At 42.3% G+C, this 280893-nt stretch overlaps 27 protein-coding genes across 29 annotated transcripts; 12 read left to right on the top strand and 15 right to left on the bottom strand.

The window, feature by feature from the left end:
• The first annotated feature begins 719 nt into the window (after nucleotides 1-719).
• Nucleotides 720-19003, top strand: ttc3 (tetratricopeptide repeat domain 3). Its single transcript, XM_083909974.1, has 46 exons — nucleotides 720-784; nucleotides 3119-3198; nucleotides 3297-3330; nucleotides 3435-3594; nucleotides 3705-3786; nucleotides 3893-3946; nucleotides 4075-4207; nucleotides 4423-4508; nucleotides 4585-4679; nucleotides 4808-4870; nucleotides 5041-5095; nucleotides 6471-6633; nucleotides 6725-6752; nucleotides 6852-6936; nucleotides 7083-7113; nucleotides 7582-7642; nucleotides 7813-7903; nucleotides 8010-8162; nucleotides 9678-9758; nucleotides 9871-9980; nucleotides 10070-10196; nucleotides 10317-10439; nucleotides 10530-10631; nucleotides 10714-10806; nucleotides 10897-10961; nucleotides 11139-11278; nucleotides 11373-11702; nucleotides 11785-12060; nucleotides 12144-12187; nucleotides 13722-13778; nucleotides 13869-13951; nucleotides 14032-14187; nucleotides 14337-14907; nucleotides 14996-15064; nucleotides 15371-15520; nucleotides 15612-15751; nucleotides 16024-16092; nucleotides 16172-16268; nucleotides 16373-16476; nucleotides 16580-16664; nucleotides 16753-16854; nucleotides 16942-17150; nucleotides 17256-17370; nucleotides 17463-17573; nucleotides 18493-18585; nucleotides 18702-19003. The coding sequence occupies exons 2-46, from the start codon at nucleotides 3130-3132 to the stop codon at nucleotides 18810-18812; spliced, it is 5256 nt and encodes a 1751-aa protein (XP_083766100.1). The 5' UTR covers nucleotides 720-784; nucleotides 3119-3129; the 3' UTR covers nucleotides 18813-19003.
• A 135-nt stretch (nucleotides 19004-19138) lies between these two features.
• On the bottom strand, nucleotides 19139-21801 carry vps26c (VPS26 endosomal protein sorting factor C). The gene is made up of 8 exons (XM_083909979.1): nucleotides 21633-21801; nucleotides 20603-20746; nucleotides 20344-20493; nucleotides 20175-20255; nucleotides 19943-20017; nucleotides 19715-19865; nucleotides 19474-19626; nucleotides 19139-19347 (listed from the first exon to the last, which is right to left on the bottom strand). The coding sequence occupies exons 1-8, from the start codon at nucleotides 21687-21689 to the stop codon at nucleotides 19265-19267; spliced, it is 894 nt and encodes a 297-aa protein (XP_083766105.1). The 5' UTR covers nucleotides 21690-21801; the 3' UTR covers nucleotides 19139-19264.
• Nucleotides 21802-33624: 11823 nt separating this feature from the next.
• Nucleotides 33625-34638, bottom strand: kcnj15 (potassium inwardly rectifying channel subfamily J member 15; the record flags this gene model as incomplete). Its single annotated transcript, XM_083910459.1, has 1 exon — nucleotides 33625-34638. One exon carries the CDS (start codon nucleotides 34636-34638, stop codon nucleotides 33625-33627), a length of 1014 nt encoding a protein of 337 aa, XP_083766585.1.
• Nucleotides 34639-36980: 2342 nt separating this feature from the next.
• On the bottom strand, nucleotides 36981-41571 carry smg8 (SMG8 nonsense mediated mRNA decay factor; the record flags this gene model as incomplete). Its single annotated transcript, XM_083910458.1, has 6 exons — nucleotides 36981-37481; nucleotides 37581-38462; nucleotides 38847-38992; nucleotides 39316-40219; nucleotides 40839-41452; nucleotides 41559-41571. The coding sequence occupies 6 exons, from the start codon at nucleotides 41569-41571 to the stop codon at nucleotides 37269-37271; spliced, it is 2772 nt and encodes a 923-aa protein (XP_083766584.1). The 3' UTR covers nucleotides 36981-37268.
• Nucleotides 41572-42471: 900 nt separating this feature from the next.
• ppm1e (protein phosphatase, Mg2+/Mn2+ dependent, 1E) lies at nucleotides 42472-81465 on the top strand. Its single transcript, XM_083909975.1, has 8 exons — nucleotides 42472-42555; nucleotides 42649-42842; nucleotides 73198-73322; nucleotides 77332-77531; nucleotides 77606-77794; nucleotides 79245-79388; nucleotides 79488-79581; nucleotides 80192-81465. Exons 2-8 carry the CDS (start codon nucleotides 42658-42660, stop codon nucleotides 81124-81126), a joined length of 1872 nt encoding a protein of 623 aa, XP_083766101.1. The 5' UTR covers nucleotides 42472-42555; nucleotides 42649-42657; the 3' UTR covers nucleotides 81127-81465.
• A 5586-nt stretch (nucleotides 81466-87051) lies between these two features.
• trim37 (tripartite motif containing 37) lies at nucleotides 87052-101240 on the bottom strand. Its single transcript, XM_083910685.1, has 25 exons — nucleotides 101102-101240; nucleotides 100221-100300; nucleotides 100038-100139; nucleotides 99788-99828; nucleotides 99522-99638; nucleotides 97560-97647; nucleotides 97343-97465; nucleotides 97040-97163; nucleotides 96228-96295; nucleotides 95994-96118; nucleotides 95858-95908; nucleotides 95700-95781; nucleotides 94654-94730; nucleotides 93359-93538; nucleotides 93153-93267; nucleotides 92893-93084; nucleotides 92672-92805; nucleotides 92495-92577; nucleotides 90890-91120; nucleotides 90417-90731; nucleotides 90181-90330; nucleotides 89835-89976; nucleotides 89648-89739; nucleotides 88887-88997; nucleotides 87052-87652 (listed from the first exon to the last, which is right to left on the bottom strand). Exons 2-25 carry the CDS (start codon nucleotides 100239-100241, stop codon nucleotides 87606-87608), a joined length of 2811 nt encoding a protein of 936 aa, XP_083766811.1. The 5' UTR covers nucleotides 100242-100300; nucleotides 101102-101240; the 3' UTR covers nucleotides 87052-87605.
• A 1873-nt stretch (nucleotides 101241-103113) lies between these two features.
• pou2f3 (POU class 2 homeobox 3) lies at nucleotides 103114-119208 on the top strand (the record flags this gene model as incomplete). The annotated part of the gene is made up of 12 exons (XM_083910455.1): nucleotides 103114-103162; nucleotides 108053-108081; nucleotides 110080-110181; nucleotides 112107-112209; nucleotides 113048-113136; nucleotides 113288-113464; nucleotides 113572-113713; nucleotides 113806-113939; nucleotides 114819-114983; nucleotides 117051-117090; nucleotides 117177-117291; nucleotides 119166-119208. The coding sequence occupies 12 exons, from the start codon at nucleotides 103114-103116 to the stop codon at nucleotides 119206-119208; spliced, it is 1188 nt and encodes a 395-aa protein (XP_083766581.1).
• Nucleotides 119209-120902: 1694 nt separating this feature from the next.
• On the bottom strand, nucleotides 120903-129634 carry slc37a2 (solute carrier family 37 member 2). 2 transcript variants are annotated; one of them, XM_083909899.1, is made up of 18 exons: nucleotides 129181-129634; nucleotides 128011-128092; nucleotides 127804-127894; nucleotides 127230-127308; nucleotides 127002-127137; nucleotides 126128-126204; nucleotides 124266-124432; nucleotides 124087-124124; nucleotides 123848-123994; nucleotides 123412-123502; nucleotides 123233-123295; nucleotides 123031-123116; nucleotides 122628-122676; nucleotides 121834-121907; nucleotides 121664-121742; nucleotides 121331-121428; nucleotides 121181-121245; nucleotides 120903-121091 (listed from the first exon to the last, which is right to left on the bottom strand). In XM_083909899.1, the coding sequence occupies exons 1-18, from the start codon at nucleotides 129237-129239 to the stop codon at nucleotides 121076-121078; spliced, it is 1497 nt and encodes a 498-aa protein (XP_083766025.1). In that variant the 5' UTR covers nucleotides 129240-129634; the 3' UTR covers nucleotides 120903-121075. The 2 variants fall into 2 exon arrangements, with proteins under 2 accessions (XP_083766025.1, XP_083766026.1); XM_083909900.1 differs by having other exon boundaries at nucleotides 123848-123955.
• Nucleotides 129635-136080: 6446 nt separating this feature from the next.
• psmg1 (proteasome (prosome, macropain) assembly chaperone 1) lies at nucleotides 136081-143688 on the bottom strand. The gene is made up of 7 exons (XM_083909905.1): nucleotides 143526-143688; nucleotides 142450-142553; nucleotides 141724-141869; nucleotides 140024-140086; nucleotides 138462-138660; nucleotides 136758-136888; nucleotides 136081-136248 (listed from the first exon to the last, which is right to left on the bottom strand). Exons 1-7 carry the CDS (start codon nucleotides 143645-143647, stop codon nucleotides 136168-136170), a joined length of 846 nt encoding a protein of 281 aa, XP_083766031.1. The 5' UTR covers nucleotides 143648-143688; the 3' UTR covers nucleotides 136081-136167.
• A 10383-nt stretch (nucleotides 143689-154071) lies between these two features.
• On the top strand, nucleotides 154072-154473 carry LOC310944646 (uncharacterized protein C11orf87 homolog; the record flags this gene model as incomplete). Its single annotated transcript, XM_083910452.1, has 1 exon — nucleotides 154072-154473. One exon carries the CDS (start codon nucleotides 154072-154074, stop codon nucleotides 154471-154473), a length of 402 nt encoding a protein of 133 aa, XP_083766578.1.
• A 9823-nt stretch (nucleotides 154474-164296) lies between these two features.
• On the bottom strand, nucleotides 164297-180289 carry mybbp1a (MYB binding protein (P160) 1a). Its single transcript, XM_083909888.1, has 27 exons — nucleotides 180085-180289; nucleotides 178437-178532; nucleotides 178276-178359; nucleotides 178111-178185; nucleotides 177916-178023; nucleotides 177111-177301; nucleotides 176844-177011; nucleotides 176640-176757; nucleotides 175220-175509; nucleotides 175036-175143; nucleotides 174823-174948; nucleotides 173566-173772; nucleotides 173370-173478; nucleotides 172800-172893; nucleotides 172540-172700; nucleotides 172263-172394; nucleotides 172007-172165; nucleotides 171666-171839; nucleotides 171429-171586; nucleotides 170458-170592; nucleotides 170209-170290; nucleotides 169381-169512; nucleotides 169226-169294; nucleotides 168992-169105; nucleotides 167435-167536; nucleotides 167205-167329; nucleotides 164297-165076 (listed from the first exon to the last, which is right to left on the bottom strand). Exons 1-27 carry the CDS (start codon nucleotides 180259-180261, stop codon nucleotides 164734-164736), a joined length of 3837 nt encoding a protein of 1278 aa, XP_083766014.1. The 5' UTR covers nucleotides 180262-180289; the 3' UTR covers nucleotides 164297-164733.
• A 597-nt stretch (nucleotides 180290-180886) lies between these two features.
• tbl2 (transducin beta like 2) lies at nucleotides 180887-183845 on the bottom strand. The gene is made up of 7 exons (XM_083909902.1): nucleotides 183680-183845; nucleotides 182931-183052; nucleotides 182355-182539; nucleotides 182080-182231; nucleotides 181817-181943; nucleotides 181550-181702; nucleotides 180887-181460 (listed from the first exon to the last, which is right to left on the bottom strand). The coding sequence occupies exons 1-7, from the start codon at nucleotides 183804-183806 to the stop codon at nucleotides 181001-181003; spliced, it is 1326 nt and encodes a 441-aa protein (XP_083766028.1). The 5' UTR covers nucleotides 183807-183845; the 3' UTR covers nucleotides 180887-181000.
• A 2224-nt stretch (nucleotides 183846-186069) lies between these two features.
• pom121 (POM121 transmembrane nucleoporin) lies at nucleotides 186070-191469 on the bottom strand (the record flags this gene model as incomplete). The annotated part of the gene is made up of 13 exons (XM_083909889.1): nucleotides 186070-186170; nucleotides 186359-186457; nucleotides 186560-188086; nucleotides 188186-188458; nucleotides 188595-188694; nucleotides 188798-188919; nucleotides 189007-189086; nucleotides 189173-189261; nucleotides 189352-189523; nucleotides 189629-189709; nucleotides 189816-189965; nucleotides 190083-190292; nucleotides 190898-191469. 13 exons carry the CDS (start codon nucleotides 191467-191469, stop codon nucleotides 186070-186072), a joined length of 3576 nt encoding a protein of 1191 aa, XP_083766015.1.
• Nucleotides 191470-192142: 673 nt separating this feature from the next.
• On the bottom strand, nucleotides 192143-193897 carry LOC310944645 (G protein-activated inward rectifier potassium channel 3-like; the record flags this gene model as incomplete). Its single annotated transcript, XM_083910451.1, has 3 exons — nucleotides 192143-192345; nucleotides 192417-193617; nucleotides 193709-193897. The coding sequence occupies 3 exons, from the start codon at nucleotides 193895-193897 to the stop codon at nucleotides 192143-192145; spliced, it is 1593 nt and encodes a 530-aa protein (XP_083766577.1).
• Nucleotides 193898-196083: 2186 nt separating this feature from the next.
• zw10 (zw10 kinetochore protein) lies at nucleotides 196084-201685 on the bottom strand. Its single transcript, XM_083909893.1, has 16 exons — nucleotides 201526-201685; nucleotides 200851-200985; nucleotides 200661-200762; nucleotides 200109-200186; nucleotides 199836-199995; nucleotides 199512-199664; nucleotides 199217-199414; nucleotides 198929-199065; nucleotides 198655-198837; nucleotides 198322-198545; nucleotides 198100-198171; nucleotides 197823-197992; nucleotides 197614-197744; nucleotides 196683-196814; nucleotides 196395-196597; nucleotides 196084-196295 (listed from the first exon to the last, which is right to left on the bottom strand). The coding sequence occupies exons 1-16, from the start codon at nucleotides 201628-201630 to the stop codon at nucleotides 196175-196177; spliced, it is 2304 nt and encodes a 767-aa protein (XP_083766019.1). The 5' UTR covers nucleotides 201631-201685; the 3' UTR covers nucleotides 196084-196174.
• Nucleotides 201686-202319: 634 nt separating this feature from the next.
• Nucleotides 202320-206705, top strand: mks1 (MKS transition zone complex subunit 1; the record flags this gene model as incomplete). The annotated part of the gene is made up of 18 exons (XM_083909897.1): nucleotides 202320-202396; nucleotides 202485-202606; nucleotides 202683-202735; nucleotides 202833-203000; nucleotides 203084-203181; nucleotides 203291-203419; nucleotides 204445-204549; nucleotides 204658-204766; nucleotides 204846-204902; nucleotides 205124-205166; nucleotides 205249-205311; nucleotides 205410-205480; nucleotides 205566-205635; nucleotides 205738-205845; nucleotides 205935-206068; nucleotides 206198-206280; nucleotides 206420-206517; nucleotides 206595-206705. 18 exons carry the CDS (start codon nucleotides 202320-202322, stop codon nucleotides 206693-206695), a joined length of 1689 nt encoding a protein of 562 aa, XP_083766023.1. The 3' UTR covers nucleotides 206696-206705.
• Nucleotides 206706-207665: 960 nt separating this feature from the next.
• ap2b1 (adaptor related protein complex 2 subunit beta 1) lies at nucleotides 207666-217869 on the top strand. The gene is made up of 22 exons (XM_083909890.1): nucleotides 207666-207754; nucleotides 209763-209832; nucleotides 209924-210029; nucleotides 210115-210250; nucleotides 210338-210583; nucleotides 210665-210855; nucleotides 210947-211168; nucleotides 211330-211450; nucleotides 211734-211829; nucleotides 211924-212039; nucleotides 212156-212321; nucleotides 212463-212561; nucleotides 213756-214015; nucleotides 214118-214310; nucleotides 214972-215013; nucleotides 215931-216083; nucleotides 216204-216349; nucleotides 216429-216558; nucleotides 216787-216871; nucleotides 216992-217078; nucleotides 217555-217709; nucleotides 217787-217869. Exons 2-22 carry the CDS (start codon nucleotides 209796-209798, stop codon nucleotides 217859-217861), a joined length of 2862 nt encoding a protein of 953 aa, XP_083766016.1. The 5' UTR covers nucleotides 207666-207754; nucleotides 209763-209795; the 3' UTR covers nucleotides 217862-217869.
• Nucleotides 217870-220722: 2853 nt separating this feature from the next.
• Nucleotides 220723-223116, bottom strand: hepacamb (hepatic and glial cell adhesion molecule b; the record flags this gene model as incomplete). The annotated part of the gene is given in 8 exon segments (XM_083910450.1): nucleotides 220723-220848; nucleotides 220974-221047; nucleotides 221146-221219; nucleotides 221294-221387; nucleotides 221468-221749; nucleotides 221817-222158; nucleotides 222991-223089; nucleotides 223092-223116. Coding segments are annotated over 8 exon segments (1116 nt in total).
• A 655-nt stretch (nucleotides 223117-223771) lies between these two features.
• On the top strand, nucleotides 223772-225460 carry timm10b (translocase of inner mitochondrial membrane 10 homolog B (yeast)). Its single transcript, XM_083909906.1, has 3 exons — nucleotides 223772-224004; nucleotides 224116-224211; nucleotides 224521-225460. The coding sequence occupies exons 1-3, from the start codon at nucleotides 223978-223980 to the stop codon at nucleotides 225160-225162; spliced, it is 765 nt and encodes a 254-aa protein (XP_083766032.1). The 5' UTR covers nucleotides 223772-223977; the 3' UTR covers nucleotides 225163-225460.
• Nucleotides 225461-226127: 667 nt separating this feature from the next.
• ilk (integrin-linked kinase) lies at nucleotides 226128-233078 on the top strand. The gene is made up of 13 exons (XM_083909901.1): nucleotides 226128-226198; nucleotides 226958-227086; nucleotides 229265-229430; nucleotides 229510-229605; nucleotides 229688-229784; nucleotides 229878-229961; nucleotides 230038-230123; nucleotides 230207-230316; nucleotides 230876-231003; nucleotides 231088-231209; nucleotides 231300-231399; nucleotides 232479-232609; nucleotides 232685-233078. The coding sequence occupies exons 2-13, from the start codon at nucleotides 226998-227000 to the stop codon at nucleotides 232832-232834; spliced, it is 1359 nt and encodes a 452-aa protein (XP_083766027.1). The 5' UTR covers nucleotides 226128-226198; nucleotides 226958-226997; the 3' UTR covers nucleotides 232835-233078.
• A 792-nt stretch (nucleotides 233079-233870) lies between these two features.
• Nucleotides 233871-239596, top strand: smpd1 (sphingomyelin phosphodiesterase 1). Of its 2 annotated transcripts, none has more exons than XM_083909894.1 (9): nucleotides 233871-233996; nucleotides 234102-234431; nucleotides 235624-235944; nucleotides 236236-236519; nucleotides 236600-236773; nucleotides 237195-237366; nucleotides 237509-237585; nucleotides 237669-237814; nucleotides 238818-239596. In XM_083909894.1, exons 2-9 carry the CDS (start codon nucleotides 234153-234155, stop codon nucleotides 239216-239218), a joined length of 1854 nt encoding a protein of 617 aa, XP_083766020.1. In that variant the 5' UTR covers nucleotides 233871-233996; nucleotides 234102-234152; the 3' UTR covers nucleotides 239219-239596. The 2 variants fall into 2 exon arrangements, with proteins under 2 accessions (XP_083766020.1, XP_083766021.1); XM_083909895.1 differs by having other exon boundaries at nucleotides 233887-234011.
• Nucleotides 239597-239709: 113 nt separating this feature from the next.
• On the bottom strand, nucleotides 239710-247055 carry tpte (transmembrane phosphatase with tensin homology). The gene is made up of 19 exons (XM_083909898.1): nucleotides 246895-247055; nucleotides 246248-246340; nucleotides 246078-246158; nucleotides 245953-246000; nucleotides 245696-245857; nucleotides 245343-245462; nucleotides 244208-244307; nucleotides 244047-244110; nucleotides 243905-243969; nucleotides 242965-243025; nucleotides 242798-242879; nucleotides 242605-242693; nucleotides 241133-241194; nucleotides 240966-241046; nucleotides 240763-240868; nucleotides 240578-240675; nucleotides 240387-240482; nucleotides 240209-240279; nucleotides 239710-239854 (listed from the first exon to the last, which is right to left on the bottom strand). Exons 2-19 carry the CDS (start codon nucleotides 246292-246294, stop codon nucleotides 239752-239754), a joined length of 1536 nt encoding a protein of 511 aa, XP_083766024.1. The 5' UTR covers nucleotides 246295-246340; nucleotides 246895-247055; the 3' UTR covers nucleotides 239710-239751.
• Nucleotides 247056-249104: 2049 nt separating this feature from the next.
• fgl1b (fibrinogen like 1B) lies at nucleotides 249105-251725 on the top strand. The gene is made up of 9 exons (XM_083909904.1): nucleotides 249105-249153; nucleotides 249233-249313; nucleotides 249434-249671; nucleotides 249895-250054; nucleotides 250136-250233; nucleotides 250308-250396; nucleotides 251045-251170; nucleotides 251246-251310; nucleotides 251392-251725. Exons 1-9 carry the CDS (start codon nucleotides 249148-249150, stop codon nucleotides 251570-251572), a joined length of 1044 nt encoding a protein of 347 aa, XP_083766030.1. The 5' UTR covers nucleotides 249105-249147; the 3' UTR covers nucleotides 251573-251725.
• A 320-nt stretch (nucleotides 251726-252045) lies between these two features.
• On the bottom strand, nucleotides 252046-257106 carry thsd1 (thrombospondin, type I, domain containing 1). The gene is given in 7 exon segments (XM_083909891.1): nucleotides 252046-252639; nucleotides 252716-253190; nucleotides 253276-253572; nucleotides 253574-253694; nucleotides 254571-255417; nucleotides 255497-255888; nucleotides 257047-257106. Coding segments are annotated over 7 exon segments (2703 nt in total). The 5' UTR covers nucleotides 257099-257106; the 3' UTR covers nucleotides 252046-252120.
• Nucleotides 257107-259638: 2532 nt separating this feature from the next.
• vps36 (vacuolar protein sorting 36 homolog) lies at nucleotides 259639-264595 on the bottom strand. Its single transcript, XM_083909903.1, has 14 exons — nucleotides 264437-264595; nucleotides 263842-263910; nucleotides 263663-263733; nucleotides 263458-263572; nucleotides 263277-263366; nucleotides 262683-262769; nucleotides 262256-262288; nucleotides 262094-262171; nucleotides 261860-261994; nucleotides 261718-261783; nucleotides 261571-261635; nucleotides 260037-260121; nucleotides 259867-259943; nucleotides 259639-259779 (listed from the first exon to the last, which is right to left on the bottom strand). The coding sequence occupies exons 1-14, from the start codon at nucleotides 264530-264532 to the stop codon at nucleotides 259695-259697; spliced, it is 1152 nt and encodes a 383-aa protein (XP_083766029.1). The 5' UTR covers nucleotides 264533-264595; the 3' UTR covers nucleotides 259639-259694.
• A 260-nt stretch (nucleotides 264596-264855) lies between these two features.
• Nucleotides 264856-273205, top strand: proser1 (proline and serine rich 1). Its single transcript, XM_083909892.1, has 12 exons — nucleotides 264856-265446; nucleotides 265541-265606; nucleotides 266941-267009; nucleotides 267098-267192; nucleotides 267298-267391; nucleotides 267515-267625; nucleotides 267739-267840; nucleotides 268647-268725; nucleotides 269020-269112; nucleotides 269949-271323; nucleotides 272208-272352; nucleotides 272431-273205. The coding sequence occupies exons 1-12, from the start codon at nucleotides 265402-265404 to the stop codon at nucleotides 272554-272556; spliced, it is 2400 nt and encodes a 799-aa protein (XP_083766018.1). The 5' UTR covers nucleotides 264856-265401; the 3' UTR covers nucleotides 272557-273205.
• A 1258-nt stretch (nucleotides 273206-274463) lies between these two features.
• Nucleotides 274464-278632, top strand: stoml3b (stomatin (EPB72)-like 3b; the record flags this gene model as incomplete). Its single annotated transcript, XM_083909907.1, has 7 exons — nucleotides 274464-274521; nucleotides 275695-275798; nucleotides 275878-275950; nucleotides 276048-276130; nucleotides 277117-277320; nucleotides 278047-278181; nucleotides 278267-278632. 7 exons carry the CDS (start codon nucleotides 274464-274466, stop codon nucleotides 278453-278455), a joined length of 846 nt encoding a protein of 281 aa, XP_083766033.1. The 3' UTR covers nucleotides 278456-278632.
• Between the last annotated feature and the right edge of the window lie 2261 nt (nucleotides 278633-280893).

The raw sequence follows: 280893 nt of genomic DNA, 5'->3' as shown, positions 1-280893 counted from the left end.
AACACCGTTACTACACTCAAATTCAAAATACCGAGGACTTTAAGGTTTGGTTTTCTCCGGCGTTGTATCTCAGACGTAAATGGCAAGCCGTGGTTGCTCAGCAGCTGAGACTCTACTGGTTGCAATGATTGGTAGACGGCGGTAGGTGGCGCCACATGCCAAAACATGATTTCAAAAACATGATTTGCTGTCCGCAAAATATTTTTGTTTTAATGCAAATATTTTGGTTGTACTGTTGTTGGTGAGTTCAGTTTGTTATATGAATATTATTCATGAGTCTCTGTCACATATTAGGAGGATTTTATGGCCAGTTGCTTTAGATTTATTACATAATGCATCTTTAACTACACATCTCCTGTAGCATCATTTAATAATAAATATACAAAAGTATAGACTGGCCACCAGTACAGTATGTTCCACTGTATTTCTTTTACCAAAGAGTTATTAATACAAATATAAACCCATAAATTGCATGGATTATAGTTGTGCTTTTTACATCAAACCAGTGTCACTCTTTGTTGTTGTTTTTTAATCTGAGAGGGCAGTAAAATCACTGCAGTTTCCCCGCAGAACTACTACTCCGGTACAGTAGGTGGTGCTGTTTACCTTCAAATGTAAACAACATCAAGAAGACGAAGAAGCCCCGCCCACTCAACGCACGTACGTGACGGCACGCTGCGCCGAGCTCGTGCGTCTCAGTTTTCACTTCCGTACATTACTATGAACAGGACGAGTGACGAGGAGTGATTAACGCTGCCCCGCCGTTCATCTTTGACGACAAAACGTGAGTGTTTTATCACCAGATGTTCGTTAAAATCACATTTTCAGCAGCGCCGCTATCGAGGAGCGGATATTTATTTATTTATTTTAGCGTTCAGTTGTGTAGCGCTAACACAGCGGAATCAAAACAAGTAGCAACGAGGCTAAAAAACGTCGTCACGTTCGTCTAAAATAAATAATATATTAATACATTAAATCACCAGACCTCCAGTTAATACAGTTGTAGTCCTGCGTGTGTTTATCCGAATGTTCGCGATGATGCGAGAATGCTAACGTGCGCGAGCAGGGGCGGGATCATTTCTCAGGGATTTGTGCTTCGTCAAACTTTAAAAAAAGTTTGTTTACGAAAAACACATACAAGTCATTCGCGGTGTTCTTGTTTCATTATTATTATTGTTAAGAGTGTCCCATGGTGTATGTTATTATATGCTGATGTGTTCATCTAGATGAGAATGACTAATGCCTCTGCAATGAAGCTAAATGCGTTTTGGTTTTCGAAAATTACCCAGAAACCCACAGTTACCTTCGTAGCTTTAGGTATTCACACATAGTACAGATTGTTTCGCTGAACTTTCTCTAAGTTACATTATGAATAATGTTCAGGCCTGTTGAATTACCTATCCACTCCTCTAAACTAAACATTTGCCACGAGAGAAAGAACTCGGAGAGCACAAACCCCTACCAAGGCCACTCAGTGTCCCACAGTGTCAATATACTACTCTCTAGTCTTTCAAGATTAACACTTATTATACAACACAACTGATCTGTCAGGATCGTCACCTGCATTTCTTTCTTGTGCCACAACCCACATACCCAATGACACGTAATAAAACTCCACCGTGTACTTTCTGAGTTGTACAGTAGACAAAACAAAACAAAAAAGCATAACCTGCTCTGCAACGATAACCAGATTATTCTTCAATGACGCCATTGTGCCGGCACAGAAGGTAAGCCGTTGAACCCGGCTGATGGGATATCACGCCTTTGTCGCAGGTAAATTGCTTTTCTGCGCACTTGGCACTTTTCCACGACGCGGTTTGAGTCATCGTCGCACGGCTGCATGAAACCGCCGTGACTTGTTTTCAGTGTAACCGAATCATTAGAATCAGTTAAGTAAAAAGTCACACAATTGTTGAGTACTCAACAATTTGGGGTTGTGATTAGCGGTGTAACAGTGCATCGTGCTACGATTTAAAAATCGCTACTAATGCGTGACAATTTTTTTTAGAAATAGTTTACGTTATCTTTTTTTTTTTTAAGTTGCTGGTTGGTGATTTACGTCCCTATGTAGGTACGGCGCACAGAACGAGGTGACGGTAGGCAACAACTTTGAGATAGAGGATGCACCGAGCTGTAAAATCACCTGTGTGTCGGCATTTTGGATTCCCTATATACACAAATGCAACCGGTTAGAAATGGACAAACAAAACCAAAACAGCATGTAAATATTGCAAGAGACTGCTAACATATAGCGGCAACACGCAGCAGCATATTAGCCGCCACCACAGTGAGAAGCAAAGTAACGTTACTCCACCTTGTGAGCTGCCAAACTATAATACGTCATATCTTAGCACACACGCCACATGTTTAGACTCTAAATGGCCGATTTCTTACCTCAAATTATCTTAAAACTGCATTCCGTGACACAGAAAAGTGAGAAACCGCCAAAACAACAACAACAGTCTTTCTCTCTTGGACACCATTGCTCACTGTAGCCAAAAGCACAACAACTTTGCGTAGCGAGCGACAAGAGACCCCTACTGATCGGGCGGGAAATTGCAGTGCGTATCCGTCACCACGGCGGAGAAGTATGAAGACTCGAGGGGTCTCCGTGGTTACGCAGTCGGAGAAGTATAATGTGGCCTTTACTTGTGAGAGTGTTTCTAAAGAAAGTAGATGTTTTTCATGTATTTTGTTGTTTAAGGTGACCATGTAAGTTGCACTTTTTATAAGAGGACACAAACTGTTTTACAGAGTTTCTATAAAGAAAGCACCTCTAAGATTTTTTCCCCTACGAATAAAAGATAATTTTATTTGGTCATAATTTGTCTGTAGCTCTTATGATAAAGAGAAAATCGTATCGTGAACAAAAAACGTGAACCGTATCGAGTCGTGAGTTGAGTGTATCGTTACATCCCTAGTTGTGATGCATCTTACCGCTCACGATCGCCGGCTTTTGGCAGCGATGCCGCTAAATACACCAGAATCCTCTGTTGAATTGGTTACGCAGGCGTCGCATATAAACTTGCATAGATCTTCGAAAGGGTAATTCAAGGGCGATGATGTTTGCGTCCCAAAACAAACCGGTGTAACCTGCTTGCTTGATTTTCGCTTTCAGAGTTTGACAAAATGTCAGATTCAGACTCTGACTCGGACTGTGGTTGTACCTGGTCATCCTTCAGATACCGCAGTAATCTGGTGAGTTGTTAATTCATAATTAAAAATATTCAAGAAAGTGGCATCCTGTTCTGTGTATATCAGACTCTTTTTTTCTCTCTCTCTTTTCGGACATTCAGGGAAATGATACAGTTATTGCCCTCCGTCCATCGGGTAAGGCACATTTATGTCTATTTCTATGTTTATTCCAGATGCATTTAATAGGAACTGCCTGTATGTGAGTCAATTGAAGTGATTTCCTGCATGTATTTTTGTAGAGGACATGTTTGATCGATGGCTCAGCATCCCCGTTGATAAAAAACGAGAAGCTGGACAGCGGATGAAAGTCTGTACCTTCTGGCTTCCCATTCTGCTGCAGCATGAAGAGATCAACCACACTTCACACTGGGCTTTACAAATAGGTCTCATTGATAGTTTGTAAGTATCATTATGACTTCTGATCTGGATGATTTTTATTTCCCCGTTAACAAATTCCACATTGAATGTGTTGATTTTAGACGGTTAAATTGTTTGTGGTTTCATTCCAGGGAAAGTGAAGATCTTAGTTTGAATAACATCCACATGATAGAAATACTAGAAGCAATCCTGCGAGCTCTGGAACGGGGAAGTGTAAGTTGCCCTTGTCGTGGTTTTGTTCCAGGGGTGGGGGAAAAACATTCTGATCATTGTGTAATTCACTTTTGATCGGCACTGAAATGTTAATACTCTCTTTCAGGTGATAAAGGAACACACAAAGCACATTTTCTGGCTAAGCAACATGTTTAACTTGGTAAGTCTGAATCAGTCCAATAATCTCAATCTATAAATATTTTGGTGGCCAAAATTATGAAAATACAGTGTTTTTCATTTTTATTTTATAATTTCTCTTTGACATTGTGTTCTACTTTGAACCACCAGCGCTCCCCTGAAGCGTGGGATGATGTCTTTCGCTGGCTGGAGCGAACAGGAGAGCCTAATGTTTGCCAACGCGTCCTGGAGCTCGGCCACAAACAAGCATGCCTTTCGGCGCTGCACCTCATCTTCACAGAGTGTAAGAAAAAAAAAAAGAAGCTGTGCTTCAGTTCCCATTTGTTTTAGCTGGAAAACCACACATCATCTGACATTTGCATTACTCCGCTTATCGAGTCATGAGACGTTTCTCATCGCTCATCTAAAGGGAAATGCTCGTGCTTGAAGCCTGTAGATGTTGTGGAAGCATGATCTTTAGATCTGATCTCACCATTTTTGTCGTCTACGTTTGCTCAGTTGCTAAATATATTCAGGACATGGGCAGCAACGTGGACAGAACAATGAAGTCACTAATGGCTAAACCACCGCCATATTATGTAGAGGTAAGAGATTACTGGATAAAGGCTGTAGTGTTTATCAAATATGATTATTTATTGATTTGTTCTGTTCCTCAATCAGAAAAGTGACGACATGAAGAAGAAAGGAAACGAGAACTTTCAGAAAAGTCAGTACGAAGATGCTGTGAAGTTTTATTCCAAAGCCCTCAAATATTAGTGAGTATAATTTGTGTTTTACCAGTTTAAGCAACACGTATATTTACCATTCATGGACAGTAATAGCATATTGTGCAGTTTTCTTTAAATCAGAGCTTTAATCTCTCTCTCTCTCTCTCTCTCTCCAGCCCTGATAACCACATGATATATGGAAACAGAGCCCTATGTTATATCCGAAGTAAAAAGTATCTGTAAGTATCTGGAGCCTCTTGTTTATTGGTTTATTCGTCCAGCAACCGACAATTGGAATGCTTTTTGCACAAGTGTGAATATTAGCTTTATGTTAATGTTTTTTTTTATTAACAGTGCAACGCTTGAGAAATGTTTTAACCCAAACGTGACATTTTTTTGTTTTTTACAGAAAGGCAGTTGGTGACGGAAAGCGTGCTATACTGATAAAACCTCTGTGGGCAAAGGTAATCCTCTCTCTTCTGTTATCTCGGCACAGATTGTGGTGTGGTGTGGACATGCAAGTGAGGAGGAGCCAACATTTATTAGGGCCCTATGAAATCCGTTTTATTTTTTTCCAAATTCCGTTTTATTTTTTTCCAAATTCCGTTTTTTCCGTTTTAATTTTTTAGAATTCCATTTTTTCCGCCTAAAATTTTTTTTCTTCTATTTTTTTACCTTTTATACTTACTTTACCACCATAGAATGTGTGCTTTTTGTGTCAGTGAATAAAATGTCCACTGAAATTCTTCTTGAATCCACTAACTTCTCAATTGTTCAATTGTTTTCACTTAAGTTAAATCCTAATTAAGTAAATGCCAGTGAATCTTAAAACAAGCCATGCAATGCTGGTCATATTTAAAAGTAAAATAATTAACATAAATAAAAAAGTGGTAGTGCCCCCTCATCTGGTGCAGACGGATTTCTGCGCACCGCCCCTGTGCTGTACTGTTCTCCCTCTCCTGCGCCGTCCGCTTCTCCGTATCCGTCTGGATCATTTCTCTACACGCAATATTACCCCTACAACTCTGCAATTAAGAGAATAACAGATGCATCAGATGAGCCGATGTCTTTAGTTAACTGTTCAAAGAGAGAGAATGTTCTCTGGTGTGAAGTGAAAGTCGCGGGGAGTTCATGTTTCACTTTCCAGCATTTAATAGGCTATGTTCCACAGTTTACTCGCCGTGGTTCGGCCACCGAATTATTGGTGCATTCCTAAATATAACATCTTTTTTGACAATAAAAATATAACTGTAATAATCGCGTATTTGATGGTGTGACTTGAGTTTCAATTGGCACCTGGACAAGGGGACGCTCGCCGGTTACATGCGGGCGCAGCGCACTTGTTCCGCGGTTTAGAAAAAAAAGTGTATATAAAGTAAATAAACAAGCAACACGCACTGGGGGAGACCCTGGTCGGGTGAGTGTTTGTGAGGAGATGCACGGGTGATGCCACGAATAAATCCCGGAACATTTCTCCAGACAAACGTTCCTTCTCCTCACGATGACAGCATTTCAGTCACATTATGTCAATTTCCGCGATATTCCGCGTTTCACATTAGATTCCGTTTTTATTGGCCAATTCCGCGATTCCGTCCGCGATTCCGTTAACACGGAAATCATAGGGCCCTAATCTATTGATGTTCTGAGTCAGCACTGCCTCTGATCTAGGTTATGTTTCTGTGTAATAGGTGTGGTCTATTTAGGGATCTGTAACACAGTTTATCACTGCTGTAAAATCACGCTTTATTACACGTCTACTTCTTCCCATCACTGAAAAGCAAACATGATCTCTGAGTATGACGTTGATGTGCTGTGGTGTGTCTGTGGGTGTTTTTGCAGGGTCACTACCGCTACTGTGAGGCTTTGTTTTCTTTAGGCGAGACCAGAAAGGCCGTAGAAGCCAACAAGTTAGCCCAGAGTCTATGTGGGCATGACCAGGACGGAGTCAAAGACTTGGAACAGCAACACCAGAAATTCATCACTGAAATGAAAGAACTCAAAGGTAGTTTATTTTCCTCAATTCATGTTTGCTTTTGACAACAAAAAGCCTGTTAAATACATTGAAAATGATGATTTATTTGCTTTGTTTTCAGTTGGAAAATCAAAGAATAAGAATAAGAGGTAAGTGTGGACTTCCTTATACAGTGTGCAAACAATGATGAATGAACTAACTTGTGAGAAGTCTTTATTTTTTATAAATAAACACATTCTCCCTCGCAGACCTGACGGCACACGTCGAGCAGATGCAGCAGAATCACAATCAGCAAAGATGGATATGAAAACCAGCGCAGGTCAACAGAGCAAGGTGAGGAACTTTACTGCTTTCCATTTCAGGATTTTAAAAGGTTCACCTTTCAGGCTGAATGGTTGGTCCAGGACTTTAGACCCACCAGGACCCACTTGCACAGTTAAATAAAGTGTAATGTCAATCTGTAACTTTTGTGTTGTCAGGTCTCTGATGTTAAAAAGGACAAGCAACCAGGTGAGTTCATTTTAACACCTACGGATGCTTTCTGTGTGTTTTGTCTGCACGTCACAGTTACGGCTTTTAAATATACGGTCTGTGAAATTAGCTTCTGAATGGCTCTTCGTTAAGATACGTATCCAGGATCACAGCATTCCACCACAAACAAAGGCCTGGTCGTTGATTAATGGTTGCAGTCGTTGAACCCTCTGAAGACGAAGGAGTGAACAGTTGTCATGCAGATCCCCCTTCGTGGTCACGAGGCACACGTTTCCTTGAGCGTGACAGACAATACAATGCAAATGAAGTGGAACGAGTTGACCTCTTATCGTCCAGTAGCCAAAATAATGTGAACTGTGAGGAGGATGACCTTCACAACCGAGTCGCTATTTCACAGTCTTGACTTGAATTGCTCATCTTTGTTGTCTTTCAATGTCAACTGTTCATTAGATGAGGAAAAAAACACGATTTACTTTGTCTCCCCAGGTAAAAATGACCAGGCTGCACCGATGAAGAGCAGTGTTAAAGAGTCTAAACCCTCAAAAAGGTTAGTTAAAGAAATGTTGTGTGTGTTTTTGATTATTCTGAGACTTATCTGTGAGAAGGTTAGCAGGGGAGTTTCAAACAGTTGGTTTACTTTTGTTGTATCTTAACCTCGTGAATAAAGTACTTTCTCTGTATTGTATTCAAGTTGATTTGAATATTCTCTGCTTCCAGTGAGGTTCAAACGACAAAGAACGTTAAAGTGGAGCCCGGCACCACAGCACAGAAGAAATCAGTGAACAGAAGTGGTCAATCTGGAGAGGAGGTAAGCAAACACAGATATTATTCATTATTGTTGAACACATTATGGCTTTTAAGTTTAAAGTGTGATTGAACGATGGCTGAGCTGCTGTGATGTTTAACCTCCTCAGAACCAGGCGGTGGCTCTTGACTTGGCAGACGTGTGCAAAGAGTTGAGGTCTCTGGTTCAGGATGGTCACACTGCTCTGACCGACCTCCGCAGCCGCAATGCAGAGCAGGCCTTCAGCAAGGCAATGGACATAGTGCTCACCAAAACACTGAAGGTAATCACACCACTGATGCCATTTCATTTCATGCTGCTGCTCCTTTGGAGCCAATATTCCTCGCTTTATTTAACCACTTCTTCCCTGACCCTCTTTTTGGAGTCCCTGCTCGAAAATGACATGCCCAAACTAAATAGAGTAAACCTCTGCAGTTACAATGTGGATTATCTTGGTATCAAACTACAGATAACACTTGTGAGATTCCACCAGAGGTGTAAGTTTCACTGTAGATGCCACTGTGTCACAGTAAATGTACATGGAACACAGCATAACTGAAGGATTTTTTTTCTCTAGCCTAAAATAATATTGCATTTTAAAGCAAATATCACCTTTAAAATATGTAGTAGGAGCTTAAAAACACATGGAGGTCATATAACAACATGTGGACATGAGCTGTGCAAAGTCTGATGCTGCTGAAGTGAAGCCGAGTGAAATTACAGAGGTTTCAGTAAAGAGATGTCTAGGCGTTCTCTCTTTTGGCACAGCTTGGCACCATCTGTGCCATTTGAGATTTCCTAGGTACCAAATTATTAAAACCCCATTTAATTTTATTTATATGTCACTACAGATCTGAAAAGAACTTGTTTTGAAAAAAAAAAGTATGATAACTCGCTGTAAATCGATGCTTCCTGTGCGGTGCGTAATAACTACTCTGTGGCTCTGCAGCGTCTTCAGTTACACAGCGCCATAGCTCTGGCTTACCTTGGTCAATTATGGTGATTGACAGCTCGTTTTAACCTCTAAACCGGTAGAATCAGACCAAATGCGGTCTCCAAATGCATGTGAATCACTTCATTAGCAAGTCAAAAGGACATAAATGCATATGACGCATTTCTGCGGACATTAGCCCTTCTCTAATCACAACGATCTAATGTCGCTCTCTAATGATCAGTCAGACCAGGATTTGTCCCCAAAGCATGCTGGAAAGTGTAGTTCTTCATTAGAAGTGGTTTTGTTCCGGTGGACATAACTTGTTTTGATAAACAGCAAAGGTAAGGCAACATTTCTGCTTGTATTTCTTGAAAGTCAGTTGTTGTTTTGCTCTTATTTTGGGGCTGGATCCATGAATCTTGGTCGTAGAGTGATAAAAATGGTACCGTTGGAATCTTTAGATTCTCCGCTGTCCAGTTGACACATGTTTTTTTTGTTTACATAATCACGCTGACGCTCCGGTGCCGCTTTTCAATGAGTGCGCTGTGATGTTTTTTCCGCTCCTGCTGTTTGATCTATCGGTGTTTTAACTGTGTTTGGTGAACATAAGAATGGAATTATATGTTTCTGACCATTCTGTGGGTATGCAGCATGTCTGTGTTTGTTAAAGTTAGACATGGTTTTATGGCGCTTTTGTCGCTGCGTCTGACGCTGCCCCGATCCCGGGGGCAACCGTGAAGAAGAGGTTAAGAACAAAAATCAAGTAATCGAATGTATAAGTTAAATGAGTTTGCAAATTGTGTTTCTCCATTAATAATACATTACTCGAATGATCATGTCATCATTTTCCTTTTGCTGCCTCAGGTCCTTGGGCTCTCCTTAGTGGACATGCTGTTGCTCCTGTATGGTCAAGCATCTGCTCTTACAGAAATTGGTCAACCCGAGGTAACTCATGGATTAACTTGGTAGAAATATTTCTAAATGATAGTATAGTATAATGATTGAAAGGATATTGTTCGTCTTTAATTCTATGTGTGGTGACTTTGCGAAAACACAGGAACTCGGAGAGGCGAAACAGCTTATAAAGAAGATCAGCTTGTTTGAGGACAGGACGTTTCAGTGTCTGGTTTACTATGCCGTCGGGAGAATATTACTCAAAGAGAACAGGTACAGGAGCCTCCAGTACATCAATGAGTCACACCTTTTTTTTGAGAGATTTACACACGGTCCAACACTTCAACCTTCCCTCTTTTCAGGTTTGCACTTGCTCTGGGGAAGTTTTCAGACTCCTTGCAGATGGTCAAGAATCAAATAACTCCTGGTAAACTCACCTGGCCCTTAACCAAAGAGATTGTCAAAGAAACACAACCTGAATATTTCATGGTGAGTTGTCCGTTCAGTCCCGTCCTCTAATTATTTATATTTGAACTTATGTTATAGTAGAGCTATAAACTGATATCAATCATGTTTTCATGTTTGATTACATGTGATTTCTCTTTTCAGGAAATTCTGGAAAATGCCATAGAGGTGTGCAAATTTCCTCCCGTTCCCGATGCCGTGTGTCGGTTTGAGAAGGGCCACAGCTCGTTGAAAGCTGAAATCTACATGACTGACCCTGATTTTAAGGTAGGAAGCAGTAGAAGGAAAAACAGGGCTGTGTTTTGAGTTTGAAAATGAAAAGCAGATATGATTGAGCTTTCTTTTTTTTTTACACAGGGTTACATTCAAATACGTTGCTGTCAGAATTGTACTGTTGAATACCACATCACCTGTTGGAAGACCCTCAAGACGTCAGACTTCTCTGAAAAGAATGAAAAGGTAAACCCGCCGTATTTCTGTTGGTTATTGTTTATCATTTATAGCTTATGTTTAACCTTAATGTTGCGTTTCTATGCTGCAGGATTTCTTGCACGAAGCATGTTTGACTCCAGACTGCGTCGGCCAGATCTGTAGTATCAAAATTATTGGCTCGACGGGCCTGTTGAAGTGTAAGGTGAGTCGAAAACGAAACCTTTGTGGACTCGCTGTTCCAATGAACAACAACAAGGATGTAGTGCTGACCTGATTGTGTGTCTCTGTTCAGTTTGAAGCTGCCATCCCCAAAGCACAGACGCCACAGAAGCCTAAAATGAATCAGAAATGTACAAGGTGAGGCTGCATTATGTCTACGTATTGCAATAAATCATGTAAAATAAACGAGATATTAAATTGAATTCGCCTTCGATTGTGTTGGTACTCAGTGTTCTATGATTGGATTGCGTGACGTTTGCTGCTGGAGCTGTGTGAGCAGGATAACATACCTTACACCCCCATATTGTTTTCCAGTCTGAAGAAGTTGCAGTCAAAGACGGGCCACAGGCTCAAGAGGAAGCAGAAGACGGTGACATTTGAAGATAATCAGACCATCATAAACGAGGACATCTTGCAGCATGCAGAAGACACAGCAACAAAGAGTCAACAGAAAGGTACCGACCTCTGTCACGAGCATGTGTGGAATAGTTCTGGGCAGGTTGTTTGCATTATTTAACAGCTCACGTACGTTTGCTTGCGTGTGGTCAGCTTGGCTGCTATACAGGGATCGAGTTCTGCTGCAGATCAGCCAGAAGATGGAGCTGCTGATAGAGGAGAACGGCCTCCAGGTCTCCGTACTGGTGAGCAGTCTGAAGCCGTGGCTGGAGCTGGACGTGACGAAGGGGAACGAGCTCGCTGAGAGGATGCTTCACTGGCAGGAGCAGCAGCAGCAGCAGTCACTGGAGACGTTGGGACAGGCCGTTGAGCTCCTACTGGAGAGACAGAATCGCGTCTGGGCTCGTGTTCTCATCCAGCTGCTCAGCACGTTGGATGTGAATCCCAAACTCAACAAGTGGGCGTGTCAGCTCAATGATGCAGGTCAGCGTTTTTCACCGTGTTGTAAATCCAAAACCATAAATGAACTGCGGAGTCTAACTGTATTCTATTCTGCATGCTCTAGGCCTAATTGCTGCCAGTTCCTTCATCGAGCGCTACGCAGGACACTTGGAGCAGCTGGACCTGGGTCTTCTGCTCAGTTTTGGTCCTTTGCAGGACAGGATTTTAATGAAGCTCGGTTCTATGCCGGAAATTTTTTCAAGTAACGGCCTGACTGTGACTGATTATCTAAAACAGGCCGCGCCGCATGACATGAGACTCTTTATCTGGACTCTGGAGGAGCATAGGGACGAATATGTCTCCTGTCACACTATACTGGATGAATATTTTGACATGATGGGTATGTACGTTAAACATGTGCCTATGATCTGCTTGGGATTGCCTGACGTTGTGATTTAATTTCCTGTTTTGTCTTTTTTTCAGATGGCCATTGTTCAGTCTTAAAAAAGTCTGATGAAAATGAAAATGTAAGTCTTTAGTTTGTTTTGTTTTTTTATTGTAGTTTCTGGGTCAACTTTCCTAAGTAAACATAATGGAATGGTTTTAAAGCACTGACTCTGCAGTCGGAGTAGTATGACGAACATAAGTGACCATTTAATTTTTATGCTTTATACGGAAATCATTGTAGAAAGCTTCAAAGTTACTTCAAATCTCATCAGCTATGAATGCATTTAGTGCGAGGATATAACTGAATTAAAGGGCCCATATTGTGCAAAATCAACTTTTTAATAATTTTAGTACTGATATTTGGGACTCAGGGGGCCATACCAGTCCCCAAAATGTGAAAAAACAAGACTCAGTCATGTTTTAGTGGTTCCACTTAGTGCAAGTATAGGCGATAAAACACGCAATGTTTAAACCTCCCTCGGAATGATGACATAGCAAGCATTTCACCGTGAATGTTGGCACCCCGCCAGGCAGAGTACTTCACAGCTCCACCGTAGCTCCTCCTTGTCCCTGTGAAATACGAGAGTGCAGGCGAGGGAGGAAGAGTGGCTGCACAGCGGAGCACAGTGTTTTACACAAACTTCCAGCCTCAGAGGATTTTTGTGTCCAGTGGATATATTTTATTTATGAAAAAAATGTTCACAAGCTTCACAAGCCCTTTGTTATTGATCGTGTGTGCAAATTCCTATGCTAGAAAAACACCTTGAACACACCAGTTACGTGCCTGCAGTTAGCGAGTGACATGTGTGGATCAATAATATGAGGAGCACGTGTTTGAAAGCACTGCAGAAAGATGCAGATGTTGTCCTACATTTCTTCTCAACCAAAGGCTGCCTTTCTGTCATGTTTCCACATTCTCTCCTCATTATTGATCCACACACGTCACTTGCAGCTGCAGTAACACTGGTGCATTCAAGGTGTTTTTCTAGCATAGGAATTTACATACACGCCGCGCGGCGAATTAATCGTTTTTCTTCGATTCTAATGTTTTTATGATCGCGAGAAGCCAAAATCGTGGTCACTCTATGCATTACGGTGAAACGCAGTAACAACGGGTAAACAGACATTACTATGGGGTATATGGAGCGGGGGTTGTGACGACGGTGCATGACAATTGGTGATAAGTGGCGACAGTATGACTGTGGATAGTAAGTTAGATCGACAGACACTCCCCTGGAAGCAGTGGATGTGTGTTTACCTGGGTCTCATTCACATGTAAATGACCAGGCACAAAACCGAGCATTCTGAAAAGGGCTGTTTTGACAGGTTATTGAACTGCTATTGTGCTTCATCCTAATTATATTTTGACTAAAGCATGACACAGACATGTTCATTAGGGCACCAGGAACTAGTTTAACTTAGGGTAATAGGGTATAATATGGGCTCTTTAAGCACTCCACAGCGATCGATGTTTACAAGATTCAAGGGTGCAGGACATAAAGGTGCAGATGTGCAGGGATTTGTATATTTAATGATGTAACAGTGAGTCCAAGGGTTTTCTCTCTGTCCTGTTGGGAAACATTGAGAAGAAATTAATTCTCTCTTTTATTTCAGAATTCTCCTTCGAAGACTAAAAATCGAGGCCGGAAAAGGAAATCGAACCCAACAACGGTCAGTGATTACATCTGTAACTGTTGCTTTAGAGTTGAGTACGAGTGCATGTGTCGTCTCTTATGAAGAGTTTCCTCTTCTCTCCTTCAGGGCTTTTATGGTTTTCCTCAGGCGAGAGACGTAACACCTAGAGACGAGTGGGACCATGACTTGTTTGAAGACGACGACTCTTTGTACGTTTCCTCGCGGATATTGGGACGGGTTCGTTTTTATTCCATTATTGTTGTGGTGACGTTGAGCTTTGTGTCAGCAGATCATTCCTTCACCCCGGTGATCCGTTCAGCGTGCCCAGTCACCTTCGAGAGCAAGTGGCCGATTTTGAGGAGCAGTACAGCGGCACCAGTCCACCGATTTGCTATAAACAGATTTTGGACAACCACCCCGACCCAACAAAAGAGAGTTTGTATGAGTAAGTGCAGCCTGCAGTTTCATGTATAGCATTTTCGATTGACATACTTCAACTGTTCCATTTAGTTTGAGGGAGAAAATATGGCATTTACGAAAGCTTTTGCTCGTGCTGTTCTCTCCTAAATGTGTATTATGTTCCTTTTGCTGCAGCTATTTTGCTCAGATCTTGGAGGAGCATGGTGCCCTGGTGGCTGAAGACCCCCTGCTGGTTGGCGAGCAGGAGTATTTCCCGGCCGAGGCTCAGCAAAAGATCAAGGAATCGGGCGGTTTCGAGTCCTTCCTCCTCGAGTCCCTGCGCTTCATAAAGATTGGCAATTCTGTCGGCCTGGCTAAGCATGCTGTCAGCCTGCAGCAAGCCAAAGAAGCCGGAGCCAGTCTGGATGACCTGGACGTCATTGTGGATCCCGACACACACAGACAAACGCCTGATTTTCACAAACCCGCTTTCACCAACTACTCACAGCCTCCAGTGTTTCCCGTCCTCTCTAATCCTTACGGCTTTCACTCGGCCAGCGAAGTCGCACCCCCTCCTGTCGTTTTCACCCAGTGGAGTAATGGTTACGACTGTCCAAAGCAGATCCCTAACTTGTCATTTACCGATGTTGGCGAGCGTGAGCTTCGCGACTATAAGTCGGACAGGATGTTCGGAGCGGAGTCGCCAGTAGGAGTCGCCTCAGGGACACCTGAGAACGATCTTTCCAGGAAAGACGCAGCCGTGCAGGTAGATGGAATCACTTTCTCAGATTTTTAACTCTAAGAAGTGTGCTGAAGTTTACATGTTTTTCCCTTTTCTTTTTTCGTTTTCTTAGACATTTCCAGAGACGATGAGCAGTGTAGCGGTGAATACAGAGCCTCACGAGCGCTTTGAGAGATACCAGGTGAGTGGAGAAAAGCTGCACCAGGACACTATATTATTATATTATTATATTATCATTGACAAAACTCAATTTTCCTTATATGTTTTTCTTTAAGAAGCTGAAATTTGAACCATTATTAAAAAGAAACACTAAATTAATTTAAAATTCATTTCATTCCTAAATGTTTTGCCTCTTATCAGGGTTCATTATCAAGGTTCAGGTCCTTTTTCATTGATTTTATTTACCAAAAATAGTGAATTTAACAGGTAATAGTTCTGTTGTGCTGTGTCTAAGACGACCTGTGTTTGTCCTCCTGCGTTGGTCCAGGGTGACATGAATAGAAAGGAGAAGGGTAACGTGCGACTGGAGCAGCAGATCAAGGGAATGACCAGCAGCTGTAACAAAGTCGACCAGAAGCACAAAGAAGAAATTGCGTCCGTTGAGCAGGAAATGCGCGACATCGCCAACGCTTCACAAGTAGGTCTCCACGAGCCTAACTTCTTGACTAAACTTGACTAACTTCATAAGTGACGAGTTCAAACTCACGGGCTTCTTTCTCTTTCTCCAGGCGATGAACAGACAGCTGACGCGCACCCAGCACAAACTGGAGGAGGAGGTGAAGAAGGACCAGAAAGAGAAGAAAGCCAACCAGGAAGTGCTCAAGACCATCAAGCAGGAGATCGACGAGCTGGTGGAGGAACAAGGATGGTGAGACTGAAGACGACACAGCAGCTCAAACACTGATTTAATCATCTGTTATGCAATATAAACACTTTAGTGACTAGTCTTAAACCACCCTTTACATTTTTATTTGTTTTTAGTTGTTTATTTTATTTGTTTAGTTTCAAAGAGCTTTTTTCCAAGGTTAAGACTTTGTTTTTGGGTTAGCGTTAACGTTTAAAGGCATTTAGTTGTGATACGATAAGGAGCAAGGGAACGCGTTATGTCCTCACAAATCATTTTGTCTTTTTCATGCCTAGTCTGGCCAGAGACGTCAGAGACAACAAAGCCAACTATGACTCAAAGCTGAGGGACTGTCTGGAGAAAAGGTAAGTGGTGAAAGGTGGGGAACGATGGGAGTAAAAACTCTGATTCTCTGTGTTCACCTCCGTGTTGTCGTCTCTTCAGCAATCAGTCTGCAGCTGAGAAGATGAGTCTGGAAGACGAGATCAGGCGCTGCAAGGACTCCATCGTTTCAGTCACGAAGCGATCTCACGCCGCTCGGGTAAGTCGCACAAAAATTTAATAAAAATGGAGGTTTAGTAGGACTTTGCACTTGTATTTTAATCCTGATCGAATGTGGCTTCTGTGCTTGGTTGTCTTCCCCAGGTGTCGATGGCAGAGAGCATCCGTGAGCAGGCTTTATACGGCCTCTACCGAGAGCTCGCCGAGGCCAAGGCTTTTCTGGCCAAACTGGACGAAGCAGTGCACAGGTACGAGAAGTGAAATCCCAGCTGTCGACGCGGCCCTGCTGCTCACAGGGTGGACTTAAACGTATAAGCAGACAGGTGTGTAATGTCCTTTTTCATGTTCCAGACACCCAGACCCAGCCCTGGACATTTTTAGAGGCTCCTGGAGATCGAAAGTTCAAGAAATTGAAAAGAAAATCTCCACTGCTGAGGTAAATAAAGCTCTTTATTAAAATGCCGTATTCAGGAGGTTTTGTAGTGTGTGTGTTAAAGTTTTGTCCCTGTGCGGTCGGTCTACAGGCGCACTTCCACGAGCAGATCGATCGGGTGAAGAAGGGAGGAAGAGTGGGTGAGATTCACCTCGGTAACTCAAACAGCCACTCTGAAGCTTCAGCACCAACGGTAAGACTCGCCTCGTCGAGCCATATCGCGGTTAAATGAGAGTAAGTGGAACAAAGCATGATTTCCTGTTGTGTGTGAACACCGCAGGTTGCTGGAGCGGTCAAAGACCTCAGTCCTCAGCCTTCAGCGTCCATCGTCCAGCAGACGGCGGCGGCAGCAGCAGCAGCACCTGCTCCGACATCAGCTCCGGCTCGAGCACAACACAAACCTCCTGCCAGGAAACCGGAGCCTCCACACAACACTGTGTACGAGAAAGTCATCGACCGCCTGCTGGTTATTTTCCCAGACTACACAAGGTAACACAGCCCTTTATCGAATACTGAATCAAATATGTCCAGTGTGTTTGTGTAGGAAATTGGCAAGAGCTCCGTTCTGAAGAAATAATCCCCGTCTTTATTCAGGTCGGACATGTTGAAGCGGATCCAGGACCTGCGTTCGTCCGTGGGCGGAAGCTTCAGCAGCATGGATGTGCAGGACGTGGTCGGCGGAGTGACTCAGATGATCCTGGACCATCAGGTCAGTGTGGTCGGGCTCTTTCACGCAAAAAAAAAACCCTCCATAAAACACAGAAACCATGACACTTTTTCCTCTTCTCTTTCCCTTTGAAGGAGAAGCTGAGTTCTGTGAGGTCCAACATTGTGAGACGTGGGAGTGCAGCCGCAACTCCGCCTCCCGTCTGGCAGTCCGTTGAAAACCAGAGATTTTTACACCCCGACGCAGTGAGTACATCAATATTAACACAGAGGAAACTGGCAACAAAACACATCTAATTTTAGCATTTAGCGTGTTCGTACAGCAGCACTTTATTTACAGCAGGGTATCCGCGGAGTCTTAAAAAGTCTTAAAAAGTCTTAAATCCAATAATTTGAATTTAAGGCCTTAAAATGTCTTAAAATCTCATTAAAAGGTCTTAAATACAATTTTGGAAGGTCTTTAAAATCTATTAACGTTACTTTTATTTAAAAACATGCATAAACTTCAGTCTCGCTTTGAAATGTTTCTATTTTTGAAAAAAACGTCATACTATAGTATGTGGTCCAAAATGTGACATTATTTTTGAAAAAAACTTTTTTTGGTCCAAAATTTGACAGAAACGACTATACGATGTCGTCCAAAATTTGACAATTAAAAAAAAAAAAAAGAATAATAATTTTTGGTCCAAAATTTTACAAAAACGTCATACTATACCATGTCGTCCAAAATTTTACAAAAACCTATGTCCTCCAAAATTAGACTTTTTTTCTTTTAAATAGATGTTTGGTCCAAAATTGGACAAAAACGCCATATTATAGTATGTTGTCCAAAATTTGACAATTTTTTAGAAAAAAACTTTTTGGTCAAAATTTTACTAAAATGTCGTCGGCCAAAATTTGAAAAAAAAATTGAAAAAAAAAGTTTTGTTCCAAAATTTGACAAAAACGTCATACTTTACTGTACTATGTTGTCCAAAAGTTGTCTTTTGTACTTTTTTACCAGTATGGATTTGAAATGGGTCTTAAATTGTATTCATTATGGTCTTAAAAATTCTTAAATTTGACTTGCAGAGACCTTGCAGAAACCTGCAGATACCCTGTACAGTTTATTCAGCGCCTTAGTCTGAATGTAACCCTGGTGTTTTAATGTACGTGTGTACTGCAGATCAACTCGGAGGATCCCTGCATCATCTGTCACGAGGACATGAGTCCACAGGACATTTGTGTGCTGGACTGCAGACACAGCTTCCATGAAAATGTGAGCAGGAGATACACTTGAATAACAATGAATAAATGTACAAAAAGCACATGAAATGAGCTGAAACCTCAGTGTAGTTTATATTTAATAACATGTGTTTCTTGTTGTGTGTTCAGTGCATCAGGTCCTGGCTGAAGGAGCAGAGCACCTGTCCCACGTGCAGAGATCACGCCCTGATGCCCGACGATTTCCCCGTGCTGCCCGGCCGCAGACGTCCGGCTCCGTGAGGAGGGCCCCCCGCGTCCCATCAGCCGCGTCCGCCGTGACGTATAAAAACAATCTTGCTTTTCGTGTTCACTGTTTTATTTTAATTCAAATCTTTAAATGATCCGTAACATTTATTTTACTTTGTTTTATACACTCTCTGTCTGTAGAGGGGAACGTGCATGGAAAAGTTATAAACTTTGCAGAAATAAAACCCGTCTCGTGTTTGACTTTGTCCATTTTGTGTGTGTGTAGAAAACGATGAAGATCAATAAATTCTGCTTTGAGGGACAAAACAACATTTCAAATGACCTCAAAGTTCTCATTTAGTAGATGAAGGCGTGTTGATCTCCACTCTCTTTATTTATTAGCCGCTCCAGAGGAGCAGATAACGTCAGATAAGACACGACAACACTGTCCCTCTGCACAGCAGCTGTTTCTGGCGGTTAACAGAGTCCAACGGTGCACTTCGGGTTCAGATTCTGCAGAGCTTCAGGGGGAAGTTCTCTGTGATCAGGTGATCGTCGTGCAGCACGATGACGACGTTCACTTCAAACTCTAAAAAGGACGGAAAACAAACTCTGTTTTTGTAATATTTCTCAAACAATTCCCTAAAAAAATGCAGCAGACGATGGCTTTAAAATGCTCCACAAAAAGTGGAACAAACAGACGAGCTTTACTGACCGACTTTGAAGTTGGTGGTCTCCAGCGTGGGGCAGGTGAAGAGCCTGGGAAACACCATGTAGATGGGGATGGAGAGGCCGTGGCAGACGTCGCCTTCTGCGATCTGGATGTTCTGGATCTCCGTGGCGTCTCGGGCGTAGCCTTCAGCGCAACCTGAACACGACACGCGCGTTTCTTTAAAAGAAAACAAAGCTACAACAGAAGAAAGATTTGTGATGTCGCCGTGGGGGCGTGTCCTCACCACAGGTCTCTACCCGCACGAGCTGCAGCTCGATACTTTTGATGGGAGCGTCCGAGTTCTCCACCAGCACCTCTCCGGTCAGAGGCTGGCTGATCACACAGTTGGTGGCGTCTAAATGTCCTCGGATCAGAAACTTGGGGAGTGAACTCCTCTGAACACAGAAAACAAGGAGGGTCATTGTTTAACTGCAACGATAGAAATCAGGATAAAAAGCAGTAGTCTCCTCACCTCTCTGGTGTTCTCTAAAGTGTCCGGAGTGACGGTGAAGTTGACCGGATTTGGAGCAACTTTAGTTTTCTGCGGCTGAAGATGAAGAGAAACGGATTCCACGCAGTTCAACGTGGCTGTGTTTTAATCTACGATCATTTTAGATTATTCCGAGACGACATAATCTCAGAACTACCATCAGTTTTTAATCTGTCATTTAATTTGACGTGAACACAGTTTCTGCTTCGCTCACCTGACAATGTACGATGAACTCACAGTTCCTGCTCAGGTCTTTGGCCAGCAGGGGGCGCTTCATGTCACAGCGCAGAGTGTACTGACAGGAGGAGACACAAACACAGCTGTTCACACTGTTGAATGATGACATCTAATGTAATCTAATGGAGTCCGAGGCCCTGACTCACCTGAATGTTGACAAAGACGCCGTGGTAGGTTTCGTACAGGACTTTGTTGCCTTTCGTGTGCAGAGGAAACTCAAAGGGAATCTCGGTCTTTCCACCAGGGATCTTTCCTGCTTTGGCCACTTCGATGTTGTTGCTGATCAGCTGGATGGGCTGCACAGGGAGGGAGGTCACGTGAGGGTTAGAAAACTGTAATTCTATTACTTACTTCTTGATCTACGTTTATTTCGTGTGAATTCTCAATTTCCACGCATGGTTTCACCTTGACCGAGTTGTAGAACGCCTCGAAGACGCCGACGCTCTTGGAGCTCAGCTGCAGGTTCACCACTCCCTCCATGCTCAGGGTGATGCCGTGGTGCTGCAACGACTCCTTACACACCAGCACGATGACGCCGGCCACCACCTCCTGCACACACACACACTGTTGACAGCATTCCAATATACCTAGTTTCTCATTAAGTGACATTTCAAGTGTTTATTACGTTTATTCCGAGATACAATGGGGTCAATGTTTAAGTGTGTATATACGTATATATATACGTATATATATATGTATACAGTACAGACCAAAAGTTTGGACACACTTCCTCATTCAAGTAAATGGAAAGGTGTGTCCAAACTTTTGGTCTGTACTGTATATATACGTATATATACGTATATATATACATATATATATACGTGTATATACGAACATACATGCATACGTATATATCAATATGTCGATAGATATGTATGCATGTATGTGTGTATATATATATATATATACGTGTATATATATATCTATACACACATACATGCATACATATATATAGACATATAGATATATATGTATGCATGTATGTGTGTATTTATATATATATACACATATATACACACTTAAACATTGACCCCATTGTATCTCGTAATAAACGTTATAAACACTTGAAATGTCACTTAATGAGAAACTAGGTCGCATTTATTTACATGTACAACTGTTTCCAAGACTATAAACTACAAATATGTGCTCATTTTATTTTATTTTATTAAATTAAACAGTGATATTGTTTTGATAGTTTTGTTTCAGACACTGAAAACACAAACACAGTCACATGACCCTGATCAGCTGTGGATCACGTGCTGAGACAACAACCATTGTCTCCTGGTTGGTTAGTCGCTGGTTATCGAGGACATTTATTTGTTTATTCTAGTGACTCTAAACAATCCTTTAACAGTCAGGTTTACTGTGATGTTCACAGCACAGACGATGCTACAGAAGCGGCTAACGTTAGCCGTCTGTGATGAGACAAACTTACCCCTTCACGATAAACTTTATTCGCTCTTTTCAGTCGTATGTCCAAAGTGACGCTCATGTTTCACAGTTACGCCTCAGACAGACATTTAAAGTGCCGGTTCCGGTTATTTATACGTGAATAATACGCTAAAACTAACAGTTCTTTTTTTACATGGATATCCGGGTTTGTTTTCCTGCCGGAAGCAACATTACCGACGCGTCCGGTTCGAGGACTTCAGAATAAAAGTTGTTGCTGTGTCCCTTGAAAACACTTCCGGCTTGAATAATTCTTCTTCCTCCTTTCAACCGGCACATTGATATCCACTACTATACCGGAAATCTGACATTTTTACTGTATAGTTTTAAAGAAATTTCCAGTTAAAAGTCCCATATTCACAGTTTTTGATTGAAAAATGATCAACTTCGAGATGGAATACAAATCAACAATTATCAAACAATTATCAAAATTGAGCTGTAACAAAAACTACATTTTCCATAAGTTCTGACCAGGTTGTGTTCAGGCCATCTAGAACAGAATAGAATGGAATCTTTATTTGTCATTTGCAACATGTACAACGAAAGTGCAAAAACCAGTCGGTGTGTCATTCATATCCAATAAAACTATAAAGACTATCTAAATAAGATAACTAATAAAACTAATAAAACTTAATCCATTCATAAAACGTTGACATCTGTTGAATTGCAAAATCCCTTAATTGAGCAGCCTGTGTTTACGTGTTTTTTGATTTATTTAATATAGTTATTGCTTTGGGGTAGAAGCTGTCCCTGAATCTGTTAGTTCTTGTCCTGAGTGACCTGTGGCGTCTATGACTGTAAATTAAATAATTTTAATTAGTACTTTGACACTTAGGTCCAGAATTTGAACCAACAACTTTCCAGTGGTGGAACATATATATTCCCATACTGGGAATTGAACCCAGGCCACCTAGATGAAAACCAGGAATCCTAACCACTAGATCATATGGGATGTTACCTAAGTTATTGACCAACAACAGCCCATCAGTCTGTCTGTCTGTCTGGGTCAATAAAACTAAAAACCAACATAACTAAAAAACCTCAAAACCAAACAAAACATTTCCGAAAACTAAACCCTCCGATGCGTGCTTGTGTCCGTTCGTCGCGTTTCAACATTCAACCTGCAAGGACTCTACAGAAAAGGGACACAGAGCCTTGAAAAAGGCTAGCTGAATTCATATAAAAAGTCACAGGTTATAATGTCGTCCAAAATTTGGCCAAAATGTGCCAAAAAAAAGTCGTACTATACTATGTCGTCCAAAATTTGACCTTTTTTAAAAAAAAAAAAAATTTTGGTCCAAAATTTGACAAAAACGTCTTACTCTACTATGTCGTCCAAAATTTGACAATTTTCTTGCAAAAAAATGTTCTGGTCCAAAATTTGACAAAAATGTCATACAATACAATGTCGTCCAAAATGTGACTTTTTTTCACAGATAAGGTTGTGAACTTTTTTTCTGCAGTTCATTTCAAAACATGTTAACTCTTTAAGTAGCGTTTTTTATGGACATATAGTTGATAATAATCGATTCATGGCGGCTGCTCAACTGTTGAAACTGCCCTCCTGTGGACAAACATGATATCACACTTATGGCTGCTCAACTGTTGAAAGTGCCCTCCTGTGGACAAACGTGATATTCCCTCTCTCCCTCCCCTCTCCATAAATGGATTTGGAATCTTCCACTTCCTGTTTGCCATGCGGAGCCAGCAGGAGCAGGAGGAGACACCCGGGAGCAGGACGAGGAGCAGCGGGGACAAACATGTGGTAACTGCTGCTTAAAAATGATCCACACATTTCTTAGATTTTCTGTTGACGCTCTGTTTACAACTGTTGTTAACATCCGACCTGAGTGATCCTGATGTCATGTGAACAGGTGTTCACATGACACCTGCTGCTAATGCTAATGCTAATGCTAACGCTAACGTCACTGCTCCACAGTAAACAAACACCTTTCATTTGTCTTCACATACAAATTATATTGTTTTCTGTTTGTTACAGAAAGACAAAGAATCCAGGAAATGTTCATCTTATTATTTTCTTTGTTTGGTCCAGAAAATATTTGAAAAATTATCTTTTTTTAATCCTCAAGACAAAAATTATTCTGTTTAATATTGCAGTAATCATTGCATTCATACTTGTTTGATATATAATATAAATAATAACATATAGCGAAAGTGAGCACTTGGCACTTTTTTAATACCAATCCCCACATATGTTTGACATTTATTTGAAAAATCAGATAAAAAAAATATATGCTAAAAAAATTAATACTTATTGTCTCTAACCAATAATAATAATAATAATAATAGTAATAATATTTCCACACAAACGGTTGCAATATTTAAAAGAATTAAATCAAGCTTTCTGATTTTACAGCTTCTTCAATGTCAATGTTTTCTGCTATTTTTGCTCCATAAAAACAAAGAAACCATTCAATCATTTTGGTTTGTGGACAAAACAAGACATTTTAGAACATCATCATTTTCCAGGTTTAAATAAACCTGATCAACATTTTCTGAATCCAGACAATAATGCACAGTTTAATCCGTGATGAAAACAATGATTAGTTGCAGCACTAGAACGAAGATAAATAGTGTCCATGTGTATTTGTTTATAGAGCAGTAAAGTAGGATTCACCTGTGATTTCATCACCTCAGACGGACGTTAACAGCACTTGTCAACAGAGCCTCTGTTTAATGTGTCTGCATTGATTTTCATTGTTTACATGTGACTTTAGTGAAAACCACATTCACCTGTTTGCTGCTTTTTCAGGCTGAAGCCAGTCCAAGTCAACTGCAGCTGTTTGGAGTTCTTCAATGTTGGGATGTTCACACACAAACTTTTGATAAACACTCATTTATATCTTTAAACACTTTAGATGATCCATGTTTCGCTCACTGCACCAAATTTGACAAAAACGTCTTACTGTACTATGTCGTCCAAAATTTGGCAATTTTTTGAAGAAAAATATATTTAGTCCAAAATTTGAAAAAATATTCATACTATACTGTCGTCCAAAATTTGACAGTGAAAAAAAAATTGTTGTTTTTTTGGTCCAAAATTTATTTTCCAAAATACTATGTTGTCCAAAAATTGACAAAAATGTCATAATATACTATGTCATCCAAAAATGTAAAAAAAATTTGAAAAAAATATTTTTAGTCCAAAATTAGACAAAACTTCATACTTTACTGTCGTCCAAAATTTCACAATTAAAAAAAAAGAAAAAGCTTTTGGTCCAAAATTGGACAAAAATGTCTAACTAAACATGGATCACCTAAAGTGTTTGAATATAAATGAGTGTTTATTAAAGGTTTGTGTGTGAACATCCCAACACTGAAGAGCTCCAAACAGCTGCAGTTGACTTGGACTGGCTTCAGCCTGAAAAAGCAGCAAACAGGTGAATGTGGTTTAAACTAAAGTCACATGTTAACATGTAAAAAATGATGTGCACACATTAATCACACACAAGTCTAATTAATGTGTGGATGATTTTTAAGCAGCAGTTACTGGACACCTGGACCCCAACTGTCTGGTGGACTTTCCAGGGAGTGAACCCCTGTCATTTTTTTATAGTTTTTTTAATGCATTTTTGGGAAAAAATTTGTGAAATAAAACATCATAACGCCCTCCTCTCATGTCTGTGAATTTCCGGGGGGACACAAGCCCAGCCCCGTTCTCCTACCACCACACTACCACCAGTGAGTAATCTCTTGGGACTGCGAGGTGGAATCGAACCAGCCACCACCTGACTGATACAACCTTACGGTTGTGAACCAAACCACTACGCCACACATCCCTGAGAGATTTGGGAGCTCTTGGTGATTTTCACTGTTCACTTTGGATGTGGAACCTTAAATGTTGGCGTATAAGGGAATTGAACCCAGAATCTCATGATCCTGATGACTGCTCCTTAACCAGTTGAGCTAACTTCATACACTTCTCTTTCATTGTTCGAACTCCTATTTACTGTTTGTGGTTGAATATTGTATTTAAAAATCAGTCAATGCAAGAGTCAACCCCATACTCACAGAAATCAGGGATTTGAACCCACAATCTTAGGACTCTGACTACTGCTCCTTAACCAGTTGAGCTAAGTCCACACTCTTTATGTAATTTTTCGAACTCCTACTTACTCTTTTTGGTTGAATCTTGTATTTAAAAATCAGTCCATGCAAGATTTGAACCCATGCTCACAGGAACCTCAGGAACTTGAGTCATTCTCTTAGTCCCGTGAGCTACTTGTCCTTGAAAGGTTTTTCTTAAAATGTGAAAGTCTTTCGAGAACCCATGACTTCAACGTGTTGAACTATATAATAACGTCCGTCCGGCACAGACAGCCAAACAGTTAGTGTAATGGTTTACACACTTGTCTTTGGAGCAGGAGAGCAGGGTTCAATTCCCACTTGAAACAAGTACCTTTATGCATGGCATTTTTCTCCCTGTGTGACTGGCACACACACACTGAAGTCTGGTTGTATGACCATCAACACTAACTTTGGGGGTGTTGTGGCGAGTGGGTGTGGGGGGTAATACACAAACACATGGAGAACATGCAAAACCACGTGCAGGAAAGCCCATGTTCCAACCGGGATTCGAACCCTGGTCCAAAGACAAGACTGTAACACTCTACACAAGAGTGCTCAACCAGGTGAGCTATTTGTTCTTGTGAGATCAGCATAAAATTTGGAAGCCTTTAAATATCAGAACATGACTTCAACGCGTTGGACTATTTGATGACGTCCGTCCGGCACATGCAGCCAAACAGTTGTGTGGTGGTTTACACACTTGTCTTTGAAGCAGGAGAGCAGGGTTCAATTCCCGCTTAGAACAAGTACCTCCGTGCATGGAGTTTTGCATGTTCATTTGTGTATTACACCCCCCACTCCCCCACAGTCTTCAATGTGTGTGTGTGTCAGTCACACAGGGAGAAAAACTGCATGCTTAAAGGTACTTGTTTCAAGTGGGAATTGAACCCTGCTCTCCTGCTCCAAAGACAAGTGTGTAAACCATTACAGTAACTATTTCGGTGCCTATGATGGACGGACGTTATCAAATAGTTCAACACGTGGAGGCATGTTCTGTTATTTAAAGGCTTACAAATTTTGTGACGATTTCACAAGCACGAATAGCTCACCTGGTTTAGCACTCTTGTGTAAAGTGTTGCAATCTTGTCTTTCAACCAGGGTTCGAATCCCGGTTGGAACATGGGCTTTTGCATGTTCTCCATGTGTTTGTGTATCGCGCACACGCATTGTTCGTGTGTGTGTGTAAGCAAAGTTAGTGTTGATGGTCATACAACCAGACTTCAGTGTGTGTGTGTGTCAGACACACAGGGAGGAAAACATCCAAGTGGGAATTGAACCCAGGTCTCCCGCTCCAAGACAAGTGTGTAAACCATTACACCAACTGTATGGCTGCCTGTACCGGACGGACATTAAGATATAGTTCAACATGTGGAGGCATGTTCTGTTATTTAAAGGCTTCCAAATTTTAAGGAAAAACCCTCAAGGACAAGTAGCTCATGGGACAAAGAGAATGACTCAAGTTCCTGAGGTTCCTGTGAGCATGGGTTCAAATCTTGCATGGACTGATTTTTAAATACAATGTTCAACCAAAAAGAGTAAGTAGGAGTTCGAAAAATGAAACAAAGAGTGTGGACTTAGCTCAACTGGTTAAGGAGCACTAGTCAGAGTCCTAAGACTGTGGGTTCAAATCCCTGATTCTTGTGAGTATGGGTTTGAATCTTGCATGGACTGATTTTTAAATACAATATTCAACCACAAACAGTAAATAGGAGTTCGAACAATGGGAGAAAGAGCATGAAGTTAGCTCAACTGGTTAAGGAGCAGTCATCAGGATCATGAGATTCTGGGTTCAATTCCCTTATACGCCAACATTTAAGGTTCCACATCCAAAGTGAACAGTGAAAATCACCAAGAGCTCCCAAATCTCTCAGGGATGTGTGGCGTGGTGGTTTGGTTCACAACCGTAAGGTTGTGTCAGTCAGGTGGTGGCTGGTTCGATTCTACCTCGCAGTCCCAAGAGATTATTCACTGGTGGTGGTGTGGTGGTAGGAGAACGGGGCTGGGCTTGTGTCCCCCCGGAAATTCACAGACATGAGAGGAGGGGGTTATGATGTTTTATTTCACAAATTTTTTCCCAAAAATGCATAAAAAAAACTATAAAAAAATGACAGGGGTTCACTCCCTGGAAAGTCCACCAGACAGTTGGGGTCCAGGTGTCCAGTAACTGCTGCTTAAAAATCATCCACACATTAATTAGACTTGTGTGTGATTAATGTGTGCACATCATTTTTTACATGTTAACATGTGACTTTAGTGAAAACCACATTCACCTGTTTGCTGCTTTTTCAGGCTGAAGCCAGTCCAAGTCAACTGCAGCTGTTTGGAGCTCTTCAGTGTTGGGATGTTCACACAGGAACTTGATCAACACTCATTTATATTCAAACACTTTAGGTGATCAATGTATAATTAGACATTTTTGTTCAATTTTGGACCAAAAACTTTTTTTCAAAGAAATTGTCAAATTTTGGACAAAATATATTTTTTCAAAGAAATTGTCAAATTTTGGACGACATAGTATAGTATGACATTTTTGTCAAATTTGGTGCAGTGAGCTAAACATGGGTCATCTAAAGTGTTTAAAGATAAAAATGAGTGTTTATTAAAAGTTTGTGTGTGAACATCCCAACACTGAAGAGCTCCAAACAGCTGCAGTTGACTTGGACTGGCTTCAGCCTGAAAAAGCAGCAAACAGGTGAATGTGGTTTTCACTAAAGTCACATGTTAACAATGAAAATCAATGCAGACACATTAAACAGAGGCTCTGTTGACAAGTGCTGTTAACGTCCGTCTAAAGTGATGAAATCACAGGTGAATCCTACTTTACTGCTCCATAAACAAATACACATGGACACTATTTGTTTGTTCTAGTGTGTGGATTGGTATTAAAAAATAACAAAATGAATAGTTCAGTCCACTGGATGGTGCCAAGTGCTCACTTTCACTATAGATATATATATATATATCAAACAAGTAGGGATGCAATGATTACTGCAATATTAAACAGAATAATTTTTGCCTTGTGGATAAAAAAAAAAAAAAGAAGACATTTGAGAATGATCAATTCCAGGTTTGAGAAACATTGATAAACATTTGTCAAACATTTTCTGGACCAAACAAAAAAAATAATAACATGAACATTTCATGGATTCTTTGTCTTTCTGTAACAAACAGAAAACAACATCATTTGTATGTGAAGACAAATGAAATAAAAGGTGTTTGTTTACTGTGGAGCAGTGACGTTAGCATTAGCATTAGCATTAGCAGCAGGTGTCATGTGAACACCTGTGATCAGATCACTCAGGTCGGATGTTAACAACAGTTGTAAACAGAGCGTCAACAGAACATCTAAGAAATGTGTGGATCATTTTTAAGCAGCAGTTACCACATGTTTGTCCCCGCTGCTCCTCGTCCTCCTCCCGGGTGTCTCCTCCTGCTCCTGCTGGCTCCGCATGGCAAACAGGAAGTGGAAGATTCCAAATCCATTTATGGAGAGGGGAGGGAGAGAGGGAATATCACGTTTGTCCACAGGAGGGCACTTTCAACAGTTGAGCAGCCATAAGTGTAATATCATGTTTGTCCACAGGAGGGCAGTTTCAAAAGTTGGGTAGCTCAACGAACGCTACTTAAAGAGTTAACATGTTTTGAAATGAACTGCAGAAAAAAAGGTCACAACCTTATCAGTGAAAAAAAGTCAAATTTTGGACGACATAGTATAGTATGACGTTTTTGTCAAATTTTGGACCCAATTTTTTTTTAAAGGCACATTTGGTGACATAGTATGTCGTTCTTGTGAAATTTTGGACCAAAAATGTTTTTTGCAAGAAAATTGTTACATTTTGGACGACAAAGCATAGTATGACGACGAAAAAATGTTTTTTTAAAAAGGTCAAATTTTGGACTACATAGTATAGTATGACTTTTTTTTGTCACATTTTCGCCAAATTTTGGACGACATTATAACCTGTGACTTTTTATATGAATTCAGCTCTAAACACTATGATGACAATCAAAACAAAGGCACAATAATGCTAATATGATAACATTCGTCAGCAAGACACATGAGCTAGCCTTTTTCAAGGCTAGCTTCCTGTGTCCCTTTTCTGTAGAGTCCTTGCAAGCGTTGATTATGAGATGGAAATCCTCGTTGAAATCGATGTTGAAATGCGACGAACGGACGCAAGCACGCAGTGGAGGGTTTAGTTTCGAGAGGTTTGGTTTGGTTTTGAAGTTTTTTAGTTTTGTTGGTTTTTAGTTTTATTGACCCAGACAGACAGACAGACACACATGTGTAGTTCCTTACCTTCAGTGGGATTCGAACCCACGATGCCTTGCTTTGAGAAGCGACGTCCTTGTCCACGCGGCCATTTTCAGCGCTGGTGAGCGCTCTGACAGAGACGAATGATCAGAGTGAAAGAGGAGGAGAAAATGTCAACAAAGCCCAATTTGATCATTGAACTTATTTAATGTGTTGGACATCACAGTGTCCCCGTCAGGCTCTGCTGTGCCTACAATCAGCTGATGGGCTGTTTTTGACAGAATCAAACGTAAATATGGGATTAAATGGTGCATATGGGGTTGTATTTTATTTCTTATATCTTGCCTGAGGCTGACATCGGCCCAGTTGTTGTTGATCACAGCAACAGCAGTCAATCAGCAACCAACAGCACCAAGGTCAAGGACATAGGTAACATCCCATATGGTCTAGTGGTCAGGATTCCTGGTTTTAATCCAGGTGGACTGGGTTCAATTCCCAGTATGGGAATATATATGTTCCACCACTGGAAAGTTGTTGGTTCAAATCCTGGACCTAAGTGTCAAAGTACTAATTGGGGAGGCAATATCACGTTTGTCCACCTGAGGGCACTTTTAACAGTTGAGCAGCTCTACATGTAATATCACGTTTTTCCACAGGAGAATATACAGAACATAAAATGATATTAAATCGTAGAACATTCCAAATGTATAGACACGGAAGGGAGCGGTGGACTGTACCAAGTCACTGTGCAGGAGCAGCGCCACCTGAAATAATCAACGTTGAAATGCTGCCATCTGCTGGACGATCTGTTCTCCTTCATCTTTTAAAAGCCGCTGAAATTATCCACTTTTAGTTCTTAAAATATTATATATATATATTATATTGATTATATTAACAGTATCAACATAGATCGTTCATTTCATACGTCGTGTGTAAAATGTCACAGTTGTGAGTCTGTTACTGTAGAGAGTGGATCAAAAAAAGGAAATTTTGCTCAACTGCTGAAACTGCCCTCCGGTGGAAAAACGTGGTATTACATGAAGGTGAAATTTTGCTCAACTGTCGAAACTGCTCTCCGGTGGACAAACGTGGAATTACATGAAGGTGAAATTTTGCTCAACTGTCGAAACTGCTCTCCGGTGGACAAACGTGGAATTACATGAAGGTGAAATTTTGCTCAACAGTCGAAACTGCTCTCCGGTGGACAAACGTGGAATTACATGAAGGTGAAATTTTGCTCAACTGTCGAAACTGCTCTCCGGTGGACAAACGTGGAATTACATGAAGGTGAAATTTTGCTCAACTGTCGAAACTGCTCTCCGGTGGACAAACGTGGAATTACATGAAGGTGAAATTTTGCTCAACAGTTGAAACTGCCCTCCGGTGGACAAACGTGGTATTACATGTAGGTGAAATTTTGCTCAACAGTTGAAACTGCCCTCCGGTGGACAAACGTGGTATTACATTTTGAGGAATAATGGCTGCTCAACTGTCGAAACTGCTCTCCGGTGGACAAACATGGAATTACATGAAGGTGAAATTTTGCTCAACAGTCGAAACTGCTCTCCGGTGGACAAACGTGGAATTACATGAAGGTGAAATTTTGCTCAACTGCTGGAACTGCCCTCTGGTGGACAAATGTGGTATTAAATGTAGATGAACTTTTGCTCAAATGTCGAAACTGCCCTCCGGTGGACAAACGTGGTATTACCTGTAAATGAACTTTTGCTTAACTGCTGGAACTGCCCTCCGTTGAACAAACGTGGCATTACATGTAGGAAATTTTGCTCAACAGTTGAAACTGCCCTCCGGTGGGCAAACGTGGTATTACATGTGGGAAATGTTGCTCAACTGTCGAAACTGCCCTCCGGTGGACAAACGTGGTATTACATGTAGATGAACTTTTGCTCAACTGTTGAAACTGCCCTCCGGTGGACAAACGTGGTATTACATGTAGGTGAAATTTTGCTCAACTTCTGGAACTGCTCTGGTGGACAAATGTGGTATTACATGTAGATGATCTTTTGCTCAACTGTCGAAACTGCCCTCCGGTGGACCAACGTGGTGTTACATGTAGGAAATTTTGCTCAACTGCTGGAACTGCCCTCCTGTGGACAAAAGTGGTATTACATGTAGATGAAATTTTGCTCGACAGTTGAAACTGCTCTCCGGTGGACAAACGTGGTATTACATGTAGGACATTTTGCTCAACAGTTGAAACTGCCCTCCGGTGGACAAACGTGGTATTACATGTAGGTGAAATTTTGCTCAACAGTTGAAACTGCCCTCCGGTGGACAAACGTGGTATTACATTTTGAGGAATAATGGCTGCTCAACTGCTGAAACTGCCCTCCGGTGGACAAACATGGTATTACTTACTTATACTCACTATACTATTACTTTTTTGGGTGATTTTGAACAAAAGTTATTTTTTATTTTTTAGTTTTTTTTACATTTAGTCAATATACTATACTAGGACATTTTAACAGTTTATATTTAGTGAGATTTGTGTCCCTTCTCTTTTTTGCACGACACAAAAAAACCCTAACCTTTTTGCCAATGTCAGTGTATTGTGTCGCTGAATGCTTTTGAATAAAGTAGCCTGTGGTACAGAAACGAAAATGTCACCCTCTCTGGTGAATGAAACATTGTTATGACCAGACACAATGGAGCAGCAGTCACATCAGGTGTCACTGTTGCCACAACAGCAGCTCAAAGCTATAGAATAGTTAGTTTGTGAAGCTGCAGGTCGAACGCGTCGTCCTTGAAACCGCTCTGTTCAGTCACCTCATCACCATTTCCACATAAAACAAAGCTCGGTTTGTTGTACGTATTTTTCCAAAATGTGAACAAAATAACAATCCCTCACTTCAGATATTTACTGAATGAGGAAACGTTTATTTACAAAACAAAACCAATCACTTCCATCTAAATGTGTCACCACATCTAAAGCATTATTATGTCATCTTTCTTAGTAACATGTGACCAAACCTACAGTTTCAGTAACAGCAGCTGTAGACGTGGAGTCTTTTTAAAAAAAATAATAAAATCATCTGAAGTTCCTCTAAGTTTGAAAAGATTCATCCTAAGAAAACCACCGTCCAGCAATTTACAATATTGCATTAAATGTTGATCCTGTCATGTTCACTTCATGTTTTTAAAGGAGTCGTCTGCTGCTTTGTGATCAGTGTTTTACCCATAATCCCACATGGTCATTGTGTGTGTGTGTGTGTGTGTGTGTGTGTGTGTGTGTGTGTGTGTGTGTGTCCTGTATACAAAATGGATGTGATTTTCAGGTTTGAAAATTGTCGGGAGAATGAAAGTAGCAGTTAACCACCAGGGGGCGACTTCACTGATTGCAAAAACAACACATTTGAATGGAAGTGTATGGGAGTTCCCACTTGAATTAATAAGTTATTATTATTATTATTAATAATAATAATAATAATAATAATAATAATAATAATAATAATAACTCAAGCACGAGCTTCAGGTCTTCTTCAATAGCACATGGTGTCAATTTTGTAAAAAACAGTGAGTGGACAGTCGTGTGACTGACGTTGTTCCTGAGCAGAGACGGACCACGTTCGCCGATGTTTCTCAAAATCAGGATATTGTAACACATCTATGCTCATCACTCTCTCTTGTAGTCCTCCTCCAGTTTCAGCTTGTCCGCGTTGTTTCTGAGGAAAGCCGCGTCGTTGCTCATCTGCACCTTGTCAAAGAAGTTGAAATCTGCCACGTAGCGGCCGCCCGTGGTGCTGAACAGCACCGGCTTGAACTCGTAGCCCCAGAGGATTTCCTTGGGGACGTAGGAGGTGCGGCTCTGACACGTGGCCGCCGTGGACTCCATGGTGGCGTTGAGGGTGACCAGCAGCTCAAACTCCTGGGTGTGGAGGTTTTCTGAGGTCAGTCCTGACAGAGGACTCTGCTCGTCCAGGATGTGGTAGAAAATGAGCGGCAGGATGAGGAAAGGACACTCTCCACTGGAGTCCATGTGGAAACCAACAGAGGTCTGGTGGACCTGAGTCTTCTCGCCCTCCTGAGTCACATGCGAGTGCAGGAGCTTCCCTGTGAGCTGACACTGGATCAGGAGGCTCTTCCTCATGTTTGCCACCCTCACCATCAGACACAGCTTGCCCTGACGCTGGCAGATCACCGCCAGCTGGCTGAACTTGATGGTCTCCGCTCGCTTCTTGGGCCGGGCCAGTTTGGCGAGAAAGGCCCCGGTGACAAAGATCTCGGCGAGGCCGGTGATGACGAGCTGAGCCACCAGAGTGAAGATGGCCAGCGGGCATTCGTCCGAGATGTAACGGAAACCGTAGCCAATGGTGGTCTGCGACTCCAGGGAGAAGAGGAAGGCTCCGGTCAGCGTCTGCACGTTGACCACGCAGGGCGCGTGCGTGGCGTTCAAGTGCTCCTCAAAGTCTCCGTTGCCCATGCCGATGAAGTAGAAGATGACGCCGAAGATGAACCAGGTCATGACGAACGTGGAGGCGAACAGAGTGAGCTTGTAGCGCCACTTCATGTCGACCACCGTGGTCCAGATGTCGTGCAGGTACAGCTTCACCATGCCCTCCACGTTGTCGATGCGCACGTTGTTGTGTCCGTCCTTGGACACGATTCTGCGCTGTGTCTTTTTGATCATGACGCTCTGGGTCGATGCAGCCGCGTCTTCTGCAGCTTCACTTTTATACTGAACTGACAAAAGACAAGAATTGGTGATTATTGTCATTTATTTGCTAAACTAGGAACTACAGTAACTCCATTGTTTTGATGTTACAAGACCATGGAGACAAACTGAGACACATTTGCACGCCTGTATTTTCACAAATATCACATCAGGGACTGTTTTTGCTATAAACTCTTAAACAAATCTACAGAAGTGAAGCATTATCACTGCCTACAAGCTGTGAAACAATGAAACCTGTCTGTCCAGTAGCAGCAGCAGCGTCACGGTCATTGTGGCTAAAACACAGCGTCCTGTACGACGACAATAAAACAGTCCCACGGGAGATTATTAATGACGTGTTTCTCCTGTTGTAAAGCACCCGACACTCTCTCTGGCAAAGATAAAGTCTTTCTTAAAGGGGGGTTATGAAAGTGTTCCAGTGCTGTGATCACCTCATTTGCATACATCACAGATAGATATCATGTGACCTCGACGTATAAAAATTGTAAAAGAACAACAGTGCAGTTACAAAGGACAGGAACGTCATAAAGTGTGTGCAGGAAACATTTAATGACATAAAAACTGCTTCAGATTAACGTGATTAATGTGTGCAACCAGTAAAGCGTTTTTAAAAGTAGGAAAATATGTCTAATGCAGTTCTAAACAGTTACAGTGGTAATAAGATGACAATATTACTGTATTAATAGTAAGATATGTTGAAATTAATATCCAGGTAATGGCTTGGAAATAAGATTTAGTCTAATAACTTTACATGAATATGTTCCAGATTTGATCGTTTCCACATTTTACCCTCGTTATTACCAAATTATTACTGTAGAAATAAGCTGGTATTACCTTAATTTTACCTCCCTGTTATGACTAAAACTTTAACTTTACTACAGCTTGATGAAAAGAACACTCCGACAAAAAACAACCCTGTGTTCCCTCTGACAAAGTTGAAAGTTAACCTTGTAGTGAGCCATTAGCAGGAGCCCAGGGGGGCCGTAACCTTAAAGAATCCCTTATTACTTCAGTTAAATATGTATATAGTATATTATACTCACATGCTGCTGCTGCTGTTCATCCGTAAGATGAAGCGTCCGGAGAAAATCTAGCTCAGTGTCTTCTTTTGCCCTATTGTCCGTGATTGTGAGCGCTGAACTTTGGCACACAGCGAGCGTTAAGTGCAGAACTGAGGTGAGAGACAAAAGCAGAGCTGTAAACTGTGATCTGACACACAGGAGGCCGGCTTTTTATTCCACCCCCCGCCTCCTCTACCTGACCACTGGAGACAGGTGGGACGAACAAAACCTGGACACTTGCAGTGGGTTCTTGCTCCTTTTATGGTTCCCGTTGTTGTCGTTTGACACAAACGCCCAGATTTACAGCTGCTGTCAGTGCCAACACGTTTTCCACGGGGCGTTTTTTCTCACGTCACTACAAATAAACAGTGCTCTAAGAAAACTGTGTATGTGTATACATAGAGTTTTTTAAAAAGTGTCCTCGGAGAATCAGAGAGAATAGAAGTATGAACATCAGAAGGAAAAGTCAGATTAAAGCATCTTATATGCTCAAAATAGTCATTATTAAGGACAACAAACAACATAATTGGGTCATAAAGGTGAGAAAGATTTACCACTTAAAAAGGGAAAATAATTATTTGATATTTAGCCGTCAATAAAAATTACATTTAAAATGTAGATTTTCAAGGACATGCGAGTTAATGTGTGTGTGTGTGTGGGTTAGGGTTAGACTATCAATTATAATACAATACACATTCAGTGTGTTGACCAGTGTTTGATCAACTTTATGACCTTGAAACACACTCCTCAGCTTCATTATTAACTTAATTTTACCATCAACATTCCTGTGTGTGTGTGCGTGTGACTTACTGTCAATTTCCTTATTGTTTCTTTGAAACTGTGACGGAAAAACACGAATGATATCGAGACAAAAACAGGAAAAAGTAACGACATTCATGTGTCAATAAAATTAAAGTTTGAACTACATGAGATCACATGCTTCATTTTGTTCATTTTTGTGATTAAATGTCTTCTAATAAACTCATTGATAACTTTTCCTGACACAATCGTACGTCTACAAATATCCATTATATGGACTTTTGTGAGTTTCGAACCTCTTAAACCATTTAAAGCCTCAAAAATGATCCGTCCATCTCTTTCTCGGGGAGGAAGAGAAACCTTCACATCACAGATCTCTCATGATACATCTGACATTTATTCTTCTTTTAATTTACAAAAAAAAAACACAAAGAAATCAACACGCTCAACATGAGCCCAGTGTTCAATGATCGACCCCTTCACCTCAGACTCTGCTTCAATGGCTTCTTACTTTGCTGCTGTTGACCTCTCTTAAATCAAACCTCACCCTTTAAAACATAAACATATAAAGAGAAATCCATGATGCAAATTTTGCCAGTACTTCTGCGTAGCTCGTCGTCAAATCTACAGCTTCTTCGACAAGAGATTTGTTTTTCTGACGTCACAAAGTCAGGTCACTGACAAATTAAACAAACGCATCTTCTCAGCTTGAATACGTAGATGACGACGAAAAAGTGAGAGTGGCTACAGGAAAGTGCTTTCAGTTCACTGTGGTGGAGGGTTGGCCGTGGACGCCTTCAGGATGCCTCGCAGCACCTTGTAGTTGTTGAGTGGCTGGTTTTCTTTGGGCGGGTAACAAGGGCCGTGGTCTGTGGCGTAAGAGTACGGGAACCTCAGCACCCAGTAACCGTCGGGCGGCAACACGATGTCCGTCTGCTCCGGGTGGAAAAGTGGACAGGGAGGAGGACCGGGCTGGACCTGAAGAAAACAACAACGGTTAAACTCACAAATCTCACCGCCTACTGGAAGAAAAACAGCTCTGCAGCAGCAACTACCACCAAAACAAACCCTCTTTACCTGTGGGTTGAGCGTCACTTCCAGCGGAGCGTCAGGCACCACGATAAACAGTCGTGTCAGCTGGGCGTAGTGAGGCTTCAGGCTCCGGCCCTGAGAGGGTGAGGGGATGTACAGCGGCATGTCAGAGTTCAGGACCCTGGTGGCGGGATCTTTGGCGCCCCCTGGCCCCAGCACCTTCACGATCTTATCAGGGCCTGAGCTAATGAAGCGTCGCCCCCTGCTGTCCTCGTACTCAAAGCCCACAAAAGCACGAGCCATGTCGTCCCTCCTGCGGCTGCGTCCCAGACCTCCGGTGCTGCCTCGCTTCCCCACCAGGGTTTTGTTGGGAGCGGGCCACGACGAGGCGCCTCCGTCCAGCGACTCCGTCAAACACGTGTCCTCCTCGGAGCGAGAGCGGATCACCAGGTCCCACGGCAGGAGGAAGGAGGAGCCTGGGATGAAGCCTGGCTGTTCCAGACCGGTGTGGCAGTTGTAGGACTTTGCCGGGCCCAGTTTGAGCAGCGACCAGCTGGAGAACTTGGGTAAGAGGCCTTTAGAGCAGCCAGAGTGCATCATACCAGGCAGGTACTCCACAGTAGACGGCTGCCGGTCGACAAGGCTCGGTCTCTTCTGCTGAACTTGGGTCTCGGTTCCCTCTCCGTCACCGTAGGTCCCCAGACTGTCTGTGGACTGACCCAGACTGAGAGCCAGGCTCAGGCTGGTGTCTCCGGGCGTGTGGCTCTGAGCTGTGCTCGGCTCCTTCAGCCTCTCCGTCTCACCAGACGCCTCCGACGGGAGTCTCTGAGTCGGCTGGTTGCAGGCCGGCGCCGGGTCAGGAGTGCTGGGCTGGAAAACTGGAAACTCAATCCTCTCCAACTTCCCACAGCATTTGTCCTCCAGCATCTGTCAAAGAAGATCGGTGCCATTATGGAACAAATGCAACAAACGTGTAGCTTTTCTAGAAGCATTTTCAATGTTAAGTGACAGCACAAAACATTTTCAAACCTATTTCTGAGTAAAAACTCATCCTGAATTCATATCAAAGTGCAGTTGCTCCAACAGATCTTGCCACAACACAAGGGAAATTCAAAACCAACCAAAAGGACGTTTACAAGGATTCATGAATATATTTGTTATCAGTAACTCATCCTTAATGTTTTTAAGGAGGAAAATAAGGCAAGAAAGCAAGAATCAATCAAAATGAATGTGAACAAGGACACAATTAATACATTTATTATCAATGACTATAAGGTGTACAGTGTTTGAGATCAGCCGGTGACCTCTGACCTGGTAGAAGTCGTGATTGGCAGCCTGGACGTCAAAGGGATCCTCTCGGGGAGCCTGCTTCCTGCCACAGTTACAGGAGCTGGTGGAGCGCCCTCTGCTGTTGTGGTTCAGGATGGGTGGGTTGCGGTCCATGTCTGGCTTCTCTCCTGCAGGAAGTAAAGGTTCAGTTTCATGATTCTATTATTGTTTTTGTCATCCTCCTCCTTTGAAATGTATATAAATGGACATAATTAAAAAAATATTGAGCAGATCTATCTACTCCTATATCCCTTATACATTTATACATATACTGAAGGTTCATATATGCATCTGTGTGTTGCACTCTCAGTAGTCTCTCACTAGTAATTAAAGGTCCAGTGTGTAAGAATGTGTGATATCTAAAAGGTTAAACTCTCCCCAGCGCGTCAGGGAATGAATGCTGTTCCTATGCTTGAAAGTGTGAAAGTCAAGCTCTGATAAAAGTGCTGACCTGACTGAGGGAGGAGGTGGAACTTGTGCACACAGTGCTGGTCGGTCAGACTCCGCTCCTCGCACAGCTGGTGGCCGTTGCTCCAGAATTTGTAGCAGTCCTCGTGAAGCTGCAGCGCGTAGCGTTGGAAGGCGACGCCGCGCGCGTGCTGACTGTAGACGCGCAGAGCCTGCGCCAGCTGGTTCTTGTGCACGGTGGTGGTGTAGTTGTGGGGGAGGTTGGACTGATAGGCGCTGTGCGCCAGCGGCAGAGCTTTCTGACACCTGTTCTCAGAAAACTTTGTGTCGGCATCGAGGAAACCCTCCAACACCTTCAGCTGGCTTTGCACCTTTGTGGACAGTTCGGCGACGTCTTCCTCCGTGTTACTAATGAGGACTTGGTGGAGCCGGGAGGCAACCTGGGCCCATTTCGAGTAGGTCGGCAGCTCAAAGTGCGAAGGCTGTGGGTTGCGGCCGACGCTGTCGTCAAAGCCTTTCTTGGTGAGCACCAGCTCTACGTGCTGCCAGAGGAATTCCTTTAAGCTGCAGTCCACCAGCTGACTGCCCAGAGACATGAGGCCCGAGTCTCCGTTGCAGCTGGCCTGTCGAACCGAACGCCTGGCCTGCTGGTAACGCCGCGGCCCCGACACCAGCGTGGCGGTGTCCTGCTCGCACATGATGCAATTGGAGCGCAGCTGACCAAGCAAGGTCCCCACAGGGTCCTCGTCTGCTGTCGGTATCACGTACACAAACGCTTGGTTGGCCGGCACGGTGAACAAGCAGTTGCTGCTCTGGTTGGTCAGGACTCTGCTTTTGCGGAAAATGCGATAAATTTGGTCCTCCAGGGCATGTTGTAGCCTCCTCCTGGGAGAGTGCTTCTTCGGTTTGTCTGGGTTTCCTCCAGACTCTGAGCCATTTGCCGAAACCTTTTGAATAACAAAGAAAAATTCATTAATAACGAGAATATAAAGCATGTTTGCCGTAAGTCTTTAACTTACAAGCAAAGCATGATAATATTCTTTCAACAGCATGTGCCAAATTAAGTGTTTCAGACATTTCATACACAAAAGCACAGACATAATTATTGCATGATTATGTGATTCCAGCTTCTTAAATTCTCCCTTTTTCAGTTATTCTTAATATAGACATTTTCTGATATATTGTGGACAACTAATCAATACATATTTGTTGTTAAGAGTCCCATTTTATAAATTTTATGAATCTAAGGCACACATAAACTGGGAACATGCCATTGTAAAATTCCTCTTGTATGGCTGAAACACTATCTCAATTATGATTAATCAAAAAAGTGTTTTTTAGAAGAATTAAAACAAGTTTTCTGATTTTCAGCTTCTTAAACTTACTTAAACTATTCACTAGTGTCCTGGTTTCTTTGCTCCATATCACAAAGAAATCATTCAAACTGAACAGACATTTGAGAACATCATTATTTTCACGTTTTATGGACCAAACAAGACAATAATAGACAGATTAAACAATTAGTTATAGTCCTAGCTGCTTGTAATAGTTTTAAAATAGACAGACCTTCAGGGCGCCGTTCATCTGAAAGACGAACAGCAGACGCGGAGGACATGGTCGACAGTTCACCTTCCATTCCTTGGACACCGGGCAATCTTTGATGGCAGCTCGGATCAGAGGCAGCACCTTCTGCCGCAGGGCGTCCAGGGCTCTGAAGAGCCGGTCATAGGTCACGTCGAAGGTCTGGTTCGGGTGCACGAGCAGCAGGACGTGGCACACGGAGAACATGTAGAGCAGGTGCAGGCACTGCTGCCTCTCCAGGCCTTCCCAGAAGTCGTGGGAGTCGGAGTGGCCGGTGCCGGCGCTCAGAGCCTGGCAGGCCCGCAGCAGCTGGCGGAAGTCGCACACGGAGGAGAGCAGCAGGTACAGCACCCGGTTCTCCTGGTTGTAGAACGCCTGGATGTGGCTGTCCGCGGTGTCCTCGTCCTCGCGGCCGAACAGCGGGAAGATGTGTTTGTCTGCCAGGGTGTTGACCAGAGACTCCTTCAGCAAAGACGGCGGCGTGTTACTTTTACCGAAGATACCGACGACACAAAGGCCGTCGTCCCGGTACAAAGCGTCCTCGACGAAGTCTGACTGCAGCAGAGCCGCGATACTCACGGGTCCGGCGGCCATGTTTGCTCGTCAGGGGAATAAAAACACTGACGCACCGGTTTCCGCTTCCGTGAAACAAACAGATCCGAGTAGGCGCAGCGTAATTGTACACTCGGTTCCGTCGTTGCCCACAGTGTGTTTCCATCTTTTTATTTTAATTACTGTGGTTTTATATTTATTGAGCATGTTATTAGATTAATTGATTATAATAGAAAAGTAACGATTTTACGATTTTTAAGACAAACTATTACACATCCTAACATAGTAGTAGAAATCAATATGAATGATTATACTTGGGTAATTACAGCTAAATTACTCTTTCAAATGAATCCAAACCGCTCCATCTGATGAAATAATTTTAATTGAGGAATTAAAGGACCACTTCACGCAAAAATATACAGTTTTTTTTAAAACTAATTTCCAGAAATAAATGTGTAATTTCATCGTTATACAGTGGATCTGATAAACATGTCTCATTCTCACAACAGCAGAGGAAGTTGGGATTGAGAAAATACGTCAGTCACTTCCTTCAAAGAAAATAAAAAAAACATACACTGCTCTTTACTGTGTTTGTCAAGTTTTGTGAGTAAAAGACGTTAAAAAATAAAACAAATAAGTAAATCGAGTTAAACAGCAGCCTTATAATTAATTTAAGATTATTCTTCATTTGACCAAGTGGAAAATAAATGGGTGAAACTGACTTTTAACAGTTTTCTCCAGTGTATAATTCTGTGTTTTTATTAAAAACGAATTTAAACACACTCGTGTGTATATTAAACATATATACGCACGGTGTCTATGAATAAAACCGCCTTCAGAAAACGTCTGCGTACGTCGTAACGTGACGACATCGGGGCTGCGTGCGCGCTCCTGAGCTCGGCGTAAGAAAAAAAACAAAAAAACCTGCACGCTCCTCTGACGTCAGCGCCCCGCTCTGATCACACGAAATCCCCCGGTCACGCGGCGCGCGCTCCCGCTCGGCTCTGTCTGAATGGGGACCCGGTCCAGCCCCGTGACAGCAGCAGCAGCTCCCGTGGTGTAGTATCAGCGCAGACGCCGCGGTCCTCGCATCTACTCCAGTCCGCTGCTTCCACACAGCACACCGGTACTCCACGGCGCGACTCGTCCGGTACCGACACACTTTTAACGGTTACCCTTCACTGTCAGCCCCGGTAAGTCACTACAGGGACTCACTGACTCTGTGTCTTCTTTATGTCTCCAGGAATGAGAAATGATGGCCAGCTCTGCAGCAGAGGAGAAAACCTTCCGCCGGTTCCTGGAGCTCTTCCTTCGGGAGATGAGGACGCCGCTGCAGGAGAGCGACCCGGTGCCCACTCGCCCTTTGTCGGACCTGGTGACTGAGGACGAGGTGGAGGGGGAATGTCTCGACCTGTGTCTCCAGCACCTCTACAAATAGTTAAGTGTCCACTTTCCTCTCGTTTGTTGTTGTTATTTGTGTGTATGTTTTTTTTGTGCCGTTATACGCGGGTGTTTCGTGATTGAGCAGCCGGTACAGGTGCGACCCTGGCCGGTCCGCTCTTCGTGTCCTCCGGCTGCTGTGAGGAGGACACCCGCTGCCTGGGTGTGTCCAGAACCAGGTTAAGACAAGTGTCTGAGGAAGTGAAAAGCAGAAGTTATTCACTCTGTTGTCAACTGACATTGACAGGGCTGGAGGTAGTGGGGGGGGGGGCACTCAAATTATAGGTGAACCCCTGCTTTTGCGTAACAGCGTGACGTCACGGTGATGGTGATGGTGTAGGAGGGGGTGGAAGAAGCCGCTGTCGTGCGGGCTAAAAATAACTCTGGGCCGGTTTACGTTCGTTTCGTTCCAGCCTCGATGATAATCCAGAGCTGCGGTTACATTCCAAAAAATCCACGACCTGCTCGTGACATGTTGGAATACGGCTGCTGTTCACTCGCACGCACGCACACACACACGCACACACACACACTGACATGATAAAGGTGCAATCTGTAACATATAGGCTGCAAAAAAATGTCATCTTCTAACCCAGAATTGTGTTTGTATAAATGTAATCATTGCCTTATAATATTTATGCCTTTTATATAATATGGTACATGTCACAGCATAAATGTGGGATTAGATCTGTGTCATTTTTGTAATCTAAACACCACAAATTCAAAATACACAAATTGCAAATGAAATATTCATATTGTAATGATTCAAAAACATTGTATTTTTATTGTTTGAAAATACACATTTTGTTTGCAATGAACAGAATTTCGTTCTTTGTTTGAGATTATGACCGTGGGCGGAGCTTAGGAAGCTGCCTGCTGATTGGCTACTGACATTTTCACATTTAACACGAGTGCTGTGCAATAGGTTAACGCATGACACGTTTCCATGACGACTGACCGAAAAAACGACGCGCATGACGTCATGTTTTACGCGCCGCGACACCGGGGCCCAGGCACCGTTTATCAGTTAGCTCCGTTAGCTGCGTTAGCTCATTTTAGCTCATTTTAGCTCCGTTAGCGTGCCTACAGTGGAACTGGAGCGGACAAATAACGTTAGCATACCTGTGTACTGCGTACGCGTGCCTCTGTTTTTAAAGTTTTGCGCTACTTTAGAGACTCATTTTAACAATCCGACACCGGAGCCCAGGCACCGTTTACCAGTTAGCTCCATTAGCTGTGTTAGCTGTGTTAGCTCCGTTAGCGCGCCTACAGTGGACCTGGAGCGGACAAATAACGTTAGCGTACCTGTGTACTGTGTACGTGTGCCTCTGTTTTTAAAGTTTAACGCTACTTTAGAGACTCATTTTTACAATCCGGAGTCACGCAAACATGACGTCACGCGCGTCTTTTTTTCGGTCAGTCGTCGTGGAAACGCGGCGCGCTTTAGAGTTTGACAGCACTATTTGATACGTTAGAAACATTGCGCTAACGTTAGACACTTACTGTTATTACATTATATACAAACAAAAAAAGTGTGTTTTTGAATGATTAAAGAGAGATTTTATTTGCAATTTGTGTATTTGGAGTTTGTGCTTCAATTCATAAAGTGTTAAATCTCATTCCGTACATAAAACAACGATAAACGATCACATTTTAAAACTTAACATTTGAGGATAACACGTTTATAAATGGCAGATATATGTTTCTACGTGGTTGTAGCTGTAGAACCAGCATCTTCTCTGTTCCCCTTGTTTTCGTCTGCACTCATCACTGAATCCTTAAGGCATCTTAAGTCTTAGAAACGTGGTGAGCGGTGAAGCTGAGATGAGTCTGAAGCTTTTGAGACACAGAGAGAGATAAAGAGTTAGAGCTGCAGAGAGAGAGCTCTGCCCTGAGCTCTGCTGCCTGCCCTGATTTTGAAATCCAAAATAGGTGCAGAAAGTGTGCTGGGAAAGAACGAGGTGGAAGACTCATCTGGGCCACTGAGTGACGAGGGAGCATGCATGTGTGTGTGTGTGTGTGTCTGAAAGTGTGTGTGTGTGTGTGTGTGTGTGTGTGTGTGTGTGTGTGTGTGTGTGTGTGTGTGTGTGTGTGTGTGTGTGTGTGTGTGTGAGGAGGTCAGGATGCACTCCAGCCGTGATGGAGTGGATGGAGAGCATGTGTTTGTGGCAGCAGGATGGATCGTGTAGTGCTGTCTGGTCCTTTAAGTCAAATAGTTTACTTTTTCCATGAGGAAAAAAACGGCTGTGGCTTCGTTTCAAGTGTGTGACATGATTGTTGCTGGTCTGAATATTTAAAAAACTTCTCATCGACTGGGACTTTGGGTTTACAGACGAAAAGAATAGCAAGGCTAAAGGTCAGAGGAGACACTTACAACTGCTCGTTTTAGCCAAGGTTTGCAGCAGAAAACCGTCTCTGTGTGTACTTATCAAACCTTGAAACAGTACAATAACCTGCACAATCAGACAAACAGACAATCAAAACCATGACTTTGTTGATGAAGCTGCGTTGATGGAGCGTCCTGACAACTACTTATCCTGTGATGTCGATGCCGCGCATTTAAGAGCACATTAGAAGAACAGTCCTGATCAGGGATCGCTAAAATCTAATCATCATAAATGGACTCCATCCAGTCTGCACCCAGTATCCATATATATATATATATATATATATATATATATATATATATATATATATATATATATATATATCCAGTATCCCTGTCAGATGTGGGCTTGTGTGGGCCTTTTCCACAGCACCATTTGGAAAGCAATTCATTAAAACATTAAAAATACAATATTACAAATAAAATAATTTACATTTTGTCTGGTTGTAAAGGATAAGAAAGCACGCAAAGTGTATTATGTATGTAGATCATATATGTAAAACTGAAATTACAAAGATCTTTAGGAAAAAAAACATGATTTTCAATGACACTGTAACATGTTTAAACTCGGGCTGGACCATTATGGCAAAAATATTAGTCACAATTATTTTTGACTGATATTGAAATCATGATTAATAGACACGATATTCATTGATTTCAAAACTTGAGTGTTTATTGAACCACCTATTCTAAAGAACAGCCAGAAATTGCTGAGCCCCCGAAGTGACATGAGGGAAATATATATATATATATATGTATATATATACATATATATATATTTTGTTTTGAAATTTCGAATTTCAAAGTGGAGATCTTGAGTTTCCAAAAAAATATGAAATAAATGTATTTGAAAAAAAAAATTGTTTTCAGAAACTCAAGATCTCGACTTTCTAAAAAAATATGAAATTTTTTTTTTTTAAAAATGTAAATTAAAAAAAATCATAATTTTTTGGAAACTCAAGATCTCGACTTTGAAACTTGAGATCTTGACTTTCCCCCCCCAAAAAAGAAAAAAAATTAGATAAAATTTCAGCATTTTTTGGAAACTTGGAAACTTTTTTTCCCACACACGTCACATGCTTGCTGCAGCTGCACGCTCGAAAAACACCTTGAATGCACCCGTGTTGGGTGCATAGGAATTTATACACCCCCCTCAAATTTTGCCTTTGAGGTTTTCAGGCGGTCTCGAGTGTTAATCAGGGGGGGTCTGACCGCCCTGTATTTCGAACAGTGTATATGTCTGAGGAGATGCTTGTATTTATTGTTCCTGAGTGACTCAGTGGTTCTTTTTTAAATTCAGAGGAAGTGTTTTTTGGAGCGTTTTCCTGCCTCATCACCCCCTGACTTTAGCAACTGATCTAAACCTTCGGTGTTCCCTCGCGTGGCACAGAATCAGGTTTCAGCTCTCACTGACAGCTGATACCGTCTGTGACAGTGTATACGTGATGTGATCACCGTCGACGCCGGAACCGTCAGATGACAAGGTCACTTCTGTTTCACTTCGACTCCTTCATACGCTGTATATATACGTGTTGTCACGGCAACAGCCCGGGAGTCCTCGCTCTGAGTGATAATGGTGTTCTGCAGTTTGTCTGCAGCAGCAGAAGCCATGTTTCACTCCTGATATCTGCCATCTTTTTTTTTGTCTTTATTGCACAGGACAGTGAAGCGTGGACGTTTATATCGTCACACTATTTGAGAAATAGGTTTTAAATCTCGCACGTTTTACTGGAGGCTTTGTAGAAGGTCATACTGAGGTCGTGTTTAGCGCTCGTCGAATCGAGGGAAACAATTGTATGACGCGGGGAATGACGTTGATTTCTTTCCCCCGTGGAGCCTCCTGCTGCGAGTTTACCTGAGGCTGAGAGTAAAGACAATAAAACGGTGAGATTAATGAGGCTAAAAGTCTCTGTAGAGATGCAGAGGTCACGGAATCAGCCACAAGGCAACATATCGTTCTTTTAATAGACACAGTGTTCACTTCTTCTTCTTCTTCTTCTTCTTCTTTTGAGTTCCGTCTTTGATCCTGAGGAATATTTAGCTGCTAATGTGACACGCTGTTCCTCGGAGTGTTTCACAGAATGTGTCCGGTGTTTGATAAAGAGCAGCAAACTAACTCTGAGCATCCTGCAGTATTCCGGACGGACGGAATGACGGACGGACTAAAATGAATACCTTCCTTTGCGCGTATGTCCTTCACATTTTGCAGGATTGTTTAGTGGGTGAATATCTCCAGGAATTTTTTTCATTTTGTCCAAAAACCTTTTTTTGAATTCTTCGTGAATTTTTACGCGTTTTTTTTTTGCGGGGGAATGTGAGAAATGTGTAAACAGCACTTTACGATCTTGTCAACACGATAACTTGACAAATATTCGACATATTGATGTCAAACTGGCACTGTCCATGCCTCTTACAAGTATCTTGGACAAGTTCGAAGATGGGTGACCTTGACCTACTTTTCAAAGTCACAGCTGCACTTGTAACTTGTAAAATAGCCAAAACCGGCACTTTACAAGCTTGTCAACACGATAACTTGACAAATATTCGACATATTACTGCCAAACTGGCACTGTGGATGCCTCTTACAAGTATCTTGAACAAGTTCGAAGATCGGTGACCTTTACCTACTTTCCAAGGTCACAGCTGCACTTGAAACTTGAAAAATAGCCAAAAACCGGCACTTTTCAACCATGTCAACGCGATAACTTGACAAATATTTATTGTATTGCTGCCAAACTGGCACTGTGGATGCCTCTTACAAGTATCTTGGACAAGTTCGAAGATGGGTGACCTTGACGTACTTTCCAAGGTCACAGCTGCACACCACATGTCCAAAGTGGCCTTCATTGCCTATGCAAATTTTGCTTTAAAATTGGCATAAAAATGTGGCCGCATGGACTCAGCGTGGAGCATTAGTAGTCGTCGACTATCACCACTCTAGTTTTTCTTGAATGTAAATGTGGTAAACGTCACTGCGTGGGTCTCACTGGGATTATTTTTCATCTCAATAATTCATAATTCAAGGCTGCTGTGACATGAGGTCACATCCCTGTTCTCTGAGCTGAAAGATGCTTTTTTGTTGTAATAATAATAATAATAATAAGCTTTTTATATGTACTTTACAAAGGCGGCCATCTTATAACTTGATATAATTGTTGTATATCTGCTCCTGGTCTCTTTCTTCCTCCCATTTTATCCTTTCACCACAACCTGTCTTGGCAGATGACACCTTTGAGTCTGGTTTTGTCATGGTTTTTTGTCTCTCCATTGTTGCCTCGAGTGTTTGCTCATTGTGTGAATAGTTGGGTTTTCTCAGCTCTCCATGATGTTGTTGTAAAATACAAATTTTATTTTATTTTATAACCTTGAATTTAATTGAATTAAGATAAGATATAGAGTCCTTTATTCGTCCCACAGTGGGGAAATGTACAGCAGCAAGACGGTAAAGTGACGGATAATAAATAATAAGCATGCATTAGCAAGAAAAGTACAATATAAAAAGATATTAACACTGAGACTCTATTTACTAAGTTAAATAGAATAGAATGTATAGTGTACACAATAGACAATTTCCAGAATATATACAGTATGGACTAGAAACATTATAGACAGAGATGGAGCATGGGATATTAATTGTGCACTGCTGTGTTTCTGCAGCAGCTTGAACGGACAAATCAGCCAGTGCATGAGTTTTGTGTTTTGAAGAAGCAGTAGCTTACTATAAACACTATAAAACCTTATAATATAAGGAGTTGTGTATTATTCCCACTGCAGAGCACTAAGGGTTAAGTGTCCTGTGGTCATGTATATTGCGGTTTGGCACTTGACTTTGGCCTCTGTCTCTGTTTAGTGAACACAAAGCAGAGATGTTTGGTTGAATTACAGTCGACGTGTGACACATGAAGGAAGGTGTGCAGCCTGCGGAAGTTGTTGATCGTCAAAGCACGAGTCACACATTTGTTAAATCACACACACACACACACAGGACTGTGAATGTAAACCTCATGAGTGGAGAAGCTAATTAAACCCAGCAGGATTTTCTCTTTTATTTTTTACTACATTATGATTTAACGATCAGAAGAAATGCCTCAGTTTGAAATCAGAGTCTACCTCGGTTTATAACTCCTGTATTTTGTCGTCGTGCAGGACTTGACAGTGAACCCTCTGAGGAGGACACACACACACACACATTAAAGACGTGATTCCCAGCTGCCTGCAGGAACATGGATCACACATCCATGTGTGTGTGTGTGTGTGTGGGTGTCCACACAATCCCAACCCCCCCCCCCCCATCAACACACACACATTCACACACAGAGGGGATCTCTCCTCTCCGCTCAAGTCTATTATTAGCTGTTCAACCCAGAGACAAACTAATGACACGTTGGGATGATTCACCCGCGCTGCTGCTGCTGCTGCTGCTGCTGCTGCTGCTGCTGCTGCTGCCTCCGACTATCATTACACAGCTACAGTAGACAGCCGTGTAGGATGGCTGGCCACCACAAACACACACACGCCACCACAGTCTGCTTCCACACCGGCGACAAATGTCCGTGTCCTTGAGACACTGAACATATGTTCACAGAGGATTTTCCACGCGAGACGTTACTTCAGATTTCCCTTCATCTCAGCGCTCACTGCTCGTCCACGCGTCGTCTTTATGCCGGGGTTTTAAAGCTCACATAGAGTGGTCCTGTTGCACATATATGTTAGTTATGGAGGTCTACTTACATATATTAACTTGTTTTTATGGTCAAAAACCTCCTAGTTGCTGTAAACGAGCCGATAGAAATCCTCTTTTCTGACGCTGTTTCCCAGTCGCGAGATTTGAGACTCAACTCTCTCAACCCGGAAGTGACATATTCAGCACACCCGCTCTCAGAAGCGCAGCGCCCCCCTCTGGAGCGGTGGATGCACTGCTACTCATTATCAAAACATTGTTTTAACAATGTTTAAATATAGCTTCTTCACGACTCCCCGCCGCAGTCCCTTTGACGACCTTTGACCCGGAGTCAGAAGACACTGTCGCTCGTGAAACACCTCCACAGCGGACGTTATTCTTCTTCTGCGGTTCAATGTACGCAACTGGATGTGCCCGGACTAGTGCCCGGACTAGTGCCCGGACTAGTGCCCGGAGCAGGACAATCGGCTGTTCCGGAGAACCGCTGTTTACGTAACTATAACAGGTTTTTTCAGAGATCTCGCTGAGCCCGAGATGACAAAAAAACACAGCGTTCTCAGCAGTGGCTGAACTGTTTGTTTAGAACCTTCAGGGCTTCATAAACAAGGTAATGACGCAGATACACACTAAAAAAACAGCCTTAATTTGAACTTCCGTTCTAGTTCCGCTTTAAATGTCCATTATGTCAGAATGAGTCCGTACGTTTACATGCACAGTTTAATCGAGCTAAGACCATAGTCCGACTAAGACAGACAACCTGAATCCAAGTATATATGCGTCTATGAGCGAGTCGTATTAACTCAGCTTCCTGTTGACCTTTAGGTCTGTGATGGATGGGGATGGTGCCTTGGTTCTTGTATGTTTGTACCTGCTGTACCCACTCCTTTGATTGTTTAGCGATCGCACTAAAACTAGAAACTCCTCAAGGGGTTTTTATTCACGAGGACTTCCCTCGGGCCAATCCGGCAAATTAGGATGCTGCAGGATACCACAGAGGAGAGGAAACACTGAAGAGAATAACAGCAGTCATGTCCACTTGTAGACACACACACACACGCACGCACGCACGCACGCACGCACACACACACACTCCCACTCCACAGGGGCTGTTTCACACATAACTGGTGTGTCTCTGGTGACCACTTCAGCTGTGGTGAATTAGAGTAATCTGCGCAGACTGAAGACAGATTAATTAACAGTCAGCGAGAACATTGTGAGCAATAAATCTGATGACAAACACAAAACAGTCTTCCGCAAAGACTCAGACACAACGTTAATCAAGCGAAATTAACACAACGGCGATATTAAATTACTCCTCATTAAATCAGCAAATATACTGTAACCAATCCGACATGCCCAGAAGATTGTCATTTTCCAAATAATTAAGTTACCGTGTCATTAAATAGAAAATATACGCAGGATAATGACCTATAATTATGAATATGGTTCATAGTTAATCTCCATTACAGGTTCTGACACCTGCAGTAAACAGTATATAATCTGGACCTGGATTATAAATGTGCAAAAACCTCACTAATGCAAGGGTTTGCATAGGAATCCACACACTGTCTGCAGCACAGCAGTTTTAGGAGTGTGTGTGTGTGTGTGGCGCTGACATGGGCTCCAATTACACGGGCGAAAAACATCTACTTATGTAGTCATGGAAGTGCGTGTGGAACAAAGTGTGGAGCAGCCTGCTGTCCACCCTGATGTCCACATCTGCTCCGAGGTGGCGCAGATATATCAGGAGCTCAGAGGCTGCACTTTGGGTCAAACTGTTCGTCGAGTTGGAGTCAGGAGAGAAGAGTGATGATGTGTTTGTTCAATGTGAGCAGCTGGGACCTCCATGTTTTAGACGTCGCCCTGCTCCAACGCACCCGACTCAAATGAACCGCTCGTTATCGGGCGTCTGCAGAGCTTTGATGACGAGTGGATCATTTGAATCAGGTGTTTACAATGTGAAGGATTCAGAAACACTGCTCGAGCACGTGGACTTTTTAGATGACATATATACAGAGCCCTGGTGCACCTGACCTCCAGAGAGTTCTTATGCACGTTAACTTCCTCAAAAATGACCTCAAATCCACAGATATTACACTATCTTGGGCAAAAGTTGGACAAAAGTTTGGGGTCACCTCTACATTTTTTTGCGTGTTTTCCATTAAAAGTCACACTTTTATTCATCAAAAGAGTTACAAAATGAATGGAAACTATTCTCAAAACATTGACGAGATTAGAAATAATGATTTTTATTCAAAATAAAGCTGTGCTAACATCATTGCACAAGGGTTTTATAACCATCCAACCGCCTTCTAAGGCAATGTACGATGAGAACACTCTCTGTACACCTGTGTACATGTACGTATTCCATTAAAAATATTATGTATATGTATTTCGAGCTGATTATTTGAATCAGGTGTGTACAGTGTAAAGGATTCAGAAACACTGCTCAAGCACATAGACTTTTTAGATGTATATATACAGAGCCCTGCCAAGTTTCCAGAGTTTTTATGCACGTTAACTTCCTCAAAAATGACCGCAAATCCACACGCACTCCTGTTCAAAAGTTTGGGGTCACCTCGACAATTTGTTTGTGTGTGTTTTCCATTAAACGTCACACTTTTATTCATCAAAAGAGTCGGAAAAATTAATAGAAAAGATTAGAAGGGTTAGAAATAATGATTTTTTAAATTCAAAATAAAGCTGTTTTAAGCTGCGCTAACATCGTTGCACAAGGGTTTTCTAACCACCCAATCGCCTTCTAAGGCAACGAGCAAACACAATGTACCTATGTACATATTCTATTAAAAAAACAAACGTTTCTGATTCATTTAATGCTATATTCATTGAAAAAAGAGCTTTTACTTCAAAAATAAGGACATTTCTGACAGTCAGAGTTAAATGACCTTGCGGTTCATAATGAGCTAAGAAAGCTTTTCATTATTAGCATAAAAAGACATTTCGTGGGCAGGATGAAGCTGCATTCACGGCGTCAGCGGTGATTGGGAAATTACGCCGTGAACCAGATGAGTTTTCATCTGCACTGAGAACATGAACACGAGCACAAGTGAATGCAGACAAATGAGAGCATCCACTCCAGTCCCACATGGACTGTCTCAGAATGAAGTGACCTCCTTCTGAGCTGAACTAGTTTCACTGGAAATGGCTCACTTTATTAGGTACATGCGACTCCTCATACAGGGGTCCCCATATGAGTTTTGTACTGTTCTTATCTGCTCCCTGATTCTCTGTAAACTCACCACCTTACTTCCATCTTGTCTAAGGGCTCTTTCACACCACTAGTTGGATTATTTGATCCGCACCAGGCAATACAATTGTTATTATGTAACATATGACTCCAGTGTGGTCCGCTTTCACAACAGCAAACCAACCAAAATGGGCCCGATTGACGTTTCATCAACGTGTTTATATCTTCCGGTAGAAAAGCGCCAATTTTGACTCACTACGGAGCAACACGTTCGCACATTGCTACTTGCTCCTATCTTTGTTTATTACGTTCTCTGTATTGGCCATTTTTTGGCAAAATATCCAATTTGAGAATGAGTCGCGGCTGCGTCTGGAGAACAATCTGCTGATGCGCCGGAGTCGGCGAAGACGTGTAGCGCGCCATTTCAGGCAGAGGAGACACGCTATTTTCATGAATGTGGTTGCGGTAACTATGAGACGAAGATTGCTCCAAAGACCTACAAGGTAGACTATGTCCATGGCATGTACTGCAGAATACTGCAGACCGAGACCACCTCTTTTTGGCGGTCTCCGTCCGCTCGATTTGGTGCGGACCCGAGTGCGATCGATGCTTTCACACCAACGAAAACGAAACGAACCAGAGTTTTTGGTTCGAATGGATCGTTTGGTGCGCACCAACTGCTGTTGGTGTGAAAGCGCCCTAAATGCGTTGAATCGCTCTGACTGGACCCACCAGACACAGTCCTACTTATTTTTCCGTCCACGTTCACCATCTGTCTGCGTCCACTGGCTTTTCAGTCTGCAATCAGAGCAACGTGAGGCCAGGAGATTTGATCTCCCTGGAGATCCACGTCCACCGAGACCACCGAGGCATATAGTAACAGCGAGGCTTTACTTTCTAGAGCACCTCTGAAAAAGTGAGGCTGTTTTAGACTTTGTCAGCCTGGTTTCATTTAGAAAGAAAAAAAAAAGAGGGGGTTTTTCTGTGGATTTTAGAAGAAACACAGCGTGGGGGAAACTTCTCTTCTACTTGTTTGGGTGTCTCTGTACATGGGAATGCTTCTTTTTCTGTTCCTTCTGGTTCTCGATCCCTTTGAAATGACTTGCTGGAATAATCCCTTAATCAGAGTGTTGCTGGGATTATCACTGATGGCAACCTCAGGACTCAGGCCTCCACCAACGCTGGCAACTGAGCCTGCAGTAGACTAATGGAACCTCTCCACAGTGACTTGATTGATTTGTGCTGTATATAATTGTGTTATTTAAAGATAAGCAATGGAATTGTACCACATTAGATTTGAGATTAAACATCTAATCTGCAGAAGTGAGTTGTGTATAAGACTTTTGTGGCTTGAAGGTCCAGTGTGTAACATTTAGGAGGCTTTATTGTGTATAAAAAATGAAGTTTTTGTGGTTTTAGATTAAATATGTGGTCAGGGAAAGGGTCTTGCTTCATGGAGGCCACCATTTGCACCATGTTTTGAAGCTGAAGGAGATCAACATATCCTCTCTGGTACATTATGATGAGGCCTCTGTTGTTCCCTGAGGGTGCGATCTGCAGTCTCACCACTAGATGTCACTTTTTCTCAAACACTTGACCTTGAAGACAAGTTTGAAAATCTTATTATTCCTATATTTTAGCTCTTAATCGTCACCGTTGTTGTTCCTTGTTGGTAATTTACTTCCACGTATGCAGATGAATTCTGATTCACAGCTGAACTTCTCGTCTGGAAACAGATTGTGTTTGTTTGAAAACCAGAGGTGGAAAGAGTTACTGAAATATTCTACTCAAGTAAAAATGATCACTATTTTGATCAGATTTCACGTGCAAGTACAAATAAAAGTAGTTTGTTTAAAATGCACTCAGAGTAAAAGTTACTTTTTTATGACAAGGTTATTTCTTGTGTCGTCCAAAATGGACACAATTAGGGCACACAAATCTCACATTAATTGTTTTTAAATTAAAGCTTCAAAACTTTACAAATTAAAGTCAGTCAACGTGGGTCAAAGGTCACAAATGTCACTCACTCAGGGACCTTAATGGACGCTAATTCACCTGTCCTCATAATTCACCTGTCCTCATCATGTCCTCATCATTCACCTGTCCTCATCATGTCCTCATCATTCACCTGTCCTCATCATTCACCTGTCCTCATCATGCCCTCATCATGTCCTCATAATTCACCTGTCCTCATCATGTCCTCATCATTCACCTGTCTTCATCATTCACCTGTCCTCATCATAACCTCATCATTCACTTTTCCTCATCATTCACCTGTCCTCATCATTACCTCATCATTCACCTGTCCTCATCATGTCCTCATCATGTCCTCATCATTCACCTGTCCTCGTCATGTCCTCATCATTCACCTGTCCTCATCATTCACCTGTCCTCATCATGACCTCATCATTCACCTGTCCTCATCATTTCCTCATCATTCACCTGTCCTCATCATTCACCTGTCCTCATCATTTCCTCATCATTCACCTGTCCTCATCATTCACCTGTCCTCATCATGACCTCATCATTCACCTGTCCTCATCATGACCTCATCATTCACCTATCCTCATCATGACCTCATCATTCACCTGTCCTCATCATGACCTCATCATTCACCTGTCCTCATCATGTCCTCATCATTCACCTGTCCTCATCATGTCCTCATCATTCACCTGTCCTCATCATGTCCTCATCATGTCCTCATCATGACCTCATCATTCACCTGTCCTCATCATGACCTCATCATTCACCTGTCCTCATCATTCACCTGTCCTCATCATGTCCTCATAATTCACCTGTCCTCATCATGTCCTCATCATTCACCTGTCCTCATCATTCACCTGTCCTCATCATGACCTCATCATTCACCTGTCCTCATCATGTCCTCATCATTCACCTGTCCTCATCATGTCCTCATCATTCACCTGTCCTCATCATGTCCTCATCATTCACCTGTCCTCATCATGACTTCACCATTCACCTGTCCTCATCATGTCCTCATCATTCACCTGTCCTCATCATGTCCTCATCATTCACCTGTCCTCATCATTCACCTGTCCTCATCATGTCCTCATTATAATATCAACTTATCCTGTTACTAACATGTAGAAGTCAGGTGTTGAACATAATAATCGGACAAAAATCTGCATGTTTCAACACACAGATGCTGAAAACAGCCATGTTGAATCATAATGTACGTGACGCACACGGTGGACGTACAGTAAGACGCGAAAGCGTTTGTCATAGTTTAGTTGTCGTATTAGCCAACAAAGAGTGTGTTTTCATCAGTATTGTCAGATCAGTCAGTGTGTGTGTGTGTGTGTGTGTGTGTGTGTGTGTGTGTGTGTGTGCGTGTTAGCACAGTGGAGAGAGACAGCGGTGACGAGTGACGACAGTCACAGTCGTGCAGTGTGTGTTTTTACATTCTCTTGTTCACTGCAGCTGCAGGAGGAACAAGCAGAGAGCACCCAGAGGACGAGCATGCAAATACATGGGGAATATATGCAAACTGCACACACACACACACACACACACACACACACACACACACACACACACACACACACACACACACACACACACACACACACACACACACACACACACACACACACACACACACACACACACACACACACACACACACACCAGTAGCAGCAGCACGTCAAAAACAGCAGCCATCTTGTCAAATGCTTTCAACATTTATCTGTAAAAACGTAGAGTTTTATTGTCTATTATTCCGAGGAAAACAGCATTCCATTAATGTGATTGTGATCATTTGTCAAAAATCACCAGTTTGTGTTATTTGTGTACAGTTTATTCGTGTAACTTCTGGGAGAAAAAGGCAGCTAGCCTAAGCTTTTATTTATGCAAGTTATTTTTTTTATACAGTAAGTTTTTATTTGTTTTGAATAAATAAATGTTAATTTTTGTCTTAACTTTGCCTTTGTGTGATCACATGATCACATTATCTTATACAAACTCTATTGTTTTGATGCCATAATTTGCCTTAACACACTATGCATTTTTGAATCGAGAATCAATTTTGCAATAGCAAGAGTTATTAGAGATAATTCCGAAAAAAATTACTCTGAAAAACAGGGGGGAAAAAATTACTCCGAAAAACAGAAAAAAAATTACTCTGAAAAACAGGGAAATAAAAATTTGCACGAAAAACAGAAAAAAATGACTCTGAAAAACAGGGGAAAAAATTTGCACGAAAAACAGAAAGAAAATTTACTCTAAAAACAGAAGAAAAAAAATGACTCAGAAAAACAGAAAATAAAATTAGACAGAAAAACAGGGAAAAAAATATTAGTCAGAAAAACAGAAAAAAAAATATTCAAAAAATCAAACAAATTAATTACTGAGAAAACCGAGTTTTTTTTTTCAAGTGAATGCAATACGCTTCCGTTTGAATCAAATCGTGAGCCTAAGAATTGGAATCGAATCGTGAGCTAACCAAAGATTCACATCCCTAGTCATTCGTCTTTATTTTCATATTTTATGCCATGACGGTGCAGTTTTGTCACTGATGTTCCCGTTTAGATGAGAATAGACGACAAAGTGTGTGAACTAACAGTGGTGGTCAAGTGAATTTGTGTTTACGTTGTCTTTAAGATGAGTTTAATGACCTTTAACGAATGCGTTGACGCTCATTTTTCCCTCACGCGTTCCCTTCCATTCCCTCGTGGACGTACGGACGTAATAGATCGGCTCATTAGAGCAGCGGCGGTTGTTACTTCGTGATGATGATTCACCAGTTTAATCAAACTCCACAGTTCTCTCTCTCTGGAGAGTTCACATTAAAGCCGTCTTCCTCGGTGGGTTTGTTGTCGTCATGTGACGCTGTATTGGGAGTTGCTCGTTATTGATTTTGGGCCAATTAGTGTTTTACAGCTTCAGCGTGACATTTAATCTGAAAGTAAGTGTTTAGTTGCATTTATAATGAGTTATAAATTTATTTCTTCAGCAAATCTGTGGACACATTTAAAAGAGGAGTAGAATAAATGTGTCTTATGATGATCATTTTTGTTTGTAACTAGAATACAGAGGAATCTCCTCTCAGTCTGTTTCAGCACTGACTCACATTGACGTCTCTAAAACAGGTGCTTTCATTAATGTCAGCTCTGCAGGGAGAGGCCCATATATGTGGAAGTGCCGTGACCTTCAAAAGTGCAGTGTCGCTGCAGCGTTTATGTGGACGCACGCTTTTCACGCATTAAGCGTTTCCGTGGCGTCTGACGTCTTCTTGATGGGCGTCTTTTTGTGCCCATAATTCAAACGATGAGTCGTGTGTCTCTGGCACGCGAGCGGAATGCAAAGCAGTTCAGCTCACATTAACGTGCAGGATAGCTCCCTACCTGTGTGACCTTGACAAATGTTTTTTGAACAGCCACACATCAACTTATTGAATTATCTGAATGAGAGAAAGCAGCGTGACTGCAACGCTGAGCTGTTTGAAATAAACTGGAGGATATCATATGATAAAAATGAGCAGATTTCTCACATTCTAATTACAGACTCAAGGATTTAGAACTGTATTCATGTTTGTCAAGTATTATATCAAGGCTATACCTTTATTTAAGAGAGGAGGGGTTTTACAGCAGCTGCTTTCTGTGCTCTGGGTTTAACTTGATAAGCAGTTTAATACTGGGTCAAAACAGATGGTTCACGATGAGATGGAGTCAACGCGGAGAGGCTCCCTGATCATTTGGAATTTTGGGAATTAATGAGAATAAACTAGAGAGGGAATTTTAGGCAAATACAAATACTTTCCATCAACTTTAGCTGGTGTAAAAAATACCTCCACACTGGACGGCGTATGTGGCATTTTGCTGGTAAATAAGACGACAAAAAACATAGTTTTTAAAGTCAAAACTCTTGATTTTATGTCGTCCTTTGGCCTCAAGATTATTTTCAATATTTAAATTTTTTTTTTACCAACTATATTTATATTTATATTTCAAATTTGAAAATTGTATAACTTTATAAGTTTATTTTAGTCCAATTAATTCCCATAAATACCCATTTATTCCCATGGAAATGTTCCAACTTGCAATGTTCCTAACTTCTTTTAGCCATTCTACACTTTTAGCTGTGCATTCCTTATTTATTTTGTTTTGTTTTGTTTTGTTTTGTTTTGTTTTGTTTTGTTTTGTTTTATTATTTTATTTTATTTTATTATATTCTATTTTATTTTATTTAGTTTAGTTTAGTTTTATTTTATTTAGTTTAGTTTAGTTTTATTTTATTTTATTTTATTTTATTTTATTTTATTTTCCATCCATCCATCCATCCATTATTTTTTTTAATTTTTTTTTTATTTTATTTTATTTTATTTTATTTTATTTTATTTTCCATCCATCCATCCATCCATCCATTATTTTATTTTATTTTATATTATTTTATTTTCCATCCACCCATTATCTTTTTTATTTTTTTTTTATTTTATGAGCGTTGGTTAATCACAGGTGGAGCTGCTCCTGCGCAGCGCTACTACTTTCCGTGACTTGGTACATTCCACTGCTCCTCCCCTCTGTGTCGATATATTTGGAACGTTCCACTTTGTGTTTACCGGTCGGAGCTTCTTCTTCGTCTAGACAGAAGCCGGACGAGGACAGCGGGACAAACACGTGGTAACTGCTGCTGAACAATGATTCACACGTGATGTTATGTTCTCTGCAGACGCTGCGTTTACACGCGCTGTTCACATCCGCACTGAGCGATCCGATCACAGGTGTTCACATTACACCTGCTGCTGTAGCTCATGTGACGTCACTGCTCCGCATGTAAACACACGATCGCCATCTAACCGTGCACGTGTGTGTGTTATCAATACAATTGTCATACTTCATATAGTCATATAGTAAGACAACAAGTCCTAGTGTACTATGTCAACAAAAACTGTCCAAATATAACTGTAAAAACATGTCCTAGTAATATATGAACAAAAAATGTCTTAATATAAATGTAAAATCATGTACCAGTATAGTATATCAACAAAAACTGTCCAAATATAAATGTAAAACATGTCCTAGTATAGTATATTGTCAAAAACTGTCCAAATATAAATGTAAAATCATGACCTAGTATAGTTTGTAAACAAAAACTGTCCAAATATAAATGTAAAAACATGTCCTAGTATAGTTTGTCAACATAACTGTCCAAATATAAATGTAAAATGTCCTAGTATAGTATATTGTCAAAAACTGTCCAAATATAAATGTAAAATCATGTCCTAGTATAGTTTGTCAACAAAAAATGTCCAAATATAAATGTAAAAAACATGCCCTAGTATAGTTTGTCAACAAAAACTGTCCAAATATAAATGTAAAAACATATCCTTTTATAGTTTGTCAACAAAAAATGTCCAAATATAACTGTAAAAACATTTCCTAGTAGTATATGAACAAAAAATGTCCTACTATAAATGTAAAATCATGTCCTAGTATAGATTGTCAACAAAAACTGTCCAAATATAACTGTAAAAACATGTCCTAGTATAGTTTGTCAACAAAAACTGTCCAAATATAACTGTAAAAACATTTCCTAGTAGTATATGAACAAAAAATGTCCTAATATAAATGTAAAATCATGTCCTAGTATAGTATATCAACAAAAACTGTCCAAATATAACTGTAAAAACATGTCCCAGTAATATATGAACAAAACATTTCCTAATACAAATGTAAAATCATGCCCTAGTATAGTTTGTCAACAAAAACTGTCCAAATATAAATGAAGAACATGTCCTAGTATAGTATTTTGTCAAAAAATGTCAAAATATAACTGTCAAAACATGTCCTAGTATAGTATATGAACAAAAAATGTCCAATTATAATAGTAAAATCATGTCCTAGTATAGTATATGAACAAAAACTGTCCAAATATAAATGTAAAAACATGTCCTAGTATAGTTTGGCAACAAAAACTGTCCAAATATAAATGTAAAAACATGTCCTAGTATAGTTTGTCAACAAAAACTGTCCAAATATAAATGTAAAAACATGTCCTAGTATAGTATGTCAACAAAAACTGTCCAAATATAAATGTAAAATCATGTCCGAGTATAGTTTGTCAACAAAAAATGTCAACATATAAATGTAAAAAACATGTCCTAGTATAGTTTGTGGAAAAGTGATGCTCACACATTCATCACACGCAAGTCTAATTCATGTGTTAATTATATTTCAGCAGCAGTTACCCAACACCTGATTATACGGTGGCAGGCTCGGAACCACAACAGCAGGGTGGGGGTTGTGCGGGTCCAAGACCCTCTGAAAGGAGTGAGTTTTTTTTTGTGGCCACGGGATCAACCCCAAACCCGAACCACCGGATCGGATCAACCCCGCAGTTGCAGAACCCGACCCGCCGGACCAAATTAACACAGCGGTTGCAAAAGCCGACCCGCCGGACCGGATCAACTCCGCGTTTGCAGAACCCGACCTGCTGGACCGGATCAACCCCGCGTTTGCAGAACCCGACCCGCTGGACCGGATCAACCCCGTGTTTGCAGAACCTGACCTGCCGGACTGGATCAACACAGCGGTTGCAAAACCCGACCCGCCGGACCGGATCAACCCCCCCTTTGTAGAACCCCACCCGTCGGACCGGCTCAGCCCCGCAGTTGCAAAACCCGACCCGTCGGACCGGATCAACCCAGCAGTTGTGGAACCGAACCCAGATTTGGTTTTGTTCCTGCAACCGGGGTTGGATCCGGTCCAGCTGGTCGGGTTCTGCAACCACAGGGTGATCCGGTCTGGTGGATTGGGTTCTGCAACCGCAGGGTTGATCCGGTCCGGTGGATTGGGTTCTGCAACTGCGGGGTTGATCCGGTCCGGTGGGTCTGGTTCTGCAACCAGGGTTGATCCGGTCCGGTGGGTCGGGCTCTGCAACCGCGGGGTGATCTGGTCCAGTGGGTCGGGTTCTGCAACCGGGGTTGATCCGGTCCGGTGGGTGGGGTTGATCCGGTCCGGCAGCAAAAAAAAGTTCAGGAGCCTTTTTTCGGAGGCTCCTGAACTCACCCCGTGGTTGTGGTTCCGTGCCTGCCACCATTTACACTGCGCACACAACCCCGCCCCTTGGTTGTGGTTCCGGTTCCAGTTCCAAGTCTGACTCCATTTGTGTTTCACTCACAATTCCGCCCCTTAGTTGTGGTTCCGAGTCTGACACCGTTTGCACTGCATTCACAACACCGCCCCTTGGTTGTGATTTCAGGTCCGTGTTTAACACCGTTTGGTCCTTGACTCATAACCCCGCCCCGTAGTTGCGAGTCTGAGTGTGCTGCCGTTTACCCTGCACTCACAACCCTGCCTCGTGGTTGTGATTCCGAGTGTGCCGCCGTTTACCCTACAACCCCGTGGTTGTGTGTCCGTTAGCCACTGTTTGCGCTGCACTCACAACCTCCGCGGTTGTGGTACAGTACTTGCCCTCTTATGCACTTGGAATCGAACTCGGCACCCCGTGGACTCAACGACCGTTTTTCTTGGTCGTGAACACGTCCACTGCTCCACAAGTTCCTGAGAGATTTGGGTTTTTTCGTCTCCTTTGAATCTTCATTTTGACGTTGCATTTTAAAAATGTTTTGTTCTTGCAAGACTTGAACTAACAACCTCAGACATACAAGTCTTGTTCTTACAGCACGAGCTATTCTTGCTGCAGAGAGTAAACAAGTTCTTGGTAATGTTATCTTCTGTTTCTGGTCTGAAGCTTTAAAATGATGTAAAACTTAGTTCCTGCGGGATTCGAACACATAACCTCAACAGTACAAGTCATCTACTTATCAGACTGAGCTATTTGTCTTGAACTGTGCTTGAACGTCTTGGTATACCGACCTACTTAATTTGACCTTTGACCTTTGAGTAGAAAAATAGTGTGTTCTGGGTGAATAAAGATACGTTGATTCGAAACACACATGGGCTCTTGTCGGGAATCGAACCCCGCTCTCCCGCTCTCCAAGCGTGGTCAAAAACAAAGAACTAAACAACCTGATGGAAAAAAAAATTTTTGTTGTAGTTTTGTCTTGTCTAACTATGGGTTCAAACGTTGCGATGAAGCAAATCTTATGAGCAATGCATTACATTACATGTCAACTTACATTGATCAATTCACACATCCGAGAAAGGCAAGTAGTATAAGGGTCTCGCCTAAGAGCCCACACTGGGTATTAGCTGACCATAATCCTATTTTCAATTCAAAAATAAAGCATCTGAATAATAAGGTTCTAATAATGAGACTGTTCCGGTCAGGGAGGTTTGGTTCCACAACCGGGGATGGTTCTGGTCTGGCAGTTTCTGTTTCACAACTACATTGAAAAAGATCCATTCCTGTGCAGAATTGAACTTGCAACCTTGTGCACAGAATTAAGTTCACAGTCATGTTACTGAGTTTGCCACCTTGTTGACTGCTTGAATAGTTGTCTTTTTTGTCTCGTTTCAATCTTCACTGTGGATGTTGCACTTTAAAAATGTCTTGTTCTTTGTAAGAATTGAACCTATGACCTCAGAACTTAACAGCTGCGTTCTTATCAAGTGAGCTATCTGCTCACACAGTTCATTGGATTTTCTTCGAATTTTTAACTGTTAATATTGAATATTAAACTATATAAGTTTTGTTCATCTTGAGATTTGATCTCATAACCTCAGACACACAAGTCTTGTTCTTACAGCATGAGCTATTCTTACTGAGCTGCATGACAAGATTTCTTTAATAATTTTTGGTAGTTTTTGGTCTGAAGTTTTAAAACGATGTATAAGTCACTTCACCATGGGATTTGAACTGATAACCTCAGATATACCAAACATCCTTCTGATTGGACTGAGCTATCGTGCTCCTGTTCATGGTACTGAACTTTTTTCTCCTTTCAATCTTTAGTTTGGATGTTGAATTTTAAAATGTATTGTTCTTTATAAGAATTGAACCTATGACCTCAGAATTTGAGCGCAGCGTTCTTATCAAGTGAGCTATCTGCTCTTACAGCTCTTCTTTGAGCTTTTGACTGTTAACATTGAATCTTGATCTAGAAAATGTCACTTCATCATGGGTTTTGAACTCACAACCTCAGACATACAAAGTCGGCTTCTTACCGCACAAACTATTCTTACCGAGTGGCGTAACAACACTTTCTTGGTGTTTTTAATTCTGTTTTTTGGTCTGACGTTTTAAAAGTGACCATTGTGAGATTTGAACTTGTCACCTCCAGGATACAAGTCATCTTCTAATGGACTGAGCTATCTGTCCTGGTGAGTTTACTCTGCATTTCCTGGTGTTCATAAGTTGCTCATCTTGGTCAGAGTACACCTACATTTTAAGTGTAGAACCAAAACTACCAACATAAGGACTTGAACAACCCTGGGGTTGTGGAACTGAGCAAAGACAACAAAGACACCACACCATGAATTAGTGGTGCATTCAGGACTTTTTGTCTCCTTTCAATCTTCACTTTGGATGTTGAACTTAAATTGAAATTAGTCTTGTACTTCACAAGAATTTAACCTATGACCTTAGAGCAGGGCTATTCAACTAAAATTTCCGGAGGGCCAACTTTTCAGAAGGCTGTCCAGCCAGTGGGCCGGTCAACCCCTGTACTACTATTTAGTGTTGCGTGTACAATAAACGGATATAAATAGATACAAAATGTTTTCAATTATTTCGCACTTATTTATTGAAATGGATGCTAGTTTTGTGCTTAAAAGGTAAGTAACAAAACCACCAACATTCATGTACAATACAATTTGCGTATAGTGCAAAAAGGTTACAGTTACAGTACCACCGACATTTGGGTAGAACAGTCACAATTGACTCTTACAAAATTAGAGGTAACAATATAAACAACATTAAGGTCCAATGGCCACAAAAGGCTATTTTTGCAGAAATATAAGAAACTGTACAAATAATATTCAGGTACAACTGCTTCAGTTGGCGCTTAGTGCAAAAAATCAAAGTGACAGTACCAACAAGACTCAGGTAGCGCTACAGTTGGCTCACAGTGCAAAATATTCTGGTACATACATAGGCTGCCTACAATTACAGCTGTACTAGTATTTGCCAAAAAGGGACGCAAAGTATCGCGAACTGTCGCAAAGTGCCAGAAATAGGCAAGGCTACATTTTTATTGGCTTAACAATACATTCATTATTTATGGGTAGATGGGCCGTGGGCTGGTCCAAATTGCTTAAAGGGCCTGATCTGACCCCCGGGCCTTAAGTTGAATAGCCTTACCTTAGAGCAGGGGTGTCAAACTCATTTTCACTGAGGGCCACATCAGCATAATGGTTACCCTCAAAGGGCCAGATGTAACTGTCATTCAGAATAAATGTAACCAAATATAATGTAAAATAAAGGTAACTACTCCGTAACATATTGATAAATAACTTTCTGTGTTTATTACTTATTCAATTTCACTCGTCGCATGATGCATATAAAATGATACACTGCGATCTAGTGGCGGTGCTGTCACTTTGCGGGTAACACAATCGCCATGCATTGTGGGAAATGTAGTTTATGGTCAACACGCCTTAAAGCAGCATAGACCTATTTTAACACAGATTTTTTAAGACCAATTAATCACTCGTGGGCCACATAAATTGAGGTGGCGGGCCACATCTGGCCCCTGGGCCTTAAGTTGAATAGCTTCGCCTTAGAGCTTCACAGCAGCGTTGTTACCAACTGAGCTACCTGCTCCTATCTCACTGCAGTGACCAAACAGGGACATGACGGTTCCAGGATCAGTTGAGTTGAGTGCTCGCAGACAAACAGCTGCTGATTTGACTGCGTTTGTATGAAGCATCAGTTTGAGTGAATCACTGGCGTTAGATTACACACAGACTATGAACTGGAGGTGAGTCCAGAGATAGTTTGGGTCAGGACATGTTCTCTTCCCCCCCGTAGACTCTCGCCAATCCACCAATGATCCAGCTGGTTGATGACATAACGCCTGCCTTAAGGCTTTGTGCAGAGCAACACTGGGCCTCAGAACCCTCACAGGGAATTACGTGCAAGTCCTCCAGTGTATCTGTGGTGTCTGAGCAGAGGCTGCAGGCTGATCTGGAACCTGACTACACAATACACAACCATTTGAAATACATGACACATGCAGAGCTTCAAGGCTCATTTTCCCTGCAGCGTGTCACCTTTTAACTGCGGTTACTGACATGCCCTGCTGAAACAGTAGAGCCTCTGCCTACACAACAGTTCCACATGTACTGTGGGCTGGAGCAGGAGTTTTCGGGGTCGGTGGTGGAGGTTTTTTACGCTCCGCGCTCGATGTGCGACGCGGAGCATATAGCGTTCGCGTACGTCCTTCACATTTTGCAGGATTGTTTAGTGGGTGAATATCTCCAGGCATTTTTTTTTCGTTTTGTCCAAAAACCTTTTTTTGAATTTTTCCTGAATTTTTACGCGTTTTTTTTTGCGGGGAAATGTGAGAAATGTGTAAACAGCACTTTACGAGCCTGTCAACACGATAACTTGACAAATATTCGACATATTGATGTCAAACTGGCACTGTCCATGCCTCTTACAAGTATCTTGGACAAGTTCGAAGATGGGTGACCTTGACCTACTTTTCAAGGTCACAGCTGCACTTGAAACTTGAAAAATATCTAAAAAACGTCACTTTTCAACCTTGTCAACGCGATAACTTGACAAATATTTATTGTATTGCTGCCAAACTGGCACTGTCCATGCCTCTTACAAGTGTCTTGAACAAGTTCGAAGATCGGTGACCTTGACCTACTTTCCAAGGTCACAGCTGCACACCACATGTCCAAAGTGGCCTTCATTGCCTATGCAAATTTTGCTATAAAATTGGCATAAAAATGTGGGCGCATGGAGCATTAGTAGTCGCTGACAATCACCACTCTAGTTCTTTTTTTCTTCTAATTTTATGACAGATTAGACACGCCTCTCTGCAGCCAACATTGTGCATTTCGTAATAAGTGGAACACGGAATTGCAAATGCATACAGCAGTCACATTTCGCTCCATCATTTCCACACGGTTTGAAATGCACGGCGTTCTCAGAGCAAAGAGAAAGCAGCCAGAGGTGCACTTAAGATGGAGTCACTGAGAGGGAAATAAGAACCTCCACCCTTATGTTGTTGACATTTACCCGTCCTCAGCTGCAGGCCGAACACACCGATACGCACAAGTATTACTGTCGACTGTGGATGGAAACAACCACAAATACAGCGTGTTTGTATGGAAAACAGAGCGATATTAAAGGAAGTCTCTATATTTACCGCTGAATACAGGGCTCACGCATCAGTTTACATGTGGGGAATGATTCATGCTGTGCTCTGTGAACACCAGAACGACAAAATGCTCCTTAATCCATGTCTGAAAATAGTCAACGTTTTTGGACAATTAGAAAGCTAAAGAGTACGAGTAAAAAAAAAAAGATAAATGTGAATGAAATATGTGTGTGTGTGTGTGTGTGTACTAATTTAATTATATTACACACACACACACACACACACGTGTCTATATCAGGTGAATATTATGTAGAATGACATGAAGTCATGAGATTAGATGCAGCAGCAGTGGATTCCTGCCACTCACTATTAGATGCCAGAAAGACCGGTAACAGACTTAAGTGCCACATGGTGCATGTGTGTGTGTTCTTGTACTTGTGGCATACTGAGGACCAGTGAAGGTTTTAACCAACAAAGTGAGGTCATTTTTGCCGGGCCTCACTTTGTTTTCATTGAAATCACTTCCTTAGGTTGTAAACATGCTATACTATACTATATATGTTTTTAACAGAGATCCTCAATTTGGTGCAAAAACCCATTTACAAGCCCTGGTGGATTCACACACTTTTTGCTCTGGGGCTCCACCTGCAAACATTTTATGGTACTGCACCCAGTAGTTCTTTGTAGATGTCATTCATGAAGTAGATATTTGTAATTGTGTTGATTTACAAAGTGGAAAAGCTGGTCCTCAGTATAAGTACAAGAATGTGTGTGTGTGTGTGTTTGTCTCCCAGGATGTGAGGACACATTTTCATTAGAAGCCATCACAGTGAGTACATTTTGACCTTGTGAGGACATTTTTTTTGGCTCGTCCAATAAAGAGCTTTTTGAAGATTAAGAGCTCGGGGTAGAATTTGGGAAGTGTCCTCACTAAGACTGCAGTACAAGTGTGTGTGTGTGTGTGTGACAAATGAATTCATCAAAGTCATTTGAAAGCCGTGTCAGGGGAGAAGCGGCGGCGTCGCCGTGATTTAAAGGCTTTAAGTGTTACTGGCATCTCCTCGTTGTTATGCAATCCTATTATGGCCCCGTGTGAGAATACTGTGATCACGTGACTGTGGACGTTCAGCTGCCGTCATCCACCGTCTCCTTTGACCACATTTTGGTACATTTTGGTATAATATCTGATAAAAAAAAAAAACGTGTGAAGCTGCAAAGTGCCGGAGGGTTTTCCCCTGCGCTCTGATCTGCTCGTCTTCCTCCGTGTTAAATCAGAACAAAGGTCTGATGGAGAGGAAAATCCTGTGGATCGACTCTCTCTCACCTCAGGCTGACGTAGAGAACCTTCGATATTTAGCATAATGAAGCGGGAACTTGGCATCAGGACGACTGACACTATTGACTGTCAGTCACTTGATCTGCGTTGCCACGGAAACAACCTTGTTGTTCGACTCTGGGGCTAATTCTGTAGGAAAGGGAAAAGAAAAGCATGTAGAAAGCGACGGTTTAGGGAGGGAATGTAAAGAGCGAGCGAGCATGGCTGCATGAATGAGTCATCTGCTAACACATACACTCAGAGCTCTCTCTGGGCTTTTATCAGAGCGAGCAGCCTGTCGTGATTGTAGCTAAACACGGACGCCGCCACCGCCGCCGAGAACAAAAGCAGCTCCAGACCAGTAATCACCAGTGACTCTACGACATCACCGCACTCTATTCGACTCTAAACTTTATCTACAGTCACATCCGAGGGGTCCAGGAGAAACTGTTCAACAACACTCGAACAAATATTCTAATGTTTATTGTAAATGGAAGAGGTTTTGGACTGAAAATATAGAATAAAATATATAACACATGTACTTTATTAATCCCATCCATCCATCTTCTATCACTTTATCCTCCGCCGATCTCAGCCGACATAGGACGATAGTCAGGGTGAAACCCTGGACAGATCACCAGTCCATCACAACCGTCCACTCTCACATTCTCACACACTACGGTCATTTTAAGGCATTGGTTCTCAAAGTGCGGCCCGGGGTCCAATGGCGGCCAACAAAAACATTTCTGGCGGCCCCCAAATTAATTACAGTTGATAGTTTAAATCCAGGAGCTACTAAGCATGTTAAATGTTTATTGGACATTACTGGATACAGACCAATAAGTGTAGACAAAAATACTGGGTATTTACCTGGTTTCTATATGGTGAATTTTAGTGTATTATTGGGTTATACGCTGGTAATAAGCAGGTAGCTACAGCCCCCAATTACTAGCTATTTACCCAGTAAATATATGGTAACAGAAATGTGTTACTTGGTATTAACCTGTAATTAGAAGGTAAGAACAATGGCCAAAATACTGGGTAATTACCCAGTAAATTCCCTTGGCCCTCAGTCCAATGTTGGGTTCCTAAATTGGCCCTCGGGTATCAAAACTTTGAGAACCCCTGTTTAAGAGTGTCCAATTTACCATAATCCCCAAATCCCAAACTGGGAAATTGGAGCGTAACAGCAGCAGCAGCAGCAAGACACTCAATAACTATATAAACTATGTAAATATGACGGCGAGATGACGAGACGATGGAGAGCCCTCCTCTCCACAGCGTCCTCAAACGTGTTTTATCTTCTCGATAATCTCCTCGAGTCTTTTCATACAAGATATGAGACGATATCTGAGGACGGCGTCGACTGAGACGCTGAGAAAAACGGCGGACATTTACACACGCACACACACACGTGTGAGGGTGCAAGAACATGAATAATGCAGTCAAGTCCTACACCTACACTCATAATAACACGCATATATTTAAAGGAGCACATATGGACAGGACTGCATATGAAGTTTCCTCCAGATGTTTACAGTGTGATAGGAAGATTTTGATGTTTAACTGTATCCAGGAGCTTCTGTGTAACCTTATTTTCATTTCTAATTCAAATGATGGGATAAACAGAAGAATAGTGTATTATATTTACGATTATAATAGCATCTCCGTGTGGTTTTGCCTGCGCGCGGTGAATAAAGGACCAGCGGTTAAACTCCGTCTGTGGAGACAGTCGTCGCTGACGGTGAGGAGTGAGATTAAGGTCTCCTTTAATCCTCCTCCGCTCCACATGACCTCACTGTGATGCACCAGGCAGCAGCTGCCGCCATTGGTGCAGAGCAGCCTTCTCCCCGCGTTGACCTGCAGCCAATCAGAGCGGCCCGTCGCAGCATCCTCCCCCCTCTGAGCTGCCAATGGAGGAACGAATGAGGACGGGGGGGGGGGGAGAGATAATGTGTTTCTATGAATGGAAAGATGAGGGAGAGGACACTGATGATGATGAAAAAGTCAAATAGTGACAGAAATGTAGACTCTGTGCACCGGCGTTTATCTTTCCTCCGCTTCCTCCTTCCTTCCTGTGTAAGAATTTAAAATCCTGTTTCATAGGAAAGGATTTAAACAGAGAGTTGAGGCAGATTCCAAAGGTTTTCTATGTTTTAATTTGACTCATTTTTGCAAACCATAAAAGCTGTGGACGGTTTAATGTCTTCTGCCTGTAAAGATATATAAAAGCAAAACTCACAGACCATATTATACTGTATATAGTATAAATATAACTGCATGTTCTACGCCAACTTTGCTTTTAAAGAAACAAATAAATGTTCCAAACAACTTCAAATCTACAAGTTCTTATCCTGTAAATGTTTTCATCTTGTTTTAAATCTAAAAGACCGTCAATATTAAACATTTAAGCTACACTAAAAACAATATTGTTTGTCAAATTGCAGAACGAGGCGTATTCTCAGTCAGAGAGAGTTATAATAATCAACCAATAAACGCAGAAAAGGTCAATCAGATGAATACCAAAAAAATCAAACATTTAAGGTCAACTTTGTTGGCCCACTGAGGCCACACCTTTTGAGTTATATAAAAGCTTTTTGAAAAATTCAATCATCAACTTGTCTAGAACATATGTACTAAGTTTGGAGGGGCTAGCTCAAACGTGCTAGGAGGAGTTACTTCAAATGTAAAGACTACAGTAGTCATTTTCGTTTTTGTAAAATGGCCGACTTCTGGGTGGACGGAGCTAATGGAAGTACTTTAGAAATTTGTTTGGAATCATGAGAGCAACAACTGTACCAGGTTTGGTTCAAATTGGAACAGCTATGTGCGACTTCGACCAAAAAATCAAACATTTAAGGTCAACTTTGTTGGACCACTGAGGCCACGCCTTTTGAGTTATATAAAAGCTTTTTAAAATATTTAATTATTAACTTGTCTAGAACATATGTACTAAGTTTGGCGGGGCTAGCTCAAACGTGCTAGGAGGAGTTACTTCAAATGAAAGACGAGTCATTTTTGTTTTTCCAAAATGGCCGACTTCTGGGTGGACGGAGCTAATGGAAGTAATGAATAAAGCAGAGACATACAGAGACAAACACAAATGAACTCTTCTTAAAAATACAAGCTCTAAAGTTTCCAGATCTGATTCAGTTCAAAACAACACAAATCACTGTATAATTCAAATAAAAGCTCAAAGAACTGCAGTGCCACCCTGTGATGATTGAATTCATCGACTCCATGGTGACATAACTCGTCCTCATCCTGTGAAGACAGAAACTAGAACAGGACATTTCCACTAATTCAGCCACTTTTCCATTTTCAAGGAGAGGTCGACACGGGAGGTTTCCATGGTTACGGCTCCAGCCTGACGCCTCTACAGCCCATAATAACCCAGTTTGACAGTCAGACCCAGGCAGGACACGTGGTCCACGTGAGACGAGGACATTTAAAGATTTCAAACCAGAGCAACTTGTTTCCTGACTTTAAATTAGTTTTACTCCTTAAACTACTCGTTATATATCTTTATATTATACAGATAATGAGTTTGTGTTTTTTATGTCAAAGTGTGTCATCATTATTGTATGACTATAATAACAAAGATGCGTCTCGTGTCAGTTCTTTGAGTTATTTCCGTGGCGTCGTCGTCGTCACCGCAGTTATTTGCAGTTTCTGTGGTTGCCATGGAGAGAGAGAGCGGGAAACAACTTCCTGTTGTCTTTATTCCAACTCTGGAACATATTGAAACAAAGGGAGTCGTGGCATAATCGCAGATTTATAACCTGAGCTCTGTAAACATTGGAAAATTACATTATATTAGTGATAAAATGTTGTTTTTCCTGTTTTATATTTTCCAAAATCCTGTAAAATACAAAATGAATATAGTTTAAACTTTCCCTGTTTTCTTGCACTAAGCTTTTATTTCACAGTTTGTGATTTCCTAATTGCAGAGTTTAAATATAAACCATGTTATTTAATGAAGGAACTTTCACAAAGTATTTAACTGTAGAATTAAACTGTGTAACAATCTTCATATTGAGTGTGTTACTGTTCCACTGTGCATATTAATATCTATTTATGTTTATGTTTGAGGCGTCAGCGTCCACATTAATATTAATGTAATAACTATTGTGTTCAGTGGTTTTCATCAGAAGAATTAAGTTTTCTCTCTGCGTCTGATTTAAGACTCGTTTAACCGCTGACATCATCGAACGTTCACTTTGGTTTTATTTTTAAACGTGGATTTAAATGCGGCGGCGGCGGCTGCTGCTGCTACGAAAGTTTGGTTACCGTGGTTACCTGCATCTGGGGGTGGCCTAGTTATCTTTATGTGACTCATTTACAGCAGGCCCTCAGTCCTTCAAACGACCCCCTCCTCCTCATCCTCATCCTCATCCTCCTCCGCATCCTCTTCCACTGTTTTCACCTTAGGACAGGACACTGTTGCTCTCTGGATGATCGTAAAAATCAAATTTTTTGTGTTTGCATTCTGATTCTTTTAACTCTTAAATGTCATTTAAATTAAACAATAGCAGTGTTTTCATGACTGTTCTTCCTCCTCCTCACAGTAACTGTCCATGCTCCCTGGCTGCAGCGTTGGCCAGAGCCACAGCAGACAGCCTCCTGCAGACCGACCTCTCCGTCCACCACCTCAATAAGACGGTGACCGAGGATGGAGCTGACCCACTGCCACGTGAGTCCTTCTCTCACACACACACAAACACACACACACACACACACATATATATATACAGTACTGTGCAAAAGTTTCAGGCACCATCAGCTCTGCCTGTCAAATTCTGTGATCATGTGAATTTGGAACGAAGTGATGCGACTTAAAGGTGAAGTAAGTAGTTTATAGTGCCATCTAGAGGAGAGGCTGAAATTTACAACAAAGAACTGCTCCTCTGCTCACCCCCTCCCTTCCCTGAGCGCTACGGTGTCCTCAGCTGGTCAAATGTCGTCCTCGTCGTCTTTCTCCGAGTCAGCAGATGAGGTTCGTGAGGCGAGGGAGAGGGCGAGCTACCGCGGCCGTAGCAGACGAAGCGGAGAGAGTGGAGGCGGGACTTCCGTTACAAGTAAAGCGACGCTAGATTTGTTCTCTCGCGTTTGTCCTTACAGGCTCCGGTAGAAGCATTGGCGTTTCGCTGCTAACAGTGGCTATGCAACCGCGGCCCGCGACCATGTTATTTTAAATGACTTTTTGAAACACTAGGAAAATGACACAAAAACTATTATACAGCGACTGGACAATGCAGGAGCACATAATATGTATAAAAAGTGGATTTTGGGTTATATAAACCCATAAATACTACACAGTGTCCCTTTAAAGCTGCTCTTATATATGAGCGAGCTGTGTATGTAATGCTCAAGCATGTCTTGAATAAACTAATAGAGCGTAATTGACGTTTTTTTTACAGCAAATATTTCTTTAAATTAAATAGTAGGACAAACACAGGATTTACCAGAAACATTAATTAAAGTTCCACTCCAGTATTAACCGAGCTGTGTTATTGTTCAAGTGTAAGGGTAGATCACGCTAAATACTTGACATCTGTAGACCATGTATTTTTTTGTATTTTTTTTACTGAAAATTATTATTTTTTTAAATGAAAAATTAAAAGAAACTGCATATATATTTTATGGATGTGTTCCAGTAAAGTGAAATAGAAATAATGATCCTCTATTGTTGTTATAGCAGCAGCTAAAACAACGAATCTAAGAATTCTGCACAGGACTGTATATACACACATATATATACACACAGACACACAGTCACAGTCATGTAACCTCCAGGGTTTTGTCCCAGTTCTTCCCCTAAATAAACCTGTAATACAGGGTATTTGACCACTAGAGGGCAGAACATGTAGACCCCAAATCACACATATTAATACAACTTAAAAGTGAAAATAACGTGTATTTAATAAAGAAGGACAAAGTAAAGAGCATTTGCTGCCACACTTCATCGTCTCTCCACCACCTGTGATGAATTAATTCAAATCGGGAAGATCCATTAAAAAACATAAATGCACGCCGAAGGTGTCGGTGACTGTGGTTTGGATCCAAGATTCACACGCGCCTCACCTGCCAAATATCAATCAACTGTGAAGCGGCATCATCTTTATGTTGTTGTTTTTCCCAGCGATTGAGACTGAGAGACTTGAGTCAGGTTTTAACTACAGGAGTTTTAACGACAGATCCTTTAAATACAGACGCGTCAAACTCAAATGACCTGAGGGCCACTGAGGGCCGGTCCTTAGAGAAATAAAGTGGTCAATATGAGCTAAAACTTCATCGTGATGTCACAATAAAGATATTCATGACGATATTTCACACAATTTCAACGTGAAATCTCGCTTTATTTTCATTCATAGATTAGTCATTTTCGTTTTTCCAAAATGGCAGACTTCTGGGTGGACGGAGCTAGGCCACGCCTTTTGAGTTATATAAAAGCTTTTTAAAATAGTCAATCATTAACTTGTCTCGAACATATGCACTAAGATTGGTGGGGCTAGCTCAAACGTGCTAGGAGGAGTAACTTCAAATGTAAAGACTAGTCATTTTCGTTTTTTCAAAATGGCCGACTTCTGGGTGGACGGAGCTAATGGAAGTGCATTAGAAATTTTTTGGGAATCATGAGAGCAACAACTGTACCAAGTTTGGTTCAAATTGGAACAGCTATGTGTGACTTAGACCAAAAAAATCTAACATTTAAGGTCAACTTTGTTGGACCACTGAGGCAACGCCTTTTGAGTTATATAAAAGCTTTTTGAAAAATTCAATCATTAACTTGTCTAGAACATATGTACTAAATTTGGAGGGGCTGGCTCAAACGTGCTAGGAGGAGTTACTTCAAATGTAAAGACTACAGTGGTCATTTTCGTTTTTTCCAAAATGGCCGACTTCTGGGTGAACGGAGCTAATGAAAGTGCATTAGAAATTTGTTCGGAATTATGAAAGCAACAACTGTACCAAGTTTGGTTGAAACTGGAACAGCTATGTGTGACTTATACACAAAAGAAAAAATGAAAAAATTAGCATTTTATGCTAATTTGAGCACTTTGACCCAAATATCCTCAAGAAAATTTGGACTATGCGTGACACACAGTTTTTATGCATGTTAACCCCCTCAAAATTAATATAATCCGAACAGGAACAATAGGTTCCTGGCATAGTTGTGCTCGGGCCATAATTAAGTCAATAACAACACAGACAACTGTAATTAAAACACCAAACTGAGGGTGATGGGAGGAGATGAAACTGTCACATTTAATAACTTTTCAACAAAGATTCTCTTATTTATTCATCGTCAGCTGTGTCCTGTGTTCTTCTCCACCTACAATAATACGACTGAAATATTGTGTCACTATTTAAACACAGAAATGATTAGAAATAAAAGTACAATAATAAAGTTTTGAGTGAATCCACAGATGAACAGACATCTGGAGCTCGCGTCAGTCTCTGCAAACGCAGTGTAAACACATTATTGGCTGCTCTCGGAACTCTCTCCACACTTGTGATTATTATCTAACGTCGTCGTCTCAACACAACACTGTACTTAACCCGGGATTCTCATTCTCGACACATTTTTAATTGTGATTCTGCAGCTCAGAGCCGTTCCACACCTCACTGTCTGTGCTTTCTCAAAGTCAGAACTTGTTATGTGTTATATTGTGTAACAGCCACTCGTCTTTCTTTCTCTCTCTCTCTCTCTTTTGCTGTTATGTGTAGCACTTTCCAGATGTAGTGAAGAAGAACTGGCTGAACAACCAGTTCTTCTTCACTGGGACAGAGCTTTGGCTCGCTCATGTACTTCAGGAAAGCTTTAGCTTTAGAGAAGAAGGCTGAGAGATGATGATGCTGACGCTCCTCACTGATGCTATATTTGGGAGAGCGGACAACAGCGACGAGAGGAAAGTAGGTTATTGTACCTGTCCTGCAGCGAGCGTTATATTAGGTCAGGCTCAGTTTGTGTCAAGGTGAAACTCAAATCCTCAGTTCCAGTAAAATCTCTCTGAGAGTTAGATTTAAAGGTGCATTATGTAATAAATCTAAAATCCTCCTAATATGTCACAGAGACTCAGAACTCACCAACAACAACAGTACAGACAAAATATTATTGCATTAAAAAAAATATTTTACAGACTGCAAATCATGTTTTGGCATGTGGCGCCACCTACCGCCGTCTACCAGTCATTGCAGTCAGTAGAGTCTCAGCTGCTGAGCAACCACTGGTTGCCAGTTACGTCAGAAAAAGAAACCTACTTGAATGTAGTAACCCTTTTTGGCCACATTCTTACATATGGCACCTTTAATATCTGCAACCATGGTTTCTCAAGACGGGAATTTGTCTAATTTAAAGCTGCAGGGTTTAAAGTCAAGTTTTTCGTCCATTTTTGTTGTTTTTAATCACGGGTTTGCCTCTCTTTAAGTGCACTATTAATGACTAGACAATACAGCGATGACAACAAAGAGATTCTGATTCTTTAGTCTTTACCGTGAACAGAAACAAAGGCAATCAGAGACGGCAGACTTTTCACAAGTCTCTGGCGGCCTCTGGTGGTCATATTGGCAAGTGCAAGTGTGGAAGCACAAACACACAGAGCCACTAAAAACGAGCCCCGACTCCCACAGGCCTCATCAGGCTTGAATATAACAGACTTTAAAACTCTATAATGTGTGTCTGTGTGTGTGTGTGTCAGAGATGGAGTCGGTGAAGCTGGCCCGTCTGGTCTTTAACAGACTCTTTGACATGTGCTGCCTCTGGCTCAAAGAGCTGCCCTTCCGCCGCCGCCCCATGCCATACTACGAGACGTCCATCCACGCCATCAAGAACATGAGGCGCAAGATGGAGGACAGACACGTCATCATCCCCGACTTCAACTCGCTCTTCAACGTCCAGGTAAGATCCTCCTCCTCCTCAAACACAACCTCGCAATCACACACCACGTAACGTACGCGTTCTGTTCTCCTCAGGATCAGGAAGAACAGGCTTTCTTCGGCGTGTTCGACGGCCACGGCGGCGTGGACGCGGCCATTTACGCCGCCAACCACCTCCACGTCAACTTAATGCACGAGGAGTCGTTCGGCCAGGACCCGAGCGAGGCTCTGTGCAAGGCCTTCAAGGTCACCGACGAGCGCTTTGTGAAGAAGGCGTCGCGAGAGGTGAGCCCTTTAAAAACAATCATCTGACATATTAAAGGTCCCATATTATGCAAAATCAACTTTTTAATCATTTAAATCCTCATATTTGGGACTCTGGAGGTCCAATCAGTGTTTTTGTTTTTGTGGTGGTCCTCAGTCTAAGTACATGAGATGAAACACGCGATGTTGACTTCCGTGCTCACTGGGACGTCACAATGCGCTAAATTTCTGAAATTGTCTCACTGAGCTCCACTTTGTCCCTAAAAAAGTGAGTTTCTGGCGTGGGCAACAGTAGTCAAAAACCTGAAGTCCACAAAGTCCGTGAAAAGTTCTATTCTTGTCTCCACAGTGCAGCACACAGAGTCCTACACAAACTTACAGCCTCAGAGGATTTATCTGTCCAGTGGACACATGTTATATATGACGGCAATGTGTCTGCTAGAGCCTGCAAATGATCACTTTTCCAAATGCTAATGTTTTACTTTTTATGTACCTTCCTGTGCGTGTACGTCCTTCACATTTTGCAGGATTGTTTTTTTCGTTTTGTCCAAAACTTTTTTTGAATTTTTCGTGAATTCTTTACGCGTTTTTTTTGCGGGGAAATGTGAGAAATGTGTAAACGGCACTTTACGAGCTTGTCATCACTATAACTTGACATGACTTGATGTCAAACTGGCACTGTCCATGCCTCTTACAAGTATCTTGGACAAGTTTGAAGATCGGTGACCTTGACCTACTTTCCAAGGTCACCGCTGCACACCACATGTCCAAAGTGGCCTTCATTGCCTATGCAAATTTTGCTTTAAAATTGGCATACAAATGTGGGCGCATGGACTCAGCGCGGAGCATTAGTAGTCGTCGACTATCACCCCTCTAGTTTTTAAAGAGATACTACGAAACAGAGCGTTCTGAACAGGGCTGTTTTGGCAGGGTGATTGAACTGCTCTGGTGCTTCATCCTTAAGATATTTTGACCAAAGCATGCCACAGACATGTTCATGAGGACACCAGGGAACTAGTTTAACTTGGAGAGATAGGGTATAATATGGGACCTTTAACGTATGACTGCTACTGCTTGAGTTTTCCACAAGAAGAAGAAGAAGAACGTCCTTTCTGCAAGGCCACCATAGATCCCTGATACACCTGGAGAAGGCAGGATCAGCAGAAGAGTTTAAAATAAGCCAAAAACACACAGGAAATAATAGTAGTGATGAATGAAAGGACAGATCTAACACCAGGCTTCCCTTAAATCTACAAATTGCCGCCCCTGTCTGGCCGTGTTGGCTGTAACCAGAGAGTGGGACTGTCCACGGCATCAAAGTTAGCTCTTCTCTTCCCACTGATCCACACTGTGTCTGAGCTCAGTCCTGCTTCGCTTTGCCTCTTATGACTCATTTTGATGCATCGCCAGAAATAGACTTTCGCTGAAAACTACGATAAGTAAAGTGTTTGTTTTTGTGTGTTTTTGTCAGAACTTGCGTTGCGGTACGACCGGCGTGGTGACGTTCCTGCGAGGGCAGACGCTGCACGTGGCCTGGCTCGGAGACTCTCAGGTCATCCTGGTGAGGAGAGGTCAGGTGGTGGAGCTGATGAAGCCTCACAAACCAGACAGAGAGGTAACGTAAGCTCAGCTCAGTCAAACCTGAACCTTTAGAGCGAAGAGGAGGAGGAGGAGGAGCGTGAGGAGGTGACGTCGGTGCTTTTTGTGTCTGCAGGACGAGAAGCAGAGGATCGAGGCTCTGGGAGGTTGTGTGATCTGGTTCGGCACGTGGAGGGTTAACGGCAGCCTGTCTGTGTCCAGAGCAATAGGTAAACGAATTAACTAGTTTATACTCAGATGCATCACATGATAAGATGAGATATAATAAAGAAAGAAGGATCTAACACAGGGTTCTCCAATCCTGGTCCAAGGAAAGTTCCGAGCTGATCATTTGGAAAGGAAGTCTCCCTGGGACCAGGATTGAAGAACCCTGGTTTAAGACAATGTCCGTAAAAAATATGGAAGTTTTAACCCTTTACCGGGCAAAGATCTGTATTTGGTAACTTCGGCAGACATTCAAAACTACGTTCTGACGACCGCGAAACCGAGAAGATCTTAGAAACGTGGCTTTCACCCAGCCAATCTGCAGTAATATCTCAAGAAGCAGGTGTGTTTGAGAAGGGAAACATCTAAAACATGCAGGGCAGTTGCTCCCCAGGACCGGGATTGAAGAACCCTGGTTTAAGACGATTTTAAACATAAAGATTATGGAAGTTTTAACCCTTTATCGGTCAAATAACTGTATTCGGTAAGTTCTGCAGACCACAAAACCCAGGAGATCTTAGAAACGTGGTTTTCAGCAGGTGTGTCGGAGCAGGGAAACTTCTAAAACGTTTCCCTGAAGAGCCCTGATCTCACAGACTAACTTCTCGTTCACAGGAGACTCCGAGCACAAACCCTACATCTGCGGCGACGCCGACCACTGCGACGTCGCCCTGGACGGCACAGAAGACTACCTGATTCTGGCCTGCGATGGATTCTGGGACACGGTGAGTTCGGAGGAGGCTCTGCGCGTGGTCAGCGATCACCTGCTGGAGAACACCGGCGACACCACCATGGTGGCGCACAAGCTCGTGGCGTCCGCCCGCGACGCAGGCTCCAGCGATAACATCACGGTGGTCGTGGTCTTCCTGCGGGACCCGCGCTCGCCGGCGCCCACCAGCACCGAGGACGAGGAGGAGGGCGGCGGCGCCGCGGAGGAGGAGGCGGAGGAAGAGGACATGGCCGAGGTGGAGGAGGAGGAGCAGGAAGAGGAGGAGGAGGAAGAAGAAGGAGTCAGGGTCGAGCGAGAAGGAGGCCAAGGAGGCACCGCAGACTTCGGGGGAAAGGGCCGCGGAGGTTGGCCCCTGCAGCAGTGCTCGGCGCCCGCCGACCTGGGCTACGAAGACCGCACGGACTCCTTCACGGACAGAACCAGCCTCAGTCTGCTGGGGCCGTCGCTCGAGGGACGGATCTCCCTGAGGCTGCCGCGCTCCAACTTCAGACCCAAACTCCTCACGACCTCCCACGTCTACGGAGGCGCTCGCCCAACGTTCAACGTTCTGTTCCAGGAGCCGAGCGTCTCCGGCTCAACGGACCCGCTGTGGTCCCGCACAGCTCCGCTGCCGCTGCTGCAGGGCCGAGCGGCGAGGCCGAGCCGCAGGTTAGACCACGACAGACGCCACTGGGGCCGGAGGCGGCCTCGCAGATCCAGGGAGATGTGCGGTCCGTTACCGTCCGGTTACTCTCAGACCATCATCGCTCAGGGAAGGAGCTCTGACACAGAGAGGCCTGGAGTGGCAGTGCCTCGGCTGCTCTACGACGCCACCATGTGAAGAGGAGGAGGAGGAGGTGACGACCCAAACCAAACCATCTCCTTCATTTATGTCGTCTTCAACAACGCGTCTTTCTTTGATCGTAGTTAGCTGTGGCTCCTGCAGTTGTTACGTGGCTCTCTGTCCTCAGACAACATGATGTTTCCAAACAGTCCAAACAATCAACCCCCAAAACTAGAATATGTGACAGGAATACTCCTTGAGTTTCAGAGAAATGTCACTAAATGAGCTCCGAGACTCACTCTAGAGTTTGACGGGAAGAGAAAACCTCAGGATTCTCTCGATTTCAGTCTGTAGACGTGTTAAAGTCTGTTGTTGTGCACTCTTGACAGAGACAAATCCCCTCCACTCATTGAATAACATACATATATTTCTATATACACACACATCACTGTCCTGGTGTGTTTATGACCCAAATGACCCAAAAATATTGACCATTAAGGCCAGTGAATCCATGGCGGTGCTCTAGTAACAGGGTTGTCCTCAAACTGTCCTCAAACTGTCCACAAACTGTCCACAAACTGTCCTCAAACTCACCCTGAACTGTCCACAAACTGTCCACAAACTGTCCTCAAACTGTCCCTGAACTGTCCCTGAACTGTCCCTGAACTGTCCCCTGAACTGTCCACAAACTGTCCCTGAACTGTCCCTGAACTGTCCACAAACTGTCCCTAAACTGTCCTCAAACTGTCCCTGAACTGTCCACAAACTGTCCCTGAACTGTCCCTGAACTGTCCCTGAACTGTCCCCTGAACTGTCCTCAAACTGTCCCTGTACTGTCCTCAAACTGTCCACAAACTGTCCTCAAACTGTCCACAAACTGTCCTCAAACTCACCCTGAACTGTCCACAAACTGTCCCTGAACTGTCCTCAAACTGTCCCTGAACTGTCCACAAACTGTCCCTGAACTGTCCTCAAACTGTCCCTGAACTGTCCACAAACTGTCCTCAAACTGTCCCCTGAACTGTCCTCACAAAGTCAAACAACACTCGTGCACAGACACCGAACACCATCAGTGACTTTGATCAAATAAATCAAGGAAAACTTCAAATATAAACTTCAAATTCACTAAGTACTTTTTGTGCATCGTCAAATAATAATAATAATAATAATAATCCACCTCGACACATTTCTGTAATTAAAGAAAAGTAAAAAGGTCGACTGCACAATCAATCAGATCTTTATTTCTATTCTGTGTCGCTCAGATATTTTAATGCAGGACGAGGAGCAGACACAGACACAGGTTTATTTTCACCTTTCTCGTCCTGAGGCAGCTTGTTGAGAATGTCAAGCAGCTGAGCGTCAGATATATACATATATACATATATATATATATGTAATATATTGGCCTGTAATTGCTGGTCTTCAGCGATCACTGCTGTTTTCCCCAGGACTGAAGGCACATGCTGTTCTGTCACAGATAAAAAAAAAAACACTTAACGTCTGATGATAAAAAGATTAGCACTCACTTCTCTGAATAAAGGCTCGGTGTTTTCCACATAAACCTGGGATAAATGGGCTTTTACGTCCGAGTAGAATTTTTATTTGCTGTAGTTGCTCCTGGGACAAAAATAGTTATATAGCGCGAGTATTTCCAGTCTATTTATTTAAAGCGTTTAAAGACGTGATTGAACGCCGCAGAACACGTGCCTTTGTGTTACTGAAGCCTCTGCTAATGTGGAAATTATAGATCAATATCACTAAAGTCTCCTATTATTAAATATTATTTTGTCATTTAACGCACACGCAGGACAGCCATTATTCATCTTCACCCCCCGAGTGTTTTCCTTAAAAATGATGTTTAGTTCTTTAAATCCCGTGAAGAGCAGAGTTTTCCGTCTGTAAATAACGTTTCACACGAGGCTCAGTCTTCACGCCACCAAATATCTGAGGTGACCCATCAGGAACCGAGTCCACATTCGTTATCTGCTGCTTTATCACGCCGGGGGGGGGCGGGACCACAACCTGGACAGGTGAACGACCATTAACTAGAGTCAAATTTCGAGAGGGACCAACATGAACCTCTGCATGTTTTCTTTCGCCGCTAATCCACTGTGTCGCCCCTTAATTTCTTTTTAATTCACACTTCTGCTGACATAATGTGACCATTCTACGATCATATCAGACTCATGTCAAACACTCAGTATAGGATCGGACCACTGTATGCGTCCACACTGAAGAACTGGACGGAAGATAAATGAACCTCGACCTCCTTCACGAAAACCCCCAGATCCTCACTTTCTAACAGCAGAAGCTTCTTCGTTTCTCTCCACAGCAGCCATTTCTATATGTTTGAATCCACTTTTTAATTCCAACGATTCAGTTTTTACCAAGTCCAGCCGTGCCGTGCTGTGCCGAGGCGAGACGGTACTGGATTGTGTGGGAAAAAATGGACGCGGAGCAGTTTTCCAGTTGCAAAAACGCCGGTGAAGGTCACAAAGGTCACAGAGGTCACCCGTTTGAAGACTCGTCGGGCCCGATTTCCCACTTCCTAGGCTTTCCATTTCCAACCTGGCAACCCTGTCCATTCACATGCTACAAGACGACATCGTCAGCCGCAGATGCAGAAGAAGACAAACGTACAGGAGGCTCACGAAGACGAGCGACAGAACTGTTAGATTTGGTTGGGGCTCTTATTTTGAAATGCTGGCTCAGGGTTCGGGCTTTAACCTCTCCGTCGCTCTCTCCCACATCGTCGTCATTCCTCAGATATATCAGGACGTTATTGTCGGTGTCAAACTGGGCCTCCGTCACATTCCCCGACACGGGTTTCGGCTCGTCGACCAAAGGAGGATATTCTGTTTCCTCAGAGGAGCAGAACGTAACTGAACTTTTATCCAAAGCCACCGGACGACGGACCGATCGACAGACGTGCGGATAACGCGGCCGCGTGTGATTCTGAGTGCTGCAGAGAAAATGTACATTTTAATAATAATTCTGTCTGTGTAAATCAGTGGTTTTAATCAAACGTAGACTCCTCCTCCTGCTGCTGCTGCGGAGAGGATGTCATTATAAAGGTGTTGGACGCAGAGAGATTGTCGTAGTGTCACATTCACGGCCCGTAGCTGCTGTTTCACCCCTGACGATGTATAAATAAATAAACGCACATTAATAATTATGTTAAATATCGGCTCAACAAAAAAAGCCTTAAAAAAAAACCATCTTGCCAATTTTATTATTTCCACCTCTGCAGGTTTTTCCACAACGGTCAAAGTGTTTTCGATGATGAAGTGAACTTTATTTTAATAAAAAAAAAAGGTACAGCGTGTAAAATGTTTTAGGCTATTTTGAAATCACTGTGGTACAAAATGGGCCCCTGATTTAAATATAAATATTTAAAGGCTCATTAATTTACCTATATTTTACACACTGGACCTTTGACGGAGTCTGACGTGGATCACACAGGGTCGCAAACGCGAGGGAAAACCCACGGTGCCGCCACGAGACATTCAGGATGTTCCATTTTTACTGATGATTGGGATAAAAAAAAGTCATTTTTGCAGGGTTAAAGCAACAAATTGCAGTGGTTTTCTGTGTCGTGGACTGAAGACTTGTTTTTAAACCTGATTTCATGGCAATAGTGGTTTAGTTTGGATGTTTTACCGCAGACCGAAGCGGCGACGACAGGCGACCGCGACGTTTTCTGCGAGTTCGTGGTTTAAATCGAATCACGATCGACTGATTTGAAGGTTGATTTTTTTTTACAGCAGCAACACTGAGGAAGTTCCCAGGACGTTTTTTTTCCCTGAAAGTTTGCTCTGCAACTACAGGAGAAATGTTAGCGCGACCTTCAGAGAACGTCGTGAGTTCACTGAAACGCTGAATTCATCACCGTTATGAGCAATAAAAACTCACTCACTCGTGTCGGAGCGGGCTCTGTTCAGCTCTGCCATCCCATAATCTCTCTTTGTCTTAAGTTTAGGGCCCTTCATGAAACCTGCACTGTGTGTCTACGTACACAAAAAGAAGCTTTTTCTATTTCTCTGTAAGCAATAATGATGTCGTAATAAAAGGCTCTCGGGGGGTTTTTTGTCTTCTGTGACGACGTTTCACAGATCAGTAAAGTCATGATCTGTGACTTCAGAGCTGCTGAATACACACACACTTATAGCCATAAAACCACGTCTGTGCACGTGTATGATGATGATGATGATGTGAGGGCTGTGATTGGCTGTGGAAGACAAACAAACCCCCGCGATTGGCTCTTATTCAACATGCAGGATAGGTTAACACACACACACAGACAAAAAAAAAACAGTAAAACACATTGAGTACCTGTATTTACCTGTGTTCCTGTAGTAAATATAAATATGTGTAATGTAACTGGTGACTAATTATCATGTCTATAAAGATTAGACCAAGTCTTTGACTCCTCAATTCTTTCCTTCTCCTTTTTCTCTGGTAACTTTAATCTGTCACAGATGCAGTAAAAGTGCAAGATTTGCCTCCAAAAAGCTAAAATACTGCAGTCTTTATAGTAATATTGTAATATTTTGGTGATATTTTATGTTATACACAGGTCATAGTCACTTCAGACTCCCATTAAACCCTCTCTGAACTGATAATTACCATATTATGTTTATGTTTATTTCAGACAAAGTGCAGTTACAATTCCAAAAAACAAGACAGAACAACATATAACGAAATTAAAGAAATATATATATATAAAGATTTTTTTATTTTTTTTTTAAAGAAAAATATTATACATATAAAAAGCAACGAAAACATAGATAAGAAATATTACGTTGAAATTCATCCTCACTTTTTTCCCCCATGATTATTATTATTATTATGATGATGATTTCTTGGTGATTACTGTGATTATTCTCCTATTACCTTTTAGAAAATGTACTTTAATGTCAAGATGACGAGTAATTTGGTCGATCCTCGACAGAAGTCAAATAAAAAGATAATAATCGGCCAAATATGACGACCGTGAATGAAACGAAAACAAGGAAAAACATTGAAGTCAGAGCTGTAATCATATTATGGCAAGAGCAAAAGAGCATATTATGGGCTGTAGTGGTGATTTAAAGTCGTACTGGCCCTTTAAGTGTATTCCAAGTACAGAGGAAATACAAGAAAAAATATACAGAATATACAAAACAATAAAGTATAAGTTCTACTCAATAATATGTCATGGTCACGCGGCTTCAGCAACAACTACAGACGGAACTAAAGAAACGTTATTTGTGGAGGTTACACATGTTTTTGGCTCTAAAATCAGTTCAAACGAGCCAAAAACGCATGAAACAAGCAAACGCAAACAAGGTTTTACAAGATCGCATGAGAAGAGAAGACGGAGTCATGTATGTGAACATGTTTACATCCAAACCATCAAGAGAAAAAGAGGATTTACTGCTGAATCTGCCAAAAACTGAACCCGTGAAACAAATATCAACGCGACAATATCGTTCACCTGAAGTTTAAAAATGATACAAAACATGAAGGAGAATATTTCAGTTGAGTTTGTGATGAATCCTCAGTGATGTGATGATGCTGTTCCTCATGTGGAACACTGAGCTCTGCTGTTACATAAGCAGCTTTAACTAAAGTGAACAGCCCTTCACATTCTTCCTCTCACTGCGCTGTAATCTGGATTTATTTATTTATTCCCTCTCTGTTCTCACAGGTTCGTGCCGAGGACGAGAGAGAAAAAAGTTGCTCTACGACGTGACTAAAGAGAGCGTGCGCGCGTCATTTTAGTAAAACATTTATTTATTTATTTATCACACAAAAAGTCAATGTACACATCGTTTCAAAACAAAAGCAGATTTTGACACAAGCACGAAATAAAAAAAAAAAAGATAATTTCAACAAACAAATGCAGAGAAAATCCATGAATCCATTTTAAACATCTATGATACACTTCAGTACACGATGAAACCATGCGTTCTCTAACCACTTAGACTTAGGCTATGGCTCAATTATGAGGGGAAAGTGTCCACAAAGTGCAGAAAGAATCTTTTAAACTCCGTCAGTGTCTGACATTCAGTATTGTGTTTGTAAAAATGTCTTCATTATTAAAAGTCTGTACCGATGATCGCTTCTTCAGAGGTTTATTTTATAATCCATGTCGTTATAAATGTCAAATAAAGAGAGAAAGAGAGAGAAAAGGAAGCGCGGTGTTTCTGCTGCAGAGAAACTCTTCTAATAAAACTCCTAACTTAACAGATCATATACAGATTTATCATTAGACTCTTGCAAATTATGTAGATTCATATTATATATAAATAAACTTTGTGACAGCTTTGAAATGCCCCGTGTCTGCGTCTGCAAAAGGTTTTCAAAATAAGAGTCATGTCGTCGTCTCTTCAGTGTTCGTTATTCTTATTCAGTCGAGTGAAATATGAATGAATCGACCGTTTCCATCCGGTTGTTGAACTGAATTGTCGTTATTTTGGAGTTCATGCATCAGGAGCTAACTGCTGCTGAGGGTAAAACCAGCAGGTTGCCAGGTCTGACGGACTCGAAGGGAATCACCTGTCGGCGTGCAGACTCACGTCATCAGACACGAGCTGCTCTCCTGCAGGAAGGAAGAGGAGAGAATTTCACCCTGAGGTTTCAGGCGCCCGTGTCGCACGAAAACAGAGATCAACGTCTTTACATTAAAGAGTTTGTTTGTAGCAGCTGACTGAGACAATTATCACCCATCACCACCTGTCCACAAATATACAATAACAACGTCATTTAACTTGAATTTAAGTGTAAAACAGGAAAAATGTGACACAGTGAAAAGGAAAGAGACATTTAGTGAAATGACTCAAGGACGTACATGAAGTTCTGCTGCGTCAACATCAGAGCGACTGGAACGACGACGGCCCGGGAATCACTGAGAGAAGCACGCGATACGATACGCGATATCACGATATATTAATTACTTTTGAAGATTTCTGATTGTTTCAGCTTCTTAAAGGTCACATAGAGTGGTCCTGTTGCACATATATGTTAGTTATGGAGGTCTACATACATACATTAACTTGTTTTTATGGTCAAAAACCTCCTAGTTGCTGTAAACGAGCCGATAGAAATCCTCTTTTGTGAAGCTCTTCATCAGTCGCGATATTTCAGAGTGAACTTTCACCCCCAGAAGACAGAGGCTTGTGATTGGCCAGTACTAATCAGCACACCTGCTCTCAGAAGCGCAGATCCCCCTTTCTGGAACGGTGGATGCACTGCTCCTCATTATGAAAACATTGTTTTAACAGTGTTTAAAAATAACTTCTTCACGACTCCCCGCCGCAGTCCCTTTGACGACCTTTGACCCGGAGTCAGAAGACACTGTCGCTCGTGAAACACCTCCACAACGGACGTTATTCTTCTTCTGCAGTTCAATGTACACTACAGATGTGCCTGGACTAGTGCCCGGAGCAGGAGGATCTGCTGTTCAGGAGAACCGATGTTTACGTAACTATTACGGGATTTAAGATTACAATAAAACACAGCGTTCTCAGCAGTGGCTGAACTGTTTGTTTAGAACCTTCAGGGCTTCTTAAACAAGGTAATGACGCAGATACACACCAAATAAACAGCCTTAATAGGAACTTCCGGTCGAGTTCCTCTTTAAATATTATTTTTCTCATTAAAAATCATGAAAAGTGAATCATTTTGTGTTTGTGGACAAAAACAAAGACATTTGACAACATCATCGTTTTCAGCTTTGACTCTTAAACACAGCAAATGCCCATGTTGTGGATCGATAAAGGACTTTCCTTCATATTTCATCACTCCATAAGTGTGTGTGTGTGTGTACGTGTTACCTGTGCAGGGAGGGCGATGGTTGTCATACGTGGAGTTGTTGCTCTGAAGAACCTCGTCTTCAGTGTCGCTGTCGCTGCTCGTCGCTGCCACCAGGACGGACGGCGGCTGATCTACAGAGCAGAGAAAAAGATTTAGTGTAAAGACAAACACAAGGAGCTCAAGAGAAACAGACAGAAAACACACTTTTAGGCAGAAAATATCGTCGTTTATCACAGTTCATCACTCAAAAATGATCCAGTAATGCAGCAATAATATATTTACTATTCAAAACTAAACATTTGCATATTTCAGACGCACAAAGAGTCGGAGAAGTTACTGCACAACACAACAAACACAACACAAAGCCTCACTCAAACAACACTATTAAAACATACAGCAACATCAAGCTGAATCTTTGAAAATATATATATTTTAAAACCATTTTCTTCCTTCAGTGACGTTTTTGAAACACATTTACATCCATATATTAAATTATAATGACATTTACTTTGGAGGAAATACACACAATTAGTTGATATTTGGTCTTAATGTTCAGTATTTCAGTCTAAAAAAAGCCTCTCCTCGTCGTTTACTATAGAACACTGCCACCTGTTGGATCACTGGGTAACTTACACCTATGCCAAACAGGAAAATGGGTAGAAATTATTATGACAATTGGACAAAAACATACATTTAAAAGACCAGGAACTGGGAATGAAAGAATATAAATAACATGGAATGAAAAATGTCATGTTCCAATGACAGCTGAGGGTGAACTCACCTTCCTTTGGCTGAGGCGGAGCAGACGGTCCCTCCAGCAAAGGCTGATGGGAGTTTCCTGAAGTCTCAGAGTCACAGTCCAGCAGCGCCGACCTGCAGTTGGGAGACAAGGATGAAGATGGTGAGACGACAGGAGTTCTCTCTGCTGCAGCTAAACGGCTTGAATAATTCTGCTGAGAGTGCCGCACCCTAACGTTCTCTTGTTGGTCGTCAAGTAGCTCGGTCCTCCCAAAGAGAAGATGTCGTCCTTTGGTCCGGACGTCCCGTACAGCTGCTGCTCTGAGGAGGAGCTGCTGTGGGAGGACTGGCTGCCGTCGGCCTTCACCACTCCTGGAGGAAAAAAGGTTCCAGATATCATTTATGGCCAGTTGATGCAGTGAAAAGCATCAACTGTCAGAGAACTAAACGAAACAACATCATGGTTGTGTCTCACTTCATAAGAAAACACAGAAAGAGGACAAATCTAAGTCAACAAAAAGGTAAACAAATCAGTGAAATCAGTGTTGTGAGGTCGTCAGTCACATAAATACTGACCCTCTGCTCCTCCAGCTCCATCTTTAGGATGAAGACCGAGTTCTGCGACTCCCTCTGCTCCTCTCAGCTCCTTCTCCATCTGCTCCGGACTCCTCCTCTTCAGGACCGCCGAGCCACTGCTGTCCAGGACCGGGGACAGAGACTTCCTGGCTGCTCACAGAAATAAGACTCGTGATGACGACGATTACAGCACTTTCTCCTGTAGTAGCGTGAGTCGTCGTCGTGTGTGTCCTCACCGGGGCGGCAGGGCCTGGACCGAGCAGCCGCTCTGCTCAGCAGGTCCAGGTCAGTGGGCTTACGACACGCTGCCAGCTCCGAGTCGGCGTGATGAGACGACGACGACGACGCCGCCTCCTCCGTGGTGAAGGCCCCCGACGGACCAGGCCGGAGCTCGGCGGAACCGCGAGCCTCCAGCATCTGATTCTTGACCGAGATCTTGCTGCGGACCTCGGCCATCTGAGCCTTGAGGCGGATCAGGACGCCGGAGTCTGGAGCCGACCGCCTCACCACCTGAGGACGACGCTCTCGCTCTTTCCTGGAGTGAGGATGAGCTGGAAGAGACATGATGGAGAGAGAGAGACAACACCATACGTTATAAATACAAAATGTGGTGTGGTAAACAAAGCAAGACCCATGTTAAGTCCATTAATTAAGTCCATTTTAAAAGAAAAACCTCCAATTAACCGATTAAAGAGCCGAGCGTGCAGACCTTGTGTGTGCAGCAGAGACAGCGGAGGCCGAGGCTGAAGGCCCCACAGAGACTCCACGCTGCTGCGCTCCTTCAGATCCAGCAGCTGGATCAGGATGACGGGGTCCAACTCCAGGAGGCTGTTGCTGCCAGAAGCACCGACTCCGCTGTTAGCGGCAGTACGAGCAGCAGCGAGAGCAGCAGCAGCAGCAGCGCTGCGGTGTAAGGAGGGAGCAGCTGACATGGATCCTCCTGCAGATGACCAACAGATTATGGTTTTCATGTGTGCTTTGGAATTCCTTTTCTGGGTATAAATATGACAACGTATTCAGGCTAGTTTTGCAAAACAATGTTGTGTTGCTGCTATTTCCAGAGTGTTTCTATAACGGCACACAGTGTTAGGACCCGCTGCACCAACACTGACTCATCCTCTTCAAACCTTTCAACACCGACACAGTGGAGCTCACTGAAGGAGCTGCTTTGAGCCCCAGGATCACAGTGTTCTGGATCACTGTGCTGTTGTCACAACACAAATACATTTAGATTTTTGGAAGTTATCAAATAAGTCTTTTTTTTAGACTTTTATTTGACTCGACTGAAGACAAAAACAGGCCTTTGTTTTCTTTGGTAGAACAGTCAGTGTTTGACGGTCCTGGTGAGGCCTTTTCTCCAGGTTTTTGAGAAAGTAAACAGATTGGAGATGTTGCCTTAATTGTGTTCATGTGAGAACTCTAGATCTTTTAAAGCAACAATATGGAGGATTTTGACCTTGAAATAATGTCTTTAAAGGTCACATAGAGTGGTCATGTTGCACATATATGTTAGTTATGGAGGTCTACTTACATACATTAACTTGTTTTTATGGTCAAAAACCTCCTAGTTGCTGTAAACGAGCTGATAGAAATTTGTCCTTTTTGAAGCACTTGTCAGCCGCAATATTTCAGACATAAATCTCACCCCCAGAAGACAGACCGTGTTGTGATTGGCTAGTACCCCGGAAGTGACATATCAGCACACCCGCTCTCAGAAGCGCAGCTCCCCCCTCTGGAACGGTGGATGCACTGCTACTCATTATCAAAACACTGTTTTAACAGTGTTTAAAAATAGCTTCTTCACGACTCCCCGCCGCAGTCCCTTTGACGACCTTTGACCCGGAGTCAGACCCAGAGTCAGAAGACACTGTCCCTCGTGAAACACCTCCACAACGGACGTTATTCTTCTTCTGCGGTTCAATGTACGCAACCGGATGTGCCCGGACTAGTGCCCGGAGCAGGACGATCTGCTGTTCAGGAGAACCGCTGTTTACGTAACTATAACGGGACTTTCAGAGATCTCGCTGAGCCTGAGATTACAATAAAACACACTGTTCTCAGCAGTGGCTGAACTGTTTGTTTAGAACCTTCAGGGCTTCTTAAACAAGGTAATGACGCAGATACACTCTGAAAAACAGCGTTAATTGGAACTTCCGGTCTAGTTCCGCTTTAAGATCATTTTAGTACATCATCTTACAACAGGGTGAATGGCACCCCGGTCAAAGCCAGAGCAGGAAACTTCAGGTTTCAGGTCAGCACAAAACGGTCAACTGAAGCATTAACATGCTGTAAACAGAGTTGATGTATTAAATACCTGTGGCTCCAGCCAAGTCGTCAGGAAGTTCTCCTTCTTCTGTCTCCAGGTTCCCGATGAAGTCCACGTCATTCTCTCCCGACCTGTGCAAACAGTTTCAATCACAAAATGCATTTAGTAAATAACATACAAAGACGTGATGACATCATTTGCAGTTTATCCGACTGTGGAGCTCACATGGTTTCCTCGTCGATGTCGTTCTCCTCAGTGTTGCTGGTGGCCGTGGAGCTGCCTGAGGTGCTGCTGCCGTCCAGAGGGTTCACCTCCTCCTCGGTCAGACAGTCCACCTCCAGGTCACCGTCTGACAGCTCCTTTAACAACACGGTGAGAATATATACGATGACACCGGGCTGCACAGATCGATCCATCGTTAAAGAACACCGAGCCGGTTTCCTTACATTCGAGTCGTCCTGCAGTGTCCTCTCCTCCTCTTCGAATTTCTTACTGTTGGTCAAAGTCGCGTGGAGGTCGTCGTCGCTCTTCACAGAGTGAGGGTCTCTTTCGGAGGCTGTGGTGCCTGCAGTCAGCCTCTGGTCAGGAGGCGAGGAGCTACGGGACGTTTGGCGGCGAAACAGCTCGATAGCCAACCTCTGAAATAAGAAATATTCATCATGAGCGACTCAGAAGACACAAACAGACAGAGACACACAGTGCGTACCTCTTTGAGGTTGTTGATCTGCTGTATGTAGCCGCTCTGGGCCGACTCCAGTTGACTGATGTACCAGTACTGATCTCTGCACTTCTGGAAGAAGGTGGGCGAGCGAACCTGGTAGCTGAGCAGGACACATGAAAACAGCCAGTTACACTCTAAAAAGAGACTTTTCTGCTGGTTTCTTTCATGTCAGTGTGTCCGTCTGTACGCACCAGAGGACCAGGGTGTCCGTCTGCATGTTCAGGTAGCCCTCGCTGGCCAGAAGGTCCAGTCGGAAGAAGCGGTTGTAGCCCCAGCATTCGCCGACCTCGAAGTCCGAGGCAAACTCCCGGATGATGTTCTTGGTCGGGTCGTTGGAGGCTTGATGGACCATTTCCACGCGGTACTCGTATCTGCACAGAGGAGAACGTCACTGCAGTGGAGAACATACTGGAGACGTGAGGACACGAGCGTTGTGTAATATTTAATTTGCTGCTCTCTGAGTAAAACAAATAAAACTAGAGTGGTGATAGTCGACGACTACTAATGCTCCGCGCTGAGTCCATGCGCCCACATTTTTATGCCAATTTTAAAGCAAAATTTGCATAAGCAATGAAGGCCACTTTGGACATGTGGTGTGCAGCGGTGACCTTGGAAATAGGTCAAGGTCACCGATCTTCGAACTTGTTCAAGATACTTGTAAGAGGCATCCACAGTGCCAGTTTGGCAGCAATACAATAAATATTTGTCAAGTTATCGCGTTGACAAGGTTGAAAAGTGCCGTTTTTTGGCTATTTTTCAAGTTTCAAGTGCAGCTGTGACCTTGAAAAGTAGGTCAAGGTCACCCATCTTCAATGTTGTCCAAGATACTTGTAAGAGGCATGGACAGTGCCAGTTTGACATCAATATGTCGAATATTTGTCAAGTTATCGTGTTGACAAGCTCGTAAAGTGCCGTTTACACATTTCTCACATTTCCCCGCAAAAAAAACCGCGTAAAAATTCATGAAATGTTCAAAAAAAGGTTTTTGGACAAAACCAAAAAAAACGCCTGGAGATATTCACCCACTAAACAATCCTGCAAAATGTGAAGGGCGTACGCGCACAGGAAGGTATTCATTTTAGTCCTGACGGACGGACGGAATGGTGCGAACGCTATATGCTGTCAATGAGTTAATGCAAAGGCTGTAAATTTGACTTTAGCTTAGTTCACATCGACTCTTTACAAACTTGTGAACCAACAGCACTTATGTTTTTCTCATTCCAATCAATAAAGAGTTCTGTATCTGTATCTCAGGCTGTGGATGTAAAAACATCATGTGAACATAACCCTACTCTCACTACATCTTCTACAAATCAATAATTTGTTTTCAAGTCTAATTATTGTAAATGCAATGACTATATCCATGTCTGCAAATGGAAACCTTCTATATACATATATTTAACTTTAAGAAGAAGAAGAAGATCTGGTTGAGTAAAAGAAAGGGTTGATGGGAAGAGAGTGGAGACGCTGTATTATAAATTCATACTTTGATGTTTCAGGAAGTCCAGCGGACAGTTCCAAGAAGACAGACAGGTAATTTCCACGGACCACACCATTACCATCCTGAGGAAACACATCAATGACACCAGTTACCAACATGCAGTCCTGGTGATTTACAGTAAACTGTACAGTGATGATCGTGTGACTGTTTTCTCTTTTATTCAGAAAACTTTGGCTAATTCTAAGTTGAGAGTAAACCAATAATAGACTGATGGGAGAAACTCTTCAACAGAAGGTGGATGACTGTATTTCATCACTGAGGAAATACACTTTTCCTTTAAAGCGGAACTCGACCGGAAGTTCCTATTAACGCTGTTTTTTTTGGTGTGTATCAGCGTCGTTATCTTGTTTAAGAAGCCCTGAAGGTTCGAAACAAACAGTTCAGCCAATGCTGAGAACGCTGTGTTTATTGTAATCTCGGGGCTCAACGAGATCACTGAAAATCCTGTTATGTTTACGTAAACAGCGGTTCTCCAAAAACAGCAGATCGTCCTGCTCCGGGCACTAGTCCGGGCACTAGTCCGGGCACATCCGGTTGCGTACATTGAACCGCAGAAGAAGAATAACGTCCGTTGTGGAGGTGTTTCACGAGCGACAGTGTCTTCCGACTCTGGGTCTGACTCCGGGTCAAAGGTCGTCAAAGGGACTGCGGCAGGGAGTCGTGAAGGAGCTATTTTTAAACACTGTTAAAACAATGTTTTGATAATGAGTAGCAGTGCATCCACTGTTCCAGAAGGGGGAGCTGCGCTTCTGAGAGCTGGTGTGCTGAATAGTATTGGCCAATCACAAGACTCTGTCTTCTGGGGGTGAAAGTTCACTCTGAAACATCGCGGCTGACGAACAACGTCAGAAAAGAGGATTTCAATCGGCTTGTTTACAGCAACTAGGAGGTTTTTGACCATAAAAACAAGTTAATGTAGGTAAGTAGACCTCCATAACTAACATTTATGTGCAACAGGACCACTCTATGGGAGCTTTAAATAATCCTTCTGAAGAAAATGAAAAAGAGAGAAGAAGCCGTTTCAGACTCACGGGGTAAACTTTGAGTCTCCAGCAGAGTCCAGATATCTGGAGCGGTGGACTGTACACGGGGTCAGCCCGCTGCCTCAGGGTGCTACAGACAAATATAAAGACATTTAAAACACACGTTTACCTCATGGATAAACAATATTCCCAAAGAGAATATTTACCTGAAGTTGACGAGAACAAAAGTGCTGGAGTCGTAGGCCGGGACCAGCTCACTGAAGGCAAAGAGAACAAAGACTGAATGAAGCTGGACATGAATAATCATCAGAGATGTTGTTAATTCACAGCTTTATTAACTACCTGGTGAAGTCTGGGGGAACCGGAGTGGTGACAAACGACTGCATGGGTTTACGATGGACCTGCTGAAACATGAGCAGGATCTCCGGACTCTTAGAGATGAGTTCACTTTTACTGCAGGAGTGAAGCTGTGACGACACAAAAACACACAAAAACACGTGAGATTAATGTTCTGTGAAGAGCTTTTCATGGATTAAATCGTCAGAGTTTTCAAGCAGCCAGAGTCAGACGACCGACCTGATGCTCCACCTCCTGCAGCAGAGACTCCAGCAGCTCCGTCTCCTGGGTCAGAGATGTCTTCTGGCCTGGTGGAGGAAGAGGAAAACCGTTCTATTTTCAGCGTCCTACATGTCAGTCACCCCTGATGGAGGCCGGTGAGTGCGACTGCACGAGTGCGTCCACTTAAATATTTCATATGCACATTAGCCCTGACTATAAAAGGCGCCTCTCGCTGCTCTCAGCAGAGTATGAATATCTCTGGAAGCTGCTGTGGTCTCGACCTTTAGGCGTCTTTCAGACATGAGGTCGAAGACAACACTGATACAGACATTTACTCAATGAAGCTTGAGCTCACACATAAAGTTTATTTTGCCGTTTCAACCCCTGACTGGTAGATTCTCACATTTCCTGAATTTAACACACTGTTAATGCTGCATCTGAAGCAGTTTATTGGAAAAGGTCACTGGCTCATCATCATCCCAGTTTGTGAAGGTTGCATATGTTCTCCCCGTGTGCACATGGGTCGTATCTGGGTGTGCAGCTTCCTTCCACAGTCCAACAACATGCTACATTGGGATTAGGTAATCTGGCCACTCTATTTACTGTAGAGACTGACATTCATGAAGGAGGCAAGTGTGACATCGGCTTCTCTATATTTAATGTTGCACCTCTGAAGCTCCTCTGTTAATCTCACAATGTTCAGCTGCGTTATATACAAGCTTTTCACTCCAGTTTTGAAAGACAGGGAATATGAACATCACAGCAAAAATATCATAAAATACCACAACGCAGCTGGATTGTGGTGACCGTGTGTTGTGTGTGTGTCGTACCCATGAGAGTGATGAGTTTGTTCTTGAGCTGATTGTCCAGGCGAGCGATCATCATCTCCACAGCGTTACGGATTTCTCTGACCCGCTCGTCCTTCGCTCCCCTCACAGCCTCCACGTTCCTCTCCTGAAACATCAACGCGTTATCGCCATCTGGTGGATGTTGGTTGGACTTAAACGCTCTTTATTTCTCTTATGTACTTGTCTGCTGTTGCTGTTATTAAGTACAATAAGCTCATTTTCATCTCCCCAGTCAGTAAAAGTCAGATTTCCACATCTCAGAACAAAAACAAAAGCAGTCCTCACCACTTCCTGCACCAGACTGATGAGCTCCATGAGGCGACGGCGGAGTTTGGCCACCTCCTCCTTCACCTTGGTCACATGCTGCTCATAGATCTCCACTAAAGGCTTGAAGGTGTGACCACCGTGCTGCACACAACACACCGGACACGTTACTTTCTGATTCTATATCACTGCAATTTAAGCATTTAATCTAACGTGTTACAGATGAAACTATCCTCACCATGCCTCCCCACAGAGCACACTGATGACAGATGCATTTCTTACACGTCCAGCAGAAAACACTCAGCTTCTCGTGGTGGTTCTCACATCTGCAGGATTACAAAGACCGGATTAAACTTCACTCAAAAAGTTGGCAGTTTCTACATTAACGTGGACAAACCTTTACCCTGAAAGCATCAAACTATCAGCGTCAACACAACAACAACAACAACAGCACAGGTGAATTATTCTGACACACAATCGCAGACTGCATCTCTCAGGCGACCCCGACGACCCTCTTTCACAACTGGCCTCAGGCCAAACAAACAAACGTGAACTGTGTCGGGGGTGAGTGACCTGCATTGTTTAAGCTAACGACTCCGTCGACAGTTAAGGCCACATTATACTTCTCCGACTGCGTATGCGTTATCCGTCTGCGTCACCACGGAGACGCCTCGAGCATTTATACTTCTGCGTCGTGGTGACGGACACTCGCTGCAATTTCCCGCCCGATCAGTAGGGGTCGCTGCGCAAGGTTGTTGTGCTTCTGGCTACAGTGAGCAATGGCGTCCGAGAAAGAAAGAGAGAGAAAGACTGTTGTTGTTGAAAAAGTGGCCGTTTCTCACTTTTCTGTGTCACGGAACGCAGTTTTAAGATAATTTGAGGCGAGAAATTGGCCATTTAGAGTCTAAACATGTGCTGTGTGTGTTAAGATATGACGTATTTATAGTTCGGCAGCGGCGTTATCGGCGGGGATCAGCTCCGCCTCTGTCAGGACGCCCGGAGCGCACTGAGAGCCGGCACAGAGCAGCTTAGCTCGGCCTGTCCTGAGGACCAATCGCAGCTCTTGCCGTCTCCGTAGTCCCTTGACGGAGTGACGGACACTTAAAAAATATTCCGTGCACCCGGAGACGACGCAGAGGCTCTTCGACAGGTTCTGCGTCGACGCAGAGGACTCTGCGTAGCTACGCAGAGCACTTTACGCAGGAGTATAAATTGGGCTTTATCCAGCCTGCAAACTGTCTGTTTTATCAGCAGTGAAGTCACAACGGAAGCATCTTCAAATGAACTCAGTGAAGTCCAAATGATGACAGCTAACTACATAGGGTGAATTCCAATTCCTTGCTTAATTCTCAATCTTAACCCTCAATCTCAAAAATGCGCTCCTTCTAGTCCAAGTGCTGTCCCGAGTCTCAGAAAAATTAAGTTGAGGGCCGAGTTTAAGGGCTGTATCGCCTTTTCCGAGACCACCCTTGGGAGCAAGGGCTACCCAGAATGCATTGCGTGTTTTCTCATAACAAAGATGGCGCCGAAAGCAGTGAAACGAGTACGTTACAAATGAAGTATTTTCTTTGTTAATAGAGATATAAAAATGATGAAAACCATTGTATTATCTTAGTTTAGGCCCATATTATGGATTAATGACGTCATTGTTGCGTAACATTTATTTTTATTTTACGATCTTTTGTCAATAGCCGGCCGGTGCGGACAAGCGATGGTTTGCTATGGTTTACTTTTCAATAAGCCGTGGTGTGTGGTAACTGTCAGCTGAATATGTCCGTGGTTGTGGTATTTGTATGAGTATCATCTTATAACTAACTGACAACCTAATAACCTGACTGAAATAAAATAATAAATAAATAATTGTGACGTAAATGTGTTCTTCTTCTTCTTTTTTTTTGGAGTTGACAGACTGGACGCAGCTTTGACGTTATTCTGCCCCCTACAGTCTGAAGACGTATCTGCATTTAAGGGGTGTCCCATTTCTAAGTGACAAAATAACCCTCAACACTTGGTTTTGAGGCCAGTTAAGATTAAGGGTTGAGCTTGAGGGTTAAGATTGAGGGTTAAGATAGGAATCGGAATTGGCCCATAGTCTGATTACTCTCGCTTACTTGAACTTAGGGGTCAGACTCAGGAATTAGACATTTTAAAAATCACAGGAAATCATTTCACGTGAATAAACACACGGACGTGGACTCACTTGTCCTTGTCGTTGTCTTCGTGCTTGGTGAGGCTGCAGAGCTGAAGGGTGTCCAGCTGCTGGGTCACCTCCTCTGCCCAGCGACAGTTCACCAGCTCCCTCAGCTGAAGCGGAGCGCTTCACGTTCAGAAAGACACGCACACACTTTTAATATTTAATATTACACCAAGTTAATAATTAAGCTTTATAAATATATAAATATATAAATATATATATATATATATAAAAAATCTTATATTTCAATGCTGGCAGATGAGTGTTCTTACCGACAGTGAGGACACTGGGCTCTCTGCTCCGTCAACCAGCGCTGTCAAACAATACATTTGAAATAAATCAGTCAATACAAAAGATCTGGGAAATTAATCTACTTTAAAAGACTATTTTTTGGCTCCCTTTTACTTTTATTTAAACCTTTAATAAAGTTACGTACAGTATCTCTGATTAAAAACCAGACTATGACACACGTGGACTATCAAAGTTTGTGGATTCTGTGAGGCCTGGTGTAAACGGACTTACTCGAATGCAACTGAAGCAGCAGAGTTTGGAGCAGTGAGGGCAGAGGCGAGCGTCCCTCAGCTTCTCCATGCAGATGAAGCAGCGAAACACCTCAGCGATGCTCTGTGCAACGACATAACATGCAACGTTTCTCATTCATTATCGAAAAGGAACCATCTCCATCTGTGTGTGTGTGACACATACCTCGACGCTTTGTTCGTCCATTTCAGCCAGTCTGAATGTCTTAATCTCCAGGATAAATCAAATCGTTTGGAGGCGGTCGTCTGAGAAAAACAAAGTATTTTAAAAGTCACAACCTTTAAATGTGCGTTGAACTCTGAATAGAAAAGAATAGTCTGAAATTAAGCCTCTTTTTTGGATGTTACAGATGGGATATTTTAAATATAGACGGTAACTCAACACTTAATCTGGCTCATTTTCAGATGGAGGCTTAAAATAGTTCAAGATCACGAATAGAATGCATGCAAATATGGATCTTTGCAGCCTCTTTTGGAAGGAAACATTGACTCTATCCACAGCTGGGTATTATAATAAAGAAATCCTGTACTGTAACCTTCAATTAAATGATTAAAGTAATGTCTTATTGGTTCAGTTTATTATAGCTCAAATAAAAATGTCATAAGAGGGACACAACACAATCTGTCAACATTTATATATACAAAAATGGGTCAAACTCATAAATCAGTTATATAATCGGTTAGTAACGTTGGTTATTATATCCCTAATAAATGAAAAATAACTGGGTATGATGATTAACATAATATATTTCAAGAAATCATTATAATATGTGTATGCGATTTCAGGAAAAGCACAATATCTTGCACAGAAAGTGACAAACAGTAGAAAAGCTGCTGCCATCACATTGACTGTTAGCTTGTTTACGGAGTGACAAGCAGAATAAAAGGCCTGTCGTTAATCTGACAGTAAACCCGACAAAGTCCGCTTCTCTCCTGTTATATATGTGATGTTAATCTGTGTGAATTAGCGACGTTACACGTTTTTTTTTAATCGTAATTCCTGTGAGGCTAACTAGCTTGCTGCCGTTAGCAGAGCGGCTCACTCACCTTTCTAGTGTCACCTGCCAAACAAACGGCTAAAGCTACATGCTAAACACCGCCGCGCACCGCCGTGATTGTTGTCCCCACTCGCGGAGACACATTCGGGTAAAAATAGAGCTCGGTTCCGCTCAGTGGAGGCTGAAATTAAATCACACCGAAAAAAAGGATGATGATAACTGTGAGTTAAAGATGCAGCTGCAGCGAGCTGCCACTGTCCCCTAGCAATAACCAATCAAACGGCTCCGTTCACTCTTCTTCTCCTGGTGTTATTGTCGCAAGATTTGTGCGAGAAGGAGGTTTTATCGCCGCCGTGTGGACGGGGAGAGGAACGCAGCCTCATCTGAAGATGTTACTGGGTAGAAAAAAATAAAAAATTACAGTTTTTGATTTAAAAAATATATATATATATGTATTAATAATGAAAATAGTTGTGAAAATGTTAGGGTAATTTTTGTCATCACTATTTTAATATAATTTATTACTCAAAACTTAGCTAATTCTACAGTATATAGGTTTTTACAACAATGCCTGCATCTAAAGTCTAAAAATACAGTGGAATGTAAAACATTTCATTCTCAAACTTCTCCCACATCACACTCATGACATTTTGTTTGTTTTACTTGAAAAGTGCAGAGAGATAAAGAATAAAATGTTCTTCAGCCAGAGGCAAAGACTCCACATCGTCTCCACTGAGCGCAGCGCGACCTCTGACCTGTAAACATACATTATTTAATCAGCCTGTATATTCATGCAGCTCCTGCACACTTTCTGTTTGAGTGATATTGTGCAACTAACATTGTTTTAATGTCATGATTTTTTGACAATTTTCTTTCTGTACACTTGTTCTGCTTTATTCACCTCAAGAGCAGGAAAAGGAGCAGGAAAAACAGGTTTTCCTGTTACAGTCGCACAATTCTTCACTAAGATTATTATTATTATTATAATAATGTCACACTTGTTACTAATACAACAAAACGCAGTAAAATAAGCTCTAAACACCAGCTGCCAATCATTAATGAATGAGGTTAAATCTTATTCTAATGGTTTGTCATCGTTTCAGTTACATATTTCATATGCAGACTATTTTGAGTCCAGGATCTTTGAATTTGCATGAGATATTCATGCTTTTTTTTTTTGAGGGATAATAATCTGATACTTTCCAAAAAAAAATCTTGTATATGGATTACATGCTTCACAATGCAGAGACTGTGCATACATATATATATACTTCTGCACTTTCTTATATGTCTCTTTTTTACTCTCTTTTACTGACCTCCATTTAGCTTTTATATAGGAAGAAGGCTAAATAAAGGGTAAATAAAAACCAAAATAAACCAATAAATGCTCATAATTCGGATTTACGTGAACCATCGTGGTCACTTAAAGGTTTTGGATATGCACTGACATTTCTACAGATGTGTAAAAATGAAATATTTCACCTCTTCGTCGTGTACTCTTTCAAAATAAAAGCATGCATCTTTTTAAAATACCAGCAAAACGTGTGTGAAAAGTGTGAAAAGACACTTTTGTTTGGAAAATCAAGACAAAAACTGAGTTTGACTCCATTCACAAACACACACACACACTGTAAAATGCTATATACCTCCATTGTTGTTTTATGCAAATGACGTGAAGCTGGATAGGACACACACCCACACACACAGGCGTATGCAAATGAGGCCATCAGGCCAGTGCAGGGTGTTGCTGCAGAGGTGAGCGTTCCTCCACTGAGGAAAATGCCGTGACGAGCAGCTGAGGATTGTTCAAACTTCTTCTTCTTCAAAGAAACCAGGAGACACGGAGAGGTGGAGGAGGACAGAAACACCTGAGCACCTGAGGTGAGTCAACTACCTGCTCATGAATATTATAAGTAGGGATGACAGACAGTGTGTGTGTGTGTGTGTGGAGGGGAGGGCGCGTTAGAATACACTCAGGATGCTTTTTCCTGAGTGTTTCCTTGATTGTGTGACTGGTTCAAAGTCGCTCTGCTGTGTTTATCATATCACACAGATATTAAGATGAGCGCAGACTCGGTGGATCATTCGGAGGCTGCAGCCGAGCACACAGGTAAGGGTCGTTTTTTATTCCGTCACAGCTGTTTCTGTTTGTTTGTTTGTTTGTTTGTTTAAGTGAAGTGGAGCACAATTCCCTCTTTTTTTTTATTGACACCGGCTGCACAGAAAACCTGGCTCGGTGAAGTCACACACAGTGTTATTCTAACAGTCGTTAGGCTAAAAGATTCATTTGTCGACTTTTTTTTTTTGTAAAAAACGTATTAAAATAATGTTTAAAAAGGGTGAAATAAAACATAAAAGGACGAAATACGAGTAAATATAAATTTTTTTAATCATGTTTTAACGTAATATTTGTACGTTTTTGTGTCACTCCTCACCGATCTTCACCAGGTTGTGGCAGAAGCTCAATTTAAACTTTGAGTTTAACATATAAGATAAGATCAACTTTATTACTATATATTATATATATATATATATATATATATATATATATATATATATATATATATATATATATATATATATATATATATATATATATATATATATATAGCATAGAATATATAGCACCAAAATTAGACAACACAAAATAAGCAAGGTTAATGTCCAGATTACATCAAGATTAAAGCTCAATTTCAGTTTAGTTTCCAGTTTCATTTGAAGCCGTCTGTGTGTGTGTGTTACTGTGGCAGTTGGTTAATGGCCCTCAGGCTGTTTGCTGAGAAACTCTCGCTGTTAAGCGGCTGAGGACGAGGACGACGGCGACGGCCGCGCTCTGACAAGCTAAAAAAAAAAAAAAACAAGGAAGCGGCAACAGAAAAAGAAGAAGAACTTTCATTTAACAGACAGAGAGTTTACAGCGTGTGTGTGTGTGTTTGTGTCAAGTGCTGCACACGCTTTTGTTTCAGAGGAATTTATTAAATTTGTTGACAGACTTAAATATAAAGTGCATGTAAATATTCATGCAAATGAACAACATTAACAGCAGGAAACCAGACTGATATTTATTTGATGATTCTACAACAACAAGGACTCTGACTTGACTTTTGCTTATTTTTTAAACATAAAATGTCCCAATTTTTTTGTCTTGTTGTTTGAATATGTGGCAGTTATTTACACATTTACTGTTGTCATGTCAAAATAGTGCGTTAACAATTTAAAATGGACAAAAAAACGAATCAGTGGTCGCGTGTTTTTGTTCTTCAAAGTCATCAAAGGAGCTTTTTGCCTTTGATGACTTTGAAGTCTGCATCATTGATCCTCTCTATAAGATCAAAGACAAACTGTCTTCAGCATCATTATAATCATGATAATCATGTGTTGGACAGTTTGACGAACGGACAGACGTTCTTTGACGGACAGACGGACGTTCTTTGACGGACAGACGGAACGTTCTTTGACGTCCACAGACGGAGAGACGAGCTTATATTTATGCCGTCGCTCAGATTGTCACAAATGTCATAGAAGAATGACTTACTAACGTCTTAAAATGATGATATTGACTCTAGTCGATCAGGAACATATGCACCCACACGTGTTTTTATAGATATGTGAAGCTAAAAGTGGCTACGTACTGTTTTTTAGCAACACTGATTTTAAGGGCTGTTTCACCCTCTCTTTTTTTACTCGGTCATATGAAGAATAAACTTAAAATCATATATTTTACTCATAAAATTTGTTATAATTGACTAAAAACGCGGTTTTCTATGAAGGAAGTGACTTTGACGTTGACTTTTTGTCAATTTAATTCACTAATTAAAGTCCTTTATCTCAGATCCACTGGCTGAGGTTCTACTAACAGTAAAAACCTGTCTGTATGTTTTTGGCCGATGTGGCCCTGTAACTCTTTGTTTTCTTCTGTTTTTTTTTTTATTATTATTTTTAATTCCACTTCTCCAAACTGACCCAGGCTGACTCTGTGCCTTTGTGCCACTCTCTAAGGTCACTGCAGTGTCGGAGAGAAGTGCTGCTCAGAAGGCACGTACTGTATTAGAGCCTATTCTCTCATGAAGGCAACAATGGCTGAAGCTTTTGGCAAGTGATCGTTTTCCACCACCCACCCACCCACCCACCCACAGCTGGCACGAGCCCAGGCTCTGCAGCACAGACAGAAACAGACTTTTGACTTGTTTAGGATCCACGTGAGGCGCCGTAAAAAAAAACTTTTAAAAAACAGCCACAAGTGCAGGGAAAACAAAGTTGGCAGAGGATTGAGTGAGGGCGCCACTGTGTGCAGGGCCAACTGTGAAAAAATACACAACAGAGACAGAAAAAAGGCAAAAAAAACTGAATAATTCTGCACGAGCTGTAGTTAAAACATGTTTCTGTGTAAGTAAACAAAACTAAAGTCACTTCAGGTACATGTTTTCACTCGTGGAACAAATGGTGTCAAGACTGAGCTCAGAAAACAAACAATAACAACAATTAACCCTTAAACACACACACTTTAGTGTTTTTGGCGTTTCATTTCGAGTATATTTTCATGCATTTTGTTTAAAATCTATACCAGGTTGTGCGTTTTTCTATCTTTAGTCTGTTGTAAACAAGGTGAACTCAAAAATACTCACACTCACACACCTAAGGACAAAAACGTCCTCATTGAAACTCATTCAAATGATGATTTCAAACTAAAAATAATACAGTTTGCATGAAATATATTGAAAATAATTCATTTATTGTGTTTTTTTTGTGTGGGTTCATGACAAAAACTTGGCCATTTAAGGGTTAAAAAATTGGAAAATTCATTCATATTTGAGAACGAAAGAAAGACGATTTAAATAACTTTTATAGTGTCACATTTCGGTGTTCTCTGTGTGTTAACATAACCTTTTTGAAGGGTTAAAACCTGATGATTCATCAGTCATTCTGCTTCAAATCCTCTTCAAAGATCCTGCAGAGTCCATGAAGTCAATCACAGAGTCCCACTCACTCCCCCTCGTATCCCCTAATAACCCTCGTGGGACGGGAATTACCCTGAACACACAGTGTAGTTTATTTAGACTGAAGTCTTCGGTGAAACAGTGTCAGTGCTCGCCGTGTTGTTTACCCTCAGCTCAGAAACAACAAAATGAATGAGTAAAAAAATGTCCATAGATTTTACAGTTAAAAACTGTGACAGAAAAAGACCGTGAACTTAAAAAGACTATAATAAAAAAAGTTTTTGTAACAGTGAATTACCGTAAATATATGTATTTCCCAAAACAGTCATTTTTGCATATTTTTTCCTTATATAACAGTATTATTCTACTAAATAATCTTGCACTGTAGTAATTATGGAAATATCCCGTAATATTTTTAAGAGCCAAAACTGTTTCTTTTGCAGGGTTTTTTTTTTTGTAAAAAACACACAAAAAAGTTATTTATATGGTAGAATATTGAAAAAAATCAACAACATCAGCAGTAGTTCTATCCTTTTACCGTAATGTAAGAAAAGGTTCTACTGTGTTTATTACGGTAGAATTCTGGCAACCACAGCTGCCAGTTTTTTACCGTAAAAACAACAGTTTTTTTTTTTACAGTGTACGATTAATCAATAAACAAACAAACAATAATAAAGTTAACCCTTAGATGTGTCATCAAAAGCCCCACAATGTGTTCATAAAAGAATATTTTATTATACAGGTCTTATTATTGTTTTAAACCAACATACATAGCAAATTTTAATGATTTTTTAACATTTTTAACACTTAAATTGCCAAGTTTTTGTCACGATACATGAAAAACAGATTGATTTGAATGAGTTTCAATGAGAATGTTTTTGTCCTTAGGCGCGTGAGTGTGAGTATTTAAGTTAATAGACTAAAAATAACAAATAGACTCAAAAATGCTTCCATTTTTAACAACATGCACGAAGAAAGGATAAGACATTTGAGAAATTAAAAGACATAAAGGGTTTAAGGGCTTTAAATAACCCTTTGTTTATGGTAAATATTATAAAACGTATGGAATTAAGATACATTTTCAGTCCCAGAGACTAAAAATTGACTTTTGGTGTGTATATATGTGTGTGTGTGTGTGTGTGAGTGTGTGTGAGTGTGTGTGTGTGCAAACACAGATCAAATTCAGTCTCTCTGCACTGGGCTGATTTGCATGTCTTGGTCATTTTCATACTGGACTTTTGGGCTGTGAAGCCGGTGTGTGTGTGTGTGTGTGTGTGTGTGTGCGTGTGTGTGTGTGTATGTGTGAGTGTGTGTGTGTGTGTGCATGTGTGTTAGTGTGTGTGTGTGTGTGTGTGTGTGTGTGTGTGCTGGGGGTTAAAAGCTTACCGGGCGACGGGTGGTGATGGTGAGGTGAGCAGGGGGTGGGGTCGAGTCTCTGTGTGTGTGTGTGTGTGTGTGTGTGTGTGTGTGTGGGGTATTTGCATTGTGTCTCCAGCAGCTCCTCGCTCTCCTGCCTCTCTCTCTCACACACACACACACACACACACACACACACACTCTGGTCCTATTTGACATTCAAATGATGGGAGCTTTATCCAGCAGCAGACGCATGAACTCCTCTGCCTCGCTGTCATCTAGAAACACAACAACAACAACAACAACAACAACAACGACAACAACAACAACAACAACAACAACAACAACAACAACAGAGCAGTACTTCAGATTAATAATGTCAGAACTGTGTCAGAGGAAAAATCAGCAAAGAAAAGTAAAGATTATAAACACTTTTATTATAACAGTATTATGAATCATTTTAAATACACTGACAAAATACACATACATCAAGTTCTATAATGAAGTTTTACGTGTAAAAGCGTTCATAATTGATTAAATCATTGTTTGTTTGGTCTATAATGAGATATCTCTCTCTATAAATACTTATATTTATGGAGTAAAAAGTGTGGTATTTTTGAGGGACCGTGTTAAAAATATGGATATTATTATATTATCTGTGTTCAGTGGTTTTAATACTTTTCTTTTTCTCCTTTTCTGAAATTTAGAGCAAAACAGCATCAACTTCGGTCGACAAGTGAGTAACAAAGAAACAAAGTGTTGTACATATATAAACACTTGCTGTGTGGATGTGGATTTTATGAATGGAAACAGCAGCAGTGGTTGTTGTAGTAAGCAAAGCATCGGGTGAACCATATGTATATATAATATAATATAATATAATATAATATAATATAATGTAGTGATAATGGAGGCTTTAAACAGCAGGACGTTGTAGATTTTGGCAAATGTAACTCAAACAGCAGAAAATATATGTGTATATTTACTGAAGATTCATTTTACTGATGGATTGATATACAGTCAAAGTGAAGATTTTGATTTTTCACAATGGATTTTTTTGGGATTATATTCCAAAGTATTTGGAATTAAACGCTGTTTGAAGTATATAGTAATATATATATACATATATATATATGTATATATATATATTAATTTCTGAACACAGCTGGTGACAGGAAGAGCGATAAAAGTTAGACGAGAATTAGAGCAGGATAATAAAAGGAAGTTAGAATCTCTGGAGGAGATGAACATTATACGTCTGAATTTTAACAGCCGTGTTGAGTCATCCAGCTATAAAACAATATTTGGTTTGGCATATTTAAGAAAATTAACAAAGTGTCCTCGTCGTCTCCTCCTCTGAAAGTGAATGTTGTGGAAAAAAAGTTAGTTTATTAAGATTATTATGAGTTTTTATGCTTTTTAGACAGTATTTCTTCAAGTTTCCATGGTCAGAATGAAGGTTTTACCATTTTGAATCTTTGAAAACATCATGTTTTTGTGAATGTGAAGCTCAGATCAATCACACATTCAATCGTATTTAAAAGAAAAGAAAGTAGTTTTTGCTCAGGTGTGTCGATATAGTTAGTGAAAATGTAAAGAAAATCATTTAAAAAAAAGGGTATAAGACACTTTATAGCCTCTGTATATGCGTTTGAACAGTCATGCAGCCTTAAAGCAGCAGCCTTAAAGCAGCCTTAATGCAGCAGATTTAAAGCAGCCTTAAAGCAACCTTAAAGCAGCCTTAAAGCAGCAGCCTTAAAGCAGCCTTAAAGCAACCTTAAAGCAGCCTTAAAGCAGCAGCCTTAAAGCAGCCTTAAAGCAACCTTAAAGCAGCCTTAAAGCAGCAGCTTTAAATCAGCCTTAAATCAGCCTTAAAGCAGCCTTAAAGCAGCCTTAAAGCAGCCACCTTAAAGCAGCCTTAAAGCAGCAGCCTTAAAGCAGCCTTAAAGCAGCCTTTAAAGCAGCAGCCTTAAAGCAGCCTTAAAGCAGCAGCCTTAAAGCAGCCTTAAAGCAGCCTTAAAGCAGCCTTAATGCAGCAGCCTTAAAGCAGCCTTAAATCAGCCTTAAAGCAGCCTTAATGCAGCAGCCTTAAAGCAGCCTTAAAGCAGCCTTAAAGCAGCCTTAAAGCAGCCTTAAAGCAGCTTTAAAGCAGCCTAAACGCATGGTTTTTGCGTCGTATTTTCTTCCTGTGAGAATATAACGTGTGGTGATATAAGTTCAGTAACGAGTCTGTATTCTTTGGCAGACTCCACAGCGACGCTCCACTGAAATATAAACAGCCCAGAGCCACGCGGATATGGTACAAATGTACTTTTATCCAAGACATAACGTTCAAACCGACGCTAACATCCCGGGGACAAAACTACCTGCTGTTGCCGCCGCTCCGCAAAACACATCAAATAGTTTGCAGCTATTTGGATACTTCTCCAAACAGGCTTTTTTTGGCACTCAGAGACTTCAGCTCCAGCGCTCACGGCCTTCAGGAAGTGCCGCGGCTCTCCGGGCCTGGGATGGGATGAGGGGGGGGGGGTATTTGCATAATGGCTTTGCCCGAGGGGGAGGAAAAGTGTCACAACAGAGTCCGTCGGTCTTTGTGCAGCGTTCGCTGATCAAACTCACAGCGTCGCAGTTCAGACGATGTTTGCTCAGGTGTTCGTGCAAGCTCATGCTCCATGTGCACACGACACGATTCATGACGATAATGTCACTTTTTACTGTGTGTGTTCTGTTTTAGATAAAGACAGAGAACATCAACGATTCACCTCACTTAACCTCCTCACTGAAGACATGTCACCTGACGCAGAGTTCTCCAGTGCCTGTAGGTCAGATGCCTGGGGTAAGACCCTGAAACACTCACACACACTTTATATACAGTGTTTAAGAGTTTTTAAAAGCTTTATATTAAAGTAGACGTAGAGTCAGGATTGCTTTTTATTCAAGTTAAAGTTAATATCCTGAAACTGTGTGACCACTTTTCTAGTGTTGAGATGTGTTTTTAACACTGTGAGTTCAGAGGGGGAGGAGCTAAGTCACAGAGTACCAGATTTAAATACACTCTTAGAAATAAGGGTTCCAAAAGGGTCCTTCAACAAGGTCTGAGGTTCTACCTGGAACCATTTGCTTTCCTGAAGAAAGGGGTTTTCAAGGGTTCTTGGTAACACTAATGGTTCCAGTAAGAACCATTTTGATCCAGAGAACCCTTTAAAACCCCTTTCCAGAATAAAGGGTTCCAAAAGGGTTCTTCTACCAGGGCTGAGGTTCTACCTGGAACCATAAGCTTCTGAAAAACCCTTTCCTGAAGAAACGTTTTTTCAAGGGTTCTTGGTAACACTAATGTTTCCAGTAAGAACCATTTTGATCCAGAGAACCCTTTAAAACCCCTTTCCAGAATAAAGGGTTCCAAAAGGGTTCTTCTACAAGGGCTGAGGTTCTACCTGGAACCATAAGCTTCTGAAAAACCCTTTCCTGAAGAAACGATTTTTCAAGGGTTCTTGGTAACACTAATGTTTCCAGTAAGAACCATTTTGATCCAGAGAACCCTTTAAAACCCCTTAAAGGGTTCTCAAGCCGAAGAACCTTATATGGTTCTACTTAGCACTTTTATTTCTAAGAGTGTAGAAACAAGCAGCAAGTATTAGATTCTATTCAAACTTTAAAAAAGGGAAATTTTTTGTCAGTAAAATTCTACTTAAAAACAAATATAGTCAGAGGGAACCAAGGGTTCTTGGTAACACTAATGGTTCCAGTAAGAACCATTTTGATCCAGAGAACCCTTTAAAACCCATTTCCTGAATAAAGGGTTTTAAAAGGGTTCTTGGTGGAACCATTAGTGTTACCAAGAACCCTTGAAAAACCCTTTATTCAGGAAAGGGTTTTTCAAAAGCAAATGGTTCCAGGTAGAACCTAGGCCCTTGTAGAAGAACCCTTTTGGAACCCTCCTTTCTAAGAGTGTATATAAGTCTGGTACTCGATGACTTAGCTCCTCCCCCTCTGACCTCACAGTGTTAAAAACATATCTCAGCAAAAAGAGTTCTCAAGCCGAAGAACCTTATATGGTTCTACTCAGCACTTTTATTTCTAAGAGTGTAAATAAATAAATAAATAAAAATAATTTTAAAAAAGGATATAAGACACTTTTTAGCCTCTGTATATACGTTTTAACAGTCATGCAGCCTTAAAGCAGCCTAAATGGTTCCAGGTAGAACCTCGGCACTTGTAGAAGAACCCTTTTGGAACCCTCATTTCTCACTTCTACTTAGCACTTTTATTTCTAAGAGTGTAGAAACAAGCAGCAAGTATTCGATTCTATTCAAACTATAATAAAAAAGGGATATTTTTTGTCAGTAAAATTCTACTTAAAAACAAATATAGTCAGAGTTGTGCTTTTTAAAACCTTTGCTTAAAGTGAAATAAACAAGTTCATAAATGCACCTTTATCAGCTTTGAAAGTAAAATTCTACTTAGAAACAAATACTTTGAAGAATATAGAACATATTTTGTATAATATTACAGCAAAAATAGTGATAGTACTTTAGTTTACGTCACATAAAGGACTTTATTTATTTACTCCAGCAGCACGGAGTGTCAGCACTTTAACTGTGCTGCAAAAACAACACGTTTTAAGAAGGCAATAAATAGAAGTATTGAATAAGAAAGTACATGAAGTGTGTACTGCGTGTTCTCTCACCTCATTCAATGCTGGTGTTTCTCTATCTCTCTCTCTCTCTCTCTCTCTCTCTCTCTCTCTCTCTCCGTCATCAGGAGTTGACCTCTCTCCACACGATGCAGCAGCTGGTTCTGATGCCGCCGTCTCACCTGCCGTCTCCGTCCTCCTTCCTGCTCTCACAGAGTCCTGGACACCAAGGTGTGTAGTTGAGAACTTTAACACGATATAATGTTAAAGAAAATGCTCTTTCAGTGAGGATACATGAACGAGTGTAGACCAGCGTAAACATGAACGTGTTACAGATGATTTGACACTCATATTATACTGAATTATACTCTTTTCTTTGCTTTAAACCCTTTTCTTTGCTTTTGATAGATGGGTTTCAGATGTAGGTACACTCTTAGACATAAAAGTGCTAAGTTGAACCATATAAGGTTCTTTTTATAGGTTCTATGAGGACAAGCCGAAGGGGGGAGGATCTAAGTCATCGAGTACCAGACTTAAATACTCTCTTAGAAATAAGGGTTCCAAAAGGGTTCTTCTACAAGGGCTGAGGTTCTACCTGGAACCATTTGCTTCTGAAAACCCCTTTCCTGAATAAAGGGTTTTTCAAGGGTTCTTGGTAACACTAATGGTTCCACCAAGAACCCTTTTAAAACCCTTCATTCAGGAAAGGGGTTGTAAAGGGTTCTCTGGATCAAAATGGTTCTTACTGGAAACATTAGTGTTACCAAGAACCCTTGACCCAGATGCAAATGGTTCCAGGTAGAACCTCAGCCCTTGTAGAAGAACCCTTTTGGAACCCTTATTTCTAAGAGTGTATTTAAAGGTCCCCTATTGTGCAAAATCTACTTTTTAATCTTTTAACCTTTATACCAAGAACCCTTTTAAAACCCTTTATTCAGGAAAAAGGGGTTTTTAAAGGTTTCTCTGGATCCAAAATGGTTCTTACTGGAACCATGAGTGTTACCAAGAACCCTCATAAGCAAATGGTTCCAGGTAGAACCTCAGCTCACATGTGTGTGTGTGTTTGCAGCTGTCCTGCAGCAGAACCTGCTCTCCCTCCCCTCCCACAGTCAGAGTGGTCTTCTCCAGCATCAGCCTGGACTGGCTCTGACTCCACAGGTAAGAATACAGAAAATTACATTAAAATTAACCTTTGAATAGAATCTCAAGGACTAAAAGGACTAAAAGGACAAAAGGACAAAAGGACAAAAGGACAAAAGGACTAAAAGGACCAAAGTGACTAACGTAAGCTGTGTGTGTTGTGATCCAGGTCATGAGCCGCTCGGGTCTGTCAGGACCGTCCATGGAGACGCACATGGACATGTCTCACCTGCAGATGTCCAAACACATGTCCGTGCCGCCGCAGGAGGAGCCCAGCGACCTGGAGGAGCTGGAACAGTTCGCCAAAGCATTCAAACAGAGACGCATCAAATTGGGCTTCACTCAGGTAACAGAGCGGGGTCAGAGGTCACCCACGCGTGTAATAAAATATAATAATACTGACCTTTCCACGGCGGTAGAAACGTCCAAGTCTGTGTTTTTCATTCACCGCAGGGAGACGTGGGCCTGGCCATGGGGAAACTGTACGGCAACGACTTCAGCCAGACGACCATCTCTCGCTTTGAGGCGCTCAACCTCAGCTTCAAGAACATGTGCAAGCTCAAGCCTCTGCTGGAGAAATGGCTGAGCGATGCAGGTACAGCACCAGTCGCACAACAGTCACACAACAACAACAACAACAACAACATGTCAGATTAACGCCGATCTGACTCTCTGTCGTCATCTCAGAGAACTCGCCGTCCGACTCCATGAGCAACCCGTCCTCTCTGCCGCCGCTGATGGAGGGATACGGACGCAAGAGGAAAAAGAGGACGAGCATCGAAACCAACATCAAGCTGACGCTGGAAAAACGCTTCCTCGACGTGAGCTTCACGCTTATCTGAGTGTTTAATGTTTAATATCGTGTTTTAAATTAGTGGTGAGACTCTGCTCTTTCATCAGGAACTGAAGTGGCCTTTTAATCATTGACATTTCAAACTACTTTACTGGGTTACATGTCGCATACTGGAGCTTTAACGTATTCTATAACAACAACCATGAGTCGAGTGGATTCAAGGCTCACAAAGAACAAAAACTAGAGGGGTGATAGTCGACGACTACTAATGCTCCATGCGCCCACATTTTTATGCCAATTTTAAAGCAAAATTTGCATAGGCAATGAAGGCCACTTTGGACATGTGGTGTGCAGCGGTGACCTTGGAAATAGGTCGAGGTCACCGATCTTCGAACTTGTTCAAGATACTTGTAAGAGGCATCCACAGTGCCAGTTTGGCAGCAATACAATAAATATTTGTCAAGGTATCGCGTTGACAAGCTTGAAAAGCGCCGGTTTTTGGCTATTTTCCAAGTTATAAGTGCAGCTGTGACCTTGAAAAGTGGGTCAAGGTCACATATCTTCAAACTTGTCCAAGATACTTGTAAGAGGCACGGACAGTGCCAGTTTGACATCAACATGTTGAATATTTGTCAAGTTATCGTGTTGACAAGCTCGTAAAGTGCCGTTTACACATTTCTCACATTTCTTCAAAATGTGAAGGACGTACACGCACAGGAAGGTATTCATTTTAGTCTGGACGGACGGAACGGTGCGAACGCTATATGCTCGGAGCATAAAAACACCCTCACAACACAAGAACATCACCACCGGTTGCCACAGGCAGCTGCACGAACATTTCCATATGTAAAGCAGGAAACCATTCATTCATCCATCCATCCATTCACTTTTTTCTTCTCCCCTCCAGAACCCCAAACCAAACTCTGAGGAGATCACGCTGATCTCTGAGCAGCTGTCCATGGAGAAAGAGGTGGTCCGGGTTTGGTTCTGCAACCGGCGTCAAAAGGAGAAGAGGATCTACTCGCCGGTGACCAGTTTGCCCGTCAAGTCTCATCACTTTAACTCCAGGATGGTGAGCACGTCTCACCTAACACCTAACGCTGTCTCCTATTGGACGACACCAGCTGTCAATCACACTGGTGTCCATCGACTGTATTTTCCTCTTCCATTCAGCTCCATCTCTAACACTCTTAGTCCAACATAATCACTGTCCGTCCTCTGTCCTCTTTCTGTCCTCTGCATGTGACCAAAACATCTCAACCATGACTTTATTTCCATACTGTGCAACCTGAGCTGTCCGTCCACTACACTCTCTGCGTCTTCCCTTTCACTTTTGCTGCAGCGCTTCTGTCTCACATCGTCACTTTTATGGAACCTCCGATTCACTACAGTTTCACGTCTGCATTGGCGTCCTTGGTCGAAATGCCAGAAGACTATGAACAGAAAAAAGGGACAGGGCACTGGTTATAAACAAGTGACATTTATGGGCGATTACCAGGGGTCTGCAACCTTTAGGATGAAAAGAGCCAATTTTATCGTCTCTCCACCCAAATAAAATTCATTCGGAGCCGCAAAAAAACACAAGATAAAGATAATAACACGTATAAAGTTTTTTATGCGGACAAACTATACACAATAGTAATAGTCTCTTTCATTTATGACATTTTAAGAACCGCGACATGTTCAGTTTATACCCGACCCAACTATTGTCTCCATTGTTTTATTGTTTGTGGCAAATTAAAGAAATTTAAATGAACCCACTTTGAAATAAATGAAGCAAATATTTGGATTGCGCGTTGTTCCTCAGTAATTAATTTTTTTCGGTTTGATTTTTTGAAAAAAAAATTCGGTTTTTCTGAGTAATTTTTTTTCTGTTTCTCTGAGTCATTTTTTTCTGTTTTTCCGAGTAATTTTTTTTCTGTTTTTCATGCAAATTTTTATTTCCCTGTTTTTCAGAGTAGTTTTTTTTTCTGTTTTTCAGAGTAAATTTTTTTTCTGTTTTTCGTGCAAATTTTTTCCCCCTGTTTTTCGGAGTAATTTTTTTTCTGTTTTGTCATGCAAATTTTTATTCCCCTGTTTTTCAGAGTAATTTTTTTCTGAATTATCGAGAACTCTTGCTATGGTACACACGCCGCCGAAGGCGATTCCGGCGCCTCAGCTGCACACTGTGTGCATCCAATATTTTCAGCAGTCTCCTGATCATCTCTTGAGTCACCACGTATAGCCAGCCTGCATTTCAAATGCATCATCTTGTATCCATGGAGCACGCCATATCTGTCCAACTGATCCTGGAGAAAGATTGCTATGTCTAGCAGATCTGAACGGGCTTTTCCTTCTGAACAACCGCAAAGTCTGCAGGTGCCAAATTAATGATAATACCATCTATCTGACTTAAAGACAGGACTATCTCCCAATGTCTTAAACCCAGATCAAAGTAAAACTTGATTAAACTAAACAAGCAGTCCATGTTGTTATAAAAAAAATTACTCCGAAAAACTGAAAAAAAATGACTCTGAAAAACTGGGGGAAAAAATTTGCACGAAAAACAGAAAAAATATTACTCAGAAAAACAGAAAAAAAAATTAGACAGAAAAACAGAAAAAATATTACTCCAAAAAACAGAAAAAAAAATTACTCCGAAAAACAGAAAAAATATTACTCCGAAAAACAGAAAAAAAAATTACCATGAAAAACAGAAAAATAAATTACTCCGAAAAACAGGGGGGGAAAAATTGCACGAAAAACAGAAAAATAATTACTAAAAAAGAATTAGACAGAAAAACAGGGAAAAAATATTAGTCAGAAAAACAGAAAAAAAATTATTCAAAAAATCAAACCGGAAAATTTTATTACTGAGAAAAACAGGATTTTTTTTTTTTTCAAGTGAATGCAATACGCTTCCGTAAGGACACATCCAAACATGTACTGAATATCAAATTTTACGTCCACGTTGGATGTGATGCACAAGATATTAAAACGCTTGATCTCTTATGCTACAAGGAGCCACTGCAGAGTGGCTGAAGAGCCACAGGTTGCAGACCCTTGGTCTATACCAACCATCCATCCGTCGCACACGTGTCAGGACTGTATATGATAATATAACCTTTGCAGAATAATCTCAAATGTGTCACTTCTGCAGGCAGCGTCCAGGTCCTATAGCCCTCTGACTTCAGGCGGAGGTAAGGTTATGATTCACGTATTCTTATTATTCTGTCGTCTCCGTGTGTTCAAAACAAAAGTCATATTTGAATCTTTTCCCTTCCAGTTTCATCAAATTCGTCCCCGAACAGCTTGAGCCGTGAGGCGTCTCCGAACAGCCTGTCCTCTGTCTCAGTGTCTCTAATGTCTCAGGCTAATCCCACGTCCTACAACACACCCAGGTAAGAGAGACGCTCGCCTCACCACCACAGCGCCCCCTGTGGACTCATCTCATTATTATTGTTAGTACAAGTTAATTATAATAATAATAATATAATTATCGAAGGACTACGATAATATTGTTTGTCTTGTGAAAGCGAGACGTGTCATTCTCGTCGTCGCTGTTGGAATATGTTGAATTTTATTTGTAGTAAATTAGTATTTAAAGATATTAAACAACAAAGTCGGTAAGTAGAATGACAAACAGCTATAAAAAAAGAGAGATTAGACACAATTAGAACGTGTATTATGGTGATTATCACATTTACAGCAAAGGACTTTTTTTACAGACGAGGTACACAAACACTATACAGAGATACGCTGCGATCTCGTGGCGGGAAATGTAGTTTATGGCCAACGCACGCCTTAAAGCAACCATAGAATTATTTTCAGGGTCTCTGCAGGTTTCAACCTGTCAAATTTAAGACTTTTCAAGACTTTTTAAGACCATAATGAATACAATTTAAGACCCATTTCACATCCATACTGGCAAAAAAGTAAAACAAATTGTTGAACTTGCAATTTGGCTTCGCTGTGGGCTTTCATTAAGTTTTCTCCTCTGCTAAGCTAAGCTATAACACACCGCGGCGCGCGCCCAGCAAACTAGCTAGTGTTTCTGGATAAATTCTCCCCGGGCAGCACAGGTGACCTACTTTAGTTCCGTGTTGTAGTTATTGTTGTTATCGCATCCTCAAAAATAGAAACATTTCAAAGCGAGACTGAACTTTATGCATGTTTTAAATAAAAGTAACGTTAATAGATTTTTAAGACTTTTCAAACTTGTATTTAAAGTGATAGTTCGGAATTTTGGACATAAGACCTATTTTCCAACTCAGCCGGTGTGATGGAGACGTCTGGAGACGTTTTCAAGAAATTTCATTCAGTTCTTCTTCGAGTTGCCGAGTTCGCTGATGCTATGGCTAGCGCAATTCAATGGTACCTGCTAGCATGGCATTAAAAACACTCATACCGACTCCACAGTGCACCCGAGGCAAATCGATTGTAACGGCAGACTATCGATGTACATATATGTGTTGATAGAATGTTTGAAATAATAAAACCAACCTTGCAATTTGAAGGATTTATGTCTCAGCAGCAGCAGCGCGTCATACTTCCAGCAGCGGCGGACTGATTCCGCTGCCGGAAGTATAGTGCTGAGAAAGTAGTCCCTCAAAGATCCATGCGATGCGACATTAGTTTTGTTTCAAATATTATTCTATCAACACAGATATGTACATCGATAGTCTGCCGTTACAATCAGTTTGCCTCGGGTGCACTGTGGAGTCGGTATGAGTGTTTCTAATGCTATGCTAGCAGGTACCATTGACTTGCGCTAGCCATAGCATCAGCGAACTCGGCAATTCGAAGAACTGAATGAAATCTCTTGAAAACGTCTCCATCACACCGGCTGAGTTGGTCTTATGTTCAAAATTCCAAACTATCCCTTTAAGACCTTTTATGAGGTTTTAGGAGAATTTATGAAATTATTGGATTTAAGACTTTTTAAGACTTTTTAAGACCCCACGGATACCGTGTATTTTAACACAGAGTTTTGAGACCAATTCATCACTCGCGGGCCACTTAAAATGACGTGGCGGGCCACATCTGGCCCCCGGGCCTCGAGTTTGACACGCGTGGTCGTCTTAAAATGAGGGAAACTGAACCGAAGCCTGACACGACGTGCGCTCCCTGCAGACGTCCTAATCTCTAACCCAGACACAACTCAAGTTAAACAACGTTAAGATGAGCCACAGAAGAGTTAAAGAGTGAACGGAACGATGCATGTGTTTGTCTAGGTTAATAATCCCGTGATAATAATCTCCCTCTGGCTCCTCAGCTCCTGGTACCGCACTTGGAATTCTGCTGCATATCATCACTGATAAAACAGGAACTCTATCTCTGGGGGGGGAGGAGGGGTTTATTTTTCCGCCCTGTTATGAACGGGGATCACAAACCACAGGTTTTAAACGTCAGCGGAGAGAGAAGAGAAAGAGCCCAGAGCTGTTTGATCTGTGCATCACGTGACGAACTCTTTCCTCAAACACGAAGAAGACACGGAAAAAACGACAAAGTCTCATAAACTCTCCACACTCAAAGGATTCACTATAAGATGCTGTTGTTTTTTCTAACGTTTGTATGATTCTAGTTTATTCTAAGCTGCATGACTGCGAGCCTGTCTAAATAAATGTGCAGTCGAAAGCCTTTTAAGTTCTTTTAAAGGTGGGGTTTTTTTAGGAGATTTTTCACTTATTTTAGATCCACTACAAGACGCAGATGCAGTCTGTGGATTGAATTTTCTCGCATCATCGTCCTCGTTACAGGGAGATAACTGTGGTATGACCTGCACTTACTGATGTCACTCATAGACTTTCTCTTTTTAAAAAAAAGCTCAGGTATTTTCTACGGAACAGGATTGAAACCACAAGTAAAAAAAAACTATTTGGAAACAAAGATAGAAGATACAAAAAATGACATTTGAGACTTCAAATCTACACCTTTGCGTTTGTGAATAGAGTAAAGTGAAGTGTGTGTTTACGACAAAGACAACGCTGCTGGCTCAGGTGATCCCACTTTTTAATATATATATAAATACTGTATAGATATATATATATATATGCAGTGCTTTGCTTGCAACTGATACGGGTTCATTTTTGTGGGTTTTCTATGGGATTGACGGGCAACAATATTCACTATCATAAGACTGTGAGGAAACACTGACCTCTAGTGGTTCACCTCAGAACTCCTGCTGCAGACTATCACGCCTCGTTTTTTTTGTCGTTTAGTTGCTTTTGTTCCAAATTATTTCTCTTTGTACGCGACACCGGACTCCGAACTCTTCATTTGCCGAAACAAAAGCGACCACTTTACATTTTTACGTCCTTTAATATCACAATAAATACTGTACAGGTTTGAAGTGAAGAATTAAGTGGAGAAACGATGTCATTCCCTCAGGGAATCATTTGGATTTTTTCCAGGGAATTGAATAATAATAACTTGTATTTGCTGTCATTAAACAGGAGATGTGTGCCCTGGCTTTCATGGGTTTGTTTTTTTTCTTCTGTCAAATATAAATAAATCGAGATAAATGCTGTATTATTGATTTGTGAGCCTCAGGGTTTGCTGCATGTGTGTTTTGAAAGCACTCATCCAAGCATTACATTCAGAAACACCACCGCATTTCATTAAAACTGTATATATTCAGGTGATTCGGGTCATTTGAAGTCATTTGAAGTCATTTAAGTGCTGTGTTAAAGTGAGCACTTAGGCGTTTCGATCAAATCCAAGATTCTACACTTGAACTTACACTAAAAACAAAAGCTGTCGCCTGCGATAAGGATTGTCGTTCAAGTATTATAAGTGTTTCACACAGTACGTGGTCTGTTAACACCAGTGTGGAGTGTTAAGAGTTGTTAAAGACACTGATTATTTACCTGAAACGATGAGTGTTCTGACGATACAGTCACCAAAAAGACAGAAGAAGAAGAAGGGCTAAATTAAAAAAAGGCACATTATATACACTTTAATGATAAAAGAATATGAACAAACCAGTTAGAATTAGTAATGAGTGGTCATAAAAAAACACTGTCTCCACAAAGACACATTTCAGGCTGTTTTTACATTAAAAGGAAGGCTGCGATGGGTCTGGTCAGTGCCTCGTATCGTCCACTCTGACTCTGATTTCAGCATCACGGTCGTTTTCCCTCGTCTTCTGTGCGTTTTTGTTCTTACTTTGCTTGTGTGAGTCTCTCAGATTTCTTTGAACCTGCAATAAAACGGGATTAGTTGTTAAAAACTGACAGCAGAGCAGCATTCTCACATTATAATAAAGAACATATGCGTGGTGACGCTGACCCTCTGCCTCTGTTAAGACGTCCACACCAGCCCTGAGCTTCTTTGTAAACGAGTCTGGACAGAAACTGAAGACAAATGATCGGTGTGTGAGTGCAGGTGCTGTTGCTGCTGCATATTTACAGAAAGATGGAAGAAGTGAATTTTCCTCACAAAACAGGCCAGGATATCAGAGCAGATGAGCATGTAGAAGACGTTGTTCCAGCCTGTGGGAGAAATCAGTCCAGCTAACAGAGGACCCAACGCGGCTCCTGCAACAAAACATCAACTTTTACACATCCATGCGATGCAAAAGCCAAAGTTTCAACTTAAAAAAAAGGACGGAGGGGAAAAAATACAACTTAATATCGAGCAACAAAGAGATTTGTGAGGATTTTCGAGTGTTTTTCTTTGACATGGACGAGAAATAGTTCACAAAATGTACAAAAAATGGCAATAATAATAATTATGACCACAAAATAACATAAATATGAGAGTGTTTCTCACCGACTGAACCTGTGCCATCGATGATGGCTGTGACGGTGGATAAAGCCCTGGAGTTCCCTCTCAGACTCTCATGTGTTCCCTGGGAATGAAAAAAGGATGGTAACAGATGGTAGATATAGGACATGGAGACGGAGTGAGTGTTTTTCCCATGATGCACCAGGGGTCCTCACCAGGTCAGCAGACACGGCCGTGGTGATGAGGGCGTACGGTCCGTTCACCAGGCCTCCGCACAACAACAGCATCCCTGTGTCATAGAGGACAGGATTCAGGGTCATGACCCGACTACTCCACGATGTCACTAAAATGACCTAATTATCTGTGTTATTTATGGATCCATTGTGTGATGGAACAAATCTGCTTTTCCTTCTGAATGTTTGGTGTAAGCTGTTAAAAATCTAAATGTGGACAGATGTGTCCATCATCTCCATATTTAAGCTCAATCTTGTTTTCATAGTTTTAGGGTGAATTCCAATTCCTTGCTCAATCCTCAATCTCAAAAATGCTCTCCCTCTAGTGCAAGTGCTGTCCTGATTCTCAAAATTAAGTTGAGGGCCAAGTTTAAGGGCTGTATCGCCCTCAATATTGAGATTTTCCGAGACCACCCTTGGGAGCAAGGGCTACCCAGAATGCATCGCGTGTTTTCACATAAGAAAGATGGCGTCGAAAGCAGCGAATCGAATGCGCTACAAATGAAGTATTTTAAGTATGTGTTCTTCTTCTTCTTCTTTTTTGGAGTTGACAGACTGGACGCAGCTTTTGTGTTATTCTGCCCCCCCGTAGTCTAAAGACATATCTGCATTTAAGGGGTGTCCCATTTCTAAGTGACAAAATAACCCTCAACACTTGGTTTTGAGGCCAGTTAAGATTAAGGGTTGAGCTTGAGGGTTAAGATAGGAATTGGAATTGGCCCTTAATGTTGGCCGCTGACCTCATGAAAACAAACAAAGAAGAGTTATTTTCTTACCAATTGTTGTTGCAAGGCTCCTCTGTCCAATGTAGTTATAGAGGAAAAGCTGCAACATGAACATAACATCACACTTTCACTACGTTTCACAATGAAAATGCAATATATAGACCAGCATATAGACCACAAACCCCTTGTACCCAGATTTCTCAAATGTGGACTAGATTATCTTACATTCGCTGAAGATTCATAAAAACACAGTCTCTGATTTGTGAAACCTGTATTCTCTTTGTGAAAATGCAATAAAGGCACGTTTCACCATTTTTTCAGCATATAGACCACACACCTGTAAAATCTGCAATAACAACTACACCGAAAAGAGTCTGACTCAGTGCTAAGTGGAAAGAACTATAATGATAACAATAACTAGGACTGGGTGCAAACAATATGAGCTGAAAGTCACCATGGGGGCAGCAGTGAGCAACATGACGCAGCACGTCGCCGCTCTTCCTCCGGTGTAGTCGGACACGAGGCCTGCTGTGATGCCTCCTGTAAACACAGAAGAGTGCTTAGTTACATTTTGGCATTTGGAACCATTACACACACATATATATGTATATTAATATATTATAGCAGTTAAGTTGAATGTTTTATCTTGAGCTTACCCACAATCCCTCCCACGTCAAACAGCGTGGACATGTCTCCTGCCTGTTTGGCTTCAAAATGTGCTGAAAATAAAAAACAAACAGTTTCTTAATAATAATACATTCACAAATGACTTTAAAGTATGTGTTTGATTATGGTATTATCTTAAATTTAAGTTAAAAAACCCTTTAACACTGACCAACATTTGAAATGTAAAGAGGAAGCCAGAACAGGAAGGTGTAGCTGACGAGCTTCGCAAACATCAGACAGAGAGAAAACTCCACCACGCCCTGTGTGAGACACAGGAGAACAGTCATGGAAACTTCTGCAGGGCATTTTATTTATCAACCATGTCATGTAGGCAAGTAATAAAGTATTTAATTACATAATCTGTACCTTAGAGACAAAATGACACATGCGTGACAGCGCTGATAGTTTTGCAGTCGTTCAAGGCGGCTAATAAGTAACTAATAAATAACTTTAACTTTAAGAGTTAAGACCCCGACTTGGTGTTTCTGCAACTTTCCTAACTGTTTTTACAACTATAACAGCATGGTGTAACTCCTTATGCTACCACCAGGGGTGGTGGTTGACTCATTTTACTCATATAAATCTGAGTAAAGGTGTGTACTCACAGGTATACTGAGAGCCTCACAGAAGCTGATGGCCTCCGTGTGGTCCTCCACAATCGCCGGCGTCTCGCTCACGATGGAACCGTTGCTGTTTATGTTTCGGGGCGAGTTCTGCAAAAGAGGTTCTACTTCACCACTGTCCTGCTGGCTCTAATGCACACACATACATAAACATGTGCATGAGCTCCGGCTGTTAATCCAGCTGTTATGAAATAAAATAAGGTTTTCAGGTTGTAACTCACGTGATGCTGAGGGGGAGAGCAGTTCACGTCTTCAGGTTCTGTACGAGAGAGGAAAACACACAATCATTATTCGTAAATATTGCATTTTACGGGCCAATAAGCCTCTCTTTTGTCACTGCTGGCATTAAAACCTCAGCCTCAACAAAAATGTGTGTGTGTGCGTCTGTTATGAAACTGACTCTCGACCAGGAAGAAGAAGCAGAGGACCCCCGTGGAGGCGATGATGAGGCCCGGCACGATGAAGGACATCCCCCACTCGGAGGAGACGAAGACTCCGGCGATGAGCGAGCCCAGGATGTTCCCCACGGAGGTGTGCGAGTTCCACACGCCCATGATGAACCCCCGCCTGGCGATCACAACACAAACACACAAAGATGAGAGCACGTGAGAATCAAAGGCAGTGTGTGTAAATGCTTCTTTTTTGCTCTTGATGAACACAAACAATGGAATACTGTTTGTATTCAGTGTCTGAAAACAGGCCCTGGAATGAAATACTCATATCTGACAAAGGGATTCTTGTTCCTACAGTAGTTTTTCCATTTTACTCGCACATTGTTGCTGTTGCCTCTGTCTGTCTTGACATAAAACTAATTACTTAGAGCATGTGCAGCACTGGAATGTCTCCATGAGACACGAAAAACAAAACACTACTATTCTCAGAAACACACACAGAGAGAGAGAGAGAGAGAGAGAGTCATGTGAGGCTTTGACCCAGAAGTTGTTTCGTTTGTGGACCACTGCTTCAGTCGTGACACATGATTTCTTTCTTTGTTCTAATGGTTCAAATGCACCACGTGTGATTGGCTCTCCCAGGACAGAGACACAGGGTGAATTCCAATTCCTTGCTTAACCCTCAATCTCAAAAATGTGCGCTCCCTCTAGTGCAAGTGCTGTCCCGATTCTCAGAAAAATTAAGTTGAGGGCCAAGTTTAAGGGCTGTATCGCCCTCAATATTGAGATTTTTCCGAGACCACCCTTGGGAGCAAGGGCTACCCAGAATGCATTGCGTGTTTTGACATAACAAAGATGGCGCCGAAAGCAGCGAAACGAGTACGCTACAAATGAAGTATTTTCTTTGGTAATAGAGATATAAAAATGATCTTAGTTTAGGTCCATATTATGGATTACTGACATCATTGTTACGTAACATTTATTTTAATTTTACGATCTTTTGTCAATAAGCCGTGGTGTGTGGTAACTGTCAGCTGAATATGTCCGTGGTTGTGGTATTTGTACGAGTATCATCTTATAACTAACTGACCACCTAATAACTTGACTGACAAACGGATCGTAAATAAATAATCCTGACAATGTAAATGTGTTCTTCTTCTTCTTCTTTTTTGGAGTTGACAGATTGGCGTTATTCTGCCCTCTACAGTCTGAAGACGTATCTGCATTTAAGGGGTGTCCCATTTCTAAGTGACAAAATAACCCTCAACACTTGGTTTTGAGGCCAGTTAAGATTAAGGGTTGAGCTTGAGGGTTAAGATTGAGGGTTAAGATAGGAATTGGAATTGGCCCACAGTCAGGTGTTTGGAGATGTTGTTTAAGAACCAGGTGAACCTGTTTTTAAGTTTTTAAACTGGAATTAAGAGAAGACTTTGTTGGTTGTTGCTCTATTGTCTCCTCTAATCGCGTGAGAGTTCTCCACTGCTGTTCTAAAGCAGGCAAACTTTAACAATAATATTAGACATAAAAACAGACAACACAGCTTCTCATTTCAGTAGTTATGGACAATCTGGACACTTTACCCCTGCAGTAACTTCTTTAAAAGGTCAAATTTGTTCATATTTTTACATCTATTATCACCTTTAATACCAGTTCTGAATGGGGCGTGGTCATTCTGATGTTTTATTTAACCCAGATGTGTTTGAAGCTGTTTTTGCGACTGCTCTGAGCTCAGTCAAAGATTTCCTGTTGTTTTTCAAAAACGTGACAGACATGCACGCGTTTGTCAGTCAGCAACAAGTGTTTTTTTTTTTTTTTTTTTAAACTTGTACGATCAGCACGTCTGCATCTCAGCATCTCAGCATCTACTCACTTCCCCTTTCCAAACCAGTTGCCAACACAAGCCACGACTGCCGGCCACCCGGTGGTCTGCACCAGTCCGTTCAGGACCTGCAGAGACAAAGACACAGAGAAAACAGCCGGGTTTACATCACAGAGACAAAGACTCAGCACAAACATGGACATATAAGAGAGGAGGAGGAGGAGGAGACGCAGTGGGCAGTGTTTGTTAACATTCTCTCACCAAGACTTTCTAAGCCCAGACTCATGTCTGCAGTCATATGATGCAGCCGAGTCATGTGATATTATGTGCTGACTAAGCCACCACTGTGAGATCTCTACATTTGTCAGTGGATGATGATGATGAATGAGTTCTGTACTGACCCACAGAGCTCACAGTGATCGCACCTGTATTCAGGGGAAAAGAGTCGTGGATCAATGAATCGATGACTAAACAATCTGCAGACATCACATTGTGTGAAACACGGGGGAATTTCCTGCTTATTTCTGACATTTCAGAGACTAAATTTGTCAACAGGAAATAATTAGTCACAACACAGGAGGGGGAAACTGGTTTCTTCTTATTCCCATCATGAAATAACAGAAGCAGTGCACTCTGGATGTCAGTGAGTAAGAAGTGAAAAAAACTCAGTGCATTTAAAGTTTTTACGCAGCCACTAAAGGACGAATACATAACATGGACCTTTGTTCACTTCCTGTCGAGTTGAGCAACATTTAATGAAGTGAAAGCAACAAACAGCTCATCAGATTTCAGGGTTTCCCTGTTTCCTTATTAGAATACGAATATGAGTTGGTTGTTTTCACACATTTCTAAATTCTAAACCGCGTTTACGACCAAGCAGGCAAAAAAGAGACAGACAGAAGATGTGTAGGGCTGCGTGTTTTACCTGGATGACGGCGTAGTAACCCAAAGAGTGAATTTTCCAGTAGAAGCCGAGGCCAAACAGAGACGTGAACAGTCCACTCAGCAGCATCCCGACACTCAGGTAGTAACGCAGAGGGAGCCGCTCTCCAAATATCCCACTGTGGACGCATTGGAATGGTTCAAATTGACACCACACACACACACACAAATAACCAGAACACTACAAACATAAACTTCAGCACATACAGACCTGAAGAACATGCCGATGGCATAAGCAACCAGGAAACAGTTATCCAAGACCCCGAACAGCGTGTGATAGTTGTCTTGGTCTGGAGACAAAACACAAATATTAGTTTTCTTAGAAAGATATTTAATTTGGGACATTTTTCAAGAGCTATTAATAAATACAAAATAGAACACTACATGGAGTGACCAGTCACAGTATACAGGCCTGGGTTTCAGTTTATAAAGCTTATTTTAAGCTTGTACACAGGTTTAAATGGTGCTTATTGTATTTCAGTCTAATCCGATGGAGACATGGAGGCGAGTGGTTTTAAGACAGGAGTGTAATCCTGATGACTTACTCTGCCACAGACAAGAAATACAAACAAAGCAGTAATAACATAATCCTGACTCCAAACTCCTTCCAGCTCCACGTCTATTTGAGCAGCATCTGTTTTAGCAGGTGAACTCTCTCTGCAACAATTCTGCATGTCCTGATAAACAGGATATCTTTTAAACGGTGCAATGCTCCAGGATCAGTCGACGCTCTCGGCTCGTCGGGATGTCAGAGAGTTCAAATTCAAACAACCGCTGTTACTTACCAAAGGGAGCCCAATCACACCAGGTAGCATTGTTGGTTATGTTGAGGTCCGCTGGTCGAATGGCCGTGGAGCAGTTTCTGTGCAGCTCACTCTGAGTATCAGAGGAAACAGACATTGAATAAGTACATGGGACACAATATTTATAATAACAATAAAGATATTCAGTTACCTATAACAAGTACACTCAGTTAACTCCACTTCGCTCACCTTGACAATGCTGATAGGTTTCCGTGACAGGTGATAGGCCGTGTAGAAGAGGAACGTGAGTAAGAGGATGAAACTGCGATACCTGCAGAAACGAGAGCGGAACAGAGACGTGACGACAAAAGTATGACTTTATAGCAGCATTAATAATAGGTATAAATGCTTCAGACTTCTCTGACCCTTCATCGAGTGTTTGTTTTTTATCACGCAGTCTTAAGACATGTCAGACTTTCAATTAACACAAGCCACTCACTGTTCTCATGTTCATCAAATAACCCCCCTGTGTATTTTGCAACAGAGTGCTGGAATTCAACCGACGACAGGATTAATAACAAGTGTCTTTAACGTATACATATTCATCTGAGGATCTTTGAAATCAGACGATAAGTAAACTGAAAAACAAGTAAATCTGAAGCCATTCAGTTTACTGAAGATCAGCATATACATAAATACATAAGAAGACTAACCATGTGTACATAAAGCATATGGACATAATCACTTTGAAAGGTACATATTGTACTTGTATACACATACTCTACGTCAGAGGGAACTAAATAGAACTTGTGTATTTAATGCTAAATTATTCTGATGACACAAATAACGTGATATTTTGTGATTAGTCAAAAAAGGATCAAGTTTAAGTTCCTGTTATCAATTTACAAGAGATTTAAAATATGTGATTTTATACACTGATATTTGTTGTTTTGTGACAAATAGTTGCATACAATGGTAAAATAGTTAATGGTTATTTTCTTCTACATATTCAAAATATTACATTACAGGTTCAATTATTATTATTATTATTATTACTATTATTAATATAATTCTTATTATTATTATTATTAAAGATCAAGTGGCAGCAAATTACTTGAATTCTGAAATGATTGATTTCCAATGTCAATAAGAGAGAAAGCTGTAAAATGACACGAGATTTTATCGAAACTGAGTCCATCTGCGAAACCAAGATAAACAATAAAACAATAAGGAGTTTAATGACAGATACTGAGAAACAACAGGATGAATGAGTGTCTGTAAAGAGGCCCATTAGAAATGCACAGAATGCCTGTTTGTTTGTTTATCGACGTGGACGAGCTTAAACATTTACAGCACACAGATAAAGTGACTCGTTAACGTAATAACGAGCCTGTTTAGCGTTGTTTGGTGGAAACTTACCAACCATCACGAGAGAACGAGGTGATCAGTCGTATCCCTGGAGCCAGCGGAGATCTCATGTTTGTGTATTTAAAAAAATAAATAAAACGACAACAAACTTTAAAAACAACAACAACTACGACAGTTTGGTCCCAGACATTGTCCACGAAGAGCGCCGTTTCAAGTCGAACTGGAGAATAAAAAACCGAACTTATCACGTAAAGGTTACGTAATAAATGCTAAGTGCTAAAGATAAATCAACAGCGGTTTAGCTTCGCGTTGAAAGCTAAAGTCCGTGAACAGTCGCCGGGTCTCCATTGTGTGTCCGCTGGGTTTATATGCTCTGCGGCGGGGAGTCAGCCTTCCTCCACATCCGAAAAAAAGAGGCGTCTGTTATGAATAGACAATTATTATTATAATTATTTCGGAAAAAATGTGATTATTCCTGTCGATTTTTTCCAGACGGAGCGTCCCGGTTAGCCACGTGACCTTCCCCTCGAAGTGACGACAAACCGGAAACAGCTGGAGCGTGGAAGAGCTGGATACTCACTAGTGGCCAGTCGAGGTACTGCATGCCCCCCCAAACAAGAGGCATGGAATGGACTTTTCCAGTGGAGAATCAATCAGATTTTTAGAGAACATACACAATTATTTGTATGTATAGAAAATGTGTTGTACATAACATATGTATATTTCTATTGCATTTCCAGTTATACTGCCTTTACTGAGTCTTATTTTATTATTTTAACTATTTATCCATTTCATTTTCTTTTGACTTTCAATAACTCGACATTTCAATGCACAGAGAAACATGTCTTCCTACTGTATGTATGACAATAAACCCTTTGAATCTTGAACGGAACATCTTGTAGAATACCCTAGTAATGATATCCAATCCAATCCACTTCATTTATAAAGCACAAGTTTAAACAAACTGTTTCCAAAGGGTTTCCAATTTCCAATAGGTAAAACAGAGATAAAAATAAAAACAGAAATAAAATAGAGTGACACAACAAAACAAATACAGTCACATAAAAACACATAAAAAACATAAAAACACATAAAAACACATAAAATCAACACTATACGTAGTGTTAAAAGCCAAAGAAAAGAGGTGGGTTTTAAGAAGAATTTTAAAATGGGATATGTTATCTGTTGTAAAAAAAAAAAGATGTAACAGATCTTATATATATATTTGCATACCCTCGCAGCACACCAACTATTAAGAATCAATTTATTAAAATTTTACTCATTCACACATTTCTGGGTTTTCAAATTGAATAAACAAAGTTGTTTTAAAGGCCAATTATTGAACATTATTAAACATATTATTCAACATAAAGATTCACATGATTAACTGCAGTGCACTGAAGTTGATGGGACTGTTAGTGTTAGTTTCCAGGTCTGATTCCTGTGAATTCATCTTCCATTTACTAAATGTAATCAATGTTGTTGATGTAAGTTGAACACTTCCCACAAACAGATCACAGTGAAACCAATGCTCTCCACACACACACACACACACACACACACACACACACACACACACACACACACACACACACACACACACACACACACACACACACACACACACACACACACACACACACACACACAGGTCCAGTTTGATTACTCATACTGTAAATGTTGCTTCATACACAACAAAGAGGCCCCGTTTCCAGTGCACTTCACAAACTCCCTTTACCTTACATCCAAACTCAGTACTGTTGAATGTAACGCCTGGGCATAAGCTGTGGAAGAGGGGAAAATATGACTGAATCATTGTGTGTATACAGTAAACAGTGACACAGGTGACAATGTGTGTGTGTGTGTGTGACGATTGGTACCTTTGGGATTGTTGTGGAAGACGCAGTTGTTGGCACACGTGTCGGGGTGGGACTCCCAAAAAGAGGACGCACAGCAGCAAAGAGGGGGGGGCTCCAGTTTCTCCTGAGACAGCCTCTCTTTCATCTGAGCTCTCAGAGCCTCGACGAACCTGCACAGAGTTTCAATCGAGCCGTTTACGTGATCATATCGACTTTTAGATTACGGATCCATCTCCATTCATTTACCTCGTAGACACTTTTCGCTTCTCCTTTTTCCTCCGCTGCAGCTTCACAGCGCTCTCCTCCTCCTCGAGCCTCAGTCGCTCCAGGATCAGCAGCTCTCGCTCCTTCAGCACCTGTTGGGCCTCTGCGAGCTGCCGAGCTCTCTCCATCTTTCTCTCTTCCTCCAGACGATTATGTTCTTTCTCTGCTTTGATTCTGCAGCGAAGAGGGGAAAAACACGTTGAGAAGACACCGTTTTATGTGACTGAACATTGAGCCACGTTTTCAAAGCTACAGACAGTGGCTCATACTCATGCAGAGTTCATTCATGCACATAACTGAGGGGAAGTGACACATGCTGCAGTCTCATCACCTTGACGTTCTCTTCTGGTGCTTCCTGTGCTGATTATTCTCCTTCACTTGTTCCCTCTCGTTGTCCATGAACTGACGGCGCTGCATCAGGAACTGAAACTGACGCTGCGGCGACAAGAGAGCCGTGACATCCGCTTCAAGACAAAGGTGGAAACATGTATGTCTGATCGGATACATACCTGTTTCTTCACTTCCTCTTGGTCGTTCAGAGGCCACAGGACGTGCGTTTCTCTGAAGCTGGATATGAAAACCGAATCGGGCTGAGATTTGTCAGAATGCGACATCACGTGTCCTCTAACCTGAAACATGCACATACATACATTTCCATTTAGTCCATTTACAACTCGTACTGTAAACACAGGTTTAAATGAACCTGAAACCTTTTTTTCACATGTGTGTGCACCCAGCATCCTAACCTCTTCTTCACGGTTGCCCCCGGGAACGGGGGCAGCGTCAGACGAAGCGACAAAAGCGTCATAAAACCATGTCTAAATTTAACAAACACAGACATGCTGCATACCCACAGAAAGGTCAGAAACTCAGCTAAAAGCTCATATAAACCATTCTTATGTTCATGAAACACAGTTAAAACACCGACAGATCAAACAGCAGGAGCGAAAAAAACCTGTCACAGCGCACTCATTGAAAAGCGGCACCGGAGCGTCAGCGTGATTATGTAAACAAAAAAAACGTGTCGTCTGGACAGCGGAGAATCTACAGATTCCAACTGTACAAGTAACAAGTGTAACAAGTTATTTCCACCGGAACAAAACCACTTCTAATGAAGAACTACACTTCCCAGCATGCTTTGGGACCAAATCCCGGTCTGATTGATCATTACAGAGCGACATTAGATCGTTCTGATTAGAGAAGGGCGAATGTCCGCCTAAATGCGTCATATGCATTTATGTCCTTTTGACTCGCTAATGAAGTGATTGACACGCATTTGGAGACCGGGGTCTGATTCTACCGGTTTCGAGGTTTAAAACGAGCTGTCAATCACCATAATTGACCAAGGTAAGCCAGAGCTATGGCGCTGCGTAACTGAAGACGCTGCAGAGTCACAGAGTTGTTATCACGCACCGCACAGGAAGCATCGATTTACAGTGATTTATCATACTTTTCTTTTTTCAAAACAAGTTCTTTTTAGATCTGTAGTGACATATAAATAAAATTAAATGGGTTTTTAATAATTTGGTACCTAAGAAATCTCAAATGGCACAGATGGTGCCAAACTGTGCCTAAAGAGAGAACGCCCAGACATCTTTTTACTAAAACCTTAATTTCACTCTGCTTCATTTCAGAAGCATCAGACTTTGCACAGCTCATGTACACATGTTGTTACATGACCTCCATGTGTTTTTAAGCTCCTACTGCATATTTTAAAGGTGATATTTGCTTTAAAATGCAATATTTTTTTAGGCGAGAGAAAAAAATCCTTCAGTTATGCTGAGTTCCATGTACATTTACTCTGACACAGTGGCATCTACAGTGAAACGTACACCTCTGGTGGAATCTCACAAGTGTTATCTTCATTTTGATACCAAGATAATTCACATAGAGCTTGTAACTGCAGAGGTTTACTCTATTTAGTTTGGGCATGTCATTTTCGAGCAGGGACTCCAAAAAGAGGGTCAGGGAAGAATTGGTTAAACTTGGAATGATATTATTCACCTTCAAAATAAATCTGCACCTTTTTGTATAATTTCGCAGTGCAAATGCAATGAAATGAAAACAGTAAATGAACACTGACGACAGGTTGGTGGACCTGACCTTCTGCTGAACAAGAGGACATTCATGTTGACCGGCGAAGTAACAATTATCATCTTCTTCCTCTCCCTCGTCCTCTTCCACTTCCCGCTCTGCTCTCACCACGTGATACTCAGCTTTCTGTTGGGTGCAGAGGAAAATTGTTGTAACTGATGTGCAAGAACAGGAAATATTAAAAGAGGAAGGACTGCGAGACACTCACACGTCTGGATGGGGACGTGTTCCATTTTCCCCCAGGAAGGTCTGACATCGTCTCCTGATGCGGGATCATCCGACACGCAGCCAGCCGGAGTCTGATCTGCCTCATGTCCTCACGAGACGACTGGAAAATCATGGAAATAAATCATACTCTGGATGTCACATTATTTTATCACTCACACTGGGGGAAACTATGAGACGACACACGCTGCAGTTTCAGGCTACTGAGGAAAACACAAGGGGTTAACAAAGGAAGTCTAAATCGATTTGTCAAGGTCCAGAGGCAACCTTTGATCAAGAAACACAACAGCATGAGATAAGACGAGATGTGTTGAATAATACTACCACCTGATCTTCAGCTATTGCAATAATTATAAACACCATTCAGAGGAATATATCTTAATTATAAATACGTGATAACTGACAGTCTCTTAATGAAACAGCTTTCTCTTTCCGACTTTGTGCATTAGTTTTGAACCTCGCTGCAAGGACTTGAAGCCATTCACACACACACAAAGCACTGGTGAGGTCACAGAGTGACACTCGGTGATAAAGTCTGGTTCAAGTTCGTCCCAGAGGTACTGGATGAGGTCGGGACTTTATGTTGACAAGTCAAGTTCTTTCACATCAAAGTGGCCTCGAGGACCTGACTTTGTGCACAGGGTCACCGTCATGATGACAACTGAAACAGGACATTCCCCTAACAGCAGGATTTATTTATTATATCTTAAATGTGGTAATCATCGGGGTCCAAATAAATTAAACTATAACCCTCTCACCTCCTGACAGCCCTGCTCCATCACCCTCTGTTGTGACGCACCTCCCTCTGATATGACCTTCATCCCAGGCATCACATGCTGGATCCTGACAGGTTTGACTGAGACAAAGGACAGATTTACAATGACGATTAAAACACACAGGGTCGACAACAAATATCAAACTAAATGTTTAATTAGTTTTGTGCTGTTTTTTTCTTTACCAATGTTATAGTTTGAAGTCTGAGGTTGATGTCGCTTCTTGAAGACTTGGGAGTGCTGTGCCACACGGTGGCGCACTTCGTCCTGAAACCGTCGAAGGTTCTCTTCAGTCACCCTCCTCCTCTCTGCATGCAGCTCCTCGGTTATCAAAGCAAGAGCCTAAACCATCCCATAATGGCACTTTTTAATCAAATAATCAAGTAATAAAAACACACATTTCCTTACGTTATGCATGCACAGGTAAATCTATGACTATGAGCATATACGTAAATCAGGCATTTTTACTGCAGTTTTAGAGAAAAATCAAGTTAAAAGTCCCATATTGTCACGTTTTAATCAAAAGAAATTATCAACTTTTCTCTAATTAACAGTTTGTTGAGTACTTGACACCTGACAACGATCAAAACAAATCGCCTAGCAACAACAAGCTAGCTGTGGTCAGTGGCGTAAAGTGACAGACTTACAAACGGGTGCTCCACAAAGTCCGGTCCGCCTTCCACCCAGGCTCCCACCGCGGCCACCGCCGGGTTCCTCTGAGCCAGCACCTTGTTAGTTGTGGGTGTTCGCTGCTTGTTTCTCTGACCGACTGGAGCTTTGTTTTTGCCGTTGGTCGCGGCTTTATTCCGTGTAGCGCTCATGGCTAGCGTTGCTAACCAGGTGCACGTAAAGTGCTCTTTGACGACGTAAAGCTCGAATCTAAAATCTAAACGCTTCTGTCGCGCTCTGTTTTTTAACGGTGTGAATGAGAATGGACTTAAATATATAATATCCACGCTGTCAATTGTTCAGATTGTACAGAGGACAACAACCACAGTATCAACAAGTCTGTTTGAGTTTCGCTCTCTTCGTCCTCTTCGACTTCCTGTAGTTTCCTGACTCATTACTGCCCCCACCAGGACAGGAGGAGACAGTGTGAAAAACAGGAATAATAAGATTAAGAATAATACATTTACACCTTTCTGACACTCAAGGTCATCTTATATACAAATGCAAACATAACAAATATAATAACAAAAGACAATACAATTGAACAGTGCTGCGTGGTCATTGAGAATATGATCTTCTGAATGGTTGAGGGCCCATTCAAAATAAGAAACAGAATTTAGATTCACTCATTTAGATAAAAGAGTGATGAACACTATATCACTCCATAAGTTTAGAAATGTTAATAATGTCTCTTTGCAACTGTCAGTACTCAACAATGTGTTTTCACAGTTTGTGAACAGAACAAAGAGAGGAGGTGAATCAGGATTCATTAAAACCAAAGTGTTTGATCTGCTGCTGAAAACTGTCAAAACCTATATTTATCACGAGGGAACCAAGCGTATCGGTGCCGAATTTAAAAGCGATTTAAAAGCGATCCACCGACAGCTCACATTGGACCAATTAGTGCACGGACTGAAAAACACTAATGGCTCGAAATATCAAAAGTCCATCTATATTCAGGAACAACAGAGCTGTAACATTCATCGTCGACCACTTTATCCTCCACAGGAGGATTCACCCACTCCTCAATTATAATTCTTCTTTTTCAAACAGGCTTTGTTTACTTTATTTCTTTATTTTAAAAAAAAATTACAGTATATAATGAGAGACAAACATAAGTTACCTGCACCACTCAGTGTGCAGCACGGCCATTCTCAGATATACAGATTACTCTGAATGTCCGTGGTGTTGACAAACTTACGGAGGACGTCAGATGTGTTCAGAGATGAGTCCAACTGAGGAGAGGAAGAAATACACAAACGAGTATAAGTATCACAAGTGTTTTCATGTGAAGTGACTTAAAAACACAGCTTATATCAGATAAAATACACCGCATCATGCCAGGCATGAAGGTCCATTTTGTTTGTCATCAGGACTGATTTTATGTTTCCAAATCTGGAAGCGTATTATTATGACTAAGCCATGCTTTATAATAAAAAGTATTATGTTTTTTTTATAGCTTGACACCTTTAAAACTGTAGGTCATTTCGTAAAAACACAGGGTTCATTACTTTATCTTGAGGAGACCTTTGTTTTTATGTGTATTAATACAGAAGACGATGAACAAAGAAAAACAAGGACATGGAGAAACACCTGAGGAACCAGCAGCAGCAGCAGCAGCTCATCAAACCTTTTATCAGCTGCAGGAACAACATCCGAGGTGCATCGTTTATTTTAAATATCTGTGAAAAGAGGGCAAACATCTGCTTTTTCCCACAGATATAAAGAAGGAAAAACAGCTCACCTGTACGGACTTCCCAAGTTTGGTAAGTGCAGGCTTGTAGGTCTCCATAGAGACAGAGTCGGGGCCGATGACATCACTGTAACACTGGTACACAACAGTGGCGATGCCGTGGACTTGGCAGTGGTTCAGGACTGATGAAGCAGCACAAAGTAGAAGAATGCAAGGTTAATATGACAACGACACAATGGGGGGGGGAAAACGCAGCTACAAAGACTGTAAAGGTCAGCCTGACGTGAGCCGTCAAGCTCTTTCCACTGGTTTCTTTAGACTGTCAATGTCTTTAAAAGCATTGGGACTAAAAATGGCCAAATCTGGATGCAGGACCGTGTTCTCAGTGAGTGGAGCGGAGCCCAGTGCAGCTACATTTCATTGAGTTGGCAGACGCGTTGGTCCAAAGCCTCTCGCAGTTCTTCCCCACACACACACACACACACATCAGGAGTCAGGGGGCGGATTTGAGATTCAGTTTATTCTTCAAGGACACGTCCAAGGAAACAGTGGAGAATCAAACCCGACTTAAGCTGGATTTATCGTCACAACAAAGAGACTAATACTATCATAAAAGTGCAGCACTTTGCTGCATTAATTCATCGCGGATCGGACGATAAGCTCCGCAGTGTAAGACGTTTTCAAAATGAGCGCGACTGCAAAGACGTTCTTTCAACTTGATTCACTATCACGATCCTCCTCAGGTAATAGAAACTTGGAACAGGAAGCGACAACATGGTATCTGAGACATCAACAAGGCCCAGGAATACAATGTCACCTTCAAAATTAACTTTTAAATGAACTGTTTTATCTATAAAATCCATAAACAAAACATACTGCATGTCAAATGTTATCATCGCCCTGAACTCAGACCTTCATAATTCAGATTATACTCGGTCCTGTGTTACACTAGGTAAGATATAATCACTTAATAATAATAATCTGAGGAGGCAACGCTTCACTAATCATGCAGCACATTGTGATGTCTGCGGCGTCTACAGTCGGTGTGCATTTGAGACACCTGAATTAGTTTAAAACTAGAGTGGTGATAGTCGACGACTACTAATGCTCCGCGCTGAGTCCATGCGCCCACATTTTTATGCCACTTTTAAAGCAAAATTTGCATAGGCAATGAAGGCTACTTTGGACATGTGGTGTGCAGCGGTGAGCTTGGAAATAGGTCAAGGTCACCGATCTTCGAACTTGTTCAAGATACTTGTAAGAGGCATGGACAGTGCCAGTTTGGCAGCAATACAATAAATATTTGTCAAGTTATCGCGTTGACAAGGTTGAAAAGTGCCGGTTTTTGGCTATATTTCAAGTTACACGTGCAGCTGTGGCCTTGGAAAGTATGTCAAGGTCACAGATCTTCGAACTTGTCCAAGATACTTGTAAGAGGCATCCACAGTGCCAGTTTGACATCAATATGTCGAATATTTGTCAAGTTATCGTGTTGACAAGCTCGTAAAGTGCCGTTTACACATTTCTCACATTTCCCCACAAAAAAAGGCGTAAAAATTCACGAGAAATTCAAAAAAAGGTTTTTGGACAAAACGAAAAAAGTGCCTGGAGATATTCACCCACTAAACAATCCTGCAAAATGTGAAGGACGTACGCGCACAGGAAGGTATTCATTTTAGTCTGGACGGACGGAACGGTGCGAACGCTATAAGCTCCGCGTCGCTCGTCGAGCGCGGAGCATAAAAATGAGAGTACCTGCAGCTGCAAGGCCTGTGATTATGTTTGGTTGCTCCAGCGACGGGCAGACAGGCTGACCACGGAACGCATCAGTGTGCAGAGAGCGCAGGAAGGGGGCGGAGCTGGTGCCCGGATAGTTGGCCGTCTTATAATCGGCCACAGAGCTGTCTGACAAAACTGTCACGTTCAGCTCTCTGCGCTGGAGACAGTCAAACACCTGCAAGAGAAACGACAACACATCACATCAACTACACTGCGTTACAGGTTGAAATTCAGGACGACAAAAGAATGAATACATTGCTATTCAATAGGGCTGTAACGATACACAAACTCACGATTCGATTCGTATCACGATTTTTGACCCACGATTCGATACATTCCACGATTTTTTTTTTTATTTAAAAAACATTTTATTTAAACAACATTTACTTAAATAACAACTTAATGTAACATTTAATAACAAATATTTTGGAACACTGTGAACAGATTTGAACATAAATAAATAACCAAAGATTTCTCTCTTTTCTGTAACAAAATAATAATGTTGAAAAATACAAAGTAAATGATCAATCAGACTGGGATTTGTCCCCTAAGCATGCTGGGAAGTGTAGTTCTTCATGAGAAGCAGTTTTGTTCCAGTGGAAATAACTTGTTTTGATAAACACCAAAGGTAAGACAACATTTCCGCTTGTATTTCTTGAAAGTCAGTTGTTGTTTTGCTCTTATTTTGGGGCTGGATCCGTGAATCTTGTTGTAGCGTGATAAAAATCTGTGAATTCTCCGCTGTTTACATAATCACGCTGACGCTCCGGTGCCGATTTTCAATGTTTTGCGCTGTAACATTTTTTTTCAACTCCTGCAAGTTTGATCCGTCTGTGTTTTAATGGTGTTTGGTGAACATAAGAATGGTTTATATGAGCTTTTAGCTGAGTTTCTGACCTTTCTGTGGGTATGCAGCATGTCTGCGTTTGTTAAAGTTAGACATGGTTTTATGGCGCTTTTGTCGCTGCGTCTGACGCTGCCCCTGGTAAAGAAGAGATTAACGCGATTAAAAAACCTAACGCGTTAATGACGACTGTAATTAATTAATCACAATTAAAGCGATAATTTGACACCCCTAATAAAAATAAGTTTGGTAGCACTAACAGCTCATATCATGTGGCTGACTGGAAAAATAACTGGGAGTTAGAAAGGGCGTTTCGCCATTCTGCCTTCTCACACAGCCCTACCATTCAACTATTTTGATAACAAAGGAATCATTAAAACGGATTAAATTTGGTTTGTGGACAACGTAAAACATCTAAGGACATCCTCATCCTTGGTTTGGGAGAATTTCGTGGACCAAACTTACCCAATTAATAGAGAAAATAAGCGTTAGTTGCCGCTCGACTGATGGAGCATCAGCACCTGACACCACCAGCTGCAGCTGAAGTGGTTTCATCTTACGTAACAACAATACACTATGGACACTAATGATGGAATTCTGCGTAGGATATATTAATCTACACCGACAGTATATAGACAAAACTACTCCACATAACAATGTCATTTAATCACAACACTAAACGAACAGAACAAACCTTTTCTGTCCACTGAAAAAGCTGGTCCTCTGCAACGTAGCAAATCACTTGGCAGATCACAACCTGTGAAGAAAAGAACGCAAGAGATATTTTATTCATCATAATTCAGAGACAAATCAGAGACACTGAGCAATGATTTCACAAAAGTCACTGAGAGTTTAATGTGATTTTCTCCTGACGATCATTCTGACCATATGTGGTATTTACATTTGGTGAAGTGCGATGCCCAGAGCAGACATCTGGAGTTAAAGCACACAAAAGGCAATCTGGTGATAAGCCAACAAGGGGATTCCAAACACTCAGTGTACTTAATTAACCAACTGGTGCAGCTTGGTTACATTAAACAGACAAATACCGCACTAGAGGGGCCTCCAATTGCTTTCATTGTTCATTCAGGACTATATTATATTTGGATTAATAAATTAGCTGATTGCTCTGTGTAATCAGCTCATAATCCTAAACAATGAAAAGGTCCAGTGAGTGAGGATTAGCGACATCTAATGGTGAGACCGTGTCTTTTCTTTTCTTCTTCTTTACAGTTGGCAAACGTTACTCATTTGTACTTGGCTTAGAATCAGAAAACGGTTATCAAAATAATTGGCAATTAATTTCCTCCTTAAAAAAAACCCAAAGTGACGTGAATAAACTCACCATCGCAGTTCTATTTTTAACCATACAATTATCTCAGCGTATCTGCTGATTCCGTGTCATTCCCTTCCCACTGGGCTCATTTCCACCGCTCTGTGATCCGATAAAGGCAAAACGAATATGGTCCGTACGAGTGTAAGTAAATCAGGCACGAGTACGGCGCAGATTAATGTGCGGCTGTTAAGAGTATCTGTTGTGCACAGATGCTTTACAAGGTGTGAAAGCCTTCTCCTCCAGCTCATTAAATGTCTGCGGGAGAAATGTGTGATAAATCTGAAGCTTCCCCAGCAGCACACTGCTACCACACATGGCTGCTGACTAGGCTTATCTCCATTAATGTGCACTCACACACACATGTACACACACACACCTGTGCACACATGACACTGGTTGGTTAAACGATGGGCTCTGCAACAGCTCATTAATCCCTTGTGTCATGGCCCGTTTTCTCACTTTTACAGCTGAAGTAGGGCTTATGTTTTATTCTCGATATACTTTCCAGTGCAAAGGCACCGTCTTACAATAGTAACCATGAGATTCATTTAGTTTTAATGCTTATTTCTAGCACAATCTCCCCATGTGTGTGTGTTGGTTTTCTCTGGCTTCCTCCCACATTCCAAAAACATGAAATATGAGATAAATTGGACACTCTGGATTGACCGTAGGTGTGAGAGTGAATGGTTGTTTGTCTCTATACGTGTACACCGCCTGTCACCCTATGTCATCTGAGATTGGCACAGCACCCCTCCCCCCCACCCCAAAGTGGTAGAAAATGAATGGATGGATGTTTATTTCTATTGTCGGTTTGAATTTGAACATTGCTCCAAATGTATTCAGGCATTTCCTTTAATCTGCTGCACATCTGTGGCAAAAACAAATAGCTGGGCACAGCCACTGTTATTTTCTCTGAAAACACAATCTTTCAGCAGCAGATACACTCATCCCAGTGATTACTGTGTGAACAACAGCCGGGTGCTTTGTGTGTGAATAATGAGCTCACGAACACAGTCTGAAGTGATGTTATCGGCTATTTCGCTCAGTATGCCACTCACAGATGGGCTTTCCTTGTGTCTGTAGAAAACACATGCAGACTCCTCGCTGGTTGGACCAGTTACAGCGCGGATCCTCTCATTCCACATCGATGCATGGCCCAGTGCTTCAAAGTTGGAAGAGGCGAGCGCGTACACCGACAGAAACCCTGGAAAGACAAATCCTCTCAGCAGTCGACAACAAATATGTCTTACAAAAATGATTTATGCATGCTTATTTTCTGAATTCAACAACATGTAATAACATAACCCGGAGACAGAATTACATTTAAATTAGCTCTTTTCTCACTGGATGAAGTAGACTAATTTGAGGGTTCATTCATGAGGGTTTTTTGCTTTTCTATTCTGTCCGTTGTGGTAAATTGAAAGCACGTTAACTGGCAAAGTCATTGCCACAAATCACAGTTACAGAAAGCACATAATAGGGAAGGGAATCGTAGCAGCATATTTAAACAACTTCACAAAAGTATAGTCACACTATAGTGCTTTCTTTTAATCATTAACTGCAACTAACGATCAATGAATCTACCTTTTTGTTTTACCGATCACTAAAATGTTCCGTCTCTTTAAATCAGGCTGTGTTCCTCTTGAGACGAGATCTGCTCACTTAACTCCTATAAGTCCGGTCCTACTCCTCCAATTTACCCGAAACCATTTAACTCTAAGGAGACATTAAAGTTTCATTTGATTTGTAATAGACGGGTAACATTTAACACAGGAGCCACTTACTGGCAGCATTGTGTCCCACAGCGAGGGTGAAGTCTGAACACTGCAACTTGTTTCCAGACTGCAGCAGTTCAGTGACTTCAGAGCTCCAGTGCAGACGAACCTCCCTGATAAACAGAGATGTGGAATAGATAAAAAGGGACAGTTATAAAAAACCTTTTTGTAACTGTCCATTAGTAAACATATGGGTTACAAAATGGAAAGAAAAATTAATAATTCAATAAATATAAAGATGCTCATACAGTGTGGCCATTCGTATTCACCAGACACACAGCTCACCATCACCACCTCAGGATAATACAATATTATCTCACATCACAATAAATAAATCACCAAGTTACACATGGATAATATCATTAATATAACATAACGTCATCATTACTAATCCTCTGTACTTCCTGAGGCACCATCTCTCCTCCATCTGTCCTTTCTCACTATTTAATTTCCCCCAATAATCAGCTGTTTATATAAGAAAAGTACAAACTATTCAGTTTAGAAAATTAAACTTAAAAGGTGGATTAAAATGAACCAAACTTACAATCATAAATAACCAACCTACAATACCAGGCTTCTTGATTAAACCGTATCATGATAGTACTTGTAAATGTGTTATTATAGGATTGTATTGTACCTGTATTGAATTAAGTATGTTGTTGTGTACAGAATGAAAATTAGCTCAACTGCTAACTCTGGTACATTTACATTTTAGAGTTAAATTGAAATGTTGATCAATGTACACTGTCCCTTTTACATAAATAAAACAAACTAAACAAAGGCTCGGTATCTGGTGAATGTTTGAATTATTAGGATAATCAAAATATGAAATGTACTTTACTGTAGTTTTTAGCATCTGTGATGACAATGCGCTTAGTAGCTCCAGCTCTCAAAGTGAAACTGACAATACTAACACTGCTAATAAAAACACTTATGTCGCTTAATATTAAGGGTTCATTAAGCCAATAATGTGTTGGCTGACTGGCGGAAAAATAATAATTATTTATGCGTTTATTTCCCTGTAAGAAACTAACTGTCTGTTGCATATACGCCGGCTATCTAGCTAGCTAGCTAACGTTATTTACCTCTTTTCCTCCAGCTCTCTGCGGATTTGTTCGTCCTCTTCGTTTTCCTCCTGGTCCTCCTCATCATCATCGTCCACAGCCCGAGAAAACTCCGACAACACTTCACCGAAAAACGTGGCCATGATCACTTTAGATTTCCCGACTAAACCGAAAGTTTGGTCCGATGGTGATCGAGAGAAGCGACCATGACACACTTCCGCCGGAAGTTGGCGACACCGTTTCAGAATAAAAGCCGCAATCCAACCGTGGAATACTTCAGGATAAATCTGAAGGATGGATGGATGGAAAGAGAAAAGAAAGAAAGAAAGATCATTCAGCTATATATATATATATATGTATATATACATATATATATATATATATACATATATATATATGTATATATATGGTGGAGGATAAAGTGGTAGATAATGGATGGATGGATGAATGGATAATTAATCATGACCCATGACCTTCAACAATCAATACCTGAATACATAATATTCATAATGCACAGACATGTGTCAGGTGGACAGGTCAAGTCCTCTTTCCACACACAAACACACAAAAATAATAAAAACCAGTGTGTTCTCAGTGTCCCTGTGGGAAGCTTAAAGAGCTCAGGGCTGCATGCATGAGTACAACCTGTCCAACATATTTCTGCCTGAGCTGTTCTTAAATCAATGAATGATTTAAGGCTCTCGCGGGGATTCGCATTGTGTGCATTGTGTTTTAGGAGTCACAGAGGCTTAAATATGGCCAACGATTGCTGTAGAACTGCTCGGTCTGCTATTTTTAGCTCTGGTGCCGGTCCGAAAAGTTGACATGAACAACACTGGTAATACATAATTAACATGAGTGAAACAAAGCAGGAAAACACACTCTCTGGCAGATCGTATGCAGCGGGGAAACATGAGCCAAGTCATGTTCGGGCAAATTGGCTTCAAGTTGACTGCAGAGCATCCATCCACTCCATTGTGTTATGTAATCCATTTCCCTGTAAGCTGCGCCCGGGGGAGATGAGGGACAAACAAAAATGCGATGACATCAGCACGGCCGTAAACATACTTCATTGTCACCGAGAAAAATGCCCCGGTGATGGGAAGAGAAATAGGATTGTGGGGTAAGAGCCTGCAGTGGAATGGAGCGCGAGCCGCTATTACCAGCGCAGTCATTTAGTAGGAGGCCATAAAGCAGACAACAAAAAAGGTTTCCTGTCACAAAATGGAGAAACATGCCGCGAGGAAACTCCAGGCTGTTGTTAATATGATAACGGATGGTGGGGAAAAAGGACAAAAACAACACGGGAGGAACGGATGTCAACAGCTGGACGAAATGGGAACTGAATTCATCTTTTTATACCCAAATTTAAATATAATTTGACATTTTAATCATACATATATAATAATAATAATAATAATGACGTGCTTTACTATTTTTTCTGTTTTATGTGAAAAAACAGTACATTTGAACAATAATAATCATGTTTTAGCATTAAAAATATCATTCTGGTGTATTAACCGTTAGAGAAACATAAAATAAACGTGATTATTGCCGTTTTTTCCCCTGATTTGAGACTTGATTTGCAGTCTGAGCCTTCCAATGCACACCTACATCTATCTGTGAAGCCGTTTAATCAGACCACCTACAAACACTCACATTAAGCGGGGGGGGGGGGGGGGGCAATTTCAAATGTGCACTCTGTGTCAGCCGCATGACGAAGGATTGTGGGAGGAAAGTGGATTGCCTGGAGGAATCCTACACAGACACACACACACACACACACAGGCCAACATGCAAACCCCACACAGGGAGAGGAGCAGTTGCTTAGGAACAGCATTGTTCCTCCACTGTGGGTGTGATCACTTGTGAACAAGGTGTGGGTTTTCTTCACATCGGCTCATGTGTAAATGGAACCAGGGCTCTGACAAATGCTCGTCGGTGCCTTGAGGTGGGAGGAGAAGGTGATGATGTGTCATTCACCAGCTGAGGTCACGATCTATATACAGTGAGTCACTGAGTGATGGATGTATGGAGATGTTATCATGCACGTACATTATTAGCCCATTAGCCCATTAGAACCTTACTATAGCTGAAGACTTTCAGTGGCTTTGGAATTGAGTGCACTTTGGCCACTACATTATTATTATTATTATTATAATATGGTCTCACAGACACAAGTTTTTCAGAAAAGTACATAAATAACCCCACAAAATCAAATCCCATTGTTGTGTCACTCTAAAAACGCTCCCAGGGATAAGCTGTTATCTGTGATGCACACCTGACATTTGGTGCAAATATAAAACAAAAGACTTGAGACTTGAGGGTTAAAATGTGAGACTGAAGGTTAAGACTTGAGATTTGAAGGCTAAAACCTGAGACTTGAAGGTTAAGATTTGAGACTTGAAGGTTAAGACTTGTGACTTGAAGGTTAAGACGTGAGACTTGAAGGTGAAGACTTGTGACTTGAGGGTTAAAACTTGAGACTTGAAGGTTAAGACTCAAGTCTTGAAGGCTAAGACTTGAGACTTGAAGGTTAAGACTTGAGTCTTGAAGGCTAAGACTTGAGACTTGAGGGTTAAAACTTGAGACTTGAAGGTGAAGACTTGAGACTTGAAGGTTAAAACCTGAGACTTGAAGGTTAAAACCTGAGACTTGAAGGTCAAGACTTGAGACTTGAAGGTTAAAACTTGTGACTTGAAGGTTAAGACTTGAGACTTGAAGGTTAAGACTTGAGACTTGAGGGTTAAAATTTGAGACTTGAAGGTTAAGACTTGAGACTTGAAGGTTAAAACCTGAGACTTGAAGTTTAAGACTTGTGACTTGAAGGTTAAGACTTGTGACTTGAAGGTTAAGACTTGAGAGTTGAAGGATAAGATTTGAGACTTGAAGGTGAAGACTTGTGACTCGAGGGTTAAAACTTGAGACTTGAAGTTTAAGACTTGTGACTTGAAGGTTAAGACTTGAGACTTGAAGGTTGAGACTTGTGACTTGAAGGCTAAGATTTGAGACTTGAAGGTTAAGACTTGAGACGTGCAGGTTAAGACTTGTGACTTGAGGGTTAAAACTTGAGACTTGAAGGTTAAGACTTGTGACTTGAAGGTTAAGACTCAAGACTTGAGACTTGAAGGTTAAAACTTGAGACTTGAAGGTTAAGACTTGTGACTTGAGGGATAAAACTTGAGAGTTGAAGGTTAAGACTTGAGACTTGAAGGTTAAGACTTGAGACTTGCTTGAGACTTGAAGGTTAAAACCTGAGATTTGAAGATTAAGACTTGCTTGAGACTTACACATGTGCGACTCACTCCCATCACTGCACCAATGCTGCTTACTATCATATCGTCATACTGACAGATTGTGTGAAATCACATTTTGGTGACGTTTTTCCACAAAAGTGCATAAATAATCCCTCAAAATCGACTCCTATTGTTGTGTAATTCTAAACACGCTCGTCATTAGCTGCGAGGGATTAGCCGTTATCTGTCATACACACACCTGAAATGTGGTGCAGATGTAAAACAAAAGGGCTAAACGTGCGTTATCTTACCTGTTCTGCCTTTGCATGGCGAGAACGACCACTTTTGTCACAGGCGAGGATTTATTTCCTTCGGACACATCTGCAGAGGACAGGAAGTGAGACGGAGACAAGAACTGGAGTGTGGACTTTCTAACTTTAGGTCCAAGGAACTCTCAACTACTTCCACTTTGGCACCATGAGGTATTAGACACAGCCGTTTAAACAATGGCAATTTAAGACGCTGCTTTACATTTTAATCTCGTTCAGAAAGTTACGACTTGAGACTTGAAGGTGAAGACTTGTGACTTGAGGGTTAAAACTTGAGACTTGAAGGTTAAGACTTGAGACTTGAAGATTAAGACTTGAGACTTGAAGGTTAAAACCTGAGACTTGAAGGTTAAGACTTGTGATTTGAAGGTTAAGACTTGAGACTTGAGGGTTAAAACTTGAGACTGAAGGTTAAGACTTGAGATTTGAAGGCTAAAACCTGAGACTTGAAGGTTAAGATTTGAGACTTGAAGGTTAAGACTTGAGACTTGAAGGTTAAGACATGAGACTTGAAGATTAAGACTTATGATGTGAAGGTTAAGATTTGAGACTTGAAGGTTATGACTTGAGACTTGAAGGTGAAGATTTGTGACTTGAGGGTTAAAACTTGAGACTTGAAGGTTACGACTTGAGACTTGAAGGTGAAGACTTGAGACTTGAAGGTGAAGATTTGTGACTTGAGGGTTAAAACTTGAGACTTGAAGGTTAAGATTTGAGACTTGAAGGTGAAGACTTGAGACTTGAAGGTGAAGATTTGTGACTTGAGGGTTAAAACTTGAGACTTGAAGGTTACGACTTGTGACTTGAGGGTTAAAACTTGTGACTTGAGGGTTGAAACCTGAGACTTGAAGGTTAAGACTTGAGATTTGAAGATTAAGACTTGAGACTTGAAGGTGAAGACTTGAGACTTGAAGGTGAAGATTTGTGACTTGAGGGTTAAAACTTGAGACTTGAAGGTTAAGATTTGAGACTTGAAGGTGAAGTCTTGAGACTTGAAGGTGAAGATTTGTGACTTGAGGGTTAAAACTTGAGACTTGAAGGTTACGACTTGTGACTTGAGGGTTAAAACTTGTGACTTGAGGGTTGAAACCTGAGACTTGAAGGTTAAGACTTGAGATTTGAAGATTAAGACTTGAGACTTGAAGGTTAAGACTTGAGATTTGAAGGTTAAAACCTGAGACTTGAAGGTTAAGATTTGAGACTTGAAGGTTACGACTTGAGACTTGAAGGTGAAGATTTGTGACTTGAGGGATTTTGGCACCATGAGGTATCAGACACAGCCGTTTAAACAATGGCAATTTAAGACGCTGCTTTACATTTTAATCTCATTCAGAATGGTTCCCATATATGTTATCGTTGGTTCTTAATGTGAAGCGATCTCTTGGCACCGGTGTAATAAAAAAATCATTTACCTTGGACGTGGGAACCTGTGTGGCTGCTTATAACCCTCACTCTCATTCACACTGCCGGCGCAACAAACCCCAAATAATTATGATCGTTCCTTTTCTTTCAAGCGATGACATTCCTTTAAAGGAGGTTCACGTCCTGTGCGTCGTCATTCACAATGCAAGAATGCAAAGTGTCCTAATAATAAATGCATACACTTTCTTACACGCTGATGCTCGGGGACAGAAAAATCATTAAGCGAAAAAAGAAAAGTCAATTTATGGAAGACATTTCCTCTCTGGGTGCCTCACTCGTTCTCCCCTAAAGCAATTTCTACCATGCACAGAAGGGAAGTTGGTCATTGTCTGTTTGTGCGTGCACGCATGTGTGTATCTGTGTGTGTGTGTGTGTGTGTGTGTGCGTGCTCGAGTGCATGCATGGGAAAGCAGCTTTTGTGTCATTTGTTGTAAATTCTGCTGACAGAGACTTAAACAGGGAACGCAGTGGTGTGTGTGTGCGTGGAGGGAATATCAAGAGGGTTTGCTCCTGCCTGGTAATGGCCTGCAGCTTTAAAGATATCAGGTCCTTCATATGAGGACACACACACACACACACACACAGACTTAGGGGAGGCTCTATGTTTAGCATTTAGGCCCATAAACCTTTTTTGTTCCAGTTAATAATTCTGTTGAACAGAGGCTGCAGTCGTCCTGGCTCAATAATGAGCCCAGATAATGTACAGAGTGATTGAGAGGGAGAGGGAAATTAACTTTCACTCATACTTTGAGTTCATAATGAAGCTGCTTATCATCTGAACTGGAAGAAAGTCTTTCTACTTTACTTTTCTTCTTCTCCAGACCATTGTCAACTGAGTTCAGACAATCAGAGGTGAGGGGGGGGGGGGGTCAGGTCACGTGACGTCAGACTTGGCCTAATGTCAGTATTCTTTACATTGTATGCTCTGTAGGTTTATTTAGTTTCATCTTATAGAAGATATTTACATGTAGATTATCTGGGAAATATCACCTTAAGGTTAAGACTTCACACTTGAAGGTTAAGACTCAAGACTTGCTTGAGACTGGAAGGTTAAGACTTGAGACTTGAAGGTTAAGACTCAAGACTTGTTTTAGACTTGAAGGTTAAGACTTGAGACTTGTTTTAGACTTGAAGGTTAAGACTTGAGACTTGAAGGTTAATACTCAAGACTTGCTTGAGACTTGAAGGTTAAGACTTGAGACTTGTTTTAGACTTGAAGGTTAAGACTTGAGACTTGAAGGTTAAGACTTGAGACTCAGTAAGGTCCTCACTGAGGTCCTCAGTAAGGTCCTCAGTAAGGTCCTCAATAAGTTCCTCAGTGAAGTCTTCAGTAAGGTCCTCGGTAAGGTCCTCACTAAGGTCCTCAGTAAGGTCCTCAATAAGGTCCTTGGTAAGGTCCTCAGTAAGGTCCTCGGTCCTCACTAAGGTCCTCAGTAAGGTCCTCACTGAGGTCCTCAGTAAGGTCCTCACTGAGGTCCTCATTAAGGTCCTCAGTAAGGTCCAGTGTGCTCAGGTGTGAAATTGAACAATAGCTGAGACTTTTTATGATATGTTTTATTTGTTGTTGTTTTTAAAAATGTGTCTTTACATTATCATGGAATTAAAGCATGAATCCTTTATTGTGTGGTTAACTTTCATTGTGACTTGATTACATGTTTCATAATTTAATTCTGTGTAAATTTCCACCCCATGTGATCCCTCGCACGGCTGCAGAGCAAAACTCACTGTAAGATTGATAATTGTTTTCTTTGGCCTGTTTTTATTAAGCTCCTGAGCTCCAGGAAGGCTCTGGGTTCAGGATTTTACATAAAAGTGGTTTAATTTATTCGGGGATTATGAAGATGAATAACAGTGGCTGCTCTGTGGGTGGCGCTCCCTCCCCAGTCTAATGTTGGGCAGTGTGACCTGCTCGCCTGTGAGGATTTGTATGAATAATAAATTAAGTGCTATAATCGCTCTCCATTTAACGGCCCCTCAAACATATGCCATGCTTTAAACTGTGCATGAATAGTTGTATAAATCTTTCAGTGTGCACTCACCTACACTGAGTTTATCACCCAGGGACCCTCGCTTCCTCCAAGGCCATTCATTTTTCATGCAGCGCTGCTCGTGACGCTGCGAGGATCTCAGGTGTTCTGTGGCGTGAATGTGAAACAGCACAGAGAACCCTTATCTGATTAAATGTCCCTCTTTGCTTTTATGTGTCGTGACTACACTCTCCTTCTTTAAAATGGAGCGATGGCCCGACCTGGAAGTCCACTGGACATCACAGGTGTGCACACTGTTTACCACATTATTTATATTCTTCTGTGGAACGCTGGAGGTCGGTCACGGTCGGATGGCGATAAGGGTCAAATGTAGTCGACGGTGTGGTGAATTTCGATTCGAGCGTGCACGCAAGATAAAGGGCCAACGGTGGTAAAGTGAGGCGGATTCACCTGGGAGGTTGTGGGTTCAATACCGAGCTCTGCTAGTCTATGTGTGACAAGCGTGATATAATACAGTGGGTCAGGAGATGCTGGAGGCCTTTAGTGAGTAAGGACAGTTTTGTCCAAGGAGCTTAATCAGGTGTACGCTAATGGACGGTATTTTAAGACCCAAAACCAGGTGGGAGTAGGAAACGCAGCACGATAAAGGCAGTGAAGGAAGTGATGGTTATACCTGTGGAAAAGTTGAGGCAGAGGATGGAGTGGTCTGGTCTGGTTCTGCAGATCTGAAACAATAAACAGAGGCAGAATCAGGAATGGCATTATCATGATCTACTGTCAACGTCAGGCTGCGCTTGAAGGGCGACGAATATCGGCTTCAAAGACTGACAAGGATGCGTGATGGGGGCGATAGGAGAAGAAACCCCCCCAAAATCTGCAGAGTTTGAAGGGCCGAGGCTTTTGCAGTTGTCGGATTATTATTGAGGTCGAGAGTGACCACACTGCGAAGCGTTGCAGCTAAAACCGCTGAAGTGTTTTGCAGATGGATGGAACACAGCAAAGCCCGAGGCCTCGGGGAGAAGGGGCTGGTTAAAGAAAGCCGTGCAAATGTAGGCCGGCTCCTATTGTAACGTTCATGGACAGGAGGTTAAGGCAGAAAATGGGTCAGCCGATGACCCGTTGGCATGGCAGGTGAGAACTGCAGTGTTTGAAGCGAACTGGACGTGACAGTGGAAGCAGAGGGCTAACTCAGTTAGCTTCTCCATCCTGGTCCTCAGGGACTCTTGTACTCTACATGTTTTAGATCAGGGGTTCTCAAAGTTATGATACCTGAGGGCCAATTTAGGAACCCAACATTGGCTTGAGAGCCGCCAAAGGAAAAAAAACAGAAATAAATCCCATTTGTAATAATTTTAATGACCAGATTGCAGTTCTACAGTTAAGCGTTAAGTAATATAAGCGTTATATTGGCCATTGTTCTTACCTTCTAATTAAAGGTTAATACCAAGTAACACATTTCTGTTACCATATATTTACTGGGTAAATAGCTAGTAATTGGGGGCTGTAGCTACCTGCTTATTACCAGCTTATAACCCAATAATACACTAAAATTCACCATATAGAAACCAGGTAAATACCCAGTATTTTTGTTTACACTTATTGGTCTGTATCCAGTAATGTCCAATAAACATTTAACAAGCTTAGTAGCTCCTGGATTAAAACTATCAACTGTAATTCATTGCGGGCCGCCAGAAATGTTTCTGCGGGCCGCCATTGGCCCCCGGTCCGCACTTTGAGAACCAATGTTTTAGATGTTGCTCTGTTACAACAACACCTGCTTGTTGGGTCAGGGCAGGTCAGCGGTCCCTGAGGATCTGAGACAGGAAGCAGAGAGTGACTGAGAAACCGGCAGCCCAGTTCCATCGATAAAAGGGTGCTGAGATGGGGGGGAATTGAAGGAAAGGAACATGACAACCCATGTGCCAGCAGAAATAAGAAAGCTGGGAAAGCGAGGGTGGCTGACGAGGTGAAAATGTGCTCCCCTGATGAGAAGAAAGCTCAGTCCTAATGACGGACTGAGTACTATTTGAATGCACAGCCGAATAAAATCTGCTTCGAGGTCACAAATCCGACATCTTTTCACATGCAGAACTGTTTCAAAAAAGTGCCTCAGTGGGTCAAGGTTTGTTCTTGTAAGAACATCTCCTCCACTCTGTTCTCCTTCAGCCACACTTCTATTTCTGGAGAGCATGTCACACTGGCTGCCTGCAGTCAGGGAGGAGCGCTGAGCTAAATTAGCGGCTTTCAAACTTATTCCCCGGTGATTTTCTCGCAGGAGAAAGAAGATAATCGCTTCACTGAAATAAGTCTCAGGGTGAGAGAATGTGTGCAGTTTAATCAGGAACATGGAAGGAACATGCAGTACATCACTCACTATGACACTGAGAATCAAAGGGAAGTTTTCCTCACATTTTAAACTGTAAATGTGTTATACTTTCACGTTAAAAGACAAATAACTAGTTTTGAAGGTTCGCAGCAGTTGACCGACCACACCCTCAGGAAAGCTGTGATTTTGGATGAGATTATAACATTTTAACTGTATTTATTTACCCCTGTTTTTAATGAATAAGCATTTGTTATGAGCGGAACATAAGCAGTGTTTGATGCCAGCTGACTGCTGGGATATACGGGACCTTTAATGCAGCTGCAGCTGCTTCATTCAGATGCTGAGTGGAGCAGCGAATGACTGGAGGAGGAGGAGGAGGAGAGGAGGAGGAGGAGGAGGAGGAGAGGCAGCAGCAGCAGCAGGACACACAGCTCTATTCTAATCGCATTTTCCAAACCCACTCTGATGCATACTGAGGAATCTTCCCCACTCCAGCACACTTAAAGCGTTTAGCAGGGGAGGAGAGCGCCGTCCTGGACGCAGACAGAGTGGATTGCTGCAGTCAGAGCATCCTGAAAGCGCGGAGATCCTCAGCATCAGCATCATCATCAGCAGCAGCAGCAGCAGCATCACATTACATGATATAACGTCACCACGATCCTGTTTTCTCCCCCATTTACACAGCTCAGCTCAGCTCTCCTGTTCCCCCAGCACTGATTCATTCGCCAGGTAAGAATCGCGCTGTTTTCTCTTCATTTGGGCTGTGGATCATTATTATTATCCTCCTGCGTAAAGATGACATTCTCGTCCTGAACGATCGTGCGTTGGCTGGAGTGTAGAGGAAAGGAAGGAAGGAAGGAAGGAGGGAAGGAGGGAAGGAAGGAAGGGTGGCTTCTGTTCGGCTAAATCTTTAAAGGCCTGCACAATAGATGATGGAGTCCATTGTTCACTTAACTTCATGATGAAATATGATAAGCGACACTCGGGATTTCTGTGATTTTGTGCCATTTGGTGCGTATTTTCCATGCAAATTGTGCCTTGATTGTTTATTTTATTAAAGTATCCTGGGTTAATGAGGTTCTGTGATTGTGGGCGTGTTTCTGATGCTCTTCATCATCATCATCATCCTCATGTGTCCTCGCTCCTTCGTTGCAGGTAACCTCATGCGCGAGCCGGTGTCCCCGCGCTGAGCCCAGAGAGACAGAGAGCGCGAGCACCAAGGACGCGGTCACAGAGAGACGCGAGTGTCCGGGGACGGTGGACCGGATGACGGCCAGAACCTCCGAGGCCTCGCGGCTGTCGGTGCCGCTGCACCGCTGTCACGGCGCCCTCCACGGCAGCAACAACGGCACCTGCGCGGAGCAGCTCAGCCTCTTCCCGCCGCTCTCCTCCACCCTCGCGCTCCTCGTGCTGGTGGCCGTGCTCGTGGGCATCGTCCTCGTCTCCCTGGCGACGTTCCACATCCACAAGCGGAAGCTTCGGAACAGGAAGATCCAGCGCGCGCAGGAGGAATACGAGCGCGACCGTCGCAGCCCCGCGCGCGCCCCGGGCAACGCGGAGCCCGCGAGGCCGTGCGTCATCGCGCGGCCGCCGGTTCCATGCGAGCGGGAGCTGTCGTGCCAGAGCGCGGAGAGCGCGGAGGACACAGAGGTTTCTCTGGACTGTTAACTCTGAGTTTAGGGAAACAAGAAAACTGTGGAACTCACTGGAAAAGCAATAAGGCACAAAGAACTCCCACAACCCCCACTCTGCTGCTGCTGCTGCTGCTGCGTGGAGATGGAAAACACCACAGTAAACTGAGCAGAATCACACTGGAGTCCAAACACAGACAGTGACAAATGACAGGGAAAAGCAGAAAGTGTGGCACAGCAGCCATTTTAGACATGTTGTGCATTATTGATGGTGTGAAGGATTTCTTGCTCACTTCATGTCAGTCAAAGACAGGTGAAGAAGCTGGGAACATGGTAAAATGGCTGCTGCTGCTCAGGGCCCATCATCATCATCATCATCATCATGTAGGGAAAAGCATGGACTGAGAGGTGGTTCAGTAAAAATGGCGACCCCCGGTTTTCACATCTGTGGGGACAATCAAGCGAAGCTGTTAATCATCTATGGGAAACAGAAGAGAAAGTCAGTGTTATCGTGAGGTTACAGTATGTGTCCTCCACCACTCTCCCATCACAAAGATGGATGCACGTTCAGTTTCCGGTCCAACCTCAGAGGTCAGAGCTGGGACAGAAGACATATGACTTTAAAGCATTGGTTCTCAAAGTGCGGCCCGGGGGCCAATGGCGGCCCGCAGAAACATTTCTGGCGGCCCCGCAGTGAATTACAGTTGATAGTTTTAATCCAGGAGCTTCTAAGCTTGTTAAATGTTTATCGGACATTACTGGATACAGACCAATAAGTGTAAACAAAAATACTGGGTATTTACCTGGTTTCTAAATGGTGAATTTTAGTGTATTATTGGGTTATAAGCTGGTAATAAGCAGGTAGCTACAGCCCCCAATTACTAGCTATTTACCCAGTAAATATATGGTAACAGAAATGTGTTACTTGGTATTAACCTGTAATTAGAAGGAAAGAACAATGGCCAAAATATTGGGTAATTACCCAGTAAATTATAAAGCGTTATTATATTAATGCTCAAATTAAATTATATTAACGCTTATTTCACTTAACGCTAAACTGTAGAACTGCAATCTGGTCATTAAAATGATTACAAATTGGATTTCTTTCTGTTTTTTCCCCCCCTTTTTTTTCTTTTGGCGGCCCTCAGTCCAATGTTGGGTTCCTAAATTGGCCCTCAGGTATCAAAACTTTGAGAACCCCTGCTTTAAACGTAATGTGGTGCTATGAGTCGTCGTCGTCGAGTGTCCACACACACTGAGAGGACACAGGTGATTTGGTATGCGGCCATTGTTTAGGATCTCCACTTGGGAAATGTCACGACGGATCAATCCAGCGCGGTCCTGAGCGATCACCTGTCGTCTCGTGATGATGATGATGACACGCGATGATGTCCAATCGTGTGATTGTGCAACTCAACCGCCTGAATATGAAGTGAAACGACAGCGTTGTGCACCCTCCACTGACGACTGGTTGGTTTCCCTGTCATTTGCCACTGGTCTGCAGGCTCAGTGACGAGGCCCATGGACTCTGCTTCCTCTGACATGACTGATAACTCTCTATGGGACTGTGTAAAGTATTTGCCTGCTTTGACTTTTGGACCTCCTCCTTAAACCTCCTTCCCCAGGATGATGTGACACACAGTGTGGTGTTGAATTATGAAGAGCTGATGATGATGATGATGGCATGTCCTCTGACACACACGACCAATATGTAGACTATAGTGGATGTTGTGGTGCTGTTAGGCAGTAGGTAAACTGCACATAGGCTACAGAAATAGCTTATTTGTTTGGCGTAGTATTTTTTCCTTCAATTGAGTGACTTAGCATATATTTGCATAAAGTACCGTCCTCCAGTGTCTGTTAGACATATTATAGGTAGCTCTATAGTTAGCCTGACAGGATGCAAGACTTTCTTCGCTGTAGTTATTATGCACATTTTTTCCGTTTAACGTGTCAGATAGTACATTTTTGCGCTGATTAAAAAAGTATTTTATTCTCCGAGAATTCTTCCAATATAGAGTTTCCTTTAGAAGCTTCCTTTCTTTCCTTGTTTGATGATTATAATAACTCCATGATTGCATCATAGTGGGCCTAAAATAAAAAAAAACCTGTTGTGTCATTAATGTAAATGTATGCCATGATGAGAGCTGGAATGTTTTACAGTAACACCGTCATCTTTCTGGACTTCATATAATCTGCCTTATCAAAGGAAAATATGTACTATTCAAAGTTTATAAATAAATAAATACGTACATTATGTTACTCTTTAAATGTGTGTGTGTTATCCTTCACATTATTATCTATATCTGTGGATTTGTGGTCATTTTTGAGGGCGTTTCTGCGATATTGGCACAGTTCCCAGACCTGTGCACGCTCAAGGACTATATAGCGCCCCCCTAAGGTCAAAACATAGACAAAATAAAATTGAATTCCACCGAATTTCCCGAAACTTGGCGGGAAGAGGTTATCGACCGAGACGTAGAAAAAAGTCGACCGTCACCGTGGTCCTCGACTCAACAGGAAGTTGAGTTTTGGCGTCAATTTTGGCGCCCGACATAAATCCGAGGTTTTGTGGATTGAAAAGGTTGTGGTTGTTTCTGGGATCAAATTCCCTTAATGCTATGATTTATTAGCTCCCGATCTTTCTGCATAAGGACTTTCACGTAGATGAAGGATGTCATTTGCATATTTTCTCATACTGTATCAAGGACTAAATGAAATACAGTAAGTCCAGAACCAGATCCTCTGCAAACTCCACACATGACACAGCCATGACAGTTCTGACTGGAGGTCAGTGAAAGTGAGTGTGTGTTGGCCCAGCACCAGAGTGAATGTTCCTAATTGTCCCTCAGCAGAAGCGAAAAAAAGAAAGAAAAAGGCCTGTGGATATGAAGCAAGCCTTTGGCAAGGTTCCAACTCTGACAGACGCACAGACTGAGTGTCTCTTATCTCATTGGCATAAGTGGGACAGAATAAAGCGATTTATCATGGGAAATACTGGAAGCAGGTCAATAAAAAATGAAGAACGCTCTCTTCATCCAAACGTATGTTTCACCAGGGACAAGAAGCACGTTTTCAGCGTGAAGAACATACACAGCAGTGTGTGTGTGTGTGACGCTGAACTGCTAAAGGCTTCAGATTTACATTTACATTTCCGTATATTTGTCCAGGCTAAAACTGCTCCTCCATTTCATGGCGAGTGAGGATGGATTTTAGCTGTCAGTCAGGATGGATGTGAAGAAGAAGAAGAGTAATGGAAGAAGGCTGCGTGAGCGGAGGTCAGTCGCTGGTCTGTCTGTGTCCTCTTCAGAGGTCAACAAAGGTCAGCGGATGAAGAACGAGTGGAGATGAATTGGCTCGGAATGGAACGAGGGAGGGGGGGGGGGGCGGGGCGGGGGAATTGGAGGTCAACAGTTATGGATGTAATTGAAAAAAGTGGCCAGGACCTGATGAAAGGGTGAAGGTCAGTGAGGAAGGATGGACGGATGAGAGGAAGTGGCTGTGGATTAATGGAGATCAGCGGCTAAGTGATGGAGGACGAGGAGGCTGCATCCTTCTGAGGCTGCATCCTTCTGAGGCTGCATCCTTCTGAGGCTGCATCCTTCTGAGGCTGCATTTATATCTGTTATGATTCCCTTTAACGGGAGCAGCAGCAATGACAATAATAACAGGAAATGTGTGGAATGTTGAGTGTGAATCGTGACAACATCGACATTTCTGCATTAATTCATCCATATTTACAGTCTTCTGTATATTTCTTTGTGCTTTTTGAAGTTGCATACATTTTCTAACGCTTTAAAGAACTTAAAATATCCTAAAAATAACTTAAATTAGACTCATGTTATATATTGTCTTGAGTGTCAGGGTATAGAAATCTTAATTTCTACTGGAGGAAATGGACCGTTTTTATCCGTCGTGGCCTTTTAATGATTTAATCCTCTTTACCGTCTCTGTTACAAGCGTCGCTAATGTTTCACGACGACACGTCGACCCTCGCGTCAAGGACGGAGCCGTCGACACGAATCAGTGTCACGACGACTCATTAACATTTGAGACGAACGCACGGGGGGAAGCACAGAGGCTTTTGTCACTCCTAGAAATTAAAAGTGTTCACACACGTCCTAAATGTGAGCAGTAAATGATTCTAAAAAAACAAGAAAGCCTTAAAAAACAGGACAAGCCGCGACAGTAATGAGGATTTTTAATTCTCCTCAGACCCGAGTTCCTCGGTTCCTCCTTTTAATTCAGCTATAAAAAGTTCCAGAACTGGAACGCGGCGAGTTTTTCCACGACGGAGCTCAGAGGTCACGGGAATATAAGTCATTATTTGAAAATAAATGAATGAAGTCTGGTTTTTTTTAATTATTATTGTCACACAAAGAGATAAGAGAGGGAGAGACAGTGAAGGGAGATTACAGTCTGCTGAGGGAATAACCCAGTTACAGAAAACAGCCTCATTTAGAATGAATGAGGACAGTTTTCTGGGTTCTCTTGTCCTCGCTGGTCTCTGCTCCTCTCTGCTGCAGAGGATTATTATTATAATCATTATTATTAGGGACCTCGTACACAAAAGTGACGAGGATCCTATTGAAATTGTAAAGATTATTATTATTCTCCGACGAAGAACTCGAATTTGACCGCCTAAACGTGCTTGAAAACGGAGGAAAATTTGCACGCACATCAGAACTCGCAAAAAATTTGATAAAATAATGGACTTAGGACTTAAGTACACAGGAAGTGCCCTGTAACTCACCCGTATATTGACCGATTGCCTCGAAACTTGATCGGTTAGACCAAGGCCCCTCACTGAACATGTCTACAAACTATGACCTTCGCACAGGAAGTGGGTCACCCGAAACCGGAAGTAACCTATAAATCGCCCATACATTGACCAATTGACTCGAAAAACACAGAATCCAGAGTCCAGGACTTACCCGGCCTGGAGGTGGTGGCGGCGGATACGAGGTCCCGCACATCGCTGCTCGCAGCTTTAATTATTATTATTATTATGGACATGTGACTGTGTGTCACCTCAGTAAATACAACTGAAAAACTCTTTATTATTAAGTCTAAACTTATTAAGACAATTAGCTAATGTTGATAGTGTTAATGTTCAATTGCTTGAACACTATTTTCATCATCCGTTTAAGGGGGTTTTTCATAATTAAACAAAGTGTGTCATTTTTCAGCTTCTTAAATGTGAATATTTTCTGGTTTATTTGCTCTGAGTCAAAAAAAACACATTAAAAAACAGATTGAATTTTGATTTATGGACAAAAAGCTTCATCATTTCCAGGTTTGACAAACACTGATTAACATTTTTCTACATTTTCTGGAGCAAACGATGATGCAAACGATCAGAGCGGAAACTAAAAATAAAACCCCACCAGGGCCCAGCTTCTAGCACTGATGTCGAGTCAAGCCATGCTGAGCTGAACTGTGCAAGAACTGTATCGTGGAAAAGTGCCATCAAGGTGTTTTTGTCCTGAACGCTGATGCTGCTGCTGCTGCTGCTCTGAGGACCAGGAGGAAACTTTCCATGGAAACTTTTCAGCCAAAGACGCCGTCCCACATTCCCAGATTTAAAGGTTCATCCTGGGTTCATTCACTGCTCACTTACTGTTACTCTTCCACAAACTGTGTTAACTGAGCGTCTCCATAGACACAAACACACAGACGCATGTGTGTGTGTGTGTGTGTGTGTGTGTGAGACTCTTTTATTTGACTAATTTACTCATTTATAATTTAATGAAGACCTCGTTTTTCCTCAACTTCACTCAGGAGTTTAGTTTTAGAGAAAGTACTGAACCAGTTTTTAGGAAGGGACAGGACGAGGTGAGGACAGGTGAGGACAGGACAGGACAAGACAAGACAGGACAGGTGAGGACAGGACAGGACAGGACAGGACAGGACAGGACAGGACAGGACAGGACAGGACAGGACAGGACAGGACAGGACTGGACAGGACAGATCAGGACAGGACAGGACAGGACTGGACAGGACAAGACAGATCCGGACAGGACAGATCAGGACAGGACAGGTCATGGACCGGTTAAAAAGAAGCTGTTCCATTAGAAACTTGTTTCCTGGCTCCTGATATTGAGTGGTCTGGAGTAACCTTGTCTTCTGAGACACGGTGTTGGACTGTCTCACTAAATCATTTTTTAATCTAATCTGTGGAGCACCTGCAGTATTCATCGCTCTCCTCCTCTCTCTCTTCCGAGTGCGTTTCCAGACAATCATCGATTTCCTTTTCGTTTGTGAAGATCAACTTTCATGGAGCTCTGAGCGATCATTGCTTTGGTTTGCGAAAACTCTCGCACACTTGAACCTCTTCAGAAGGAACTACAGAGACCACGGTGACAGGAAACATGGAAGGAAACATGGGATTGGGTCATAAATCGTGACTGCGGCGACAGAACGGTTTCAGCGAGGCCGTATTTAACCGGGAAAACCTCTTCGAGCAGCGGCAGAAGCACCGGTTTGTTCCAAACAAGGCTTTGGCATCAAGTAATCTACGGGCTGCTGCTCTAATGAATAGGTTTGCAGTCGCACTCGATATAAAAGTAAGACTGTGCCAACAGGGCTGCCAGTGTGTCTGTGACGCACTCTGCAAAGACAACAAACACACTGGAATATTTGATAAAGGTAAAGAGTGAAAGCACATTTACGAGGCTCGCTCTGATGATTCCACACTGAGCTGTTTTAGCAGATTGGCTCTGCGCTCTACTGTATATCTCATCTGGCTCTCACCCCTGCTGTCACACTTCCACCGCCATGATTTGTCACCGACGGCGTGTGTTTATATGCTTCATTACAGCAGGTTCACGCCGTGGCTGAGCTGAGGGTGAGAGCGGCCGCTTCCAGAGGACGGAAAAACAAATCAGACTTTCCCCCCGGCACGGCACCGTCCTCCTCCTGTGACTGTTCATTCGTCACTTTGATCAGAAGCATTAGTGACAGAGTTAATCATACACATCATTGAAAGATCCATGACTTTTTTTCTTTTTCCAGGGCGAACCGTGTGGTGATTAAATGGAAGTCAGAGGGTCATTGAAACTGAAACTGCAGGAGGAGGAGGAGGGAAATGTGACTTCATCACACTCTGATATCTGCAGCAACAACACACCATCATTATATATTATATTATATTATATAAATATATATATATATATATCATAGACCGTTTACAAATGTGCATGTTGCTGCTGAAGCTAATCAGGAAGTTAGAATACACACAATAGCCACCAGAGGGCGAAATGAACCTACTTGTCAAACTCATTTTCACTGAGGGCCACATCAGCATAATGGTGACCCTCAAAGGGTCTGTCAGTCATACAGAATAAATGTAACTAAATGTAACCAAATATAATGTAAAATAAAGGTAACTACTCCGTAACATATTGCTAAATAACTTTCTGTATTTATTACTTATTCAATTTCACTCGTTGCATGATGCGTATACCATGATACACTGTTATCTAGTGGCGGTGCCGTCACTTTGTGGGTAACGCAATCACCGTGCATTGTGGGAAATGTAGTTTGCGGGCCTTGAGTTTGACACGTGTGGCCTACTTGGTTTATAATGTTCGTAAACACGACGAGTTACTGGTCGAGATTAGACATCACAAACCCGCGGCGCGTGGCCCACGTGTGGCACGCCACTCGGTTTAACGCCACCCGCCCCTTAATATCAAAAATAGAATGAAAACTGGCCGTTAGCTATTGTCATAAACAAGTGAGCAGTATTTTATATAATAATATTACATGAATCACACTTTTAAATGTATTCAATATAAAATTATATATATATGAGCATGTTTAGTGTATTTATTATCAACTGTGTATCGTTCCGTATCATAACCAATGCTTTTACTTTACGTGAAATATCATCACGAATATCGCCATTGCGTTATTGTGATATGATTTTAATATCACTTCCTGCCGTAATTTGACTTTTGCCTATCAGAAATACTCTTCTGCTGTTTATACCTGGGTAATGGGACGTTTACTGACGTTAACGTGGCCGTGAATGCATCTTAAGGTGGAATACAGGTGCGTTATTCACCTTTAGACCACGTCCTGAGGAGGGGAAAACTGGGTCTCTGCAGTTCAGAGTGACTTCAGGATGAGACGACTGATGCGTGCAGCTGTCACTGCTGCAGATTAATGGCCGCACATGGCGTCATGTCCTGCGTAGTAATCCATTTGTCGGACACTACATCATTTTTGTGACAAGTGAATTAGAGCTGTGTGTGTGTGTGTGTGTGTGTGTGTGTGTGTGTGTGTGTGATTGCTCACCTTTGTTTGAGGCACAAAGGCTTGCTACTGTGACAGTTTTCCTATAATAACGTGGTTATGTAACACACACACACACACACACACACACACACACACACACACACACACACACACACAGGGTCCAGCGTTGGATTATTAAAGATTATTGTTTTAGACTAATTTAACTTAATTTAGCTGCTTAACTTAAAGGTTGCTTGGACGGATCATCGTGTGCACGTCTCTTCTCACTCTATATTATTCTGGATCTATGTTTAGATCTCATCTAATCTGGATTATTAAAGAATCTGACTTTGGCCTCATTGTTTTGGACTAACTGAACTTCTATTTTATGTCATTTAACACTTTAATAGTCAGAATTTGGACATCTGTGTGACTCGAATCATTCATTCATTGTAGAATCCATGTTTTTCTTCCCCCCCATACTTGTTAGAGGTTAAAAGTTACGCACTACAGCTTTAAAAATAAAGTATGAGACGTGGTTAAAGTGTGTGTTTGCGTGTAGCTCTAAGCTCTTACCTGAGCAGCTGATGACTGTTTTGACTCGTGTTTGCATGGACCACCATCATCATCATCATCATCATCATCACCTTCACCTTCTCTCCTCACTGTAACTAAACACATAAAGACAAAAGTCTGTCTAACCTCTGCAAACCTGTGACACAACAGTTCACAAAGACCACTTTAAATGATGAATTACAGCCTCAGCCTCAGTCCATGTGAGCTTCTCCCCCTCAGGGATGGACGTTTACTGTACTGAGATGTTAAATAAAGTCATAGAAAACGTGCTTATTTAGTTTTATTCTAACATTGATCCAATGGCTCTGTTATTTATTCATCATTGTGTAGTTTATGGCTCGTTTAGCACAGCACGGAACACTTATCTCACTCTTTCACCGTTTATGTTGTCGTGTTTCGTAATTAACGTCTTCACGGCGTTTGATACAGACGTTAAAAACAAATAAACTCGACTTAATTTGACCAAAGAAATAGAGTGAATGGATTAATCTGATGATAAAAACTGGAACTAGGAGACAAACTGTAATGTTTATTCTTCTTCTATGTCTCATGTTATCTATTAGACGCTTTACACTCCTGAGATGTAAATTAAAGTCATATAAAACATGGTTATTAAGTTTTATTCTAACATTGATCCGATAGCTCTGTTATTTATTCATTATTGTGTAGTTCATGGCTCATTAGCACAGCATAGAACTCTAATCTCACTCGTTTATTTTGTTATTAACGTCTTTACGGCTTTTGTTACAGACGTTAAAAACAAACTTGACTTAATTTGACCAAAAAAAACAGAGCAAACGTGGATTAACCTGATGATTACTAAGAGATAAACAGACAAGGATGAAGACTATAATTTTTATTCTTCTTCTACATCTAACAGTATCTATTAGAAACATGTGAAATAGAGACACCGAGATCATTTTCTCCATCATTTCAGGCACAGAGATTTTGAAAAACAGACCGTGCACAGAGTGAAAAACATCTAAGAAGCGTTTCAGTCCCAGAGAGGACAAGGATGAGGACGAGGACGAGGACTGGTGCAGCAGCAGATGGGACTGAGTTTCCCCCACAGAGCCTTGATCTCAGCGTTGTTAAGTCAGTCCAGGGATTCACATGAAGAGACGGAGGCGAGCAGGAAAAGTGAGAAACGTTTGGTGAAAATCCTCAGAGGAAAACCACTGTGTTCGGCTTTAAAGGAAGAGCTGCTATATTTAAAGTTAGTATTTTAGGAAACAACAAAGCAGATGAAAGTGTGGAGCGGTGCTGGATTTGCCAAAGAAGAGAAATGCATTTATTATTGTTGATGTATTTTTTGTCACACATGAAAAAATACTTTCTTTCTTCATTCACTTCCCACACATTTACATCTTTTTCCTCGTAGTAAAATAAAGCAGAGACGAAGCGACGTCAGCCAAATAAACTGAAGACAAAAAACAAACACACACACAGTTTGTGTACATTAAAAGAACAAGTGTCCACTTCACTTCTGTTTGGGTTTCTTCTTCTTCTTCTTGGCAGCGTTACTCTCCGACTGCGTCCTCCTCTTCTTGGCCGGGTTTGCTGCTGCTGTTCCGTGAGCCGCCGGTCGCTTCTGCTTTGATTTCTTGTCTTGTTTCTTTTTGCCTTGTCCTTTGTTGAATCCAGGTTTGTCTCCGCGGACGGCGGCGGCGGCGGCTGCAGCAGCAGCAGCTGCCGGCTCCAGGATGGGGATGTTTCGCTTCTTTCGCTTCTTTGTCTCGGGCAGAAAACCTTTCTTCTTCTTCTTTGGAACTGGAGTTTTGTCGGCCTCTTTGTCTGCCTTTATCTTTTCAACTTTAGGTTTCCTGCAAAAAGAAAACATCACGTCCTTGAATAAATGATATATTAGAGCTGCAACAATTAATTTTCTCGATGAATTGATGACATTTAGTTTCTCAAACCTGGAAATGAAGACGTTTCTCAAATCTCTTGTTTTTGTCCACAAACCATTTTCATTATTTTAATGATTTCTTTGTTGTTTGGAGCAAAGAAACCAGGGAATATTCACATTTAAGAAGCTGAAAGAAGATCCTTTAACCACTTCTTCCCTGACCCTCTTTTTGGAGTTCCTGCTCGAAAATGACATGCCCAAACTAAATAGAGTAAACCTCTGCAGTTACAAGCTCTATGTGGATTATCTTGGTATCAAAATGAAGACAACACTTGTGAGATTCCACCAGAGGTGTAAGTTTCACTGTAGATGCCACTGTGTCAGAGTAAATGTACATGGAACACAGCATAACTGAAGGATTTAAAGCAAATATAACCTTTAAAATATGCAGTAGGAGCTTAAAAACACATGGAGGTCATGTAACAACACCTGGACATGAGCTGTGCAAAGTGATGCTGCTGAAATGAAGCAGAGTGAAATTACAGAGGTTTTATTAAAGAGATGTCTGGGCGTTCTCACTTTTGCCACAGTTTGGCACCATCTGTGTCATTTGAGATTTCTTAGGTACCAAATCATTAAAAACCCGTTTAATTTTATTTATACGTCACTAGAGATCTAAAAATAACTTGTTTTGAAAAACAAAAAACAAAAAAAGGATGATAACTCGCTGTAAATCGATGCTTCCTGTGCGGTCCGTAATAACAACTCTGTGACTCTGCAGCGTCTTCAGTTACGCAGCGCCATAGCTCTGGCTTACCTTGGTCAATTAGGGTGATTGACAGCTCGTTTTAAACCTCGAAACCGGTAGAATCAGACCCCGGTCTCCAAATGCGTGTGAATCACTTCATTAGCGAGTCAAATGAACATAAATGCATATGACGCATTTGTGCGGACATTCGCCTCTCTATAATCAGAACGATCTAATGTCGCTCTGTAACGATCAATCAGACCAGGATTTGTTCCCAAAGCATGCTGGGAAGTGAAGTTCTTCATTAGAAGTGGTTTTGTTCCGGTGTAAATAACTTGTTTTGATAAACAGCAAAGGTTAAGATGACATTTCTGCTTGTATTTCTTGAAAGTCAGTTGTTCTTTTGCTCGTTTTGGGGCTGGATCCGTGAATCTTGGTCGTAGAGTGATAAAAATGGTACCGATGGAATCTGTAGTTTCTCTGCTGTCCAATCAACATGTTTTTTTTGTTTACATAATCACGCTGACGCTCCGGTGCCGCTTTTCAATGTGTGCGCTGTGACGTTTTTTCCCTGCTCCTGCTGTTTGATCCATCGGTGTTTTAACCATGTTTGGTGAACATAATAATGATTTATATGAGCTTTTAGCTGAGTTTCTGACCTTTCTGTGGGTATGCAGCATGTCTGTGTTTGTTAAAGTTAGATATGGTTTCATGACGCTTTTGTCGCTGTGTCTGACGCATGTTGCCCCCGATCCCAACCGTGAAGAAGAGGTTAAGGTTTAAATCAAGACGCACTTCTATTTCAGCTTCTGTTCTTCAAAACCCTGAGTCATTTTAAAAGTTATTTCTGTCACACCGTCTCTATTTACACAACAACAAAAGCCACAAATGGTTTAAAGTTTCAAGGTCAGACAAACAGTCTCGTTATTCATCACAACAGAGACGAAGCTGCAGGGATGTTCAGGGTTGTTCAGAGAGAGAGGGAAAAGAAAAGAAGAAGCGGAGCCTGGATCATCTTTGTTGTCAGACGACCATGAAACACAATAACCTTCATGTGGAGCGCTGGACTTTCTACTGTTCAAAAGAACCACCTCAGTGTGAAGAGGAGGAACAGACTGGTATTTTAAACACACATGGAGTGTGTTCACACGCTTGTAAACGACCAGTTTAGGCTGTAATCTGATTACTACGCTGTTTTTCATTCATGAAAGTATAAAGGAAAATGAGCCCATTTCTCAGTTGATTTATAAAGTCGGAGAACATTTTCCTGAGGAGATTCAGGTCTTCAACAGAATATCAAACAGCGATCGGAGATTTACAGCCGGTCATGTTCTGCGATGCCTCATCTACTCACACGACTCCAAAGTGTTTGACCACAGCCCAGTAAGTGTCTTCCATTTTGCCCGTCTTCTTAAAGGAGATGACGGTGGGCAGCAGCTGCAGGACCTGCTGCAGAGGCTCCAGGTCCACACACAGCTTCTACACACACACACACACACACAATAATAAATATAATAAAATAAATAAGTCAGGACAGAAACCTCATGTCAGCAGCAGAGTTCATCCTCTCAGAGACAAACCGACCTGCTGGTGAATGTGTTTGACCAGGAACTGACAGAGCTCCAGGGTCTTCAGCACCTTCTCCTTCACCGCTTTGCTCTCAGTCTCACCGACCTGCTGCAGACTCTGAGGACAGAGGACATCACGCATGAGGACGCGAGACCATTTCACTGTGTTTAGAAAAATCATCGCTGATGCACAGAGCGTCACGTAAAACGTCACACTAAAATATAATCCAAGCACTGCTCTGATTCGCCCTCACAGAACCTCATCCCATGTGCAATATACTGTCTTTTTTACAAAAGTGCAATATAAATATATAATATCCCATGCTCAATCTCAATGTCTGTAATGTCAATATCTAGTCCATACTGTATATATTCTGGAAATAGTCTATTATGTACACTAAACATTCTATTCTATTTGACTCCATTTAACTCTTTATATATATACATATATATACATATATATACATATATACATATATATATACATATATACGTATATATATACATATATATGTATATATATACATATATATATACATATACATATATATATACATATATATACATATACATATATATGTATATATATACATATATATACGTATATATGTATATATATACATATATATACGTATATATATACGTATATATGTATATATATACATATATATACGTATATATGTATATATATACATATATATACGTATATATATATATATACATACATATATATATACATACATATATATATACATACATACATATACACATACATACATATATATATATACATACATACATACATATATACATACATACATATATACATACATACATATATATATATATACACATCTGTATATGTATGTATACATATATATATATATACACACATGTATATATATATATATATATATACACACATGTATATATATATATATATATATACACACATGTATATATATATATATATACACATACATATTTATATATATATATATATATATAATATATTATATATATTTATATAGTCTTAGTGTTAATATCTTTTTATATTGTACTTTTCTTGTGAATGCATGGTTATTATTTATTATCCGTATCTTTACTGTCTTGCTGCTGTAACGCTGTAAATGTCCCCACTGTGGGACAAATAATGGAGTCTCTTACGTACTTTAGCTGCCATCAGTTAATGCAAAACTTGGACTTTGTGAGCTAACGTCAGTGATTAAAATGTCTAATATCGCTCCAAACCAGTTGCCATCTTCTTTCCCTTGTTGTTTTTGACCCGAAAAGGTGTGAGGTGACGTCGTCAGACTGCACGACAAGTTAAAAGACTCAAAAATCCGAAAAACGTGGGTTAATCTAACAACAATTACCAGAGAAATGTCTAAAATCTCTCTATTTAGCGGCCTCATAAACCGTGCAAGCTGTATTCCCCTCCAGTGACTCAGAGCTCTACCGCGGAAACACGACCTCGCTTCATAAAACCTCAAACAACGACGTTAACCTTCTGCGACGCTCACACATTTCCCCCGATTCGCCGGCTCTCTGACGTGGAACTGTGTCGACTTACCTCCGTCAGCCGACCCGTGACCTTCGCGCCGAGCTCCGTCCACGGAGCGCCGCTCAGCAGCTTCTGGACTTCGCGGCTCTGCATGGCGCGGAGCACCAGCACGCAGGCTTGGCCCTGAACACACACACACACACGTGGATTAAACTACAGAACGAGCTGCTCCTAAATGAATGTGGCAGCTGAAAATGAGCAGTAATTAAATCTCCATCACTGTTCCCGCTGTGAAATCATTACCTGCTGATGTTCTCTGACCCCGGCTGTGATGTGCTCAACTGCTGTGTCCAACACATTCACACACAGAAGCTGGAAAACAACACACAAATACACACATGCAGGTATTAGTGAGGGCGAGTGAAGTCATGTGACCCGTTTCTCAGAACTGGACTCACGGGGAATCTGTTGAACAGGTCTGTGAACATCTGCGTGGTCAGAGGACTCTTCCTCCTCTTCATGTAGGAAGTGAGGGCGTCTCTGAGGACGGTGGAGACGCGGTCCACGTCCATGTTGCCCGTGAACCTCAGCTGCAGAAACACACACACACAGAAGAGCAGACACACAACAACAACAGGTGTGAATGATAAACGCTGACTCAGGAAAGGAAACAACATTGTGTGTTGACATACATTAACACCACTTTAATTATGATGAACACACACTTTTTCTTCCCCTGCAGTGACGACAAAGTCACAGTTTCTGCTGTGAAAAAAAGGATTATTTACTTTCCCTGACGCTGTAACACCACCGTCGTTAGTGAAACAGATTTTCATGCAAACGGAGGCGGAAATCTCCGATTTAGAACAAAAAAAATATCAAATACAAGCAAAGAAAATGAAGAACAATTCCAGTTTTTGGAACACTGAACTTATGAAGTGAGGTTCAACAGAAAACCTCTAAAATTACTTTAATGAGAACCAAAATAATTGATGAAAACAGTGATTTTTTTCCCCCTAGAACACAGATGGAGAAGAAAATAATTCAAAAAGACACTAAAGACTAAACGAGGCTGAGTTCTGCAGCTCTAACGCACTTCCTGTCCCGGTTAACTACACAATTAAATCCTGAATTAATTCAGAACACTGGATATTATATTATAAGAACCATAAAAATACATTGCACACCGTGTAAATGAGAAAATGACCACGCGTCTATTGACCAGGAGTTTGAATCGAGCATAAACTGCAGTTGAACGTGGATTATTTACTTTGTGATAAACTCACTTCACTCTCTGTCGTCTTCTCCTCTTCAGTCGCAGCAGGGGGCGGAGCTCCTCGCAGCACTTTCATCAGGTATAACGACGCACTGTAAGAAGAGTTTGTCAGCAAAAATAACACAAAAAAAACACCTCAGGACGCTCACGACACGATGACCTGATTATTTATTTGAGAGAGAAAATAATCATCAATAATAAACAGGCGAGAAAACTGTGATGCTGTTAAAAGTTTGGCGTCATTTCTGTTCCTCTGTACCTGAAGTAGTAGAGGGACACGGATGAGTCAGACAGCTTCTGGGCTTTGGTCATGAGCTTCTGCAGCAGGTCGTGGAGCTCCCCCTGTCTGTCACCAACGGTCCTGCAGTAAACCTTAGACCGACACAGCTGGTTCCTGAATGGAGTCACAAAGACAAGTAAAACACAATTTAAGTAAAAATCATGAAGCTGTTTTATTCAGGGTTTCTGCAGGTTTTAACAAGTCAAATTTAAGACTTTTTTAAAGACCATAATGAATACAATTTAAGACCTATTTTAAATCCATTCTGGCAAAAGTACAAAAGACATGAAGGAGAATTGGAGCCAAAAGTTGTTGAATTTGCAATTCGGCTTAGCTGTGGGCTTACGTTAAGTTTTCTCCGCTGCTATGCTAAGCTATAACAGACCGTGGCGCGTGCACAGCCCACTAGCTAGTGGTGCTCGATAAATTCTCCCCGGGCAGCACAGGTGGCCGACTTTAGTTCCGTGTTGTAGTTACACTAGCGCATCCTCAAATCGAGATTGAAGTTTAAGCACGTTTTAAATAAAAGTAACGTTAATAGATTTAAAGACCTTTCAAAATTGTATTTAAGACTTTTTATGAGATTTTAGCAACATTTAAGACATTTTAAGACTTTTTAAGACCCCGCGGGTACCCTGTTATTGTACGATTATTAGCTTTCATCTTTTATTTTGCAAAAGGGAAAATCGCGCGTTCATTTTCTCACTCTGCATCTCAAATTAGATTTAAATAAACAGTGTTAATCTGAGATATTCAGCGAGGAAGAGCTCTCGTGGGAGTTTGGTGTTTTTAACAGTATTTTAAAGACAGCACTTCTTCTTCTCTCTCGTGAAAAGGAAAAAGGGAAAAAGTGTGGGATAATTAAACCCTCGAGGCACCAGCTCTACTAACTGGAAATAATAAAATAAAAAAATCTCAGCGACAGAATCTGTGACCACAGCGACAGTTACCTGAAGATGTCTGCAGCTCGGCGGAGGAAGTCCTGCTCCTGCTGGTTGCTGTCGGAGCTCATTCCTCTGTCGATGAGCAGGAGCAGAGGCTCCACCAGACCCAGCACCAGAGGACTGCTCGCCTGCCTCGCTAAGAAAACCTCAATGAGGTCCAAGACCTGCAGCAAGAAAACCATGCATTAGGGTTTTTATTATATCTGACGATTATCTTCTTTTACAGACTCGAGGACAACATACCTTGATCTTAAAGTCACGGACCAGCGACTTCTCCCTCTGCAGTTTGGTCTTCTCGTCCTTCTTGGCCTGGGACTTCTTCTTCTGCTCGGAGAACAGAGCAGCGAGGCCTTTATCCAGCTTCATCATGGCTTCATCGTCCAGATCATCATCGCTGCCCTCGTCCTCCTCTGTGGCCTGAGCACAGACGTTAACATAAGGTGAACGCGGCGTGACATGGTGTATCTGCTGCACAGTTAAACGATTACAATGCGAGACAAGGACAGGAGTAAATGGATCCAGCTCTGCCCCCTGGTGGTGAAAAAAAGTTGGATTTCAAAACAAGAATGAGTCTAAATCCTCACCAGAGCGTCCTGCTGCTGCAGAACCTTCATCAACTCCAAACGGAAACTTTGGTCCACCACTTCTCCTTCCATGTCCTCCTCCTCTTCTTCTTCATCCTCCTCCTCCTCCTCATCATCCTCATCCTCGTCGTTATCTTCATCTTCATCTGATGATTCCTCCTGGCAGAGAAACAAAAGAGAGTTTCGAGGTGTAGAATATGAGCATTTCTTATTCTTATTCTCTTGTTAGAAAACTGTGTGAGATGAGGTGACTGACCTCCATTTCCTCCTCCTCCTCCTCATCATCATCATCATCATCGTCCTTTGATTTCTTCTGGGTTTTGTCAGTGTTGTCGTCGGTGATGATCATCGCACCGTCCTCCTCGTTCTCGGTCTCTGGGTCCAAAACCTTCACAAATAAGAAAATCAGGACAGAACAGAACAGAATATATACTATATATTATCGACTATAATAATATCGACTATAATAATAATAATAACGTCGATTTAAAATAAACACACACATTTTTTACACTTTTTTACCAGATACTTACATCTAAGATGGCGGTGAGTGCGGCCGCGGTGACGTGAGGACAGATGGAGGAGAAGACGGTCTTACAGACCTGTCTGATGTGTCTGCTCGGCTGAGACAGCAGAGACAACAGGATGTCCACCATCACCTCCACCCAGTCGGGCTCCTCGTCCTTCTCTGTGGCTGCAGCACGAGACACACACACACACACACATAAGCTTTAAAGTAGCATGAAGTGATTTCTGCAGTCACATCTTTAGTGACTCTTTGTCTTTGCCTCACCTGGTTTCTTTTTCTTCTTCTTAGTTTTGGTCTCCTGTGCGTTGTTCACACAGCTCTGCAGGTCTTTCATGATGTCCAGCAGCTCCTCAGGGGCCTGCACATGTAGAATATATATACTGTATATGAGAGCATTATATGTGATAAACAGATGTGATTGTCAAACGTTCAAGCACTGACACATCTATCATGTTTGTCCTAATAAAACCGGACTTTTAAAATACATGTAAACATGTTTGTCCGACTAAAATTGTGGTAAATTGAACTTCTCAACGTCAGAAAAATGTAATTATATGGATTCAAATACGACAAAAACATGACATAATTCAGAGTGGTACATCTGTACTGAACTGACAAATGAGCCTGATTTTATGCTAAAAGAACTGAATATTTAAAGTCCATCGATGGCAGTAAAACTCACAATGGTGAACGACTGGAAACAACCTCATACTATCAAGCTGAAAAGGGGCGGAGATGAACTCAATTTGGTTAATTAAACTCCCTGCAAGTGCTTTTATTCTGGGACAATGATACAGTGATAGAAAATCATGGTTGTGTGTTGCGATGTGGTACCTTGAAGAGGTGCAGGCCGACCAACAGGAACAGCTGCTGAAAGGCTTTGCTCTCGGCCGTTTGGCCTTTCTTTGCTTTCTTACTCAGCTTTGCCACAGACTCCATCATACTGGAAGACAGACACGGACACTCAATCACAGGCAAAGGAATGAAGAATGAAGCTGCATCAGTCTGAGTCTCAGCAGGACGATCATACCTGTCCCAGGCCTGTTTCTGCTCGGCAGTGAACGTCTGCCTGCTCTGCACAAACTTGGGCTGGTGAAGCAGGAGCTGAGCGAACTGAGCCACGTGGTTGATCCACAGGGTTCCGTCTGCTGTGACACCGAGGACTCGCTTCTGACTGACGGCTTCACCATCAGACGAGTCCTCAGTGAGGGGCAGGTGGTGCATGGACATGAGGAGACTGTGGAGAGAACGAGGAACACAGTGATGCTGTCGTCTTTGAAAAAGAACAATTACGTTATGATTCATGCAATATGCAAAAATATTAGGGCTGTAAAGATATGCGCATCGAAATCGAAATCGCGATACTCAGAGCCACGAACCTGTGTCGCGATCTGAGAAAACCGTTTCGCGAAACGCCCTTTCTAACCCCCAGTTATTTTTCCGGTCAGCCACATGATATGAGCCGTTAGTGCTACCAAACCTATTTTTATTAGGGGTGTCAAATTATTACTTTAATTGTGATTAATTAATTACAGTCATCATTCTAGGTTGTGTTTTTTAATCGCGTTAATCTCTTCTTTACCAGGGGCATCGTCAGACGCAGCGACAAAAGCGTCATAAAACCACGTCTAACTTTAACAAACACAGACATGCTGCATACCCACAGAAAGGTCAGAAACTCAGCTAAAAGCTGAGTTAAACCATTCTTATGTTCACTAAACACAGTTAAAACACCGATGGATCAAACCCGCAGGACCCTAACCCTTACGTAAACAGCGGAGAATTCACAGATTTTTATCCCTCTACGAACAAGATTCACGGATCCAGCCCCAAAATAAGAGCAAATGTTGTCTTACCTTTGCTGTTTATCAAAACAAGTTATTTCCACTGGAACAAAACTGCTTCTAATGAAGAACTACACTTCCCAGCATGCTTTGGGGACAAATCCCAGTCTGATTGATCATTACTTTGTATTTCTCAACAGTAATGTTTTGTTACAGAAAAGAGAAAAATCTTTGGTTATTTATTTATTTATGTTCAAATCTGTTCACAGTGTTCCAAAATATTGTTATTAAATGTTACATTTAGTTGCTATATAATTAAATGTTTTTTAAATTTAAAAAAAATCGTGGAATGTATCGAATCGTGGGTCAAAAATCGTGATACGAATCGTATCGTGAGTTTGTGCATCGTTACAGCCATAAAAAATACGTATCATATAAAAGATCTTCTTTCTTTAACAAAGGCCTGTTTCTCATAAGCCATAAAAGAAGTGTCTACGCCTCACCCAAAGAAAGAAGCGACGAGCACAGGTCTCGTCTTCTCATCGATGGGCACAGAGAGCTTCTCCGTTGTCTCTGTGATGTCATCTGTGGCCTTCTTAGTGCTGAAGAACGTGTGGAAAAAGACAAACCTGGAAAAGAAACGTTAAGCGTGAACTTATGTCTGTCAAACACAGAGACTTTTAACAATACTCAAGAAGAAGAAGAGGAAGTCTGACCTGGCCACATCCATGATGAGATCCTCCTGCTTCTTCACCTGGTGGTTGTCAATGATGGAGGTGAGACGGGAGACGATCCACTTCCTCAGACGGAACACAACTTCCTTCCTGTGGACAGACAGTGGACAGTTACATCCAGAGACACCAGATGATGAGACATGTTATCACAGATCACAGCACTCACTGCTCCTGCTCCTCCTGGTTCACTTTCTGCTTGCGAGTGCTGAAGTCGAGCAGCGCGTCCAGCTGAGGCCGTGCGAACATGTTCTTCAGCCACAGCACGTAGCTCTGCAGAGCCGCAGGCTGCAGGTGCTGCACCACCTTCCACACCGACGGCACCACAGGGTAACCCTGGTTCGCCAGCGAGGAGAAGGCCACCATCACCAACAGCTGTTTGTCCGAGTCCTCACAGCTCTGCAGAAAGTCAGAGACGAAGACGTCCATCTCTGGAGCCAGCTTGAATCGGTCGGGTTTCTACGAGGGGGAAATTATGGACACTTTTAAGATGCATGAGCACGGAATTCACTTATCGGCATCTAAAATAAAACAAATATTATAAATATAAGAATGAAAGTAGCACTTCAATGTGTTATATTCCCCTTTAACTTTTTGTCCCGAAGCTTGTTGGGTATATTTTTCTTCTAAAAAAAAAAATGCCCTGAAGCTCCACAACACTGACTGATGTTGCCCTGACTCTCATCCTTAATCTTTCCCCGTTCCTCAATTCTTCAGCTTTTCTTCTTCTTCTAACAGTTCCTGGCAGGCTGCCCTCCACACCTAAATCGCTGGGTCAATATTTCTGTCTAATTCAATTTAAAGTCATTAAAGGACCGTTTCAAATGAAAATAAATGATATTTTAAAGCGGACCTAGACCGAAAGTTCCTATTAACGCTGTTTTTAGTGTGTATCTGCGTCATTAACTTGTTTATGAACCCCTGAAGTTTCTAAACAAACAGTTCAGCCACTGCTGAGAACGCTGTGTTCATTGTAATCTCGGGCTCAGTGAGATCTCTGAAAATCCCGTTATAGTTGCGTAAACAGCGGTTCTCCTGAACAGCAGATCATCCTGCTCCGGGCACTAGTCCGGGCACATCCGGTTGCGTACATTGAACCGCAGAACAAGAATAACATCCGTTGTGGAGGTGTTTCACGAGCGACAGTGTATTCTGACTCTGGGTCTGACTCCGGGTCAAAGGTCGTCAAAGGGACTGCGGCGGGGAGTCGTGAAGAAGCTATTTTTAAACACTGTTAAAACAATGTTTTGAAAATGAGGAGCAGTGCATCCACCGTTCCAGGGGGGGGAGCTGCGCTTCTGAGAGCGGATGTGCTGTATAGTACTGGCCAATCACAAGACTGTCTTCTGGGGGTGAAAGTTCACTCTGAAACATCGCGGCTGACGAACAGCGTCAGAAAAAAGGATTTCAATCGGCTCGTTTACAGCAACTAGGAGGTTTTTGACCATAAAAAAAGTTAATATATGTAAGTAGACCTCAATAACTAACATACATGTGCAACAGGACAACTCTATGTAAGCTTTAAGTATTTTCTGAACCTGAATTACGTCTTAATAGATTATAATCTGTTTATTACAGTGATCACTGACCTGAGCAGACAACACATGCTCCCCGTAGCGCTCCATCACTTCTCCAGACAACACCTCCTTCAGCTGCTCCAGAGACAGAAGAGGCAGAGCGCTGCCCAGCAGACGGAAGCTCAGGTAACTGGACACAAACCAGAATTAAACTCTGTCACACTTTCGAAGCCCCTCGTTTCTTTCCCCATTTCTTTCTTTCACGTGAGAACTCACTAAGTCGGTCCTGGCTGCTGCTTTAACATGCCGTCAATGATGGCTTTATTCCAGAAGAGCTTGAAGCTGTCCTCCTTCAGCGAGAGCTTCAGGAGGTCCAGAGCCACGGTTGGCAGGACGCACTCCTTCTTCACCGAGTTGGCCGCAGTCTTTAACACCTCGGTCAGCCTGTAGGAGGAGAACATCGTGAGTGAGAGGTAGGAGACAGTGAATATGTGAAGAACATCTGCTGGAGTTATCGCTCATAAAGAGGCAGACGCGTCTTACTTTGGGATGTTGTCAGCGTTGATGATGGTGGACGAGCCCAGCAGCTTCTTGAGCTTCTTCGGTTTGAGGCTCTGTGGGAAACGCTGCAGAGCCACAAGCAGCAGCTGCATCTGCTCGGGGGTGTTGAAGGCCGACGCCAGGTCGGACTTCAGAGTGGTCAGCAGGACCTCCTCAAACACCTCCTCTGGGATCTGACACACACAAATACAACAGCTTTCATAAAAGGCGGCTCATTAATACATAAAGGACACTGTGTAATATGAGTTCTTGAGATTGGTGTCATGTTTTTCCACCCGAGAGGACAGTTTAACTTGTTTGTGTCCTCCATTTTCACTGATAAACAACATCACTGTTGTACTGTGTCATAAAACATAATGTTCAGGCTTTAAAATGCAGTATTCATGAGCTAATTAGGGCTAGAGCTGAAACGATTAATCGATTACTAAATTAATCGCCAATTATTTTGATAATCGATAATCGGTTTGAAGCTGTTTTCATTATAAAAACAAGATTTCTGATTGTTTTAGCTTCTTTATATTTTAATATTTTCTTGGTTACTTTGCTCCACATAACAAATAAATCATTAAAACTGAATCATTTTGGTTTGTGAACAAAATAAGACATTCGAGAACATCATAATCTCCAGCTTTGACAAACACTGATCGACGTATTTTAACATTTTCTGACATTTTATGGACCAAACGATTCATCGATTAATCGAGAAAATAATCGATTACGAAAATAATCGTTAGTTGCAGCTCTAATTAGGGCTCAATGAAAGGGATTACAGAGAGCGTGAACTCACCTCAGTGAGGATGTCCACCATCGTCTTACTGGGCAGGTCCTTCAGATGTTGCCTGTGCTGAGTGAGGCTCTGGAGGAGCTGCACACATCCCAGCACCACCAGTGGCTCCTGCACAGACCGCAGACACCAGAGGAACAGTATTACAAACATAAAACATTACAAATAAATAGCAGTGACGGCAGCGAGGCGACTTACTTTAGAGAGGCGGCCGGACTGATGCAGAGCGAGGACTCCGAACAAGTTTCCAAACAAAGCATTTCTGACAAGTTTCTGAAAGAACCAAAAGAAAACTTTTCACAGACGCTGACGTCATTTATAAAAACAGCTGCAGCTCAAAGATCAACATCAGCAAACACTGACCTTCTTCACCGTCTGCAGATTGTGCTTCTCTTTGATTCTGTCCAGGATGCTCTGCAGGGAGATGTCTTCAAACGCACTCAACACCTGGACACCAAACATTGTCATGTATTGTAATAACGGACACACAGGTGGGGATTGTTTTGACAGTCGTGTGCACTCACGTGTCCCAGAGCCAGGCTGAATCCAGGTCTCGCCGTCTCTCGTGTGTGTGCCAGTCCATCCACGAGCCTCTTCATGGTGTAGTCATGTTCATCTGCCTGGAGAACACAAAGAAAATCCATTTCCTTTTTGATCACACATGGTATCAATATTTCTATAAGTATACGGCAAAGTTCATTCCTTTCAGAGCAAAAGAACACAATATGTTACCAGAGAAGAGGCTGATTCGAGTTAATTTATGTCTGTTTTGTTGCTTAAAAAATTACTTAATCATAAAATTGAACTCAACTAATTAACTAATGGACCAGTGCTTGAGTTTTAGTTGATTTCTTGGTGCTAGATGAAATTATGAATACATTCAATTTAGTGTTCAATATCGGAATCAGAATACTTTATTAATCCCCGGGGGGAAATTGTTTTTGTTCCAGATGCTCCGTTGCAATATATATATATATATATATATATAAATGTTATATATGATATATATGTTATATATATATATATACATATATATTCATATATATACATATATGTATATGTATATATATATATATATATATGTATATATATATATAACATTTATATATATATATATATATATATATATTGCAACGGAGCATCTGGAACAAAAACAATTTCCCCCCGGGGATTAATAAAGTATTCTGATTCCGATATTGAACACTAAATTGAATGTATTCATAATTTCATCTAGTAATATATATATATATATATGTATATATATATATATATATATATATATATATATGTATATATATATATATATATATATGTGTATATATATATATATATATATATATATATATATATATATATATATATATATATATATATATATATATATATATATATATGTGTATATATATATATATATATATATATATATATGTATATATATATATATATATATATATATATGTATATATATATATATATGTATATATATATATATATATATATATATATATATATGTATATATATATATATATATGTGTATATATATATATATATATATATATATATATATATATGTGTATATATATATATATATATATATATATATATATATGTATATATATATATATATATATATATATGTATATATATATATATATATATATGTATATATATATATATATATATATATATGTATATATATATGTATATATATATATATATATATATATATATATATATATATATGTATATATATATATATATATATATATGTATATATATATGTATATATATATATATGTATATATATATGTATATATATATATATGTATATATATGTATATATATATATATACATATATATGTATATATAATATAACTAATCCCCAAATCTGTAAGCCACAACATGTTCACACATTGATAAAGATGGTAAAATAAAACAATAACATAACAATGTCGGCTTCACTCTGTATAATATCAACTCTTAATAACTACTACTTTTGTAGAAATGTTGAAAACAATACTTTTTCATTGTAAATATCATTGTTTTACAGTGTTTTATCGATATTTAACAAACTAAATTAATTCTTACTCTAATGTTGACACATGTCTGCTTCCGGACTTGTCTGATTCTAGTCCCGGTCCAGCAGAACCATGCCGGTTTACAGCCTCACCTTGTTGTTGGTCTTCAGGTAGTTTATCAGGCTCTCCACGGCCTTCACTCGGACCTCCTGGTCCGGTTTGGCTAAGTCCCAGAAGAAGTCTAGGAAGACGCGGTTCTGCTGCAGGACCCAGGCGGTCCGGGCCGGTTCTGGAGCTTTCTCTGAGGGGTCCACCATCTCTACAGACATGTCCTCACACTTCTACACCAGGCTGCTACTGTCCATGCTGCCAAAGCAGGAAAACGTGCCTCACGACGCAGCGACTGCTTCCGGGTCACACCCCGCCCCCTTCCCGGGAATCGCTGAAAAACTTTATTGAACAAAGCCAAAGAACACAGTCATTATTCTGTGATAGTCCGTCAATATTTCAAGATAGTAATTCTCCGATAGTATTTATATTATATATTTAAATAGATATATATCAACATATGTGTGTATATATATATATATATACATTTAGTATTATTTTGAGTACTTTTTGAGACAGAAAGTCAATATTTGAAAGCAGTTATTTTAATCACAATCACAATCTGAGACAGTGGTACAAAATTAAGATGGAGCGAGAGATAAGGTGACTGTAATTGTTTAATTTAGTTTAAGATTATTGTTCTGCGGTATTACCGTGGTAAATACAGCAGAACAATATTTCTGATTTCCCTCCCACTACCACTAGAGGAGGCTCACGTACCACAAAGTCATTGTTTTACATGCATTAAAGATTAACGAGATTGTACAAAAGACATTAGAAAAAGTTCTCTCAACTCAAACCCTGTTTATTTGTCATTAAAAATATATTCTTTATTAAAACTGCATGCTATCTCCTTTCCTCTCTGACCAGAGCATGTAGGAAGTGTTGAGGCTGTGAAAAAGAAAATCACATTCAGTCAGTATTACAATCAGAGTGCATCTTTTTTTTTTTAGTGCTTGTTTAATCCACAGAAGCAGCAAGCACAGCGTCCAGGGAACTCTGAGCCTCTTTTATCTGCTGCGCCAGTCTCTGCTTCATGGCTTCATTCTGGGCTTTCTTCAGCATGTCCTTCATGTCCACGATGGCTGCGCGGTATCCCGGGGTGTTGTGGAACACTCTGATGGCTTTGTCGCCGCTGCTCACCAAGAAGCGTCCGTTAATGTCAAATTTGAGGTCACTGATCTCCTCGCTGTGGATGCCGTGCATTTCCTCCTCCAGCTGGCCACTCGCTGCACTGTACAGAGCCACGTTGGCGCCGTCACTGATGGCCACCACACGGCCATCTGGAGACAAGGCCGCCAGGCTCCCTTCAGATGATACACAGGGGACAGTCTTCAGGAGGTAGGGATCCTGCTGCTTCTTGTACTCCACATTCGTGTTCCACAGCTTCCATGTGCCGTCTTTGGAGACAGTCACCATTCTGACAAATACATGAAAAATTAAAGTTAATACACTGCGCATTAAAAACAGTTTCAGTCAGCCTATCATCACTTCAGAGGACTTTGTTACCTGTGAGAGTCGTTAGAGAAGGCGAATGAGTGAACCCCAGCAGAGTGGCCCTTCAGATCAAAAGCTCGCACCACCTCTTTGAACTCTCCTCCTTTCCCGAAGCAAACCTCCCACACCTTCACGTCAGGAGTGAAGCCGCACGACGCCACAAACCTGAGGACAGAAACAAACGACACACACACTTGTATCTCTACCTCAGCTAGAGTAACAACGTCTTTAAAAGGGAAAAGAGGAAGGTTTGCAGAGAGAGGAGTGAGGGGGACTGACCTGCCACATGGAGAAATGGAAGCATAGGAATTAGTCATCTGGTTGGTGTTGATAGAGGCCAGTATCTCTCCTTTCAGATCCCAGATGTGGATGCATGTGTCTGTTGATGCAGTCATGATAAACTTGCCTGCAAAGAGGAGGAAACAGAATCAGCACTGCATGTATTTCTGTCAGGTGTCAAAGCAGAAGAACTTTTTTATCTGGTCTAAAAAAGAAAACAAACAACTACAAATTCATTGCATACACTCTGTATACTTGTATACCTGTCTCTGCGATGCCGATGTTGAGAATGGGAGCCTTGTGTTTCTGTGGGAAGTCCTCAGCAGCAGCTTTGAAGCTGAAAGTACCGTCTTCCTTCTTGATCATCTTGAAGATGCGAATGGAATCTCCATTGGCCAACCAGGTGATAAAGGCCCTGCAGTGAAAATGTGACAGTTAGTATAGGAGGCGGTGGAGTTAATTATGTGGCTGAATCAAAAAAAATCGACATCACTGGTGTCTGGTGTGCAAGTCGTGAAAGTACTAAAGAGGGAGAGACCTAGAGTCTGGGCTGAAGCGGACCATAGTGGCATGATCCAGCTCAACGTTGGCCCTCAGACACTTGTGCTCACGGTCCAGGAAGTCCTTGGTGCTCCAGATCCTGACAGTGCGATCATCAGCGCAGGACGCCAGGTATTTGCCATTACTGCTGAAATCGATGCACGTCACATTCCCACCATGGGCCTGAAACGAGCAGGGACACAAATACACAAACTCAAAAACAAATTATTTCAAGGTGCATTATGTAATAAATCTAAAGCAACTGGTCATAAAATCCTCCTAATATGTCACAGAGACTCAGGAATAATGTTCATAAAACAAACAACAGTAAAGCCAAAATATCTGCATTCCAAAAAATATTTTGCAGACTGCAAATCATGTTTATGTTTTGAAATCATGTTTTGGCATCACGTGGTGCCACCTACCGCCGTCTACCAATCAACTGTTTTTGGCCACATTCTTACATATGACGCCTTTAAACACTCTTTGAGAGAAATGTTTGTAATATTTTGATATATGGATATCTTAGAAAATAGAAAAGTCAGATACAGTCGGTGTGTGTCTTCCAGTTTACCTTCAGTGAGGCTGCCAGCAGAGGATGGCTGAAAGCGTGCTGTGCAGCTTTATCCTTGCGGTTGCGCAGCTTCTCCTGCTTTTGCTTCTTGGGTGCAGCTCCTTTCACAACACCACCTTCAGCTGAGCGACAAACAAGAGTTCAAAGGAGCACGTTATTCATGTATACAGTTAGAGTAACACACTCCAGAAAACTCCCATGTTACAGTTGCTCTAAGTCCAGTTATTATTAGGTCTTTGAAGCTGTGAGGATTTCCATTAATTTTCCCATTTCAAAAAGGTTTTGTAAGGAGGCATTAAAATACATGAGCTCGAGTCAGGAAGCTTACCTTATATATCACATAGTGGAATTATAGTTATCTAACAGTGTTAATAGTGAAACATGCTTTTATTTTGAAAGGCTCGTAGGTACTCATGATATACTTTAAACCAAATATGAAATACGTCAATACGATTTAGAAAACAAAAGATCCTTTCATTAACAGGCAATGAATGGTCATAAAAGCCTCCGTGCCATTGGTCAGTCAGTGTGACATCTCGTCATTGGTGGACGGAAGCTGACAAGTCTCCAAAGTTGCTCCAGTTTCAATGTGTTGCCGTTTGAATGAGATACTGATGCTTTGACGCCGTCACCGCAGTGACGTGCAGCGGTGGAACTGTAGTCCGAGCGTCGGACAGACACCGGCGAGCGAGTCCGGTGACTCACCGCGGCTAACGGCTAGCTCAGTGGACAGCTAGCTCGCCTCTTACCGGTAAACTCCGCCGCCTGCTCCGCTTCTTCTCGTATTTCTTCCTTGCGCTTGCTCACAGCCAACGCCACCAGGACGACGAGTGCGCCCAGTATCAGGGTCAGTGCAACAAGAGCGAACGCCTCCATGTCAAACGCTTTCTGCCACGTACTTCAGTAACCCCTCTCTCTACTATGGTTACAGCTAAAGCTACTATCGAGCAGTATAAAGTGACACGATACACAAGGGGGTGCGCATGCGTACAACTCTTGGTCTCGGTTATTTTGACAAATTAGATGAGCGCCTCCCACAGGACTGGAGTGGAACTGCAACAAATAAGTCTGGTTCATAATTAAACCCACAGATGTTATTAAAATCTTAGTTATTAAAGTGAACCTTATTATTATTATTATTATTATTATTATTAATAATAATAATAACTTTTGTTAAAAGGACACTTCACCAAAAAATAGTTTTTTTTTAAAACTAATTTTCAGAGATAAACGTGAGCAGCAAACAGCTGCCCAGAGACACATCTCAACAGAAGTAGTGATTAAACAAAATAAAAAATAGACTTCAAAGTCACTTCCTTCAAAGAAAATAAAAGTCATATGCTGCTGCAAAACGTGAAGACTGGACGTTGATGTAGTTTTCACTGCAGGTAGTGTGTAGGTTAGGTTTACGGCTCAGTTTAGATAAATGAAAAAACTGGTTATTGAAAAAGATTATTTAAATCCATTATTTCAAAAACATTTAATATTAATCTGGACAAAACTGTGTACTTAAAAATTAAAGGAGTACAAAGCAAACTTGTCATCACCATCAACTGCCATTACCCGTTTCCCACTGGCTGAAAAAGAGCGGAAACCACAAAGCTGCAGAACAAACACGTCCAGTGTGCGCGCTCATTGCTGATGCAGCATCTCCACTCACGGTCACTGCAGCGGTGTGTGCACGCCGTCTCACGAGAGGAAAGCAAATGAGTGAGACCTCAAAGGGCTGAATGTGTTCTTGCCGGAACGTCCGTATCCAAAATTCACTTTTATTCACTCAAAAATCAACCATGAAATAAAACTTCCATCAACTACTGCTCACATTACACAAGAGATCGTTGCTCTACAAGGAAAATATTTCAGATAAAATTACTGACATCAGTGGGCTTGTATTTTCTGACAGAATTTGTCACCTCATTGTGCAAATAAGAGTCGTTCAAGACAACAGAAATCCCTGCATCATCGTGAGAATTATTGGCATGTAAAGGGTTCCGGTAGTTGTTCTTTTATGACAGCGACAATCCTGAAATGGGGAGAATGTGTTGTTTTGCACGTGTAAAAAAAGAAAAGAAAAAAGAAGTCATATTTATTAAGATACACCTGTATTAACAGCAGTGAAAAGTAAAGCTGCATCGATCGATGCGTTACTTTTCAAAGACTAAGAATTCAGTGCCTGGGAGTAAAGAGAGGTAGTCTGGCGAAAACAAACATCTCAAAATTGAAAGATGGGGGGTAAAGGTCACATGATGTTTTCACAGGCGTGGAGTTGAATTGGCTTTGGTTTGACAGCAAAAATCAATAGTAGTCAATCACAAACCCATACTGACTTATTAGTTACATCAGTGTTGGCAATCACTACCAAAACAAGGTCGTCCAAAGGACTCCAGGAATGCTTGCAATGACAAAAGAGTATGAAACAAGAACACAAAAAGGTCTTCACTAACTACATTAAGACATTTACTAAGTTGCCCTTAAGTGCAGACACACACACACACACACATTCATTTACAGGGTCCGAGAGCCAATTAAAAAAATAATTTAAAATGCACACGCCTCATAACTTTACATTTACGCTGCAGTGTTGTGTAATGTTCCTGACTCAGCCGTGCATTTCACTCTACTCAGATTCATTGACAGAATGTACTCAAATATCCATGTAAAAAAAAAGAAAAAAAAAAGAAAAAAGGTTTGAGCCGAGGCTCCGTGTCTTTGTCTGACTCAACTTTCTCCTCACGATGAACCAATGGGTGTGTCCTCATACTGTAAAAAGGAAAAAGAACTTTGGATATGCTTTTGTTTGGAATCAGACGACTCAACGCTCTTTCATCTTGCTTCAAGTACTGTACATTGTTCTGGATTCTAAACTTTTCACTGCTACATTCCCCTCACAGGGTCGGGTAGTCGTCCAGGCAGCATGAACTCGGCAAGCTGGTGTGCTCTTTCTAACTCCTCTGCAAACACAACGTTCTGGGCCAGCACATCCCATTCAATGAGAGGGAGACGGGGGGGGGGGAGAGCTGAGGGCAGGGTGGTGGCCTGATCGGGGATGTGGAGCTTTGAACAGAGCAGTTTTAGCCCAGTTAGCCGTAGCAGCAACAGCTGAAGTCCCCTGAAAGCGATGATGGACACATGGCGAAGGCTACTTCTTCCTATTGTGTTGTCTCCGTGCCTGCAGCCTCTGCCGTGCTCCGGATGGCTTTGATCCAGCACCGATGGAGAAGGAGGGAGTCGCAGGGGACCCTGATAAAAAGAAAAACAGGGTACATGTTGTAAATATAACACAACTTCATGACACTCTGACCACAACACACGTACACACACTACACACACTGTGTTTAACTGAGAAAGTACTTGCAGCATAGTTGAAATTGTTTTTGTGGTAAAATGTCAGCAGGACACAAGCATAACCCCAATAAAGTACCACCTACCGAATGGAACAGCATTGAAGCCTTGGACAGGAGTTCCAGGACTTCCAAAGGGAATCGGACCAACAGCAGCACTCTGCCCAAAAGATGGGGTCGATGTCCCTGCAGAGGAAACCGCACATCACATGGTTAATCTACACAAACAAGGCTAAAACCCCCCTGTATTTAGATTTAAAAGACATAAGAGAAACTCATATTCCTTACCAAAAGCTGGTTTGTCAGCAGCAGCAGCAGCTCCAAAGTTGAAGTTTCCCATATGTGGCGCAGGATTATTGGAGACGGGTGTTCCAAACTGAGGGCACGCCATACCACCACCACCACCACCGAAGTTAAATCCACTGGGTGCGGGCTGAGGGCCAGAGGGAGCTGGCTGAGGAGCGGCGCTACCAAACGTGAACGCGGCAGAGGAGGAGTTCTGAGTCTGGGCTGCCGCACCAAAGCTAGGTTGTGCTGAAGGTGCAGCCGGGGGAGCGGCTGAGTTACCGAAAGCAAAACCAGTGGAAGCAGCTCCAAATGTTGGTTTAGCCGGGGTCCCAAACATAGCTGCAGTTGTGGCAGCAGGAGCTCCAAAATTAAAAGGAGTTGGGGCAGGGGTCGAGGCAGGCGTGGACGATGCTGCACCGCTCCCAAAGTTGAAAGGTTTCGGTTGTGCTGCCGAGGAGCCAAAGGTCGGCTGCGTTGCTGCTGGCGCTTCAAACGATGGCTTTCCGAATGCGAAAGTGGGCTGAGTGGTGGCTGTCGCAGTGGTGGGGGCAGAACTTGTCATGGCAAAGCCCCCAAATGAAACAGTGGTTGAGTTCTGGCTGGGCGCTGCTGGTTGACCAAAGGCAAAAACCTTCTTGTTGGCAGCTTGAGGGTCAGGCTGCGTGACACCAAAAGAAAACGTACCATTGCTGGAGGTTGTGGTAGCAGCAGCAGGCATGGCAGGTGCAGCAGCAGAAGCAGCAGCAGCAACAGCGGCGGCAGCAGCAGCAGTAGCAGCAGTCGTGGTGGTGGTAGCAGCTCCAAACTGAAATGTGCTCCCTGTGTTAGGGGCCTGCACCGGGGCTGAGCTGGTACTTGTTGTGGATGGTGCGGACCAGTTTCCAAAGAAGGACTTCACACCCTGCTGTGCTGCAGGCTGTGCGGTGGTGGTCGTGGTGAGGGAGCTATTGGAGGTTGTTCCAGTGAGGGTGCCGGTCAAGTTGGGGAACACAGATGAGGCCGCTGTGGTGGTGCTTGACGGAGCACCAAACATTGAGGATGCACTACTTGAGGACACAACAGGTGCTGGGTTGGTAGTTGAGAGGGACGCAGGTTGTCCAAAAACAGCCCCTGCACTGACGGCTCCAAAAATGGGCTTGAAATCTTGGACAGGAGGTTTGGTGTCTGGAGCTGATGTCACTGAGGGGGCAGTGGTGGTGACAGGAAAGATGGGTTTGAACCCTGAAGCCAGCAGAGGGTTTGGGTTACTGACTGACACGGAGCTGCTGGCTGGTGCAGTCATAACAGTGACTGGGGCAGAAGTTATGGATGCAGGGAGGGTGCTGCTCTGGCTGGTCAATCCAAAAAGGCCTGCTCCTGCTACAGGTGGGGTGCTGCTGGAAGACTTAAAGACCTGATCGAGAACCTGAGTAAAGGCGGCAGTGGAGGGCTGAGACTGGGTGCTGGGAGGTGGCTGTGGCGAATCCAATCCAGGGGTGGGTTTCAGGTTTAAGCCACTGGGTTGCACTGGTGTGGTCGATGCCGGCACTACAGAAAAAAGAAAGTCATTTATTAAGGTTATGTGTTTTGCAGAAGACTTCAGAACCTCCCTCGCACACACACACACATTCAGTGAAGTGATCATACCTGTGGTTGTGCTGGCAGCAGATGTGGAGCTTGCAGGAATGCGGGTCTTCATCTTCAGAGCCTCCAGCAGTGGGTTGGAGGCTGTGGCTGCTGCTGTACTCACGCAGATGCTCGGGCTGGGATCCAGGTTGATGACTGGGGTGGCAGCAATGGACGCTGTCGTCAGAGGAGATGCTAAAAGGCTGCTCAGGGTGGTTTTGGGGGTGGTGAAGCTGGTAGACGAGCCAGGCTGAGTGGAAACAGGAGGAGAGATGGTCTTCTCTGGCTCTGGTGCTGAAGAAGAATAAATTGACAGGATGGGGTTTTTATACAGTCAGACTGGTCAGGATTAAAAGTTGCAGGGAGCAGCAGCAGCGTGTTTACTCAAATGAATTAAAACCGATTCATTTGTGTAGCTCCATCAACTCACCAGGCGTCTCCAATACTTTCTGGATCTTGCTAATCGCAGCCTTTTTCTCTTCATCCAAGTCTTTCACAGTGATGCTGTAACCAAGCTCCAACGGTGGAGGCTGCCAATCAATCAGCACAGAGAGCGACACGGTGACATTTAGAACACATGAGTATAAAAACGAAGGTTTCTAGAAATGAGAAGTCTGGAGGTGTCGCACTTACCAGAGAAAACTGATCATCCCGGTTGCTCGACACCAACTGGATCTTCCTTTTCCTCTTCCCACCACTACCAATCGAGTCTGTCGACGTAGTGACGGCAATCTTGGGGACTGGAGTCGATTTGGCTGCAACAACATCATATAATGATGAATCTGAATAAATAACAAATTACAGCATCTAAGTCTGCACAATGATTTCTATACACGACTTACAAGTAACAGGTGTCTTGACGGAGGCCGCCTGGTCTGACCTCCCTGAGGAGGCTGAGCTGGGAGACCGCCCGTTATCCTCTCTGATAATGAAAGCACAAAGTTAAACGTGTGAAGGTGGATTAAATGTAGATGATTTAGCCCGGCAGAAAAACCAGTGTCCATTTACCTCGGCTTTTTGGAGATTCCCTCTGGAGTCTGAGCTCGAGATGATCCAGGGCTGGAGAGAGGGGAGCTGTGTGCTGATGTTCTTTTCCACTGTGAAGACAAACGCGGAGCTCGTTTTAATTCAACTGCACATAACCTCTGCGAGGCCACGTGTGCTGTTGAACAGCAGGCAGGTGTTACCTGGCTATAGCCTTGTGAAGAACTGTAGGAGCTGAGGATGGCATTTCTCATGGATCCTGGGGTTCCCCTCGGGGCGTGGATCACACTACCAGAGCTAATGGAGGAGGTTCGAGATCTCTTCATGATCGACTCCTCTGCCAGGGAGGTCATCCCTCTTTTCAGACTTCCTGGCCTGGAGAAAAACAAGAAGCATTCATTCATACGTGCATGCTATTCTTCATATAATGCTTTGGGCTTTTCATTATCCTTGGCACTCAAAGACAAGAGCTGAACTCACTTTGGGACCAACTGTGATGGGGCCCCATTGGGCAAAAGAGGCTCAAACGCAGAGTGAGCACTTCCACTGCTGTCATTGCGCCTGGGGAAATCAAAACAGATTAGTAAGATATCTTTGTATATTGGCCAACAAACAACCGAGGTCTGCAAAGCATATAAATATACACATAGAGGCTTCATCCTGGTACCTTCGCTTGCTTCTCTGCTCAGACGTGAAGCTTCTATCCTCGTCCTCCACTTCTCTCTTGCGGCTTTCTTTCAACACCCTGAGGACACTTTCTCTGGAGCAGGGATCTGCAGGGGCCCTGGGGAGCCCAGCGCAGCCCAGATGGTCAAAGCTTAAAAAACAGACAAATTCAGCATCATTTAATTTACAAATTAAGCTGTTGAAAATGTATGATTACAACAAGAACCCTCAAGTAAAAATAAATGTCTGTCAGCATCCATGTACTCACCTGGGGGTGTTGTGGTGGATGGGCCTGGCGATCTTCACAGTGACAGGACTGTGAGCAGCCGATGAGTTCAGTGGACTGAGGATGTTCTTCTTTCTGAAGCCATCCCACCTGACAGGAGGCAGGATTCCCACAGAAGACATACCCGGCTGCTGCAGGGGGTAGTGGCGCTGGGGTGTTATGGTGAACCTGCCCACTGTGCCAGGAGGCTCCCTACCAGAGAAATAACAACACTATGATGCAAAATGTACCACAAGTTTAAAACACACATAGATTCAGGTCATTTGAGGCCACATTAGTGACTTCAATTAATGACTCAGCCACAAACCCGTTTCACTGCTGTTTTTTTACATACGCTTATTCATGAAACTGATATTTAATTCTACATTTCCATTCATCACAATGCATTGTTTTTTTTACTACACAGACTAGACCGTGCAAAAAGCAGGTATCTCTAAGTGTTTATCTGTTGCTGTGAAGCATGATAAAGTACATTTAGATTTTACCAAGAGATATATTCATTTACATACAGCAAAGAGACTCAAATTAAGCTGATCTATTACATTATGTTGAAACTGTCACGTGTGCAAGTCTGCAACTGTAAACAACCCTCGAGTATGATGCAAGTTAAATTATTCAAAAACTGAGAATGCAACAAAGACGAAAGAGACTAAGCTTTCATATGTTGTGACGTTACAACGCGTTCAAAGGTTTAATGGTCAATAATCGACACCCACTAAACCGGGCGAGTTTTTTAAACAACGTCACCGCCTCCTAACGGCGCACGTTGCTACAGCGTGGTGTGATTACAAACATACCCGGCGAATGACAGCCTCCGGTTGGGAGTGCACACGGCATGGTTGGGTCTGGAAAGCTTCTCCCGCAACTGCTCTCGGGGATTTCTGCCTGCCCTCGGCCTCACGAACTCCGCCGTCGGGCTTTCGGGTTTCCCGATGTAGCTCCCCATGAGAAAATCCCGAGGACTAAACAAAAACGAGTCACTTGCCAAGGATTCCTTGCGGTAAATCCCAGTTTCGGCGGGCCTTTGTCTGTAGCGTCCCCCGGTTTCCCGGTGCTCGGCTCTGTCGCCGCTACTCTTCGTTTTCCCCCGTGTGGCCACCGGCACGCCGGCCACCCCCCAACCCAGCAACCGCCGCCCGAGCGCAGCAGGGTCCCTCAGTCCAGCCCGCGGATTGAGGCCTAACCTGGCGGGAAGCGGTTCTCCGCTGTGGCAAAAACACACAAAACAAAAACCGGCGAGAATTAAAGTGACATAAAAAAGGGCGGGTACGTAATAAAGAGCCAGAAAAACTAAGCCTAGAGACGAGATAAGAGCTAAACGTTTCTCTCTAGGTGACATGGCGGCAGCGCGCCGCCGGAGGATTCTCATATCCCGTCATGCTGCGCGCTTCTGATGCTTCTTCTTCTTCTTCTTTGGAGTCTTTGGACGCTGCAGTGTTAGCGCCACCTAGTGGACTGGAATGTGTGGCACAAGATAACAGAGAGTAACCAAGGGGTACTGAAATATTCTACTCAAGTAAAAATACCACTATTTTGATAATGTTTTAAGTGCAAGTGCAAGTCAAATATGTATTCAAGTTAAAGTAAAACATGAATATTTTGTAATTAAAGGCAAACCTTTACAAAATAAAGTGCTGACACAAACGCTTCAACTTCCTCACCTGTATTTGAATTATTTTTTTTAGTAACAAATGTGGTTTTAAAACGTAGTGAAGTACAGTACTTGTAGTGAAAGTAAAATTACAAATTGAAGTCCAAAATAGAGCTGCAACTTATTTTTACTACTATTTACATTTGCAAACCCACCCCATATGAACATAAAATAAGGTTGTTTTACCACTTTATTTTGCTTTTTCCATGTGCCCATAAGAGACCAAAGACAAGTGTGATGAGCAGGGTGTTTATTTTCATTGAAAAAGAAAGTTATAGATACACTGGGAATAATATTGTTTAAAATATAAGTGTCAAACTTAAACAGGAAATGTTATACACAATCTTATTCATTTTAAGTCACTCAAGACAGACGCAAAAAAGCAATTAGTTTAGCCACAAAACAAAGCATCCTCTTCCTTTATTGAGCTCCTGTCTTTAGCGCTGAGTTGTGGCATGAGTATCTCGAAGGTTTTGTCAAACGCACTGCAGTCGACGCGAAACGCCCCTTTCTCCAGGGAAATGCACGATTCAAAGCGGTGGCCCCACAGAACCTCGTCCTCTGTGTAGGAAGTCCTCGCCTGACAGGTCATACCTGCAACACAAAAAGCAAATATCACTACATTGCCGAGTTGCAAAGTTGTTTTTAAAAACACTTGCACAAACCCGATGCTTCCACGATGCCCTCCAGAATGACAATGATCTCAAAGGTTTCTCTCTTCAGACGCTCAGCTCCAACTTCCCAGAAGGGGCTGTTTTCATTAATGACGTGGGTAATGGTCTGGGGTTCCACCAGGAGAAGCCGGTCTCCCCCAGTGTCGTAGCCCAGATTGATCTCCGACTGCTCCAGTGGGATGAACTCGCCCTCCTTGGTCTGCCTGGACTTGATCAGCTTGGCCCGGATCTTGGCGTCCACCATGTGGCTCTCCCTGAGGTCACCGATGCGGAAGAGCATGCACAGTTTCTCGTCGCGCTCGCATACGACACAGTGCTTACTGAAGATCAGCGTCTGAGCTCTCTGCTGCGGCCGGGAGATCTTGACAAACATGCAGCCCACCATCAGGGCGTCGATAATGGAGCCAAGGATGGACTGGATCATGAGGAGCACCGTGCCTTCACAGCAGTTGGCCGTCACCATCCTGGAGCCGTAGCCAATGGTCCTCTGGCTCTCCAATGACAGCAGCAGCGCTGACAGAAAACTGTCCACGTTCACAAAGCACGCCAGCCACAGAGGGTCTTTCACGTGTGCAATGTCATCGCGCAGCCACGCACCGAAGAAATAGATCCCACCAAAGGTCACCCACGTGAGAATGTAGCCCATGGTGAAAACGAGAAGGAACCAGCGATACTTGAGGTCCACTAATGTCGTGAAAATGTCTGAGAGGAAGCGACTCTTGTCCGTTATAGGTCCCAGATTGACCCTGCACTTGCCATCCTTGGTGACATAGCGCTGACGCTGATGGCAGACTGTGACATGCGACGACTGCTCATCGCCCAGCAGCTTCCAGCGCTTCTTGTGACTCTTTGCCCCGTTTTGTTTCTCAGGCGCGGAGGCTGGAATGTTGCTGCCGCTGCTCGTGGAGCCTCTGGAGTGCCATCTGGAGCTAAAGCGCTTCAGGTGTCTGCTGCGGTGTGAGCGCTCGGGCACCACCGTCTCCTCTGCTTGGGTCGTTTGCTGTAGAGGTGGCTCCGTCTTGAAGAAAGTCAGAGCCTGAGAGGTTGGACTGCAGGGACTCTGGGTTTTGGAGGAAGAAGCCTCCTGGAACGGTGGGGGTGATGATGAGCAGTTGGCAGAGTTTACGCGGCTGAGGATGAGAGGCGGCCTTTTTGTGATCATCATGGAGCTGAAGGTGGATTTAAGAGCACCCTGAAATGAAAGCAAGGTCAAAGATCAAGTACAAAGATCTACACCTGACCACTAACTACCATCATCTGTCATCAGATTTGCATTGACTCACAGTGATGGATACAGGCGGTGCAGACTCTGGCTGTGGTCTGGGCAGGTAGGCCAGCAGATGCTTGGCAGTGAGAGTCTGTGCCGGGGGGACGGAGTTCCTGCGAGGCTCCACCCTGACGGTGGCCCTGATGGAGCTGCTGCACTGGAGGTTCTGCTGCGTCTCTCTGCTGTACATCACAGTGGAGCTCATAGCTGAGGTCGTCCAGTTCTATTGGAGAAATGACACCGGATTTACTCGGATCAGATTGTTTTCCATCAATGAAGGTGATTTCCTTCAGTGCAATGCATCCAATTTCTTTGTTCCCATTTAAAAAGAGAATAAAAAAGCATCTATCCGTGTCCCGGCTGTGATGAAGTGGTCTGAAGTGGTCTGAAGTGGACCGATCGGTGTCTGTGGTCTGCAGCAACTTATTACACATGAAGGGATTATCACTAATCCTCAAACCTGATCTGTGAAACACCAAGGAACACGATGGATTTGCAAAGATTATAGACTGTTTGGTTAGAAAAGGCTTAAGGATTTTCATTGTCCGGACCAATGTGGACAAATTTACTATTTAAACTAGAGTGGTGATAGTCGACGACTACTAATGCTCCGCGCTGAGTCCATGCGCCCACATTTTTATGCCAATTTTAAGGCAAAATTTGCATAGGCAATGAAGGCCACTTTGGACATGTGATGTGCAGCTGTGACCTTGAAAAGTACGTCAAGGTCACAGATCTTCGAGCTTATTCAAGATACTTGTAAGAGGCATCCACAGTGCCAGTTTGGCAGCAATACAATAAATATTTGTCAAGTTATCACGTTGACAAGGTTGAAAAGTGCCGGTTTTTGGCTATTTTCCAAGTTTCAAGTGCAGCTGTGACCTTGAAAAGTAGGTCAAGGTCTCAAGGTCAAGGATCTTCGAACTTGTCCAAGATACTTGTAAGAGGCATGGACAGTGCCAGTTTGACATCAATATGTCGAATATTTGCCAAGTTATCGTGTTGACAAGCTCGTAAAGTGCCGTTTACACATTTCTCACATTTCCCCGCAAAAAAAACGCGTAAAAAATAAACGAAAAATTCAAAAAAAGGTTTTTGGACAAAACGAAAAAAAAGGCTGGAGATATTCACCCACTAAACAATCCTGCAAAATGTGAAGGACGTACGCGCACAGGAAGGTATTCATTTTAGTCCAGACGGAACGGTGCGAACGCTATATGCTCCGCGTCGCTCGTCGATTGCGGAGCATAAAAATGTCACTGCATTTACTCAATGACAACATTCACACACAAAAAAACCCCAGAACTGATAATCTCTCTCAAATTAAAGTAGACTAAAGGCTCATCAGATTCTATTCTGGATCTCAATTTAAATATAACTTTGTTCTCTGGTTTCACATCTGTGTTGTTGAAATGTTGCCCCCCCCAAACATCATATATTCTATTTATTATTACATTAACATTTGATTCATCTTTGAACTCTGGGAAAGCAATTTTCTGAAAACAATAAATCAACTAATAATCCAAATAATAGAAAATTCAGTCAGCAGAGTAACTCATAGTAACAGTTTTTTTTAAAGAAATTTAAAGAAAAGATAAATTTGATGAAATACTCACGTACCTCTTGCACCCGATAAATCCAGCTGCTGCCAGAGTTTGAAGTTTGTGAAGTCATCAAGTTTTAAACCATGTAAAACGGACACATGGAAGTGATGCAGCAGCTGCTAGGCAACTGCACAGCTGTTAGGCTCCGCCCCCCCCCCCCCCCCGAATTATGAGGAGCAAATTCTGATAACGTGCAGCACACAAAACACTGTGTCACCGTTAGTGTCGTCACACCAGGGCAGATTATTACAGAAAAAATCAAAAGCTGTGTCTCTATACATACAGAAGAATAGGAGACGCAGGTTTCTGTGCCAGAACTAATTAATGTACATTTCTCTCAGTCAACATCAGCACATGAACTCCAACAAAGTTAACCCTGAACACAACATCACATGTCAACAGATGGCAAAGCCACTGGTTACACACACACACACACACACACTGGGATGCCTCTGTCACGTTAAACCCTCAGAGTTATACGACTTGAGCCTGCACAACGCTGATGTAAAGAAGCCCCCACGTAATCTCTGCAGGACTGATTGCAGACAACAATATCCCACAGATTGATTACATACAGATTATAGACGGGGCCAAACTCTTCAGACCAGCATCCGTGTCGTAGGACACAGATTTAAGGACATTACATATGCTGTTAAGACCTGGTGTAATAACCTGTTATTCTGCTGTGGCGTAATTGTAAAGAAAGCATTTCTTCAGTATCGGTAAATATCACCAAGTGGCCGACGTTAAAGGAATAGTGTATATATTTAATGTACATAACAGGAGAATGGAAATGAACAAAGACATGATTGATATTTTTCCCTCCCAAGAGGAAAACGTGCTGTGGTTTCTTTGTGGCGTTCATTAGCTGTGATTATTTATTTGATTTTGGTCAGAGCTACGGCTCTCCTCTCTGTGTTCTGAAACAAGGCTCGGATCAGATTCTTCACCTCCGAACTGGAGAACTCCAACGCCAGTGGACCTTTGCCATCAGCCCACCTGTGGAGAGGAATCAGAGGAAAATATAAATCAGTCAGGATGTCTGTAGGGAAAAACACCAATCTTATACAAATATCAGTTTATTTTCACCCGTCTCACCTGTCCACGATCTCCTGCAGGTTGGCCCGCAGCACAATGACCAGCTCTTTGAAGGTGCCCCACTTCTTCACGTACAGCGGCACCTCCTCTTGATATTTCTTGTTCTTGTTTTCCTCGGCCAGAGGGATGAAGACCAGTGGACCTTCCTCGATGATGGTTTGACACAGAGTGTGTAGGTGCTCTCCGTCCTCAGAGGAAATGTCCTGTCCAAATAAAATCCTCGTTGATCAGGAACTTCTTTAACGATACAACTGAACTTCCTGCCACAGAACGAATAAAAAGACAAACCTCGAGCATCATGATTTTGGAGATGACCTCCGTGATGGCCGTGTTGAGGAGGTTGCCCATGGCTTTACAATAGATGCTGACTGGTAGCACGTCCTGCCACACTGTACCCAACTGTTTCAACTGATGGATCACCTGCAGTCAAACAAACAGATTCAATGTATTTGTCTAGTTATCATTAAAGCGGACCTAGACCGGAAGTTCCAATTAACGCTATTTTTTAGTGTGTATCTGCGTCATTAACTTGTTTAAGAAGCCCTGAAGGTTCTAAACAAGCAGTTTAGCCACTGCTGAGAACGCTGTGTTTTATTGTAATCTCGGGCTCAGCGAGATCTCTGAAAAAACCTGGTCCGGTTACGTAAACAGCGGTTCTCCGGAGCAGCCGATCGTCCTGCTCCGGACACATCCGGTTGCGTACATTGAACCGCAGAAGAAGAATAACGTCTGTTGTGGAGGTGTTTCACGAGCGACAGTGTCTTCTGACTCTGGGTCTGACTCCGGGTCAAAGTCATAAAAGAGACTGCGGCGGGGAGTCATGACAAAACTATTTTTAAACATTGTTAAAAAAATGTTTTGATAATGAGGAGCAGTGCATCCAGAGGGGGGAGCTGTGCTTCTGAGAGCTGGTGTGCAAATATGTCACTTCCGGGTATTGGCCAATCAGAAGACAGTTGGGAAGGCTCTACGCTGGCTGGCCAATAACAACACACTTCTCGGGCAAGATTTCTGTCTGAATCAGCGTGGCTGACGAGAGCTTCAATAAGAACAGATTTTTATCGGCTCATTTCGAGCAACTAGGAGGTTTTGGACCATAAAAACAAGTTAATGTATGCAAGTAGACCTCCATAACTAACATATATGTGCAACAGGACCACTCTATTGGAGCTTTAACGCACAGATAAATAAAATACAAAAATCTACAGTTTCCTCTCACCTGTCTGACGGCTTTGCTCGCTGCGATGTAATTATCTTCATCGTCCAGGTTGCAGAAGTTGTGAGCCGTTGAAAGTCTCTCCAACAGTTCAGCTCTCTGCACGTTCAGCTGTGCTAAGAAGCACTGGGCACCTGAGGGAATAAGGTTAATACCATGAAAGAGAGAATGTAGAATGCAGTGGTGACTGAAATACTCCAGCGTTTGCTTACCAAGTTTCCTGAAACCCGGCACCATGTCCACGAATGTTGCGACGCCCCCGCTGAGTGGCTGAGGCAGGTGACCTCTGAAATGGTGGCCCAGTGTGAGCAGGTGGTGAGCCAGGTACATGCAGTTGTTGTGCTGGATTGCAGCGAGGTGAGGGAACTTGAGCAGGTTCTCCCTGAATAAAAGCAGCAAAGAAACCAGGAAAGAACCGTTTACACCTTCAGAGGTAACGTGTGGGGTTTGTGTCCGTGATATTATTGTGTGATGTGGAAACAGCCTTACTTGTGATATGTTGGTACGACATCGTAGAACAACTGGAAAACGTTTCTCACGGTGAAGAAGAGTTGTAAAGCACTGGAAAAAAAGTAAAACACTCATTTACTGATGAATCCTTCTTGGCTTCTAAATGTGGCCAGAGCCATTCCATCGTGCTTTGTGCTACCAGGCATCTCATTATGTAAGACGGTACAATGGACAGTGGGGTCTTTGAGCGCCCTAACGTACCATTGTGTGGAGCTTCCAACGGCCTCACACAGCGTGTTGAGTGCCAGCTCCATCAGCTGCTGCACTGACTCACTGATGCGGCAGGCCGGGAGACACAGACTCCACGCAGACAGCTGCTTTGTGTTCTCCATCACGACCTCCTCCTGCGTGGTCCCCTGCTTCGGCTTCACCCCTGCACTGGGAACAGGTAGCTTGGGGAGAGGGAGCTTGGAGTCTGGGGTGATCTAACAAAAGGAGAATATACAAACGTATAGATGAATCAGTTGCTCACTAAAACAGGGGGGGAGAGACTACATTAAATCTGAGGACAATATTTCTTTCAACCAGACATACTTTTACAGTGACGTGCATCTTGGAGGTCATGAGTTTGCGGGCTGCCACGATAACGTCTTTGCATTTCTTGCTGGCAAAGTGACAGTTGACGTCCCTGGCATACTTGAGCAGGTCTGTAGAATTGCCCTGTAGATAGCCCATCTCCTTCAAAGACTTCTCAAACTCTTCTGTTTCCTTGATCACCTTCAATATGTAGAAGAAAGGATTTTTAGTTGTACAGTATCATTTTTTTAAGTAAGTAATTGCTTTATACAAACTGCTGTCAGGTCCATACAGTGTTGTATTTCTCCAGCTGACTGCTGTTGGTGGGTATGGAATATAGCAGACACTCATGGATGATGCACTGGGAGAGTTCCTCCCAAATCAGCTCTCCTAAGATCGTCGAGAGCTTTTGGTCTCCAATGGACACATCTGAAAAATAACATACACGTTATTCTTCATAATAGATGGGGTTAGCGTTAATTAGGATAAATCCTGTTAAGGTTATATTTATAAAGCTTCTATCCTTGTGACTATTTCGAAATAAATGTGAAAGTGAAATCACATCAGACGTATATTGTACCTAGCAGTTGTGAGTGCAGCGTCTTGAGCACCAGGAGCAGTTTGTTGTAAACCTGTGAGGGTGTGGGTCGATCCTCGTGGCTCGCCTTCAAACACTCCAGGGCCAGGACGGTGCCCTCATTCTGCTGCTCTGTGACCTTCACTGACAGCGACTGGTGGATGACCAACGGCTTCAACATGTTCTTCAACAGTACTTGACCTGAGCGGCAGAACCAAACAGGTTTTTACTTCACATTCAGATGATGTCCCAGTGAAGGCCTGCGTAACGAACAATGAGTCGTTTCTGCTGTTCTTACTGAAGAGTTTGATCTTGTGCTGAAGGTCTCCCTGGACGGCCAGTGCTTGCAGGACACAGCACAACAAAGCAGCTGGTTTTGGTTCACCGTCTTTACTGCAAGGATGGCACAGGTTCAGCTCCACCTTCAGAAAAGACTTCACACCTGCAGGCTCTGGCGATACAGACAAAAAATAAACAGAGCTGTGATGGGTTTCATAAATATACAGCACAAGAATGGCTGACAAGTAAAAGAACAGCTGACAAAAGTTTTGTGGAAATTCTAAGAGCCACTGGATTAGCTTGAATCACATACACCTACACTTAAGTAGAGAAGAGATTTTACCTTTCGGGGACGGTAATCTCCAGATGACGAGGCGCTTCCATTCGTCTCCCAGGTGGTAAATTAAGTTTTCCCTCTGCACCGTCAGCTCAGAGCTGAGAGTACTGATCAGTGGGAGATGGGACGTCTTCCAGTACTTCAATGAATTGACACTGACTCTTGCCTGAAAAAAAAAAAGTAATACCCATAAATAAGTACATTCTCCTCCCGGTAATTGACCTTATTTTAAAACTTAATGTCCCCATTTTGCGTGAACGTTAAGGAAGCAGCTCTTACTCTTTCCAGGAGGTTGGCAGCATCAACATACTTCTTCTCCAGTAAAGCTCTGCTGAAGTCCTCCATTGCATTATGAAACTGATCCACAAGAAATGGCAGACAAACATGTTGAAATATGTATGCATAAACCTAATTAAATTATTAATTACACAGTTTTACACATTTCTTAAGATAAGATAAAATAAGATAGTCCTTTATTAGTCCCGCAGTGGGGAAATTTCCAGTGTTACAGCAGCAAGATAATAAAGACAAGGATAATAAATAATAAACATGCATTACCAAAAAGAAATACAATATATAAAGATATTAACACTGACTATAAAAATAGGTTTAAAATTGAATGTAGAATGTACATTATAACCAGTCTGCAGAATATACACAGTATGCACATGGTATTTACCGTACAAGGAAACAAGGTTGAGCTATTAAATAAGGATATTAAATAAGGATATGGATATTGCACTGATGAGAAAACTACAGTATAAAAAACTTTACAGTATGAAAAATGACAATATATTGCGCTTGACTTCATAAACTGCATGTATGACGTACCTCTTTTAAGTGTCCTAACATTGCTATGATGATGGTATTTTTCTCCAGCTGCTGCTTCAGCTTTGCATATTCGGTCACAGCTGAGTGAACATTGTGCTGTACCTGTGTTCAAAAACAAACACCAAATATATAGGATTTAAAAAAAAAAAAAAATTACAAAGCTGTAAACGTGATTTTGATTCATACATACCTCATTCTCAATGCAATTCTTTAGGGCATCCATTTCTTTGGAGACCTCGTCAACCTGAACCATTAGTTCCTCAGACCCTCCAAGACTCGGTAGGAATTCACCATATCTCTTCTTTAACATGTCACATACCTCTTCCTGTTGGGGGAATACATTATTTTGATTAAATCTCAGAACACGTTCTGAAGTTTGTGTTTGTGAATTGAGAGTGAATGTAATCACGATGATTCCAAAAGAACTAGAAAAAATTGTGTGTGAACTGGTGAGTTGTTACCATAGATTTGATGTAAAATAGATACAATCATTATAATGATTCGGCCAATCGGTTTAACTCTGGTCTGAATACACATACAAGTTCTTTATAATAAGTTTTTTGCTCATTAAAAATGATTCATTTAATGATTCCACTGTTCTGTGGTAATAGAAATGAGCCACGTAGCTATAGTTACATGACTCCACGTATGGTTAGCTATCAGCCCCGTAAACATTAAATAAATGCATTTAACGAGCTTTAATCCTGCTGGATAGTTCGCTTTATTTATTTTTTGCAATAGGGCCGTAGAGTTTATACATTTTCGGCTTGTGTCTCAAAAGCCAGGTGAAGTTTAGCGCGAACAGCTAACGCTAACTCAAAACTTTATTCCGCGCTGCTAATGCTACGTCAGCTAACCCGCTCACCTTCGTGTCTTCCACCTTACGCGACATCTTGCTGATTTTACCAGACAGGTCGTCCTTCTCCAGTTTGCCGGAGCTGGCGAGCACTTCGGTCACAAACGACGCCATGGTGAAGGCGTCGTTTGTGACAATAATGTCACAAAAGTGTGCGACAGAGCAACACTAGCACAACAACCCAACACCCGCCAGGTGCTGTGATTGGTCCGCCTCGCCCGGATTTTTCTTCGTTGTTTTGATTACGGCACACACTACGTTCATGGTACGTTACCGCCCCCAACAGGTAGGGCGGCTCGGTTGTCTTTTTCTTATTAGATCCAGCCAGCAGAACATTCTTCTCCTTTTTCCTGTGCATCTATATATAGAGAGAGAATCGATAGAATAATCTATTATGAAAATAATTGTTAGTTGCAGCCCTAAAATCCATATGTATATGTACATATAATAGTATGAGAGAACCGTGTTGCAATATACTCCAGGTCAATAGGGGGCAGTAATGTCCCGACAACCGAAAACAAGAACAGCCATTATCTCTATGGCAACGACAACGATCCACTAGCCGACCTCTTTGGATTTTCGCTGATAGCATGTGAACGTCTCATCTATTGCCCTAATTTACAGCATTTACATTATTGTTATTATTCGCGGACGCTCTTGTTAGTCATATTTCCACACGGGGTTCGGTTATCAGTTGCCCGTTTTTCGCCAGCACGTAAGAGAGAGGAAAAACTGCAATGAAAGTCGTGTCGTAGCAGCTCAAGCTAACCGCTAAAGACGGTGTGTTTATGAGCTGAACACTAATGGCAGACCTGTGGAACACAGACTCCGGGGAGGCTGTGTATCGGTCCCGGGATGCTGTCAAAAACATACAAGTAAAGTAAGTATATCGTGACTATAACGTTAATATTAGCCTGTAACTGCCAAGTCCATGAGTCACGGTATCTGTGTATTTCCTGACAATGTAGGGTGACAATAAAGAGGGTGACCTCCACAGTCGCCCTGACTCAGCACCTCCAGCAGCAGGTTCTGCCCCAGCACGACGGAGGAGCCATTGAGCTGGAAACCCTCACATCACAAGTCCAGACCGGTAATGGTGCTTTATCTGCAGGGGGGAGTCTGTAATAGAAGCTAAGTTATTTACTGTTACTTTACTGTGTCACCAGGTGATGATAAGGAGGAACTGGTGGTCGGCTGGCAGGAGAAATTCTTCAGTCAGGTAAGGTTTAGGACCTTGATCAAGTTGGACTTATTCCTGTGTGTTGTGTTGATGAAACTCACCTCCTTGCCAACATTTCTCTCTGTTGGGGCTTCAGTACGAAATGGAGCTGTTCCAGAATGAGGCAGTATGTCAGACTCCTCTGGACCGACAGTACCATACGGAGATCCAGGCCCTGAAGAAGGCCAAGGGTCAAAGAAATCGCAGGATATTCACTTACACCGATCACGACCGCTACACCAACTGTCTTCCTTTTCACCAGCTGGTAGGTTGTGCTGTGTGTGAAACCACACATTCTCCAGATATTGGTGTGTGTGAGTAACTTGCTTTCTTTCACCCTTAAACCAGCAATCTTCTGATGTATTGACCACGAACAAATCCAACCCCACTTTCCTGGCGGAAAGGATGTCCAGCATCAGACACAGACGACAGGACAGACGCACCATGTAGGCGAAATCACCATCTCACTCATTTTTAAAAGGACTGATATTACATGTCATGCAGGAAATATGTATCTGAAACATATCATGTGTGTGTGTGTGTTGTATTTTGCAGGGACTCAAGTATCCCCAAGTCAAAAATCATCAACTGGGATCCGACAGCGGACTTTGTGAAAAACAGTCATGTGGTGAATAACGCCATGCAAACCATGCACATCATGGGAGACCTGGGCCCGCCTGCAAGGTAAGGTCATAACGACTGAAACCACATTTCTGTTTAATGAATTAAAGTCCTCATTTCCTCATGTTTGGTTTACTGCATGACATGAATACACTTACTCGTTAGTCTGGTATCTTTAATCCTTGTGCATCTCATTCTCATCCAAAGACCATGTGAAGGAGTTCTGCTTAGTTTTATTTAACCCAGGGGTTCTCAAAGTTTTGATACCTGAGGGCCAATTTAGGAACCCAACATTGATCTGAGGGCCGCCAAAGGGAAAAAACAGAAATAAATCCCATTTGTAATCATTTTAATGACCAGATTGCAGTTCTACAGTTTAGCGTTAAGTAATATAAGCGTTAATATAATGTAATTTAAGCATTAATATAATAACGCTTTATAATTTACTGGGTAATTATCCAGTATTTTGGCCATTGTTCTAACATTCTAATGACAGGTTAATACCAAGTAACACATTTCTGTAACCATATATTTACTGGGTAAATAGCTAGTAATTGGGGGCTGTAGCTACCTGCTTATTACCAGCTTATAACCCAATAATACACTAAAATTCACCATATAGAAACCAGGTAAATACCCAGTATTTTTGTTTACACTTATTGGTCTGTATCTAGTAATATCCAATAAACATTTAACAAGCTTAGTACCTCCTGGATTAAAACTATCAACTGTAATTCATTGCGGGCCGCCAGAAATGTTTCTGCGGGCCGCCATTGGCCCCCGGGCCGCACTTTGAGAACCAATGATTTAATCCTACGTTGTTTACATCTGTGTTTTTTGCCTTTAGTCGTCTTTTTGCCTCTCTTTCAGAGAATGTAGCTCCATTACTCTGTGCATTATCATCGCTTGTATGGTGTGAAAGTGTTGGCAGAAACTTAATGAGGGTAATTCTAAGGATGTGGTCACATTGTAGTGGCAGAAATCAAAAGACCACGTACCTACAGTATATGTGTGTGAATATTTGGTCTCTGTCTTTGTGACCTTGTATAACATAAATATCTTTCTCCTTCATGTGTTTGGTTTCACAGGCTGGGTCAGAAAGAGAATGAATATTTGCTGTTAACCATAAAAACAGACGGAAACGGAACGGTCATTGTAAAACCTGACTTCAACACAGACAATGAGCCCTACAGGCAAGTTATAAACACTGTATTGTTGCATGGAAACAAACAAGTTATAATGACAATTGTATCTGATGAATGAAAAATAAAAACCAAACGTGTGTGTGTGCTGTTGAGCAGGATCGTTACAGACGGGGAAAAGAAAGACGTCTGGAGGCTGACTGTCGAGAACGTGTCCTCAGCCATGAAGCCGGAGGAAAAGGACCGAGAACAGAACATGTATAAAGATGTGAGTTGAATATTGTCGTGATTATTCAGCATTTAATTGATAAAGAACGTTATCATGACATTATTTCTCTTGTTCGTAGCTCTATGTGAGGCACAAGGAATACCTCAATAGCCTTGTTGGGCCAGACTTTGAAGTGGTAAGTGAGTCCAGAGCTTATTTTTGTCAGAAACTTGATATTTTATTGACGTAAATGACACCAGAAAGCTGCAAAACCCCACTGCCACTGTGTCTGTGTAAATATAGACTGAAATGATCGTATTCTGTATTATTGTTATTATTATTATTAACCCCTTCACATCCATTCACATGCACATTCAGTCAATAGCATTTTAAGCTTACCATTTGTTTCTCTTTTAGCCTCCTGCAGGTATTCTGCGTTATATGCTGAACGGAGAAATCGGTGAGTTGACTGTGGTGGTTACTGTTTACTTTTCTGGATTAACAGTGTTTGACATTTAAATCTTCTTCTTCTTTCAACGCAGTCTCAGCTCAAGGCTTTGAATATGATAATTTATACATCCACTTCTTCATGGAACTATCCAACTGTGAGTTACATCATATAGAGCATAATATGGCACTGTTTGCATTGTTAAACCAGTTAAATTAAATTTGGTTCATCTGGTGTTGTTCATGTGTGTTTCAGTTTGGACCAGCTTGCCGTTGCAGCCTCTCTCAGGGGTTACTCAGACCTGCCGGACCAAAACATTAGGGAAGGTGTGTGTATATCATTAAAAAAAAAAAAATGATGTCACATTCCCTGTGAGATTTGTCAAGTCTTCAACATTCTCTGCACCAACAGGAGAATGTCGCTTTCTTCAGTCACCCCTTCACCTTTGAGGCTTTCTACATGTGTGGAAAGGACACAGAGGGTCAGTGTCCCCGACTGAATATTGTGCACAAATAATTGGTTTTCAAATGTGTTACCACTTTTTAAAAAACAAATTCTCATGTGATTTCTGTCCTCATTTCAGAATCAATTCCTCAATGGCCAGCAATTTTCTTCAAGGTCCTGTCACTGGACTCCTGGCAGCGCTATCGTACTGAAGGCTACGGCTACGTGCTTTTTCCAGCTATACCTGGTATGATGTTCACGCTGCACAGATGTGGGATTATAAGGGAATGAGGTCTATTTTGGAATTTCCTGAAGCACAAGTGTGTGTGTTTTTAGGTAAACATACAATAACTTGCCATACATGGAGACCCCTGAAGATGGGGACAGTGTCTGCTCTGAGACGCTTCTTTATTGGAGGTTCTCCAGAGCTGGAAGACCACAGCTACGTCCGAATACCAGGGACCTTCAAGGTGCATTCCAACCTCTGTGAAGTAGTCGTACAGTACATGTTATTTGAGCTATTTGTCACTGGTGCAGCAGTAATTGTCTATGTCCGTGTTGTTTCAATAATGACACTGAATGAACTGATGTGCATGCAGGGAGACCGGCTTAGTCGCCTTGGCTTTTCTACTGAAACCACAGGAAGTGTTACCTTTAATCTGCACTGCATCCAGCAAGCCAGGTAATATTTAATATTCTCACAACATCATGTGGCCGTTTGTTAATAGAGGATTGTGTAGTTCCTCTATAAGTCATCACCATGAAGTCATTTCACATGAATGTGTTGTTTATTTAAATATCTGTGTTGGGTGTATTTTTAGGTCTTTTGTTGACGCCTCCATGATGAAGAAGAGAAGGCAGAAAGTTTACGACCAGCTGGGAGGATTTAGTCAGCAAGGAGCCATCTGCAGCATCCTGGGTAAAGACAATTATTTGTACAGTCGTATAAGATGAGAGGTTTGAAGGCTAAAACTTTGTTTTTTTTCTCTCTGTCAGAGGCCTTCCACAGAGTCAGGAAAAGGATGCAAGAGGCCAGAGAAGCCCTTCCCAGAGAGCTCATCAGCGCCACCTCCCAACTCCAAATCGACTCAAAATGACTAGTTTGAGGTTAAGCGTAAAAATGACATTTCAAATGTTGAACATTTGCTTGAGGACAGAGAACAACGATGTACAATACGGACTCAAGAGAAGAGAAATATATCCAAGAATGCTCACATGTCGGTCATAAATGAGGCATAATGAGGATGGACTCGGTCGATGCAATCACAATGCCCATTAAGTGTGACAACATGACGTACTGTGATCTATGTACACAGCATTGTGAGTCCTGGGTAAACTGATGTGTTACAGACAAAACTTTTTATTTTCACATCTGAATATTTTTCCATTTTTCAGACATGTAACAAGTATCACACTTGTTGTCGTATATAAACTATTTATATGAACCATGACTACTTCTGTTGTGTTGTTTTTTTCCCTTTTGATCAAAGCCATTGGTATTGCCAATAAGTTCCTTATACGTGAGTACATTTGAAGATTTTCCATCTAGACACAAAACATGCATTATAAGTTTCTACAACACACTACAATGCATTGAAGAGCTCCACATTTGCTTTGCATGTTAATGCATGCGTTTCATACATTAACTAAAGGATATAATATGAGTTTTGAGTCCATTTTAGTCCCTGTTTTGTTGCAGAAGTAGAACATACTTGAGTTAATCTGGTTTCCATTCATTCGTCACGACTTCATAAAAAAACCCTTCATCTCGTGGTGCATTCAAATGTGTGGGAAATGAGGTTGCCGTACCGACATGTCAACGCTCTACTGTTGGTCATGGGTGGTGTCACTCTTCCTGTCGTTGCTCAGACATTCGTACAGTGTGATGTTTATTATTCCCGAGTTCAGGTCATGTAAAATCGGACTCGATCTCCACATGAAACGTTTTGTCGCGAGCAAAACGTCCCAGGAATGCTATCAACAGCCATCGATCGCTGAGGCTCAACTCGGCAGAGAAGTTGTCCAGTTTCCGGTGGCCGTGAACGCACCGTCACAATCCAGATTCTCCATCTTCCTCCAACTAGGAAAAGGGACCAACCTGCGTCTTTTACACCCTCTGTAATTCCATACTTTTCGGCTTCAATACCACCAATCAGGTATGTGAAATATTGTATATAATCCACAGTTTTTATTACTGCATTTCCATGTTTTTCGTGTCAGCCAGTTTGCTGTGATCATCACCGAGCTCCTGTCAGCGGCAGTGAAAACTGGGCCGCTGTGGTCACTTTACTGTTTTCATGATGAAAAATGATCCTGTAACGTTACCAATCGAATCAGGTTAAGAGGAACATATACCTTGTTTGTGCGGGTGTTCCCCACAGTCATCAGTGTGTGTACTTTGTTTTTATTAGACAGCTAGCATTGTAAGTCTTGGGGCGGCTTTAGCGGCAAATGTTTAACTTATGCCTTTAGCTTGAAGCAAGCTAGCTCTCGTAATCAACACCGTAGCGCTGTGCATTCAGTCACTCACAGCCGACAGAGAAATGAGAAAATATCACGTCGTAAATGTCACAATTGTGGCAATTCTCAGTACTCAGTTTAGTTTAGTTAAGGAGAAGGAACTGAAGCTACAACGTTAACTCTTTACGTTAACGCCACAACCACAGCGATAGCTCCGTAACACAGGCTGGCTAACATCTGAACTCAAACACGCCTTTTGTATGGGACGCTGAATACGACAAAAAACACCTGGAGTCTGTTGGACTCATGAGGAAACTGTCACAATTTTGCTCTTAAAATTATTCATATTTTCTCTGTTAACAGCCATGGTTTTGCTCTGATGTTGCTCCTCTGTCATCATATCCAATCCAATCCACTTTATTTATAAAGCACGAGTTTAAACAAACTGTTTCCAAAGTGCTGCACAATAGGTAAAACAGAGATAAAAAAAATAAAATAGAAAGATAAAATAGAAAATGTGACACAACAAAACAAATACAGTCACATAAAAACACATAAAAACATATAAAACACAAAATCCACGCTCTACGTAGTGTTAAAAGCCAAAGAAAAGAGGTGGGTTTATACTGTTTATACTGTAACATGTAGAGAACTAGTCCTGACAGTGAAATAAGAGCCAAAGACCATTATTCATCCACCAAACTTCACATTTTCTACTTTGTTTAGTACCACAATGATCCATCAATATAGTGAAGTATCGTCAAAATATCGATTTGGTGATATATCGTATCATCCATCCATCCATTATCTACCAGAGGGTGCTGTGCCTATCTCAGCAGACATTGGGCAATAGGCGGGGTACATCCTGGACAGTACGCCAGTCCATCGCAGGGTCACATATAGAGACAAACAACCATTCACTCACACACACACGGTCAATTTAGAGTGACCAATTCACCTAATCCCCATATCGCATGTTTTTGGACTGTGGGAGGAAGCCGGAGAACCCGGAGAAAACCCACACACACACACACACGGGGAGAACATGCAAACTCCTCGAACCCAGGAACCTGGGTCTTCTTGCTGCAAAGGCGAGAGTGCTAACCACTACACCAACCGTGGGCCCGTATCGTATCATATCATATCTCATGCAAAACAATAATCGATATGCCAGGGCAAATATCCATATTTTCATTCACACATTAAGCCCACATTGCTATTATGAGTGTCTTGCAATATATTGATTATCACAGAATCGTCATGGAACCATATATCGTATCGTGTCGTGGAGTACCCTGTGATTCCCACCCCGACCAGACAGGATGTTTTAGACCTCAGTGGAAACCAATCTCACAAAGCCTGTTTGTGTGCTGTAACGTTGCTTCCTGGCACTTCACTTCGCTTAGTTAGGACTTGCCAATGATTGTCGACGCTGAGGATTTTAAATAATTCACAGCACATGTCAACACTTGACATCTCCGTTCTGTAAGTGTGTGTGTGTGTGTGTGTGTGTGTGTGTGTGTGTGTGTGTGTGTGTGTGTGAGAGCAAACAAACAGGAAGAGCTTCTGTTCCTGATATAGATTTCCATTTCACATTAAATGTACTCACATCTGACTGAGACTGACATTTGGTGAACTGTCAGCCGACACTGTCCATGGCTGTAGGATGAATTAACTTGAATTACGTTTTATTCGTAATTACAGTTTCATCGCTGCAGACACAAAAGGACCACAACCATGACAGACTCCAAATATTTCACAACAAATAAAAAAGGTGAGTAAGGAAGACGTCCATTTGGACTTTTTTTTAGTCATTTTCAGTCTGCCTCATGATGGATGCATATAAAAACACAATCTTTTTTCAGGGGAGATCTTTGAACTCAAGGCAGAGCTGAACAATGAGAAGAAGGAGAAGAGAAAAGAGGCCGTGAAGAAGGTCATCGCTGCCATGACGGTTGGCAAGGATGTCAGGTACGAACCGTGTTATATTGTAAGGTCCATTAATGAATCTGATGCTTCATCCTCTAAACGTAAAATATTTTGCGTTTGCTCTCAGTTCTTTGTTTCCAGATGTGGTGAACTGCATGCAGACTGACAACCTGGAGCTGAAGAAGTTGGTTTACCTTTACTTAATGAACTACGCTAAGAGTCAACCTGACATGGCCATCATGGCCGTTAACAGCTTTGTTAAGGTGAGGCACAAAATAACCCCAGTTAGTTTCTAAACTCCTGGCCAGAGGAGATTAAGATAATCGTACATGTACTGCCTTGTTCTCCAGGACTGTGAGGACCCCAACCCTCTCATCAGGGCTCTGGCCGTCCGCACCATGGGCTGCATCCGCGTGGACAAGATCACGGAATACCTGTGCGAGCCTCTGAGGAAATGCCTGAAGGACGAGGACCCGTACGTGAGGAAGACGGCAGCTGTTTGTGTGGCAAAGCTCCATGACATCAATGCCCAGATGGTGGAGGACCAGGGCTTCCTGGACTCTTTGAGAGACCTCATCGCTGACTCGAATCCCATGGTTAGTTTCCAGCTGTGTGCACTTATAATTTGATCTTATCTTTTACAGTCCTTATCACAGACTCTGTCTCTTTTCTTTTAGGTCGTAGCCAACGCAGTTGCTGCTCTGTCAGAGATCAGTGAGTCTCACCCCAACAGCAACCTGCTGGATCTCAATCCCCAGAACATCAACAAGCTGCTCACCGCCCTGAATGAGTGCACAGAGTGGGGGCAGATCTTTATACTGGACTGTCTGTCCAACTATAATCCCAAGGATGAGCGCGAGGCCCAAAGGTACCAGTCACCTCAATAAAAACAAAGTGCTTCTCAACGAAATAAGTCCATTTTTATTTACTCTCACCGTCCCTTGTGTTCTGTTATTCAGTATCTGTGAGCGTGTAACTCCCCGACTGTCTCACGCCAACTCAGCAGTGGTGCTGTCGGCTGTTAAAGTTCTGATGAAGTTCTTAGAGCTGCTGCCCAAGGACTCCGACTACTACAACACCTTACTGAAGAAGTTATCTCCACCTCTGGTCACCTTGCTTTCTGGAGAGCCGGAGGTCCAGTATGTGGCTCTGAGGAACATCAACCTGATTGTCCAGAAAAGGTCAGTGATCACAGAGAACATCAATAGAATAGGTTGAATTTATCCACGTATACCATTCAAACACATTATAAACATCTGTGTGTGAAGTTATCATTCAGATCATGATCACATTTTCCAATACAATCAGTCTAATGTGTGTAATATGTTGATGATGTGTGCAGGCCTGAGATCCTGAAGCAGGAAATCAAGGTGTTCTTTGTCAAGTACAACGATCCCATCTATGTGAAACTGGAGAAACTGGACATCATGATCCGCTTGGCCTCTCAAGCCAACATTGCTCAGGTAACACACATGAAACACAATAGGATTTATACTAACACACAGTCTGTATGTGTGTGTGTGTGTGTGCGTAGAGGGTGTAATTTGCACATGCACATGATTGCAGAGAGAGAGAGGGGAAATGTATTGGATTTCAGAATGACCTTAAAGCTCTAAAAATAACAAATATTTGATTTCTGCATGGTACATTTTGTATTCTGTGTGTTGGATAATCAGAGCCCGAGCACTGACTGCTGTGAAAACCCTTTTAGATCTTCTTTGCACTACAGTTTTCTTTCTCTTTCAGGTGCTGGCTGAACTGAAGGAATATGCGACGGAGGTGGACGTCGACTTTGTGCGCAAAGCTGTTCGAGCCATCGGACGCTGTGCCATTAAAGTGGAGGTAAGAAATGTCCTGTTTGCATCCATTCACATTCATCTGTATTCACTTCGGCATTAATTAACCTCTCGTCTGACCCGTTTCTGTTCCTCTCCAGCAATCAGCTGAGCGCTGTGTCAGCACCCTGCTCGACCTGATCCAGACTAAGGTAAACTATGTGGTCCAGGAGGCCATTGTGGTCATCAGAGACATCTTTCGCAAGTATCCCAACAAGTGAGTTTCCTCCTGAACCCCAAGACAAATACTCTACAACCAGCTAGTCACACTTTAAAGATGTAAGGTGCTTGTAAAGTTTGCCTGTGACAGCTGCTTCACTGGTGTTTTTGCAGGTATGAAAGTATCATTGCCACCCTGTGTGAGAACCTGGACTCTCTGGACGAGCCCGATGCTCGCGCTGCCATGATCTGGATCGTTGGAGAGTATGCGGAGAGGATCGACAATGCAGACGAGTTGCTGGAGAGCTTCCTTGAGGGCTTCCATGATGAGAGCACTCAGGTGGGTTCTTCATGAAAACACATTTTTGTTGATGTTGGATGTATTTTTTTCTCCAATAATCTACTTATAGTATATATATAATAGTTTGGCATTTATACTGATATGGAAAATAATACAAGAATTGTGTGATTTGATTTTCAGGTCCAGCTCACTCTGCTGACTGCTATCGTGAAGCTGTTCCTTAAGAAGCCGTCAGAGACTCAGGAGTTGGTGCAGCAGGTTCTCAGTCTGGCCACTCAGGTTGGTTACATCTTTTATTTTAAAGAGCCCATATTATACCCTATTTCCCCAAGTTAAACTAGTTCCTGATGCCCTAATGAACACGTCTCTGTCATGCTTTAGTCAAAATATCATAAGGATGAAGCACAATAGCAGTTCAATAACTCTGCCAAAACAGCCATTTTCAGAACGCTCGGTTTTGTGCCTGGTCATTTACATGTGAATGGGACCCAGGTAAACACACACCCACTGCTTCCAGTGGAGTGTCGATCTAACTTACTATCCACAGCCATACTGTAGCCACTTGTCCGTTTACCCATTGTTACTGCGTTTCACCGTAATGGATTGAGTGACCACGATTTTGGCTTCTCGCGATCATAAAAACATTAGAATCGAAGAAAAACTATTGTATGTAAATGTGTATGTAAATTCCTATGCTAGAAAAAGACCTTGAATGCACCAGTGTTACTGCGGCTGCAAGTGACGTGTGTGGATCAATAATATGAGGAGAGAACGTGGAAACACGACAGAAAGGCAGCCTTTGGTTGAGAAGAAATGTAGGACAACATCTACATCTTTCTGCAGTGCTTTCAAACGCGTGCTCTTCATATTATTGATCCACACATGTCACTCGCTAACCGCAGGCACGTAACTGGTGCGTTCAAGGTGTTTTTCTAGCATAGGAATTTACATACACGATCAACAACAAAGGGCTTGTGAAGCTTGTGAACATTTTTTTCATAAATGAAATATATCCACTGGACACAAAAATCCTCGGAGGCTGGAAGTTTGTGTAAAACACTGTGCTCCGCTGTGCAGCCACTCTTCCTCCCTCGCTTGCACTCTCGTACTTCACAGGGACAAGGGTGAGCTACGGTGGAGCTGATAAGTACTCTGCCTGGCGGGGTGCCAACATTCACGGTGAAATGCTCGCTATGTCGTCATTCCGAGGGAGGTTTAAACATCGCGTGTTTTATCGCCTATACTTACACTAAGTGGAACCACTAAAACATGACTGAGTCTTGTTTTTCTCACATTTTGGGGACCGGTATGACCCCCTGAGTCCCAAATATCATTACTAAAATGATTAAAAAGTTGATTTTGCACAATATGGGCCCTTTAAAAAACATGTGCAGGTCTTATTATTTATTTCTGTACCATAATGACACTCCTCCAGGCCAATCCACAAGCTAACTTTCTCCCCGTCTTCTCCAGGACTCTGACAACCCTGACCTGCGCGACAGAGGCTACATTTACTGGCGCCTTTTGTCCACTGACCCCGTGACGGCCAAGGAGGTGGTGCTGTCAGAGAAGCCCCTGATCTCAGAGGAGACGGACCTGATTGAGCCCACCCTGCTGGACGAGCTCATCTGTCACATCGGCTCTCTGGCCTCCGTCTATCACAAACCGCCCAGCGCCTTTGTGGAGGGCAGCCACGGAATCCACCGGAAACACCTTCCTGTCCAGCACAGCAGGTCAGACACACACAAGTATATGCACGTAATGATGGATGCATTCACTTAAGAAAACTTCATTTATACAAAATGTGTTATTGATATTGTTATCTCCTGTGACAGCATTGATACAGGTGAGAGTCCAGTGAGCGGTGGACCAGCAGCTGCCATGGATCAGCCACATGTGATCCCGAGTCAGGGAGACCTGCTGGGTGACCTGCTCAACCTGGACCTGGGCCCCCCTGTCAATGTGCCCCAGGTTTCCTCCATGCAAATGGGCGCAGTGGACCTTCTGGGAGGAGGACTGGACAGCTTGGTGAGTCGATTTCAAATTCAAAGAGTTCAAATTTCACCATCACTCAAAATAATGGAAGATGAGGTAATTAACCGTCCAAAAATCAGGTGCTCAGAAAACATGGTTGTTTTTTTAAAAAAATGATAAAACAAGCAGAATAATGCATTTATAAAATATTTACAGTCATGCTTTGTCCAGTTGTTTAACTTAAACTCTTATAGCTTAGGTTACCATCAAGACTTTTTTGCAGCCTTGTTTATAAAAACTCTATCATCAGCATTTATGTAAAAGCATTTCCTCATTTATGCAGAACAATGTTACATGTGCCACTTGTATATCCTCACATCCTCTGATTCTTATTCCATTTCACTGAGACAATGATCATGTGAGTAAGCTTGAGGTTTAATCTTTATTTTATTGTTCTATTGTGTTTTTATGAAGGAATGTGACATTATTAATCTACAAATAAACCAACGTACATTTGTTGTATTTGACCGTGTTCATATTCCTTGTTCCACTTCCTGAAGCTGCTGAAATAACTGGACTTCTTCATTATGCTGGTGCAGATTTTAACATCTAAAATGGAGTTCTCCTCTTGATGGTTTGCGGTTGCTAAGAAAGTCTCTGTTTCTGTCTGTGTGTGTGGTCTTTTGTCTTTGGGGTCCTCTCTTATCTCCTGTAGCTGGGGGGAGACCTAGGCGGAGGTGTTGGGGGAAGTCCAGCAGTAAGTCACGCTCCCTTTGTGTTCGGCAGCGCACCTTGTCTGCATGTTTGCATGCTTCCTGATTTTAACCTGGCTTTCTTTTGTTTGGTTTTGCACTCACATAATTCAAATGATCTCGTTCACATCTCGTTTTCTCTGCCATGAATGATTTCGCTAATCACAAAGTCCACGTTCAGACCTGGTTGTTTAACATCTGTGCTTCGGAGATTCTGCTCAGCTGACGTCTTCTGACCTGCTGCACTGTCACTGTGTGTTTATCCACTTCTTACAGCCCATAATATGGCAGACTAGAGCTGCAATTAGCGATTATTTTCGTAATCGATTAATCTGTTGATTATTTTCATCGATGAATCGATGAATCGGTTGGTCCATAAAATGTCAGAAAATGTTAAAAAAACATCAGTGTCAGTGTTTGTCAAACCTGTAAATGACGATGTTATTGAATGTCTTGTTTTGTCCACAAACCAAAATGATTCAGTTTTAATGATTTCTTCGTTATGTGGAGCAAAGAAATTTAAGAAAATATTCACATTTAAGAAGCTGAAACAATCAGAAATCTTGTTTTAATCATGAAAAAAGCTTCAAACCGATTAATCGATTATCAAAATAGTTGGCGATTAATTTAGTAATCGATTAATAATCGATTAATCGCTTCAGCTCTATGTCAGACGAGATCATATTAATGCCAGGTGAGAACGTTTGTGATCAGATCACTTGGGACAGATGTTTCTCTCAGGTCTTTACAGGGCAATCATTTCTAAATGGTGGAATAATTTCCTCATAATCACAGTTTGGCATGACTTAGGATTTTTCATGTGTTTTGTCTCTATAGATTGTCTAGTGACACCCGAGGAAACTATGGTTACTTAAACCACTGTTTGTTTGTTTTTGTGTGTGTTTTTCTGCGATGACCACAGGTTGGACAGAACTTCATCCCCTCCTCTGTGCCCAGTACCTTTGCGCCGTCGCCTACACCAGCTCCTCCAGCTGTCAGCAGCGGCCTCAACGACTTGTTTGAGCTCTCCACGGGCATGGCCAGCACCAGTGGAAGCCACATTGCCCCAAAGGCAGTGAGTTTGCACGTAACGTAACTCTGAGCCGTACAAAATATTTATTTCTAAACTGAAACTTTTGACCACTGATTTATTATATTGTTTTATTATAAATGATATGTATGTGTATTTTTCTAGGTATGGCTGCCTGCAGTGAAAGCCAAAGGCCTGGAGATCTCTGGAACCTTCTCTCGCCGTCAGGGACACATGTACATGGACATGACCTTCACGAACAAGGCCCTGCAGCACATGACTGACTTTGCGGTCCAGTTCAACAAGAACAGGTGAGATATACGGACAGTATAGTACAGTACAGTTCACCAAGAGCTTTATTGACAATTTTTTGTTGTCGTCTTTGTGTAGCTTCGGCGTCATCCCCACCAGCCCTCTGGCCGTCCACACTCCGCTGATGCCCAACCAGAGTATTGAGATTTCTTTGCCTCTCAACACCATCGGACCAGTCATGAAGATGGATCCACTCAATAACCTGCAGGTAAGGACAGAATCACACACGGCAACGAAATCATCTGAAAAACAGCGCCACAGAATGCAGGAGTCTGTGTTTGCTCACCAGAGACGACCTTCTTAGATCCAAATACACTTAATTCAAAACCTGAAGTTTCACAGAAGTAGGATTTCTGTTAGAGATGATGAGACGTGAACTGTCTTCAAGAAAAACTTGTGTATTTTGGATAACTCTTCTTTGTTTCGTCATAAACAGGTGGCGGTGAAGAACAGCATAGACGTCTTCTACTTCAGCGTCCTCATCCCACTCAACGTATTCTTTGTCGAGGATGGAAAAATGGGTAATTTTTGGGCTCGGCTCGTAAACGTTCACACGTGCACGTTTTTACAATGACCCGTCGTTATCTTAAACATCTATCAAACATCCAATAATCTAATCATGATGATCATCTCCTCTCCAGAGCGACAGGTGTTCCTGGCCACCTGGAAAGACATCCCCAATGAGAACGAGCTGCAGTATCAGATAAAGGAGTGTCACCTAAATGCAGGTAAACAAAAACACACAAACAACATTTACTGTAGTAGTAACATAGTAACGGCGCACTTGTTTCTTGTGACCGTGACAACTCAAGAGCAGTATGTTGTGGGAAAGTGAGTAGATGAGCGGGTTAATTCTGTGGTGCATGCTGCTGCTGCTGCATACATTTACTCACATACACACCTCACACGTCTCTTTTTTTCTTGTTCTTTTCTCCACACTCATGCCTTTCTTGGGATGCTTCAACATGTTCCTCTTGTCTCTACCTTCAGCATCTTTCCCTTTATGGTCCAGGTCTTAGAAGCAGCTGAACCTTCAGTTCCCCCGATAAACCCCCTTTTTGCCAGTCACACAGTCTGTCGTAGCTCTTGTGCGCAGTAGGGGTTAGAAACTATAGTGATGTTTGTTTGTGTGTCTCGTGTTGGTTTCTCTTCTCCTCCGAATGAGTCACGATGCGAAGTGACTGCGATTGTGTGGCGTTTGCAGACACGGTGTCGGGGAAGCTGCAGAACAACAACATCTACACCATCGCCAAGAGGAACGTGGAAGGCCAGGACATGCTGTACCAGTCCCTCAAGTTAACCAACGGCATCTGGATCCTGGCAGAGCTCCGCATTCAGCCCGGCAACCCCAATTACACGGTAGGTATTTGGCCTCCAGAGATTTGCAGAGATGTGTGTTTTCCCCATTAACTAACATTAACTCTGTTTTGCTGCAGCTGTCTCTGAAGTGCCGGGCACCTGAGGTGTCTCAGTACGTGTACCAGATGTACGACTCTGTGCTGAAGAACTGAGCCGCTCTCAGACGTAAAAAAAAATAAAACCACTCCGCTACGTCCTCGACAGTCGAAAGAGCAGCGTTTTATCATTTTTACGGCGCCTAACGCTAACTGCCGAAACAAGGGAATTCAAACGGTTAACGACGGAGGCGACTGAATCCATTTGGGATATTTGGAAGAAGCCGTCAGGAGAGAGAGAAAAGCCAGATTTTAACGTCTGTTAACTGTTCTGTGCACTTTGCTCGCTGCGGTTTCCTTTATTTTGGCAGTTGGAAGCATTATTAATTCCTCTTATTCAGATGAAAATGTGAGTACCATTCCATCCTTAACTTAGTGTTTTAATGTTGTAAAGATGTGACCGGTGGTGAAAACTTTTCTGTGTACAAACCATTTAGGAAAAGATATCTTGTATGGCTTCTTTTGTATTTGAAAGCAGGCTTTTATTCCACTCACACACACACACACTCGCGTCATTGCCAGCAGCCCTGTTTGTTGTCGGCAGGTTAAACTCCAGAGGGGCCTTGGCTTACTCTAACTCTTACTCTAACTCATTGGTTCTCAAAGTGCGACCCGGGGGCCAATGGCGGCCCGCAGAAACATTTCTGGCGGCCCCGCAATGAATTACAGTTGATAGTTTTAATCCAGGAGCTACTAAGCTTGTTAAATGTTTATTGGACATTACTGGATACAGACCAATAAGTGTAAACAAAAATACTGGGTATTTACCTGGTTTCTATATGGTGAATTTTAGTGTATTATTGGGTTATAAGCTGGTAATAAGCAGGTAGCTACAGCCCCCAATTACTAGCTATTTACCCAGTAAATTTATGGTAACAGAAATGTGTTACTTGGTATTAACCTGTAATTAGAAGGTAAGAACAATGGCCAAAATACTGGGTAATTACCCAGTAAATTATAAAGCGTTATTATATTAATGCTTAAATTACATTATATTAACACTTATATTACTTGAAGCTAAACTGTAGAACTGCAATCTGGTCATTAAAATGATTACAAATGGGATTTATTTATGTTTATTCTTTTTTTCATTGGCGGCCCTCAGTCCAATGTTGGGTTCCTAAATTGGCCCTCAGTCCAATGTTGGGTTCCTAAATTGGCCCTCAGTCCAATGTTGGGTTCCTAAATTGGCCCTCAGGTATCAAAACTTTGAGAACCCCTGCTCTAACTCTTACTGTACTGTACTTCTGGACACTTGCTCGTACGCATCACACTGAGCAGCATGTGATTATTATTATTACTCTGGTTTTTTTTCCTGTCACGAGATCGTACAATAATTACAAGATAAAGTGAATTTCCGAGGTGAAAAAAGAGAATGCGGACCTCTCTTTTAGAGGGAACTCCTCTAACGCAGCAGTGCAAAAAATGTTTCTGTATGATTATAACGTTGTTTCAAATATAGAAATACATTGATTGTGGTGAGTGTTTCTGCTCAGAAGTGAGAGCAGCATACAGTACATTTGTCCCGCTCCCGATCACACGTTCACACTCCAGTGCCACTCCATTTTTAAGATTCGTGTGTGCTAATGCTAAGGCTCCACACGTTCTTATATTTATTGTGCATCTACCTCTGTGTTCATGTTGCAGTGGTTTCATTCCTTGTTTTTTTCCTTTTAATGCCAATGTTTTTGTGTTTTTGTGGTAAAGTCAGACCAAATCAGCCAAACTCATTCCTGCAAACATTCCTGTCGATTAAATGCAGTTGTGTTTTAACACCTTTAGAGTCCATATGGTTTTTAAATATTGCCATTTAAATGTGTATGATATAGAACGATGACATAGTTCCTCTGGTACAATGTAGTCAAGTCAAGTAAAGGGTTGTAGTTCACGTAGAGGATTGAATTTAATGTTTAAGATGAAAATAAAATAACAAAGCCTTGCCTCCATTTACTCCGTAGAAAAAGGCTTTTATTCTGAAGGTTAGTTGTGCACGTGGCACTGTTTTTCATACACGACAATGTACAAATATGTTTGTGTGCATGCATGAGCTCACTGTTTATTTTATCCCTTTTCATAAAAGGCTGTGTGCGGTTTTTCTTCTTCCATTTAAGAACTGACTTCACGTCTCTATTGTCATAACTTTGTTGTTGTTTTATTGTTTCTCGGCAGCATTAGCATTAGCATAAGCATTCCCACAAATAGAAGAAAAAGTGCTGTAATCCCATTGTAAATGATTATTGTCACAGTGTCACATCTTATGTCAATAAACTGTCAAAATCACATGACGTCGTTTGATTCCTTATGCGTGTGTGCAGCCAATGTAGAGAGAGAGACGTGTGTGTTTACAGATGTTTTTACAGTTTATATACAACATGTCTGAAAAAGAAAATCAGGCAAATGTTAATGAGGAAAAGGCAAAATAAGGACATATAAGCTGAGGTCTGTCTTTACATCCGTCAACAACGGCACCCTTAATGTTCAAAAGAAAACATAAACATTCTAATCGCTTGTTTGTTTTGACATTTTTCACATTTTTATTACAAATCATATCATTTATAAAAACCCCTCCAACTCGCTGTTAAATACAAAATACTACACAGTAGCTTGGATTTCACTGGCAAACACGGCAGTCGTGTTTCTCTGGGCGCTTTCAAACATTTCATTTGACACCAAAAATGCACATTTTGAGATGTTATTAAATGACAATAAACGGTAATAAGAATAATTGGCCGTAATAAAATGCCTCTTTTTAGTTTTCATGACCACACGTTTGTCCCATTTCTCACCATCTGATCCCTGTTTCCATACACACCCTGATTTTAAAATGTCAGCTCGACATCCAATCTCTGCAGAAGCCTCATCGTTAACCCATTCATGTCCTGGAGGAGGAGGAGGAGGAGTTAGGAGGGTTGCTGTTTTCAGGTGCTGCATCTGTGGGAGGAGCGGACAGGTGACCCGGGGGGCGGAGTCAGAGAGACGGTGTCGCCGGGTGGGTAATCGAACTCTGGAGATCCAATACTGTTACTGGACGAGTCGTCAGGATCCTGCAAAACGTAAGTGACTTTCACCAAATATCTTCATTTCATTTTAAGCAGAGTTTTTAATCAAAAATAATCTCTTCTTTGGACCATAATTGACATAAATAGTTCAGAAAAGTAAAGTAAGAAACCTTTTTCTGCAGGATGTAAAGTGAAGTCACTGCATTTATCCCGTTGTGCTCTCTCAATTTGCGGAGCATGTCATCTGTGACAGAGCAGCGAGCAGTGATTTAAACAGTAAAAACCTGCTTTTCCTGGATTATTCCATTCATAATAATAATAATAATAATAATAATATCAGACCTCTGTGATTGACAGTCGACCGTGGAGAGAGGTCAGAGAACCTGGACAGAGGTTTTCTCTGTGCGTCTTTCCGCCTGATACAGATAGAATAATGTCAAGTTATGTTATTATATTATTATACTAGAATATATAGTATGACACAACTTACTTTTTGGACGGTGTCCAGCAGGCACATATTATTACCGAGGCGATGAGGACGAAGATGCCTCCAGTGGAAAGAATGATGTAGAGGGAACTTCTTCCTGGTATGGGAACACATTACACGTTACATTGTTGTACCTGTGTCTGTTACTCACGCTGTTTTTAAGACAGTGTCACGTACTGTAGACGATCAGTCTGAGAGGCAGACTCGTCATGTTGCTCACAGGGTTCTCCGCGGTGCAGACGTAGACGTCCTCGTCCGCCATCAGAACCCGGCTTACGGTGAGGAGCTTCTGGTCCGGCGACAGCCAGAACCTGGTCTCGTTGGTCTGCGGTTTCCCGCCTTTGAACCACCTGTACGTGGCCCGGGTTCCGTTGTCATGGGAACAGTTGAGGACCACGTTCTCGCTGAGCTCCAGGACCGATGAGGACTCCATGTGGATGTGCGGCCTGGATATGGGCTCTGGAGGAGGTAGAGTACTTTGAAATGCATGGTGTCATGAGGCAGAAGATGTAAGTCGCTCTCCTACCGTCCACAGTGAGCACGATGCTGCCTTCTCCCGTGAAGGTGTCATCGGTGATGGAGATCTCCACGTCGTACACTCCGTCGTCGGCGAACCGGAGGTTGTGCAGGAGCAGAGTTCCGTTCTCAAACACCAGGATGCGGTCGCGGTACTCGGGCCTCAGGGTCCCCACGATGTCGGTGCCGATGGACTGGACCACGGTGACGGACTTCTCCCTCTGCAGCTGCCACTTGATGACGGGCAGGTCCAGGCTGTCGCTGGTGTAGCACACGGAGAGAACGGCCTCGCCTCCTGCTGTGCCTCTGATCAGGCTGTGGGGAATGGTCATATTCACTGCCAGCACTTCACCTACAAACACACACAACACCTGATATTATGGGGTATCAGCAGATTGTCTCATGCAACACGATCATCGGCTTGAGTTTTCCCACACAGGCCTCATCATTGTCACCATTCTGTCATCGTCCAGTGAGTGACACAAGTACACTAGTTAACTGCCAGATATTATGGACTGCATGGCAGATTCACGTCGCCATGGCAACAGCTGTCCATCCTCTGGGTTTGGGGTTGAGCGTGTGGATCAACAAAAGTGAGCATTGTTTTGTTTTGTTTGTTTGTTTGTTGAGGTTTTCCCCCCCAGGCTGGCAGTTCACGAACAGAGCACTGGGAGTTGCTCCAGTCCAGACGCCACGCCGGCTCTCTGCAGTGACACCGGTGCAAGCCACAACAACAACAACAACGGCTTAAAAACAACAAGAAAGTACAAACATGGAGACATGGAGTGCTCGCATAATTACCGTGTTACACAAGACTGCAACACCCACATCGTCTGAGGCAATCGAATACCACAGCAACAAATACCACCTTTGTTTAAGTTTTTTTAACTGTTTTTAAAGCAATAATTTAAGTAAACATAAAGAAATGATACTGTCACAAGCAGTGCTGTGTAAAAACCTCCTTTATTTGTTTTATTAAATGGGAAATTCTCAAAATTGTCAGCCACTGAGTCCAACGACAAACTGTTTCTGTAAGAAACTTCATTAACATCCTGACATAAAACGAGCAATCAGACTAAATTAATCGTTTTTTTAATGCATGCATGTGTCAGGATCTGCAAAGTTGCACGACATCAACAAACCTTTAAAGACATCTGCGTAGCAAATTCTGAATGAAACCTTACCTGTGTTGAGGAAACCGAGAGACACGATGGAAAAGATCTGGGAGATGATTTTGGCTTTTAAAAAAGCTTCCTTTTCTGGTTTCATCGTTGGGCTTAATGGTTGTTTTCCTCCAAGACAAGCAGCATTATCTTAGTGTCTCTGCAGAGGACACAGAGGACAGAGAGGATACAGTCACTCTTTCAGGCTCTGGAGGCACTGAGTGCACACTGTTCTCACAAGCTGCAGCACAAACTGGACAAAAGTGTATGTGTCTGGATGTGGATGTTTGTGTTTCATGCTGACCCATGTTTATGTAACAGAATGACATAATTATAGATAATACATAGAGCTACAGTGTCAGTTGTCTCATAATGTGTGAGCCCCAGATCTGTGTCACAGAGGAAAAGTCACCAGTCACATCAGTCCTAAAAAACACAACATTTATGAAAATTAATCAAATGTATGTGGAGGAACTTTGCATACAACATATTTACACTTTATATTCAATATATAAACATGTCACAGACTAAAATGTTAGTGGTAAGAAGACATAACTGGATATTTGATCGTAAAGTAATGTAAAATATTATTAAATACTATATATTTTAATATATGGATATATTTATAATGAATTAATTAATTTATAACAGAATATAACCCATAATATAACAGAAAACTAAAAAAATAACTCACAATTTTGTATTCCGGACACGGGTCCGTTTTTTCCCCTCAGAGTGAAGCTCTCTCCTCTCAGTAACCATAGACGATCTTTGTCACAAACATGGCGGCGTACATGTGAAAGTCATGCCAGCTCCTGTCAGCTCATATCTGGGTTAAATTAGCGCGTGTACGCTGCATGTAATTATCGTCTCACCCGGGGAATTTTTTGTTGCTTTTATTCTCCGCAGATTTTTGTCAAAACCAGGAAGAAACGACGCGATTTCAGTGAGTGACAGGAGTGTTTTTAATGATAGCATTGTAGCTAACTAGCTTGAGAGAGACCTGCGATGGAACCAGACCAGCAGCTCAGAAACGTGAGTTATTTACACTTATATACGTTTACACGCAGCTTCGTTTGGATTATGTTTAATAAGGAAACCTGTTTTTAATGGTGCGTTTGGTTTGTTTGTGTGTTTGTGTTGTAGCTGCGGGATTTTCTCATGGTTTACAACCGGATGACGGAAAGCTGCTTCCAACGATGCACCAACAACTTCAACTACAGGAACCTCACCATGGACGAGGTAAACACACACACACACACACACACACACACACACACACACACACACACACACACACACACACACACACACACACACACATTTGACCTAGTGCATAAAATCAAAAAGATGCACAATTCCTTGCTTCCATCGATAATTCCTAAACCTTACATCCCAAATCAATCCACTGCCTCTGCTCTCCTGGAGATGCCTCGATTGATTTGCAGCTGTTGTTGTCTTTTTAAATACTTTTTTGAAGATGAATAACAAAATAAAGACAGTGTGTTGATCACAAACTGTAGATGCTAACTGTTGCTGTTGTCCGTCCAGGAGCGCTGTGTGGACAGCTGTGCGGGGAAGCTGATCCGCTCAAACCACCGCCTCATGGCCACCTATGTGCAGCTCATGCCTCGGATGGTGCAGCGCCGGATGGAGGAGATGGAGAGCAAGGCTGCAGAGCTGGCCAAGGCAACGGAGGCAGCTGCCGTGTCTGCATCTGATCCTCCGTCTGCTGTCTCTGAGAGCGTCATGGTCTCAGCTGAACCCCCACAGATACCTGCACTCTTACAGCCTTCAGTGACTGATGTAGGAGCAGAGGCACTCAGCTCTTTCTTAAAACCTGCAGGATTAGATATCCCTGCAGAGCTGGATGCTGCTGCTGCTGCAAAATCCACAATAGCCACAGAAGTCAAATTGTCAGCGGCCACGCCTCTCACACCTTTAACACCTTTAACCGAAGCAGTGAATCCTTCACTACTCAATAATCAAGTGGACAATGGACCGTCTTATACAGCAGGCTTTTCACAGCTGTCCACATCTGTAGCACAACCCGAGTCTGGGAGCTCAGTGCCTGAATTTATTCCATCTCAGCCAACCTCCTCATCACAAGACGTCTCTGTGGCAGTCGTCTCTGCACCTGCAACGCCAAACCAAGAGAGGGCGCCAGAGGCTCCCCCTGTGTCGAGCCAATGATGACGCTCGGTCTGAGTCTCCCAACACAAACAACCCAAATCTGGTGAATTACTCACACAGCTGATGATGTAATATGGGAAAAATAAATGACAGAATAACATAACTTTTAACAAATGAAGAAATAACAGACAGGAGAAAGAAGTCGAGACTTAAAAACTCTGCCTGATGATTAATCTTCTCGTCATAGTTTTATAGGTTAGCGATTATTAAAGGCCACTCTGCGTCTGGATGTCCTCGTGCAGCAGTGGATGTATACATATATATGCATATATATACTCGTCATGTTGTGGGTGTGAATTCATCCTCACCTTCACCCACATTTCCTTCCTTTGCTCTGTACATGTTTTCGCTCTCTGTAATGAAATAAAAGCCACGATAAGTGATCTTAAAACGGCGTTCTCGGTGGTGCCTTTATTCCTCGACTACAGGCTTTGTGATGTTATTGTGTTTGTACACCATGTTAATTTAAACCTTTTAAACCATTGTTTTGACAATGCGGTGTTGGAAGCTGCAAAGTTGAGGAATAAAGGAATGGTGATTTTGAGATGGCACATGCAATAAGTGACCGTTGAGTGTTCTGTAAAGACGACATAACTGATATGTGTATGATGTATAATATGATTTTTAAAAAGACATGAATAATCGTGTATAAAACTTATTTTGGGGATTGTGTGCCTTGCTCAGAGGCACCCAATCCTTCCATGAATTGAACCAGCAACCTTCCACTTATGAGCTCACTTCCTCTCGGTGCTGTCACATACCTGCCTCTGCAGCAGCTGCAGCTTCTCCTCCTCTGTCCTGACCTGTATTTTTATTTATGCCCCCTGGGTGTCGCATTTCCTCCAGCAGGGGGCGCTTCTCTCTTTCTGTGTGTGTGTGTCCAGGGACAGCCCAGTAGCAGCAGAGGTTCTACACTTCTTTACTTGAGAGGAGTGGGGCGTGGACTGAGCTCGACCATTCTCTGCCTTCACTGCTGAGGAGGCGACGGACGAGGGGGGAAAAAGAAACTGACAAGGAATCCACACTTTGGCAGCTGGTAAGAAGAGTTCTGCTCTTTCTCTGTGTGAACCTGGAGCTTTTGGGCTCATTGTGAGTGGGAGGTTTTTGTTGTGGGATGTCCAGACTTCACTTTTATTTTTCCACTTTTTAACAATAGAGTTCAAAGTGATCCACACACTCAGGAACAGCCCACTCCATTCCACTGAGGAAGAAGAAGTGTGGGATGTCCAGACTTCCACTGACTCACAGTCAAAAATAACAAGGATTAGAATGAGAATGAATGTGTAGAAATGGGCTTGTTTATCAGTCAGTTTATCAACTTTCTTTTAATTAAGTGTAATTATTGACCTGAGATTAGTTTACAAATCCTCGCCTTCCATGCTCTTATTTGCTCTTGCATTACATTGTTTCCTTAAGGTTTTATTTCTCGTTGACACTGTGGTGTTTTGTTTCTGTGTGTTTTCACATGTAGTATAAAGATAAAATAAATGATGTTATCTTTCCTGGATGCTTGTATCACTTCGGTGATGTTGTGTCATTCATGTATTTTGTGTTTTGAGGCTGTTTTTGCTTCCTTTTCCCCTTTAGAATGTATATTTATATTTGCACCATATATAAATAGCTTGTTCTTCCTCTTATTTGCAAGAATTACGTATAGAAATAGTATGGAAATGAGTGGATGTTACTGTGTAATGTTTGTTTATTTGGCTCCTGAGTTTAGAAATCCTTCCCTAAAAGGCGTCTTCTCTTTTATCCTCCTCCACTCTCTCTCTCCCTCTTCTCTCTCTCTGTGCAGACTTGATGCTCCTGAACCTGAGGTCGACGACACTGAAAGCATGGACGACATCTTCACTCAGTGCAGGGAAGGAAACTCGGTGGCCGTGCGTCTGTGGTTGGACAACACGGAGAACGACCTCAACCTGGGGTAAGAGGACGTACGCTGCAGACGCTGCGGACGCTGCTGCGTCGTCTTATCTAATCGTGGGATGTTAGAGTTTAACACTTGGGAGTAGAGTCGTCCTGCGACTCGTGATTATTTCCTTTTTGATTTATCCTTTGATGGTATAAATGTAGGTCAGTTTTCCACAAACCTCAGCACCATGACGTCTCATTTTTGTCCACAGAGCAAAGAGTTTCAGTCAAAGCCACCAGAAACATTTAAGATCAGATCATTAACTCATTTTTTAGACATTTAAATCAGCAGACTTCAGCAGAAGTGTGTGTGTGTGTGAAAGCAAAGTGATCCTTCACTCAAATAGTTTCCATATTCTCGTTTCCCTGCAGCTGAACATCACCCAGCTTTGGTCGTTCCAGCTCCACTTTGTACTTTTTTCCCCCTTCTTGGATTTTTTTTCTTTTCATGATGTCATGCCCCAAAACTGTCTGGCTGTGGTGTGTGCGTGTGTGTGTGTGTGTGTGTATTAATGTGGTGGGTGAATTGTGTGGTGATAAAAAGTGACTCAGACAAGTGGCTATAACAAAACTCAACAGCACGACCGCACTGGAAATTACGCACAGACTCTAGGTTTCATTTGTAAAACGAATCGATCAGAAACTAGTGTTTTTATGTGTTTTAATTAACCTACATTATAAGCTGATGTCTAAATAACGATCATAACTGTGTAGACACGCAGGGCTCTTCTCTCTGTTTACATCATTCTCCTTCGCTTCGAAAAGCGAAGCTCTAAGACGTCAAGACCTCGGTTATCTCATTCCTGGGCCACTCCATATATGTGCACTTTTGTTGACGTTGACTTTGAGCACTGCAGAGCTGCGAGCCAACCACGACGCGGCCAAGACCATTTCCTCTCTTTAGCTCCATACAGGGCCAGGCCCTCGCTGACAGAGCTGCTCAGTCCCACACATAAACATCTGAGAGCAGTCATTATGCTGCTGAAGCCTCAATTGTGTGTGTGTGTGTGTGTGTGTGTGTGTGTGTGTGTGTGTGTGTGTGAACTCACCCTCAGTGTTTTTATACATTGAAAACTGTGTGGCTGAGTTAGAAGTGCATTTTTAGATCTCCCCAAAGAGCGAGCAACACAGGAAGTCACATGAAAACAGTTCTCAACTCTGTCATTCCTCACTGTTACTTTTAATAGCACACACACACACACACACACACACACACACACACACACACACACACACACACACACACACACACACTGGCTACTGTTTCACACGAGTGTGAGCTTAGTTTCCTGCAGACTAAACAAGCCCCTCTTGAGTTTTATTGTTAAATTCAGTGCCGAGTCTGTGGCTTCGAGTGGAGCTGCGAGAAGCCCCAGCAGCTGCTCTGGGGTCAGTGAATGTAAAAGGCCGCTGACACATAGGTGATGCTTTGGCTCCTTGTCGACTGCAGCATTGCTGCTGCTGCTGCTGCTGCTGCGGTGTTTGCATATGTTCGCAGACATTCCAGCGTTGCACAGACATATTTATCACCGGGCCGGGCGGTCAGATGAGTACAAGGAAGCGCGCGTCTAAATAAAGATGGGGGAGGTAGTGGGTGTGTGAGAGCCACACACACACACACACACACACACACACACTTTTGTATTTTGTCAGCTGATGTAACAAACGGACGACTCCCTACGATTGCACCTCCCTTTCCCCAGTGGTGTCAGGGAAGTACGGTGGCCTTCACAGACCAGGAAACCAGCATGTGAAGCACGGGCTTTGTTGCTTTAGGCTGCTGGAAAAAAGAAGACGCCACAAGATGGCAGCTCCCACAAAGAAAGGCCCTCGTCTAAAGTATATATATATTTATGTATGTATGTAAAAGGCTTATGTAGGGCTACTAAAACCAAATCCTTTTTTGTTTAAAGGAGATTAAACACTAGTATATTTAATTTATGCAGAAGAAATCCTCATTTGACAGTGCTTGTCTTGTCTTTTTTGATATTTTTTGATACACACAAATATCCCTGGTTGCCAGGTCTGATAGTATTGCTTGCCTGTAAAGGATGCCGGATACAGAACAGAACTAGAAAAGCACTCGGAGAGCGCAGACCCCCGCCAAGGCAGCTCAGTGCCCGTAAAATAACGATAAAAAATAGTGCTAGCGTCTACAGACCAAAAATGTATACCCTCGTTTGTGTTTCAGCGACGACCACGGCTTCAGCCCCCTCCACTGGGCGTGCCGAGAAGGCCGGAGTGGCGTGGTGGACATGCTGATCATGAGAGGCGCTCGCATCAACGTCATGAACCGCGGCGATGACACGCCGCTGCATCTGGCCTCCAGTCACGGACACAGAGACATCGTGGCTAAGGTACGTTTATACACCTGTTTATCAGTTGAGGGAAAGTGCTACGTTTTTTCATGACTTTTATCAACGCGTGTGCGTTCAGCTGATTCAGTGCAAAGCGGACGCCAACACGGTCAACGAGCACGGGAACACGCCGCTGCACTACGCCTGCTTCTGGGGTCAGGATGAAGTGGCAGAGGTGCGCTGACTTCACTCACCCGTAACTGCTAACTCTGTGTTTTCTTTGATAAACTTGTAAACACACAGCCTTTCCATTCTAGGACTTGGTGGCCAGTGGTGCTCAGGTGTGTGTGTGTAACAGGTATGGACAGATGCCTCTGGACAAGGCCAAGCCTCACCTCAGACAGCTGCTTCAAGGTCAGACGTCACTCATTTCAACACAATTTTATATCATTGACGACAACAAATCATCATCTCGGCAACTTTTGTGTGTGTGTGTGTGTGTTGTAGAAAAGGCAGAGAAACTGGGTCAGAGTATGACCAAAGTCCCCTATAAGGAGACTTTCTGGAAGGGCACCATGCGAACGAGGCCTCGTGAGTAACAGTTATTTCATTAACTAAAAGAACACATGAACATAAGCCTTACTTATCCTTTATTTGCCTCCCCCAGGTAATGGCACCCTCAACAAGCAGGCTGGTATTGATTATAAGCAGCTTTCACTGCTGGCAAAGATCAATGAAAACCAGTCTGGAGAGGTTCGACTCTTTTGTCTTTTTGTGTAATCTGCAGCTCTGTTGTTGTTGTTGTTGTTGTTGTCCCTGACTGTTTGCGTGTGCAGTTGTGGCAGGGTCGATGGCAGGGCGACGAGATCGTGGTGAAGGTGCTGCAGGTGAGAGACTGGACCACGAGGAAGAGCCGCGACTTCAACGAGGAGCATCCGAAACTCAGGTTCCCGGGCCCTTTTACTGCGTTTTCCCGTGGTATCTGCACACAGAATAATGACGACGGGCGTCACGGCGATCATTCTGCTCTCGTACATGCGAGTAAACACAGTGTTATCCAGGCGATTTGAGGTCAGCGGTTAACAAGAAGATATGAGCTTGTGCAATGTTTGCGCTGTCGTGTTCTGCTTTGTACGCAGAAAAACAAACATCCCACAATGAGCACGAAGAAACACACACATCCATTATAATTAAGATAGAAACTTATTGCTTTGGCCCGCGTTTTTATCGTCGGGTTGCACTAAAGAGTTACTGCTTTAGTCTCTGTGTCAATACAGTACATGCACAGACAATAATGTGGATTGTGGTGAGCGGAAAGTTAACTCATGCAAGTTAAGACAGAGGAAACCGTTGCGTTCATTGAGTCACTGTTCGTGTAATTATGGAAGAGCAGAACACACCACAAAGGAATGCATATGAGCATCTTACAGAGCTTTATTAGACCCGAGAGTGTGTATAGTTGAAGCTCCGCTCCAACTTTAACCCTAAAAACCGTGTCTCCACAGGATCTTCTCTCACCCGAACATCTTGCCCGTCCTCGGCGCTTGCCAGTCGCCGCCGTCTCCTCACCCCATCATCATCAGCCACTACATGCCGTACGGTTCGCTCTTCAACATCCTCCACCAGGGCACGAGTAAGTCCTTCACATAAGACCGTATGACGTGTGTGAAACGGAAACTGGCGAAACTCAGGATCGTCGCCTTCTGTCGTTCCTCAGCTCTTGTGGTCGACCAGAACCAGGCAGTGAAGTTTGCTCTGGACATAGCGAGCGGCATGGCCTTCCTCCACACCTTAGAACCAATGGTTTCCCGTCTTTGCCTGAACAGTAAACACATCATGGTGAGTTTTTTTTTTCACTCTGACAAACTTACAGAGCTCAAGCCTGTTGTATTATATTATATTGCTGCCACTGATGGGATTCGTTCACAGATCGACGAGGACATGACGGCCAGGATAAGCATGGCAGATGCAAAGTTCTCCTTCCAGTGTCCGGGTCGTATGTACTCCCCTGCGTGGATGGCTCCTGAAGGTATGACTCCCTTAATCCCTCCTCCCACAATGTCTGGTTGTAAGAGTCCTTCTCCTGTGTAATTTAGTCGTTTTTATGCTCCGCGTCGCTCGCGTCACCGTTCCGTCCGTCCATCATTCCGTCCGTCCGGACTAAAATGAATACCTTCCTGTGCGCGTACGTCCTTCACATTTTGCAGGATTGTTTAGTGGGTGAATATCTCCAGGCATTTTTTTGGTTTTGTCCAAAAACCTTTTTTTGAATTTTTCCTGAATTTTTACGCGTTTTTTTGCGAGGAAATGTGAGAAATGTGTAAACGGCACTTATAACTTGACAAATATTCGACATATTGATGTCAAACTGGCACTGTCCATGCCTCTTACAAGTATCTTGGACAAGTTCGAAGATGGGTGACCTTGACCTACTTTCCAAGGTCACAGCTGCACTTGTACCTTGGAAAATAGCCAAAAACTGGCACTTTTCAACCTTGTCAACGCGATAACTTGACAAATATTTATTGTATTGCTGCCAAACTGGCACTGTGGATGCCTCTTACAAGTATCTTGAACAAGTTCGAAGATCGGTGACCTTGACCTACTTTCCAAGGTCACAGCTGCACTTGAAACTTGGAAAATAGCCAAAAACTGGCACTTTTCAAACTTGTCAACGCGATAACTTGACAAATATTTATTGTATTGCTGCCAAACTGGCACTGTCCATGCCTCTTACAAGTATCTTGAACAAGATTGAAGATGGGTGACCTTGACATACTTTCCAAGGTCACAGCTGCACTTGAAACTTGAAAAATAGCCAAAAACCGGCACTTTTCAACCTTGTCAACACGATAACTTGACAAATATTTATTGTATTGCTGCCATACTGGCACTGTGGACGCCTCTTACAAGTATCTTGAACAAGTTCGAAGATCGGTGACCTTGACCTATTTTCCTAGGTCACAGCTGCACACCACATGTCCAAAGTGGCTTTCATTGCCTATGCAAATTTTGCTTTAAAACTGGCATAAAAATGTGGGCGCATGGACTGCTGTTGCCTGGGTTACAGAGTAATAATACGTCCCTGTGTTGTCCTGTGCTCTTCAGCTCTGCAGAAGAAGCCTGAAGACATCAACAGGAGATCTGCAGACATGTGGAGCTTTGCCATTTTACTATGGGAGCTGGTGACCAGGGAGGTGCCCTTTGCTGACCTCTCACACATGGAAATAGGCATGAAGGTAAGTGTGGCTGCAGCGTTCAGATATCCACCATGATATTAGGTCATTAAGGTCTTATTTTCCCCCGTGTCTCAGGTGGCTCTCGAGGGTCTTCGGCCCACCATTCCTCCCGGGATCTCGCCTCACATCTGCAAACTCATGAGGCTCTGCATGAACGAAGACCCGGCCAAGAGACCCAAGTTCGACATGATCGTCCCCATCCTGGAGAAGATGCAGGACAAGTGATTCATGAACGTTTCTATTTTTAATTATCAAACCACTCTCTTAGCCTTCACTGCATCCATGTATCTGCTCATCTGCTGTAAATAAGACCAGAGACCACTTTAGCGACACAGTTCAACAGTTGTATTGCTTTGTATTATTTAAATTGAGGTATAAATGATCCTGACCATTATCCATGTGCTCATTTATTATTATATCCAGTGTGGATGATTCAGTAATGTGTATAGAAACTGCTTTTATACACCAGTCAACAACATGCCAATGCAATAAATATTTTATATTTATGACACGTCCGTGTTTTATTTTGAGATTTTTATATTAGTGAAGAAAACGGAAACTCTGAGCTTAGTAAAGTGTTATATTTTCAGGTGGAAGTGAAGAAAAGATTGGGTTTTTGTACAAATATAATACACCATAGGAAATGTAAATACATCAGCCCTTTTTTCAATAATTAAAACAAGCTTTCTGATTTTCTTTAAGCTTCTTTAATATATAACATTTTCTGTTTTCTTTGCTCCATATTACAAAGAAATCACTGAAACTGATTACTGATTATTTCTATCAGGTTTGAGAAAAATACACCAACATTTCCAACCAAACGAGAAATAAATAATAATGAAAATATAACTTAGTTGCCGCCTTATGGCACATGAAACATTTTAGCCATTTGACATTGATAGTAAATAATAAACAGACCTGGCAACCCTGTCCAAATGGATTTTTAATGGAAAATAGGATTTATTTAATTTTATTATTAGTATAAAAAACATTTATATACTTTGTTTTACTTTCGTATTTCATTGAATTGAGTATTTACAACAATGACATCAGGATTAGGAGATTAATCAGATAAATACAGCTACTTTTTTGCAGCTTTTGTTTTTCAAAATGGAGGGAAACCAGCGGAAGAACAAGAAGTCATGGCAACCTCTGGCGCGTGAGCAAAGCAAAACAAGGGAGGGCGGACACGTGACCACGTCAGCTGACGTCAGCTGACTTCAGTGACTTTTAACAACACCGACCCGGAAGTGAGGGAGCACAGAGAGAGCGGAGAGCTGCGGAGGAAACAGCTCACCTCAGTCTACCTCCACCTCCTCCACCACCTCCACCACGACCCGGACCAAGACCAGGACCTAAACTAACCCGGGTCCGGTTATTTTAAGAGGTAAAGCTAGCTAAAGTAAGCTCGTCAGAATAGTTTGTTAAGTCACGTCGCTGAGTGTTGTGTTACTTCCTCCGTGTTTATGCTTTTGTTCGTGTCCCCCCACAGACCTGAGGAGGAGACACCGTGTCTCTGAGGACACCTGGTGTCGGGAGGACAATGAGGGTGTCCCCGTCCCCGCAGAGGGTGTCCCCGTCCCCGGTGCTGCGGCTGCTCACCTGCACGGTGCCGGTGCTCCTGCTCCTGCTGCTGCTGCTGCTGCTGCAGCTGCAGGTCTCCTCCTGTAAGCCTGCAGCACAGCCGCACTCTCAGGAGTCCAGCAGGCTGCTGCTTGTGGAGAAGCTTCACAGTCAAACACAGGTGTCAGGCTTCAACTGGAGGAACTTGACCTGTCCTCTGTGTAAGGCTATCTTCACCATCCTGGACGTGGCACTGCTGGTAATACTTCATCATCATTTTTCACAGTTTTCATTGTTAATGTGAATAAAATAAGATGTAAAACTGCAGATCTGCATCATTTCCAAACATCTGGATAATCATTTACATCAAAACAAACCTCATAATATGATAATATTGTGGCCAATAATATTGTGGCCACTTTTAGAGTAAAACGAAATTAATGTGTGTCATCCAGACGGTGCAATTCACCTCACACATTTCAAATAGAACATCTAAACAAAGGGTAAAAAAAAGATGTGTTAAATTAATTAAGATTAAAACACACTTAAATAAAGATCATATGTGCAGATAAATGGAGAAGCAGCAGAGTTAAAAAGGTCTTATAATATTGTCCAGTTATTATAGTGCATGAGGTGTGATTGAATGTGTGTATTGATCCTTATTCATTGATATCAGGGGTTAAGAAACCAGGAAATATTCACATGTACGAAGCTGAAAAATAAGAGAACTAAAATCAAAATAGTGAAAATGTAAAGAAAGTAAAGTGAACCCTCATCAGCATCACTTCACAAATCTAATCATTTAGTAAAGGTGTCCAGGAATTCATAAATATGAGTAATAAAAGTATAATAAGTGGTAAAACAAATGTTAGAAACATGGATTTGATGTAGAATCAGTGTTAAAACACACACACACAGAGAGTGTGATAAAACACTCGTGACCACAGTGTGTGTTTATCAGTTTACTTTGCAGCTGATAGGAAAAACCGCTGATTCGACTCAATGCTGTGGGATTGTGTTTCACCACATCAACCTTTTTTTAATTATATTATATGTAAGATTTAATGTCACTGGTTATTTAAATGTTTTTAAGTTAAGTTTCTGACATCTTTAACTGAACTGTAGGCTAAATTCTGGCTTTAACATTTCCAAAACAATACTTAGTAAACCCATATTTTCTCCAGATCAGCACAAATGTTCTTGTATTTTTAATCATACAGTTAACTGCACTTCTTGTTTCCCTGTGCATGACCATGTCATTCAAATACTGCGGTCCTAAAGGCTCAGTGTGTGATCTGTGGAGTTTAAATATGAGTGTCACTTCTGCTTCTGCTCGGCTCTTATGTAAAAAAGTAAGGTGATTTTCTGATCGACTGCTCTCACAGGAAGTTTGTGGTTGTCGTTGCAGTCACTTTGACCCTCTTCTTCTTTATTTCTTTATTTCTCCACAGACCGATGCTAACGAGGAGCGCGTCGCTCTCGCAGTGGGCGAGGCGTGCACTCGCCTGCGTCTGGCCGAGGAGGCGGTCTGCCGACAGATCGCCGAGCTCTTCAGGGACGACGTTATCCGAGCGCTGCTGCAGTCGCTGCTCTGGCCCACCGAGGCGTGCGCGCTGCTCGTCGGCCGCGACTGCGGCAAGTTTGACATCTACGCGTCGTGGAACGTCACCTTACCAAAGGTCCCCAAACCTCCCGTGACGCCGCCGTCGCCTCCCAAACCTGGATCTGCACAGAGCAGAGTCCTGTTCTTGACTGACGTCCACTGGGACAAGGTGGGAATAACAGAAGCTGATGATGGAGCGTTAGCACACAACAATTATGTTTTAATAAATGAATGTCGGGCTGCAAATAATGAGTATTTTCTCAATTAATCGATTAGTTGATGATTATCGTTTCCCAAATATCTTGTTTTGTCCACAATATTCAGTTTTAGTGACTTTTTTGTGATAAGAAACCAGAAAATATTCACATTTAAAAGGCTGAAAAATCAGAAATTTAATAGAATTCTGGAACATGTATAAGTCCATAACAAATCAATAACAAACCTTAATCTCCTGTGACAGGAGTATGAAGCGGGCAGCGCCGCAGACTGTAAAGACCCTCTGTGTTGCCGTAAAGACTCCAGAGCTCCTCACTGGAGGAGGAAACGAGAGGCTGGTTACTGGGGCACGTACGGTAAGTGTGACCTCCCTCAGAGAACCCTGGAGAACCTGCTGCAGAACGCTGCAGGAGCCGGACCCTGGGACTGGGTCTACTGGACCGGAGACATCCCGGCGCACAACGTGTGGTCTCAGACCAGGGGCCAGCAGCTGTCGGAGCTGAGCGTGGTCACCAGACTCATCCACAAGTAAATATTATCAATATTATCAATATTATTATTATTATTCAGATGATTGTAGATGTTACCTCTCCGTGTCCTCCGCACAGATACTTGGGCGCCAACGTGACCGTGTATCCCGCCGTGGGGAACCACGAGAGCACACCGGTCAACAGCTTCCCGCCGCCCTTCGTCCACGGCAACAGGTCGTCCAGCTGGCTCTACGACGCCATGGCGCGGGAGTGGTCGCAGTGGTTACCGGAGGCGGCCCTGAAGACTTTGAGGTGCAAGAAATGTCCTTATTTTTGAATGAAAAGCAAGTTTTTTCAATGAATATAACATTAAATTAATCAGAAATACACTCTATACAGTGTGAATGTGGTAAAACGTCTGGTTTTTAATGGAATATGTGCATATGGGTGTATAGAGAGTGTTCTAGTGGTACGTTGTGTTTGCTAATAGCGTTAGAAGGCTATTGGATAATTAGAAAAACCTGTTATTGTCATTATTTCTATTCTTGTCAATGTCTCGACTATATTTTCTATTCATTTTGCAACACTTTGGATGAATATAAGTCTGACTTTTGCCGGAAAACACAAACAATTGGTATAGGTGACCCCAAACAACAGAAACTGTTTCCATTGTTTGTCGACAGAAGTGAGAACATGACACACGATCCGGTTCTTGTGGTCTCTGTGTTTTCAGATACGGAGGGTTCTACGCGGTGGCGGTGCAGCCCGGTCTGCGCGTCGTCTCCCTCAACATGAACTTCTGTGCTCGGGAAAACTTCTGGCTGATGGTGAACTCCACTGACCCGGCCAACCAGCTGCAGTGGCTGGTCCACGTCCTGCAGGCCAGCGAGGACAAGGGCGAGAAGGTGAGACACATACAGGAACAGGAAGTTTAAATAATATGAACTGGACTGATGACTTTGGGGAAGTTTGTGCACCGTAAAACAGAACTACTGTGTTTACTTGTCATGAGATTGCAATAAAAATACCTTTTATGTGTGTATTCAGGTGCATATCATCGGTCACATCCCTCCTGGTCTGTGTCTGGGCAGCTGGAGCTGGAACTACTATCACATCGTCAACAGGTGTCTGCACTGCTCCTTTAGAGAAAACCTCTTCCTCTTCCTGTTCTTAAGTCCTCACGTCTTGTCGTTGTTGTTCTTGTCAGGTATGAAAGCACGATCACCGGACAGTTCTTCGGCCACACACATCTGGACGAGTTTGAAATGTTCTACGACGAGGTGACCATGACACGCCCACTGGGCGTGGCCTTCATCGCTCCCAGTGTCACCACGTATATTAATCTTAACCCAGGTCAGTTAAAGATGGAAATTAACAATCTGAGAAGATTCAAAATATGGCTCGATGATGCAGTTTATGTCTCTCATGTTCTCTCTCAATGTTTATATTATTGTGATGATGTTTTACTCTTATATTCATATATATGTATGTGTGTATATGTGTGTATGTGTATATATATATGTATGTATGTTTGTGTAGATGTATATGTATATATGTATGTATACATACATATACTGTATATGTATGTATATATGTATGTATACATACATATACTGTATATGTATGTATATATGTGTATGTAAATATGTACTATGTGTGTATATATGTGTATATATACATATACTGTATATGTATGTATATATGTGTATGTAAATATGTATGTATATACATATACTGTACATGTATGTATATACATATACTGTACATGTATGTATATACATATACTGTACATGTATGTATATACATATACTGTATATGTATGTATATACATATACTGTATATGTATGTATATACATATACTGTATATGTATGTATATATATATTTGTGTGTGTATATATGTATGTATATGTATATATGTATATGTATGTATATATATATAATATATATGTATATGTGTATGTATGTGTATATATAATATATATTTGTATATGTACGTATGTATATATACGTCTGTATATATACATAAACTGTATATACAGTACAGACCAAAAGTTTGGACACACCTTTCCATTTACTTGAATGAGGAAGTGTGTCCAAACTTTTGGTCTGTACTGTATATGTATACATATATAAAAGTCTGTTCTCTGCATGTTTGACGTTTTACTCTTATATTCTTATATATATATAAATATTTTATCAATAATAATAATGATACATAATAATAATAATGTACATATATACTGTATATATTTATATTCATCTTATGTATATTCATTGTGCTTCTCTACATGTTTGTTGATCTTTTCTCTGACTTTAAAGCTCATTTATAAACACACTGTGTGTATTTATCCCCAGGATACCGCGTGTACTACGTGGATGGAAACTACCAGGGCAGCTCTCGTCTGGTTCTGGACCACGAGACCTTCATCCTGAACCTCACAGAGGCAAACTCCGGCCCGCAGACGAACCCTAAATGGACGCTGCTGTACCGCGCCACTGAAGCCTACGGTATTTCCACTGTCTTCCCGTCCGATTACGACGAGCTGCTGCAGACGTTCGTCAAAGACGACCGGGTCTTCAGGAAGTTCTGGTTCTACATGTACAAAGGACACGTGTCTGAACAGTGCACGGAGACCTGCAAGACCAGGAGGCTGTGTTTGCTGCGGAGCGGCCGCTACGACGAGCTGGAGCAGTGCGACTTCCTCAATGGCTTTGGAGGATTCATGGCTAAAGCGGCCAGGAAAACTCTGTGTTAATGTGACGCGTGGGTTTGAGTGGCAGCTCCAGCAAATATGAATTTGAGCCAAAAGAAGTACAATTGACTTTTACAGTTTATGTTGATTCCGTAAACTTCGACGACGTGTTTCCATGAGATTTTAATCTTTTACGATAATCACAAATACACAAGTTATCGTCAGTGTTATCGTCCTGGAGAAAGACCGGGATGGAATTGAATCAAGATTTTAGCAAAGTTTCATGTAAATTGGGACGTTTTAGACCTTTTTTTGATTGCATCACGTTCGCTTCATCAGGATTTCACCCTAAAACAGGACGCACATTTCACTTCTGCACTTTTCTTCTTCTCGCTAGCATCGATGTTTAATCGTGATCATGGAAAGATTCTCAGGTCTTTGTTCGACGTGGCTTGTGAGCAATAATTTAACGATTGTATATGCGATGAATAAAAGGATGAAATTGAGATTTTTCACAGTCTTTATTATCCAGAGCAGTCGACTCCCAAGTACGTTTACATGTCGCGTCGTAGTGTTTGATCTCCTCTCCTCTCAGTCTACGGTTCGGAGAAGAACATCGTGACGCCAAAGTCTTCCTTGTACACATTCCAGTTCTTAGGTTTGTGCGGGTTGTCCAGTTCTTCTCTGTGTAGAAAAAGCCTGAAGGACGATTTAAAGGCAATTATTCAATGCTATTTTCTGGTTTCTTTTCACCATATCACAAAGAAATCATTCAAAACGTCATCATTTCCAGGTTTGACAAACACTCATTAACATTTTTTTAGCGTTTTTTGACATTTTAATGGACCAAACTATGAATCGGTGATGAAAACTAGAGCGCAGACCTCCTCCAGGGCAGCTCAGCCCCCCAAAATATAATCACTTGTTTCGGGTCCCATTGCGGACATTTCGTGAAAATTTCAGCCAAATCCGTCTACGACTTTTCGAGTTATCTTGCTCACAGACGGACAAACAAACGGCCACAACTGTCTCTTCTTAATATACAAAACATACTTGTTGTCCTTTATGAAGGAGGTATTGAACCAGAAGTAGAACGGGACGTCTTCGTATCCTTTTGGAAGACCCTGACGACAGTGATTTAAAAACACAGTGAACTTTCCTGTCATAATAATAATAATAATAATAATAAGTTGTTGTTGTTTCTTTAACGTTGTAAAGTTGAAGAACTCACGGCGCTCGACTCAAACATGACCTTCACGTCCCCCTGGACGACAGGGCCGCTCTGTAGACTGATGACTGCGGCGTTGTTGCCCATGTCAGGAAACACCTGTGAAAACACCACACACACACACACACAAATCATCCCTATAATCAACTGTGTGTTTAAGTGTGTGTAAGTGTGTGTGTGTCGGCGTCTCTCACCATGCAGTTCTCCTGTTTGGCGCACACACATTTAAAAACCTGTTCTTTCTTCACAATTATCCTCACTTTCAGGTCGCTGCCGTCGCCTTTGCCCACGCCTGCGTAAAAAAAAGACACCAAACACTCCGTTAAGACACAAACACACACGTTAAAATAAATAAATGACGACGTGACGGTAGTTTTACCGGCGACAGAGTGGATTCTGATGCTCTTGATCCTCAGGCTTTTCGGCGGAGGCATCTGTCTGTTGAAGGTGGTTTTCATGATCTGGTAGTAGCTCACATAGCGACTCTGCGCTCCACAGACAGAACAAGTCTCACGTCTTATTATTATTATTATTATTATTATTCTTATCATCAGTGTCATTTCATGATCTTTGGTTCCTCACCTGAGAGGGAGTCTCCACTCCCTGAAACTTGGAGCTCCTGCTCTTGTCCGTTCTCCGCTCGCCAAAATACTCCAGGCTGTCCTGGAGGGAAGACAGAAAATATGTGTATAGGACTAATCGTCTGAAGAAGGAGATTCATGATGGATTATTTAAAAACACAGACTTACTTGCGCGCTCTCAAACTGGTCGCAGTCGATCAGCCAGATGCAAACCATCGTTCCGGTGCGTCCTGAACAACACGGCGGAGACAGGAGGTAGAAATGATTACTTTATTTGAGCAGAAAGGTGAAATATTAACTTTTTCCTGCAGGTTTTACCCATTGGAAACGACTGAAGGAGGAGTTACGGAAAGGAATACTGAGTCATTTCTATCTGCTATTGACACTTTAAAGCAGGGGTTCTCAAAGTTTTGATACCCGAGGGCCAATTTAGGAACCCAACATTGGACTGAGGGCCGCCAAAGGGAAAAACAAGAAAAAAAACTGAAAGAAATCCAATTTGTAATAACTATGGCGTCCAAAATTTGACTTTTTTTTTTTTTGGTCCAAAATTTGACAAAAACGTCATACTATACTATGTCGTTCAAAATTTTACAATTTTTTGGGAAAAACTGTTTTTGGTCCAAAATTTGACAAAAACGTTGTACAATACTATGTCGTCCCAAATTTAACAATTTTAATTTAATTTGACAAAAACTTCATATATGCCGTCCCAAATTTTAAATTTTTTTCAAAAAAAAATTAGGTCCAAAATTGGACAAAAATTACATATATGCCGTCCCATATTTTTGGGAAAAAAATGTAAATGCCAAAATTTGACAAAAACGTCATACTATACTTTGTCACTATGTCATCCAAAATTTGATGACATAGTAAATACAGTTGTACAGTTTACACTTATTGGTCTGTATCCAGTAATGTCCAATAAACATTTAACAAGCTGAGTAGCTCCTGGATTAAAACTATCAACTGTAATTCATTGCAGGGCCGCCAGAAATGTTTCTGCGGGCCGCACTTTGAGAACCAATGCTTTAAAGGGATACTTATACCGATTTGAATGTGGCTTTGTATTGCTAGAATAGCAGTAGTATTTTTTAGAAAATGTGCTTCCCTCCCTCAGTTTTTCACTGAGTTGTAAAAAAATCTGTTTTCCATTTTCAAAATGTGCCCTACTGTGATGCAAAACACGTCATTTGACTCACAGTAGGGCACATTTGGATAAGGGAAAACAGATTTTTTTTACAAGTCAGGGAAAAACTGAGGTTAGGGAAGCACGTTTTCTAAAAAAAAATACTACTGCTATTCTAGCAATACAAAGCCACATTCAAATCGGTGAAGTATCCCTTTAAGAAATGGAAAAGCACTCGGAGAGCGCAGACATCCGCCAAGGCTGCTCAGTGCCTACAAAATAGCGATAAAAACAGTGACAGCGTCTACGGATCACGGCCAAAATTGAATCACTTGTTCTTGGTCCCATTGCGGACATTTCCTGAAAATTTTATCCAAATCTAAGTCAAATATTTATCATTTTTCTGCCATTTTTCTGCCTCCACATTAAAATTAAAATGTGTGAAACTCTGATCTCGACGATGGGAGAAGTGCAACGTCCTCTACTTAAAAACAAATCTCTTGGGCGTCACCTTTCCCTCCTTTGCAGTGAATGGCGATGATGTTCCTGGGGTCCGCAGACATCCACTCCCTCACGCTGGCCGTGTACTTGAGCATGTCCCTGAGATTTAAAAAAAAAAAAAAACCACAATCACGTCACGGTGAATGCGTTAAGATCACGTGAGATTTTTAAAAAGAGGAAGGAAAAAAAAAACCTCCACTTACTCCAGCGAGGGGACGTTGTGGTCGTCGATGAACACCCGCTCCACTTTGTAGTGGAAGAACTTGGGGTCGTAACCTTTCTCACCTGAGAGGCAGAAGATCACCGTTTGTGTGCGGACAACAACAACAACAGAAGAAGAAGAAGAAGAAGAAGTGGTGACTCGACTTACTGCACAGGTTGTAAACTTTATAGTGGCCGCCGTGTTTAGCGTCCAGGAACTTGGCGACTTCCTGTACGAGAAGATCAGATCAGAGCAGGGCGGAGTTAGTTGTATGAAATGATGATTCAATTATGATATTAGCGTGCGTATTTATATCTATAAACTACGGTGGCCGACAGGGGCAAACGCACGGCAAATAACAAAACACAGGCAAATAACAAAACGCCAGCAAGTAACAAAAACGCCAGCAAATAAGAAAACACCAGCAAGTAAGAAAACACCGGCCAGTAACAAAACGGAAGTGCTCCGGGTCTGTGGGGGGCGCTGTCGTGCAGGCCTTCGACCAATCTGTTGACTCGCAGTTTTGGGCCAAAACTTTTTTTAAATAAACTTTATTTAAACTTTTCCAGTACACATATACACATATACAAAAGACCTCAAATGGAATATAAAATTGCATCTCGTCATTTAGAAAGGATACCTCGAGTGTAACCTTGCCTTTATTGCCTTGTTGTGATTGATTTGTTTTCACTGTTGTATTTATTCTCAACAAAGTCTTGGAGATTTTATTTATTTTATTTTAGTTTTGATAAATAGGTCGACAAGATGCAATTTTATATTAACTTTAAGGTATTTTGTATATGTGTATATGTGTACTGGAAAAGTTTAAATAAAGTTTATTTTAAAAAAAAGTTTTGGCCCAACACTGTGAGTCAACAGGTTGGTCGAAGACCTGCACGACAGCGCCCCCCACAGACCCGGAGCACTTTTGTTTTGTTATTTGCTGGCGTTTTGTTATTTGCTGGTGTTTTGTTATTTGCTGGTGTTTTGTTATTTGCTGGTGTTTTGTTATTTGCTGGCGTTTTCTTATTTGCCGGTGTTTTCTTATTTGCTGGTGTTTTGGGGTTTGCAGTGCGTTTGCCCCTGTCGGCCACCGTAATAAACTCACCCCAATGGGATTCCTGTAGAAAGACTGTTTCCCAGACGAGGGGAAAGACATGGCAATGACACGATCTGGAAGAAAATATATAAAGAAACATAAACAAACATTTATAAAAAAAGGTGATCGTCGTGCACCGTCTCACACCGACCTGTGACATAGGTCAGGTCAAGGTCAAATCCGTCCTTCTGATAACGCCGCTTGTTTTCTGAGACCTGACAACAACAACAACAACAACAACTTTTCAGCTCTCCGTGAATCTTTGTTTTTTTAAAATAATAATTTAAAAAAAGGGAGTCGTCAGATCTTTACCATCCTCCTTGTGACCTTTGCCAGCTCTTTCTTCTGAGCTGCCAGTCTGAAGATTCTCACCATGATGAGAATTCTCAGGAAACGCAGAAACGTCACCGCCCTGATGACAAATACAAGAAGATACTGGGATATTAGATATTTCAAAATATAAGAGGATTAAATATGCCAAACAAAAGACACTGGAACACATTTATAGTCATATTTATTCTGTTTTAGTGACTATGTGTTGATTTGTGTGCATTTTTGTCTCTAATAGATTTTGCGGCAGATCGTCGACATTTAAAAAGTCCTAGAGTCGATTTAATAGACTTAGAAGTGACTTTATTGGGATGACGCCCTCAGGGAAATTAGAGTTCCAGCAGTGGTGAGGACACAGAGCAGCAATATATAAAATAAAATAAAATAAAAAGAAAACTCTTAGACACAAAATATAGATTTATATATTGAATATATAAAAATAAAAATAAAGAATATAGGTATAGAACAAAAGAGGAATAAAATAAGATAAATATTAAAGGCGCCATATGTAAGAATGTGGCCAAAAACGGTTACTACATTCAAATTCAAAATACCGAATATAGTCTTTTAGGTTTCGTTTTCTGACGCAACTGTTCAACCCCGTGGTTGCTGGGCAGTTGAGACTCTACTGACTGCAATGACTGGTAGACGGCGGTAGGTGGCGCCACATGACGCCAAAACATGATTTCAAAACATAAACGTGATTTGCAGTCTGCAAAATATATTTTTGTCTGTACTGTTGTTGTTGGTGAGTTCGGTTTGTTATATGAACATTATTCCTGAGTCTCTGTGACATATTAGGAGGATTTTATGCTTTAGATTTGTTACATAATGCACCTTTAAGTTTAAAATTGACCGTATGCACCGTCACATGCAAGCTGAACATGCGGTAAAGATAACTGTAACTGTAATCATCTCTAAAAGCGTTACCTTACAGTGGTTTTTCCCCCCGAGAGAATAACAGACTGGAAGTTAACGGTTGTAGTTGTGCAGTTTTTTTTTTATATACACGCAAGTGACCGAACTGAAACACCAGATAAACAAAATCTGCTCTACGCTCACAGGAGGACGATGATGAGGACACATGCAATACGTGACGTGAGGGCAGAGCGTGTACCTGGGGATGAGGCTCGCTCCGGACAGGTCGGTGAAGGTGTAGATCATGGTCACCACCAGCGTGATGAGAACGACGCCGGCGTCCACGATGTTCAGTTTGGAGACGAAGTACACTTTGAACCTTTGCGAGACAAGAGAATGACACTGTTGTGTTTGCCTGTCGGGCACTTCCTGTCCAGCTTCCCCTTCACTACTTCCTGTTTAACGGCTAATCACTGTTGCTTTCTGCTGACAAAAGGACTACGGGAATGTGTTTGCATCACTCTTGGGAGCAGAAAAAAATCCAACTGAATTCACGCCCCTGGTGAGATTAGACCGCACAAGTGTTGATATTAGGTGTTCTCCTCGCCTCACCCTTCCACGTAGACCCTCAGCATGACGTCGACGAGGAAGAAGATGGAGATGGTGAGGGACACGGCCTCCAGGATGTCGCCCGCCTCTCTGCTCTTGCCCGGCAGCGAAAAGTCCACGATCACCAGCACGATGTCCAGTATGATGAGGATCACTCCGAATATGCTGTGCGCAGAAGAAAAACGGTCACTTTCGGTTCTTTCGGTTCTTTCGGTTCTTTCGGCCACCGCCAGCTTTAAAAAACACACACACACACTCACCGAAATCCAAAGGACATAACAAACGGAGCAATCTTCCTCCGCACATTGCTGCAGAAGGAGAAAAGAAAAGTGTAAAAGGAGGTGAATGTGATGACGAGTGAATCACCGTCTGTCTGGAAACTCACTGATACACGGTCTCTGGCTCGGCTCGCTCGTGACTCCCATTGTCAATCTCCACTTTGGCGTCCTCCATCTTTGCAACGTTTCTATTGAAAAAGGAGTAGAAAAAGAACGCATCAATGATGTGAAATACTTTATATACCGTATATATATGAACATATATGATGTACCTTACCCATTCACACCCGAGTCTGACCCTGGATTGAAATGGACAGAGGACATGATGTGTGTCTTCCTTCTGGCTTTAGTGGACGCGTTGTCTCTGCAACTGTAAGACACACAAGAGAGGACAAATCAGCTAATGTTGCAGCACAAATGAAACTTTTTTCTCCTTCTTTTCAAATGTGGTGAATCTGCAGGTGGGAAAATCAAAGTGTTTCCTGCAGAGCGATCACATGCTGCCTTTGTTTGAATCATGTTTTTATCACTGGACTTTCAGACCAGGAGTTCCTGTAAAAAAAAAAGAAAAAGTGCAGCATTTAAATAAAAGGTGGCAACACGTGATGGTGTAGGATTATGAACATTTGGAAAACAAAGTGAAGTTAGTTTCCTCTGGACTTGTTGAATCTGAAGTCGGACAAAAACAAAAGTGTGAGCGTAAAAAATCCAACATGCAGCTTCATAATTAACAAAGAAAGTTCCCTTTTTTTTTTTTTTACAGGTTTCATTAAATATAAGTTAAGATAAAAAAAGTTTGAAGAAGACAAAGCAGACCCTCTTCACCTCCCTGCCCAGTCCTCTCCTCCTCTCCAGAAACGTTAGTTTGGTTTTACGCGACACTTTTACGCGACACACACACAGACACACACACTGTGTTCTCACCGTGAGCGCAGTCATCCGTGGAGTGGAGACGACGCTCCGTCTTGTGACTCTGAGGACAGAGGAAGCTGGTTCAAAGGTTAACCGGGTTTACATGTTTTCTCCGTCCATCCAATATTCCTCATGGTTTTGTGCAAACGTAGCGCTTTTTTCCCCCCTCTCTCTCTCTCTTTGGCTTCCTCTCACGTCATGAGGAAAACGCGCAGCCTCTGTCTGTGTCTCGCTCTTGACGCGCTTTTAAGTCTCCTTTAAAGCGTCCTTCAAAGGACACTTCTCTCTCCTGTCTCCTGTCCTCACTGAGACCCAGAACCTGGACCATAACCCACTTTTTGTTACTGGAAAAGAGGAGAGGAGCTGCAGCCTCAGATCCCTCCTCAATCCCTCTAACATCTGGTTTTCATCCAGTGTTTCATTCCCTAAAGACACACACACACACACACACACACACACACACACACACACACACACACACACACTCCCACATGGTAGAGTTTGGGCATAATGGTCATTTATTGACATCATAATCTGAATAATGTTTGGAAAGAGTCCAAATGTTGGCAAAAACACCATCAACCTGAAATAAGGTGAATTATATCCACACAATAGTAGTAAAATAGGTGTTTTTAAACACACTGACACTGAATCTGACTCATATATACGCTGTACATTCAACTGATTTCAATGCATTTTCTTCTAAAACGTGATGAAAAACAAAGAAAAACATTGCTGCATTGCTGTCTATTCTCCACACGAGGGCAGCACAACGCAGCCAAATACAACACAAACACCTTTTTTTTTAATCCCAAATACAACTTTTTCACAGTTGCCCACATTTTGCATCCCCAGTTTTAATTCAACCAGGAAGTTTTTCTTACTCATGTGAAAGTAACTCACATCTCAAATATTCTAAAAATAGCATCACTCTCACTCTCTCTGCTTGATCGCAGCAGTGGGCTCAGGTGTGCAGATGTTCCAGGTGTTTGGTGCCAAGCTGTCAATCATCTCCAATCAACTCTGATGCTTTATAAACTAGACCACGACTCCATCTCTGTTTCAGTCTGTGTGGAAGCATCATCTTTAATGGTCTCCTGCTTCTGGACCGGAAACCCTGGACTCTGTGGACCTCTGCTCTTCCCCCTTCAACAATGCCTTAAGTACCATTTAATATATTCCATTTTTTGTCTATCTGCGTCCATTTCTGTGTTTAAAATAAATACAAAGACAATGGGATGCATTTTTGCAGCAGATTTTTACAGCTGCTGAGATTTGCATCCCCGTTTTTTATGGAGCCAGAAAGCTCATGTTACCAGGGGCGCAGCTTGTGAACAGGCAGGGCAGGCAACTGCTTGGGGGCCCCCCCCCGAGCCGATAGGGGGGGCCCCTGAGCACTCAGAGCCTGAGTGCTGTTTTTACTGAAATGTGCAGTGAGCAGCCGCCTCCCCGTCCCCCTTAAACAACAATGACATCTCAGTAGGAACCCCCCCCAAAGGGGCCCCACCTCACTTTAACCTGTGTGAAGTTATCGTTTTTTTTCAGTTATTTCCGGTATTTTATTGTTCCATATATTTTTATTGTTTTATAATGTGGGTTCTTTACAGTTTTACTAAGTTTATATAGTTTTTTTTTAAAGGTGTTTACACTATTTTATTGTTCTTTACATTTATATTTTCACATACTTTTTAATTACAAGATTTTTCCATGTTATTTCATTCATTTTTATTTTTTTATTTTTATTATTTTTGAACACTGGTTGGAAGGAAGGGCCCCCTGGGAATTTTTGCTTAGGGCCCCTACAGACTCTAGAATCGCCTCTGCACGTTACACATATGTTGTGTATGTATATGTATATCTACCTCGTGTGTATTTCCCCCACACCAGTTTAATTTGTGGCAATAAAATACAATTTAAAAAAAACATAGAATTTACATCTCTGAAGACTATTATGGGCTGAGTTATTATGTAACAATAAACTTCCTTTAAATTAGTATTTGGAAAAACAAACAAACCTACACATGTTTTCATTTTATTTTATTCTTCCCCAAAACGACAAAACAATATTTATTTTAAAAGAACAGAAAAACTTGTGGTATGAGAAGAATGCGATGTTGTCGGCACGTCCTGTCCACGAGGCCAGGTGTGAGATCAGATGGTTCAGTCTGGATCGTCTAATGTGGACCATGCAGAACTGACACAGCCTATAAATAAGAGCGAGGACGAGGGAGAGAACACTGGAGCTGGAGAAAACAACGCTGTGAAATGAAGGTAGGCTCGTCGTGATGCACAGATTTGGCTTTTAATGTTCGTTTCTAGTGGAATTAAATGCTTTGTTTTGTCATTTCAGACTGTAGATCTGAGGATGATGTTAACTCTGCTGCTGTTTGCTTTGGTCTGGTTTCCTACGACTGATTCCACACAGGTGTCGGTGAGTGCTGCACATGTTTCTCCTTTTGAAGAATTCCTAGAAAGACTGCAGTCTTTTTGCTGTATATCTTTTAAAATACGGAGTATTGACTTTGTGCCGTTGCTTTCCCCCATCTCTCAGAAGAGAGACTGGTGCGGCCCAGAGGTCGCGGCGCTTCAGCGCAGCATCAAGAAGCTGCAGAACAAACTCCTGATTACCACTTGGCAGGTGGAACATCTGCAGATGCACAAGTATTTCCACCCGTTTCCACCTGCTTCTGATCCTGATCCTCAAACAAACATCAGCAGAGCTTCAGACGCCTCCAACACGACACTGGTGAGACTTCCACCTGCAGGAAGCGTGATCGTCCATGACCGAGGTGAGGAACGTTCATGTCAGCCCAAAATGGGTCTTCTACACCAGGGTTCTTCAATCCTGGTCCTGGGGAAACCCCTGCCCTGCATGTTTTAGATGTTTCCTTACTCCGACACACCAGATTCAAATGTCTGAAACGTGCAGACCAGTGGCTCCACAGGACCAGGCTTGAAGAACCCTGTTCTACACCACGTTGTGATAATGGTGGTAAACGCTGTCCTCGTCAGATTGTTCCGAGCTCTTTGACCGACTGAGATCGCCGAGCGGCTTCTACCGCGTCAGGCCCAAGTCTCAGCAGGAGCCGTTCCTGGTTTACTGCGACATGGAGGACGGCGGAGGGTGGACGGTGTTCCAGAGACGGCGACATGGGAAAGTTGACTTCAACAGGTAATTTAGTTTGGTTCCTCACATGTGAAAGACTGTCCAGATTTAAACTGAAGGAGTCATGTGATCATACTGTTGTTGCAGAGACTGGGTGTCCTACAGAGACGGATTTGGTGACTTTAAACTGTGGAATGATGAGTTTTGGTTGGGGAATGAACAAATGTATTCTCTGCTCTCTGAAGGTCAGTCATTATCAAGTATAAGACTTTAACCTTTTATTTTGAAAATCCCATTTAACCTTGAATGATTCCTACAGGTAAGAACCTGGTGAAGATCGACCTCATGGACTGGGGAGGACAGCGAAGTCATGCTTTTTATGAGAACTTCAGGATCTCTGATGAGACTGTAAGGAACATTCTCTATTATATATTCAAGGTTTCATTCCATATATTCAGGTTTCATTCCATATATTCAGGTGTCATTCCATTTATTCAAGGATTTATTCAAGGTTTCATTCCATATATTCAGGTTTCAATCCATATATTCAGGTGTCATTCCATTTATTCAAGGTTTCATTCCATATATTCAGGTTTCAATCCATATATTCAGGTGTCATTCCATTTATTCAAGGTTTCATTCCATATATTCAGGTTTCAATCCATATATTCAGGTGTCATTCCATTTATTTAAGGTTTCATTCCACATATTCAGGTGTCATTCCATTTATTCAAGGTTTCATTCAATATATTCAAGGTTTCATTCCATATATTCAAGTTTCATTCCATATATTCAAGTTGTATAAGGGTTGTATAACCATGTGTATATATGTGTGTATATATATGTGTGTGTGTATATATGTGTGTATATATATATGTATATATATATATATGTGTGTGTATATGTATATGTGTGTGTATATACATATGTATATGTATATGTATATGTGTGTGTATATACATGTGTATGTGTATATGTATATATGTGTATATGTATGTATATATTTATGTATTTCTGAAGTCATACCCAGTAAACTCACCGTGGTTTCCATTCCAGGACAAGTATCGCCTTCACTACGGTCAGTACAGCGGCAGAGCTGGAGACGCTCTGACCGGTGGTGGGGGGATGGTGGAGCAGTGGTCGTCCTGCCTCAGTGGGATGCAGTTCAGCACCAGCGATCAGGTCAGTCCACATCATGTAATGTATGGATCAAAGAGGCTTTTAATAGGCTAGTAATTGGCGATACTTGATTGACAGGACAATGACCGCTACCTTCAGGGCAGCTGTGCTCAGGAGAATAAGGCGGGATGGTGGTTCAACAGGTGAGACACTGGACTGTTCCATCTCAGTTTATTGTTCTTTGTGAAAAAGTTTGACTTTTTTAAAACTCTATTCTCCTGCAGATGTCACGCAGCCAACCTGAACGGCAAGTTCTACCGCAAAGGGAAGTACAAGGACCAGTACGACAACGGCGTGGTGTGGGGCACCTGGAGAGGCGTCTGGTATTCCCTGAGACACACGACCATGAAGGTGCGGCCTCTGGTGTTTCTGGACGCCATGGGCAGCGGAGCAGGGGGGATTTAAATCTTTAAACTCTTTTAAAAAAAAAAAAAAAATGAGGCAAAAGACTGTTTGTATAAATTCTCTATATTTTATTTTCTCCCTTTGTTGGTGTCGATGGAACAGTCTTTACTCGAGTGTACAATTCCATACTGAAAGTATATGATATTCAAACAATAAAACAAACAGCATTTTACACACTCGTGTTCATGCATTCTGTATAAAAATACGTTAAACTACTTTCCTGAAATGGTAAACCATGTCACAGCATAATGCAAACATCACATTCAGTTGTGTAGAACAATAACGCTGCCTTTTTTTGTGCTAAATCTTGTCCCAGTGGTTGCTACATAAAGAAAACTATTCCAATTGTCTTGGAGGCAGAAAACGATAAAAATAGGTATGTTACAATAAAATCTGTAATATGACAAAGTTGCATTTAATCCACTATATGGACTAAGTATTTGGCATCTTAAAGTACTGTATGTTTTTGAATAAGTTATTACAATCCCTGCTGGCGTGTCATGGTCAGGCGTCCATATGTTATATAAGTGCTGGAAAACCATCGCAGTTCACTCGCCGACGAACGACGACGCCGCATCGACGTCCATCGCCCTCCGCTCCGCCTCGCTGAGTCTAAACGGCGATCCCGCGCTGCAGCCGCTGTAGTCTCCAGACGACGACGGCGTCGGCGCGCTGAAGGTGGAGCTCCGCTGCCGACCTTTGACCCCGGAGCCGGACTGAGCCTCCTTTAACTTGCGGGCCAGGATGTTCCTCTGGATGGGCGACGGCCCGCGGCGGTTCCAGTTCTGCTCGGCGCGCTCCGCTCGCTCTATGCCCAGCTGGTTCGCGCCAAGTCCGGAGGCTGGACCCCCGATGCCCGAGACGCCCTCTTTAGCTCCTCTGTCGTGCTCGGCGCTCCTCTGCCTCTCTTGAGACGCCCCAGTGTGTTTGAGCTCACTGACGGACGTCGGTCTGGGTTTAGTCCACTCTGAAGGCCCGTGCTCTGGGATGGGGTGATTGTGATACGGCTGCCTCTCCCATCCTCCTCTGGTCCAACTGCTTCCCTCGGGTAGAGTCCGAGATCCCACCTGAAAAGGAAAATGCATATGCGTTTGTTAAACTTGTTAAAAAAAAGTGCTGACGTAGAGCAGACGGAGATCAAACCTGGGTCATGCTGCGCTCTCTGAAGTATCTGGACTGTGCCGACTGTGGACTCTGGTGTTTGCTGTCGTTGAAGCTGGAGGTCCGGCGGAAATGTGGATTCTTGTGATTGAGGACGTCACCTGCTAACCCGCTCCTCTCCACCATCTCCACCCACTGGGCGGTGCGGTCGCGCCGTTTTGAACTCGCAGACACGGGAGGCGCCAAGGCGACGTCCGCTCTGGGACTCGGTCTCTCTGAAGTCTGCGACGCCGGCTCGGAAAAGGCAGCGGCGATACGGAAACGACCGTGGTTGATGTCGTCCAGGGCAGAGTGAGTGAATCCAGCCGGAGAAGGAATGGGCGACGAAGCGGTGGGTAAAGCGGACGTCTCCGTCACGACGTCGTGGACCGGGCTTGAAGAGACGTGGTAGAGCTGCGTGGCCTCCTTTAAGCCTTTCTTTTTCATTTCCTTCAGCTGCTGCTGAGCCAGTCTGTACCTGCACATTCACAGTTATTATATCATTATTTACATTTCTGGGCACAGGATGTGTTTGGAAAAGATACTGATGTTAGAAAACGTACCCGAATGAAGGCGGCAGCATCTTCTGACCTGTGGGAGACAGCCTCTCTGGGTCCTGTGGCAGAGGTGGGACCACGGTCTGCGGCAGAGGCTGACTGCCCAGGAAAGGGCCGTCTTTCTGGGCTATACCCACGTCCGTGCTCCCCGGTTTCCCGTGGCCGTCCGTCAGACTGGGTCTCTGGAGGCTGTGTCCACAGATGGAGGCCTCGTCAGAGAGCTTGCGTCCCCCAGGGGAATGTGCGGAGCCTCTGCGGACCGAGCTGCACTGAGGCGTCCGGCAGACTTTTCTCCACACGGTCAACGACGGTGGCGAAAATCACAGCCAGACAGAGGGAGATCCCGGCCACGACGACCATGTTGCCACCCAGAGGTGCACCGCCGATCATTATAGGAGGGAGGGACGGAGAAGGACCGGGCAGAACTGTGGACAAAGAGGAGATGTATAGAGTTTGCATGTTTGGATTTGTTCAAATATGATTTCTAGTCGAGACAAGAAGAAGATATAAAGCAGGGGTTCTCAAAGTTTTGATACCTGAGGGCCAATTTAGGAACCCAACATTGGGCTGAGGGCCGCCAAAGGGAAAAAAAAAGAAAAAAAACTGAAAGAAATCCCATTTGTAATAACTATGGCGTCCAAAATTTGACAAAACCGACATACTATACTACGTCATCCAAAATGTGACTTTCTTTTCTTTTTTAAATTTTTGGTCCAAAATTTGACAAAAATGTCATACTGTACTATGTTCAAAATTTTACACTTTTTTGGGGAAAACAGTTTTTGGTCCAAAATTTGACAAAAACGTTGTACAATACTATGTCGTCCCAAATTTGAATATTTTTTTTCAAAAAAAAAATTTGGTCCAAAATTTGACAAAAATGTCACTATGTCATCCAGTAATTACAGTTGTACAGTTTACACTCTTTGGTCTGTATCCAGTAATGTCCAATAAACATTTAACAAGCTTAGTAGCTCCTGGATTAAAACTATCAACTGTAATTCATTGCGGGGCCGCCAGAAATGTTTCTGCGGGCCGCCATTGGCCCGCAGGCCACACTTTGAGGACCAATGCTTTAAAGGGATACTTATACCGATTTGAATGTGGCTTTGTATTGCTAGAATAGCAGTAGTATTTTTTAGAAAATGTGCTTCCCTCCCTCAGTTTTTCACTGAGTTGTAAAAAAATCTGTTTTCCATTTTCAACATTTGCCCTACTGTGATGCAAAACGCGTCATTTGACTCACAGTCACTGGCCGCACTTTGAGAACCAATGATATAAAGGGAATAACCAGCACCAACCAGCGCACTCCTCCAGCGAGCACATGGACTGTTCCTTCACCATGCCAGTGCACTGCATCCTTCCCACGCTCGAGGGCAGCAAACACTCCCGTGTTCGTTCCCTCACGCCATCTCCACAGCTCACGCTGCACACAGTCCACGGCTGCCAGGGCCCCCATGACTCTGCGGGGAATCGGATGTTAAATAAATGCTTCATATGAGATAAATGCCACAACCGGAGCTCACCTTCTCTCCTGTGAACCACCAAACACATCTGCGCCGGACTCGGCGAGCGACTGAAGTTGAAAACGAAGCGGAAGCAGTACTTGTTCCTGCCCGGCTCGAACACGGAGCAGTTGAACTCGGTCTCGTTCTCCCCCTGCGTCAGCCAGTTAAAGGCCAGCGGAGGAGACGACGGCTCCATCGGTGCCGTTCCACCTGCTCCGGCGGAGACGGCGGCGTCCTTGTACAGCAACACTTTCCCGCTGACGTGGACGCACGGCGGCGCGATCAGCTTCACCGCCACGGCGCCTACGCAGCCGCTCTTGTGAGCGTTGGCGTCGGCCACCTGCAGTTTGTAGGAGAAGACGCGCGACGGGTAGAGCGGCCCCGAGCTCTTCACCTCCCGCGACGCGTGCGGAGAATGCAGGGCCACGCGGATGAAGTCCCTCTCCGTGAAGGGGAAGGCGCACGGCAGCGCCACGCTCTGCGAGCGCACGGGCTCGACCGGGCGTCGCGTGCGAGCTCGGACTTTGTCGATGCTGTTTCGTCCGATCTGGTTGTGCTCCACGTAGCTGACCTCCAGGAAGAGAGCCGAGTCCAGGCCGTGGGAACAAGCCTGGAAGTACTCACTGGTGGAGATTCTGACCTGGTGTGAGACACGAGAAGAAGAAACATAAAACATCTTCCTGCAGCGCAGTGAAAGTGTGCAGAGTGAAAAATCTTGCCTGAAAAGATCCTAAGCGGTTTCCATCCCTCTCCACTGCGATGTGAAAGGTCGGCCACTGCACCTGCAGTTCTGAACTCCACCACCAGGTGGTGCTCTCTGTGCTGTTAGCCGGAGAGACAGCGGTGGTGCTGGTGTGCCTCAGCAGGAACCTGAAAGTCCCCGCGTACAGGAAGCAGGAGCAGTCGAACTCCACCCGACCTGACAGCGGGTTGTTGGGTAGAATCCTGGTCTGGAGGGTGGTGTTAGTGTCGGTGTTGATCAGAGAGAGGCTGGTGTTGCCCACACTGCTGCTGCTGCTGCTGTTGGTGGGTTTGATGCTGAACTCCACAAACACACTGGCGTTACTGAGGGCCACGTGGAGCGAGGGCCAGATACTCAGCCCTGCAACAGCTACGACACAGAAGATGCAGAGCAGGGCTGTCAAACTCATTTTCACTGAGGGCCAGATGTAACGGTCATAAAGAATAAATGTAACTAAATGTAACCAAATATAATGCAAAATAAAGGTAGCTACTCTGTAACATTTTGCTAAATAACTTTCTGTATTTATTACTTATTCAATTTCACTCGTCGCATGATGCGTATACAATGATACACTCCGATCTAGTGGCGGGGTGCCGTCACTTTGCGGGTAACGCAATAGCCGTGCATTGTGGGAAATGTAGTTTATGGTCAATGCACGCCTTAAAGGGACACTGTGTAGTATTTATGGGTTTATATGACCCTAGTCGCTGTATAATAGTTTTTGTTTCATTTTCGTAGTGTTTCAAAAAGTCATGTAAAAGAACGTGGTCGCGGGCCGCGGTTGCATAGCCACTGTTAGCAGCGAGACGCCATGTTTCTCCCGGAGCCTGTAAGGACAAACGCGAGAGAACAAATCAAGCGTCTCTTTACTTGTAGCAGGAAGTCCCGCCTCCACTCTCTCCGCTTCGTCTGCTACGGCCGCGGTAGCTCCGCGCTCTCCCTCGCCTCACGAACCTCATCTGCTGACACGGAGAAAGACGACGAGGACGACATTTGACCGGATGAGGACACCGTAGCGATCAGGGAAGGGAGGGGGTGAGCGTGATCTCCTCTAGATGGCACTATAAACTACTTACTTCACCTTTAAAGCAGCATAGACCTATTTTAACACAGATTTTTAAGACCAATTAATCACTCGTGGGGCCACATAAAATGACATGGCGGGCCACATCTGGCCCCCGGGCCTTGAGTTTGACACGTGTGATGTAGAAGCATATAGTGATGCACGATTTAAATAAGCACACATCAGGAGAAGGGCAGCACATTGTTTTGAACAGCTATTGTGTGTGTGTGCACTGTGTACGACGTAAATCCTATTGTGTAACACTCCACATCCTCCCAATACAAAGAGGGTGTGGGGGAAAGGAAGGGGCTGAGAGTTCGTCGCCCTCTTCACTCCTCAGGCCTTTTCCCCCCTTCTACCCCATCTCCTCTACCTCGTTTGTGGACTTGATGAGATCTAAATGTACAAATCAGTGACTCAAACATTCAGTATATGTATGGTATATATGTAACCACGCTCACCGTATCCCATGAGCGCCAGCAGGACGGGCAGCAGAGACGCAGCCTGTGGCATTCCGAAAGTCTGTGCCTCTGTTTAGTCGCACACCTCATGACCGTTCCTCGTCCAACCGACACCTCTCACCTCTGCAAAGAAAGAGAAAGAGAAACGTCACGAAATAAACATCTACGACACTTTTCCAAGGAATGAAAAACAGGAAGCTGTGAGAGTGTAACGCTGGGGTCGTGACTTTTCTACATTTACACTTTTTCCCTCCGCCTTCACAGAGGGTGAGGAGTGAGTTCCCCTTTAGTTTTTGTTATGTTTTTATATCACAATCGGCTTCTGAATGTGTGTAGTAACGGTAACCAGTAACAAACAAACACAAACAAACACACAGACACAGTGAAATACTGACCACCATGAAGTAGCAGACCTTGTATTTGTTCTTAAATTATGTTAATCTGTCAATGCAGAGTCTAAACCAGTTATTCTACAGGTTTATTTTGAATTACTTAAAACTCAAAAGTATCTGCTATAGGACTATATATATATATATGTATGTATATATGTATATATATATGTATGTATATATGTATATATATGTATGTATGTATATATATGTATGTATGTATGTATGTATGTATGTATGTATGTATATATATGTATGTGAATATATATGTATGTATGTATATATATATGTATGTATATATATGTATATATATGTATGCATATATATATATATGTATATATGTATATATATATGTATGTATATATAAATATATGTCGAAAAACAAGGACACTTGAGTGTTTTTGAGGATGTTGATTGTAGTAAATTTCCATTATCTGGAGGTTGTGGGTTCAAGTGAGCTACTTGAAAAATACATGTTTGCCAAAACATTCTCCTCGTGAATAACTGATGATCTTATTTAAGATTCTTGAGTTTCACAAGTTAAAATCTTCACAATAATCATTTGTTATTATATTTGGTAACAACTTTATGTTACTTAGGTTTTTGTAATATTTTTTTGTTGGTAACTAATTAAAGAAGTCATTAGTTTCTGTAACATTAGTGACAAACATGTGTAACATTACAGCATTTTGTAACATTAGTGAAGTTTTGTGTAACTTTAATAATGCTCCATCTGTTTCCTCTGCATCCATGAATACATGGACACATTTTCTGAAAGCTTATGGACAAAAACAAAGAAAGTAATACACATATATATCAATCTATATATAGAATAAACACGGAATGAAGTCCAAACATGATTTGGAACAGAACCTGCGCATCGCAGCAGTGTCAGTTCTAATACTTTACGCGAAAGTTAAACGCACAAAAGTCCTGAATTAACTTATAGTCTTTGTTCTATAAATAAAAAAGGAGAAAACAAATCTTTTTCAAACTCACATTTCCTGCAGACTCCACGCTCTCCTCTGTTCCGGCAGAGCAGAGAAAGCACAGCAGCCGTGGATCCTCCATGCGTCCACGACGCGTCAGACCAACTGTGGCACTGACGCGCGCTCACTGCAGTTAGCGCACAGTCACCAGCAGGGCGTCATGATACCCCAGGAACTGTGCGCCAGTTTAAAGTGACCCTGTCTGTCATACAGCTGTTCATAATCTGCACTTAATCTGAGATACAGATCCATGATAAACAGTTATCACCTCACATTTAACCCCCAAAACAACATTTTTGAACCACTTATGTTTATTTTTTTCTTACAAAACAATAGTGAAATAACACACAGTGATTGGAGAAAAGTCAAGTCAGTGTCATATGTTCATGTTGCCATATTTATATTTAAGTGCTGTGATTGACAGCTGCATGTACACAGTCATACTTTGAGTCACACAAACTGAGGAAAGTCAAAGTCACCATTTAATAAACATTAAGATTTGATCTCATAGTAAATCAGTCCATCTTAGCAGGTGAGAACAAGACACATGGACAAACATGTCTTGAATTATTACATGGATACAAAAGGTAAGTAAATAATGTGTCAAATTAATTTCAATATACAATAATTCTTGCATATTAGGGTCAAAATGATATTCCTGAGATATCACGTTTACGAGAATGGCATGTCTGAAGGTTTAATGCCGAGCATGAATCTCAAATGATTATTCTCAGACGTGGCCTGACTTCAGCTCTCACGATTCCCGCGAGCGAATTAAATGAATCTACTGTCAGTGAGCCACATGGCAGGGTAATCTAATCCGCCGTCGCTCTGCAGACATTTATTCTCCTTCACCAGAGAGAAAACAGGAAGCTACTCTGCAGACGAAACACTGTTCACTGCTCAGCTCGACTTGTTTTATTATCTGTATCGCTGTGACATAGTTACATAGTTTAATTATGTTATTCCTCCACCGGCTGTAACCAGTTCAAAGTACGTCGATCTATCCATTGTTCTTTTAATGATACATATATAACTACTTCTTTATCAGACAGAAGAGCTGTTCCTTTATATTTTATTTTGAAAAATGTCCTGTATGATCTTTCACTAACTTACTTAAATGTAACCAAAGATCACACTGTACGACCATTAGAGCAAATGATTGTAGTACAGATAATTATAAAAGACAAAGCATGAAAGCACCAGGCAGCAGAAACAGTGATTTTGTTGTATTTTATCTCAGTGTGTAGCGCAAAGAACAGCCGACGCTCTACTCAAAGAGGTTTGGGTAGAATCTCAAACCCTCGACAGAGTCGTCTCTGCACAGGTGACCCATCTTCTCAGCCAGCAACAACCTGCAGATGAGGGAGGGACAGTGACTAACTGCAAAACTATATCAATAAATGAATGAATGAAGCAAAAAAGTGAGAGACTTAACGTACCGTTCTTTAGAGAGAAGAACAGAAAGACCCAAGAGCTTTGCAAACTCCTCTGCGGTCAGGGAACCTTTATCTGTCACCTGAAGAAGAGAAGAAAGAGTAATTGGTGTCGCTGTAGATTCTTTAATATGTGTTTAGTGTAAGACGTGAGCATTTTGCTGTGGAGAGCTTACGCTGTCCAGTGCTGAGGCGATCATTTCCTCTTCACTGTGAGACTGCAGCTGCACCACCATCACGCCACTGTCAAACACACGCATCCTACACAAGACGTGTAGAGATAATGTGGTCAACGGTGAGCTTTAATGAAAGCCAAAAAATGCTCCGCACAGTTCGAGGAGACGAGTCGAAGGCAGAGCACGGAAACGGGTCAGTGTTTCTGTGACAGGAAATGACAGCTGCAGAGGGCTGGACACCACCACCAACAACAGGAAGCCAGGCAGGAAGAGCCTGGCCTGTATGGAGCAGGCTTTTACCCGAAGGCCGGGCCTATATGGCTTAGAAATGTTATCTCGATATGTTTAGGCTGCATCTCGATATAATATTAAAGGGCCCATATTGTGCAAAACCAACTTAATAACATTTTAGTACTTATATTTGGGACTCAGGGGGCCATACCAGTCCCCAAAATGTGAAAAAACAAGACTCAGTCATGTTTTAGTGGTTCCAGTCTAAGTATAGGCGATAAAACACTCGATGTTTAAACCTCCCGCGGAATTACGACATAGCGAGCATTTCACCGTGAATGTTGGCACCCCGCCAGGCAGAGTACTTCACAGCTCCACCGTAGCTCATACTTGTCCCTGTGAAATACGAGAGTGCAGGCGAGGGAGGAAGAGTGGCTGCACAGCGGAGCACAGTGTTTTACACAAACTGGATTTGTGTGTCCAGTGGATATATTTTATTTATGAAAAAAATGTTCACAAGCTTCACAAGCCCTTTGTTGTTGATCATGTATGTAAATTCCTATGCTAGAAAAACACCTTGAATGCACCAGTTACGTGCCGCTGCAGTTAACGCGTGACATGTGTGGATCAATAATATGAAGAGCACGCGTTTGAAAGCACTGCAGAAAGATGTAGATGTTGTCCTACATTTCTTCTCAACCAAAGGCTGCCTTTCTCTCGTGTTTCCACGTTCTCTCCTCATTATTGATCCACACACGTCACTTGCAGCTGCAGTAACACTGGTGCATTCAAGGTGTTTTTCTAGCATAGGAATTTACATACGCGGCGCATTAATCGTTTTTCTTCGATTCTAGTGTTTTTATGATCGCGAGAAGCCAAAATCGTGGTCCCTCTATGCATTACGGTGAAACGCAGTAACAACGGCTAAACGGACATTACTATGGGGTATATGGAGCGACGGTTGTGACGACGCTGCATGACAATAGGTGATAAGTGGCGACAGTATGGCTGTGGATAGTAGGTTAGATCGACACTCCCCTGGAAGCAGTGGATGTGTGTTTACCTGGGTCTCATTCACATGTAAATGACCAGGCACAAAACCGAGCATTCTGAAAAGGGCTGTTTTGGCAGGTTATTGAACTGCTATTGTGCTTCATCCTTATGATATTTTGACTAAAGCATGACACAGACATGTTCATTAGGGCATCAGGACCTAGTTTAACTTGGGGTAATAGGGTATAATATGGGCTCTCCTGTTTCTCCTGGGGCTCATGAGAAGATGTTTTTGAGAAGCGTGACTCACCTCACTGGCAGCTTCAGTGACTCAAACATCTTGCAGGCGTTCAGCAAATCCTCTGGAGATAAAAGCTACAGAAAAGGGTTAAAACAAGCTCAGCGTCTGACAGATTGACAGAATATTATCGTTAAAGAGATGCACAGACTCCATTACCTCCATCCCTCGCGCGCGGTTGACCAGACAGTAAACCTCAGTGAGAGCCATCATGCCGCCACGCTCCTGAGAGTAAGGGCATATTTAGAGGACGTGCATGATCTTAACACTGTGTAGACGACACACATACGTTCACATCTACCTCCAGAGGGGCCTGTAGCATGTCGCCCAGCTGCTTGGCCAGCTGCAAGTGGTAATGTGTGCCCGATCCATGCGTTTCCCTCGTGACGGGGTTAGCTATGCCCATGCTCAGGAGGTAGGACTTGAAACGGATCGTCTGTAAAGCAAAGGAAAACCGAGATAGAGTGTGTGAGAATGAATCTTTTTCATGTGTGTAGTAAGTTTCTGTGGCCGTCTCCGCTGGTCGTGTTCTTACCTCGTCTTCGGAGATGTCTCCCTGCTTGTCTTTGATCTTGTTGGCTATAGACCTGGACAGCTCCACCATCTCCTTCGCCTGTGAGTTGTGGCGGTTAAACAAACACGCGTGATATAAATACTTCACTATAAGGAATATGAGGACAAATGAAGTGTTATTTACCTTGACCATCAGCTTACTGAGGTCCTCGAAGGCCTGAAAAGGAGACCAAATGTCAAACAGCGTCCCGAATTATCTTCAATTACATAAACCACAAACCTCGTGGCTGCAGCTGAAATTCAAACATCGTTCCAAGCTGTCCCCTTATCATGAATGATGTTTACTTTAACTGTCAAATACGTGTAAATCTTTTCCCAAAGCGTCCAACAGCTCTTGTATCAACACATAATTCCATGGTTGATTGATGAGCTTCAGCAGTGGACAGATCCATTTCAAACCAGCTCCAGTAAATAACAACGGTTATTTATTGGCACATTCAGAGGAAACCATTCTGTATTCTCAGAATCGTCACAGTCAAGCTACAATACTTGATATAATGACAGTTTAGAGTGGCATCAACAAGTATTTCAGTCTTCTCAGTTCATAGTACCTCTGAAATGTTTTTGTCTGTTTCTTTCCTCCTCTCCTGTATCTTCCTCTCGATGCCGACAATCCCCACCGCTCGTGTCTTTCCTGTCTACGCGACCATAGCGGAAAGAAAAACACATGCATGTAGTGAGGCACACCAGGAACTGATGATAGGATGACAGGCTGTGAAGGATAAGAGGCGTCAAACAGTGAAGGTTTACCGAACAAGCTGCAGTCTTTTAAATTTCCAGGACAAAAATCACTTTTGATTTTGCTGCATTTTGTCTCAAATGTAATGTAATCTGTTTTAGAGATTTGTGCACTCATGACTGAGTGAATCAGCCTTCTCAAAATGTAAATTGCTTCTGTAAATCTGAGGGATAAACACAGTTTAATATGATTTTGATACACAGTACAATAATACTAATAATGCAGAATAATTTTTGAAAGGTAGTTAAAAAAAACAAACCGCTCACAATAAAGACAAAATATGAAGTGACAACACTGCCATCCTGTGGATCACAATGTTAAATATCTAGTGTTCAGTGGCAGAACTAATTCCCATAAATAAACGTCTGACATCTTAGACAAAATTTAAGAGCAGATGAGTAGAGACCTGAGTGCCAGATCCTGTGGGGATGGGCTGTGAGGCTGGTGTACTCTCCCATCTCTTTTGGGTCATTTCCTCCGTTAGCCTCCTGTAAAACTGCATGCAAATGGCATCAAGAGTTCAGTTCCACCAGGAATCAAACAGCCAGTCTATATGCATATAATGACATAGTTATTTTTGAAACTACCTCAATCTGTCCATGTTCTTTAAAGGACAGCTTAATGTAGGAGTACTTGCTGTGTTGGTAAGGACCTGGCTCCTTGTTAGCAGGGTTTGGATGCAGGTGAATAATGATTTTTGCACTGCAGAATAAGAGAAACCAATTGAGATTTTCTTAATTGAAATGTGCACCTGCATATTTTTTTTCACATTTAATGTTCTTTGGAACTGACCTCTTCCCTATTCCTGCAGCCTGCTCTTCAAAGTAGATGATCTGTGACAAGGGCATAGCCAGGCAGCATTCCTAGGAGATGCACAGAGGTTACCACGGGAGTCGGTACACAAAGTGGAAACTGGCACCGATCCGTGCAGTAAACATGTTTGTAAGCAGTTGTGTTTCCTGCCATCTTACATGATTCTTTACGTCCCTCCAGATCAGCCGATGTGTGCTCAACAAGGCGGCTCCAACATCCAGCTTGGCCTGATACAATGACGGAGAAAGATGTCATGTGAACATGTACTACACGTTGTAGTGAGTGTGCATTACACATTCAAGCCCCTAAAACCACAACGATCAAATGCAAAAGGAAGTTGTTGATGTGCAATAACAGTGTTGTAATAAGTACAATAATACTGTGTTGATTAGTGTGTTACTTCCTGGTTCCACACGGCATTGCAGCCTTCACAATACATGGGTACACATTGATTTGTTTCCAGGTCAAATTCTTGTATTGAAGTGTTGGTGCTTTTAAATGATTCTTATGATATTGTTATTAAATGCCTTTTGGGTTTTAAATGCACATTTGAGGTTGTCCAAAACGCAATTTTATCGTGCTTCACAATAACAATCAAGTGTTTAAAATCTACTATGACTCATCTGAAGGCTGTCGTCTCTTTAACGACACAGTTATTATTGCTGTATTACTCAACTTTCTTAGTGTTGAGTGGAAGTTTAAGCAGGTTTGGAATCAAGCTACAAACTTGGCTAACAGAGAGGAAAACTCTACCTTATCGTCGCCATCGTACAGTCTCACACCTCGTTGTTGAATCACTAAGGTTTCGTTTATCTCCAAGAGTCCGCTTGACCACGAAAAACGGTCCATAATCTCAGAAAGAACAGATTATTTCTTATTCTATTGCGCCGCTGAGACGAAATTCATATTTACTTCTGGTAAACTGTCCAACCTTCGCCTGACACTGCCTGCACAGAAACAGTAAAATAAACCCCCCCAAAAATATATGACTTCAATTTAAGTCAGACAAAATATTATTTTAACTACAAAATATCTCTATATACGTATAAAATCACCCACGTCAAAATTAATTATGTTGTTTTAACCTAAAGTGGCACACAGTGCTTTTTCTGACAGGTCAGCTCAGAGGGGTCCTTTCTGGATGTTGACGCTACTAGCGCCAGGCAGCTGTCAGTAGCTAGCCACAGTGCTATGTTACTTATCCTCTGAGTATTTAAGCTAAATTATTTTTGCTACTCTCCAACTTAGAGAGCGAATATCACCAGTTTAAGATTTGAAATACGCTTGGGCGAAAACATGCTCGGATATTTTCTCCGCATTGTCTATTGTGGTTTTGTTGAGCCGTGTGCAGAACTGCGGTAGCTGGAGCTAGCTGTTAGCTTGTTGTTAGCTGCGAACAGATCAGCTGCGGACTTCTTCTCTTGCTCGGAAGAAAAGCTTTTGTTCACAGGCGGAAAGTTGTATGGTGAAGGGCTGTGAATGTTATTAAAGCGTTATTATGAAGTTGATTATTCAGAGCTAATATTTGTTGGTTTATTAGTGATGGTGTCAGTGCACTATGAATGGACCGGTAACGTTGCACCAGCAACAAAGTATTTAGAGTCGCCCGAATGCATTTGATCTCCAACTGCATCATCTAATTTGTTTGTTAAAGTACAGTAACAAAGTGCGTGTTATAACAAAAAAAGCATTGTCAAAGAGCCTTTGAGTCCGCTGACATGGATAAAAAATCGTTTGACATCGTCTTGGACGAAATAAGAAAGGTAAAAGTCCATTATAACCAATAATATGTCAATGATTTGGATGTAAAAATTGTGTAAACCTCATGGTTTTTGTTATTCCTATTCTGTGTTGCAGTGCGTCCTGACAGACCAGCGCATCAAAGCCATAGAGCAGGTGCATGGATATTTCTCCAGTGAGCAGGTAACGGTTTAAAGTGTGACACTATCGTGTGATGTTTACCTCTGTTTAACACACTAGATCAGGGGTCTGCAACCTGCGGCTCTAGAGCCACATGTGGCTCTTCAGCCACTCTGCAGTGGCTCATTGTAGCTTTAGAGAACAAGGCGACAAATACAAGTATATTAATATGTTGTGCAACACATCCAATGTCGAAGTAAAATGCAATATTAAGTACACATGTGGATGTCCTGTCCATCTTTGGATCCACATGCCTTTTTCTCAAGTATGAACGACACACAATCTGAATGTTTGCTTAATTTATTTCAAAGTGGGTTCATTTTAATTTCAATAATTTGTCACAAACAATGAAACAATGGAAGAACTAGGTATACATTAATGTGTGTTTTATTTTTGCTCCACTTTATAAGAGGCTGGGTATAAACTGAACATTTTGTAGTTCATAAAGTTCATAAATGAAAAGAACTATTGCTCTTTTATGTATTATAGCTGCATGAAAACCTTTATTCCTGTTATTATCTTCATTTTGTTGGTTGTTTTGTGGCTCCAAATGAATTTTATTTGGGTGGAGCGGTGACAAAAATGGCTATTTTCATCCTAAAGGTTGCAGACCCCTGCAAAAGATACACAGGGCTCCCTCAATAAGTTTGTCCTGAACTATTGTCAAGAACCCAGGGGTCGTGATTGCTTTTTCCTTGTGTTTATGTGGCCCTTTCTCAATACTCAAGTATGCAAATACATACTTGCATACTTGAGAAGTACGGAAGTACACAAGTACGGAAGTACACAAGTACGGAAGTACACAAGTACGGAAGTACACAAGTACGGAAGTACACAAGTACGGAAGTACACAAGTACGGAAGTACACAAGTACGATCTCTTCAATTGGAACAGCAGTGTACTTCCTTGTTCTGCTGCCTCATTACCGCCACCTAGAGTGGGTCATGCTAAATGCATATATATTTTTCTCTAACGTACATAGCAAAAATATTCTTAAGAAACTTGATGTTGGCATCATGTTGCAGGTTTGAAATATTGAGCAGAATTTATTGTAAGAAAAATTATACAGCATTGCGTGGAAAATAGTCAGATTACAGCAGCGTCTATTTTCCGAGCGATGCTGAATCATTTTTCTTACCCTCAGCTTCCACCGAGACACATTCAATCAAACATGCACACCTGCAACCCATCTCGCACTCACATGCAGACACATACGCCCAAGAAAAAAGCAGTCATGACCCTGGGGTCGTACAATAACTAATAATAAACATATATTAAATATCAAAAAATAGATCTACCTTACACCCAATGCAAAAAAAACCCCATGCACATTGCAGGTAATGGAGATCCTGAAGTACTTCTCGTGGGCTGAGCCTCAGATCAAAGCAGTTAAAGCTCTGCAGCATGTAAGTAACAAGAATAACGTCTTCAGAACAGAATCAAGAGGAGGAGAATTGTGTGTAAAATTGTCATCTCTCATTCTTTTGCCTTCAGAAAATGGTCGCTATCCCTACGACCAAAGTTGCAAATATCCTGAATTGCTTCACTTTCTCTAAAGACCGACTGGTTGTTTTGGAATTGATCGCTTTGTGAGTAAAAGTTGGACATCTAGACATCAGATGCTGTGTTGAAATGTCAGTGCTGTTGGTTTATTCTGTCGTCAATTACTGGCTCTCTCTGTTTTTTCTGCACAGGAATATTTCAGATGCTCAGAATTATCGTCCTGTGGAGGATCTGTTTCGCATACACTTGTCTGAGAAGAAGCGAGCTCGCAGGATACTGGAGCAAGTACGTTCATCTCTCAAAATCAGCCATAAAGTCCCAAAAGATAGTTGCGTAGTAATGTAGTCGAAGCATTTTTGCTCTATACTGTATATTACCCATATTATAACACCACATCTGTGTTTTTAGGTGTGTAAAGTCGGCTGTAAGGCTCCTGTTGCCATGATCTCCTCCTGTGGTATGATACCAGGGAACCCATACCCTAAAGGCAGACCCAGCCTGGTCACTGGCACATTCCCTGTAAGTACTGTATAAATAAGCAGCACTCAATTACAATGAACTTTCCTGACAGCACCATGATCCTGACAGAAAATACTGGTTTGTTTTGATTTATTTTGAAAATGTGTTCACAGGGAATTCCCCCCGCGAAAAAGGAAGCAGAGAAGAAAGACGATGCATCGAACAGTGCGGAGGGCAAAGGCATTTCCTCCCGTATAATTGGACCCTTCAAACCTGTAAGCTCACGAATGGAATCACTCACTTGGGATGATGCAATAGTGATAGTGAGGAATCATATGACTGTGTGACAAGGCATCACATGATGATTAAACTTCAAGCCTTGTTGTGTAAACTCATGATAGACAGCATCATGGAAAATCACTAAAAGGAAGGAATCTTCATATCTTGATGACCAACATGTCAAGTGCCACAGAGAGGCCATAATGTTACGAAATGTCTGCATGTCTCATGTAGGTTTATTTTCCAGCCTGTTATGCAGTTATTTAAAAAAAAAAAAACATCAGTGACCTATTATTTAGAAAAACCACGTGAGTAAAGTTTTGAGGAAGGAAGGGTGCGAGTTACCTCGTGATGATTTGGAAGTTTCACTCTTATTTTGTCGGTGTACGTTGATAAATCCTGGACTTTAAGACACTGAATATATGACAGTTATTATTGCTTTAAAGATAGACAAGTGTTTCTCGCTATTTAGTGCAGCCAGAATATTCACTCTCGAGACTCTTTGAAAATGTGAAAATGATGTCTGTTGGATTCACAAATAACCTTTTTAATATTCTTTCAGTGTAATCCATGATATAAATGATGTATAAGTTTCTTTGTAAAAATCTGTGAGAGTTATTGATCCTCAATCCATTAGTTTCAATTTGTGGTATTTTCAGTTTTAAAGATCGCACAGAAATTTTAAAAGCTTATTTATAGGCTTAGTAGGATAGTGACACATTTGGAGAAACACCATAATGAGACAAAACTTGCTAATTATTTATATCTTTGTGTGTGTGTGTTTTTTTTAACCCCCCTTCAGTTTCCGTCAACCTACAACCCTCATCGGCCCGTGCCCTACCCGATACCGCCGTGCCGACCCCATGCAACCATCGCTCCAAGTAAGAAAATAACCCTTACAAACACTTTTCCCTCCCTGTTTCTGCTCTGAACATCATCAAACAATTAAAAACACACAATTATGTCGAGTTCTAATGAATTATAATAACTGACAAATTCACGATTCTGCTCTGTCAGGCATGGTTTTGTGACGTCCACATGGTTGAGGTGTAGTTGGTGGTGTGTGTGTGTGGGGGGGGGGGTCGGGTGGTTTGTGTTTGATTCTTACACGTGTGTGTGTGTGTGTGTGTGAGTGTGTGTGGTGGACACTGTTAATGTTTGCCACTGCTACTCAGGTGCGTACAACAACGCAGGTCTTGTTTCTGTGGGAGGGGTTATAACGGCCACTGTGGCCCCTCCCCCCTACAACTCCGCCCACAAAGTAGCAGGTAATGACTCAATGGAAATGATTTTTTTTTTACGCACGCTTGTGTGTGTGTGACTGAGTGACTGAGAAAAGGCGCTCCCACCCTGAATCTTGCTGCCCTACCTTCTGGCATGCTGCTTCCCTTCACCTCCTTATCAGAGGTGAAGAAGTCTGCTTACACAGAGTGACCAGAAACACACAACACACTGTCGATTTCATCATCTCCAATACAACAGCTCAGTAATTTCGAAGGTGTTGTATTGCGTCACATCTTGTTTTCTGGTCAGTCAGTGTCTTATAGTAAGTATATTATATTATATGGTGAATTTGGTCTTTGGTGATTTCCCCCTTGGCTGGAAATGGCTTCAAACTCATTAATAGTCATGAATCTTTTTTTCTTTCTGGAATCATGCATTGCTTGAGATAACCTAATTGTTTAACGCATCACATTTTTTCCAAGTTTTCACAGTTGAAATACATCTTTTCAGGGCCTTTGGGGAGACGTGTGGTCATAAGCACAAATATTAAACCTTTAATCAAAAAAAAGTAAAGTATTGAAAAATTCCCCCAAAGGTAGAAATAAGACATATTCCAATATTGAAAATGGTGGCGTTTCCATAATAAATAGCAAGCAGAGATGCTCTCTGGCCACTCCTCCGTGCTCTGTCTTTCTTTTATCATTTTTTAAATGTATACGAGTGTGTGTGAAGTTGCTTCTTCCACCAATAACTCGCTCAGCTTCAACACTCGCACTCCTGATCATAAAAATAGTCACTGATTATAATTCCCCATCAGATAATAGTCGTCATGATTTCTGAACACAGTTTGAACTCATTCTGACCCTCTTTTTACTTCCAGGTTATGCCAAACCAGGAAACCCACACCACACCACTCCAGGGGTGAAGAGCGGCCCCCTCCTCATCCCTCATGGATCCATACCTTCTAACCCTGTCCCACCCCAGTCTCCAGCTCAGCAGACTCCCACCACTCCCATCACGCCAGTTTTCCCTGGGAAGGTTCCATCTCACAACCCGAGCGCCCCCTCTCACTCGCCTGCTCCGTCTCCATCAGTCATCAAAGCAGGACCACAGACCCCCGGTGGTCATGCTACACCCACGCCCTCATCTGTCATTAAAGCCCACACACCCACAGGCACCCCGTGTGGCACTCCTGTCCCCGGCAGTGGGGGCTTCTCCTCTTCCCCCTTCCACGCTCTCTCCCGGCCAGGCACCCCCGCCAACTCCCGTAGCAGCTCAGACTCCATGTTGCAGACAAACTCCATGGGTTCAACTCAGCAGAAGCATTTTCCTCATTCCACAGAGCACCAGTCAGGACCCAACTTCTCTGGCCTACAGCCACATACAGGTAACCCCTCTGGGTCAGTGATACGAAGTTACACCCCCTCGGGACCACAGTCCCTCACTCCGAGATCGTCCACTCCAGTCATCCCCAGCTGCTCCACCCCTGGCCCCAGCCCCAAACCCTCTCCAGCTCATTCTGCACAGGCCCAGGCTGCTATTGCTGCAGCTGGGTCACTGAACAGACACACGGGGGGGAGCGGCAGTGGCAGTAACAGCCCCGTGCACTCTGCTTTCAAGGGCGCCTCTCGTTCAGGCACACCATCACTGAGCTCCTTGGTGGTCCCGGGTCCTACACAAGCTGCCCTGGCTCGTTCTCTAGGTCTACCACACTCCTCAGGTTCCCCTCAAGTCTCTCTGCCCAGTCCCGTCCACATGGCCGGCCTCCAAGCTCTGTCCTCCAGCCCAGCTCCCTCTCATTACCCCAGCCTTTCCCATTTCCCCAGTCTGTCGTCATCTCTCCCTCCTGCCTCCATCCCTTCATCCATGTCTGCAATGTCTTCCAACATCAACCTTTCCAACCACGTACCAACCTCCATGTACCCTGGCCTGGCTGCTAACGCTGCTCAGAATGCAGCTTCCCCTTTCGGTCTCGGCCTGACCTCTGCCCCTTCTATATTCCAAGGCCTTCCACCTGGCTCTAGCCCGGGTGCTTTCCCAGGAATGGGTGTGTCAGGGGGGCACGGAGCTGGGAGCCCCGTGTTGTCTTCATTCATGGGACTGTCGGGTGCTGCTCCGTCTTCAGTAGCATCCGTGGCGCCGCTGCAGGCGGCAGCAGCAGCGGCGGCGGCGGCAGCAGCAGCAGCAGGTGTTCCGACATCATCACCAGTTTTACCGGGCTTTGCATCGGCCTTCAGCTCCAACTTTCAGCCAGGGTATGTTCAGCACAGCTCATTGTTATGATTCCATCCTGATGATAAGATTTCCAATCCATCACCTGAAATGCTAGATTACAATCGTTAACTGTGAGCTTTGTCAGAACTCGTGATGTTGATTTTTCCATGAACGACAGCGTCATAAAACTGCTTCTCTCCTTTGGATTGTGGGTTATGATAGTGATAAGTTAAGAGGTTGTACCTTCACTGTGCAAAGTCCACTCGTCTGAGGCTGTGTCTCTCGTTATCGATGAGGTCATCTCTTATTACAGCCATATAGTAAACATTATTAGATTGTCAATGAAAATGTATTAGAGGCACTTGAAGTTGGGTTGAAATGTCATGTTTAGAGTGTTCAGTTAACCTCTGCATGTTTTTGGGAAGCAGTTTTATTCAATTATGACACTTTTTTTGGACACTTCTCCATGTTCATGCTGTCTTTACTCGCACAATGTCCCCCTATACATATATGCTTCTTATTAGGTCTAATAACAGGGTTCCTACGCAGAATGGAATTTAATTAGAGTAATTTCCAGGTCTGGATAAGTATGGAAAAAGAGAAAAAAGTATGGAAATAAATGTTAGTGTTGTTTCCAGACTATTATCTCACTTTCTAAAATTTAATATATTAATATAGACAGGAGAGGGCTGGAAATGAGTGAAGGGTTTTAGAACCATTTATTTACATAATAAGTATCTTACAATTGGTATTCAGATGTTTAATATTGACTGAAAACTCCTCCGAAAAGTATTGTGAATTTGAGTCTGGAAAAGTATGGAATTTTGAAATGGAAAATGTGTGGGAACTCTGTAATAATAATAAGTGTGATATGATAAATTCATTTATTAATCGACAGTTATTGTTGTTGTTGTGTATCTTCCAGGATGGGCAGCGGACTCCAGCCTCCAGGGAACAGTGGCTTCCCCAGCCTCCTCTCTTTCCCCGGGGTCCCCGGCTTCTCTCCCTCGGCTTCCTCTGCTGCACTCGGTGGCCTCCACAACCCAGCCATGCAGTCGGCTCTGTTACAGGTACACACACGTATATAAATGATGATATCTGTTATTGTTTGATAAGGTCTGTTGGTTAGAATCTGTGTCTTGTTCCAGGCTCATTCCACAGCCGGGTTAGAGAGCTTCCCTCCTCAGCCCAACAGCTTCACTAACTACCCTCCAGGCCCAGGAAACCCCTTCCCTCTGCAGCCTGGTCTGCACCCTCAGCTGGGCTGGCAGTAAAAAAAAAACCCTTCCCTTGTTGTTTTTTAACGTTTCGGCCTTGAACCAAGACGACACATCAGATAAGAGCGCTTCAGAGCGCTGAGTGTGAGGTGAGGAACACTACCGTGACAAAAACATGACACAGAGAAGTGGGTTATGTTTGTTACATTACCCTTAGTGAAGGAACATGTGTAAATATGAGTTCTTTTGAGGCTGAACCTGGTTTTATTCACATGATCAACTCTGAATGGAATATTGTATTATTACAATAACGTCTTACACACACACACACACACACACACAACAACAGAAGAACGTGAATCTTTTAAAGCCTCTGTATATGTGTGTGTGTGTGTGTGTGTGTGTGTGTGTGTGTGTGTGGGTTTGGCAGCTCCACTCACATTTGTGTTATTTACAGTAAACGCTCATTTGTCGCTGTCGGCAGTCAACTGTGATTCCCATGTTGTTTGTTTACAAAGCTTCTTCTTCTGTTGTTTTTTTTTTTTTACAAATGTGACGGTTTCTGACACACTGTACTCTGATAATGCTAAAAACACACAGGTTAAATCATGAAAATGGACGACTGAGATGCTTCATGAATGCCTTTCATCACAGTGGAAACTGTGATTCCTTTTTATTTTACTGTAAACCCCAGTTTAGTATTTTAACCTATGAAGGTTCTCTTGGAATTGGCGACTTTACAGATGTTGTTTATTACACTGTGCTGCTGTCTGTCTCTTTTTTTCTTCTTGTCTTTGAAACTGTTTTATTGTTTTTGTCAGTAAACTGCTGGTTGCTGTACCTGTCGCTGTCGTCTCCGTTCTGTACACCGACGTAGTTCAAAGGCGGAGAAGTCCTGCGGTTTGCAGAGAGTTGAGGCCCGACAGGTGCATGTGTGTGTGTCTTTTAAAGAGAAGGTTTAATGTTCTTTGTTCTCATGTGTGAGTGCAAAACATTGACATTGAACGCAGTTGTGCAGCATCGCTCACTGAGATGAAGGAAGGAAAAGAGCAAATGGAAAATAATTGGCACTAAACGGTGTCGATCAACCGCAAGGCCCATCGCGAGTGAGGCCATTAATAATTTGTTATTCGAGTCAGAGTAGAGCAAATGTAGACCACACCCTCAAGGCAATTATGCCAGACACAATTTGGTCTTTACACAGGGCTGTGTGTGTATACGGCACGATAATTATCTGAGGAAATCTGGCCGTGACGTGCAAAAAACAGCACAGACACGGATCGAATCTAACGTAGACAATGGAAAGTGAATACTCTGAGCAACAGGTGCAACTGGAGCGTTCATAATCACAGACACTGGCTCTACGATTTCACTCTAATTCTTTTATCCAGCCCCAAAAATCTTCCCTTCTCTCTCCGTCTGCTCATCCGCTCACTGAGTGCTTTAATGTGCTGCTCGTCCCAAGCGTCCGTGATTTATGCATGTTGTCTAATGCGCTGGTGCTGCTCTCGCTGATGTCCGTGAGTCACGAGAGACGACTGGAGTGGACGGTTATTAACGTAGGTCATGTAAAAAGGAAGTTATTTCATGCAACTGGGATATTTACATGTGAAAACAAAGTCATGTGCGCTCAGTTTGATGTGTCCACAGATTCTAGCATCAAGTGAATTTCTCCACTTTATCAATGATCATTATGAACGGAATCCTCATGAATAATATAAGAAAGGAACATATATATATACACTTTGTATGTTCATACATGTCGTGTTGGTGATTCATTAACTCTGTCGATGATCGACTCAGATTGTGAGCCACACCTACCGACATGTCTCCCTGAGCTTGGTTATATTGCTGTAATATCGCTTTAAAAGGCCGGGCCACTCCCTCCCGCCCTCGTTCATTAGTTGCACTTGAGCAAAGTCTCTCGGCACACTTCCCCACTCAGTTTTCACTGGTACGTGGAAATGGAACACCGGATGGAAAGCCAGAAGAGAGGAGGGCAGAGCAGAGAAGACCTCATCTGTAAGCATGTTTTCATTTATTACTTATGCGTAATACTGTTGCTTTAATGTTAAAACAACCTTGTGTTCAAATGTTTCTGAAAAACAAAGCCCTGTTTAAATCTTAAAATCACCTGTTCCTTTAACGTTAAGCTCGGTGTCGAGCGTTCACAGAGTGTGTGTTTTGTTCACCTGGTGTGAGAACACCTGCATCGTCATAGAGACGCAACACACATGTCACCGAGAGTCCCTGAGCATGTGACACCCTGAGCGTTTGCGTGTCTGCGGCGAGCGAACGAGGATGTGCAAATGTTTGGTTTTTGGTTTCATATGTGAGCACTTTTCTTCTTCTCTTTATCTTTTTCCCTAATCGTTTTCCATGCTTTTGTCGCGGCTGACCTGTGGCACAGGGATCGTGTTACCGTGAAAGCTGTACACACATCGCCGTCGTACATCACTTGTTATGTCCCACTAATCTCTGGATTAAGTGTGTGGACATAACAATAATGTGACGGGAGAATATATTGTGATTAATGGAAACTTTTCCATCCCTTTGATTGAGTGTCAGCGCTGTTCCACGTTATAGTGAGGTAATGTGACACCGCAGTAGGTCAGTTATTATAATTGTAAAGCGATCACCACTTTTATTTAGAGCTCCATGAATCGTTTGGCCCATAAAATGTTAAAAATCCCTTGATCAGTGTTCAAGAAACCAAGAAAATATTCACCTTTAAGAAGCTGAAACGACTTTAATTACCAAGCAGGAAATTGTGTTGGGTAAAAATATGGTCTTGCTTTAATTTGACCATTTTGTACAGTTTTTCTAAAGTGTTACTCAATCAAAGAAGTGGATTTGTTGAAGGTTTTTCAGCTTTCCAAACGAGCGTCAGCAGCAGTAAAACTCATCACGAAAATGTAATTTTTTACGAGAACAGGAAACATGGTGGTGGTTGTGGTTGTTGTGGTTAGAACTAAAGAGAACGTTTCTAACGCGAGAGCAAAGGAAGTGAAGCTGAGGCTTTTTAGGGATGAAAATCAACCGTATCATCAAAAATGGACTTCTCTTACGTCTCTGACACGTTGAAAAACACCTGTTGCAATAACCTACGACGGAGATCACGCGACATAAGTCAACACTTTTAATGTTTGCGCTGTGCAAATGAATGAATGAATTCCAGATCTTTGTCTCCTTCAGCTGAACAAACCGGGTCTCTGGGATGCGTCGGCTGGTTCATCGTCATCCTCTCTGGTATCTTCACGAGCTTACTCTTCCCTTTCACCATCTGGTTCTGTCTGAAGGTGAGCGAGCGCCGTGAAGATCTAAAAAAATTCTATGAAAACAGTGGACTTATGGTGCTTCGTGTTGTTACTCTTTCAGATCGTTCAGGAGTATGAGCGCGCCGTCATCTTCAGACTGGGCCGTATCACAGACAGGAAGGCAAAAGGACCAGGTCTTTATACTTACACTTTTATGTTTTTGACAGGGTCATTCATAAATGTGACCTTTTCCCTCTCACCTTCCCTCCTCTTCCTCCTCCTCCTCTGCAGGAATCTTCTTCATTCTGCCGTGCACTGACTCCATCGTAAAAGTTGATCTGCGAACTGTTTCCTTTGACATCCCACCGCAGGAGGTAGGGTCTGCAAACCACAAACACAACAACACAACAACAAAAACACACAAACTGTCACATAGTACTTTCCAGAAGGCTTGGTCTTATGGTGCATTCTAATATTTTTGCGATACTGAATTTTAATGTGAGCCAAAATCATCACAAGTAAAAGAACCAAAGACTTAAAGGGACAATGTGTAGTATTTATGGGTTTATATAACCCAAAATCCACTTTTTTATACATAGTATGTGCTCCTACATTGTCTAGTCGCTGTATAAAAGTTTTTGTTTCATTTTTCGTAGTGTTTCAAAAAGTCATGTAAAATAACATGGTCGCGGTTGCATTGCCACTGTTAGCAGCGAGACGCCATGTTTCTACCGGAGCCTGTAAGGACAAACGCGCGAGAAAAAAATCAAGCGTCGCTTTACTTGTAGCGGAAGTCCCGCCTCCTCTCTCTCCGCTTCGTCTGCTACGGCCACGGTAGCTCGCCCTCTCCCTCACCTCACGAACCTCATCTGCTGACACGGAGAAAGAAGACGAGGACGACATTTGACCGGCTGAGGATACCGTAGCGCTCAGGGAAGGGAGGGGGTGAGCAGAGGAGCAGTTCTTTGTTGTAAAGTTCAGCCTCTCCTCTAGATGGCACTATAAACTACTTACTTCACCTTTAAACACCTTCAGTCTGTGTCTATCCAATCCAATCCAATCCACTTTATTTATAAAGCACGAGTTCAAACAAACAAACTGTTTCCAAAGTGCTGCACAATAGGTAAAACAGAGATAAAAATAAAAACAGAAATAAAATAGGTTGACAACAAAACAAATACAGTCACATAAAAAACACATTAAAAACACATAAAATCAACGCTCTACATACTGTTAAAAGCCAAAGAAAAGAGCTCTATTGAATGTATATAATACACAAGTTTCACTATTTGAGTTGAACGAATTTTCCACCACATTTTCCACTAATTCACTGAGCTGCACCCCGTGTTTTCTCTTCCAGATCCTGACCAAAGACTCGGTGACGGTGTGTGTGGACGGCGTCGTCTATTTCCGCGTCAGCGACCCCATCGCCTCGGTGGCCAACGTGTCCAACGCCGACTCGTCCACGCGTCTGCTCGCGCAGACCACGCTCCGGAACGTCCTGGGCACCAAGAACCTGTCCGAGCTGTTGTCTGACCGCGAGGGCATCGCTCACAGCATGCAGGTACGCCATTTAAACAAAGACGGCACATTCTAAGACGTATTTAATGTTCTAGATTAATCAGATTTTTCAGCGAATGATATGCACAAATGAGTCTATCCCACCTTTTGAGAGAATCTTTTTTTGCATTGATTTTTAAATTCACAACAAAGTGGGTAAGAAATACGGCACGAGGAAACAAGAGCTAAATATACAGATATAAATAAAACAGTCATCAATAATACATAATAAAGTAGACAATCTGGAATATATACAGCGAATGTTAGTGAGAAATCGAGAATGAGGAATTATAGTTAGTTTTATAGATAGTTTTGTGACCTGATGGAATGAAGGATCGCGAATATCCAGATCTGGCAACCTAAAGATATCACCATGAGTTTATAACATGTCTAAGACATTTGGTTGACTTACTTCCTGTGTGTCTTTTCATGGAATAACATCTATTTTTCACCTTTCAAATCATAAAATCCTCCTAATATGTGACAGAGACTCAGGAATAATGTTCATATAACAAACTGAACTCACCAACAACAACAGTACAGACAAAATATCATTGCAGTCAGTAGAGTCTGAGCGACAATGGCGGAGGAAACCAAGCCAAAAAGACCTCTGTATTTTGTATTTGAGTGTAGAAACCGTTTTTTTGGCCACATTCTTTACATACGGCGCCTTTAATATTCAAAATACTTGCTGAACGTGAACGATGACGAGCGCCACCTTCCGTTCCAGTCCAGCCTGGATGAAGCCACGGATAACTGGGGCATCAAGGTGGAGCGTGTGGAGATCAAAGACGTGAAGCTGCCCGTTCAGCTGCAGAGAGCCATGGCCGCAGAGGCGGAGGCGTCTCGAGAGGCCAGAGCCAAGGTCAGCACACACACACACACACACACACATATACAGACATACATACATGCATGTGCACACGCTGAGCGTTCTCTCTGCGTTGCAGGTGATCGCAGCAGAAGGCGAGATGAACGCGTCCCGCGCCCTGAAGGAGGCGTCGCTGATCATCGCGGAGTCGCCGTCCGCCCTGCAGCTGCGGTACCTGCAGACGCTCAACACCATCGCGGCCGAGAAGAACTCCACCATCGTCTTCCCTCTGCCCATGGACGTCATCAGCCACTTCATGAGGAAGTGACGGGTGAGCGTGAAGCGCAGCACTTACTAGTCAAATGTAATCGTATGTATAGGCAAATTCAACAGTGTCAGAATGTGAGGAACGTGCTGCTGCTGCTTATGACTCATACAAATACACCTGTGTGTGTGTGTAGTAAAAAAAAGAGTGGTCGGCATAGTTTATATTTTTGATTTTGCATGTTTCAGGAAGGAAACCTGTGCTGTAGTTTGTTTAAAAAGACATTTAATATAATTTTATAATGAAATACTGAATGAACTGCTGCTACTGTTGTTGTTGTTGTTGTTGTTGCCATTTATTATTCACATGATGTAAGCACGATCCGTGGCTAAATATAATCCAATAAACGAATGGCAGATCATTGTCTTTCTCACCTGTTTTTACTGAGGATGTCGCAAAAACGCCCAAAAATGGCCAATCAATTAAAATTGGCGGCCTTCCTGTTGCGTTTGGATCGTGGTCATAATGTCATTTTTTCTTCGTCCTGACCTTCTACACACGTGTGTACCGATTTTCGTGCGTCTACGACAATTGTGCTGTTCAGGGTGAATTTGGACAGGGGGCGTCACGCTTATTGGCCCCTCCCACTTCCAATTTTCCAAAATTTTCCAAAAATCCGTGAGTTTTGGGGCATGGGAAAAGGCCCAAAAAATAATTATTATTATTATTAGCACAGTCGTGCTCGAAAAATACATCAAATTATATTTGTGATGATATTTGACAATAAAAGTGTCTGTTTTTATATGGAACAATAAAGGGTCCACACTATAAATGCATTTATGATGCAAATTCAACATAGTCATGAAGAAATAACTCCTAAATTGATATTATGGGATTGATTTGGTCATATTTTAGAAACGAGAAGCTCGATTGAAAAGAATCAAGAGAATTAAAGATGACAATTTGTAAAAGTGGTCAAATTTGGTTATTTATGATCGGTTTTTTCCCAGTGCTATAAAGAACAATAAAGACACTCAAACACATGATTTTTCTGAAATATTTTAATACTGGTTTCAACAAACGAAATCACCGACTCTCTCCTCGTCCTCCGTCGTGTTCACATTTCACAGAGAGAAACGACAGTGAGAGGAAAAACATGCTTCTATGACTCTGTCTGTGCACTAAGACGATGCTCATGTCCTAAATGTATTTACATTCAAACTACAATCGGTGCCTTTAAACGTCTGACAAATGACCCACGTTTTGCTTTAAGTGCTACTTATTAAATGGCTGCTACAAAGAGGCCTTAATATTATTATTATTATTATTGTTATTATTTTTAACAAAAACAATCAATAAAAAATCAATTAAAAAAACGCTTATTACATTCTGAGTGAGACGTGAATGTCCACAGGACACATTGAAGGGTCGTCGGAAATCATAGAGAGATAATCATCGGTAAATTTAACGCTGTCGTCGTTTGTAAACACAGGTTTTTGTTTTGTTGCACACCTGATGTGACCTTTGAGGAGGTGACCTTTTGAGGAGGTGACCTTTTGAGGAGGTGACCCTTTGAGGAGTTGACCTTTTGAGGAGGAGACGCTGAAGTTAAAAACACAGTTTTTCATTCTGACAAAGACATTCTCGGCGTAGTCAGCGCGTGGCTATAAAAGTGAGATTCTCTCGAAAGTCTCACGCTGTTTGTTTCTCGACATTCTTTTTAAAGAGCGTTTCAACCCTGTGTGTGTGTGTGTGTTCCTGTATTTGCAGCATAATGAGGACCAGTGAGGGTTTTTAACCAACAAAGTGAGGTCATTTTTACGAAGTGAGGACATTTGTTTTCATTGAAATCACTTCCTTAGGTTGTAAACATGTTATACTGCTCAATTTGGTACAAAAACCATTTTCCAGCCCTGGTGTTTCACACACTTTTTTGCTCTGGGGCTCCCCCTGCCGACATGTTATGGTACTGCACCCAGTAAGTTCTTTATAGATGTCATTCATGAGGTCGATAGAAGTGTAATTGTGTTGATTTATAAAGTGGAAATGCTGGTCCTCACTTTGTCAGCACTTTTACCCGGTCCTCAGTACGCAGCAAGTACAAGAATGTGTGTGTGTGTGTGTGTGTCGTACAAAAAGAATCTTGACGGCCAGTTTTCCCGGTCCGTCAAAAGTGCTGGTAGAACAATAAAAAAATTTCGACTTCAGTCTACGTATTATTGAGCCGCGAAGCCCTGAACATGCCGGTGACGTCACCAGTCGCAGGAGTTTTCAGGCCCTCATGCATTGCAACTTTAATTATTTTCTTACTTTAACAATAGTCAATAAAGCTAACCCATGCTCCTGTCTACAGCCAACACAACACACACACACATAATCTTACCCTCTCGACGGCTCTGTTTATGTACAACTACGTCTAAATGATCATTGTTTAGATCACATTGTGTAATACTTGAGTCTTTTTCAGGACCCTGAGGGTAACAGAGTGGTTCCGTTACAGC

The sequence above is a fragment of the Microchirus variegatus genome (assembly GCF_963457635.1).
Source record: "Microchirus variegatus genome assembly, chromosome: 2".
In the NCBI taxonomy this organism is placed as follows: domain Eukaryota; kingdom Metazoa; phylum Chordata; class Actinopteri; order Pleuronectiformes; family Soleidae; genus Microchirus; species Microchirus variegatus.
This window is presented reverse-complemented; position numbering and strand designations above follow the sequence as displayed.

What these genes read in the sequence shown, in the direction of transcription:
- vps36 (XM_083909903.1), bottom strand. Translation starts at nt 264,532, where the DNA reads ATGGACCGTTTTTCGTGGTCAAGCGGACTCTTGGAGATAAACGAAACC. An exon ending in ACCGCGCGCGAGGGATGGAG is followed by an intron (nt 261,636 to 261,717) that starts GTAATGGAGTCT and finishes CCTTTTCTGTAG; the next exon opens with CTTTTATCTCCAGAGGATTT. An exon ending in TCACTGAAGCTGCCAGTGAG is followed by an intron (nt 260,122 to 261,570) that starts GTGAGTCACGCT and finishes CGTCTTGTGTAG; the next exon opens with GATGCGTGTGTTTGACAGTG.
- ap2b1 (XM_083909890.1), top strand. Translation starts at nt 209,796, where the DNA reads ATGACAGACTCCAAATATTTCACAACAAATAAAAAAG. An exon ending in TCCATGATGAGAGCACTCAG is followed by an intron (nt 212,322 to 212,462) that starts GTGGGTTCTTCA and finishes TTTGATTTTCAG; the next exon opens with GTCCAGCTCACTCTGCTGAC. An exon ending in CCGGCAACCCCAATTACACG is followed by an intron (nt 217,710 to 217,786) that starts GTAGGTATTTGG and finishes GTTTTGCTGCAG; the next exon opens with CTGTCTCTGAAGTGCCGGGC.
- ttc3 (XM_083909974.1), top strand. Translation starts at nt 3,130, where the DNA reads ATGTCAGATTCAGACTCTGACTCGGACTGTGGTTGTACCTGGTCATCC. An exon ending in TGACTGACCCTGATTTTAAG is followed by an intron (nt 10,440 to 10,529) that starts GTAGGAAGCAGT and finishes TTTTTTACACAG; the next exon opens with GGTTACATTCAAATACGTTG. An exon ending in GTGTCAGCTCAATGATGCAG is followed by an intron (nt 11,703 to 11,784) that starts GTCAGCGTTTTT and finishes TGCATGCTCTAG; the next exon opens with GCCTAATTGCTGCCAGTTCC.
- timm10b (XM_083909906.1), top strand. Translation starts at nt 223,978, where the DNA reads ATGGAACCAGACCAGCAGCTCAGAAAC. An exon ending in CAGACCAGCAGCTCAGAAAC is followed by an intron (nt 224,005 to 224,115) that starts GTGAGTTATTTA and finishes TTTGTGTTGTAG; the next exon opens with CTGCGGGATTTTCTCATGGT. An exon ending in GGAACCTCACCATGGACGAG is followed by an intron (nt 224,212 to 224,520) that starts GTAAACACACAC and finishes TTGTCCGTCCAG; the next exon opens with GAGCGCTGTGTGGACAGCTG.
- vps26c (XM_083909979.1), bottom strand. Translation starts at nt 21,689, where the DNA reads ATGAGCGTCACTTTGGACATACGACTGAAAAGAGCGAATAAAGTTTAT. An exon ending in CGTTCTACAACTCGGTCAAG is followed by an intron (nt 20,494 to 20,602) that starts GTGAAACCATGC and finishes CTCCCTGTGCAG; the next exon opens with CCCATCCAGCTGATCAGCAA. An exon ending in GCGTCTTTGTCAACATTCAG is followed by an intron (nt 20,256 to 20,343) that starts GTGAGTCAGGGC and finishes TCCTCCTGTCAG; the next exon opens with TACACTCTGCGCTGTGACAT.
- psmg1 (XM_083909905.1), bottom strand. Translation starts at nt 143,647, where the DNA reads ATGGCCACGTTTTTCGGTGAAGTGTTGTCGGAGTTTTCTCGGGCTGTG. An exon ending in AGAGAGCTGGAGGAAAAGAG is followed by an intron (nt 142,554 to 143,525) that starts GTAAATAACGTT and finishes TCTGTTTATCAG; the next exon opens with GGAGGTTCGTCTGCACTGGA. An exon ending in AACTTGGGAAGTCCGTACAG is followed by an intron (nt 136,249 to 136,757) that starts GTGAGCTGTTTT and finishes TCCTCTCCTCAG; the next exon opens with TTGGACTCATCTCTGAACAC.
- tbl2 (XM_083909902.1), bottom strand. Translation starts at nt 183,806, where the DNA reads ATGGAGGCGTTCGCTCTTGTTGCACTGACCCTGATACTGGGCGCACTC. An exon ending in GCAGGCGGCGGAGTTTACCG is followed by an intron (nt 183,053 to 183,679) that starts GTAAGAGGCGAG and finishes TTTGTCGCTCAG; the next exon opens with CTGAAGGTGGTGTTGTGAAA. An exon ending in CGCTTCAGCCCAGACTCTAG is followed by an intron (nt 182,232 to 182,354) that starts GTCTCTCCCTCT and finishes TTTTCACTGCAG; the next exon opens with GGCCTTTATCACCTGGTTGG.
- mybbp1a (XM_083909888.1), bottom strand. Translation starts at nt 180,261, where the DNA reads ATGTCTGTAGAGATGGTGGACCCCTCAGAGAAAGCTCCAGAACCGGCC. An exon ending in ATCTGCAGACGGTGAAGAAG is followed by an intron (nt 178,186 to 178,275) that starts GTCAGTGTTTGC and finishes TGGTTCTTTCAG; the next exon opens with AAACTTGTCAGAAATGCTTT. An exon ending in TCAAACACATTCACCAGCAG is followed by an intron (nt 167,330 to 167,434) that starts GTCGGTTTGTCT and finishes GTGTGTGTGTAG; the next exon opens with AAGCTGTGTGTGGACCTGGA.
- proser1 (XM_083909892.1), top strand. Translation starts at nt 265,402, where the DNA reads ATGGATAAAAAATCGTTTGACATCGTCTTGGACGAAATAAGAAAG. An exon ending in TCTTGGACGAAATAAGAAAG is followed by an intron (nt 265,447 to 265,540) that starts GTAAAAGTCCAT and finishes TCTGTGTTGCAG; the next exon opens with TGCGTCCTGACAGACCAGCG. An exon ending in GATATTTCTCCAGTGAGCAG is followed by an intron (nt 265,607 to 266,940) that starts GTAACGGTTTAA and finishes TGCACATTGCAG; the next exon opens with GTAATGGAGATCCTGAAGTA.
- ilk (XM_083909901.1), top strand. Translation starts at nt 226,998, where the DNA reads ATGGACGACATCTTCACTCAGTGCAGGGAAGGAAACTCGGTGGCCGTG. An exon ending in GAGAACGACCTCAACCTGGG is followed by an intron (nt 227,087 to 229,264) that starts GTAAGAGGACGT and finishes TTTGTGTTTCAG; the next exon opens with CGACGACCACGGCTTCAGCC. An exon ending in GTCAGGATGAAGTGGCAGAG is followed by an intron (nt 229,606 to 229,687) that starts GTGCGCTGACTT and finishes TTTCCATTCTAG; the next exon opens with GACTTGGTGGCCAGTGGTGC.
- zw10 (XM_083909893.1), bottom strand. Translation starts at nt 201,630, where the DNA reads ATGGCGTCGTTTGTGACCGAAGTGCTCGCCAGCTCCGGCAAACTGGAG. An exon ending in TGTTAGGACACTTAAAAGAG is followed by an intron (nt 200,187 to 200,660) that starts GTACGTCATACA and finishes CTTGTGGATCAG; the next exon opens with TTTCATAATGCAATGGAGGA. An exon ending in CTGCAGGAGATCGTGGACAG is followed by an intron (nt 196,296 to 196,394) that starts GTGAGACGGGTG and finishes TCCTCTCCACAG; the next exon opens with GTGGGCTGATGGCAAAGGTC.
- ppm1e (XM_083909975.1), top strand. Translation starts at nt 42,658, where the DNA reads ATGATGGCCAGCTCTGCAGCAGAGGAGAAAACCTTCCGCCGGTTCCTG. An exon ending in ACTCGCTCTTCAACGTCCAG is followed by an intron (nt 77,532 to 77,605) that starts GTAAGATCCTCC and finishes TGTTCTCCTCAG; the next exon opens with GATCAGGAAGAACAGGCTTT. An exon ending in TGAAGAAGGCGTCGCGAGAG is followed by an intron (nt 77,795 to 79,244) that starts GTGAGCCCTTTA and finishes TGTTTTTGTCAG; the next exon opens with AACTTGCGTTGCGGTACGAC.
- fgl1b (XM_083909904.1), top strand. An exon ending in GTATTCTCTGCTCTCTGAAG is followed by an intron (nt 250,234 to 250,307) that starts GTCAGTCATTAT and finishes TGATTCCTACAG; the next exon opens with GTAAGAACCTGGTGAAGATC. An exon ending in TCAGGATCTCTGATGAGACT is followed by an intron (nt 250,397 to 251,044) that starts GTAAGGAACATT and finishes TTTCCATTCCAG; the next exon opens with GACAAGTATCGCCTTCACTA.
- slc37a2 (XM_083909899.1), bottom strand. Translation starts at nt 129,239, where the DNA reads ATGAGATCTCCGCTGGCTCCAGGGATACGACTGATCACCTCGTTCTCT. An exon ending in AACTGGTTTGGAAAGGGGAA is followed by an intron (nt 124,433 to 126,127) that starts GTGAGTAGATGC and finishes TGTGATCGCCAG; the next exon opens with GCGGGGGTTCATCATGGGCG. An exon ending in GCTCTCCCCCTCAGCATCAC is followed by an intron (nt 123,995 to 124,086) that starts GTGAGTTACAAC and finishes TGTGTGCATTAG; the next exon opens with AGCCAGCAGGACAGTGGTGA.
- tpte (XM_083909898.1), bottom strand. Translation starts at nt 246,294, where the DNA reads ATGTCCTCTGTCCATTTCAATCCAGGGTCAGACTCGGGTGTGAATGG. An exon ending in GAGTGGAGACTCCCTCTCAG is followed by an intron (nt 240,869 to 240,965) that starts GTGAGGAACCAA and finishes TGTGGAGCGCAG; the next exon opens with AGTCGCTATGTGAGCTACTA. An exon ending in TCCTTCATAAAGGACAACAA is followed by an intron (nt 239,855 to 240,208) that starts GTATGTTTTGTA and finishes ATCGTCCTTCAG; the next exon opens with GCTTTTTCTACACAGAGAAG.
- smpd1 (XM_083909894.1), top strand. Translation starts at nt 234,153, where the DNA reads ATGAGGGTGTCCCCGTCCCCGCAGAGGGTGTCCCCGTCCCCGGTGCTG. An exon ending in GCGAGGACAAGGGCGAGAAG is followed by an intron (nt 237,367 to 237,508) that starts GTGAGACACATA and finishes GTGTGTATTCAG; the next exon opens with GTGCATATCATCGGTCACAT. An exon ending in TACTATCACATCGTCAACAG is followed by an intron (nt 237,586 to 237,668) that starts GTGTCTGCACTG and finishes TGTTCTTGTCAG; the next exon opens with GTATGAAAGCACGATCACCG.
- trim37 (XM_083910685.1), bottom strand. Translation starts at nt 100,241, where the DNA reads ATGGACGAACAAAGCGTCGAG. An exon ending in AGATCAACAACCTCAAAGAG is followed by an intron (nt 93,085 to 93,152) that starts GTACGCACTGTG and finishes TTCTTATTTCAG; the next exon opens with AGGTTGGCTATCGAGCTGTT. An exon ending in GTCTCTGCTGCACACACAAG is followed by an intron (nt 90,732 to 90,889) that starts GTCTGCACGCTC and finishes TGTCTCTTCCAG; the next exon opens with CTCATCCTCACTCCAGGAAA.